The sequence below is a fragment of the Ixodes scapularis genome, unplaced genomic scaffold (genome assembly GCF_016920785.2).
Source record: "Ixodes scapularis isolate PalLabHiFi unplaced genomic scaffold, ASM1692078v2 PGA_scaffold4__175_contigs__length_147842914, whole genome shotgun sequence".
NCBI classification, from domain to species: domain Eukaryota; kingdom Metazoa; phylum Arthropoda; class Arachnida; order Ixodida; family Ixodidae; genus Ixodes; species Ixodes scapularis.
The window spans coordinates 44,226,571-44,514,928 of record NW_024609879.1 but is presented as its reverse complement, the minus strand read 5'-3'; the positions used below and the strand labels follow the sequence as shown (position 1 = coordinate 44,514,928).

General features: G+C 44.8%; 1 protein-coding gene and 1 non-coding gene across 2 annotated transcripts; both read left to right on the top strand.

The window, feature by feature from the left end:
• The first annotated feature begins 9,073 nt into the window (after positions 1-9,073).
• Positions 9,074-9,146, top strand: Trnar-ccu. The gene has a single exon. It is a non-coding gene; the product is annotated as a tRNA-Arg (tRNA).
• Positions 9,147-56,445: 47,299 nt separating this feature from the next.
• LOC8029198 (putative acyl-CoA synthetase YngI) lies at positions 56,446-285,619 on the top strand. The gene is made up of 16 exons (XM_040214651.3): positions 56,446-56,528; positions 143,283-143,448; positions 175,351-175,479; positions 175,573-175,626; positions 211,588-211,706; positions 211,857-211,904; positions 213,928-214,045; positions 216,231-216,326; positions 224,134-224,282; positions 224,676-224,767; positions 232,255-232,331; positions 232,433-232,540; positions 261,478-261,623; positions 263,487-263,628; positions 284,887-285,000; positions 285,500-285,619. Exons 1-16 carry the CDS (start codon positions 56,446-56,448, stop codon positions 285,617-285,619), a joined length of 1,761 nt encoding a protein of 586 aa, XP_040070585.3.
• Positions 285,620-288,358: the final 2,739 nt, after the last annotated feature.

The window sequence follows — 288,358 nt, the reverse complement described above, 5'->3', positions numbered from 1 at the left end:
GGCATCACATGAAAATTATTGCCATGGGGCAGGTACCACACTTTCCAGGTCCAGACATGGGATCATATAATGCATTTCTATGAATATCCACATAATATACATTTTACTACTATACCACACTGCCAAATGTGTGTTTACGTAGATATATCTACAGAATAGGCCACTGACCAATCCTTATTGGTCTGGTTCGGAATCTGTCATTCCGGCAAATATGTATGCTACAAATATAGAATGCAGGCGATCGCTAGCTCGGAAACATTGTAACATATCATTCGACGTCGGAAAGTAAACAGCCCTTTGGCGGGATTGGTTGTCGAGAGACCGAGAATATGGTTTGCAAAAAACGTTTTATTTATAAAAGCGCCAAAACTTTAAACAAGTACTTCCCCCATTCAAGAAAAATATGATAAGAAACAAAACTGTAATATAGCACCAACAAACATTAAAATGGACTAAAAATGTAATAGCACAAAGACACCTATTAAAGTAAGACAAACGGAAGGCAACAATTAAGCTGTAAACTATACAAAAGTTTCAAAGTCGTTGATTCCTACTCACAGAGTCACAGTCCTGATTCAACTCTCCGGTCGAGCACATCAGTTTTAACAAGGGCTTGCTTGCTAGCCTCGTCGTTGAAGTCCTTCCTTGCACCGTGTGGTTATCAAAGCCCCCGGTCGCTCCTCGCTGGCCTTGTTTTTCCGTTCGGTCGCCAAATCTTCCCGTGTGATTGACACGTCACACATGCACACAGACACCGTTGTTCGCCGCGGAAGCAATACAAGATGAAAACGTCATTACTGCTCCTTGAACACGACGAGGTCACCACTGTTTCCCGGGCTAGGAAATGACGAGGGCATCATATCTTTGACTAAAACCTCATAAAAAAAATAATGAACACATAAGAAACAAAAACAAAAGGACTAAATCATGAGAAAAAATGAAATAATGAACACAGAAGTAAAAAGAATAAAAACACGAAGGACTTACACAGACAGCCACATTTGTTCAGTTAACAATGACGTTTAATTCTGATAAAAAATATTCCTGCTGCGCTAAAGATCACCAATATGGTGTGTAAACTAGGCCACCTTGAGCAAAGCAGGAATATTTGTGATCATAATCAAATGTCATTGCGAACTCAAAGTGTGGCTGCCTGCGTAAGTCCTTCGTATTACTATTCTTCTGAATTCCGTGTTCATTATGGTGGCTGTTTGGGACCAGGGGGAACTTGGTGGTGCTTTTTTTCATTTTGACCTTACTTCGGACAGCTTCGTGCCCATAGAAAAACCCAGTAGCTTCTCTACATAATCCCACTCCTCAAAAAAAACATTGTGTGTATGTTTATAGTCAGAAGTTACCTTGCCTCAGTGGGTGTCTGCTGTCTCAGCTGTAGAGTAATTTAGCCAGCGCGGTACAACCGCTAGCCTGGGGTCTTTAACGCGCACCACGTAGTGGTGATACACAACCGCACGCCGCTACGATGCTCATCCAGATCGAAACGGGCAGGGGCGGGGATCCACTCCTTCTCCTTGCTTCCCTTGAGGCACTGACAAATAAAAATAAATGTTGGGTCAATTATGTTAACACAAGATACTTCAAACACGTACCATGAGTGATGGCAAGATATTTGCTGCCTTCAATCTAGATAAGCTTGTAAATGTCCATGCTAAATAACAAGTAACTTAAAAGCTGAAATATATTTCGATGGAACTACAAAAACCAAAGACTATCTCTGCAAATATAGTGCTATCTAGTATACCATAATTGAGTAGAATCGGATTACTGCGTCCCCCTTACAAAGACTGGAGCAAAACAAGTATAGACTCTGCCGTGACACTACAACAGAAACAATGGTATTGTGATCTCGTGGAGATCAGAGTTCGGAAAAATTGTGACAGGCTTTGGCACGACAAATATGCTAATGTCATTATTCATTTTTGCATATTCTACGGTGACAGTGCAAGGAAACAATCACACACCAGATACTCAGAAAGGCAAGCACACGCGCTGAAGTTATACTTTCAGCGCGTGTACTTGTCTTGCCGAGTATCTGAAGTGTTTTTGTTTCTGTGCGCTGTCACCGTAGAATACGGTTCACCAACTCGCCCAAGTATCCATTCTATCATTTCTGCAACATTAAAATGATTCTGAAAGTGCCAGCACCTACAGGGTGTATTCACGCAAGTCTTGCAAGTGTTGACTTGTAGGTACAGCACCCTGGTTGTGTCCATGTGCGATATATGACCAAATACCAGAGACCAATACTGCAAAGTTCTCCGAAAACCAACCGGCGTGGTGGCGAGCGGCAAGAGTGGCACTGTTCACCACTCTCGCCGTTCGTTCGTGTTGCTACTAACAAGTGCACCAATGGGAAGGCTTCAGCCATTTTTGGGAACACTAAATAAACAAATACAAAATACAAATACAACACAGACAGCAATACTGCATGCTAGTACTGACGCACTTCTGTTGGGGTTCTGTGGATATTTATACAGCGTGTAGTTGGTCAGCCATTTCAAAGTTGCGATGAGTTTCTCGCTGTAGATGAGCAATTTAGCCAGTGCAGTATGACTGCTAGCCTGGGGTCTTCAACCTGCACCACGCAGTAGTGATACATGACCGCACGCCGGTACGATGCTCGTCCGGATCCAAATGGGCAGGGGTGGGGATTGAACCCAGGTTCCTTGAGTTCTGCAGCGCAAGCTTTCGCTCCACGTGAGTCGCATTAGAACTGCTAAAGGCCAGCCCATAAATACTGTCTGTGTTAAAAACAATCCTAGCAACAATAAGTTGCTATTATATTGCTCAATATATAGAGCACCTTACCATGAACAGTCTTGGCAGTCTTCTATGGAGCCAGGACTTCAGCAGAGAAGACTGACATTCTGTGTCGTCTCAGGTCACTCACATCCGGATGGCGAAAGTGAATGCCAACTTCTGCTTGGCAAGGGCTGCAGTGAGTATAAAGATGAAAACACAGATTAGAATATATGATAAAAAATATCATAGACCAACTTGAAAAAAAAATGCACAAAAAGACAAGGACAAAAGGACAGGAACACGTAGGACGCAGACTGGTGCAGAATGGCAACTCGATTTATTGAACACAAAAAGAAAATAACTAAAAGAGAATGAGATAAACCAGAAAGGCTGTGCTCGGAGAATGTGAGCTTCAGGAACTGGGGCGTGAGGCAAAGATGTCAGGTAGATTGTTTTACAGACACTCTAGAATTAACAACAGCCTTCGCATGCAGTAAGGTGGTGAGTTCATTCCGATTGAACATCTTGAAATATAGCACACAAAAACAAGGAATAAAGGAGAGGAATACATACCAGTGCAAACACCCAACACACATAAATTGCAAAAGAAAAAAAAAATAAAGAATGCGGAAGGAGCTTTAGCAAAAGTTCGAACAGGTCCAAGTGGAATGTGCTAATTCACCCATAAGCATAAGACTGTAAAAACTATTTCCTCGGCAGCTCAGGTAACAGACGGATGTGCGGACACATTGTTCGCCCATACTACGAATAATAAAGGCCCAAAAGAATCATCTTGTATGCTTTTTAATGGTACCTGCTAATTATTCACGTTTTTCCTAAGGATGACATACATGAGCAGTGTAAACAGTGCATAGCAAGGTAACAATCCATCATAGATTTTAGAGACAGATTGAGCTGTTTTTATATATTAGCCATCCATCTGTTACCTTAACTGACATAAAAATTATGTTTTCTTGTTAGTTTTTGTGTTTTTTTTTTATTTGCTTTTGCTAACAGGTGAACGCCCGTTCACACTCTTGCGACCGAGTACGACTGAGAGAGACGAGATCTCTTAAAACTTCTTAAATGTTTTTAGAATGGCGGAACACTCTGGCATTGAGGCGCCATCTATGCGGTGACCCTGGAACTGCATTTCACAAGAGCGAAGGTTTTGCGGGATTTCCGAGGTCAAATGTGCGTAATACCCATAGAAAGGCTCGTCTCCTTGGCTTTTTGGAAACTATTTTTCAAGGTGTTCAATTAGTACCAGCTCACCACCTTACTACAATCATGCAACAACTAAAAACAATAACAACTTACACCATTCGCTCAAGGCAGTACCACACGAAAAACAGGGATGGGGTGAGGTATGTCTAACACTACATACTTACACTGAACAAAATATAGATACCAAAAACTGGCGAAACACTACCTTAATTGAGGACATGCATGTACATTTCCCTAGAAGCTTGTAATTAATACTTGAAAGCCTCTAAAAAACACCAGTAGGAAGAGAATAAATGATTCACCATTTAAAGCAGCCTGAGTGTTTCTGGAGGTGTGAAATTCGTTACACGTGCTTTGGATTATACAAAACACGTGTACAGCAATTGATCTTTAGAGCTCGACATTTCGCGAGGAATAAATGCCACCGTCAAAAATTATTTCGCGGGCACAAATTCTCGCGATCGGAAGTGGTATGCTATGCATTAATCACCATGGGGTGAATTCATCGCGGCACCAATTTTTGGCAATTTTTTTCTCGGTACGAACTCCGAAAACGAAGGCGTCTGCAGACGACTGGGGCGGCGAAAGCTACGGACTTGCTCGATCAATCAATCGCTGTTTTTGTCGGGTCCAGCCTTCAGCACGCAAGTACGGAGAGTGGCGTCGGCAATGGAGGGGCACCGCGCTCTTCCAGGCATTCTAGCTTACCAGTAAACAATACGGCGGAGGGAGGAAATCAACCCCACCCCCACCCCCAATCCGTCTCCCAAAGAGTTCCGCCGCAACTGATCGACCTTAAGCGAGTAGACAGCCTCTGCATCGGGGAAAAAAGAAAAACAGCCTCGCATAACACCATTCGCGCGCAATTAGTAATATTGGTAAAAGCAAGCGATCTACAGACAATAACAAGCCTTTTGAACGCAGGAAATAATCGAGCCCAAACGAACAAAACACGAACTTACTTCGATCCCGTGCCATGATCTTGGCCGTTGAGCAGTTTTGACGTAGTTCCACGTCCCACAGTCGCTTCCGTCTTTGTCGGACAGATTTGAAATAAGGCAAACTGCACACATCACCAATAATCGGGTAATTGGACCGTTAGCCGGCCGTGAACACAGACATTCAAACGCACACGGCCGGCAAAACGTGCGAAACGTAGGCCGTTGCTTCGATGAGATTGTATTCGTATCTTCAACACGTTTGAAATAAAATGATCAGCAAACCGCATTATAAAACTTATCAAAATACACAGCAATAATAAATTATTGCACATGTCAATTTTGCCAGAATATTATAAATAAGTCCTGAACATGTTGCAAAATAATAAATACGAAACTAAGCCTACAATGGTAAAAAAACTAATTCAGCAGACATGCAACCTCCTAGAAAAAAAGCAGAGGTCATCCGGACGGCGGTAGCGTAGTGTGCTAACGCTCTGGTTTCCTGAGTTTGTGGTCGTTGGTTCGAATCGCAGTAAAACGCTACTTGTTATTTTAGACTTTTTCATTTAATGTTTTTTTCACCTTTTTGTATTTGTTCTTATTATTTTAAATATTTTTTCTCACCTGTTTGTATTCGTTTTTATTTTTAAAATTTTTTTTCTCACCTTTTTGTATTATTTTGTATTATTTTGTTTTATTTTGATTTATTTTGTTTTACTTCGTTTTATTTTGTTTTATTTTGTTTTATTTTTTCTCATCTCTTTGTATTTGTTTTTATTTTAAATATTTTTCTCTCACCTTTCTTAATTCGTTTTTATTATTTTAAATTTTTCTCACCTTTGTGTATTAGTTTTTATTATTTTAAATATTTTCTATGTTTATGCTGTCGTCGGCACCCTTCTTCAGGATGACAATCACGCAGAAGGTGAAAATAAAAAGTGCGAGCCCACATTTGAATTGATGCAATTCAGAAAACCTGGCCCTCTTGTTTTGCCGGGATGATTCGCTCCCTCCGTGCTAATAGGTGGGTCAGTGTAGTAGGCAAAAAGCGCAAGTCCTTTCAACGAAGAAATAAAATTAATAATAACGGGTACATTTAGAGCAAAAGGGGAAAATGTAAGTGGTAAAACTGCCACAGTGATGAAGCCAAAGTTTGTCATGAAAGCGGTCCATCTTCACCCACTATTGAAACAAAAATACCGCCATTTTAAGGCAGTAATTTAGTTGAGCTCACAGCTCAGAAGCACATCTCTTAATTTTCTGACTTCCGGAAAGTAGTATTTAATTTTGTTCTGGTAGATCAGCGCTATCCCCCGTGTGCCGCCAGGTCTTACTTATACAGGTTGCGCTCCGCAGTTTTACTAATTGTTAGGCCTAAAAACTTTTTTATTCCTGAGATTCAAGTACAGCGCGGATAATTAAACTAGCCTTCAGAAATGCTATCGTTCGGCATTGTGACATTTATTTTTCGTAGTGTCAAGGGGTCACATTCACAAACCCAGCAGTGTGTACATCCACAACGCATTGGTGTTTCTCGCTTTTTTTACTAAAGAAAAAAAGTTTTTATATTCGCGTTCCTCTGGTATGGTATGTCGTATAACATACGCTATTAAAGAGACATATATCGTTTGGCTATGTGAACATTTAAAATATTTCTCTTAGATGATCGTAACTACCACATAAAACAGTCGATTCCTGCTTTAAATAGCATATTTTCACACTAGATTAAAATCACCAATAAAATGATCCCTCAGGAGATTTATGTACCTCTCGTAGCGTCATAAGCAATAAACACATCGCTTACTTTTCTAGTTTCTGGAAAGTAATGTTTATTATTGTTTTGTAGCTCAAAGCGCGTGCTCAATCATGCCACGTCTTTTTTCTTTTTTCATTCGAGGCTCCGCTATACCGTTTTTATTTTTATCAGAGCCAAACACGTGTGTATAACGCCAGACCTTAAGTATAGCACATCAAATTAAACTAACTTCCTGAAAAAAGTGTCGTTCGGCGTTGTAAAATTTTATTTTCGTGGCGTAGGGAGCCAGATTCTCAAATCCTGGACTGCAAAGTTTCCTCACGGCATTGTTTTTTCTTTCGCGTTTTCGCGATAAAACACGTCAGCCTTGCCATGGTGGGATCAAATACGCCAGCGTCGGCAGTCATTTACGAAGGATTGATCAACGCAAACATTTCCACTCGCTACATATGAATCGCCGCAGTTCGTCGGAATCTCAATGACGTAACTGCATAGTGAAAAAGGCAAAAAAAAAAATAGAACGATGCCAGGCAGTAAACGTAAGTTCCCGGGGCTCGCCAGCCTGCGAACAGCAAAGCGCCGATGCTGGCCAGTCACTGAACTTCCATGTAAATACTGCCCATCAAAGACAGCAAAATAGCGATGCCGGCCAGTTACTGAACTTCCATGTAAACACTGGCCATCAAAGACAGCAAAATACCGGTTCCGGCCAGTTACTGAACTTCCGTAAATACCGGCCATCAAAGACAGCAAAATACCGATGCCGGCCAGTTACTGGAACCTCCATGGAAAGACTAGCGAGCAAAGGCAGCAAAGACCCGATGCCGGCCAGTCACTGTAACTTCTACGGCTGGACTGGCCAATGAGCAAGACGAAACCCCGACGCCGGCCGGGGCCGGTAGCTCCCCGGTGCCCATGGCCAGGCGCTGCCATCCTGTTACCATGGGCGGGCCGGCGTTGTCCCAATGTCCCGATACCGGCCGACGCGGAGTGCTACCTGCATCTACATGTCGACTGGCACCATATAGTGCCATATATAGCAGTATCAGGCATCCTATACTGTTATATATAGCAAATATGGCAGCCACTGGCACCATATATGGCTTTATCTGGCATTATATGTCGTCATATATGGTGTCACCTTACCATATCTGCCCCGATTTCAGCCCTTATATGGCAATATATGACCGTATTTGTCTACTTATATGCCCATATACGGCCCTATATTAAACATATCTGGGCCATATATGACATTTCTGTAAGGGATTCCTCTAGAATATAAAACACTGACAGCTTGATTCAATCGCAGTAAGTGAGCAACGACTTTGAACCTACCCGCATAAACATGCATTAAAACACGATTGATTGATTGCTTGAATGATTGATTGGTATGTGAAATGCGATAGAATTTATGAGCCACTATACTGATACATTGTGTGCATCCGTCCAACAAGGCACGATAGCGCTAGTGGCGAGTGGAGGGTCGCATCGACTGTCGTCTGAAGAGCGTATTAAGCACCAAGAAGCGGCCATTTTGAAGACAAATATTCTCCGGCGAGTCACTCACTCAATACACGGGAGTACACTTAGAGGTTTTCTCACGGAGCGGGTTTCTCCTTCAGGGAACCTAGAAACAGGTCCAGATCTACCAGCCAAAATAACCCATAAGCATACTTTTCCGCCAAACATTAACAAGCGGTGGTCACATGACATCTTCAGTCAGGCGGTGGTGTTATGACGTCATCAACGTGACGTGGGCAAGTGGCGAAAACAACGTCAGCATGTCACTTGGCGTCAGGACATTCAACCTTACGGTTTCCTGTTGCGGCATCGAAAAGGTCCCCTGACATCACGACGTGGCACTGTGAAGGTTCGGCGGCAAGTGTTACCATGACGTGATGTTACACGGCGTACATGATGTGACATGACAGCCCGACACGGCACGGTGACGCCACATGACGACGTGACGTCAAGGTGCCCCGTGACCAACGCCTTGGGACCCCGTGGTCGCTGTGCGTGACCAGCCTGTTTTGATCATTTTGCATTGAGAACAGTTTTAGAAAAGACGCAGTTTCATAGCACATTAGCCTGCGCATTCAGATTGTGTATCTTATTTAGTCTGCAATTCCTATGGAACTAATATTTTCCTATCTTTGTTATTGCCGATGTAGATATCTTGAGCACATGAGGGTAGATATCCAGACAAATTTTCCGCTAATTTCGCAATCCAACGTAATGTTTTATTAATATTTGTATATATTGTTTATTATTCAGAAATAACTGTGAATAATAAACTCTTATTAGGTGCATAACCACCCGAGCTGGAATAAGAATCGTGAACAAAAGGCCTTATTTGTGTCCGGTATCAGCATTTCTTTCAAGCGATATCGCCCTCGTGGCCTAACGGATAAGGCATCGGTCTCCTAAACCGGGGATTGCGGGTTCGAATCCCGCCGAGGGTAAGATTTTGCCAACCATGTACTGCGAATATTGTGGACATAAAAAGAAAGCATACGTGCTTTCTTTTTTTTTTTTGTGCTGGAGGCTACGCATATCTTGTTTGGTGCCTTAAAGGGAAGATGGGACACTTCTGCACTTGAGAAAAAACACTTAAATTACGTTCATTTGCCCTTTAGAGTAACATATATCATAATTATGTTTCATTGCGACGCGCCGGGGAGCTGTAAAAGTAATTTCAAAATAGGGCCGAAGCCCCGCCTCCCCTCTTGGGCAACCAAACGATCCGTTGATGACGTCACGTACAGCGAATTTCTTTCGCGTTTTCTCGCATTTAGCAATATTTGCGCAGCAAATGGTTTGGGTGTTCGGGTTCACGCGGTAAAAATACACTAAAATTCACTTCTAACTCATTTTTTTCAAGAACCTCCGTAGCTTTCCTTTAACCGCAATGCTGGCTGCGAGAGTAAGTGTTTTCAAGATGTTTCTCTTCGAGTTTCTGCACACAGTATTAACTAGAATTTTGGTTTGTTTGGAAAACAATGTTAAAAAATTATGACGAGCGGTTTAAAGGATAACCTTCGATGGAATGTTTTCCTTTAAATTGCCGGTGAACCTTGATTTGAAGTTTCATCGCGGTATGGCACTATGTTGAGCAGACTGTTTTGCTCAACAAATCATAAAATCTGGGTGTCTAGACTCTTCAAATAGAAGGCTGAAGTCCAAAGTTGGCGGAGCGCACTGATCAGACTTCGGAGAGAAAACCCGGAGTCAACGTCGGGAGACTCAAATCGGCGCGATCCGCACACTTCGGCCCAAGCTTTGTGTTTGACCAGCCTAGTGCTCCGGATTAATCTTGAACTACTCGGTTTTTAAACCTATTTCTTTCGGTGAGAGATGAGACATGTGCTTCAAAATGAAAGTCCTTTGAATCTACAATTTTATTGGTTTTGGTAGCACTGTAGATACCCTTACAAAAATGGCATATCTGGACTTATATAAAAAACAGATATGGTTATATAAAAAAATTAGGCATGTCTAGCCATATAAAACATATCAGATTATATAAGGCAATCTGGCTAGATAAAGCCTGTTTGTTTATATAAGGCGTGTCTGGCTAGATATGCCAACTTTTTTATAAATCCATATCTGGGTCTGAGAAATAGGGGTATATCTGCCTCCCAGATAAGGACACCTATGTCCCCATCAAATAAGGCAACCTTTATTGATATTGTTATTTTCTACAAATATCTACCAAAAGTGACTTCCTATCTGTGTAAGAAAATACGAGTTGGATAGTGAGCATGTACCAACGTTTAATAATTTTTACATAAACTGCTTTACGCCACTTCTGATTTTGCTCGATTTGGTTCTTAGAGAAAGCAGGATCATTCGCGTAACGATTTGCGACAAAACCTGTGTCCATGAAACGTGTATCCACGAAAGGGTGGCCGTGGAATGTATTATCACGAAACGCAGGGAGAATAAAAAATTCAGTATTCTACCTTCAGTTGTGACATATGATTTCAGAAGGCCAATGGCAGGTGACCACGGGTAGAATTTCGGGGAACTTATTCTCCCGGCTGCCAGGAGATAGACACAGCCTAATCCTGGAGGTAAAGTGGAAGAGTACCTGTGGAAAAACGAGTGATTCTCGCAAGTCCGGTATCGTGAACTTACGTTCACGATACCGGACTTGAAAGATGTAATCTAGAATATATGTCGACACGATTATGGCAGAACAACCACTCAAACGCAAAAACGAGAAGGAAAGTGTCCGTGAAGATTCAACTCGATGTAGCACAAGCTGCCATTTGTAAAACCGAACACTAAAGGCATCACAAAAAATTATTGGGCTTTTTTGAAGAATTTGCTTCTTGCCGATAAATGGGTAGGAATTTTCGAACGAAATACCCTTTAATACCTAAGCAGAATCCACAGCCGCTACGCAGGGCGTACCACACGCCAAACTAGTTCCGCAAGCAGGCATTCCGAGATCGGCAACCGCTAATGCGTCATCCACCACACCACGCGACCACGCTTTCGCCATTTCTTGCGCACAGATAGCAGAGTCAAGCAATAAAAAGTCTACGGCTGATTGGTTTGACAAGTGCGTACGCTCTACCACGCTTTCAGCTTAGGGAGAGAGAAAAAAAGGAGGGAAGGAAAGGCCCAAACGGGAGTGCACACACAAAAAGCTCATCCTCTGGGGCAGGGTTGGGCTGAAATACTCAAAAATGTATTTGCAAATACAAATACTGGGATACTTTAAAATAGTACCTAAAATACTGATACTGAAATATATCTGTAAAAGTGTATCGCGATACGTATCGGAAATATACTTTAAATAGAGGCAAAAAGTATTTGGAAATACAAATACAGGAATACATTTTAGGGAGGGCAGAAATACAAATACAGAAATACTGATACTGCAATACATTTTTCAAATTTTTTTCAGACCAAATTAGATGAAGCTTGTTGTTGGAAGTGAAAGTTTTTGATCCTGAAATTACTTTCACGTAGGCTTGGCACTTTGCCTTGAAGGTAGTGTTTTCGAACGACGGGGAGTCTTTAATGGGCTCAGAAAAACTTTCCATCAAGGACTGACCGTGGTCCCTTCCCTGACATCCTGTCTGTCTGACGAGGGATGCGAAAAGACTTCGACCCCTAAATAAATTCTCTGTCATCCTAAATCCCATCAAAACGTCCCCACGCCCCTGTCAAATAAGGACGCCCCTGTTAACATTTATCACATGACGTCACGGTGGAATGAACTGCTATTCTTTATCTGTATGTGTGACATTGAACATGAAACTTTAACACGCTGCTGTATGAAAGGACAATACACACTATCGTTGTAGGTTACCTCGTTGAAGATCGTGCAGGATTTTCGAGAATGGTGGACCACCTGAAACATCCTGAAACACATGTCTTATATGCTGTTACGGTTGAAAAAAACGATACGGTGGCATCCCTGTTGTGGAGGTGCTTCCTGCTGACCCTCCGCCACCGACACATAGATTGCAGTCATCAAGTTTTGCCTTGCATACTCCAAATAGAGACCTCGTGGATTGGGACCTGTTATTGCCGGCAGAGGTGCGAGCACTTTGAGAAATAGCGCGCTCGAGACGAGTCGTAGGTGTACGAAGTCTTGGTCGGCACAGCGAGGCCACGTCTGACCTCCTTCCTGGGCTTCGGATCACCAGAGTAGCGGGTCACTTTCACGTCGACTGATCACGTACCCTTGAGCCGTGCAATATTATGGGCGCAGCCGCAGACGCATTCAAATATCTGTTGAACTTCACTGCGCGACTTATCCTACTATTTCACGTCAACCACTGAAAGGCTCGTGCTGCAACAGACTGTGACTCAGCTTTGCCGGATGGGTGTACTGTGTACGTTAAGGCAAGAGAGACGTTTGGCAGCGGGCTTTGGATGCTCGCAAACAATGACTCAAGAAACCCCTACCTAAGGACCTGCGGCACAAGATGCTCTGACTCCACTCCTGGCACGCCACCTAGTTCGAGTCTTCGACTGCGCAACAGTTCTCAGAAGAAAAAAGAGGACCCCTAGAAAAATAGTTAAGAGAATCGGAAGGAACCTTGGTCAGCATGGTAATAATGCCCCAGCATCTCCTTGATCCTGGCGCCCTGGCGGGGGGGGGGGGGGGGGGGGGGGGGAGTATTTTTCAAAAAATGTAACGAAATACATTTCACCCTGATTGTATCGCGATACAAAGAAACATTCAAAATGTATTTCGATACAGAAATACCGATACCGGTGGAAAAAATGTATCGCGATACAGAAATACAGATACGAAATGTATTCCTGAAATACTATCGCGACACATTTGTATCGCGATACTGCCCAACCCTGCTCTGGGGCATCACAACAATGACCACAAGGAAAAGGTTTGTCACTTCTATCTAAGGTTAATAGTGCAGTGAATGCTATGTGTGGCCTTGGGCTTCATGCAGGTGCCGTGTTCTCCCTTATCGCCAGCTTCTAGACTGTAGTCACGTGACCCTAACCGAAGACACGATTGGCCTAAATCACGCATAGCGTTTACCCCATTGTCAAATTCGAGGAAAAAGGACAGCTCTATGAGGTCCAGCTTTCGAACTTCCAAAGAAGCTGTCCCTCCCCAAAGTGACCCAAAACGATGCAAGTTTGAAGATACACTGTTTTACGCCGTATGACCCACATTATAATTTTAAATGAAAAAAATAAGCGCGAATATTGTTTGTGCACGATGTCCACAAATAAAGATATATATATATATATATATATATATATATATATATATATATATATATATATATATATATATATATATATATTACCAATAAATTTGAAATTAGGTGTACACTGTTAGGTACGCGTTTTTAAACTTTAGTTGTTTTACGAAAGAACTACACATAAAAGACACGACGGACAGCATATCTTCCTCCTTTCAACACACGATGAATCGCTGACGCTCGTAAACGAAAGGTAGCGATGCTGCCCAAACAATTCTTGAAAGGTGCTGTGTGGGGTGCTCCGGGCGATACGGTTTCAAAGCCGTTCGAAGGGAAAAGGATTTGCAACGACGAAGTAGCGTCTTGCATCTTCAGTAAGCTAACGGTTCATGTCTAATCATGTCGTATTACACCTGAGACTGCGGTGGAAGAAATCGGAAGAACTTTCAGTAGAAGGAACAGACACAGAGAACGTCTCAAACTCAGCTAACTGGTTTATTTCTCAAACAGCCTTTAAGTACCCACGGAACTTTTTCCCAACCACACTCTACAGATAAACTCCTTTGTTGCAGACATTTCGAACCGGATGGAACACGCGCAAAAGATACAAAACAACCCACACATGAGACGAGGACTTAACAATGGGACACTGCGGAACATCGCAGTGACCTTGAGAGAGATATGTCCCGAATTATCCTAACAGTCGCGTCAAAACGCACACACAAACAAAAAAAAAAACAAAAAAACACTCAGGTGGCCTTTAAACCGTGGCGACGCACCCAGACATAAAGAGACCACAAAGAGAACACCTTTTTTCCCCTTTTTTTCTTTTCCTTGGGAAAACACACCTAAGTGATCTCGAAACCGCGATCACAAACGCATAAAAAAAAAAAAAAAGGTTCATGTCTCCCCGCTAAATATAGCGGGGAAACATGAACAAAATTAGTTGCTCTGCTCTGTTGGGCGGGAAAATCGACGTCATATGACATAAACACCAATTAAATTTCCTCTAAATTTAGCGGGGCGGTTACACCGATTCCGACGGCGACGCCGACACCGCTTAACGTGGAAACGGGCGCCTAAGAGCTGCGATCTAAAATCGATCATTTGATTGACTCGCTTTCCGATCTTATTTACTTGATCATATTGTCACACGTCAAACCAATTCGGGACGTCTTAAATAAGTTTGAGATATCCAACCTTCCAGACGGTACCCATATCGGTTTAACGAATAATTTGCTTGGGAGCCAGTTGCTACCGTGAGAGCGATTCATTTTAAGAAGCATTGGTCAGCCTATACCTCGGCTATGCTTCAGCTAGAGCAAGTGAGCCAGCCTTGTCTTTCGTGGCTTGATTGCGTCTGTTCTTTTGATTATGCGTTATATATTCAGCTGGATAGTTCAGAAAGAGCTGATCGTGGCCAGTCATCTTTGACTTCACGACTACTTGGTTGAGGTTGCGGAAGAACTGAAACTGGTTAGGATAGATAACGGGGAAAGTTGGTAAGAGTTCATGCTAAAAAAGACAGCACGACTGGGAGAAGGACAAAAAGAGGAAGAGAACACAAGGCAAGCGCTAATTAACACCTAGTTTGTTATTAAAACATAAGAAAGAAATAAAAGAAAAGAGAACATGAAGTCAAATATTCGCTCGCTTGCTGGGTGCCTCGTAATATATGTCCCCTTCTTTTTTCATCTCAGGCAGTCACGCGAACCTGAATGTAGAAACTTATTATCTTCTTTCCTTCCTCGGGCGCTCTTATCCCAAAATCCGGAAAGTTTATCTCGCTAGGGGTCAGAGTCAACGAAGTTTGGCTCACACACGAGCTGTTGTTCTTCGTGTTGTTCTAGGTTTCAATCATATCTCGATATGTTTTGTCGTGGTATTGATATATTACACTGGTGTTATTGAAGCGTGGTTCGCACCCGCAATTTAGGCAGTGCCGAGCTGTAGCAAGGAGTGGTGATGCTCTCTAAGTCGGATGTTTGAAGGAGAACTTCGACGATTTTTGAGCTACCTGATCCAGAGGCATAATCTGAATTAGGATGGCTTCCAGATGACGAGATGGTATTCTCTTCCCCCTGATTCACTCTAGTTAATTAAATAGTGATACTTTTCCTCTGACGAAACCGAAACACCGTTCTCCCTAGTTTTTCCTCAGTTTTCCTTGCCATCCTAATGTGACGTCATGGCCGGGTATCGAGGCGTGCGGCCGGCAATCGGGTATGCTCGCGCCCTCCTCTCTCAGGTTTAACATCGATAAAACAAGAGCATTCGTGCCATCTGAAGTGGATATTAATCTCTATTTTGCGCAAAGTATAATCTTGGCCTACGTGCTCAACTATACGTGGCTTGCACATTACGTCATTTTTGATGCCCTCCAGAGAAAAGGGGAAGAAGGAGCTTCCCTCTTATCAGGATCCTCCTTTGTGCCTTCCGGATAAGCACAGACGTTGCTGTTCTCCTCCCAGAAGATTATAGAAGATTAATCTGTCACTCAAAATTCTTACGAAAGCAGCTTCCCTCTCATCCTTTTACGTGGTGTTAAAACGTATGCTATATGATGTCAGTGCAAGGAGCCTATAAAAAAAGTAAAAAAAAAACAAAGAAAACGTAAGCAATTGGGATTTAGGCAAAAAGGTTTTGAACTCGGTACACTCAAGCCGCGTCTTGCAAGTTTTGTAAAATCGCCAGCAATCCGTTCTTTTTCTGTCAGAAGCTGGCAGTTACGCTGGCGAAGAAAGGCCAAAGAGTCACGCAATACATTTTTTGGCCAATTGTCTAAGCACCACGGAGAATGCTCGGAATGTTGGTACAGGTGCCCCACACACTCGTCTTACCGCAAGGAACGTGAAATGTCTTTGATTTTCTTTAGAAAAGCTACTGCTGCAGACGCCAGCACGTGTAACTACTTTTGTAGCATGCATAGGCTCCTCGGTGCTTAAGTAAAGTAGCAAAATGTCTCTAGATCATTCCTGAAACGCGCTTCTGGCCGGTGCCATTTTCGGCATTTGTGCGCGAGGCGCATATTTTGATCGCGTTCTAAAGCGACAAAACATGCGTGTCCTGTGCTTCGACCTAACTCATGTCGACTGTGTATCTCGTAAACATTGAGCGCCTGACACCTGACATTCGTGCAAGCACGTGCAGCTTGCTCGTGAACAAAGCTTTGCTAAGCCTGCACTTGCATGGGCTTGTCCGCACGTGCAGAGACAGGGCGGTGGCCCGTCGCCTTGCTTGCAATCGTCTTCAGAATGAAAGGAATTGAATTCGTGTAGGCCAAATGACAGGTGACTGTTCATAAAGATTGTGTTCAAATGAAAATTAAAAGAAGCAACCACCAAGCTAAATATCAAGGTGCAATGAAAGGAGTACAAAATAAGCTTACACTATTCATATTCAAACAAAGAACAGTTTCTTGAAAATACAACAGTGCATAAAGTTCAAAAATGCATCTTAACATTTAAGTTAAAAATAAGTTAACAAAATTCCCCCTTCCCAGAAAAATACTGATATATATATATTTTTACTGTTAGATTAGAATGCAACACGCTCATTAAAGACTCATCCATGAGTGCACGTGGGGAAGAGTATAATTTTATGCAATATTTTTTTTTAAATTATGTTTTGGTTTTGCACAGCCTCCACCAGTTGTAAGTTAGCACGCGTCTCCTCAACGACATTAATAGTGTCATAGTTTTAGAAAACCTCTCAGCCCTATATAACATTCCTCCGATATAGAATCAAATAAAGGCGTTTTTAGTACCTCTTCTGTGAAAGAAAATTGCGTACCAATCATTTCATACCCCGCAGGGGGCACCTGTGAAAGCAGGTGTTTGGAGAGTGGCGTCTCCACGGACCCCGAGCCATGCGGGTTCGCCCGCCCACGTCTGACTGTGCGTGGCTTTCCCGTGTCTGGGGAAAAGGGCATCCTGGTGGTTGAGCTGAGCCCGGGGCAGGGTTGGACCCTTCGGGGCCCCCCGGGCGAGGCAATACACCACTTCGGCCCCCGCTTCTCATAGACGGGAGTCCTGGTAAGGCCCGGCCAGGATGATTCAGTCTAGTCGCCTTTTCTTCTACTATCCCCTCCGATCTTTCGCTTTTACCTTTCCTGTTTCTTTCACTTCCTTCTCATTTCTTTTGCTCCTTTTTCACCCCTCTTTGGCGGCAAGGGCTAACCTTGGGTGGCAATAGACCTCTGTCTTGACCCACACTTGGGTATAGTTTCCCGGCAGCACTGTTAGCGTAACGTCTCCAGCCAAGCCCTTCTTGTTATGGTGCGTTACCTAACCCCTTGTTGGGCTCGGTGGTGGGCGGTGCACCGCTGATTCCGAACACTCTTTGCCCTTTTATGGCGCCCCACCCCTCCAAACCCCGTTCAGGGCACGCCCTTAAAAGGCGCTGCCCCGAACAAAAAACCATCGACAAAGAATATGAAGCAGAAACGTTTAATAAGTTTTTCATCGTTCATTCGCTGGATGAACAAAGACCTGTTTCCAAGCTGTCACCTTTTATTGTAGCAAAGGTGCTAGAAAACCTTGTAGGGTTTTCCTACAAGGCTAAAAAACAGCACACTGGAGACCTTCTCGTGGAAGTGAATACAAAAAAACAAAGTGACGCACTTCTTAAACTAACTACCATCGTTGATGTGAAGGTGTCGGTGAGTCCTCATCGCACACTAAATACTGTCCGTGGAGTCCTCTCTGAGGACGACTTCTTGCACTCTAGTGAGGAAGAACTCCTTGAGGGACTCCAGGGTGCCGGTGTCGTCGCCGTGAAACGCATCATGTTTAGGAAAGATGGCGAACAAATTCCTTCGAGACATGTTATCCTGACGTTTGAAAGACATACCCTCCCCGAGACAGTCAAGGCAGGATACTTGAACTGCCGCATTCGCCCGTACGTCCCCAACCCCCAGCGGTGCTTCCGTTGCCAGCGTTTTGGTCATGGAACACGCAGCTGTCGAGGGAAGGAGACGTGTGCGAAGTGCGGTAGTCAAGGTCACGTTTCCGATACTTGCGAGGCGGCTGCGGCCCTCTGCGCTAACTGCGGTGGACCACATCCTGCTTATTATCGTGCATGTCCCTCTTGGAAGCTAGAAAAGGAAATTCTTACCATCAAAGTTAAAGAAAACATATCATACCCAGAAGCCAAGAAGCGGTTCTCCTTTTTGTCAAAGGGGAGTTTTGCCGAGGTGGTGCGCAGGGGCCCTGCACCACGCTCGGAGTCAAGGGCCACCCAGGTCTCTCTCGAGATCTTGGCGGCCGACTGCAGGGCCCCAGCTCCCCGACAGGAGCAGCGGCTGCTTCCTCCAGCCCCTGGTGGTAGCAAGCGTGCTGCTCCTCCTTCCAGGGACAGGCCGGCAGCAGCCGCGCCTGCCCCCTCTCCTAGGTCGCCCCCTGGGGAGACGGAGCGAGCTTCTCGCTCTTGCTCGCTAGAGAGGGCCCCCTTACCGAAGGAGCAGCATGGTGCCCATGCAGCTCCTGTGAAAGGAGGGGACCAGACGAGCTCAGACGACCCGTCGCCCAGTTCGTCTGCAACCCCCCCAGCCGGTCGTGGTCGGGGTTTGCCCCCCCGCACACCTAGCCGGACAAGTGCTGTTCTAAAAACAACGGATACCTCTCAGGAGGTGGAGATGTCAACAGATGCTGACAATCTGTCCGCTCCTGGGTCCGACCAGGACAATATGGAGTGGGAAACGCCCTCCAGTAAACATAAAAGGAATAAGAAGCCTGTTGTCCCACCCAAATGATGATCCCAATGTCTTCCACCTAGTTTGTGTTGACTTTACAGTCTTACTTATTTTACTAAGTTTATTTTTCACTTTTATATTTACATACCTTTTATAGATGACTAAGTTACATTTTATGCAATGGAACTGTCGCGGTATTTTAAGAAATATTGATGATGTCAACTATTTTATGGATCAGCTTCGACCCATCGCTCTTGCCTTGCAAGAAACCCATCTTAACACTAATTCTTTTAGTATTTTAAGACGTCATCAGGTTTTTAGAAAAGATCGCCCCTCTTCCACCCCTTCTGGTGGTGTTGCAGTGGTCGTACAGAGGGGAGTTGCTTGTTCTCAAGTCCCCCTCTGCACGCCCCTGGAAGCTGTTGCAGTACGTCTCCTTCTAGACCGCCTTGTTACAATTGTTTCCTTATACTTGCCGCCTAATGCTCCAGGGACTTATAGGACAGCTTCCACAATGGTTTTTAATTTTGGGGGATTTTAACGCTCATCATCCTATGTGGGGTAGTACCCGTCAAGACTCCCGTGGTGGTGTGATTGAACGTCTTTTATTGTCTTCGGGGTTATGCCTTCTTAATGGGAGAGAGCCAACGTTTTTTAGTGCGGCACACAACTCATTTACATCCATCGATCTTTCTATTGCTTCACCTTCATTGCTTCCTTGCTTTTCCTGGAAGGTTCTTCATAACCCTTTTGGAAGTGATCACTATCCAGTTGTTTTAGAGAGTACCGTTCCATTGCCTAATCTTTTAAAGAGGGTCCCTAGGTGGAAATTAGACAAGGCAGACTGGGCGCTTTTTAATCTTCACTCCACTTTAGATCCTTCGCTTCTTTCGTCTATGTCCCCTGAGAACGCTACACTTTATGTTACTGAGCAGATACTAAAGGCTGCTCAGCATTCCATTCCACAAACATCTGGTAATATACCGAAGAAATGTAAACCTTGGTGGAATAAGGAGTGTGCGACAACCCGGGCGGACCAAAATAGGGCGTGGGGCCGGTTTCGCAGATACCCCACTCCAAGCAACCTTGTTGATTTCAAGCGACGAAAAGCCAAGGCTCGTTGGACTAGGAAGCAGGCAAAGCGGAAGTCATGGATGAAGTATCTTTCTTCTTTAACCAGCTTTGTCCCAGCCAAAGAGGCCTGGGACAGATACAGGAAAGTAAATGGGGATTACAGGTGCTTTGCAATTCCAACGTTTAATGCCCCTTCTTCATCACTAAAAGATATTGGCAACATACTTGGGGAGCATTTTTATAATTCATCTAGTTCGGCCAACTACAGTGTTACTTTCGGACAGTTAAAAGCTCGTGCGGAACGACAAAAACTTGTCATGTCAGGAGGAAATCCAGCATCCTATAACCAGCCATTTACGCGATGCGAGCTTGAGATTGCTCTTAATGTGACAAAGCTTTCTGCCCCTGGTCCCGATGGAATTCATTATGAAATGCTGCGCCGCCTTTCTCCAGAATCCCTTGAAAACCTTCTCCTGTTTTTTAATCTTTTGTGGGAAAAGGCATGTTTCCCTCGGGCTTGGAAACACGCACATATCATCCCCCTCCTAAAGCCTAACAAAGACCCCTCACAACCATCAAGCTATCGCCCCATTGCACTAACAAGCTGCCTTGGGAAAACATATGAAAGGCTTATAAACAGGCGACTGGTCTACATCTTAGAAAGCCAGAGGGTATTTGATAACAATCAATGTGGTTTTCGCCAAGGTCGATCTACCCTTGACCACTTAGTTCGCCTGGAGACTGTGATACGTGAGGCATTTGTAAACAGGCAGCACTGTGTTGCGGTTTTTTTCGACTTAGAAAGGGCATACGACACAGCATGGAGGTATGGGATTCTCCGAAACCTGTATGCCTGTAATATCCGGGGCCGTATGCTGCGAAGCATAAAGGAATATCTGACAGACAGGACTTTCCAAGTTCGTCTCGGCTCAGCCCTATCTGATTCCTTTGTTCAAGAAAACGGAGTTCCTCAAGGGGGTGTTTTAAGTGTTACTTTGTTTTTGCTAACAATGAATTCACTCGCACAACTGCTGCCACCCTCTATTTCATATTCTCTTTATGCTGATGATATACAGATTTCATCATCGTCTTGTAACCTTTCTAGTTGTGAGCGCCAGTTGCAGTTAGCCATAAAGAAACTGTCCAAGTGGGCCGACGAAAATGGGTTCAAGTTCTCTGCTTCAAAAACGGTCTGTGTTCCCTTTTCTTTGCGACGTGGGCTCTCTTTGGATCCATCCCTGGAATTGAATGGAACTCCTATACCTGTTAGGAAAGAGCACAAATTTCTTGGTGTGATATTTGATAGAAAGCTTAATTTTATTTCCCACCTTAAAGCGCTGAAGCAAAAATGCCTTCAGTCGACAAACCTTCTGAAAGTATTATCTCACAAGTCTTGGGGGTCTGATAGAAAATGTATCCTGCAGCTATACAATGCCCTTGTACGATCCCGCCTTGACTATGGTGCAGTAGTGTATGGGTCGGCTCGGCCCTCTGCCCTTAAGATGTTGGACTCAGTTCACCATCTCGGCTTGCGACTGGCAACAGGAGCTTTCCGGACGTCCCCCGTCCTCAGTTTGTATGCAGAATCCAATGAGCTGTCCCTGAACAAACGACGTACATATCTTAGTCTAACATATGCTTACAAGATTCTGGCCGACCCTCAGCATCCAACTTACTCTTCCTTCACAAGGTCAAGGTTCTATCGCCTTTTTGAAAATAAATCAAGCATTGTAAGACCGTTAAGCTTCCGCATTGAACATCTTCGCTCGTCGCTGAACCTTTCTCTGGACCAGGTCGTCCTCGTTCGGAAAGTCAACGGTATTCCACCTTGGAAAACACAGCGAGTTGAATCCGACTGGTCTCTCGCAAAGTTCAACAAACACGGCATTTCCCATGCTGTAATTAAGCAAGAGTTTGGAGAACTGCGAAATAAGTATGATGGTTATCTTCATGTTTATACTGATGGTGCCAAGACCTCCTCTTTTGTCGGTTGTGCTGTGTATTCTGAAAGCTTCTCCAAGGTTCAACGACTTGATTGTATCGCCAGCATTTTTACTGCGGAGCTCTATGCGGTATCAATGGCGATTGAATATATTATCAATAGTAAAATACTGAGGGCAGTCCTGTTTGTTGACTCTCAAAGTGTGATTCTTGCAGTTTGCTCTCTTAAAGATACTAAAAATATGCTTGTACAACAAATTCGATATAAACTTAACTCTGCTTTGCATGGGGGTCAAAATATAAAATTTTGTTGGGTGCCCAGTCACATTGGCATTCATGGCAATGAAGAAGCCGACAAACTTGCAGGGTCTGCTGGGAACCTTCCACAATCACTCTCCTGTCTACCCTATCAAGATATTAAGCCCTTGGTGAAGTCCTCAATTCTTCATTCTTGGCAATTGGAATGGGACATGGAGTGCGATAACAAGCTTCATGTTACCAAACCTACATTAGGAGTTTGGGAAAGCTCTTCATGCAAGAGCAGACTTCATGAAACGTTGTTGTGCCGCCTGAGAATTGGACACTCATTTATAACTCATAGGTATCTGCTTTCGGGAGAAGATCCACCTGTGTGTGATCAGTGTGGTGACAGGCTCACTGTTTTGCATATCTTGTGGCTGTGTCCCGGCCTTCAGCCCAAGCGCCGCATTCATTTCCCTGAATTTTTCCAATATCAGATCCCATTTCATCCTGCTCTCCTTGTGGGAGAGAATCCTCTAGTCTCTTTTGAACGGGTAATGGAATTTCTTAGCAGTATTGGCCTTTTACACCGACTCTAGCTTTTTCGTCCATCTTTTGTAAAACCTTTCCTTTAGTACAATGATCCTTACAACTAGTTTGGCGCAGATGGCCTCGTAGCTTTTGCGCCATTAACCCCCAAAATCTCTCTCACACTCCTCTGTCATCCACGACAGCTTGCATGTTGAAGGTCGGCCAATGCTTTCTGTTGACAAAGTCTCTGTACACCTTCCTCGGAGCTAGGATCGGGATATGGGTGCCGTCAATGGCCCCCCAGATCTGAGGGACGTGGCACACCTTGCTTCAAAATTGGCAGCCGTCTGTCGTGCCTCCTTGGCATTTGCAGTCTAATGAAGTTCATCATTATCTTAGTTGTCGACATCTGCCAGAGCAGGTACACATACTTCTTTATAGTGCTCTTGTGTACACTGAACTGGTTGGCTGCAAATCTGTATTTGCAGCAGCTGGCAAGCTTGTACAGAGCTTCAATGCCTACCGTAGGAGCTGCCCAGTGCTCGTCACACTTTTCCTTCCAGCCATTGTACCTGCGTGAATATGTCCAAGTTCCTATGCACTTTGATTTATGCCTTGTGAGTTCTCTGTCTCCCGATTATTGCGTAATGTTATAATTTGCTAAATATTGATTTTAAAAATAAAGCGTATGTGTTCATTCACCTTAAATTATTTATGTAAATTTTAGAGTGCAGCTCTTAGGCGACTGATCTGGCATGAGCGGCATTGCCGTCGGCGTCACCGCGCGGTGCATTATGGGACTTTTCCTATGATGACTTCGCACGTGACGACACACAGTGACGTTGTAGATGACATCACTGTGCGTTGCATTTTAGCGGAAAACTTTCCCCGCTGAATTTGGCGGGAAATTTTTCCCGCTATACTAAGCGGAAAACTTTCGCCGCTAAGTTTAGCGCGAAGGGTTCCCCGCTGGATTTAGTGGGGAAATTATCCACTGAACTTGGTGAGGAAAGTTTTCCGCTAAATTTAGTGGAAAACTTTCCTTCCTAAGTTCAGCGGAAAGAACTCTCCTGTAAATTTAGCTTAACATTTTCCCCGCTAAACTTAGCGGTAAAATTTTCCCCTGAATGGGAGGCGAGCAAGAGAAGAGGAGGGGCATAGCCTCCTCTCCATACCTTCCCCTTCTCCTCCTTAAGAGCTGCACTCTCATTCGGCATTACAGGGGATTGTAAACGCCTCATTCTTACTCTAATTTTTAATTTTGTATTTATATTCCTGCCTAATATTATACATTTATATTTTCCTCATTTAAATTTGCCATTTTATTTTCCGGCCCTCGAGGTGCACGGTGGAGGCGGAATTGGAGTTACCATTGCGCGCTGCCATTATTTAATTGGGTGCCATTAAACCATGATCGCCATATAGTCAAAACACGGTCCCCAGCCTGTCCGTTCCCCAGCCTTTAACAGCACACTAAACAATTTGGGCGTTCTCTCTTGTTGACTTCTGCCAACCGGAGTTGCGATGCTAGAGTCCTCAGAGTTTCTTGGGCAGGTACTGGATCAGTTTGAGGTACCACATTTTCCGGTGTATAAGACTCATCGTTGAATAAGACGCACCCCCCACTTTTCGCAAATTTCTAAGTAAAAATTTGTATATAAGATGCGCCTGTGTATAAAACGCGTCTTTGAGGACACTTACGAAGTGCCAAATTTGCGGGCAAAAAAAGTGACTTGAGAACTTTAAATGCTTTCTTTTTTTTCGCTCTCTTGACTTTCTTTTTGTTCTTTTGTTATGGAACTCTAGCTGTGGGAGGTTGACTTGCATTTATGACACATCATTTGCATTGAGCTGTCGTCATAGTTAAAAAAAATACTAATCACATCAACAGGAGTTCCTTCAGAGTTTGCCAAAAGGGAAAAAATATACCTATAAGATGCACCGCCAAAAAGTTTGGAAAAAAAGTGTCTTATACATTGGAGAATACGGTAATCGTCTCTAGAAAGCGAGGCAAATACTCTACCCCTCCTTTTGTCTTGCCACAGTACAAACTTCACTCTGGCTATTTAGAAGTTCGACACACTTGGCAAAATCTCGAACCTCTGCATGTGGTTTACATACTTTTTTCTTTCGGTAATGAAGTCTTCCATGTCAATGACGAGTCAGCTAACCGGATGGAAACCTGTCTGCAATTGGTCTGGAGCTGCTGATACTAGTTGACTATCTGGAAAGGTCTGTAAGCTAAAACCTGTACGAAAGGACGCTGCAGACGGCTTATAAATTTCTCAACTTACTGGAAAAATGTGGAACCTTAAGGTGTTGCCAGAGCCCTGTTCTTGACATCTACGAAACAAAACAAATGTGGATTCTTTGCCTGCATCCAGTCCTTTCTGTGGAATGACTGGAATGCCTTTGGCAACAATCTTTTCAGTCTCAACCCCATAGTTTATTTTCAAATAAGGGGTTCAAACAATTGTTTCCAAGGAATGGTTCATGGAAGTGGTGATGAGTGCCAACAGCCAGAGTCGTTTGTGGTTTTGTAGATTTTCCCGGGTTGGGAATGGTGAACTGAAGGCTGAACTGAAGATGGGCTGCATTGGCTGATGTAGTGACATCTGTCCCATTATGCTGTTCTTTCTGCCTTCATTGTTTGTGATTTTTCGGTTGCATTCTTTCTGAACAGGTGTCTAATATATGCAACAAAATTAGTCCTCTGTAGGGATGCCTAGCCTGTGGTGTTAACGTGGATCTGCTATTGCTGCTTAGGACCCCGCTGCAATGCGCCTATCATCTCATTTACTTTGACATTATTGGGGCTCTAATTTAGTCATTCCAACTGGCGGTCAAAGTAAAGCAGGCAACTGCTTCTTTTTATGGTAGCTATGCATAGAATTTTCAACATTTTGCATCATTAATTTGTACCTTCTTGGGCGTCAGCGACGAAGTGGGCCATCTCACGCTGAATGCAAACAAATAGCGAGTCGCTCATAATTTGTGACTACGGTAAAATCCCGAGAGGTGCCCCACCCCCAGATGGGAGAATCCCATAGTTCCTTTTAGCAGGGTAATAGACTTTCTTACTAGCATTGGCATTTTATACCAAATATAGCTTTACCAAATGCTAGGTTGCACTTTGGTAAAACTCTCATCATAGCATGCTGATTGTTATTATCGTTTGGCGCAGATGGCCTCGTAGCTCTTGCGCCATTAAACCCCCAAAATCATCAATCATTTCATAAATCGTGCAATGGCCCTAGTGTGCATTAATGAAGCTCAACACATGCTTTCTAGACCTCTGTTATACGAGACACAAATAGCAGTGTACTGAAAGTCATGTCTAAACTCATAATTAAACTCGGTTTAGTTGTTTCACCTCCTGCCCTTAACAGTTCGGCCGCGTGATTGGAACTCGAAGACAAGTCCGAACTAGATTCAATGCTCAAAACAGATATAGTGTTTATGAAAAAACAAGGAGGTTAGAGAACACATATTGAGCAGGAAAAGTGGCTGCTCCAAATGTCGCCGGCAGTAATAGAAAGCGCACCATTTTTTGTCGATACTATTAGCGCTCCTCTTTAGACGGGTGTTGTAGTGGCCACCGCCGGCTTTAGTCTGCAGTTTCCGCTTTTAAAGCTGTTGCAACCGTCCATTGATTTTAGGCCTAGCTGAAAAGTTCTGGTCAACTTGCAGCACGTGGCTATAAAGTATTCCGAGTATAAATGAAAATGTTTTGTGAGACACTTGTTTTATCGGCAAACACCTCTCGCAAAAACACCTTGATTTGGCGGGCATCCACTGCTGCCGGGGAGAGCATTTTCTTCTCCCACGAAAGGAAAGCGAAAAAAATGTTAACCTGGCAGTGTTTTCCAGCACCTTACCGCGGAGCACAAATTGATACCCATTGCAAGGAGTCTTTCAAACTTGAAGCTGTAAAAAAATAACCTTGATCGCTGGCGCCCGGACAGCCGCTTTGCGGCTGTCCGAGTCGCTCGTCCGCCTGCTCGCCGGTGACGCATACGAGTAGAAAAAAATAGAGATTTTTCACTGTTGCCAGTAGACAGTCGCCTCTTGGGAATCTCGCTGCCGGCGTAACTTAAAAATTCAAGAACGTCAGCGTTTTTCTTTTAATATTTATGAAGCGTTTTGACTATTAGTTGATAAAGGGTTATTGGTGCGATGTGCCGATTTCTAGCCGAATCGACGAGTATAAAAAATCGTCGATATTCCCCTTTAAGCACTGGCCAGTGTGTGCGATATAAGAACGCCCACAAGAAAAGGGATTGCGGTAGACCACGCCCTTTATGCACGACACGTTTTCTTTTTATGCTTTACCTTGCATGTCTTATGTTCTGATCTTGTGTTTTCTTCCCTGCGTACGCTTACAGCGAAACATAAACTGCTTCGTTTGTTTTGGGCTGAAAAAACAACAATCACCTCATATCTGGAGGCTACTTTTTGAAGTCCGCGTGAAATGAGTTGAAGTTAAGGAATAACCGAAACTTCCTTTTTTTTCTTCTCTGACTCTTCCAACATGAAATTGGAACAAATCTTAACAATTTTTATTAATCTATCTCATGCTGATGAGATAATCGAGTATGGATACCTTGAATCCCTAATCCTCTGTAGCTGAGAAGTGAAGCTAACGTCCATCTTTTTAACTCATGATATTGTTAAAGCGGACTTCAGAGAGGAGGCTACTATGCCTTGTTTTTTGGAGTTTCAAATGTGCTGACTGGTTTTAGGATTGTACAACCAGCAAATGTGTTTATTTTTAAAATTCAACAGATCTAAACAGTAAATATAGCTTTCTTTTGGAGTTTAGTAAATGAACCGAAGGCCTTGACAAAGCTCATGGACTACTCTTATTACGTAATCAAGTTTTTTTTCTTTTTTCAAGATCGTATGGTCAAGGTTTTTGGTTCATTTATGAAACCTCAAAAGAAAATCGATTTCACTTTTTAGATATCCCGTTGAATTTAAAAAAAAAGAACACATTTTCTGGCGGTACCATCCTAGAACATCAAAGAGTTTGCTAAACTACCAGTCAGCACATTCCAAAATCGTAAAAAGAGGCATAGAAGTTTCCCGTTTGAAGTTCTCTTTAAAGGGAAGATGGGGCACTTCTACATTTGAGAAAAAACATTTGAATTACGTTCACTTGAACGTTAGAATAACGGATGTTACAATTATGTTTCAATGCGACGTGCCGGAGAGCCATAAGAGCAAGTTCATAATAGGGCTGGCGCCCCGCTTCTGTAGCCTTGGACAGCCACAAGATCCGTCATTGACGGCACGTAGAGCGACTATCTTTCGCGTTTTCTCGCGTTTAACAATACTTGCGCAGCAAATGGTTCGGGTATTCGAGTTCACGGGGTAAAAATATACTAAAATTAACATCGAACTCATTTGTTTTTCAAGAAGCTCCGTAGCTTCCCTTTAACAATATCATGGGTTCACAAAATGAACATTAGCTTCACTTCTCAGGTTCAAAAGATTAGGGATTTAAACCACCCTGACTCGATTATCTCATCAGCATGTGATAGTTTAATGAAAACCGTTAATATTAATTCCGATTTTATGTTGGAAGAACTTAGAAAAGAAAAAAAGAACAACGAAAGTTTCTGTTATTCCTTATCTTCAACGCATTTCACATGGACTTGAAAAAGTCGCGTCCAGAGATGTGGGGAATGTTGTTTTTTCAGCACAAAACAAACTAAGCAGATTATATTCCGCTGTAAGCGTACGCAGGGAGGGAAACGAAAGATCAGAACAAACAGATTCAATCATTCATTCATTCATTTGTTTATTTTCTGTGCTCATGAACAGCTTGACGCCTTGGAAATGATGCGCAATAAAATGTTCACAGGTTAGTTACGAAAATCTTAAAAGCTACAAAATTTGGGTTAAAAAAATCAATATCTTCTTCCCTGAGGGTATTGTAGAAGTGTTGAATACGGGCCATGGGAGTGGTTTGGATGATGTGATTAACATAAAAAGTTAACGAAACCCGCGAAACTCGACTCGGAACGTGAATATTAATAGCCGATGTGAGATCTGGGCAATCAAGATGCAAGGTAAAACATAACAAAAGTTGATGTCGTGCGTAAAAGCGCGTTGTCTACCGCAATTCATTTTCTCGTGGGTGCTGTTATAGCGGACAGACTGGACGGCTATAATAAACATCCGACTTAGAGAACACTGCTGCTTCTTGAAAGGCACCGCTTATTAACATTTATCGGTGCTCTGCCGAGATTGCGGGTCCGAACCACGCTCCAATAACACCAGTGTAATATATCAACACCACGACCAAACATGTCCAGAGATGAGTGAAGCCTACAACATCACGAAGAACAACATCTCGTGTGTTAGCCAACCTTTGTTGACTTTGACCCGCAGCGAGATGAACTCTCTGGATTTGGGATAAGTGCACTTGAGGAAAGTAAAAGGAAAAGAAGTTTGTACTTTGGAGGTTTACGGGATCGCCTGAGATGAAAAAAGGAGAAGGGGACATATTTTGCGAGGCGCCCAGCAAGCGCGCGAACATTGGACTCACTCTTTCTTTTCTTTTCTTTCTTCCTTATAATTCTAATAACAAACCAGTTGTTAGTCAGCGCGTGTCTTGTGTTCTCTCCCGCATGGAAATCTTTTATCTGTGACATATATGGCCATATCAAACATTATATGAATATATACGGCCTATATACAGCCTTATTGTTGTATATACAGCCTTATCTGGCGTATATACAGCCTTATTAGGCGAATATAAAGCCTTATCTGGAATATATACAGCCTTATCTGAGGTATATACTGGTATCTCCTATACAGCCTTCTATACAGCCTGATAGGGGGGCCGATTTTCAATATATACAAAATTTAAAAAAAAAATGTTATAAAAAAGTAATTTGTTAGCAAACTCTAATGGCTTATTGTTTGCGAGCTGAATATTAGGACAAATAATCGTAAAATTCAGTTTTGGCAAGCATACGTTTGGGATTAATTTACTTTTCACGAATCTTTCATTGTAGCTCAATTGTTTAGAAGTGTTAAGATTAGAACCTTTGCTATATCCCCCAAGCGACCCGGCCCGTATTCGAGGAATCACGGGAACTGTCAAATCACCTGGATGAGCTGCAGACATCTCTTACATTATTATTATTATTGTACAAATTCAAAGACGCTGATAATCCGATATGAAGTTAGAAACGCTAAAAACTCTCGAAACAACCCCGCTGACTGCAAAATCGTGGTTTTGGTTGCTGTGGTTTCTCGGCTTTTTAAGCAATTTCTGCTTTAAAATGCACAGTAGTAATGAACGCTGGCATTTAAGAGAAGCTTTAAAAGTGATATCACAGGTCCTTCGGCTCTATATGACGCTTGCTCAGGGTTACTTCGAATTACGCTCAAATCTGTGTAACCATGGAATTGGTCGAAATTGCCGACCACTAGGAAGCTGAAGGAACATTGTTGCATAATTCCTCGAGTGCTGGCCGGGGCTTTTGGGGGTTTTAGCAAATGGTCTATTGTAGACAATAAAAAATATATAAAGTGCTGATTTCAGGTTTGTGTGCTTCTTTTGATATGCCTGGCCAGATATAGAATTTCCATACTTAGCCAGATCTGGGATTTCCATACCTGTCCAGGGATATCAGACTATATCTGACAGATAGACTATACCAGGTTATATGTGGCCAATTTTCGACATGTGTCGTATCTGAAATCTTCAGATCTGTCCAGATATATTTTTTGTAAGGCTTCGTCTTTTTGTCCTTCTCCCAGTCGCGATGTTTTTTCAACACGTGGAAGGTCTTCTAGTTTATTGTGAGCCAAGCTCTTCAGAACATCGCGATGCTACAGAAACGAGTGAACTTATGTAGAGCCTTAGACGTCGTGAACTTACGCGGAAAAAAATTGGAGTCGTCGCAGAAGTTGGATTAGAAACAATGTTCTAGACAGAGCGGTATCCGAATGTGTCACAACCCGAACAAGTCGAGAGAGATTCCTCCGGGTGTGACGCTGAGAAGGGTGGACCACTGACCGAGCAATAGGTCCACGCTCTGGTAGAGAGTCTGACCAATGAAGAGAGTCAGAGACGTAGGACACGAACATAAAGAAACTTTACTTTAGTAAAAAGCAAAAAGATAATTAAGACACATAAACTCTTCACAAATCGCTTCTGTAATGTTGGGTAGAACGACTGTGAAAAGAGGGTTTAGAAATTTTGGTTTACGGAGGCTTATACAGTTAATAATGAAGATGTTACGATTAACCCAATCAAAGGATACCAATTCGAGGAGTAACAGCGAATGAGGAAAGTCTCATCTGACGAGTCGTTGGCTGACGTCTCCCTGCGCGGTTGGTCCAGGTGGAGGAGTTCCGGCGGTCGGCTGGCTCAGAATGGGCGGGGCCCCCTGGTCTCGCACCCACTTCTTCAGCTGACACGCTCATACGGGTGGCAAAGTTTGCCACCCGTTTGGATCAAACGGGTGGCAAACTTGTCGATCCGTTGGATCAAACGTGATTATGGGATACGGGTACCCGTTTGATACGGCACCCATTTGATACGTGTGCCTATTTGATACGGTACCCATTCGATACGGGTGCCCGTTTGATACGGGCGCTCATTTGATACGGGTGACCGTTCGACCTGGCACGTGACCATTCATTTGAACGCGCCATTCGGATAGGCAACTTATTCGCTAGCCCTAAATGGGTATCGTCTAAAAGGTTGGTTACCTTAAACTTATTTAAGATGTCCCGAAACTCAGAAACCTATTTATAATAGACAGGAAACACGTAGGAGAAATGTGCTTGCGCAGGTGCTTGAAAGTGGGCAGGAAAGCAGACACAAAATATTGTTTTCGATTCTCCTTGAAGTTTATTACAACCTATTCCGTAAACAAGTACAAAGGTGCAAGAGCTCTGTGAAATGTAAAGATCGAGTCACTCTAAGCTTTTATACAACTGAGAAGATTCGATAACAAATAAGAAACCAGGTAATTCTAGACTATAATGGTAAACTTCCGGCAAAATTGTTCTCAGGGCTGCCGCGAGAATTGACGCTGCATAATTCTATAGATAATCTAGAAGAGTACACGTAGAAGAACGGTCAATCGTTGCCAACAAGTAGGTTTAGTGCACTTACCATAATAATAGCGGACTTGAAAGATATAATCCGAGGTAAATGCCAACGCGGTCAAAGCAGGACAACCACACAAACGCCAAAACGAGAAGGAAGGATCCTTGAAGTTTCAACACGACGCGGCGAAAAAGCTGTCATTTGCCGAACCCAACCAAACCGCAGGAATTCCTGACTTGTTTGAAGTATCACTTGTTGCTGATATACGCGTAGGATTCTTCAAACACTGATAGCTTTGGTGCACATACAATATGTTGTCGAGACATCCAAATAAGACTGCAGGGTAAGGCGAAAGATCGAGGCAGGTAGGACGTACGAAGTTCGAACTTCAACGGAAAACAAGCAGACAAAGAAAAAAGCGGCAGACCGGGTGGCGCACTACCGGACCTCGCAAGCGACGCTTCTCAGCGTTTAGCTCGCCCGCGCTTGCGCCCTCCTCTCCCTTGGGTGGTCACGTGACAGGTGACCAGAGAGTAGTGAGGGAGCGTGGTGAAGGAGGTCAAGGCGCAGCGCAGGACACCGGCTTTAGACACCGGGACACCCCCGCGCCCTCTCGTCAGGCATTCCAGCACAACGTGTTTGCATGCTCGAACGCGTTGTGTTGGGCGAGCTTGTAGTTTGACTGCTGCAATGGCGAGCGTGCTCTCGCAATGCTCGATGTTCTTGCAGCCACGTGTTCGGGCGCTACATTCGCTGCGTCTTGAATTGAGGTGAAACGGAGTCTAGAAGTATATTCTTTCACGCGGTTGTGTCGTCTGCGAGAGAGATTCGAGCTGAATAAGTAAATTGAGCCAACAAAAATGCCGAAGTTTTAAAGTTCTGACAAAAATATCGGATCGCCAACGTCGCGCGTTTACGTAAAAAAAAAAATTTTTGCAGTTGCGGCTAAAGCGAACATCAGCGCAATTAAAATATAAATATAATTACTTGCATTATGCAGACGATTTGAAAACGATGAACCGGCGCTCCCGGCCTTCCGGGAACATAGGCTGCCACGGCTGAAACCGGCGTACCCATGCCGCCGATCTGTACGTTCAGTATCAAACGGGCTCCCGCGAGGCGTTTGATTAAACCGGTTCACTTTGACGGTCACCAGTCACCCGCTTGTGCAACATTGTCACCGGTTTGAGCAAATGTGCGAGAAGTTTTCCCAAACGAGTGGCCCATTTGTCCAAACGAGTGACCCATTTGCCCAAACGAGTGACCTGTTTGCCAAATGAGTGACCTGCTTGCCCAAATAGGTGACCGTTATGGCTCATACGGGGGACCCCTTTGACCCATACGAGCGACCTCTTTGACAAACTGGTAACCGGTATGGCTCAACTGTTACCGGTATGAACCCGTTTACTTTCATATAGGCGCAAAATGCTTTTTTTTCTTCAGTAGGGTACACAGCCTGTGGCTTCCTCCACGCCTAACATTACACTGCACTGAGTGCATTTTGCAGCGTGGCATAAAGCTTCGTCAGGTTTGAATGCCTCCAGGAAATATGGCTCGTCGGAGTCGTCAGCGGTTGCATCTGACTGCCCGTACGCAGCCCTGTACAGAAAATTTCGACGGCACGCGCTCCGCTTCCGTCCGCGGGTTTTCGCCCTGTGGCCAGGAAGGCCTCCCCGAGTCCTCGTGACTCTACGGCTTTTTCTGAGCCCGCGCGCGCAGGGCCCCCACTTCGTACGTGGTACAGCTAACGGGGTCTCTCCCACACCCGTAGTGAGATCAGCTCCTGCTGCTGCGCGTTTCTCTTGTCGCGTTTCGGTGACCTCGTCCGCGCCCTCTCGATAGAAGTCCGGAAACTTGGGGCCCATTACCTTGACCTTTTGCGCGGTTTCCGAGAGGTCCTCATTCTCTGACTCTGATGCCTCACCGATTGGTTGGCTCGCACTCCGTGCAGCGGATTTGCGCACCTAACCACTCGCACTACGATGAGCATTCTGCGCCTTTCCACGAGGTGGGTCTTGTGCTCCACCCGTGTCCTAAGGCGGCCCAACTACCTCACCCGTGGCCCGTGGGTGGGTCTTCCGCGTCTCTCGCGGGATCACGTTTATCTAAGCTCTCTTCCATCTGTGGGGACTCATCCTCGGCTGCAAGGGGCGAGATCATTTCTTCATCACTCGCACTCCGAGGCATTCTGTTTCTTTCTGCGAGGCGCACCTGTACTCTACCGCGTCCTGGGGCGGTCCAACTATCTCACCCGCGGGTGGGTCCCCGCGCTTCTGGTTTCCAAAAGGCGTATCCATGATTCAAGACGATGGCATTCAGCCTCGCAACGTGCCGTTGCCTCGAACCGTTCCGCTCTTTCTTCCGGCCTTATCGTCGATAACCGTGCTTCAACCGCAAGCCCAATTTCCAGCGCTCTCCTCTTCCATTCTTGGGCTTCCAATTTCTATTCGCGGTCTTCCGGCTCGCTCTCCTTCGCGTTTTTGTAATCGTTCTTGGTGTACGCGAGTTGCTTTTTAAGCCATTCTATAAACGACAACCTGTCCCGCCCTAGCAGCTTTCCAGACGAGATTAAGTCTGCCACCTCCATGTGTAGGCCACAGCACATTACACCTGGGCCCGTTTGCTCGAAGCTGGTTAACTAATCGCGGTTAACCGGATTTCCCTACGAGGGGGAATTTTGGGTCACGTGACCGGCAGAGTAAGGACGGCGGGGAAACATGGCGGTGCCCCGGTGAGTGAGCGCCGCTCGCTTTGGAACTAATACGTCGTAGTAGCTGCAGTCGCGGGCGCGTTAGTTAGCAATGAATGGTGCAGGAGGTTTTCGCTTTGCCTTACCTCACTTAAAACGCAAAGCATGAGCAATGACTTCGCCGCGTTTTTTAGATAGAGTTTCGACTCTGGCAATTCCTAACCCTAAATGAACGCGATAGTTGTCGGCATGGCAACGTCTTTGGAAAGTGGATTGCCTTGACTCAATCGGCCGGGTATTGATAGCACACAAAAGCAGACAGTGTTCCAATCAACGAGGTAGAGGGGCTTAGAGCGATAAACCGGGGTTCCGGTCTGCACTCGAAAGTGACCCCCATAAGGCGGCTGCCATTGTACGCAAATTTGACCACACGTCACATGACCAAACCAAATACGTGACGTCACAGGAAAGATGGCAGCGCCCATGCAGCGGCTGGCCCCAGCTGGGCCGGAGCTTGTCGGATACTTTGTTGGTTGTCGTTCGTCTCGGCGAGTTGATTTCAGACGCGAAAGCCGTCATATGAGGCCGGTCGAAAGCGAGTTCAGCGTGGTGTTTGACGTAGGTATAACGTGAAAATACGGAGGAACGGTGTGCATTTCGCTGGTGACCGACCGGGATATTGCCACGGAAGAGACAATCTGACCTACGTTGCTCGGACCTCGGATTGATTCGGATACCGCTAGGATAAAATTTAAGGCGACGTTTTTGTGCTCTCGTTGACCATCGGAATCTTCGAGGTTTGCAGTGAAGCGTGTGCAATATATTTGGATACACAGTTTAGCGACGGAAATTGCGTGAGTAGTGCTTGGCGGTGTGCAATCGTGGTGCTGCTTCGATCAAATGACCGAGGGCTTACTTCGGTTGTGCGGCGCACCGGAAGGCTGCCTTGAAGCTGGTAGTTCCCATGCCGTGCTGAATGATGCTGTGCTGCTTACAAATTGTTCCGGCGTAGAAGTGCACTTTCACGGAGCACAGGTGTGCGGCGCACCGAAGAGTTGCCTTCAAGCTGGTAGTTCCTGTGCCATGGTTTAGGTGATGCTGTGCTGCTTCCGAAATTGTTCCGGCGTAGACGTGCACTTTCACGGAGCACAGGTGTTGCAGTTGGTATTGATCCCGCTGGTCTGTCGCACGTTTCGTCAACACAAACGTTTCATCCACACTCGTTACGCGAATTGCAAGCTGTCCGGACATTTCATCAAGCGTGTTACGTACCCAGCTCATGCCGCTTTGTGGCAACAGTCTGCAGTGGCACATTACCAGAAAAGTGGTCCAACATCCATTTCAGTTCAGTTCGTCCATGGCAGTCGCCAAACCCCGAAGGAGAGGATTTATTTGGACAGAATGCCACTAAAGCAATGCAGCTTCTTCAGTGGTCAGGATAAATTCTCTTCTGCGAGTTTTGTTATACTGTCACGGATCCTTGTTCCAGTCCTATCTTCTATCAATATTCACTATTCTGGGACACTGCAGGTCATGCTCAGCTGTAATCGTATGTTCTGGTGGAGGTGCTGGGCACCCATAGCCCCTCACTCTGTGTGAACCCGGCGGCTCTTCAGCCGAGTTACTCGATAATGGGACACGGCTGGCGCACTATCCTGCGTCTTACACCCCCGTCGAGCCGTAAGCAAAGTCCTGACCCGAGCCTGGCAGAACAACCGCAAGACGACCGAATACCACAAAAAGTAACCTCGGAAATACACCACGAAGCACCTGAAATCCGAGCCAGTTGCTGCTACCAGGAAAAACCACCGGAATTCGGTCTCCTGTCAGAAAATCCGAAGATGACTAAGCCAACAATGACAAACCTGTAGCAGCAAACCGTGTCCCCTCCCACCATTGTTTGCATGCCCGTCGCAAATCACACTCCGACGCTTTTTCACGCAAGGTGTATGAAGACGTCAAGGACTGGATTGAACAATATGACAGTGTCGCCCGCCACATTGGGTGGACAGACAACCAGCTCCTGCAGAACCTATACTTCTCGTGGAAGAAACTGCCGGCGCTGGTCTGAGAACCATGGATCCTCCTTAACGTGATGGGAAGTTTGCAAGATCGAGCTGAAGCGCGCATTTGTCAGCCAACATCAAGGAGAGAGAGCCGCATTCTTGATTCTGTCCAGGACACTGCCCCAACGAGAGCGCCATTGCACTCGTGGAGGATGTTTTGCGCTTGATCGAGCTCCCACGCCCACGCCCACGCCGACCTTGATGCTACAGAAGACAAGAACCTAAGAATCCCATGCCCCTCAGGTGAGGGACAACACCTTCGGCAGCCTTGCCCACAACCCCCAACAACAGTCGAAGTGTTCATATCACCGAGGCTTCCAACATGGAATGTGCACTGCATGCCCGAGCCTGCCACTATGAACAACTTCCCGGCGTCTCGACACTCGAGTTGTCCAGCTACTACTTCGACGCCAGCCTCCCAGGCGTCCACGACACTGTCTGGGAGGAGATCAGGAAGCTACTTCCTGCCATCAGTTGCGCGGCTTTTATTTTGATTGCCGAGATTGTTTCGGAACAAGTTTGACAGGTATTTCAACCGAGACTTCTGCGAGCGAAGCTGCATCTGACAAACCAAGGGCAATTAACGCCCCAATGGCACGACGACCGCCAACGGCTGCCCCTTAGTATTCAATGCCAATTCAATGAGACACTCTAACGTCGAAGCATTCCCGACATCGTGTGTAGGTCTGTGCTCAACAAAGTACACCGAGGAAAGCGTAGGTGATGCGAATGTGCGACCGAAAACCACTTTGCTACCACAGCATGAAGCCGACCACGTCTACCAAAGCAGCTTGTACCAATGAATTGGTCTGCGAGGGTTCGTGCCAAACGACCCTCGATTACGTCTCGAGGAGCGACCACGGGAGATTAAGGATTACCTTCGGCGACCTTTGTCCCTGATGCCGAAGGTGCTGAATCGAAGATTCTGAATCCCTGATTACCCCGAAGCTCCTCATGTCCATCACCTCAACAAGAGGCAAGCACGACAAAGCAGGTGAGCGGCGATGCAGTGACAGTGGATTTGGTGTCAGTTGTCGTCCAAGGACAATACCTAAAAATTTGCTGACACCAATTTTCTGTGTCCACTCCACGAAGCACACAATTTCCAACTTTGAGGGAGAATGCCCCTGAGTGACTTGAAGGAATAGAATGGTTGGTTGCTCTCAAAAGTGAACTGCAAGCATCACCAGACTTGAATAGCAAACAAAAATTGTTGCCAGCTATAAAGTCAACGGTACAGCAAAAGGCACAGCCACGTAAGCAATACATGCCCGAGCTTGCTGCATTGATGCCGAAAACTACCAGGTAAATTTTCGGATTAGAAGACAGCCCTGCAGCTTCAGTGCATCAGATGTCAGTAACCACACATGACGTATGATTACAAGACAGCATCAGTCGGTCAAAGTTGCCACTCAACCAAACTGAACACCGACGTGCCAGGAGCGTCATCCGACAACAAGGTCCACAGGTACTACGACTGAACGCCTGACGCGAGACTGTCACAGAAAGAACTCGTTATGGAACTATTTACTAAGAATCAATAATTATGTAATCAAGTGGAAATAAACATATTTGATACACTAACCAGATAAACATATTTCCGCTTGCCTTCACGCCTTGAGAGTCTATACACCAAAAATTCTGTTCACTGCACGCTCTGGACCTTACGAGGACACTCCCATCTCTGACCCTTCAATATTAATTAAGGGGTCATACCAGACTGGCAGACTTCTTGCAAGGGGCTGCACTCGTTCAATCTTTCCTGAACATGTGGTGCATCCGAAAACCAACTCCAGTGATGTGAAAATGTTATTAATTTATTCCTTCCAGGGGCCTTCGTAGGCATTGCAGAGAGGATACTTAAAACTACACACATGATAATAGCATTAAAGCACACTGCTGTAACTTGTTAATTGGAAAATCAAACACACTTCTGAGCATATAGTTTAATATGTGTTGATGCATTGTTATAGAGCATGACACTTCCTATATGTATGACAAAAAAGACCCTTTGCAGAACCTTATCAAGCAACACAACTGTCACCATTTTTTTTCGGCGTAAAGCACACGAATGGGCCCCAGTTCACGTCGAACGCTAATGCAGCATTCGAGTCCAATAGGTGCTGAGCCGAATTCACAGGGATGGCGGACATAACATTCTTGTCGAACAAATGCCCAAAGTCTGAAAGCTTGGGGTAATTACAGTAGTAGCTACTGTAATTTGTTTCATCAGAATTTGGCAGACGGCAAAGGCTACGGTCTCGGTGAGTCAATACACACATTGGAGAGAGGCACATGACAACATATCACCAGAGTGCTCGTCTGCGCAGATTTGTCACACACCTTCGCTCCGTCTCTCTGATTGGCTCGAGGGGGCTGTGGCGGTTGGCCTTTTCCAAGTTACGGTGATGCGAAGTATAGACAGCCCACACTTTTAAAAAGAGTCTATTGAAGAGACCGAAAGGAATGGTAGTCAACATTTTTCAACAAGACTGCTCTCCAGGCAAGGGATGAACACAAATATGAATCATCTTATCCAGGTAATTAGAACAATTAAATAATTGACCGACTAATACAATGCACTCTTGATGGAAAAGAGTATAGCTGCAATAAATCCTACAAAACAGAAAAAAAATGCGCAGTTAATCTATGCATGCACCAAAACAGTTGTTCTTATAGCAAGTCGAATAGCTTTGAAGCAGTTGCCTGCAACGATTTATTCTTCCCCATACTCAATAAAACGCCATCCTCGTAGCTGAAAATAAGAGTGCACTTCGCACTCACACAGACACACACACAAAAAAAGGAAGAAAAGCGATCGAATGTAGAATCGTGGATTAGCACAAAAGAATCGCAGGAACTTCCTCGCTAAAAGTTGCTATGGTTGTTCGGTGACGGAGGGCTGAAACAACTTCCCTTAGGCCCTAACGCGACGTATACATTTCGCGTAGATTCTCAGATATTTCAACGTTCAAACAAAGCTAAGAGAATGCGAAAATTTCATGTTAAAAGCACTCAAAGTTGTATCAGTCCTCGGACACATCCCGGAATCCGAGCACCGGTACGGCGATGCAGAGCTGATGCTGTCTCACAGGCGTTAATATCCAAATGATCCAGAGCGATCTTCCGCAAAAACGGTATAAAGTCTCATTCCTTCATATTTTCACATTATACCTGCGTCAGCGAGCACGAAGAAGCCCGAAGTCGTCGGAAAGCAGCTGCACATCACGGCTACCGCGCACCGAACAAACTCGCATCCGCCAGCTCTGGGCGCTGCCATCTTACCTGTGACGTCACCGCTCTTGGGAGGTCACGTGACGAGTGGTCACATTTCCGTAAAATATGGCGGCAACCGGGGGGGTGCCACTTCCGAACTTCCGGTTTATCACTCTAAGCCCCTCTACCTCGTTGGTTCCAATAGACCTTTTGCTAAATTTCAAAAGCACCGAGGTGCGTGCTACGAGTGTAGTTACACGCGCTGCACCTGCTGGCGTCTGCAGTAATAACTGTTCTGAAACAAAAAGCCTAAAACAAATTTTGCCGTGCACGCGCGTTCTTCAAAGATTTATTATGATTATTTACTTCAAATCTTTTATAAGTGGAAGGCCAGCGCGCGAAAATCGTAGAATTACACTTCCAGCGTTCTTCTCGATGTTCGGGTAATTTAATAATAGGTCAATTTTCAGTGGAGCCGAGTTACAGGTTTTTCAATTTATGACGGTGTTATATACAGTTCTTACATGCTGGAGAACCATGCTGCCAACGTACCGCCCGCCTTTCACTGCTCACTTCTTTCTCATCGTTTCTAGGACTCAACTTCGTCGTCCTCTTTCGAACTCGGAAGGAAATTTCAACGAGGCTTTTCTTCACTTCATACAGCCAAATATTTAGAAGATTTCCAAAGAAGGGTTAATTTAGTTTTACCTTGCCAATTATTTGTACCACGAGCAATACAAATTGTTTCTTAAGCTCAAATGTATGCCGCGCTGCGTCGCGAAAACAAGGCAGCGCGCATTTTTTGGGTCCCCCCATTTCGGGAACCTTTCCGCGGAAGCCACGTATATCCGATACAGCCAGTAGGTCACACCAGCTATCACCCCATAATAAAACACGGAGCTATCGCTCATCCAGCTGTCGTCAAACATGGCTAGGTACTTGTAGGTACCTAATAGGGAAGGGCGGTTAACTTTTAACCGAGGTTAAAGTTAATCGGCTTCGAGCAAACGGGCCCAGAGGAGTTTTCCCACAGTCCGAAATCTCGTTCTTCTAGCTAAACATTCTCGCTATCATCGATCTGTCTTTTCTCCCTCCATAATAGCCTCTCCAGCTTTGTCAGTGAGTCCTGTCGCGGACGCCAATTTTTGTCACAACCAAAAAAAAAAATCGAGATATATTTCTTCGGGTGTGACGTTGTTGAAATGGGTGGACCACTGACCGAGTGATAGGTCCACGCTCTGGTAGAGAGTCTGACCAATGAAGTGAGACAGAGACGTACGACGGGAACGCAAAGAAACTTTACTTCAGTAGAAGGCAGAGAGCTAATTAAGACACATGCATTCCTCACAAATCGCTTCTGTAATGTTGGGTAGAACGCTTATGAAAAGAGGGTTTAGACATTTAGGTTTACGGAGGATTATACAGTTACCAATGAAGATGTTACGATTAACCCAATAAAAAGATGCTGATTAAAGGAGTAACAGCGAGTGCGGAAAGTCTCATCTGACGAGTCGATGGTTGACGTCTCCCTGCGTGGTCCGTACAAAGTGAAGGAGTTCCGGCAGTTGGCTGACCGCTGATGTCGACAGTATGGTGCCTTCATGTGCGCTCCGCATAGAGTGATGCCAACTGGTTGTTTTCCTTTCGCACACCCTCTTCCACCGCCATTTTGTTCCTCTCATTGTTTCCCCGTGCGGCGGAAAGTGGCCTTTGTGTTCATTGGTCCTCCCATCCAAGGGGAAAAATGCTAATCCTCCCTCCGTGGGTTCCACAACCCTGCTCAGAACTTGTGAGATAAGGTGCTTGTTGCCGGGAGGGTCATAAGCCTCACGGATTATCGCCGAGAACCAAAATGGCTGCTGGTTTGTCGGCGAGTGGTATTACAAAGGGTGGCATCAGCCTAGCAAAGCACACATGAAGGCTCCCCAGTCGACAGAGTCTCCCTCCTCGGCCTCCGTATACTATCCTTGCCGTTTTATGTGACAGCGTGTGCGTGCGGGCACACTCGTTTTTCAAATGACAACCGGCATGTGGATAATCTTGCATATATAAACGAGCTTTTCGTTAAGGGATTATGAGAAACGCGTATCATTTGAACAATTGCTTTCAGTTTGGTTTTGCTTACACTTTATTGAAGAAAAAACCGGAAAGCAGCTGTTCCTTCCAACATTCCTTTCAACTAGTTGCTGCACCAGGGGCTCCCATAATGAATTTTTCACTGTAATAGCTTGTATTGCCCTTGTACCAGTTCATATTGCTGCAAGCTGTACCACTTGTGTTACAATCTTGAAACATATGAACAGTATCAGTAAAAAAATTAAGTAGAAAGTGAACCCTTTTTTACCAACGTTTTTCTTGTTTTATATTGGATTAGTACAAAGATTAGGTCAATGCAGAATCGTTCTTTTTATTATCTAATGGGAGCACGTGCAGTGCTTGCAACCTGTTCACATTAACGAACATCGAACGGAAATATTGAGGCTGAACATTTGACGGGTTTTTTCTATTTGGTTTAATTTTGGCGCATCCGCTCCCGCTACACCCCTGCAGTGTCTGACTCTGTACAGGAGACACTCAATGCTTCTCCTTCCCATTAATGCTAGTAAACTTGTGTAAAGTGAGAAACAATGCCACTGAACATTGTTGCACTGTCCCTAGAACTATCTTTTTTTTTTACAGTTGCAGTTTGGGGTGATTTTAGGGGTGGCACCACGAACGATCCGTTCTTCCACGGACGACTGAAGTGGTGGTCGCAACCAGCTTTTTAGGCATAGTAGGTACTCTAAAAGTCAAATAAATATTGAATACCCTTAAAGCAACTTCGCTTGTCATTACTGTGTAAACGTTTTTCGGGTTGAGCTCTCAACCTTTACCTTTCAAAATTCTTGACAGTCTTCTAGGGAAAACCCAAATTGCCTGGCAGTCTGGTAAATTATATATAAAGTCTATAACTACCGCTACTTTTGACATTTGACTGGCTGAAATTCAGTGGCCAGTTGATGGCCAAACGTGATTGGCCGGAGATTGTCAAAAGTGAATGGCGACTGGCTGGCCGAGAGTGACTGGGCAATGGATGGCCAAATGTTAATGGCCAGTGGCTGGTCAAAAGTTAATGGGCAGTGACGGGCCAAAATTGAATGACCAGTGACCGTTCTAACGTAAATGGCCAGCGGCTGGCTAAAGTAAAGAGCCACTCACCAGACAAGGGCCAAAACATTGCTATTGCCAAGCAATATGTCCAAGCTTGGGCCATTGAAAATCTGGTTGGCCATAGTGCCCTTGCCAGGCGATGGCCCATTTATAACCTGTTGCTTGGGTTGTTTTTTGCCGTTTTCGAGGCTATCATTTGAACAAGGGCCTCCGCCCGAAACGTCATTTATTCCTTCCAGTCCAAGTTATTTCTAGTGCAGCTCAACCGTATATGTGCGATTTCGTCTTTAAGAGTCTGCGTTCGAGTGGTTGATATGCATATCACTCTAATTCCACGGTTTGCATGACTCTTCATGGTTTTCAGTGGCACTTAACCACAGCTATGAAGTTCATATGTATTAACATATGAACGTATGTTATATGTAGGGCTCCTTGTTTTCGGAGTTTATTTTTCTTGAAATTCGGAGGGTGTTTTTCGGAGTTTATTTTTTTAGCAAAAATTCGGTGTTTATCGGAGTTTGTTTTTCGTAAATACACAATTCTCCAAAATTCGGAGATTAATTTCGCAGTGTTTTCTATTAAAAATATGCCAGATATGCCAGATAAAAAATAAAACGCGCTTGTATCAATTAAGATATCTTCAGTTGAATTTGGCGTTGATGCCAATGGAAATACTAATTTCCCGAAGGAAAAATCCATCAATGTAACCCTGTTTGGCAGTCAATGTTTTCTAGTGGACCGCTGACTGTGCCTGACTGTACGTCAAGCAAGTCTGATTGGCCAACAAGTTACTCTGACCGACAGTCAAACTCCAGTCAGACTCCGCTTGTTGGCTTTCTGATGCTTTCCTGGTGGCAGTCGGCCACCGCGAAATGCCATCAAGAAGTCTTGGTGTCGATTCTGATTGTACATCGATTGTCTCTGACTGTACGTCAAAGAGCTTTGACGTGCAGACAGACGTACGGTCAAAGGACGTAAAGTTCGTTCGGATACCACTATTTCGTCAAATCTATGAATACGAAAAATAATCTACGCACAAGAAAACGATTTCGGGACGTGAGCCCATAAAACCGCTGATGTTAGAGATATGACACACAGCCGACCGACAACCTGGGTCAGAAGCCCGCCGAAACGCTACTGTAGAAACGCCGAACACGTCACTTCGCTTCGCCCATAGAGGCTTCGCTGAGCTTTCATGAACGATCGCTCTCGACTCGTTTTGTTTGCCCGCTTGCTCCAACCTGTCGTTGCTGCCCGGGCTCTACAAAGTCTTATGTTTTAGTAGAATTTCTACTCGACAAGACCCCGCCTGTTGTGAGTTCCGACAATGTGAGGGACTTTAGCGGTGTAGTTGAAGACGACAACGTGTATCAGGTCTACTGGGCCGGAGACACGCGAACAAAAGGACCGTTCTACGACGCGAAAGTACTCTACATGGCAGGTGAGTAGAACTGAAGTACGGCAAGTGATGTACGAGTGCTTTGCATTACATGGTTAGGGCTTAACTGCATTCGCAGCCGAAGCATCTAGTATAAAACAAATGGTCAAAGCACGTTTCCAAAGCGGTGGCATAGCTTAGGGGTTAAGGTGTCCGATTTGTACGCAAGTGGTCGCGGGTTCGATTCACAATAGTTCGCTTTTTTTTTCTTTTTTTTTTCTCGAACATTTTGTTTTATCGAGGCATTTGGCGATATTTATGAGGGCATATAGCTTTGCTCTTATATAAATGCTGCCCTTGTTGATGAAATTCCCTTGGCAGTGGCAGTCAGACGTCATCTGATGGACCATCAGATGACGCCTGATGGTACATTACGTTCCACCAAGGCTGCTGACTGGCAGTCAGTGTCCCAAATTACGTATCTTGATGGAATTTTCAATAGGGTTGTCCCACGACAAAAGTCACACACAAGTGTGGGTTCGATAAACCTCGATACCTTAAAATCAATAAACTGCCAGAGGTCGCCGCAAGGAAGCCCGTAGTCATCCCATAAATCTATCTCGCGGCCGCGCGAGGTGGAATGGTTAAGGATGTAGTAGAGAAGTTTCAACAGCACCTCTTCCCTATTTTATAGAATCTCTATGGTCCATGCGCTTTCACTGGTACCCCCAGAAACGTACCCTCTCCTCTCTCAATATTTCAAATCCCATGGCCCAAACTGGAAACCGAAAGAGTGGCTTTTGTCGTGACACGAATAATATGGTGACCTCTTTCCCTGAACCAACCTTGACGAGACAAGCTGTAAGACCCCCTTTTGATAATGGTATGTGGCCTGAAAGATAATTATGGTGTCATTTTCCCAGGACCAATAATCCTCCGCTGCTCAAAGTGAAAAAAAAAAAATTCTTGTTGCTGTGAGGGGGGGCATGGACACATAACAATTCGGAGTTTATCGGATAAATCCGAATTGACAAAAACTTTACCGGCGGGTGTTCTTCGGAGTTTTTCGGATTTATCCGAAAACACGGAGCCCTCAATATATGTTATATGGAATTCTTTAACAAACCAAGTAGTAACCCTTCCGTCACTTGACGGTTTTGTCGATGCAATCAATTCTCCCCTGATTTGTTTTTTAATGCAATCTTTTCTACTGTTACAATTGTATGTAATATGTAAACCCACACCTGCTATTGCGCGCGCTTGCGTCACGCAATATCCTTTAAATAAATTAAACGAAAACGCCTACAATTGCGGTTCTCCTTTATGGAATATATAAGCAAAAAAAGAATAACAGTTTTCAAATCATTTTTTTTACTTACGATTGGTTGAATGTTTCTAAGATTATATCTATAGTGGCTGCTTCAGCAAAGTCAGAAATCCTCAAATCTGGCGGGAGAAAAAAAAGAAACTCTCCGGGAAAAAATTCCCAGCCAGGGCGGATATCAGGTGTGACAAGTAGTATATTATTTATATAATTAGGTAACTAGAGTAGAGAGAACTAGAGTTGTTAGCTAACTAACGACATTATTGCTTATCATTGCTTATCACCATAATAGAAACATATGGTTCCAATTAAAAACCTGCTAGCAATGCTGTCTCCCGTACTTTGCCGTACTTTGTTCCATCCTACGAGGAAAGCGAGCCGGTAGCTTCGCGCCTCAGCCACATGGGAACAGGACTGCTGGTGGAACGAGGAGCTCAGATAGAAAACCAAAACCTAGAAACACGTCCAAGTTGAGCGTTTTTTTAGAACGCCGTAAGATTATCTACATTTCTTATATTTTTCTAGAATGAGTTGAGTTCCTGACTTTTGATGATGCTCGAAAAGTTTCTAATTAGAACAATATGTTTTTCACTAATTAACGAGTGAATTAGTAAATTTTTTTAATTATTGAAATCACTAGTATGTTTTTGCGGTCATCTAGTGGCCGCCATGGCTGGCACTTTGTTTGCTGAAAGAGTTCGGTCTCTTCTCAGCTAAACACGCGTTTATTAATGTTGACTTTTGAATGAATATATCTTACTCTAATTGGCCAATTTACTTTTTTAACTTTACTACTTCGTAAATGCAATTTAAAACAAGTATTTAGCACAGCGCATTAGTCCATTGTGATCTTTACGATATCTCATTGTTGGTAGTTTGAGTTGGTTTATGTTTATCAATACGAATAGTCTTGGCTATAAAATAATAAACTGGTTTCCTAGGTCAGATTACTTGAGTCTCAACTAGAGGACACTTTGTTTTCTTTAGGCTTGTTCACACAGCTGCGTCGACTGCGTTGAGCTTCCTTGCGTCGTGAAGCGCAGCGCCTCCCCATTGGCTCGTCGTAAGAGTCGCCATGGCAACAGCTCGACGCAATCAGTCTTAACGCAGCCAAACGCAGTCAAACGCGTAGGTGTGAACGAGCCTCCATCCTTCTTTCGCATTTTGACTGCTCCATAGTGAATACCCTCCAAAAATGAAATTTCAATACCGGGTTGCAGACAACATTCCACACCGTATCTCATTCCACCACAAGGAAGGCTTTTTTAAGTCACATTCCCGTCACTTCTCTACCTCGGCAAATGACGCTTAAGTGAAAAGGCAGCGAAATGGATCACAGAGAAACTTGTTTTATTCAGATATCTATTAGTAAAGACGTACATTATTGCTGATCATTGTGGCTAACGAAATCGTTTGCCACAATGTTGAAAAGCATCAACATGTCTATGACAGAATCAGCGCCACTCTTGAAATTTCATTGTAGACGTTCTTCAGTTTTGGCCACAACAAATGCTGTAGGCATTTATAAAAAAATGCAAAGAACTTGATATTATATTTGTTGAATTTATATAGAAATCAGCAATGTTTACTGAAGTGGAAGTTGCTAATTTTTATGTACGATAATAGTCATTTGTTTTTACTTGCATTATGCATCGTATAATAAAATATTACATTACTCTTTTGTGTCTAGAGAATAAATATTTTTTTCTTTGAAGGATTTACAATTCTTTTAAGAAAAAGTTAATGTAAATGTAAAAAAAGACCACGATATGAAAACGAGGAGATATTTTAGTTTGTCGGAAGTTCGGATACATTGCGATGAAAACCAACGGTGGTGCGTTTTTATACGACGGAGTGTTCGCCTTTTTCTGGCATTTTCTTTTATTTTCACGCGAGTGTTACAACAAACGTTCATCATCAATATCTATGAAATTTAGCACATATTTCGCAGCTATATCCATCATTATTTGTTAGAAGTTTAAGGAGCGAATGCTCAGAGGTGTTCGTGGAACTTCTTCCTGAATTTGCTCTTCTAAAGCCCAATTTAAAAAAGAAAATAGATCTCTAAAATAAAATAAAAAATGACCACGAAACGCAAAACAAATACATTTCATCTAAATACCTTACAAAACTTTAAAAAAAAATCCCCTAAATGTAAATTCTTTCCATTTGCACTGCCCACGCTTGCATGAAGAATAATGTCGCTTTTCAAGGGACCCCACAATGCTGTGTTTCTAATTTACACATAACTTTACATCAAGATAAAGACCCTTCCCTTTGTTTACGCGTTCATATGTAATAAATATTCTTTGGTAGAAACCGAGTGATACACTTTTTTTTCTGATTAAATCCAGGCGCAGCTGACTCTACGAGCTACGTGGACCAATCAGGTAGACTCAAACCCGCAAGTCACTATAGGCCTTTTCTTGTAAATATTGATGAAGCGATGTAACTGGGTGATTCAAGGAGTGGCAAGGCTCTTTAAATCGACCGCAAAATTCGGTTTCTTAATTTATCGCGCTACGACTTTGTCCAGCGTTGCCCACAGATGAATATTTTTTTTTGAAGAATTGCAAAAAGCGCACTTATTTGAGGAAAAATTAAAGAAAGAAAAAGGCTTAGCTCCTATGGAAACGCAGCGAAGCCACCGGTCTTCAAACAATACGGTGCCGTTTCGCGCGGGAGACAAGAGATGGCGCAACGAATGCTGCCAACGAACGAGCATACGGCGACGAGAGCCGGCGTCTTTAGCAGGCGATCCTTTTGACTCATAAGCGGAGCGAGCTTTTTTTCATATCAGTTGCCAATTTATTATTTTAACATCCTTTGTAATAAAACTCATCGAATGGACACATAATTGATTAAAAAATGGTTTGTCGGGTTATTTTAACTGTTCGTTTTTTTTCGTGGTACTTATAAGTCTGTCGTCTGCTTTGCAGTTTCTTGTTGTTACCGCCCCTGTTTTTGTTTCTGCGACTGTCACCACCTGCGGAACGCGCGCCGCTTTTGAGTCGAAAAGATCGTCTGCTAAAGACGCCGGCTCTCGGCGCTGTATGCTCGTTGGTTGGCGGCAGTTGGCGTCTCAACCGCTAGCGCAATCTCTTGTCTCCCGTGCGAAACGGCACAGTATTGTTTCAAGACCGGTGGCTTCGCCGCGTTTCCACAGGAGCTAACTCTTTGTTTTTCTTCACTTTTTTCTCATGTAAATTCACTCTTTGCAAATTTTACGAAAAAAAAAAAATAACACATCTGTGGGCAACGCTGCACAAAGTCGTAGCGCGATAGGGTAAGAAATCGAATTTGAGGCCGATTTAAAGAGCCTGGCCGCTCCTTGAATCACCCAGTAGAACACGCGATAAACATGACGAACACCATGGTGGGGCGCTGTTTATGCTGTCTGATTAGTCCCATCAGTTCGTAGCGTCGGCCGCGTCTGAACTTGAACTGATGCGGACGCGCCAAAATAAAATATGATATAACAATACTTCTAGGACTTAATTAAGGTCCTATAATTCTGCTAAAGGTTTTATTTTTTTCGAAAATTGCGCGACTGTTTTGTAGATAAATTGATCGGTATGCGGGGCCTTGGAATCTGCCCCTGCGAAGATGCTGTCGTAGTTGGTTGAGTCGGTGACGTCATCCGCACAACGCGCGGCGTTCCCTTGCGCACACTCGCAGACTTGGCTCTCTCGGCGCCTCACGCTTTGGCTTCTACGTTTAGCTTACGCGTTTCGAGAACGCTGTTTCGAGACTGATACGTCTACGGCATTACTAGCTTTGTCGAAGTCTATGACAATGATCGTAGCAGCAATGATAGCGATGCTATCAAAAACACGTGGGAAGCTGGTCCTTTTGGCCTGACCGGCTCCCGACCAGCTCAAGCGATGACGACGAGAACGTCAGGAGGGAAGCTCGCCGTCGCCAGCACGATCGCGCAGGTGCATCCAGCTGCAGGGTGAAAGATCAATGGCCAAGAAGACGGGAGCGAGAGCATACGTTGGACTAGCCGAGTAACCTCAGAGTGCGACTGTACCGTGCCGAAGCGAGCATGAAGGAGCAGAGGGGTGAGAGAGCCTTCAACTAAATATATTAGTCACTTGGGTTATGCGCACTTTGGTCAGATTAACATGAGCAGTGTTACCTGGTCGCCACACGAAAATGATAAACATTCGTTATTTGATTATTTCATTTCCTACAGCTCTAAAAATCGCGAAACTTGGTGTATATACTGAGAAACCAGTAAATGCTCCTTTTCAGGAATAATGTATTTGTTTAATGTTCATGTTCTGACAAGATTAAGGTGAAACGGAGTATAGGGATGCGATCAAAACACCGGCTGACAGCAGCATTTTTTTATGGCCAACGTGGGGCTCAGCCTTCAGCTGAACACATATACGTCACAAAAAAGTGTAGGGGAAGTCGGGCCTCGGTTCCACGTGTTAGACGCAGCGGAGCCCACATTTGCTCGTAAATAAAAAATCCGACATCCGGCCGTCGCCCACTACATCTGCCAGGACGCAGCTGGTTGATTACGTGGTGGGTTTGGGGGCCGAAGGTGTTCACGTACTACGGTCTGACTGCATGGCGTGGAGCTAGCGCTGGCTCACGAGATGTGAAAAAATAAATTTCACAAGTACTCACGTGTAAAGGGGTGCTCCAGAATTTTCTTCATAGTCCCTGATTTTTCTGTTCATTTGTTAAAGCCAACAACAAACATCGTTGAAATAGTACCCACAAATATACGGTCAAAATAAACTTTTTTTTCATGTTTTTGAATTTACAATTCTTATTTACACCATGTCGCACCTCGTGAGACGTTTCTAACGAACTGACAGTTAGGCGGCCCCTGCAAGCAGCGCAACCGTCGCGACTGTTGGCGAGGGCGGAGAATATTTCCGTAGAAGAAACGTCTTAACAGAGAAGCAAAAAAGAAAAAAAAAAGAAGGTGAGAATAAAACCGAAAAATATAAATGCAAACAGACTAATTTTCATTTCGGTTTGCTCGTCCGCATCCGTTCAAGATTCGGCTCTCCATTTGATCCAAAGCACTTTGCGGTTTTCTTCTTTGGCTGTTTTGTTTATTCAGTCTTTTTGCACAAGTCAGAGGGTTAATGTGTACTCTGGCTGCTATAAATTGTTTGTCGCGAGAACCTTCACCCCACATGCCGAAATATTGAAGGCCCTTTTGACGGAACATACACAAGCACAATTGGAGTCATTCTCGTTAGGTAAAGATGTGCGCCAAATTCTATACACAATGCCCACTCCGCGCGGAGTGAGATGCACAAACAAGCATTAGAAAAGCACAATTTGTAGCGTGCGAAGTGTGCATTGCGTATAAAGTGCCGTTACCTTGCGGTAACGGCGCAACAGTACAATGGGCAATCTGGTAGATGTGTCAACGATCTACTCAGGAACACTTATTTGCTGCCAGAGCTTCTCCTGCAGGCCATTTGGGAATTCAATGTGAGTAGTGTGGAAACGCCTCTAAGTGTAAAGAAGCCGTTATAAAAAATTAAAAAAAAGAGGGGAGATTACCGAAACCTTTCACATATCTCGATGTAACGGGGTTACGTGTATCAGTGCGCTCTAGACTTGTATGTACTCCAACTACTCTACTCAAGTTACTGTAGCTTAACTACTTTTCTGAGTTGTTTAGTAACTTTCAATTACTATTTTATTTCGGTAATTAGTAGTTCACTTTAACTACTTTGTCTGAGTAACGTCTACTCAAATTACAAATTACTTTCGAATTCTATTTGTTGTTTCGCCTATCAACAAACATTCCTGCACAAAAGAGATACGATGTTGAAAGATCAGCTGATATTTGCAAAGAGGGTAAAGTATTTTCCCGAGACCTCCCCCCCCCCCCCCCCCCCCCCCCTGCAGCAACACTGCTACAAAGCGCGGGGAGCGAACAGGCACGACGCAAGAGAGGCCGAGTAACTGTGGGTTTAGCGCCGAGGACTGGCGTCTCTTGGTGTCCCGAAGCTCAAGGAGACTTGACTCATTCGAAGAAAGGGCTGGTTTTCGCTTCTCTCCAACGTCGAAACTCTCGCCCACTTCAGGAGGTAGACATACTGCATCCTCACTCAAAGGAGGCAACAAAGTGCAGCACCTGCTCTGAAGCCACGGTGTAGGAAGGCTCTTTAGGTGTGGAGACTCCTCTCCTCGCTCCATCCGAACGGCGAACACATCACGTCCCCTCCTTTCCTATGTTTTCTCCGCCTGTCCCTAGGGGGCGCCAAAACGCTTTGGCCGTCCGGTCCCCGGCCCTCCGCCGGAACGTGGGCTAAGTCACCCATTGCTTACGCTGCCCCTAATTGTTTCCAAATTAAAAAAAAAAAAATTCAATGGTGAACTGAGCATAAAAGAAATGTAAAAACAAAAGATCCAAAGCCAAACATTTGATTGAATGCGCCGACTGCTCTCCAGCCTGGGGAAACGTAAACATTTTAGAAAGGGAAAATAACGACATGAACATATTAGTAAAAGAGACGATCAGGATAAAGACGTCTGCCGAATGGATCCGTCACATGCTCGGTCGTTGTTCTCCAAATCGAAGGAGCCTCGTAGGGGATTGTCTTGCATGCGGTAGACGCAGACACAACAAACTGCCCATCTGTTCAGGGTAGGATTCTGTCTGGCGTTCTCGTGGAATGCAGACGCCTCCGTGGAAGGCAGACGCTTCTCCGGTTTCAGTCGAACGTGCAAAAGGGTTCGGATCGCATGAAAATGTGACAGGACTGCAAAGGAAAAAAACGAGATGCAAAGGAAAAAAACTCCAAAAGCAGCTATCGAGTGTGCCATACATTAAACAATGTTTTAACCGCGGTTTTTTTACAGCGTTCTTTTTACAGCAATTTTTTTTAAAAGTTTGTGATGATATTAATATTATCCTTGTATCAGAAGTGTCATTAATAAAACCTGTTTGCTTTACTGGACGAGTGTGGTCACTATAAACATTTGCTGCAATCTGCTACATGCAAATGTAAGTGTACTAAGAAAGTGAACCTTTCAAAGAGTGCTGCTTTTATTAACCTCTGCTTGCAAAATGTGTAACTTCGTGCCGATTCGGCCCGCAGTTCAATTTAGCAGGACTCAAAGGCTGCCTTAAAATGTAAAAGAATAATCGCCTTAGCTGCCCCACATGTTGAAAAAACTTTTTTTGTTTTTTTAATAGTCCAGTCGAATCAACGGTAATTTGCGAACCCGATTTATATATATATATATATATATATATATATATATATATATATATATATATATATCGGGTTATATATAAATATATATATATATATAAATATATTTATATATATTTAGAAAAGTCATGTGAACGGTGCTTAAAGCAATTCAGTTCCTTATTATCCGTTAACAAGGTTTGTGTTAATCATTCTTTCTTTTTGTGCATTCTTTTTTTCTTTCGGTCGCACTCAAGTTATCGTTTACCTGCGCTACAATCAGAGTTTATTCATTTTCCAAACGCTTCCGGACGTTACTATTGCGCTACTGAGGAAACAAACGACGGAATGTAAGCTAGTCCAGAAATTATCTACAGGAGAGGGATATTTCTTTTTTACTCGTAAACCGCCGCGTAGGCTCGTATTACGGAGTTACTCTTGTTTGTCCGTCTGCCATTTTTTGGGTTATGAAAACTTCAGTGTGCTGAGAGAGATAATAGTTGAATGGCCCCACCTACATACCACATCGTACGCGAACCCGTAGGCACCGGCAAGCAAGCTGCACGCTGAGCAGGCAGCTAGCACAGGCGGCCCGGTGCGCTGCCGGATGGCCTGAAACTTACGGTGCCATCTGGGGCGCCTCCGTGAAGCCAAGCGCGCGGGGTGTCATTATCTGGTCGCGGCGGAGAGCGGACTCTCCACACCTAAAGAGCCTTCCTACACCGTGTCTGAAGATCATCTAAAGCTCCTGTAGTTTGTACTGTACTCGAAGCATCGAGTGCTAAACGGAGATGCAAAGGGGACCTTTTTGCCCGTTGCCTTTTCTTCCAAAACATAGAATATGCAGATCTTCAACGATTTGAAGATCGTTCGAGAAACCTTAATAATTTCTCCAACGTTTTTATGTAAAAAAAAGAAACAATGAACAAGCAATGTTGGGAAGTTCTCCAAGTACATGGTACTTCAAGTACTACTGTTTAGAAAACTTGTACTTTACTTGAAGTACATTCTCTGAGCATGTACTTGTACTTTCAGAGGAAAGTAAAACTCCCGACTTCAATATACATTCCCCGAATTTGAAAACAACAACAAAAAATGGCGTATTGTCGTATGAAAACACGGTCTTTCAAGACGTGATCTGGTCATTTTTCTGAGTGAAGTAATGGCGGCTATAAGACCGACACAAATAAGTAGCTTATAAGTTCATTGTGTGAAATAGGTCGTCAGCAAGTGTAAAACAACTACTCAGTGGCGACTAGACTTTATACAATATTTGCTGCCATTTTCGTATTAAATTAATGCACCTCCGATTACCTCTGGAGCAATGCGTACCAGTTATAAACGCTCCATAGGAAATGAAAGGGCATCATGAAAGATTCTGTTAACAGTACTGGTACTTTACCTTGAAATATATTGTATTTGTAATATGTTACTTGTAGTACATTGCATCCCGTGTAGTTATTACTTTACTTGAAGTACATAACCTCTAATCTAAGGAGTACTTTAGTTCAAGTACTCCTTAGATGTAGTTTACTCAAGACCGTAAACAAGCATACGGTGTCTGAAAATCAAGCTCAGGCAGTGGTAAACCTCAAAGTAGAATTGAAATATTTGCTGTACATCATTGACCAAACAACCAAGAAAGTGCAAACCAATTAGGCGCGCAGAAGCAGAACCAGCTATTAAGTCATTTCTTTGAAAAAAAACAATGTGATCCATATTTGGCTAGCACATTTTCGCTAACAGATCAAAACCTATCTACTTTCTTTGTACCATAATAAAAAAAACATATAAAAGGGATTTCAAATTATCTTCAAAAGTAATTCGCTACTTTTTGATGGTAATTAGTAATTTTCTGAATTATTTTTCATTTGAGTATTTTCTACTTTCATTTTATTTGTTTATTTATTTATTTATTTACAATACTGAAAGCCTTTTCGGGCTGTTTCAGAAGTGTACAGCAATAAAACAACAGAAATACAGAACCAAAGATCAAGAACAATCACCGCAATACAATAATTTGAGTACAATTTCGGTTGAACCACACCACCGAAAGTCACCACCACCAAGGAATACTAGTATGGCTCTGCATATAAATCAAATAATACAGCTTCAAACTTATCGGCACTGCCAATCCCAACTGTACTCAAATTACCTTTGAGGTCAAAACTAAGTAACTTAATTCTTTTTTTATTGAGTAACTTGTACATGCCTGGTGCGCTCTCTGTTGCCCTTTGCCCAATGGGAGCGTAGTGTGTGTTGACATCGGTATGATGGATCATCCAAAAGTCCCGCGGCTTTTGTGTTTTTTTTTCACTAGCAAAAGGTTAGTTGCTAGTCAGGGCCAGGTCTGTTTGCCAAACAACTATTCGTTTTGGTGTGCAATCATGTTTGTGATCATAGGAGAATTAATAATCGACTACTTCAGTCGTGGTTTAGAGCTGGGTGGTTTTTCATACTTCTCTGAATTAATGACTGCGCTAAGAATTTTTATAGTAATTAAACATCAAATATATTACAAACGCATTACATTATAAGCTAAAATGAGGTGGTAAAATATTCCACTTTTGCTTCACCCGTTTACTCATATGAATCCTGTGACATACCCACCAACGCCATAATCTAGAAGTTTCAATGCACTTAAAAAAGATTAGTGCATTTGTGTTTCGTTAAACCGTGACAGTGTATGCTTTGCGTAAAATACCTGTATTTCCATTTTTCTATAAAATCATCACACATTCGCTGACGTGCTTCCATGTTTCTTTTTTTTTTTCAGAGTAGCCTGATTAGAATTCAATTCGAATTTGTTTTAATCGGACTTTTGAGGAATATATTTATAATTAACCTCTCCAGCGAGGCTTTCTTTTATACCAGCATACGGCTCTGACGTCGGGCCTCTCTGGTGGTGATGCTATTTGCAGGACATATGCACAAACACTTCACTTCACGCGAATCTGGTTAATGCGCATGGGTGGTGCCGGCACCTCGTGTGGATTTGCTTGTAAAAGCGCGTTGGTAGATACACATTGTCTACGTCACCGCGTACACAACGCAGATCCCTCGCACAGTGAAATAACCCAGGCTGTGTAGCGCGGCTTCGTTAGCACAAATGAAAAATAAATAAAAAAATAAAATAAACGTCAGGCAACAAATTAATTTGATTAGGCCTTCAGTACATGAATTATTAGAAGTTTTCGTGCAGAGCAAATCAACTTTCATCAAAGTACCAACCACTCAAAATAATCTGAAAAAAATAAAAAATAATGACTGCCTCGTATCTGCCAAACAGTTTTCTCTGTGCCTTTGTGCAGAAGTGCTCTTCTGCTAGCGCGACCTTTCTAATAATGCCCGCCGCAAAAACAAAATCGAATTTTTCCCCACCTGGATTTCGCTGGAAAACATATTGAAGGCAAACGTGTGGAGCTTGAGCCCCATATTTGCCGTACAGTTCATCCTGTGATCAACTGTTGGCTCTGACGCGCTCGTGATTGTGAAGCTTGGGGTCAAAATGCTCTCGATTTGCGCTCGAACCGTGGTGAATCCTCTCCGCCGCATGGGAAAAATAGTGAGCGAAATAAATCCCTTCAAACGGTAAGTCAGACACCTCTGCAGATTCATGCCTCTAAATTTAGTGCTAACGACATAAACAACTTGTAGACGGGTAGTGAGCGGGGCTAGTTAATATCAAGACATGCGGAGCATATCTTCATACGTGTTTATCCTCGTCCTTTGTGTGCCCTGGTATGTTTGATATTATATAAAAATATATACTTCGAATATGAGTTTCGATTGTTTTGTCGGCAGACACGAAAAGCTGAACTCTCGTAATTTGGCAAAATGCGCAATCCACAGTCTACACTGGGCGTTTTAGAAAACGCGCAATGTAGACTGAAAACACCGGTGAATACTAAGATTATAACATTTTTTTTATCAAAATGAATGCCCTCACGGTGTCATTTTGATATTAGAAATGTGAGCGAAGTTCTTGATTAACTGCACGTAAATTGAAGAGCTTTAGTTCGCCGCGTAAATGGGTTGTACTTCCAGATGGTCTCTGGGGCATCAGTGCGGTTCCATCGATGTAAAAACCGTGCTTAGTCCACGTTAAGTATATAGAAATCATGTTTATTCATTAAGGTGTTTTCATTTGTTAGGAAAGTTTATCTTTCCAGAGTTGCGTCAGCACTTTTTTTTTTAGCTTTCTATGTTTGTGTCGGCGGGGCCAGAGCGGCCGCAATGCGGGAGCGGTTCCCCCGCGGTTGTTAAGAAGCGTCTCGGGTTTCGGGAGTCTGCTCGGACCGAAACCGGGAGAGCCCGCGCTTGGAGATGCTTGTGGCTTTTAACCGAATGTGCCTGTATATAGAGCGTTTTGCGGCTTAGTGTAAAATTGTCGCTTTTTCCCGATGTAATAATTTAGCGGTTCGCGCCAGCCAGACGAGGAAAATTGCAGAGATCGACTCTACAAGGAATTTGAATTGGGCGGTTGAAGCGCCAGGCTGACAGCTCGCTGACCATTGGAGAACAGCGTACCACGTGTGAGTGGTGGAATTTGAAAAGATTGGTCGGTTCTTAAAGGACACATGCAAAGGAAAAAAACATTTTTTTTAGACAGCTTAGATGGAAAAAGGATGTCATAAAACGATTTTACAACGAAGAAACAAAATTTTTAGAGCTATATTTACGGCGCTATACGAATTTGTAGTTGGCGCTTGCGGGAGCCGCCGCTGGTCACGTGGTAGGCCCACGCGCCGCCGCGCTGCGTCGCCGCCCCGCGGTGAGCGTTGTGCGAACGCCGCTTCAACGCGTTTCTCCACGCCGCCGTCGCCGCCGCCGCACAAGTTCGTCTGCTTCGGGGCGCCGCCGCCGTCGTCTGACCGGCGCACAGGTCTATCACGTCTGCTTGCGCTTTTTCAGGAGTTTCCTTTGGGCTCTAAAAGTTACTTATTCGTCTTGGTTTTTTGTTATACTTCAAACAAAGATGAATAAGTTACTTTTAGAGGCCATAGGAAGCTTCCAAAAGCGCGCAAGCACCAGGTGATAAATAAAGACCAGTCACGTGATAAATACGGACCACTTTTCCGCGGTGCCCGCGGGCGCGAACTACAAATTCGTTTTGCGCCGTAAATATAGCTCTAAAAATTTTTTTTCTTCGTTGTAAAATTGTTTTATGGCGTCCTTTTTCCATCTAAGCCGTTTAAAAAAATTTTTTTTTTCCTTTGCATGTGTCCTTTAAGGGAAAGGAGGCTCCTACGGGTCAACGAAAGGGGTGCGGAGAGGAATTTGGAAAATTGGGACTTTGGATTTGATGGAGAGAAATTGGGGACGGGGGTCGAGACTTTAGACGAGGCAAGATGGTCTCCCAAGTTGGAACTTGTAACTAGTGTAAATAAATGCACATAGTTCTCTACAAGCAGTAAGTCAACCCGTCACTCAGCGACGTTCGTGCCACCACGCTCCACACCATCGGAGCGGAACCATGCCTCCCACACCACCGGGAGGACCAACAACTTTAACTGTCTACTAGTTCTTTCACTTCCTATTAAGTTACTATGGAAGCACGTTACACGACGTCGGTAGTTTCCGCCATTGTGCAGTGGTTCCGACCGTCTAGTAGTCGGCACGTGACTTTGGAAAACGGTCTATTGCTAGCACTGATAAATGTCGTCCCATAGAAATTTGTGGGCCAACGACCCAGGTAACAATTTATGTTGTGGAGACAGTCGGCGCAACAAAGTTTCGCAACAAAAAACAGTTTTACTGCAATCGCGCAACAATGTTGTAGCAACAGTCATAACACTGCAGAAGTGTCCGCTGCTAAAGCACTGCGGCAACTGTGTCGGTCAACCGTTGATTGTTTCATGCTCGCAACAGTAACCGAAGCATTGCTTTTACCCAGCAAAATGTGTACTGTCCTGATGTTGCTAAACTGTTCGCGTGGCGGGTTCAAAAACAGTTTGCGTTTACACTGCCAGAATGCAGTCGCCAAACATTGCTTTCCAAAAGTGTTACAACCGTACGACACAACAGTTTCGCGCTAGGTTGGAATAGATTGTCGAGGAATTGTTGCGAAAACACTGGGCACCATTGTTGGTTGACTGTTGCTCAAACCTATTTGGCAGACGTTGCGTGCCACAACGGGACTGTAGCTGAACATCATTTTTTGCCAACTGTTGCCGCATGCATCTTCTCAACATTTGCACTGCATGATCAGGCAGCGCTCCTCGCGACAGTGCTTCCCCATGATCGGGGCAACAATGTCTTGCTTTTGTTGCTAGAGTCTGTCATGCCACAGCTGCGTGGCATAGTTTTGCGGGTGTTCCTCACTTGTCTCGCAACATTAGGAAACAGTCGAGCAGCCTTTTGGTAACTATTGCGGGCACCTTAGAGCGGAATAGTAGTACAGCCAAAGTTAATAGAACTCAGTATACTGCCATGGAACATTCCCCAGAGAAGTTCACCGATCTGTACGTTGAAACCTAACTATCGGCGATCCCAACGCTGCCATTTCTCCCACCGCAACCACTTAGGAAACAGCACAACTGTTTGAACTGGCTCAGAGTATCGCATTCGATAGCAGCTACGAGTACTCTTCCTTTTTGGCTTTCATCGGCATTATCGTAGCCGACACAGACTGGGTAACAGGGATCTGAAGGTTATCAACCCTCGTCTCCCCTGCAGACGTACCGTGAATGTATACACCAACTCATGTTTACAAACAAACCGGAGCGCCCCTAGTGGACGGCACCGGTGCCGCGCATGCGCGATGGGGGTGTGGGCAAGAAACTCGCCGTCGCCCATAAACAAACCATTGAAATCCGATGTTGTCGGCGTCGGTGTGAGTCGCCCTGCCCTTTTTCGCGTTCGCATTGTTGATTCTACGTCTTCCTGGCAAGGTCTGACTACTTCAGTGGCGTCAGCGAAATTACCGAGGCTCGTTACATCGCAAAACTTCGCGTGAATAATGTGACATGCGGCGATTCATTCCGCGTGGACGCCGCAGAATGTACGCTAAAGCCTGAGTCGCATGATGAGATTTCGCTCACAATTTTCAGTCCGGACGTCGGTCGGACTGCAAAAGCGTGAACCGTAGCTGAGATGGTCCACGTCGATGCTGAAAATCTCAAGCAGAATCGGACCAAGTGAATCAGGCATAACAAGTCGGTGATGGCCACTGGTAACAATTATCAATGCATCCTTGTATCTACTGTTTACATCGAGCCTGCTTACCAACCTTCAAATTTGAGTTTTTTGAGGCCTGCACTTACTTCTTATCGCAAGTACCGGGCCCCCGTTTGGTCTACGGGCCGGTGTCGTCTAAAAGAGCAGACGACAAGCAGAAACGTTTGAAAGAGCAGACGGCAGTTTAAACAGTCAAGCGGCCGTTTGAACTTGAAGACGCACTGAACGTAGTCCGCAGGTGGTCCGTACAACCTCGCGGTTTTCCGCCGTTCATGTTAGAACAAAACAAATACATTTGATGACCAGAAGTATCCGTGAATTCAATCCAAAGTGCTTCCCGCCCAAGCAATCGTGGTCGACGGCGTCTGGTTTTCCCTTTTCACGGCACATATCCACCTTCTCGGACGAACCGAGCACATGAAAACTGGCCTTCAAACCTTTCTCGACTCTTTTAGTACAAGCCCCAGTCGCGGCGTTTTGACGAGAAGGCATGTTTTTGTCAGGTTCCTTTCAAAACAACGCAGGAATACACGTCTCGCATGGGGACTTCTGCCCACAGCCCCAGACCGGAAGTGCGACCGACGCGCCACCACCGCGCCGTGACGTAACAGAGATGAGTTCGTGTATACAGAAGTCAGCACGCACCCTACTCTGGACGCGCTACCTCAAATCTCCGGTGAGTCGAGGTTGTATAAAAACAATAGTAATTATGCCGCAAGAGCTTGTAAACAAATGTTTTAAAAGCCATCCCGTGCCTGCCATTTTGTACCAATCTCCAATAAAGCTTCCTACAAAAAGAGTTTATTTCCGTTTGTTTTTATGCAAAGAAATAGCTTTCTTAAAACATGCCCGCCAAAGATGTTACTCTTTCTGTGAATGCTAGTAAAGGGCGCCACCGCCGCGTTTTTTTTTTTTTTTTGAGTTCTCCGGCCCCGAGCACCGCGGGGGGAAGGACGTAACCACCCATGTCCGCCCTCCGCCATCTGTTTACCGCCCTCCCCCGAGGAGCCAACACGGAGAATGGATTAGGAGACGCCTCCGTTAATCCGGCTTAACCCGCCGAAAAGGGGGCCTGCTGCTTGACTAAAAATTATTTCCCTGCTCAAAAAATTAGAAAAAAAAAATTAAAAAAGCGCCGCGGGCAGCGACCGAATGCGCTTTGCCGGATGCGCAACGTTCCGTCCGCCTTGAACAAGCTTTCATGCATTGGACTAGCATTTTTCGAAGCGCGGCAGGTTTAGTGTAGGTCCTATCATGTGGTCCTGCAAGACCTCCCGGTCCGCCAAAAGCTAGCCAATAATTGAAGGACATAACGACGGCAGCGTATTCAAACAGTGTAAAATAAAATGTATATAATATTTATAAGAACACCATTGTCTTCACTGCTTGACTTTCAAATTTTTAGTACTACAAATAATCGTAATCAAAATATTTTTATGATTGAAGCCCCTCGTCGTGCATCGAACCCAAGATTACGCTTACGTGAAACGTGATTCGGCGCGGGTGCAAATCGAGTCACCGTACACTTTTTTTTTTTTTTTCAACGTGGATTCTGATATTTAATCTAGCTGAGGTACCACTGGCTGAATACAATCACACACTTGGAAGGTATATACCGTTCTGGCGCCACTCATTTTCCAAGATGGCGGTTATAGTGAGGGTCGAGATGCGTGCCGCTGTTGAGCCTGTCTAGTGTGTTGGCTTCACTGACCGACACAAATTATTTCTGGCAATACGAGGAAGCTAGGGTGTTATGGGCGCAGGTCACCTTTTTACCCTGAGAAACAAGAACGGTGTTTAGTGCAATATTTACGCAAGGATGCGCATTTTAATTCTGGAGCTAAACGGAAACTAACCTCTATTTTGGATTTAATTTCTCGATATAGGTCTTAATTTCGGATTCTTTCATAACTCCAGATGTGTCTCACATCGTAATTACTTGGTTAGAGACGTTGTTCGCGAAAACTTTATTTTGTGACATACATGTTCGATCCACGCTGATATTTGTAGTTGTTGGAAGCATCAGTGCATATATTTGCGCGTTCTCGCTGCCTTTTCTCGCTCAGATAATTGTCATGGTAAACTATGAACTGCGGGCCATTTAATTGTTTTTTTGGGTATCTAGATGATTAATTGGTTTAACATTATTCTCAGCACAAGAATAAGAGAATAATTCCAATTTTTACAATATGTCCACAAAACGTATAAAGTAACAAACGCTGTCCTCACTGCAACAACCCAAAGATCGAATCCATGTCAGATAGCTGAAATGTGTGTGTGCGTTTTTATAGCAACGCGTTACGCATATGACTTTATATTCCATCCAGTGTTTGACTGTTTGTCTATCTTGATAACGATGTCAGAGTTTTTTCATATGCTAAAAGAAATATACCTTTCTGCAAAGACTATTATGGTTAAATGGCGTTTTTTTGTGATCTTGGCATATATTGCCGTGATTTGTGTTAATAATATTACTAAGCTTAAGATATTTTAATACGTAATTTTTCAAGCTTTAATGTAATTGTTGCTTATGATCTAATTTCAAACGCGCGAACACATATGACAATCAAAAGTGTGCTAATAATCGTCACTGGTGCCAATTGTAGCATTTTTAATTAGTAAGTAATAAAATAAAGATAGTCTGAAATCAATGAAAAAATTCTAGCTAATGTAAAAAATCTATGTAAAATTACATTAATTGTGGGTAAAGTATATTTTGCCATCAAAGTCGCGACTTTTGACAATGGGCAAAAGTCCAAAATCGGCGCCAATATTCATCTAGACAAAATGCCCCCCAAAAAATAAATGCAGTTTTTTTAATTACAAATTTTTTCATAACGTTTAGGTACTTTCATTTTTACGCTCCGTCGTCTCGACAATCTCAGCCTTTCCAGTTCGAACGAACGCCTACCTGCTTGCACCTCTGTTCACTGCACCACCACGTCTTTCGTTGGCGTTGGAAGCCGGTCAAACAGTAGTAAGATTTCGTACTGCGTATACGAGCGAACGCAAGCGCTGTGTGCTTACGTTAGCTTTGCGTGTTCCTCACTGCACGTGCGCGGAGTCCAAAACTGCGGTCTTGGATGGCGCATGGTGATGAGGCGCACACACAACGTGGGGCACGCAACTCTAACGCAACCACACACCGCTTGCGTTTGCTTCTACGCGCAATACTAAAACTCTCCAGTAAGGTACAATCCCACACCGGCTTCAGCACTACGTTGGAACAGTGAAGAATATTGTTTGCATTCAGAAATGACAATTCGAAAGCCATGATCGCGAGCAGTTCCACCATGCCCGCTGAGCAGGAGAATCGGAGGACCCTCACTAGAGCGCTTACCGTTTCCGCCGCGGAAGGACGAGCGTCGAGCTGGAGCCTCGAATACTCCATCTGAAAACTCATATACCTGGTTGGATGAATGCAATGCTATCGCATTAGTTGAAGCTCGATTTGTTGATTCGAACTTCAACAAATCACACGCACCCATTCTCCCTATTCCTGTTTACCCAGTCATAGTCGTTCCCTCACGATGCAATACGAGTACAAGTAATGGCAGTTTATACAACCTTGACGTTGCACAGCCGTGATCGCACGGTTTTTAGAGGCGCTATAGAACGAGCACAAGCGTTGAATTTCGGTACACTGATTTAGGATTAGGAACACAGAAATCAAGATATAATCCCGGTAATAAAACAAAGCGAAATAGATCTCTGCAGCCAATACCCAACCGTTCGGGAGGTGAATAGGCAAAAGCGTATATAACTTCCGTGCCTTTACCCTCTACACACCCGCCAGAGAGAGTCATACAAACTCCTTTGCGCTATTATCAACACGATTGCGTTTGCAAGCCGGTAGTTTGACTCGGCTGGAATTCGTCCCTTCTGGCTTTCATAGCTCTCTATGAAACCAGAAAGGTAGATTCTTTGCTACATAGGGTGGGCTTGCCCGGGGCCTCCAGTTATTTACGGCCAAAATCCCACTGGAGGCGCTTCAGCAATGTTCACTCTGGTCGACACACGTGCTCTCTAAAAATGCCCGTCGTCTACCTTCCCAAAATTTACTTGAAGAGCCAATCATATAGACCGACGGATAACGAGGCCGAAATTATGCTTATACCTAAAAAAAAAAATTATAACACAAATTTGGCTCGTCATTCTCAAACTGGTTGCCGGACGAAATTCTCTATGCGAATTGCAAGCCAGGGTTGGTTATAGTAACATAAGATAAGTACGGCAGAATTCTCTGCCATAAATAAAATGATTTGGCCTACGCCAAAGTAGCGCGAAATAGGTGCAAAGAGTTTTGCGAAAGGGAGCGTAAACCGAAAAAAAAAGGGAAAAAAAAGGCAGAAGAAAAGGAGAAGTAATAAAAAATCTCTGGGTGACGTGCCAAAAAAATGTCTGTTCATGTGATTTTTCTTGTCACGTGACCGAACAAAAAAAAAATAAACGAAATAAAAAAAAGAACACGATAAAAAAACCATCCCCTGCCCGGTTTTGAAGCTAGGCCCTCTTGATCGTGAAACTAGCGCGCTATCCGTTGCGCCAACATAACTTTTTTTTTCTTCCTTTATTGTAAGTTGCGCCAACATAACTCTGCCTGTAATGCTCACGCATTCTCACATCATAGGCGAAAGCTTAGGGGCCTTCGTAGTTTTTCATGCAAGTGTTATTTTTATTTGTGGCAAGAGTTCACGTTCCAAAATGCTTTTAGAGTTTTGGAGCAAAACGAGTTTTCTTCATCCGAGTCACCTTCTAGAGCCAGTAGTCCACACTGGGTCGTCCAGCTAATCAAGCAGCTATTTTCAAATTCTCTGACGTGCCCGTCCTCGCATCCGAGGTCGCCGTTTGACAAGCTTATCTTTATTCCACCTGGTAGCCGGAACCCCCACGGCCAGCTTTGTTCCGTCCCCACTCTTTCTCGAGAGGATGGCTCGCCCCGAGACTAATCCCATTCTCTAGACGCTCTTTCCATCCAACGCTGGCCCTTTCCCTCCCCGTGCCCCAGCTTCGGGAGAGAAGGTTTTTCCCTGCAAAACGTCCCGTTTGTACAGCGGCCTTTAAAGGGAAGATGGGGCACTTCTACATTTGAGAAAAAACGCTTGAATTGCGTTCATTTGGCCTTTAGATTAACAGATATCAAAATTGTATTTCAATGCGACGTGCCGGAGCAATGCGACACACGAGCAATTTCAAAATGGGACTGAAGCCTCGCCTCCCTAGCCTTGGGCAGCCAAAAGAGCCGTCGATGACGTCACGGACAGCGACTGTCTTTCGCGTTTTTCTCGCGTTTCACAATACTTACGCAGCAAATGGTTTGGGTATTCGGGTTCACTGGGTAAAAATACACTAGAATTCACTTCTAAATCATTTTTTCCAAGAAGCTCCGTAGCTTCCCTTTAAGGCCGCGGGCGTGCAAATTTTGTAAACTCCGCGCGTGCGCGCGCGTATGTGTGTGTGAGTATGTATGCACGCGCCCGGGTTCCACTGTCTCCCCCTTTCCACTGTTTTTTGTCTGTGTCAAGACGACTGCTAAAAGCAAACAGTTAGTTTCATTCGCCTAGAGCATTCCGTTTTTTTTTTTTCCAGCTTACTTTGAGATAGCTGGGACACCCTGTAAATGCATTCAAATGCGATTGCTTCCACCGACGTAGATTTATTTGACGACGCTGCAAGCGGGAACCACTCTTCCGGTCTTGACTGTATAGTGACGCCAGGGCTTGCGAGTTTTGAAATATAAAATGAAGGGTGGAGAGGGCGACTTTTTGATTTTTCTATTTAGGACAAGGGGGAAACAGTTTGCGAAAAAATGAACAAGGAGTTTACAACCTCGGCTGGTCCAGACAGCGCCTTAGCCGCTGAAGCGTTGCACAGGACAGACAGAGCTTGTGGGTTCAATTACCGCTCCTGGGCATTCCCCCATCTCCCGACCCAGTTACCTTGCCCGCAAGGGCTCTTCTGAGTCTTCTCACCCCCGCTCGGGGGACGGCGACTTGCTCTGCGCTATGCCATGCTCTGCGGTTAGCGAGTTCGTGACACAGAGCACAAAGACCGATGCCGCCTTCCGAAAAGTTGTCTAAGCTAGATGAGACATCCGGGGAGCCCCTAATTGGAAAGCACCAAGGCTGGCGGGGTCTAAAAGCTATTACCTCTCAAAGGGGATCTTTTCCGCCGTCCTTACACAGGGGAAGAGAGGAGATCTCCATGATAGTGTATGCAGGCCGCAGGCCCAGGCTTTTACTTTTTCTCCCCATGGTCTTGGAGTTACCGCGTCGTCCGCGGTTTCCTGACACTTTGCTTTACATCGCAATTTTTTTCTGGAATTTCACGGACGAAGGCTGTGCCGCAATCCGGTGGGTAACCCGCACTTTGGCGCAGTCCGGCACGACGAGGCTCGCAGAGGCGTGGGAGCACCTGAGGTCGGTTGCTTGCGATGGATTCTGTCTCGACGTGGCCGCGGTGCGCCAGAGGCGGTGGTTGTTAGCTTCAGACGCTGTCGCGTCACGGACGGTCGACGCACTGGGGTATTCCGGCAGAGGAAGACCGCATGCAGAGTAGCATCACAGGAGCAGGTGACGTTCCGTGTCCAGACGGGTCTTCCCCTTTACCGCGGTGCCCGAGGTTACGCCCGGAGCCGATAGGAAGAGCGGGTTGCGCTCTCGAACCTCCCACGTCGACTGCCGCGCCGTTTCCCAGTTTCAACTGAACGGCGCTCTTTGCTAATAAAGTAAACAAAACACACCCGCTCCCCTACAATCACGAAACACTCACACACACACACACACACACACAAAATGACCGTCACTGCGGCGAAGACACTCGTTGCCCCCAGCTCCAAACAAAGTCAACACCAAAAACGCTCAACTGGGGCGTCTGGCAAACTCATTTCCGGATTCTAAGAAGTGGTAGCGCCCAAGCATCGAGCAAAAGCGTCCCCCGAATGGGAGTCGCAGAGGCCATAAACAAGTCAAGTTAGGGTCCCAGTCGGGACCGGCGAGGTGCTAACTAGTGCCAACCAGGGAGTGTCACACCAGCCGCGGCGAGTCGCGACCATATGGCCCCACAGGCAGCCGACGCGGCGCCCTTTACAATACGCGTGGCCCGGCGGGACCAGGCTGGTTTTTGTGACAGAAAAACACGCCGGAAAAAGAAGATTTAATCGCCACACATCGACGATACAATACGCGAAATCCCACATGTGAAATAAGAAAACAATGCGAAAGATCCTCGCGTTTTTCAGTATGTCAAAATGGTGAAAAAGGAGGCAGGAGAACCGACTGATAAGGGCTGGAAGCGGTCTCCGGCTCTCGAGTGCCCCCCCCCCCCCCCTCGGAATATCGGGGGGGTGGGGTTCTGACCCCCCAAACTCCCCCCCCCCCCCTACGCCACTGAGATCGACGGTCACGTTGGCCACAAAATCGTTGAAACTTTTTATGACTAGGCTTCACAACTATTGCAAGGCGCCCCCTCCTATTATTTAGACTCCTTGACGTTAGCCATAAATCGCTACCTGTTGCAGTCGTGGAACGGATTTGTCGCGGCTAGTTCTCGCAGCAGCAAGATGTAACCCACCCCTCAGAACCACGATAGCGAAGCACACAGACCGGACTGGCGCGGCGTGGCGGCCATCTTCAACTGCGTCCCTCGCTGGCTTTCCCAGCCCTTATCCCGCCAAGACTCGTCTCACGAGACCCACGCTAGCACGCCGCGCTACGCTCCTCGCTATTTTGGTCCGATAGCGCGCCTCTGCTAGCCTCCGCAGCTCCGCAGTGTTTCCGCTAGCAGCGCGCATCCGCAGTAGCGTCGTCGCTCTAGCGCGTAGCGTAGCGGGAGAGCCAAAACTATTTACTAAAACGCAATATCTTCGTCGCTGAAGATTTTCTTTTCCCGTCGGGACGGCAAAAACGGTCTTCTTTCGCAATGCTTTTTGTGCAATCCTTAGCACTGCATAATGGCATCACGTTGTCATCGAGGTCCTGGTAAAAAAGAAAAAAAAAGAAGAAAACGGCCGGACCGTAAGCAAAGGAGCCACCGCTACGCCTCGCCCAGTGATGGCGTTGGTGTCTAGCAGACCAGCGAATCGCGCGGGGTCATAAGAAGGCAACGGTTACGTGTCGCGCCCGATCCAATTGAAGCGAGTGGAAAGAAAAATTTTGTGAGGGAAAGGGCACGGACTAGGAGAAAGTTCTCTTCCCCATTTCAGACAATGGTTTGCGTTACCTTTCAGTCTCGGTGGACTCTAGCTTCCCAGGTTTCAAGAGTGAGTTTCCCAACCCCAGAAGGCAACGCGCTGCCTTTCCTCGCCTCCATCTTTTCTTCGGCTACATCATGACACAAGAGAGCAAGGAATCTCCATCCGTCCGTTGTTTCCGACAGCGTGTCCCATAATGCCTCTCCGCGCATGTCTGCTCCCGCAGGCGGTCGTTGATACACCTGCCAGTCCGGCCTATGCTTTCTCCACCGCAGGGGAACGGGATGGAGTAGACCCTCTCGTTTACACGAAACGAACTGATGCCCGGGCATCTTAGAGCAGGTCTTACTTAGGGGAGTGCATGCTATTAGCCATTTTGTTAACTGAGTTTGAATTTGCAGCGGAACGCCACCCCTACTTCGAATCTAGACGCGAGCGCTTTTACCCGATGCGCTGTGTAGTGTATATAAGCAATGAAGGCCACTTTTCCCTTCCCTTGCCTGGGTGCCGGTGTTGGAGTAGGAGGGGCGAAACTTATCCTCTTGAGCGAGTTGTCCAGCAAGTCGTCGGGAAAGCCAGCCTTCCTCAAACTCCGCGTCTGGAGCCGGACAATATTCTCCGCGTAACGGGGGCAAAATCTAGAACGCGCTGACGTCATAAGGGACTTTACAAGCCCTGGTTTAATTAACGGTCTTGGAGTGAGCGCTAGCGAAATGCAGAACTGGCTTCTTCCGTCCCTTGCCTAAACTCCCAGCAGACTCCCCCGGGATGGTTCGCCAAACGCAGGTCTAAGTACCGGTCTAAGAATTGGAGAGTTCCGTTGGAGGTGTCCTCCTTTTTGAAGACGAGGTCTACGGGACCCGACGAGAAGGCCTGCAGGATAGTCTCAGGGTCTGTCTGCTCTTCATGCACGATTAGGTAGTCATCTACATAATGGTACGGCCAGCAGCCCGGCGCGGAATCATTCAGTCGCTCCCTGATTCCCCGATTTACGTACGTGAGAAATAAATTGAGCATAGTTGAAAACTAGAGACTGGGGGTAACGAACAAAAGACAAAACACTGAACAAAACAGACGAAGTTTCAAACGAAAAAAAAAAATGGCTTGCTTTGTACTGTTTATGAAGCCTTCAGCTGAGACGGGTTAGCCCTGCGGTGCCTGCAAAGTTTTTCCTCCGCTTTAGAGTGGCGCTAGCTTCTTGTTACCCTTTCAGAGATGCTCTCCCACCGCCAATTTTTTCCACTTCTTATTTCGCTAAACGTAAACAACGTTGAATGCCTGTAGTCTCAAAACACCGGCAACACTGTGAGAACACTTCCGTTTCCCTTCACGAGAGGAGTCGGAGACTCAGCAGGATGGCGGTCGTGGTGGCTGTCGCTCTCTTTATTCGGGTGTTTCATATTTGGAAGTTGCGAGCAGAAAATGTACGTTGCTTTTAACGAAACGCGAATTTCCGCGACAAAATAAAACGCATCAGACCGGCATCAGACGCCGGGCCTCGCCGTTGGAACTAGAGCGGTGGGCGCTCCCTAGCGCTGACGACAATTAGCGGCGTAGTCCGAGCACAGGACCGGCGAGTGTAACAAAATGGTCGACGAAAACAGCGCAGGTTGCCATGGTGACGAGGTAGGCAACACCCGTTTGTCGGCCACAGGTATCACAAACGTTGTCGCCACCCTAAACAGCGGAGCGGCGGAAACATGTAGGCACCCTAGTTAGCCACTCGGCCACTTCCTCAGCTAAAAACTTCATTTCACAGGACAAACTTATACGTCACTCGCTGCCCTTTGTCCCCCTCTTTTCTTGGGTTTACAACAGTTGATCGAATGCCAATTCATCGAAGCACGTTTTAGAGAACGGGCTCGTTTTATCGAAACACGGTTTAGAGAAAGAAGAGACTCAGTTTAGAGAAACGCCGTTTATCAAAAAGGGAACAATATTTAAAAAAGGCTTTCCTACTTCTCGCGTGTATCACTGGTGCGCGTGCTAACCCAAGCCCCCTGCAGCGCTTCCGCCGGAAAGCGGCGGAAGTCTACGGCGGGGCATTACAAAAATGTTAACTCAAATGATTTACCCGCACACGCCGCTTCGTGGCGGCCGAATTCGCTATAAGGAAGCTCATTGCCATTTTCTTTAAACTGGGTTCTCTATAAAGGGATTCGATAAACTGGGGTCGGTAAAACGGCGTTCGCTAAAGCGAGCTTCTCTAAACCGCATGCCTCCGCTTTTCTTCTTCATTTTCCCAAAAGCCCTACCCCCTTCCCTCTTCCTTTCTTCAGGCCCCCGTACATTCTAGCCAACGATAAGCTCAGACGGCGTCAGCTCAAAGTTGCCGAACGGTCTCCTGTCAACACACATACACCGCGACACCGCGAGGACCCCCCGGTTCTCCCAAATCAATCACAAAGCCGCCGACAGATCCCGTGTCATGATGGAAGCATGGCGGAAAGCAGATTGCTGGAAATAGGAGACTATATTTCCTTGCCCCGGTGCGAATAAATATTGCGTATTTTTGCCTTATTTCCGTGCCAAAATAGAAACAGCGTTTAGAAACCGAACACTGTGCGTTTAGAGGAGCGCCGAAAGGACTTAAAAAACCCGGACTCAACTTGACCTGGTTCTTGATTTTCAGGGGTTTACTACGGCTGATAGAATGCCATTTCGTCGAAGCACGTTTTAGAGAAAGGGGACGGTTTATCGAAGCACAGTTTAGAGAAAGCAGAGCCTCAGTTTAGAGAAGTGCCGTTAACGAAAAGGGGACGCTAATGAAAAAAGGGTTTTCTACTTCGAGCGTGTATCACTGGTGCGCGTGTTAACCCAAGCCCCCCGCTGCGCTCCCGCCGCTTCGCGGCCGACAGTCCGCGGCGGCTCATTATAAAAATGTTAACTCACCAGACTTATCCGCACACGCCGATCGCGGCGACCGAATTCGCTAAAATGAGGCTCATCGCCATTTTCTCTAAACTTGGTTTCTCTATAAGGGCGTTCGATGAACTGGGGTCGGTAAAACGGCGTTCGCTAAAACGAGCTTCTCTAAACCGCATGACTCCTGTTTTTTAGGAGCCTTTCAAAAGTGGATAAAAAATTATGAACTGGCTGACCCGACTTACCCCATTAGAGGAGTTCATTTTCACTACGATAGGCTCTCTCGAAGTGTCTTGCATAATTCAGCTTGTATTGGTCCTTTTTGATTTTTGGTTCCATTCAAAAAGTGAGCACTAAGCCACTGGACCAATCTACAACATTCATAATTTGCGGAAGCAGCCAAATGAAATTGCGACAAAAGGAAAGATTTTTCCGCGTTATTTGAGACCTATAGAAAAGCGGACCGGATGGGAGGGGCCGAAATCTTTTTTCAAGAAACACACAATCTTCCCTACAGTTCTAAAAATTTGATATGAAGGTATACTTGGACGCCGGCATTATACGCCTCGCAAGTGGGCTCATTTTGGTCTTCTGCGCATGAGAAAGGAAGTAGCGGTGACGTCAGAACACCGAGCCCTGATTGGCTGATCGCGACCCCTATATCAGCGTCGTCTGCTCCTTTGCAACGTCGTCCGCTCGCAACGTCGTCTGCGTCTGTCTTACCTTTCCTGCGACTTTCGGAAGTGCAGGTCTTTACAAGCGAGCTCGACTTGGCCTTTCAGAGGGGGCAGACGAAATAAATCGAGCGGTACGTTGTTTTTGTCTAGCAACTAGCAGACACGCATCAAGGAGGAAAGTCAAAGGACTCACTGGCGATGTGTCCCGAGGCGCCGAGGTTTGTTTGCTAAGAACCGAGAGGTGAGCGTGTTAGTGACCGTAAGTTCCCTCCCAAATACTTTTTCCCTCCTTTCGTGTGCGGCGAGACCCCTCATTCTTTAACGGCGTCGGCGGGGTGGCGCAGTTAACGTCGTCTGCTTTACGTCTGCTAGTCAAAGCGGTGGCTGCTTTACCTATCCTGCGTCTGCCGGAGATTCACCGCTTTTTCACCGGCTGGAGTCACCGTTGCCTCGGGAAACAAGGAGATAACAAGAGGAAGAAATAGACCTCTTAATCTAAAATTGAGATCAGCGATGAAAGTATAATACGGGAAGGGTTCACAAGGGTCGCGCGGGCATATTCCATTCAGCACGCCAGCCGGTCGTGGGCAGACGGTCGCCGAGTCGCGGGGTGCCTGCTAGGCCTAACTGCCGCGCTCGCTTGGTCGCGTTCGGTAGAGTCGACGCCGTTGGAGCTTTTCCCGGGTGTTTGTGGATCCAGCGTACTTGTTCGTCGTGGTCTGTTTCAAGTACTTTTTACTTTTTTTTTTTTTTTTTTGCTGCTTGAAGCCGGGACGCGTGAGAAGCGCACGTAGAAAACAAAACGCCCGTGGGTCGTCGCGACCGCGATCGCGTAAGAAGTGCGTAAGACAGCTTCGGAGCTGTCGGAGGATTTCGTCGTAACCTGCGCAAAACTTACGAAAATTTCGTTTCGTGAATACGAATTTGTTCTTAAGTTTTGTCTTACGCACATTGTTGGCGTAAGATCGTTTCGTGAATCTGGCCTCTGCGCTTCCAAAAGTCGCAGGAAAGGTAAGACAGACGCAGACGACGTTGCGAGCAGACGACGTTGCAAAGGAGCAGACGACGCTCAGATAGGGGGTCGCGATCAGCCAATCAGGGCTCGGCGTTCTGACGTCACCGCTACCCCCTGCGCAAGAAGCAGACGAACTTGCCCTCCGCATTCGTTTAGGAATCAAGCGGAACTTTTTATCGGATAATTATACGTCTACGTACACTTCCATTTGATGATTATCGTGTTTTATAGACTCCGTACACAGGGTGGTTTTCAGCGGTGGGCTTTTAATCTGACTGCAAGCCAGAACGCGAGCCAGAACGCACTACCTCCGCAAGCCGTCGCGCTCTTCCGCTTCTTCTCCGTATCAATAAACGTTCAAATACCTGGGCGAAGCCGTCAATCGTGCTGGTGTCGGGAACCAGTAACCGCTCATTCACACTGGAAGCGGATCCGCGTTCGCAAAGCGGTTGCGAACGCGCTTGCATAAAGATGAAGTACAATTGCACGCGCGAATGATGTCATCGAGTGCGCGTGCAATTTACTGGATCTTTTTAGAACCGCGTTCGCAACCGCCTTGCGAACGCGGATCCGCTTCCAGTTTAAATGAGCGGCAAGTCTGACCCTTGAAATGCAGGCGTGACACAAAACCCAGAGGCGTCTCGTTCGCCCACTTACGTTCTTCCCAGGCGGTGGGGACTGTTGTTTAAAGGGGAATATCTTCTTAACAGCAAAGCAATGTCGTTATTATTTTACGGTATCTGCTATAAGATTACGTTACCCATTACCCATTACTCGTTACTTCTGATTAAAAATGGCAGCACGATGGTTCGAAACCAAACTAATTTTTATTCTGCGCACTACAAAAAATGGCAAAGAAACCCCAACAAAGCTATGTATAAACGACTTCATTTCAAACTCCCTCAGAAGACACTTTCAACGTTCCCACAACCGGGACCAAAAGACGCGTGATTATCGCTTTGTCGAATTCTTGAGCGTCCTTGGTGCAGTTTTTGTATCGAAACTACTAAGGCCACCGTCGCCATGCCTTGAAGGAGAAGCCGTCTCGCTGGAAAGAGACATCCGCTCAGAAGGCAACGGTCTGCCGCCGCTCGAACGATTCTGCCGAATCGTTCCTAGTGACTCCAGCTGGTCAAGACTTTCTCTTCAAAATAAATATATTCTCTTTCTGTCAAAAACAGAAAGCATGAACGCTAAATCTGGAAGCATTGACGTTCCCACGCTTTGAACCATAATAATTGGCAAACTTATCGCAGGATTGAAAGGTGTCCGTCACCAGAAAGACGTCACCATCTTTTAGAATCCCTGCCGCCGTGGTTATAAAGCTGCGGTCGCTCACTGAGTAACGACTCCCGTTCAGAAGGTAGCCTCCCGCTAAATCCTCTGGTCATCCTTTCTCCCATAGCGCCTTAAAACTAGACAAAAGACTGCGTAACCACCACGGACGGCACCTTCTTTGTATCGGGGTTAGCCCCCAACTCCCTGGCATTCAAAGACCGAATTATGCTGGACGCTGCGCCCGCGTAATCCTTCTCGCAGTTCCTGGTTGCGTGTCATGGCTACTATACCATTGCTCTAAAGAGACACATTCGCAGCAGTAATGGTACTGATGGCTTTCGTCTGCTTCGCCCTTACTTTGCCGCTACCGGCGTGAAAAAAAAAAAAAGTTTTTGGACACGAAAGACAAACTTAGGATAAAGGGCAGACTTGGAAGTAATCCTTTATAAGTAACGGGATTACTTGTAATTAATTGCTTTTCTTGTAATTTAGTGATTAATTCGTCACTTTTTTGAAAATGTAATTTGTAATGTAATCTCGTTAATTTTTCAGTAACGAATTACTGAAATTACTCGTTACAATTCTTCCGTCCCGTCAGAGGGAGAAACAGAGTGGAACAAGGGCGATGCAACCGCATTCGCGCTTTTGGCATGGTAACGAGACTCTCGTGAGGTGCTGGTGAGGGAAAGGAATTCACGGAAAGCACGACAGCCCAGCCAGAGACCGTTTCTCGACTCGTTCGTACGGTCAGCCAGGCTGGGAGGTTTGGACTAGAGTGCCTTCATGTGCACATGAAGGCTCCCTAGTTTCGACACTCTACAGAAAGGCAACAGGCTTCGACTTCTTGGAAAACGAACGGACTGCTCGGAGCTTACGAAAGAGCAGAAAACGGATGGACCATAAAACCGTGGCGTGGGGTTCGTGTCGAGTGGGGCCATGGACAAGGTGACCGTAGCGCATACGTCCGCTCCCTTCCCTCCTTCCCCCGCCTCTACCCTCCTTCTTCCCTCCCCACTCCTCCGCGCCTTGTTCCCCCAAAACAATTTTTTTTTAAACGAAACCGTGCTTTGCTTTTGGGTTTTTCCGCCTATACCACGCTCACCCCGCGAACAGAGAGGCTATTGAGACCTCGACCCTGCACATCCTTGACAGCGCTGTGCAAGCTGAATACTAACTGGGCCAACCAGCTATGTGGTTTTTTCACTTGACTTTGCACTAGCGGATGCGTAGGACAAAAACACGAGACGTGATAGCGGCAGTTTATTGGAACAAAGAAAAATCTAGCGCCAACCCAGCTGTCAGTTTAAACAGTAACTTTCGACAGCAGGCAATATGCTAGTCGGGGAGCACAACAAAACGGCTTGGGGTCTCGACAGCGGGTCGAGCCTGCGGGAATTTAGACCGACATTTTAGGGAAAGGAAACATAGCCCGAGTTTTTTTAGAATAAACGGTAACTCATTTGGGCACTGGAGTTGTGAAGCCGCCTGTAGTGTAAACGCGTGAAAGACATGGAAGCGTGCTGTTCACTGAAAGTTTGGCTCTCTTAAATGATTTCTAGGCGGGAAAGTCAGTTCAGCTGAGAGATTGTGCATTAATATTTCGTGTGACGTCTTGTTCTGATAAGTTTGGTGATCAAGAAAGATCAAGTGGGTCATTCGGCCGGATAACAACCTTCATCAAGGAGGAGTCTTTGAGATGTACCGAGAGCCAAGTACCGCATCTTGGTCTCATAGCCAGTCCGTTTTAGTAGGTAAACCAGCCCATGTTTAGGCAGCATGCAGCAAACATAGAAAAACCACATCTTGAAGCTCGCCGATTTTAAACTCGGATTAATTCGAATGGTGTGCGTGCCTCCACCGCCCAAGTGCATTCGTCGCATCTTGAGCACCTGTTCAAGCTTTTTAAAACTTTATAGATGCGTTCTCTTAAAATTATTAACCTAAGATATTGGGTAGAAAGTAATGAATATGTTTATTTTTGTTTTAAATTTGATGGGGCCCAAAATTTTCACCTTCAAACACGCAGTATACAGTGTGTATTTTTCGTGTTCCTTCGGAGTAACGCAAAAGTAATCGAGTAAAGTAACGAAGTAATTAATCGAATACTTTTCACGCGGAGTAATTTTTAACTGTTATCCATTACTTTTTAGCAGTCTTGGGTAAGTTACTTTTAAGAAGTAATTCGTTACAGTTACAGTTACTTTCAGAAAAAAAAGTAGCGAAGTTACCGTTACAATTACCGCAGCAAAAAAGTAACTCGTTACAGTTACAGTTACTTTTAAAAAGTAACGACGTTACTTTTCTATAACACAAACCAATTAGGAAAAACTAGACCACACTTTTCACCAAGTTTATTTCCATAAAATTAAAAACAAAAGTGTGCTTTTTACTTTATGTTCTAACTTAGCAGCAGGTGCTTCTCAAAAGTAGTGTCGGAAAGTTTCGCTTGTTTGATAACGAACACGTCCCTGCCCTTGCTGAAGAGGAACTCGTCTAACGCGCTGGATGGGATTGCTGTGTTGTTTCGCCGGAACAGGTTTTTGATTGCCGGGTAGGCGTTGATGCAATATAGTGCCGTTTTCTGCGGTCTAGTTGTTAGTAACCACATCCACCACAGAAAAATACACTCTGTACGCCGGCCATTTTAGTTCGTCTTTGTTCTTATCAACATTCATATCCTTGGTAGCACTAGCACATTTCTGGCTCGTTGATGGTTGCGCTGGGTTCATAGAGTCCCTGGACATATTTCAGTTCGTACCCGGCAAGCTAAAAACAAACCCCGCGCAAACACCAGTAAAGTTTTCCTCGACCGTTAACACTACACCGGTGACGCAAATCAAAATACGAAGCATGCGCAGTGCCCTCCGCGCGTATTGCTTCACGTTTGATTCACCCGATTAAAAAGCGTCTGCGTAGAGAAAAGAACAACCGCAGAAGAGATAGTTTTTTTAAGATACTAAGATGCAAGTGTTTAGTCACAAAGTACAAGCGCGTGCTAAAAATAACTACTTTTTTTTCACCAAACCTACAAATGGCTATATTCGGGTTGTGACTGGCGAGAAAGAACGTATTCAGAAGTTAATTTGTGCAAAAGATAACTTGACACTCGAAATGTCAGAATAATTTGGAAAGCGCAAAGAGTGGCTAAATTGTACTCGTTCAGTGATATATTATACATAAAAAACTGGAAAGTAACGGCAAAAGGAACGTCGTTACTTTCATCGTTACCTTAGAAAAAGTAATAGAAGTACAGTTGCAAGTTACATTTTTAAAAAGTAACTCGTTACAGTTGCAAGTTACCAAAAAAGTAACGAAGTTAAAGTAACGCGTTACGACCTAAGACTGCTTTTTAGGCCAAGTAATTGTAACTGTAATTAATTACTTTTTTGAAGTAACGGGCACAAGTCTGGCTAAAGGGCTTATAAACGCTCGCCACCTTTTTCAATCACATATACGCGTAAAGATACTACGAGTACGCATGTAATAAGAACCAAAGTATGGCCCGCGCTTTACTTCGTTTATAATCTCCAATAATCTTCTTTGGTCACTATTATGAGTTATCTTAAGACTTAAGCGATCGGTGTCCTATTTTCGTTGCTTGTGTAGCCTAAACCGGACTGTGACTAAAACCGGTGTGGCTATAAGGTATGTTGTTTGTGAGCAGTCCGTGTACTGTACACTTGCCTTTGTCATGCAATTTCTGCCTCTAACCAACAAGGCCGCTTTGGAACGCTTGTTATAAAAGCCCTTTTTACTGACATTTCGCACTCACTTTTCGTGCAAGATGGCAACGACCACCGAAACTTTGTTATTATGGCCCGGGCTAAAGGCTAAACTCCGTGGAGCGAATTATGCGACAAATAACTGACGAACGCCGCCCGACGGCACGCTCGCTTGGCGCTTGACGTAGCACCAGCTGTGCTGATGCCACGCGCAGAGCAAAAGCCGCCAGGCTAAATTCGTCGATTTTTCACTGTGTATTCGTTTCATGGAGTTCAGCCTTAAGTGCTATGTTTAAACTGACCGAAACGAAGTCAGACAATTTGCTGTTCAAATGTCTGCTCTGTATGCCGAAACTCAAACTGCTGAGCACATCCAGGACGTCGAACTCTAATTTGAAAAAGCACATTAAGAGTTATTCTTCAATGTCACTTACCTTTTTCCGTTAAAATGTCGTCGTTAAGCCTTCTTAGCCAAAAGAACGCACCTTTCTTTCGAGATAGTTCTGTTAGTCGCAGTTTTTCAGCTACATCTCACGATGCTCATTAATGTAACCTAGCGAAAAGGCCTTCGAAAACGGCTTAGTTTAGTTACTTGTATAATTCAGGAAAAGAAAATAAATGAATCATAGAAGTTATATATAAACACGCCTATGTGAGATATGTTTAAGGTTGCGGTTTATTTAGACAGTTTTTTTCTATACTAATTCGTGGTGCAGTTTATTTAGTTACTCTTTCGTTGTTCCACACGACTGATAACTAGAAATTAACAGCGGTGCTTCGCACCAGTCCTAATTGTTTTCTTTTCCGCCAGTTCCTATATTCGCAGAAGCTGACAGGGTTCGCGGTAATTTCAGAGAAAGACCGAAGCTACAACCCACTTTCCCAACACACCCTTGAGGAAGCAGAGGAAGATCGACCGTATGCATCAAACTCCCGTTTCTCAAGAAGTGTTCGACAATCTTATAGGCACGTTTGTGGTTGAGACTCCACAGTCATATACTAACATCTGTCATATACTAACAGTGAAACACAAAGTAACGACAAACTAACGTAAAAGTAACGTCCTTTAGTCATGACAAGTAACGACACAGGTATTTCGTTACATTTACAAAACTGAAACGGAGCTATGTAACGCGTTAGCTTTTTTCCAACCTAACGAGTAACGCTATTTCGTTGATTGTTCTCTACGTCCGTACATTTCATCGAATGCCGTTTCATCGAATGCCGTTTCATCAAAGCCGTTTCATCGAACACCGTTTCATCGAACGCCGTTTCCTCGAACGCCGTTTCATAAAAGCCGTTTCATCGAACGCCTTTTCATCGAACAACGTTACAGTCTGCGATATTTTGGAATTTACTTTATTTTTATATACAACTTCATCTAATTCTCTCTGATTTTTTTCTTCTTCTTTTGTTTCTGTTTTTATATCACTGGGTGCAGTGACGAGATAAGTTCCATTGTGAACATATTCTGCTTCGAGAAGAAAGCCTCCATGAAACAATGACCCCTCTACATGTTACATGAAACAATTAAAAATGAGACAAAAACAGAAAGCACAGACATTTAAAAGTGTTTTAAGTGTCTGTCCTTTATTTGCAGAATTGTGGTTTCAGTCATGTATATGAGTAAAGCTTTTCAGTAAGTCGCATACCCAATTGTTTTTATTTCCTTTTATGGCGATTGTTTTTATTTTTAGCAATTTGACACCACCTTCAAAACAATTTTACAAGTGACTACCTTAGTCTTAACAAATGCAAAGGGAAACGTCTATAAAGCACTGTTATGCCCCAAAACTCGGTACAGAGCCATAAGAGAGAAATTGGATGAAACGGCCCTTAGCGATCCGTTGAAACGGCGTTCGATGAAATGGCGTTGGATGAAATGTCCGTTCATTCCAGGAAACGGCTTTCAATAAAATGACGTTGGACGAAACGTCCGCTACCCATTTTCGGTAACGGGCACAACACTGCCGGGAGACATTTCCGGTGTACAAAGGATCTGAGATACGGAGTCGAATACATGATAATCATCGAATGGTAGTGGACGTACCCGTAGAATGATCCGGTGCAAAGTTTCGCTTTATTTCCTAAACGAATTATGCAGGCGTCCAAGTATACCTTCATACCAAATTGTTAGACAAAACTGTAGAGAAGATTGTCTGTTTCCTGTAAAAGATTTTGGCCCCCTTGTATCTGGTCCGCTTTTCTATAGGCCTCAAATAACGCGGGCGAATCTTTCCTCTTGTAGCATTTCCACTTCTTCGCTTCCGCAAATTATAAATGTGGCAGATTGGTCCTGTGGCTTAGAGCTCACTTTTTCATAGGAACCGAAAATAAAAACGGACCAGTACAAGCTCAACTATGCAGGACGTTTGAAGAGAGCCTGTCGTAATGAAAATGAACTGCTCTAATGTGGTAGGTCAGGTAAGTCGGTTCATAATCTTTCATCCACTTTTGAAAAGCTCCGGAAAAACAAGAAACCAGGACAGGCTAAGTGCCGCAAGGCGCCTCGTATTATTGAGTTTGTCCCGGTTTTTTATGTCCTTTCGGTGCTCCTCAAATCTCACAATGTTCGGTTTCTGAACGCTGTTTTTATTTTCGCACAGAAATAAGACAAAAATACGTAATAATTTTTCACACCAGTGCCATTCAATAGAGACTTCTATTTCCAGCAAGCTGCTTTCCGCCACGCTTCCATGTGATCCTCCAGGCCGAGAATGTTTGCGTACAGTGATTAAACTATTTACATGCAAATTGACATGCACCATAAATCTGGCACTCTCTCTTAGAAGCAGCATGTTAGTGCGCATGAATTCCCCCACCGTCTTGCCTTCTAATCGCGTGGAAGGAAAATGAAAATATCCCGGGCATGATTTGTGCAAAAGGCTAGATTCAACAGTCGCCAATTATTTCTACAAACCCCCTGACAGATTCACTACCACATACCGAGTCCCTTCTCCAAAAACCGGGGTTTTGGTAGAAATTTGTTGCTGGGCCGCTGTTCTTTGTAGTGGCACGGGGAAAAAAATGAAGAGAGAGAGAGAGAAAGAGAGAGAGAGCGGCGGAGTGGGGGGGGGGGGGGGAAGGGGGAGGCAACAATTTTTGCAAGCTAATATGTGTTTTGTTTTTGTTTCTTTGCGACAATTGCGACATTTTTTTTTCGGGTAGGTATGCCTTTGTTTAAAGTGCTACAATATATGGTGTAAACAATTTTACGCACTTACCGCACATGTTTCATCGTCAATGACAGTTTGTAAAGTATTACGCACTGCCTCGGGTGCTTTGACCTTACGCACTGGAGCGTCACAGGAGCGAGTATTTCCGCAAAATAAATACGAGGACCTGTTTCTCCCTTTGAAATTTGAATTGACCACTTCTGTGGCATCACGACGAACACACTTTCACCATGAAAGCATAACAAATAATGATGGATGAAGAAATTGATTGGGTCCTAACAGTACAGCCACATTATTTAGGTTGCAAATATTTGGGCGACGTTCATGCGATGCTTTTACTTCCAAGTTCGAATGTGTTGAGAATGAGTAGCCGAAAACCCTGTGCGCAGGCTGCTTCCTGAAGTGGCCTGATATCTCCCCAATTCGGGAAAGGGGGGAGGGGGAAGAGTGTGGTGGTTGTGGGAAGATGATAATATTTATTCTCACTCAGGAGAGCCACCGGTCATTCAAAAGTCGATTCGCTCATAACGGGAAAGCTTGTGGGGCCACATCTATAGCAACTATCAGTAAAATGTGGTATACACCTATGTTACTAAGAAATTATGATCGTGCAAACGATGAGGCCTTGTGAATACAGGTGAAGCAAAGACTTATTTCACGACTCCACCGTCTTTGTTAGAAGCCAAAATTGCGGCTTGCTTCTTCCAACCTCCTGACGCCAGTCTTGTCGAATATTTGATAAATTCGGTAAAGCGTTGATCGCGGAAGCCCGCGCCAATATTTAAAGGTCTTTATCAAGTTATAAAACAAACATCGAGCAGAGGTAAGGACAAATAAATTCGCAAAGTAATTCAAAATGGGATGAACAACCTATGAGGGAGATCTATGTTACGAACAGTAATGTCAAGATCAGGGAAAGCCACTTGATTTATATGCCTCGGAAAGAAATGTATTATCGACGACCTGAACCCTTTATTGCGCAAGCCAATCCTTGTGGAGACACGGAAATGGTTCCAGCAGCCGCGCGATGCCAGAGGGCGGCTGCTGCAACGACCCCAGCACACCGCGGCCCCTCGATCTCCACCGACCGAGCGGCCTCGGGCCTGCGTTGGGCCGCGCTGGCGTTCTCAAGGGCTGTTTATACTCCAACGTCGACGAATGCAACGCGCGCCGCCGCAGACCGACGTCCGTCGGCCACTACGTTGCGCCGAGAAGTGCCCGAACGATGGTGTTTACAGTCCAGCGCAGACCAACGTTGGTCCAGCGCGCCCCGACGTACTGCCCCACTTTACGGATGCGCGTCGCCGTGGCAACCGCCTCGTCTCTACGGGTTATCTATGGGTGGTAGCTTGCGCCCTCTAGCCTTTAGAGGCAATCAGTCAGTGTGGTTCGTCTTCATGTTGTCATGTCACGCTTCAAAACAGCCATTCGGGTAGCGCTTAGCAGTTCAAAAACAAGCAAATGATTGTGATAACGAGTGCAAACCAGCATTTATTTTCTCCTAAATGCGACACAAATGTCAAAAAAAAAAAAAAAAGGAAAGCCCGATAATTGTCGAATTTGGCTGTTTGCAGGTTCGCCGGAATCGTGCCAAGCGACCCCGGCGATTTCGCCGGAATGCTTCAATGAAATTTATGCACTCGATATTAAACAGAAACCTCATTCTGACAGGTAGCCGGTATGTTATTATCATAGTAGACTTTCAAGCTGACTTAAGAAACGGACACCGAAGAGAGCGGACGGTGCCTATATTACGCAATGTACGCGTTCAAAATGGTAATGCACTTTACAAAGCCTATACAAACAATACAGGATTCAGTCCAGTTGTCATCGCGTATCACTACCATCGTTTACAAGCTGAGACCATTTACAGGCTGGGACAGCCCAATTGAACATTTCTGGCCGGCTAAATAGCTCAGAGGTTTCCGTGACCACCGCTCCCGTACATTCGACGACGCTTTTTCGATAGGGAACGACTGCCGGTGAGTGCGATTGGCACATGATTATTAATAGCCCACACACTAGGTCACCCTTAATTCTAAATAACCCTACCTCTGGCGCGTCATCAAGTTTCCAGCTTTTGCCGGCACCCCGACACCACCGGCTCGTTAGGTCGATAGGCCTATCGAGAATCAAGGGTAGCGCATCCTCGGAGCGGTCCACGTCCACGTCCACGCACACAACCGCCCAGTCGAGCGCACGAACGTTAAATAAGCACACCAACACGGGAACACGATAACAGCACACGACACACGGAAAGAACGACAGGTTCAAATCCCAGAAACCAGCATCTCCAACACTTTGACCGGTCCCGACGACCCCGCCAACCGGATTCCCGAATGAGGCATTCGCGCGAGGGCTTCTGGGATAGCCTGCGTCGGCGGCGCCGACCTCCAACGTCAAACGTAGAGCATGCCCAAGTCCGTCGCGAGCTGCGACGTCGCGAGTCGAGCTGCTCAGCGTGACGCCGCGTTCAACTTGACGCTGGAGTATAGACACCGCGTTCGCAGCCAGCGCCAACGAGCGTGAACGAGCGCTCGCGCTCGTTGGCGTTACGACGGAGTATAAACAGCCCTTTAGTCTCGCGAATTGAGCGTGCCCGCGACAATGAGGGGAAGACACCTGGAAGTCTCAAGGTCGTTGTCGCGCTCGCAGCTAGCCGCTCATTCTGCGCTTTTTGAGGATTATCCGTACAAGAAAAGCCGACACAAAAGAAGCCCCTGACGTCACGTGACTCTTGGGATAGGGTGAGAAGAGGAAGGGCGCGAGGGGCATTTTCCGAAAGGGCAACTCCGCTTGATTTTTGGTTTTGAAAAAACAATGCAGTCCTCTTCAGTAACACCTAGGAAGACCACAGTCAAATATTACAACGCAGATTTGTCTAAATGTTTCCGATCCGGCAAACTTGCAACTCGGCAAGTTGCCGAAATCGGCTGAAGCGCAGACCGGATGCGCGTTTTTGCTCGGGATTCAGGCACGTCGGCGTCAAACTGATATCATTTCCTGCGCGCGGGCGCACGTTTTCGCAGGAGCGTTGGTTTCTAGCCAAGGTTTCTAGCCGACCCAGAATAACACGCGCGCGCCGAAGCGTCGAAGCGGCTCTCGCCCAATGAGGGTCGGTCAAACTATCACGTTATCCTGCGCGGTACGCTGTTTCGTATTCAGCAGATTTCAAAGTTTTCAAAAGCATTTTTATTTTCCATGGAAAAATTTAAAAAAGTGTTTCTTTTGGCACACAAGCCCGTTTTATTTACTTACTTTTTCATTTAATTTTTATTTTGTAGTATTTGCGTCAACATTTACATCCCGTGTTGAGAATTCTGATATCTGGCAACGCTGATAACGCGCGGCCGGTGGTGCTTGGCTTTGTCTGCATGCGGGTGCCGCCGAGCTTTGTGAATTTCGCTCCCTCTCGTCCCGCCTTCCACCTTCGTTGGCAGACCAGAATCGGAGCCGGCTAGCGGTGTTCATCATTATCAATCAGTTATTAAAAACGGAAGGTGGCTATGTCTCTGCTGTGAGGCCTCAAAATTATTTTCTCCGAAAGATAGCTCCTTTTGAAACAACCTTCAAAACATGGTGGCTCTTCCAACTGGCGACTAAAAATTTACGCAGAAACTCGTTCTCAACATATTTATTACGGATGTCATATCTGGTTTGATATGAATCAACGTCGTGCAAGGTTGAGTCCGTGTGACCATTATCAAATTTATGACCAAATTGTCCATCTAGCGTATCTTATAGATTATCAAGCGGAGAGAGACGCCGCTTCATACTATGGCAGACGGAACCCACGTTTTCAAGTGGAATAAACGCTATCATCATCATCACTTCAGCTTAGCCTCGAACAGTAGATTGCGGCAATGCTGCAGTGCCCTTTCTCTCAAATGTTTTCAAACCCGGGTGCCGCACGCACTGCAAACCGGTTGCGACATAGCAATTAGCTGGCAAGTATGCCGTCGGAGATGGACGACAGCATATTCGACACGGTGAAAGTTTGTTGGACATGTGAAATCATTGATTGAAAATTGAATACAACGGCCAATCTCCTGTTGTCATCTGCGGCCGTGAGTTGATAGAGATCGGGATATTTTTGGCTGTGGCGTTCTCCCCCATGTCGCAATGGTAAACGTGCACGAATTAGCAGAAAAGATCCATAACCCGTGCGGTGGTAATATATCCAAACTGTGCAAGTGCAAGTAGTTATAACGCGCCATCCAGTAGTTAAATTTGAAACCACAAATGTGTACAGCCCGGCGACTCGCCTGCTTTGGCAATTAGGTCTCTGCAGGCGCGACGGGGGATGCGCCAGCTTTGGTAGCGAATGGACTAGCGAGCGTTGTACCTTCAGCCCTTTTCCGAATTTTACTACACGGCAACGTTGCAAGTATACTGAGATGGGAAACTCACCGCTGAAACCTGGGCCCCTAGCGTCCACCGAGACCGAGCTAAATACGACAATTTCGCCACTTTTAATCTTCTTTTTTCTTCTTCTTTTTTTACTGTGGTCACCTTCAGCTTGCAGAAAGCATGTTTTAGCGTAAGAACAAACAGAAAAAGTTTTTTTCTTGTAAATTCTTTTGGAGTTTAGTACCAAATGACGTGCGCGCGTGATCTTTTCTAATATCTTTAGCTTCAAGGTTTTGCAGCACATTAATATTTTTTATAGAACCATGCCTCAGCGATGATTTCAGGTAGCGCTTTCGACCTGGGTGGCATCGCATCCTAGCAGAGTGTTTCTATAGTAACGTTGGTACACGGTTTCCTAGGCAACATGGAGCTCGAAGCAGTGCAGGCCCATTCACACCGGCGGTTGAGTCGCGTTTGCGGACGCGTTTGCTTAAAGATTCAGTGCAATTGCTCGCGATTCGATGAAGAAAACGGGCGGATCCGCTAAGCATTTGCGTTTCGAACGCCAGTGTGAAGGAGCGGATTTAAGCTGTGTCTTTGTCGTGTCGATCAAAATTGCATCAGAAACAAATTGGAAACAGTTCACTACACAACGTTGCGATGTTTGGGTCTGTACTACAGTAATACCACGTTGCATAAGAAACATGTCGTGCGCTGCAGTTGCGCAACATTTAAATTACGCTGCCTAGCAAACGTTGTACCTTCAACCTTTTTTCGACTTTTAGCACACGGGTTCCTAGGCAGCATGGAATTCGAAACAGAAGCCTAACGCTGTGGCTTTGTCGTTCCAATCAATGTTGCGTCAGAAACAGTTTTGTAACAGCTCACTACACAACGTTGCGATTTTCACGTCTGTACTACACTGATACCGCGTTGCTTAAGCAACATGTGGCGCGCTGGAGTTGCGCAACATTTAAATTATGCCGCCCAGCAAACGTTGTACCTTCAACCTTTTTCCGACTTTTAGCACACGGTTTCCCAGGCAGCAAGGAATTCGAAACAGTATCCTAACGCTGTGCCTTTGTCGTGCCGATCAATGTTGCGTCAGAAACAGATTGGAAACAGTTCACTACACAGCGTTGCGATGTTTGCGTCTGTACTACAGTAATACAACGTTGCATAAGAAACATGTCGTACGCTGCAGTTGCGGAACATTTAGATTATGCCGCCTAGCAAACGTTGTACCTTCAACTTTTTTCCGACTTTTAGTACACGGTTTCCAAAGCAGCATGGAATTCGAAACAGTAGCCTAACGCTGTGACTTTGTCGTGCCGATCAATGTGGCGTCAGAAACAGATTGGAAACAGTTCACTACACAACGTTGTGATTTTCACGTCTGTACTACACTGATACCATGTTGCTTAAGCAACATGTCGCGCGCTGCAGTTGCGCAACATTTAAATTATGTCGTCTAGCAAACGTTGTACCTTCAACCTTTTCCCGACTTTTAGCACACGGTTTCCTAGGTAGCATGGAATTCGAAACAGTAGCCTAACGCTGTGCCTTTGTCGTGCCGATCAATGTTGCATCAGAAACAGATCGGAAACAGTTAACTACACAACGTTGCGATTTTTACGTCTGTACTACACTGATACCACGTTGCCTAAGCAACATGTCGCGCGCTGCAGGTGCGCAACATTTAAGCTATGCCGCCTAGCAAATGTTGTACCTTCAACCTTTTTTCGACTTTTAGCACACGGTTTCCTGGGCAGCATGGAATTCGAAACAGTAGCCTAACGCTGCGCCTTTATCGTGCCAATCAATGTTGCGTCAGAAACAAATTGGAAACAGTTCACTACACAACGTTGCGATGTTTGCGTCTGTACTACAGTAATACCACGTTGCATAAGAAACATATCATGCGCTGCAGTTGCGCAACATTTAAATTATGCCGCCTAGAAAACGCTGTACCTTCAACCTTTTTTTACTTTTAGTACACGGTTTCCTAGGAAGCATGAAATTCGGAACAGTAGCCTAACGCTGTCCGTTGTTGTGCCGATCAATGTTGCGTCAGAAACATATTGGAAACAGTTCACTACACAACGTTGCGATTTTCGCGTCTGTACTACACTGATACCACGTTGCTTAAGCAACATGTCGCGCGCTGCAGTTGCTCAACATTAAAATTATGCCGCCTAGCAAACGTTGTACCTTCAGCCTTTTCCGACTTTTAATACACAGTTCCCCAGGCAGCATGGTGTTCGAAACAGTAGCGTAACGCTGCGTGTTTGTCGTGCAAATCACTGTTGTGTGAGAAACATATTGGGGACTGTTGCGCAATATCTCCCAACACTCCCACAACATTCGGAACATTCTCGCAACATATCTACAACATATCAATGTTACTTGGGGAGCGCACAGTCACTTCGTAGATGAACATTCCCGCGCAAATAAACGAAAAACATGGCGGTGTGCCGCGGACTTTGCCGATTACAACTACGGGACACACGAATGAACCGGGGGTCCGAGAAACTCCTGCGAGTCAAGTGATGTCACAACACGTGGAGAGCAAGAAGTAGACTAGGCCGACTAAGCGGGGATAATGAGCACTTAGAGTGGTACGCGAGGATTGAAATATTACACTGGCCCACAGAAAACAGAGAGAAAAAGGGCTCGTGCCGCCACAAGTTGCGAGGTAACCTTTCTCAAATTCGAACATAAAAAAGGCCATCGGCGCCAACGAAGCTTCTTCTTTGCCGCGTTTTAATGCGTCTTTTTCGCATCGAATCATCTTTTCGTATTCAATGCAGTCATGTAGACGTCATAAAGCACTTGGAAAGCGCATCCAATTTCAGTAGCCAGACGGAGAAGGATGGAGACAGACAGCGAATGCGCATTCATTCAGCGTACGTAAACGGAGGTCGTGTCACATTTTGAACGAGGAGATTGTAAGGAAGTGCTAGCTGCGGGAGCGAATGAACAGCTGAGAACATGGCGGTGGCCAATCTCGTCGGCGACGGTCAAAGCAGTCCCGTGTGGTCGCCCGAATTTTTCTCGCGAGAAGAATCCTGAGGTCTTATTGCCCTCATAATTGAGCAAAACATAGCTGGGCTGCTCGGTGAGGGCGGCCCCCTCCAATGCCTCGCGAATTCCAACTTACGCGTCTCGGGAAGTCCCTAGAGGCTTTGGCGAATGCACGAACGACGCCGAAATCTCGGAGCACTGCATGGTACTGCAGACCGAGCAGCTCTATACCTTGGTGGCGTTCCTAACTGAGCCCGAGCCTCTCAGATTCGGGGTTCGTTCGGGGTTAGAAAGATTCGCGGTGGCGATGCGCGGTGACGACTTCTCAGCGGTTGGAAACGATCTCACTCACCAGAACGTGCGCACGCATGCCGCCTTTAAAGTAACTGTACATGCTACGCTTGTGTAGCAGCGTATCACAATGATTCCATTCCAGAGCCAAGCACTGCGGGAGGCCACGGTCGGTTTTGCAAAGGGCACAAAGGCGCAGACGCGAGGCGACGTGCTGTGGCGTGCTGCGGCGTGCTGCGTAAGGAAAATAGTGCGGCATGCAGTGACGACCCGCGCATGCGCCGTCACCGTCGTCCCGTCGTTTCCTGTTTCCCTCCCGATTGCAAAAAACGCGCCCGCGGGTCAAGCGTCGTCGTGGTGTGTGTGGTGTCCACGGCTCCATGGTCGTGGTGGTGTCGTGTCGTGGTGAAATAAAATCGTCAAATCGCTGTTGCCAGATCATAGCATCGTGAGCCCACTGTCTGCCCAACTTTTTGGAGGACCTTCGCCCTCGAGCGATTTTTGCGTTCTTGGCAGCTGGCGATCTCTTCCCCTACGCAAAAGCCAGACGAAGCGGCGTTTCACACCGTTTCTCGCCGTCGGAATCTTGTGCAAGCTCTTGCCGCTCTCCGTGCGATTTGTGGACTCTGTAACACTACAGCCTGTCATTTTCACGGGGCTCTTGCATGCAAAATTCATTGCGGTAAACAACGCAGTGGCTGGCGAAAACGATGTCTAATCGCTTTCGAATGAGAGCTCGCCGACTCGCCAAGATGGCCGGTTGTGCCGGTCGCGTATCGCTATCACTCCGCGAGAGCCCCAGACGCGAGCAACGCAATTGTCGTCCGCGTCGTTTGCTTCCCATACCTTGGAAACGGATCTTCTAAAACGTCGCTCGCGTTTAAAAAACAAAAAAAGCGACTGTACTTTACCGAGTTGCTACAGATAGTGCTCAATGATTTAGAAAGCTCTCGGTTCTTTCTATTTTAGTCAAGGATCTATATTTTGCGAACGCAAAGTGGAAAATATGATCCCCCTGAAACCCGATGCTCTGCAAGGCCGCTTCGTACCACGAAGCTCGGCATCAGTTCTTTCACGTGACCACTCCTCCACCAATACGAAGATGGCGTCGAAAGGAAAAGGAACGCGATACTCTGGGTCTGCAAGCAGTGCCCATAGATTTACTCTAGCCGCCTCTATCCCAGAGTGGCCCGGCGGCCCGGCTTGGAGCAAAGGGCTTGGGTATTGATGTTGTTTGCGACTCGTTAACGTATTGCACAGCGTCGTGGACAGCGGGCACGATCTTGACACTCGTCGATACCGTCAAAAGGGCCTTCGCACGCGAAGCACCGGAAAATGTCGTAACGCGGTGCGGTTGGCGCCGTATGCGCAGTTTTAACTTTTGGATATTACACGGCGTGGTGCCACGTTCGCGTAGGACTTTATGCGCATCCACGTAAATGCTGACGCGTCGGTTTTATTTGGAGGACGATTGGAGTCGATGCGGTTCTTGTCTCAATGTGGCTCTCGTCTCGACCGGCGAAATAAGTTGGCGAACGTCCAAGCGGGGACTCTGGACGCTAGGACGGGGACACGGCCGATGAAGTTTCATATTCGGCCGATGAATTTTCGTATTTCACGAATATTACTTCGATAAGGCGAGTCCCTTGATGTCTTCCGCCTCCCTCACCAAATCGGACGACGATAACAACTGTCTCAATGCTAAAATGTGTCCGTAAAGCACCCAGTGACAGAATAAAACGTGTAATAATTCGCTGAAATAGCAATATCAATTTCTGTGAGTAGAAATTGCCCCTGAGATCTTACCTTGTTACCGACTATGAGTGATTTCCTTACTTTTATAACGGGTTTATAGTAATTCGCTCCGTCTTAATTTAGGAACAAAATAACGCTAATTCTAAACTCCAATAAAACAAATATTCCGTCTGCATAAAATAAAGGTTAGGTACAGCAATCTCGATCGCAACCACATTGTCACGGCCATTGCAAAAAAAAAAAAAAAAGCCTGATATCCTTAAGTTGCCGAAATGCTTTCCTCACACTGCCCCTGTCGTCTCTTGAATTGCTTTCTTTTTTTTCTTTTTTCTCTTGTTGGTTTGAATGTGTGGACTTGGCCGACCACAATCCGTGGGCAATCAGTCCTCTACGCGAAACTGAAAAAATAAGAGAGAATTCTTGTTCGAATTTTACGCTAGGTTAAATCTATTCAATTGGATTATTTAATTAAATTACAGGAAAAGTATAAACATGATTTTTTTTTTATGATTACATTTACTTAGCCGATTTCGACACGACTTTCATCCCGTTATCACTTGCAACATTGACAAATCGGAGCTTAAGGAAATCTTGAACTTTAGGATCACCAAGCTTTCGTTAGAATTATTTAGTGAGTATTTAGTACGGCTAATTTATTAATCTTAATTTATGCATAACAATCTATTTATCTTCTTAATTCTTGAGAAACGCGGTAAAGCTAAATATGCCAAAAGGAGTGAAAGATCCACCTACCTAAGTTTGTCTTAGTGCTGCTAAAACATATTCTCCAAGAAAAGAAAGTGCGAACATAGCCCAAATAAACAAGAAAGGCGACTCGTTTTCTGCTTGGATTTGTTCTGCGGGGGCCAGAGACGGATGGTGCGAGTTCCTACATAGGCCTATGGTGGGGAAGTTCGATTTTGGCGTTTGGGTTTGTTTTCCACGCGTCCCCGCGCCGCTATTCGGCAAATTTAACCGCGTAAAAAAGATAATGATCCAGTGCGGTGCAGAAAAGTCTCAGGTATGACCACTCCGCAGCTTCGCTAGCCGCTAGCCGCTAAGCTAAAAACTTGCGAACTCTGCTCATGTTCTTGGCTTTTGCATGAGGCCGAATATCAGTCATTTCTTAGAAGTTCGTCGCCCTATGGATAAAAAAACTGTCGGTAATAAAGTCCCAAGAACAGTCCTGCTATATCGCCTGGTGCAGTTAGAATACAAACACAAAAATGGGAATAACAGTGTCCACATAAAGAAGGCGTGCAGACAAACTGCTTTGCTTTTTTCTTCCGCTGCCATTCGATCATACAAGGTATCCCAGCTAATATATCACATTAACTCATTTTTAAGGGAAGATGATAAAGCTTGATTCTAAGTGTTTCTAATTTTTGCCATTCTTGAAAGGAATACATTAGGCAATAAGAGTTTTTTTTTCAATGCTTGAGTGTTGTAACGTATACTGCGGCCTGAATGTCACTATATGTTGACATATGATGTCTGCAGGCGGAAATAGTGTGCCTACTGTAATAAAAACATTGTAATATTGAATTGGCATCGGCAGAACCCAAAGTGATGCAGTGCTTATGAACATGTTCATATAACTGAATTTGTTGAGAAAAAGTATAAATCAAAGTTGCTGTGCGTGCACTGTTGCCTGGCGCAATTTTCGAAATTCCTCGAAGAAATATTTCCTCGAAATTCATAATCAAGTTCGATGTGCTTGCCGCAACAGAAAAAAAGAGCTCAAACCAACTGCCGTATTTCCCAGAGCACGGCTCGTGCACGTGCGGCGAAGAGTGACTTTCCCACAAAACTTTGGATTCTAAGATAGATGAGCGTGCAACTCTGCTCCCTGCGGGGAGCTGGTACTGAGTAACTCCCATATATTAGTGCAGCGCCATTTGCGTCAAGCTGCCTTAAATTCTTTACCTTGCTGCATCCTGCTATCCTTCACAAAAATGTAAAACTCCTGCGACACCATTTCGCCAAATCTTTATTTCACTGCCATAATTCTAATGAAACAAGCCGCGCTACCCGTACTAATCGTAACGATAGGCTTGTTGAAGTTTTCAGAACTTTAGATTAACACCTGTAATAACAGATTATACAATGTTGCAGGTTAAGAATATCCAGACGAGATACTCCGGCGAAGCCCTCCGTCGATTTCACTTTGCAGAGTGAACGCCTGAGAGGGGGGAGATCAGGTTATTCGAGTACAGGATGGACTCGCCTCTTCTCCGGCTTTCTCTCTGCTAAGTGGTAGGGGCGGGAAATTTTCTGGAGGAGCTTGCCCTTTTTCACTTAACTTGCAACGTGGAATATTCTATTTTATCCTGTATCAAATAATGACAGTACTCGGAAGTTTCGCAATATTCCTCATGCCCGTTGTTTGTTCTGGCGGATTAATTAGCTCTCTTATGTGCGCTTCTCGCCACGCAATGTTTTACTGCAGTGAGATCACAACCGTGGAGCAGGCATCGCAATTTTGCGTGTATTACTCTGCCACAGCCCACTCTCGTGCGAAGGGGATCTTACTCCTCCAGTGCGGGACGTTACACAGAATTTCTGAATAAAACTTCGGCTAGTATATAGGATAGACTGCGTTATCCTGGCGATAGCTTCTTCAAATTTGATATTTAGCAAGGACACTTTGGTGTTGCATTACGTTTTGTAGGCACTGTTCTGTAGGCTTGTTTTGTCATGTCAACTATTTTGTTTCGTATGATATTCAAATACGCGGGAGTGACTTAAAACTATACTAGCTGGAGAAGTGGATCGAAGTTCATGAACAATGTTAAGGAGTTCGGCGACGTTGTTTTTTAATAAAACATATTAATCGTTGACATGCAGATACTCGTCTTGAAGCTCTACGTATAAAACCTAGGCGATGTTCAGAATCAAATGACACAAACTTTGCTGTTCATATATTAATCAAAACTTAAAACTGTATCACAGCGTATAGAACGTAAAGAATCGCAAAATTAGGTATTTAAAATTATTGTATCGTAACGTTGTTTCAGTAGCATTCCGTACCTAAAATAACCTTTATGAATAAGCATCTTGTTACCGTGTGAAGTACCTGTGAGGTTGGCGCAATGCGCGGCGGCGGTCGAAAGGGCGCTCCATTCGAAGAGCTTCGTGTGTCCTGAAGCCGCCGCTCGAAGGCGGCTCTCCGTTTGTATACACGGCGGCTTTGGCTCACAGGGGTGGATGGTGAGCTGTTTTCTTCGGCGGTGTCGGGTCTCGATCATCGCGCGCCCGCGGCAGTGCACCTGGAAAGACCCTGTACGTGATCCGAACGGACAGCATCTGCGATCGACTCGTCGGGGTCCCTTTCTTCTTTCCCTTACCCGACGATGTTCGCCTTTCCGGTCCTCACCGCACCGCGTTTCTCCGTCCTGGCGGCTCTCTTTGCTTCTCAAGGGGAGCCAGGCCGTGATTCCTGATACTGCTCTCGGCTTCCGACTCGTGTCGGCTTTCGTCATCTTCTCTTTGGAGAACCGCCTTGGCAGGTGGCTACGTCGACGCCGCCACACGTGGAAAGGGTGCCCGTTGGGGCCCTTTTCCTGCGACCCTTCCGGTGTTCGGAGACCAGCGATCACCCAAGGGTCCTCGTTTGGGCCCCAGAGGAAGGGTACGTGACCTCTCGTATGTATGTTATGAGGGCGTTGCCAACTGCACCCAATAGGAGGGGTATTGGACTGTGATTGGGTGGAACAAGTTGCGGCCACGGGTTTTTAAACCCGAGGAGGACTGGGGAAGGAGAGTTTTTGTACGGGCTCCAGGGAGTGACCAGATATACGCTCCCGGAGCGGGTCTTGCCGGAAGACTCCTGCGGCGTCCGGCAAGGATGACGGTTCTGTAAAATCCTGCTCTTGTAATTTCTATATTCGCTCTTAATTAGTAAACGTATTTGTTCTTGTTGACGTCAAGTCTCCGTGATGCGTCAATCGACATCCTGGACAAGAGGCGAGACTTCAAAATTGACATCAAGCAGCTAGCATCAGCATCAAACATCATCATCAGAGAAGAAAAGAACCTCACTGGCGCAGTCGACAGGATGCGTATGCAAGGCTGCTGATCGAGGAGTGCTGGTGACATCGAGACGTCTGCTGGAAGCCGGGATCTCGGAACACTGGGCGCGAAGAAGTCACGGACAGCGTCCGACGGACAGGCACCGTCTCTTCATACAGACTTGGGTGGAGGAGCACCGGAACCGCATCGGCGTTCACTTGTAGGTGCCCTTTCGTTTGCTGGGACTTGCACGCTCTATGACAGATCGGTATAATCTACGTAGTGGCAAGGGCAAACCAGGCGGTATGAACGGGGAGGACGGAGGTCGTGCGTCGGCGGTCAACGCTGAGGGTGATAGTAGCAGTAGTAGCTCAGAGATGTCGGTGGCAGACAAGATGTCACTAATGCAATTGCAATTACAAATCGCAGAGGCAGAACTGGAGAAGCAAAGGCTGCTGTTAGAAACTCAACGCCTTCAAAATTCGAGCGCGGTGTCCGTGGTGGATAGGAGAGGCGGACTTGGGGGTGCTGAGGAAGATAGGAGGCTGAAATACGCCAGCCTATTGAAGGGTGTCCTCTCCCCCATGCCTACTCATGAGCCGCTTGTGCCCGGATGGTTTGAGGATGTTGAGGCGACCCTAGACTCGTATGGTGTGCCCAACGAGTGGTGGGCGGGGATGGTCTTGCCGCGGTTGAGTGAGACGGCTCGGGGCATGCTTGCCAAGCTCTCGGCAGAAGAGCGCAAGGACTATCGGACGCTCAAATCCAAAGTATTGGGGGGTCTGCGGCTGTCAGCGGCTGAATACAGACGTCTCTTTCTGAGCTCTAGGAAGGGTAGCAAGGAGACGTGGGAGCAGTTTTCGGTCAGGCTCGAGAAATACTTGCAATACTACCTGAACAGCTCCAAGATACAGACCATGGAGGAGTTGCAACAGCTAATGGTTAGCGACCGCATGAAGGAGTGTCTTGCACCAGACGCTAGAGCCCACGTCATACTCAAGGAAAAGGGAGGCTTCCTGACTCCGAGCGCGATTGCTCGGCTCTCAGAGGACTTTGATGAAAGTCTCAGATCGAAGGGGGGTTGGGCTACAGACAGGGGCGCTACGACAAAAAAGCCGAATACAGAAGCACGCGACAAGGAAGGACGGTCAGCCGCACCGTTCGGGCGCCGCTGCTTCGGCTGTAACAAGCCGGGTCATATCGCAAAAGATTGCCCTACCCGTAACACCAACCCGAGCAACCGGATGGGAAAACGTAACGAGGAAAAGGATCGCACGTTGGCAGCTATGGTCAGTGCGATAGAATTTGTGGTTGAGCCCCGAAGGGCGACATCAAAGGAGGGCAGTGGCGGACACACGGTGTCGCTAAAAAGTGGCGATGTGGATATTACTGCAATCGTGGACTCCGGGGCCGACATTAGTGTGATTCGACAGTCTATCCTCCTTGACTATGAGGCCGCGGGCTCCAGGATTGTGCTAATGAGTGCGTTCGGCGATCGGGTGACCGCGGAGCTTGCGTATGTGCCACTTAGTGCCGTCACGGGGGGCCGTTATGTCTCGTTGCAACCGGGAAGTCAAGGGGTGTTATGCGCCCTTACGGAGAGGTTGGTTGAGGGAGTTGACGCTTTGATCACGCCTTCTGATTACGAGCAGCTTCTCAGCGAGCGAGTGTGCACTGACTCCGCGCCTCGGCCCATGGGGTCAATGGCAAGTGAAATAGTTGAGAAGGACGGGGAGATCGGTGAGGGGTCGTTGGAAGCAGAAGTGCTGACTGTAATGGCGGAGGAACGAGAAACTGTTACTGGGGCGAATCCGATTGCCAGGCATGAGTTTAGGCGATGTCAGGAAAGCGACACGACACTGGATGAGGCCTGGAAACAAGCTCGTGTGGGAACGCATGGAATGGTTGTAATGGACGAGCTTCTATACCATTGTGAACCAATGGCCGGTCGATCATGCAACCAGTTGGTGATCCCTAAGGGTCGACGTGAGGAGGTGCTCCGAATGGCACACGATTCTGCATGGGCTGGGCATCTCGGTGAGCGTAAAACACTTCAGCGCATCAAGCAGTCGTTCTATTGGCCAGGCGTGGCCGCCGATGTCAAGGCATACTGCCAAAGCTGTCACACGTGCCAAGTGAGGTCTCCCGCGCGACAGTCAGACCGAGTGCCTATCGCGCCGCTCACGAGACCGACGCGCCTTTCCAAATGGTAAATATGGATATTATTGGCCCGCTAGATCCGCCTTCAGGTAGGGGTCACCGCTATGCGCTCTGTGTCGTGGACTACTGCACGAGATGGCCCGAAGTCATCTGCCTTCGATCACTGACCGCGAAGGCAACATGTGACGCTCTCTTAGAAATCTTCTCGAGAATAGGAGTCCCTGAGACGGTTTGCTCGGATCAGGGAACTAACTTTACGGCAAAACTCACTCAGGAGCTTATGGTAAGGCTAGGAGCGACGCCGCGGTTCTCTACACCGGACCACCCGCAGAGCAACGGACTCGTGGAGAGGTGGAACGGAACATTCAAGGCGATGTTAAGCCACGTAGTCCAGGAGCATGGGCGCGACTGGGATAGGTACATACCGTACCTCTTATGGGCGTATCGCGAGGTTCCCAACGCTACAACCGGTGAGACACCGTTCGAGATGATGTACGGTAGGGTGCCGATCGGGCCACTGGCTATACTTCAGAAAACATGGACGGGTGAGTGGACGGTGCCAGACTCGCTGAATGTCTCAGCAGGAACGTATCTGTCTCAGTTGCGAAAGCGCCTCGAGAGTGCATCCGAACGTGCAAAGGAGACAGGTGCGCTGAGCCAGGAGGCCTATGCTAACCGGTACAACCTACGGGCTAGGTATAAGCAGTTCAGTGATGGGGACCAGGTCTTGTGGTCGGAAAGAGAAAAAGAGGGTAAGTTGAGGCCAAAGTGGACCGGACCGGTCACGATAGTTCGGCGGTTGCGTCCGTATTCCTATGAAGTGGAGCTCGAGGATCGAAGTCGTAGGACTGTCCACGCAAACAACCTAAGGGCATATCACTCTCGGGTGTCAGTAGTTGGCGTGATCTTCGAGGAGGATCGAGCGTTCGGTGACGTTCCTCCCCTTCCGAGTGCTAAGGGAAATGAGGAAAGCGGTGAGCTTCCGACGGTCGCTCATTTGACGAAACCCCAGCAGTATCAGCTGAAGGCATTGGTAGAGAAAAACCGCATCGTATTCTCTGAAAGGCCGGGAATGTGCAACGTTGGAAAGCATAAAATCACACTGCAAGAGGGGTCCGAACCTCAGCGTGCGTACCCGTACCGGGTTCCTATGGCGTTCAGACGAGAAGTGGAACGCCAGGTGAACGAGCTTGAAGAATGGGGCTTAGTGTATCCAGTGGAAAGTAGTCCCGCGCATCCAGTGGTATGTGTTGCGAAGAAGGATGGAAGTATGCGACTGTGCGTAGACTGTCGAAAGTTGAACGCTATCACCAAGCCAGATGCCTTCCCCTTGAGCAGGGCCAGTGATCTACTGCTTGAAGTTGCGGGAGCAAACTTTATATCGATACTCGACATGCTTAGAGGATATTGGCAGATTCCGATGGACGAGCAGGCACAGTACTAAACAGCGTTTGTGACACCGCAAGGTCAGTACGCGTGGAAGGTAATGCCGTATGGGCTCCGAAACTCAGCCTCTACGTTTCAGAGGATCATCAATCAGATCTTGGCACCACATGCTGAGTATGCGTGCGCCTACATCGATGATGTGGCGATCTTTTCGAGGACGTGGGAAGAACACGTAATTCATTTGGAGCGCGTCTTGGCAGCAGTGGCGTCCGCTGGATTGACCGCTAACGTGCAGAAATGTAAATTCGCTCGTAGTGAAGTACATTTCTTGGGGCAGGTTGTAGGGTCGGGGAAACATGGCCCGGACCCAAAGCGGGTAGAGGCAATTCAGGACATCGCTAGGCCGCAGACGAAGAGAGAGCTGCGGAGCTTTCTGGGGCTGGCAAACTACTACCGCGACTACGTCTCCGACTACTCTCGTCTTGTTCTGCCGCTGACTGATCTCACCAATAAGCGCGTACCGCAAAAGCTGCCATGGACAAAGGAAGCCCAAGAGGCATTCGAAGAAGTGAAAGCACGGTTAGCTCAGGCGCCTGCACTCTTTGCGCCTGACCCCCAAAAGGAGTACATCTTGGCTACGTACGCTTCACAGTTCGCGATCGGGGCGTGCTTGGCTCAGGAAGATGACAACGGAAAAGAGCGTCCGATTGCTTTCCTTAGCAAGAAACTAACCCCTGCTGAAACTCGTTGGGCTACCATTGAGCGCGAGGCGTTCGCGATCATCTGGGCCCTACAGCGGCTCGAGACGTGGCTATTCGCGGCATCGATCAAGGTCGTCACTGACCACAATCCTCTTAGGTTTTTGACACTCAGCACCCCACATAGCGCCCGTCTCACCCGTTGGGCTCTCGCGCTGCAAAAATTTAATGTCACGGTTGTACATAAGAAGGGCAAACTAAATGCCAATGCGGACGCGCTCTCCAGACTGGTGACGGCCGAGGTATGACCACCTAGAGGGTAAAAACGTGTAACCCTGCAACTTGCGAGACAAAATAATATTCTGTGCTGTCATGGAGTGTGCGGGTTGCAGCGGCCGGAGGGCCCTACCAGTGGCTAATGTGTGATGGAGTGTGCATGTGCGAACCCTTTGACAATTCTGCAAGAGAGGATACTCCGGTCGCCTGTATTTGTTATGCCCCTCGGAGGCAGGAGAGTTCGCTGTGCTATGTTTCGCGGTCGTGCCGTGTTTATTATTGTCCCAGTGTATAGGGTGGTCCTACTACTCCATTCCATCGGCTTTGCTATTTGTAGTGACTATTGCGTATACATACATGTTGCTTAAATCTGTTATTTTGTATGCGCAATAGTTAAAAGACGTGCTTGCAAAAGAGTAATTTTCTCTTAGATGGGGAAGGCGACACGTGGTTTTTTTTTTTTTAAGAGGTGCTGTTGCCCTTGGGAGGCAGACCTTAACGTGGTTGCTCTATGTGTACGTCGTACGTTGTTGTGTTCTTGTTTTCCTTTTTTTTTTTCCTGCGACCTCTAATTTTTTTGTACTGCTAACCAGCCCTAGAAGTTCCGGCGCAGTCTTGGAGGGGACGTGTGAGGTTGGCGCAATGCGCGGCGGCGGTCGAAAGGGCGCTCCATTCGAAGAGCTTCGTGTGTCCTGAAGCCGCCGCTCGAAGGCGGCTCTCCGTTTGTATACACGGCGGCTTTGGCTCACAGGGGTGGATGGTGAGCTGTTTTCTTCGGCGGTGTCGGGTCTCGATCATCGCGCGCACGCGGCAGTGCACCTGGAAAGACCCTGTACGTGATCCGAACGGACAGCATCTGCGATCGACTCGTCGGGGTCCCTTTCTTCTTTCCCTTACCCGACGATGTTCGCCTTTCCGGTCCTCACCGCACCGCGTTTCTCCGTCCTGGCGGCTCTCTTTGCTTCTCAAGGGGAGCCAGGCCGTGATTCCTGATACTGCTCTCGGCTTCCGACTCGTGTCGGCTTTCGTCATCTTCTCTTTGGAGAACCGCCTTGGCAGGTGGCTACGTCGACGCCGCCACACGTGGAAAGGGTGCCCGTTGGGGCCCTTTTCCTGCGACCCTTCCGGTGTTCGGAGACCAGCGATCACCCAAGTGTCCTCGTTCGGGCCCCAGAGGAAGGGTACGTGACCTCTCGTATGTATGTTATGAGGGCGTTGCCAACTGCACCCAATAGGAGGGGTATTGGACTGTGATTGGGTGGAACAAGTTGCGGCCACGGGTTTTTAAACCCGAGGAGGACTGGGGAAGGAGAGTTTTTGTACGGGCTCCAGGGAGTGACCAGATATACGCTCCCGGAGCGGGTCTTGCCGGAAGACTCCTGCGGCGTCCGGCAAGGATGACGGTTCTGTAAAATCCTGCTCTTGTAATTTCTATATTCGCTCTTAATTAGTAAACGTATTTGTTCTTGTTGACGTCAAGTCTCCGTGATGCGTCATTCGACATCCTCGACAAGAGGCGAGACTTCAAAATTGACATCAAGCAGCTAGCATCAGCATCAAACATCATCATCAGAGAAGAAAAGAACCTCACTGTACCTCTGCACGAAACTAAATAGCTAGTTTTGTGCAGTCATGGGTAAGTTACTTTTAAAAAGTAATTCGTTACAGTTACAGTTACTTTCACAAAAAAGTAACGAAGTTACCGTTACAGTTACCGCAACAAAAAAGTAACTCGTTACAGTTACAGTTACTTTCAAAAAGTAACGACGTTACTTTTCAGTTACTTTTCTATAACACAAAAATTAAGGAAAAACTAATGTTTGAAAAAAAAATATAGACACGAATCAGTCGGGCTTTCACCATAGCGGTAAATTCAAACTTAATAATTTAGCTGGAAAATTAGTCAATATTATGAAAAGAATAAAGACAAAAATTGAACTGGATGTGTTTTCTCACATATGAACACGAAGACTTGTTGTCGGAGTACTCCTTGTTGCAAAGTTTGTATACTGCGGTCAAATAGCTAGCAACCCACTTCACCACAGAAAAATACTCTGTACGCCGGCCATGCTTGTTCTTTGTTCTGTTCTCATCAACATCCCTATCCTTGTAGCACTAGCACATTGCTGACTCGTTGACGGTTGCGCTTTGTTCGTGAAATCCTTTGATACATTTCAGTTCGTACCCGCCAAACCAGAAACAAGCCCTGCGCAAACAACAGTAAATTTTGCCTCCCCCGTTGAAACCACGCCGGAGTAGTGGCGCAAATCAAAATACGAAACATGCGCAGTGCGGAGTAGTGGCGCTAATCAAAATACGAAACATACGAAGTTCCCTCCGCGTGTATTGTTGTTTCACGGTTGATTCACCCGATTAAAATGCGTGCGCAGAAAAGAAAAAACCGCAACAGAGGTAGTGCTTCAATATACTAAGATGCAAGTGTTCAGTCACAAAGTACAATCAAGTGCGTAAAGATAACTACACTCTTCTTTTTTTTTTTCTTCATCAAATCTACACGTGGCTATATTCGGATAGTGACTCGCGAGAAAGAACGTATTCTCAAGTTTGTGCAAGGCCAACTGACACTCAAAATAACGGAGCAGACACTTTGGAAAGTGCAAGGAATAGCTAGATTATACTCGTTTAATGATATATTATTCACAAAGAACTGAAAAGTAACGACAAAAGTAACTTCGTTACTTTCATCGTTACCTCAGAAAAAAGTAATAGAACTACAGTTACAAGTTACATTCTTAAAAAGTAACTCGTTACAGTTACAAGTTACCGAAAAAGTAACGAAGTTACAGTAACGCGTTACTAGTAACGCGTTACTACCCAAGACTGCTCGTGTTGCACTATCGATGGTAACGAAAGGTTGCACATAAGAAGGCAGGGAAGACATTCCCTTTAGTTGGACAGGAAAACCTACGATTATTAACATGATATTTGCAATCGTGTGAACAGGTGCGAGCTTATGCTCCATAAGTTATCTTTGCTACTCCGAAATTAGCTTCTGGCTGCAACAAAAGGCTGTTCCAAAAGGTCTTAAACATATCAAATCGCTGGAAGCTTCAAACAAAGAGACAAAGGGTCGCCGTGTGGTGGGAGAAGAACATCTCAGAGCTCAGGATGCCGCTTCTGGACGTTTTTTTTTCTTATTTTTTTGTGCGTTGCTCGATTGCATAAGGCAATCGAGGAACGCACGGGCAATCGAGGATCAAGGTGTACACCTTTGCAAGTGGGATCCTGCCTTAACCTCGAACCGCGCGCCCAGGTGAGGCGGACCTATTCTCCGGCCAGAACGTTCGCTGCTTACCGTGCAATGCTGCCAAGCTTCGCTTGTGAAAGATAAGGATATATTTTGAGGAATACAAGAAAAAGACAAAAACAGTACGGACCTTAATTTTCTTTGGAAACGTTTTCAGCTCGTGCTACGTGGCTATTTTCACCCCAGTTAAACCCAAAAGTAAAATATAAAGGAAAGTAATAGAAAGAGGAGGAACGTGTGGAGCTGCATGGCCATTGCATCAATGATGGCTGTGCTCGAGGCATCGCTGGCTTCCATGACGTGCAGTAATAGAGGCTGCGATCCTCATCAAGTCAGTTTCAACCCTTTAATATGCATCATCCTGCAATATTTGATACCACGAGTTTGTGCGGATACCTCCCCCTGCGTTCCGAAACTGTAACTGCATCGCTAAAGCTAGCCATTCGCGATGCAGCAGACGCTGCAATCTTGTTCGCGCCCATCTCAATGATGAGCCCCTAGCCCCTTCCAACATGGCGGACACATTAGGCGGTCACAGAATCGCTCACAATGGCAGCGCACAGGAGTCTTGCGGACGTATATAACTGACAGGCATGTAGAGTCATTCGCTGCGATGCCGGTATTTTATGTGCCACGAGCGTTCCGTTCACCTCGTTAGTTTTACACCGCAAAGGTAGTAACTCGAGGGAAGCTGTAAGTAGAAAGTGCCGTCACTACTCAGCAATCGCGGGACCTGCAAGCTATGAAGATAATCTATTTACTGAGTGTTTTGAGCGCGCTATTCACAGCGCATCCTGGAGGGGGAGGGGGTTATGATATAGTTCATTGGAGTGCTTACGATCACTCTATCAATATAAAAAAAATATTGTAAAAGAACATTTACTCACAGGGGAATAAAACCGGATGTGTTTTAAGCAAAATGCTTGGAATAATAACTAGCAATTCTCCTTTCACGTCATGTTTTGTGATGTATTTGTTTTGTTTTGTATAGATTTTTAGTTTGGAGTGAAATTGTATCATTCCTCATTTGTTTGTTTTTGCTACCGTTGCTGCCAAAAGGGTGGCATGGCCCCGTCAGGCATTTATGCCTTTTGCCATGTCCCCCTAGACATCTCTGTACCGTTATGTCCTAAATAAAAGGTAACAACAACAACAACAACCTGGCAGGGGTCTTGGCATCCTCAGATCCAGCTCCTACCTAACATCTGGAAGAAGCGTCGATCTTGATGGTGGGGAAGGCGCATTCCGGAAACATGGCGGAAGCTTTAGCATTTCGAAAAACGAAAATGGGGTGTGTGTATGTGTATACAGCATGTAGCTTAGTCTGCCTCAACGGGCAAGTTGTCTCCCAGCTGTAGATGAAAAATTAAGCCAATGCAGTACAACCGTTAGCGTGTGGTCTTTAACGTGCATCACGCAGTAGTGATAGACTACCGCACGCCGGCACGACGCTCATAATGATCAAAACGGGCAGGGATGAGGATTAAACCCAGGATGCCTGGGCTCTGCAGCTCTTTTTATCATATCCGTTCACCCTTAAGCTCAGACGGCAGCCAATGACACAACCAGAGCTCGAAATCGGTGCTTTGAAGTGTTCTTCCGCAGAACGAGCGCCCGCGCTAAAAATGCCTGTCTCAAAGCCATGAGAACGGACTTGCTGAGGTTTTAGGCGTCGTCTGCAGTTTTATCTCATGGTTTATCTCATGGTCACATTCAGGACTAAGTAACTCCACGAGTGAGCCATACTGCCGCGAACTTACGCTACTTCTTAGGAACGCATGACGTGGCGGAATTCTAACGGAGATTCACAGGCCGGCCCCAGGCACAATCTTGAAATCCGTTCATTCGTTTTAACAATACTTTACTTGACTTCTCTGCCGGCAGTCCAGAGACACTAACTTATACGACAGTGTTACTGTCATTCGGACACAAAATTGACCGCATCTAAACAAAGAAAGACGTACAAGATTTCGTTTCCGTACCCCTTTAAGAAATTCAGAGCCACTCCTTTGCAGAATATAAGGCTAATATTTTGTATGCGTATCACGGTTTGTACGTCAGTGACAGAAGGACAAAGGTTGCGGTGTTTTTCACCGTACAGTTCTTTCTTCATTGATTTTGTTTTGATGGTGACAATACAGTCTTTACGAGGCGCTTGCCAGCGTAAATCTCTGCATGAAATTCACCACACCAAGGAGTTTGAAAAAAAAAAGCGCGCCGTAACGTGGCATGTGTTTCTTGGCGCGTGTCTTAGGCAAGCATTTCATGGATACACATGCAGCGGTCACATGTGTAGCGGGCAGAAGCTTATTCGCGGCGAATAATTGGGGCATCGCCGCCTGGTGTAATTATTTCGCAACCCAGAGTAAATATACTTCAACGACTGCTTGGCCGGGAAGCACTTTGGGTTGAATTCACGAATACTTGTGGTCATCAGATTTATTTCGTTTTGTTCCAACATGAACGCCAGAAAACCGGAAAGTTCTCCGGACCACCTGCGGACTACGTTCAGTGCGTCTTCAAGTGCAAACGGCCGCGTGATCGTTCGAACTGTCGTCTGCTCTTTCAAGCATTTCTGTTTGTCGTCTGCTCTCTTAAACGACGTCGGCCCGTAGACCAAATGTTGGCCCAGTACTTGCGATAAGAAGTAAGTGCAGGCCTCAAAAGACTAAATTTTGAAGTTTGGTAAGCAGGCTCGTTGTAAACAGTAGATACAAGGAGATGTTGATTATTGTTACCAGTGACCATCACCGACTTGTTATCCCTAATTCACTTGGTCCAATTCTGCTAGCGACTTTCAGTATCGACGTCGACCATCTCAGCTACGGTTCACGCTTTTGCAGCCCGAGCGGCGTCGCGAGTAAAAATTGCGAGCGAAATCTGCGAATCAGGCTTTAGCGTGCAATCTACGGCGTCCACTCGGAATGGATAGCGACATGTCACATTATTCACGGGAAGTTTTGTGGTGTAACGAGCCTCGGTGATTTTGCTGACACCGCTCATGTAGTCAGACATCGCCAAGAAGACGTAGAATCAACAATTCATACGCAAAAAAGGGCAGGGGGACTAACACCGACGCCGACAACATCGCATTTGGATGGTTTGTTTATGGGCGACGGCGAGCTTCTTGCCCACACACCCCTCGCGCATGCGGGGCGCCGGTGGAGTCCGCTAGGGGCGCTCCGGTTTGTTTGTAAGCAGGAGTTGGTGCATACTTGACCCTCTCGCGGCGGAAATGACCGTGGACGATTTGGCACGCTGGCCACCTGGTACGGCGCTTTAGACCTTCAGGTTTCCCACACATTCTGAGTTGCTTTCATCTTATTTAGACACAACATAACTATTTGTTTATGCCGATAATAAACTTGTTTGTGCATTGGATGTCGCTTATTCTTTTTATTGTTCGTCCTTTGCGCACCGGCGTTTGTGCGCATGAATCGATTGAATTTTTTTATTTCGTTTTCTTTTTCAAAATTTGTTTGCAATTACCAGTCCAATTGAAGTGCTTAGCCAAATAAATAAAAAAAGGCAGCCATTAGAATGGAAAGATACCATTCCCTCTGATGATGATAGTCATTAATTTTTGCTAGACTGAATTTCGTAAAGGACTCTATTGGCGCTCTTGTGCTGACGTAAAGTTGCCTCGATTATTGGGGGAGAGAGTGGAGGGGGCGCCTGTAGTCACGCGGCGCGGCTTTGTTTGCTAACACAGGCGGAAGGCCACACATGCACACAGTGGCGTCACGAGGGTCAGCGGCACCTAAACCCCCCCCCCCCCCCTCGCCGCGACACCCCCCCTGAGCGCTGCCCCCGGGGCGGTCCCACACTACCCAGGTTTGATGCGATCGCAGCGCCACCGCGCCTCCGTGACGTCAAGACCGCTTGTCGGTCTTTTGGGTAAACATGCCTGAGGGATGCACGTGCTAGCCATTAGTCGGCTTTCTGTTTCTCTTACTCTTTACGCTTAACCTAATCTGGAGCCGTCAAAATACTAGACCGCGAATCACTAAGGCGCCCTTACCTAAGCTTCGGGCCCCCTTTTTTTTGTCCCTTAACAGAGGTGGCGTCCATGAAAACGCTCCAATCAGAGTGTCGGTCTGATGACTATACCCACAAGCATTTCCGAATTCACATCCGGGGGCAGTTAGTTCCGAAACCTTAGAGTGCACCTGCTTTGTCTTGGTGGTCAACAGTCAGATATATCGCCTAATGATTTTCCCTACTAATATAACGGGCCTGATTAACTGGTGTGACGAATCGTTTTCCATGATTAATAGCGTTGCATTTCTAACATCCTTGTGTTAACCGACACTTGACTTTCGGAAAAAACAAAGGACGCAGAGCTGTTCTTTTGAACAAAACAAATCAATGTACTTCCACAAACGGAGGTCTGCTAATGGGCGTTGGGTTATTAATCTCAATATCGGTGTATCCGACGGCCGCTCGCCACTCGTGAATGTTTACTATTCAACATCGAGAACTGTTCCTTGGATGTTGCTACTGAACACGTCCACGAGTTGTCTTCGATGAAAAAAATGTGTTGTGTGTATGTTTATACGGCCTGGAACTTGGTAACTTGCGGCCTGAATATCCATCGAGACGGAAGATCCAACGAGTCAAAAGCTCCAATTGGTTACGTGATAGGCGAGACGGAATATCCATCTACTCGAAATGTCCAATTCAGACGGAATGTCCAAAACGTCTGAATCTCCAACGAGACGGAAGGTCCAACCAGGCCTGAATGTCTACTGTGACTGATTTTCCAACGAGACGGAATATCCAACCCGGTCTCAGTGTCCACCGAGGCTGGATATCTAATGTATCATGTTTATTTAATTTCTGTAATTTAATGAGCATAATGCTCCCAAATCAACAATGATAAGCTAGGACCTTTTTTTTCATTGCACGTTTTTGTATCTTATGTGAAAGGCTTGCTGGAATGCTCCAAATTATATTTAACAATGTAGAGATCACCTAAGATGCGTGATCTCCAAAAACAAAATGGCAAAAAAGTTTTTTCTATATTAAGAAGGATTGGAATACGCTGCAAAGCGAAATTGTTTCTGCCACAAATGCGGAATTTTTTTTTTTGTATTTTTTCGGTTTCTGCGATAATGCCTGATGCAGGCGCCGCAGGCTTAAAATAAATAAATAATAAAGTATAAAGTTAACAACAACAATCAAATAGCGTGTATTGTATAAAGTATGTTGTAAAGTCAACACCGAAGCTTAGCAGTCAAATGCACACCAGAAATTATTTTAATAAGAAAAAATAAAAGCCCGCCGCATCCAGAAACTAAAGGGATACGAGAAACAAAGAGTCTTCAACGCAGCGGAGCATCGTGAACTTCCGAAACAGGGTTCCGCACGCAATATTTTCCCACCTATATGGCGAAATACGGCCGTATTAGCTCCCATATCTGGCGAAATAAGCCATATTTGACTGCTTATATTATCATATCTGGCCCTATATAAAATATATCAGGGCCATATCTGACATTTTCGTACGGGTAGAAAAGAAAAGCGACTGAACGCTACGAAACCAAAATGTAGGCGTACAACAAAGAGGTCTTCGAAACTTTATCTTCTACACATACATCTTCCATGTCCCCCCCTTTCCGGTTTTGGACCAAAGTTCAGTTTTATTCTAGTGACCTTAAATCACTTGCGGGGTTAGAAAGGTTCAACATTTCTAAAACTCAAGACGGAAGCTACAAAGAGGGGGCAAACACAAGACCGTCGCGTCTTGTGTTTGTTTCGTCTTTGTAGCCTCCGCCTTGGGTTTCAGAATTGTTTAACTTTAACCAGCTCGCCTGCCCTAATAAGTTATCTTAGGAAGGTTCACCTTTGCTCTTGGTTAAATATAACAATGGCACTACACCACCTGAGTGGTTTCAAACCCTAGACTGCAAACAAACTAAACCATCACTTACAAACAATGCTCGTTCCGGGTCGACATTCCACATGGCAATATAAAGGACTGCACTTTCGCCACCTCCCTGTGAGGACCCTAAGCTTCGTCTCCTCCAAATCGCTGAAACGCAAATACGGTGAGTGTTGTTTTTATCGGTCGATTATTTATGTGTTCGTACCGCGACACTGAAGTACTGTAATTGCATTGAAATTGTTGTAGTTATTACGCCTATGTATTTCGGCTATGAACATATCACTGTTAGCCATTTATGCAGAAAAGTAAAGTCTTGGAATTTGAAAATTTCAAGACACATAAGAGGCTCAAGTGTCTCAAGTGCAATTCGAAGTTTCAAGTGCAACTCGTCTGATTGCATGTGTCGCGTTTTGATTGCAGGTTGCAGCGTACTTGCTGAGCCTGCAATCAAATGAATACTGCTACAAATGAATCCTGAGCACCTTGGTGTCCCAACGTTCGTGCCTTCTCACAAGCACTCAAGCAAGCCAGTCATGCAGTTCAAAAGCCGTCGCTGGCCTAACGCGCTTCTTGAATTTTTGTTCAAGAGTGCCAATGCTAAAGATCATAGAATCGAGTACTATCGATGCATCATCTCAGCAAGTACACGGTGACCGGGGAAAAATGCCCGGTAGCGCACCTTACGCTTAACAGCGGAGTTATGGTGTCCGATCCTGATAATCCCATGACTCCGCACGGCTGCAACCCAGACAAGGACTCCGATGCAACGGCAGAGCTTGCAAAGTGGTTCATGTACGAAGTCTGTACGGATGTACGCAGCAGCCGCAAGGGACCCCGTGAGGCATTCGACGAAGCGGTGACGTCCGTCCAGGAAAGGTTTCGTGAGTACGGAGATGAAGTCCAGGATGACATACAAGCCAGCATGAACAGTGCAAATAGATTCACGTCCAAGAGGGAAGTCCTCTGTCGCAATCGCCATCACAACAGACTAAAGGGCATGCATTGAACGCTATTCTTCCGGAGCTTCGTGTCACCATCTAGAAGTCAAAATGGAAAGGAGACGGCTCCTTCTTTTTTATGCTGAAAAAGACCTGGAAGTGCTTCTCAATATCGAATTCATTCTGTGGAACGGCAATTTTAAGTATAACTCCAGTGAATTTCACAGTCTAGGGCAATTCTACACTCTAGATGCCATTGTTTAAGGGGAAGCGCATCCCATCGTTTACGCTCTGATGTAGTCATGCAACATTCAGGCCTACGTGGTTGTTTTCGGCACCTCAAGACTTCACTTAAGACTAAGTTTGAGGGGGTCGGTGACCTCTCAACCTCCACCACGTGGCACTTCGATTACCAGTCCGCAGCTATCCAGGCTGCGATGAACGTCTTCAAGACCACCGCCGGATTTCCGAGGGTAAACAAATGTCTGAAGTGTTGTTTTAGTGGAAATCAACGACTTAAGTATGGCGTTTTTATCTATGAACAATAACTGAAGCCAAATGTAGTAAAGTACTATATCCAGGATTCCGTTACGCGCCTGTTGCAACTGTGACCCCACATATATGAGCTCCAATAGAACTTTTCGCACGTTTCACTCCCAGGTACGTGGCTGCGCATTCCACTTTGCGAAAGGCTTTAATACCAAGCGCAACGAACTGGAGCTCAGGGCTCTTTGACGTGACGACCGTGAAGTGAACAAATGTTTCGTCAGAATTCGTCACCTGACCTTTGTCCGGACCACTGCCGCCCGCTGTTTTCAAGTGACCTTCTTGTAAGCAGTGAGAGAGTGCAGGCGAGCTGGTAATCAATCGTCATCTTGTAAACCCTGAGATGGGGAACGATAAAAAAACGGACGAACACAACAAAATCTCAAGCCAGCATGAACAGTGCAAATAGATTCACGTCCGTTTTTTTTTTTTTTTATCGTTCCCCATCTTAGGGTTTACAAGATGATGACCTTCTTGCAGCGAAACCAAGTCAACCCCAGCAGAATGTCGCTCGCCTGGATCAGTTCGTCCGGTACTTCAGGAGGTTCTGGCTATCCCATAGTATTCTCAAAGAGATTTAGGGACCGTTTAGAAATCGGGGTCCGAGGACGACGAACGTAGGTGAGGTGTGTCACAACGGCCTGTATAGTCGCCTTCAAGTCGCCATCCCGACCTGACTGAATTTATTCAGTTCGTTCTGGTTGCGCAGCACACCACACAGAATCGAATTCAAGTACTTCTGCTGGCCCCGCTTGCTGTCGCAAGACCTACGTCTAGCTCCGTCTCGGCAAGAAACGAGAGGCACCACGCAGAAAGGGATGCGTTTAGTCATTCACCAGAGGCAGTACTGCCACCTACAAGGACGTCTGCAACTACGTGGACAGAATCGCGAGCATTGGCGTGCTCCCAGCGACTACTTAACAGTTTTTTAGTGGTCATTTATTGACGCATGATGTGAATATATGTGTCATGTTTTCCGCTGATCAAGTTGTCCTCTTTTGAAGACGTCGAGAAAGGTGCCGAAAGCGGAAACCTTCGCCGTAAAGTTTTCGTCTAAACAGTTCCTTTGGTGTGTACCAATCGGCGATTGTTGTATGTGATTACATTTTATTCTTGAAGCCTAATTACTGCCATAGCGTTTTTTGTTTTTGCCACAAAATCGATTAATAAACGAAAACCTTACTTAAAACATGCTTGTAAAATAAATATTGGGGTTCTTTGGATTCAAAGCTCCGCGAAGTCCTACGCCTTTTTCTCTTCATATTTTCCAGCAGTTCTAGATGTTTCGCAAAAATTAGCAAAAGTAACCGAAAGATTAAAAAAGAGGACTTAAAAAATTGTTTCGTCCCTCTCATACGTCACGACAGTAGTAGACTTTTCAATGACCGGGGCGGTCCCGTTTAATTGAAAGCGCAACAGCGGCTATACATTACATCACGTCAAGAACACCCCTCGGATCTTTTGGTTCTCAGTCCCCCGAATAGAATCTTCTTTCCGGCCCTGTTGCGGGACATTAAAGGTTCTCACCTCCTCTACCTCTGGGGCGGCCAATCAATCATTTTGAAATCTACCAGAGTCACGGGATGTCCACCGTCCAATTGTCGACTGGAGGCCGCCCAACACACTCATTAGTATGGGTTATATTTGCAACAGACACGGGATGACATGCCCGTAACTTCGGCAGTACAAACGGCCAGAACCTACTCAGCGACACGCCAAACCCATTCACGAAAACGAACAATGGCAACGAACATTCAAAAACGAACAATGACCAGGGGTTTCTTCGAACAGGACGGCCCACATAAGAATAAACAAGTTAGATACAAGAACAATTATTTATAAGCCGTAAGGCAATTCAAAATTCTGTCGATCTTAGCAACCAAGTTTAACCAACCTGAATCCGCCTGAGCAACCAGATTCTTTTTAATAAATTTGAAAAGTCACCAGCTCGAAATACGTTAACAATGCGAAACGCATGCCTCAAATCAGGTATCTACTTGGTTACTTGGCGGGCGAGACGAATATCCATCGAAAAATATTGCCCAACTGAGACGGAATGTCCAACGAGTCTAAATATCCAACGAGACGGAAGATCCAACCAGGCCGGAATGTCCACCGTGACTGAACATTCATCGAGATGGAATATCCAATTGAGACTGAATGTGCAACGAGACAAAAGGTCCAACCAGGCCTGAATGCCCAACGTGTCTGAATATCCAACGAGCCTGATTATCCACTAGTGGATCTTTCGTCTCGTTGGATCTTTTGACTCGTTGGATATTCAGGCTCTGAATACTTGGTGTGCCTCAACGGGAGACGAGTCTCCCGGCTGTAGGCGAGAAATTTAGCCAGTGCAGTACAACAGCTAGCTGGAGTCTTTAACGTGCATCAAGCAGTAGTGATACATGACCGCGCGCCGGTTGATGCTCATCTATACCGAAAAAGGCGGGGGTGGGGATTTTCCCGGGATCCTGGGTTCTGAAGCGACAGATTTTGCTCCACGCGCTTCGAAATAATGTGTGTTAGCCCACTCGTCCAGCGATCCTCCCTTGCCTTCGATGATGAACTGCATTATGTGTCTAATACGATTCTAACGCGTTTTTCTTCGCCATAGCGGCTTACGGGTGTTTTCGGCTACAGCATGACTGTTTAGGGCTCCGCGCCATTTTGATTTCGTTGTTTTATTGCTTGCGTGTGTGAAGGATTAGGGCTAGGTTTATTTAAGTGGACCCAGTTATTTGTTTCAACAACAAAAAATAACGGCTTGCCTATCAAAATTTCAGATTTCGGTACCCTTAGCAGAGCGCGTTGGATGGGGTACAGTTCACACGGAAAGAATAAAAACACAGAAAATATACACGGACAGACACACACAGATCTTTCAACGAGCAACCACATTTAAATGATGCCAATTGCACTATAATAAACCGCTTTGGTCACAGAGAAAATTAAGTGAAGACGGAAATACAAGAAGATACTAGAAAAACGTAGATGACTATCTTGGTGTTCATCCTGCCTCCATCTCCTCACGAGCCATTTGTGAAGCATTTGATTTTTGCTCGTCCGGTCTTTGGTTTAAGAGTGAAGAACCAACAGAAGACGGACTTCAGTGTCTAGATTTAAGGCTTCATCTTCATCCCCAAACCATATGCTGGAGCTTTGAGCAACGATCCAAAAAAACGGTCCTCCCTTTCTGCAGCAACCACTCTAAATCAGTAAAGCTGGGAATTATTCGAACCCTGTTTTCCTCTTCTCGTTCAAAATCATGTCCCATACCTCTCATCAGCAAGCGTCCAACGTCAGCATGACCGCCTTCTCCAAGCCGGGTATCCAGCAGACCTCCTCCGTACTACCCTTCGGAATCTCATTACAGGCCCCAACCGTCGATAATCTAACAAGAAAGGACACAGTCACACACGCCTGGTCTGTATTCCATTACTGCATAATACTGCCCATTGCCTGAAGAGTCTTGCTGCGCGTTTCGACACGAAGGTGGTATTCACATGTCGGGTGAACCTAAAACAAATGTGCCAAAGGGTAAATAACAAAAGCCGTTCACCAGAATGCACCATAAAACACTTCAACAAATACGTCAAATGCCTATAGAAGCCAATTTATTCCATTCCGCTCAGTTGTGGCAGCCATTAGATTGGCCAGATGGGACGATGCCTGAACGTTCACCTTAGAGAACACTTTCTCGAAGTCAACAAGGCGTCATCCGACTCCTGCCATCCGATTGTTGTCCATGCCTGCACCTGCCAAGATTGCTTTCCTAGCTATGAAAACACTACCGTGCTAGGCTTACAGAAGGGCAAGTATGGCCGAGAGATAATCGAAGCATTTAAGATCAAAACTGCCACAGACAATGTTTCCGAGCCCCCGATGTTGTTATCGACATGACAGATGGATTTCCTAGCGCCGGAATTGTGATAGAAAACATCTCCTCCAGTTTCTTCTTCTTTTTCTTCCTTTTCAGGAAGTTAATTTCAGCTATCTTTACTTTTGTCTTTTTCTAGTATCTTCTTGTATTTTCGTCTTCACTTAATTTTCTCTGTGACCAAAGCGGTTCATCATAGTGTAATGGGCATCAATTAAATGTAGTTGCTCGTTGAAAGAACTGTTTGTGTCTGTCCCTCGTATATTTTTTGTGTTTTTATTCTTTCCGTGTGAACTGTTTTCAGATCTCATTCTAAGTTCTGTGCGTAGTCTAATAAGTAAAACTCATTTACCTTGTTCCCTCCTAATCGCTTCTTGCTACACTTATCACTGACTATACCCTTGAGTTTTTTTTCGAAATTTAAGGAAGAAACTCATTCGCTGCTACAATTGACAGTTTTATGCTATTATCGATTGCCATGGACTAATACAGGAAACTGAACCCAGAATGAATGGTGTGTTTGGGAGGTACAAAAGCAGTGATATTTTTCGTGAGGAATGGTCATCTCAGTTGCCAAAAAAAGAAGCGAAACGAACATCAATTGAACATGCAATAAAAAATAGAAGAGACAATTCACACAGAACAATAATGAGGTAAAAAATCTCCAACATATAGTTTATGTAAGCACTTGCTAAAACTAAAATCACAAAATAATAATAAAATAATGAAATAAAATAATAAAAGTAAAAGTACCCAACTATGAAAAAAGTGATGAAAATAATCCCTGGAGAAGGGGAACAAGAGGGATTTCTTACCACCTTTCTAGCATCCCAGTAACTGCTTGTTCATAGCATAAATATCAAGGGATTCTTCTGACATCTGACCTTTCATGGACCACTCACATAACATTTGTGATCGCCAATGCTAACCGCACTCTCGAATTTCTTCCCTGTAACCTCCGACAAGCTACATGCCCAGTAAAATAACTAGCTTATACTACCTTGGTCAGAACTAAACTAGAATTCGCTTCTTCCACATGGTACCGTGGCAGTCATACCTAACTAACAACCTGGAATCCGTTCAAAGCAGAGCCCTCCGTTTTATTTACTGTGACCATTCCCCTTACGCAAGCATATCAGGATTTCGCGAATCAGCTAACCTTGACACTCTTTCTCACCGCCGCAGGGTGTCTTGTCTTTCTCTTCTTCATCGGATATTTTATTACAACAGTCATCTAAGACGGAGTTTGCTATCCCCTCTTACCGCATTTTCCCTCGTCTCGACCATTCTTGTAAAGTCCGTCCAATTTCATCGTCAACCGTCACTCACCAAATGTCTACTTTACCATTGGCCATTGACGAATGGAACTCACTGCCTGACGTAATTGTTTCCTTATCAGACACTAAGAAATTTTCTGCAGCCATTAGCTTATTTTTTTCTAACCTATAACTAGAATGCAGCGTGCTTTTGCTGATAAATAGTTGTGTTATTTGTTTGTTCTTGAAGTGTGCACTTCCTTGTATAATGCCCCCTGGGCCCTCAAGGAATAATACACGATGATGATGATGAAAAGACAAACACAAATCCGCCTGGTCCCGGGTTTGCCCGGGACCAGGCGGATTTTTCGGTCCATTTCCAGTGGAGCGCTCTACCAACTGAGCTAGCCAGGGGTAAGACGTCAGTAGAACAGACAGGTGTTATCAGCTGCTACCAGTCTAACACCAACAAAGTTGAAAGGCTTGCATTTTAATGTTATAATTATAATGCAATTAAATGCAAGGTTCAAGCCTTTGCATTTATTGGCCATTTGCACGTTTACCTGGCCAGGCCGGTTTCAAACGTGTAATAAACCTTGCTATCTGTGACTCTTATTGGCAAATTCCGCGCATTGTGGGTTATAGATTTTATTGACTTCAACTGGCGAATATTGACTGTAAGCATTTATGTTTTGCGTTTTTCGGTCGCGCACCAGTCAGCTAGCTGTGTTTGCAGATTTGTGTTTGTCCTTTGTCCTACTTGTTCCCCTTCTACAGGGATTATTTTTGTTATTATTGTCCAGCTCGTTTGCCATTTTGCATTTCATTGCGTTATAGTTATGAAAATATTGTGGAAATCGCCTCCCAGAACACGCCGGTGTCACTAATATTACTATGGTGTTGGAAAGGTCGTTCCGATCCCGGATGCCTCGCGGGACAGTGGAGTTAATAAACACATTAGCTTTACCGGTTAGAATATACAGAAAGAATAAAACACGTGAAGGAGGAACACAGAAACACACAGATCTTTCAATGAGCAACGAACATTTATGAAATGCCAAAGACACTACTACGACCGTGAACATCAAAGAATTGGAGAAAGTGAACGAAAAATTAAACGAAAAAAAAAAAAAAAAAAACGAAAATGCTCAAATTTAAAATAAAACTATATTGTTCAAAAATTTTAAAATACCAAATTAAAACGACAGGACATTTATGAAAATTGACCCCTGAATAAAGGGGAAAAAGGAAGAGGAAAAAAGGAAATTAACCCCTGAATAAAGGGGAAAAGAAAGAAGAAAAGAAAGGGAAAAAGAAATAATGCTGACATTCGGAGCGACGACAACAACGAACATTTGACACGAAGAAAAGAATAAAGGGAAAAGGAAGAAGAAATGAAAGGGTGAACAACGAGTGTCGACCACCCGATTGCGCCATTCAGCACTCCAAGAAATATGTTAAATGTAAAGAGAAGCCAATCTATTGCCGCGCGCAGGGCTGAGAAAGCAACGATCGGTCACGGACCTCCAGAAAGTTCCCGTTTATTCATGTAGCGCACGTAACTTCTATTATTTATATCCATGTACCTTCTGCTTTTGTTTTCTAGAAAGTGCGTGTTCATTCTCGCCCCGATCACGCGACGCTCGAGCCGCTTTCGCCGAATCTTCGAGATAGCGACGCACTCTAGATAAGAGGCCGCCCGCGACCTTGTCGAGTCAGTCTCGCCTCAGCGTTTGATCGTGCTGCTTCGCCGCCTTCGACGCCCGCGACGCTCTGTTGTTATCTTTCTTTTGTACCCTTTTATTTTTGGCACAAGTTCGCCACGTTAAACGTTTATTTATTCCTGTTTATTTCTTGTTTATTAGTCACCACCCATGACACTATTCAATTCACTGTGCTGCGGAGGCCAATGCATCTTCTAAACAGTAAGATGCCTAAATGTGCGCCTTAGGCAGCACAATTTAGAGGTCATCAAGGCATCATCAGACTCATTTCACCCCATAGTCGTGCATGATCGTACCTGCCACGATTGCACCCCAAACTGAAAACACCACAGCGCTTGAAACACACAGCGATAAGTGTGGGCGAGAAATAATTGAGGCGTTTAAGATCAAATACGCCGCGAACAAGCCTTCTCTGGTGTTATCGTCAAAAGAGCTGGAGTTCGTCGCGCCAGAGTTATGGAAAAGCCAGTTTTTGATCAATTATTAACTTTAGCCTTCCTTCCCTACTGAAAAAAACTATATGAACCCATACGGCAAACCATATGGAATAGTATGGATCTATATGGTTCCATATGGCCAACCGTATGGCATGGTATGGATTCATACGGTTCCATATGGCTGAACCATACCGAGCCATACCATACACATATGGTTCCGTAAAGTTGGATATGGCTGAACCATACGAAGCCATACCATACACATATGGTTCCTTATAGTTGGATATGGCTGAACCATACGGAGCCATACCATACACATATGGTTCCGTATAGTTGGATATGACTGAACCATACCGAGCCATACCATACACATGTGGTTCCGTATGGTTGTATAGTCTAGCCCATACAAAACTATATTCATTCATATGGTCGCACCAGTACCATATACTCAACCGTTTACGTTCATATGACTGCAAACAATTCCACCTTATTGTCACGCGCGTCGCCGACCAAGCGCTCGAGGTTTGATGCCTGGGAGCGGGCGCGCCTTCTTGTTACTTCTATAAATTTTGAGTTCTGGTAAATTCGAGAACCCTGTTGCTTATTTGTTGTTTGAATGTTCTATGGGCCGAACCTCCTACGCTGATTTTTTTCAGGAGCCCACTTGTGTACATAAGGAGCTCCGTGTTGCGAGCCGGGGTCAGTCTCGCCCCAGCATTTGATTGGAAGTGGATATTCTGCTGGTAGCTGGCACACCAGGGAAAAGAAATGCCGGCCGTTGTCCCATATCGGTCTCGTATAAAACAAATTGTGAAAACAGCAATTCGAAGTTGTAAAGTGGCGCAGTGGTAAGGTGTCTGTTTCATAATCAGTAGAACACTGGCGAAACTGGTTCAATCCTGTTACAGGTTCGGTGAAAAAAAAAAAAAAAGATATCCTATGCAAACAAATTTATAATTTTGATAGGACCGCTAACCGGACGATAGGTCTACGCCCTGGTGACGGACTCACAGTGAGGGAAGAAGGAACAACACAGACTCCTTTCTTTCCAACCACAGGATGGTTTACTGAAAATCCGGTAGACATAAAACAAAACAAACAAAACTCCCGACAGCGAGGCACAACGGACCGCCCCACAGAGAAAGCGCTCAGGCGCGACTTATCATGGAAACACGGCGCTCGTTCAAAGAACATTTTCTGCAAACTCAAAGGAAGAAAAAAAAAAAAATTAAAAGGGGGATAAACTATACAAAGTAATATGGGGGTGAGTGGCGCGAACCTGAGTCCGGTGAGTGATATGGGGGTGACGCGGCCTCTTGCGATGTCGACCGAACTCGGGAGGTCGATGTGCGCTTGGGTGGTGTCGGCGTGGCTCCTCGGCGCAGGCACTCACCCACGAACGCACACACACTTGGGCGCCCAAAGCAGCGCTTGGACCAGGGAGCCCAAACACCTCCCGCGCTCAGCCTTCCGTCGCTACCGCAGTCCCGCCCAAACTTCGCGTTGCGTTCACCCCCCGGCCAAGTCTTCGGCTCTTCGCGCACACTCCCTTGGCTCGGCTCGGAATCAAGCCGAGGTCCTCACTTTCCCAAATTCTAGCGGCAGCCACCACTCTCCCTCATCCCCCCCCCCCCCCCCAAAAAAAAAATTGTTTTTTCTGCAGTTGTAACAACAAAATACATTAAAAAAAAGAAAAGAAAAAACGTTCCAGGCAAGTTCCGCAGTGAGCCTACCCCAGCTAACCATAAAGCGCACCCCCACTCCGACATCTGGAAGCTATTCCCAACATTCCGGGAAGCGAGTCGCCCATCGCTACCAACTCTCCGTTTCACCTTCAGACCGAGCGCAGTGGACGCCACGAGCCATCCCAGCCGATCCAGCGCCGAGAAAAAGTCGCGTGACCTGCCGGTGGGGCGGGGCGACACAGGGAGCTCAAGGCCGCATGACACTCCCTCAACGCCACATTGGCTGGGATGGCTCCTAGCGTTCCCTGTGCTCGGACGGAAGGTGAAACGGAGCAACCTCGCGAGAAATGTCTTCGGGACGAGGGAGGGGCCAGATGGCCATAAAACAGAAAGCGGGCGAGGCGAACGAGGCCCGAACCACCCTGCCGCTCAACGCGCGGGGCAAAGGAGCGTCCGGCGATCGGATGCGCTTCCTCGCGAGAACTCCAAAAAATAAATAAATAATAATAATAATAATAATAATAATAATAATAATAATAATAATAATAATAGTCGAATTCTGTGACAAATCCCTATAACGCAGGGGTCTCCAAACTTTTTGGCCAAGGGGCCGGATTGGGGACCTCTCGCAGTCTCGAGGGCCGGAAAACAAATACATGTTATAAATCATTAACAACAACAAACAATCATTAAAAACAAACAAAACAAAAAACAATTAAAAACAACAAAAACAAAAAAAACAACAAACAACAACAAAAACAATCGCACAGATAAAAAAACTAACGAGAACGGTAAAACTGTGATGACAATATGCAATAGTTATCACACATGACTCATATCACAATATACACGAGAACGCAAAGGAATTTTAACGTAGTTACAGATATGAAGCAGGAGACTAAGCACGGTGAACCTGATGATGACAACATACGACTATATGCCACAAAACACTAAGCAGTATTTGAGCCGGAATGCATCAGATTTTCGACACATTTACTCGGACATGAGGTGCAGGACTAATGTGAGCGGTGTAGCTGATCCTTCGGCTTTATTATTTCGCTGAACTGTGGCTTCAAGCTTGATGAGCCAATAATTAGGAGGGACTTCAAGTGTTCAACAGACACGTTAGCTCTGTATTTGCATTTTACGTACTTCATCCTTGAAAATGTCTGCTCACAAAGGTATGTAGTGCAAAAAAGCAGTTTATTTCAGGTTTGGAAATTGCTCAGAGCCCAAGGATTTGTAAAACTGTATAAAATTTCCTACCTTGTAGTTTTCCTTCAGAATGTAGTTTGACTGTAAGTCAAACTACCATTCTGAATAAACTACAAACTGTAAGTCAAACTACAAACTAACACTCCTATCGAACTCAGAAAGCCGTTCGAAAAATTGCCTCTGAAGGTATCTGAGGATTTCCATTGCGAAGAATGAGGGGAATTCCACATCAGTCTCTGTACGGAGCTTTGCATAATAGGGGAAGTGATCCCAGGTCTGGTTTCACACTTGTCTTTCGAAGAGCTGTAATTTCACCCTGAATCCTTTAATATCCATGGATACGTCATGAATAAGACGTGTCTCACCTTGCAATCTCACATTCAGCTTATTCACGTGCTCCGTCAGGTCTACACAGAACGACAATTTCCAAAGCCACTTACTGTTCGAAAGCAGCGGTTCGGGCCGCTTCTTGTCTGCGAGAAATTTCCTTATTTCTTCTCTAAGGTTGAAAAAACGCGAAAGCAGTTTACCGCAACTCAGCCATCGCACGCCAAACGTCTACAAACTCCGATTCACCATCTTTTAGGAATTCACGAAACTGGCTATGATTAAGCCCATGCGACCTTATGTAATTCACGGCTGAAACCACAGCTTTTAAAACACACGACATGTCCACATATCTCCCACAGAGTGCCTGCTAAAGAATCGTACAGCCCCCCCTACCCCCCCCCCCCCCCCCCCCCAACGCACCGCTTGCGCGGCTGGAGCCGCGTTCGAGATTCTTCTATCCTCCGTCCTCCCCTAAGCTGACAGTGCACTGAGAGCTGCATACCCGCTAAACCAGTCAACTCCCGGTCTTTTGCCACGTGATCACACCCTCTCTGCATATTATTCACGAGTGGAGAGCGAGATCTGGCGATAAGAGACATGCAGTTGATTGGTCCGGCGAACACGCAGCTTCCACCGCACTGTCAGTTTTCGTGTGAACCGAGCATTCAAAATGCCTTTTTCGCTTCGGCGTCGAGCGAGAAATACGATGAGGTGTTCTCTCTTTCCGGTATGTTCGGTGCTCGTCGCGCCGTCGCGTCTTTACGCGCACTTCTGCCCGCACTGGTAGCAGCGGGCCTATACTGGTAGCGGGCCGTGGGCCGGAGCTCAATATAAGCACCATGGCCAGCCGCGGGCCGGTCAGAAAGCCTCCGCGGGCCGGATTTGGCCAGCGGGCCAGGGTTTGGAGTCCCCTGCAACGCTTAATTTTCTTTCTTTCTTTCTTTCTTTTTTCTTTTTGCTGAGGCATTTGGCGATATTTACAACATTTGTTTTCTACAATTAACAAAGAAAAAAAAACGAATATTGTCTACGAAACTTTGCTGAACTAAACGGTAAGTGGAGGACAGTGGGGTAAGTGGAGGACGGGAGGCACTCACTTGATCGAATGACGTTTTAGCGAACGCCCACTAATGAGCAGCCGCAGACTGTCGCTGCGAAGCGGCGCGAACGCAAGCGGGGGGTTAACACGATCTCCAGTGATACACGCGCCGTCTGAAATTGCTGGCAATATTTCCCCGGGCTGTTGTGCCAGCTGCCGCAAAATAGCCCCACCCGCGTTTCATCCTGCGGTTCTTCCGTCATCGCCGCCTGCGACGCTAGTCTTTTTCTATTTTGTTTTGGGCACAAGTTTGCCCCATTAATCGTTTAGTTTGCTTCTATTTTCATCGCCTCATCAATCGTCATTCGTGAAATTCTGGTGGAGGTACGGGCTAACGCAGCCCATGAAGCGTACCCCTCCGAGGCTTCACAGCCAAAGCCCAGTCCCCCACTCAAGAGTACCATCCGCACAAACTACCAAGACCCAAGGAAGCCGCTGCACCCAAGGCCTAACCCCGGAATTCTGACTTTTGCCACTCAAGAACACGCAACCAACGAGGCCGACGATGGACAACCAGTTGTTGCAGACCCCGGTTGCCCCGCCGTCGTATACGTGCCTATCGCACCCCGGACTCCAACGCCTTTCTTCGGTGAGGTCCAAGAGGACATCAAGGATTGGCTGCAACACTATGAAAGCGTAGCCCGCCACAACGAATGGACGACTGAGCAGTGCCTCCACAACCTCTAACTCTCGCTTGAAGGCACTGCGAGGCACTGGTTTGATAACCACGAAGCCTCTTTCACTACATGGAAGTGCTGCCCGCCGAATTGAAGCAAACGTTCATCAACCACCACCATCGACAGTGAACGGAGGACTTTCTCCAAATAGAAGGGTGCAGGGCCTCAACGATACCATGACCAGCTTTCTTGAAGATGTCATGGGCCTCAGTACCCGAGCCGATCCAGAGGCAGCTGAGGGAAAGAAACTTTGCGTCCTTAAGGATGGCGTGAAGGGTGAAATTTTCAAAGTCCTCGTTCGCAATCCCGACAGCCGTCGACGGTCTTGTGACTGCAGCCAGCAACATCGAGCGCGCGCTGTCGTCTTGTGCAAGCCATTACCATCGACTTGCTGGCGTGACTGCTCCTCCAATCGTAACATCTTTCCGACTGGACCTAACCAGTGCCGGTGCCGACAGACTTCGGGAAATTGTCTGCGACATCGTCCGGGAAGACCGCTGCTGATCGCCCGTCCTCTCTCTCACTCACCGAAGTCGTGCGAAAGGAGGTTCACCAAGCCTTCCAGCCTTAGGCTCCTGTCAGCGTATCAGCACAGGAGGAGATCACTGATCAATTAGTTACGCCGCAGTGGTCCGCCGAACACCACCACCTCCGTGTCCGTACAAGGCAGCCCCCCGACATGAAGCTCCCTCGCCACGCAGTATCCCCGACACCAGGAAGATTGGGCGCACGTCCGCCGAGAACAAGCTTTGTCAAGAAAGACTGACCTGTGGCGAACAGCCGACCGACGCCCGCTCTGCTACATCTGCAAGGAAGCCAACCACATCTATCGTGGATGCTCCTACTGCCGACTTGGGCTGCGTGGGTTCGACCTGGACGACCACGCCCGAGGTACGGCGAACACCCTCACAACATCGAAGAGTACCTCCGATGTTAGCCATCCTCACCTCTCTCTGTTGTGAATCCACCGCCTCTCTGTTGTGAATCCCGCTCACCATCACCAAGACGTTCAGCGTGTTCAGTGCCACGACCCCGACGACAGAGCCTGTATCCCAGGGACTCCGGGGCAGGGGGGGTCCAGATTCCCCCCAAGATTTCTCAAGACGGGGCTGAGGCCCCCCCTCCGACTTCGAAGAAACGCAAAGCTGTTTATTCATCTATTGTAATTACTCCAGTCAGCGAGGCGGCAGAAGAGGCCGGATCAACGCCAAATAACCTTCTTCCGCTTTGCCCAACAAGGTGGACTGTCAGAATGAAGTCAATGAAAAGGTTCGCTGAAAACCTAGTTCAGGAGACACTGAACGAGCTGCTACAAACAGAATATTCGATTGCAGACAACAGCAGGGCCATTTTGAACGGTTATGGGAGGCTTCTGAAAATGTTTGAAACACTGCTAGGAATAAACATTTCTATAGCTATGTTCGGTCCATGCGAAGAGCCTGCGAGGGTACTGCAACGTTCAACGTTTTGCGCCGCAGGTATGAGAGGCATAGTCCCATCTGCGGTCTGATGTCGCGTTTGAAGAGTTGTGGGACTGCGCGAGCTCAACTGCAATGCGGCTAGTTTGAAGGACCTGCGCAGCGCAAAGCCAACAAAACCGCCAAAAAGGCTCAAAATGAGCAACAAACCTTCTTTACCAGTTGTACTCGATTGCAAGGCAGCGTTACGGAAGGAGTTCTTGGAGGCTATAGACTGCATTCCGAGTGAAACTCAACGGCGGTTTGAATAGCCTGGTATGAAGCAGGCTAGTAAAACTAGAGAGCATTTTAACGCTGATGGGGGAAGACAGTTCACTACAGATGACCTGAAAAAAGGCCCTAGGAGCTGCATGCATGTGATTTTGACCTGGCCCGACTCTGCGCAGTTTTTACTTTTGCCGACTCTTTTAAGCAACCTTGATTCCCTCACAATTGACTTCATATTGAGGACACTACAGGCAAAATCCGACGAAATTCGTGACCTCCTGGACCAAGTCGTAAAATATATGAAACTTCTTCATTCTGAGCCTGCATCTGTCGCTTCGGGGGAGCGCTCGTTTAGTGCCTTATGCCGCATTAAAATGCTTCTATGCAGCCGCATGATTCAAGGGAGGCTAACATGCCTTCTCATTTTGCGCATTCAAAAAGGAAGAGTGTCGAGCTCAACCTGGACGACATCATCAAAAAATTTGTCTCCAGGACCGCCGAGCGATGGGCGACCTTTAGTCTTCCTCGAGGCGATCAACGCACGTGGCTTTGGGGCCTACATGTGGATCTGTTTCCTTCAGCACGCTTTTGTGCACATTTTCAAAATATGCATTAAGATGTCATTGTATATATGTAATTATCTTGGTTTACTTGTTCATTTCATAGTGTGGATGTCTTTTTGAATGAGCATTTCAAGAATAATAAACGTGATTCTCTGCAAACTCAGTTTTGCAATGCTGTGTATCCCCGTAGGAATTTTTAAATTGTCTGAAGCACTGTGCGTAAGTGTTTTTGCCATATTAGTGAGTTTTGGTGGATCGTACCTAAAAACTTTGAGGGTCAGAATGTGCATGCGCAAAAAAGCAGTACAGTTGAACCTCAATTTAACGAAACTCGATTTAACGAGCAAATTCGGATTCCCCGCGCAGCCTATCCCGAAGAATGTCTTTCTCGACTTTACGAAGTTCCCGATTTAACGAAATAATTAGGGGGTCCCGGCGACTTCGCTAAATCGAGGTTCAACTGTATTGCATTCTACGCGTGTGCATTTCTGACCCACAACTGTGTTGAGTACGAGCCATTAAACCTCCCTACTGTTGTTATAAAGCAGGAAGGAAAAGTGATTGCACATGCTAAGTAAGGAACTTCATGCAAATAATATTTGATATTTTAATAAACGGTAAGTAAAAATAAAATTACAGAAATTTGGCTGCAGCCCTTGTCTCCTATAATAAAATATGCAAAAACAAAATGCTTGACTTCAGCCCCCCCACTCAAAATCTACTTCCGGAGCCAGGAAAACTAGCTGCGGCAACGCCTGGAGGTTGTGTTGCCGAAGACGATTGAAGTCAAGAGCCTCCAAGAACGCAGGAGCACATCCACTCTTCCGAAGCCACGTATCGCAATGACGCTCCTGCAACAGTGCGCAACAACCTAAACGTTACTGAGGGCCACGACGCATCAGCACTTGTGGACACCGGAGCAGACTACACAGTTTTGAGTGGGAGACTCTCTCACCGCCTTCAAAAAGTGACGATGCTGTGGGATGGGTCACAGATACGAACCGCTCGAGGACACATCACGCCTGTCAAAAGATGCACTGCTTGCGTCAAAATTCACGGCGAGACGTGTCTTGTAAAATTCGTCGTTCTACAAGACTGTGCCAGAGACGTCATTCTCGGCATGGACTTTGTGTGAATACGGCGCCGTCATCGACCTTGGAGAGAACAGATTGACGTTGCAGACACCTGTTCCGCCTTCAGAAAAACCCCAAACAGCGTCAGCCACCGTCCGAGTATCTGCCGACCACGAAAACCTGCCGCCACAATCATGTTGTTGTACCCGTCGTAGCAGATTCAGCTACCTGCGGAGAAGTTGTTCTGGAAGGCAACATTCAATTGCTCCTGGGAAAACGAATAGGCATCACAGGAGAAATAACTGAACTTCAGGATGGGCGCACTGCGGTCCTCATGACGAACTTCCGACAAGAAACACAACACCCCTTGAAAGATATCACTGTGGGCCATGTCGAGGAACTCCGGAACTAAGCCGAAATCACCGCAAGAACTGAAGAGTCCTCGTCACCTCAGCAAGACAGTATGTCTCCCGCACAGCTCGACATTGACCCGAGCTTCCAGACCCGAAACGACGGCGCTTGATTAACCTCCTCGCCGAATACCGGGATTGCTTTGCGACGTCGTCGAAGGTGAGCAAAACCACCACCGTTGAGAAGCACTGCATCATTACCGAGGATGACGTGCTCCCTGTGCATCGGTCACAATACCAAGTCTCCATAAACGAAAAGGGGGTCATTCAGGAGCAAGTACATGAAAATGCGGAACAACGATATAATCCAGCCTTCAAGCAATCCGTGGGCCTCATCAGTAGTACTGGTTAAGACGGAACGCTTTGGTTTTGCGGGGACTATCGGCAGCTGAACTCAGTGACGAAGAGATATCTATCTACTTCCTTGCATCGACCAAATGCTAGACCGGCTGTGTCACTCTCGGTATTTTTCATCGATGGACTTGAAGAGCAGCTACTAGCAGATCGAAGTTGACAAACAGGACCAAGAGAAGATAGCCTTCGTCACGCCGGATGAACTGTAGGAGTTCAAGGTAATGCCCTTCGGACTATGCACGGCGCCAGCAACTTTCCAGCATGTCATGGACACCGTACTGGCGAGACTGAAGTGGCAGACCTGTCTTGTCGACCTCGACGACGTCATAGCGTTTTCAAGTTACTTCGACGTGCACTTGCGACGACTCCGAGCTGTTCTCCAAGCCATGCAGTCCGCCGGACTCGCACTCAAGCCGTCAGACTGTTCTTTCGCCTCTGACGAGTTGATGTTCCTAGGCCACATGGTTAGTAACATTGGCGTCTGCCCAGGCCCCAAGAAAACTCGTGCAGCCGCGGGATTTCCAGCGCAGACAGACAAAAAGGCCATGCAAAGATTCTTTGGACTTTGTGCCTACTTTCGACGTTTGGTATTTCGCAAGGATTTCTGCACCGCTCACAAACCTTACGAAAGATGCCGAGATGTTTGAATGGGCCGAGGAGCAACAGCAGGCATTCGCAGGCTGAAGCGAATACTCTAGACTTCTCCTGTTCTTAGACCCTTTGAATAGAACGCAGAAACCAAGATTCACACAGAAGCTAGTAGTGCAGGACTCGGGGCGGTACTGGGTTAAGTGCAAGGAGGCACTTAACCCAGTACCCTTTGGTACTGGGTTGCCCTTTGGTGAACACTTTCAACTGATCTTACAAGATAAACCTCATTGGAGTTTTGTATGAAGCTGCAGTACTCCAGGTGTTGCAGGACCAAGGCTGTGAAAGGCACCTAAGTGTGTTATGGCCTGTTCTACTAGGCATGCGAAGTACAAAATTCAGCGTTCCACACGTTTTGGACAAAATTGTTGACATGCTGTGAGAAGAAATGTAGCTGAATGTTTATTGCAGATCTTCTCAATGTTGTTCTGCAAACCCTCGTGGTTTCTGGGGTCACCTGATAAGCGGCACCAACATCCGGTTGTCCGTAACAGCAGTGGAGTCGATTGCAGAGAGGCATTATTATGATTAATAAATATGTTGAGAACAATTGGACTGGGCACACTGTCTCACGGAACTGTCCAGCACTTGGGCCACTGGAAATGGTTCCATGGTATGTACTGCACTCTGAGCGACTCAACTTCAAGAGTTCTAGTATGCACACATTTAATTCGCGTTAATGAGCACCAGTGGCTCGCTGGGCAAGCCGTAGGACTCAGCTTTCACGAAAGGCGGGGCAGAACTCGCAGCATAACAGCACCTTGCCATGCTTGTGGGAGGTTCATACTCCAGGTTACGGCGTCGCCAAAAGGGTAATCGGAAAGGTACCAGGACCAGCACAGCTCTACACTTCTTAGAACGACCCTTTCTGTAAGCAGTGTTCTCCACTGTATCAATCGACAAGGTGACCGCCATAAACCGAATCGTGCATCCACGTTTTACGTACCGCTAGAACCGTCGTGGGATGAGTCTCGAGAGTGAGTAAAGGTGCATCAGCTTATTCGGGACCAAGTGCCCATTTTGAGAATTACACTGAGAGTTGAAGCAACACAGAAGGCTCGCGTCTCGCAGCGTCACCTGTAGAATGACCGTTCGGAGCGTCGGGACACTGTGAAGGTAACACCATTCACATCGAAGAGCTCACCACTGAAGGGGGGTTACCGAGTTTTTAAGAGCCACTAATCGTAGTAATCGCATTCCAAAGACGCCGGGTTGTCGTAGATTGTCTTTCACCAGCTAGGTCATGTAGGGCTGAGGCCAAGGCTGGGGGATCCGACGCCGGAAACGTGCAGGAACCAAGCAGACGACGTGAGGCTCGCGGAGTCCGAGCCACGATCCGAGAAGCCCTAGTTGCAGCCTTGCCTCCGAGAAGACTGGATATTCTTTCCGGCGGGCACACAATACTTAGACAGCACGCCTGCGGCTGATGCGGATCGCAAGAGGTGGATAACAGGACGATCAGTGAACAGCCAATAGGTCCAGCACGGCACAGAGCACAAACAGAGACGATTGTCGCCGCCATGTTAAAATAAAACGAGGCTGAGCCAGGCCAAGCTTTAGTTTAGTACACGCATACTTTATTACAAATAAATATATAAATGTTGAAACAGTTTTTATTTATGTTTAAAATTTGTAATGTAAGTCGATTAAAACAGGAACATTTACGTTGCGTCAAATGAGTTTCGTCGTAACACCTGTCGTCAAACCAGCGAACGTCGCCGCATCGCCATCGCCATCGTCACCAAAATCAAAAACAAACCAAGCTGCAAACTCTCGGGCCACCGTATTTCGGGCGGTTTCAGGCCTTTAGGCTTACGGAAAAACATCGAAGAACGTTCTTGAAGAAACAAAGTGTCCCAGGTGCCGGCGTGCCCATAGAGCCAGCTGTGGGTTTCAGTCTACTTGGTGAGTACTTTTCCAGCCCTTTCTTTTCGGAGCGTGTATGGCGTGTTCTTGTGTGTGCAGGCAGCGTGAAAGCGGACGTGTGCGGTTCCTTGTCGCACACATTCTTTGCGCATTGGATGACCCTCAAGCTTTTTCCAAGGAAGTACCGGAACCGACCTGTCACTGAGCGAGCAGTCAAATGGCGGGAACGGACCCAGAGGCAAGTTCCCACGGGGGCGTGGGGCGCCGAGCGAGGCGCTTGGTGAGTGATCGGGGAGCTTTATCTCTTAGATCGGTGTTCAAGGCTTGAGTCCTGCAAATCGGGTGGCGGCTTGGTACCACCTAGCTAGGCGGTGTGTTTTGCGGAACCCATGACTGCTGAAGGTACCAGTTTGCGTCCTAGCGCTCGTATTTGCACCCCGTTTGTTTCCACTGTGGGAGGTCGGATCCAAGTTCGATTTTCGTCCTGGGAAACTACTCGAAATATTGCGTGACCTGCGCCTTTGGAAGTACCGTCTGTATTGGTGACGTTGCTTGCGAAGAGTATAAGGAGTTAATTTTCGACTGTGGCACGGACTTTTTATGCAAAGTGCTTGCTATATATGTAGCGCTCATTTACTAACCCTCTGGCAATACTTTATTGTGAAGGTCGGGAGAAAAAAAACGCGCATTGAGTAGTGCCAAAGAAAACAGAAAAAAAAGGTGTTCCAAACAACTTGAGGAGACCATGAGCTGATTTTCAAGCTACTGCCTCCTCAGCTTTCCTCCTCAGTTCATAAGCAAAGTAAGAAATCACGTGGTCTTATTTCACTGGAACCCAAAGTTTTCGCAGCAGTCTGAGAGTCAGCGAGAACAAAGCCTTTGATAAAATTCACGCTTTACATTTTTGCAACCACTAACAGCCAAAAAGTATAAATTACGTGTAAGCGATTGAGCGAGCGAAGAGACAAGCAATGGCAACCATTTTGCTATCACTCAGTCAGTCTCGCGACAAGGTAATCGCTTGAAAGCGACGGGAGCAAGCAGTCAAGTAATTGGGCGACATTTTCTAGAAATCCAAAAACCGAGCTACAGTGACAAGTCTCAGTTGCTCGTCTCGTTGCTTGCTAAACCGCTTACATGCGTTTCAGCCTTTATTGTGCGAATGCGAGAGAGACGTGCCACGAGTGAGTGCTGTGTTGCTAATCATTTCATTTAATTTATTTTCACCTTAAGGGCATGGTCAGGATTCGTGCAGTGTGCAACTCGTGCACTGGCACTTACGTGCCATTGTTATACAAATAAAGACAAACAAGAAAAGGAAGCTCATTAATCATACACAGTGGCAATAAAATACTTTTAACAAGAAAAATGAATCCGTAAGCTTGCTAGAAATACTTCTGGGATTACGATGGTGGATGGTAGGCTGTTCCAGTCGCAGATGGCTTGAGAAAGGAAAGACTGATTGAATGCGTTTGTGGAACTGGAAATACAAGATGATGTTCATTCCGTAGGTGATAACAAAGAGTTCTTGAGGTCGGGGCAATGATAGTCGACTTTATGAAGGAGGCAGAGGCGAGATAGCTTTATGCCGAGCTGCAAAGAATTCACTTCTAAGTACCTCTCCTTTCAGGGCTATATTGCCATTTGCTTACAAGTGCTGCATGGGCCTCGTGCACTGGCACTTCCACGCCAGTTCCAAAACTAACACAAACACATCAGGGGGTTTTAGGCGGGTTAGCCATCCTACAAAATGGTGCTGCTCAGTTAATTTATATCAAGTTCAAAATGAACAGCACTCTTCATTGATGGCTGATTCATACGACGAACTGATCCACACAAAGGAGCACACTGACAAACGAGAGGCAGGACGTACCAAACATGTTCGCGGCCCCACACTGCTGAGAAACTCTAACATTGTGCGATCACACTGTGACACAGTTGTCACAAATCGAAATCAACATTTTCTACTTTAAAAAAAGAACTCTGCGCCACTGTTACGTGCAGAGGGAGACTTAACACAATGATAGGCTTAGTGCGAAGCACCATTAGCTTTACTAAACAAAGTCATGATAAAAACACAAGCGTAGTCCTACTCGAGGAGACTTTGGCGTAGAAGCGACGAAGTCCTGGGCTCGCCACGGGGCATTTGGAGACGCCTTCACTCACTCCGTGCTTGCGCCTTCAATACACCACAGCCACAAGAAAGTAGGGGTGCCGCGAACTTTTGGCAAACCGGATTTTTAGGTCGAGCATTTGGGGTTCGACTGTGTCAAACCGTTTCGACAAACCTTCGAAACTTTTAACCAGATTTGACTTGTTCGACTTTGTGGACAGCGTGGCAAGACCATGATACAAGCATGTCTAGGTCTACAAAAATTGTGTTTCACTCAAAAGGTTATTTTAATTTTATAAACAGTTGCAAATAAAAGAAACTAACTCTAACTACTGAACAAGTTAATAACTTACTTTTTTGTACTGTATTAACTGGAATAACCAATAGGTGCTGCCCTTAATTCATCCCTTAGCCATCACCATCCAATCCGAAGCCAACTGGCCAGCATTTCGCGCGTGCGAACAGCAGTCGAACATTTTTCTAACTTTTCGCAAGAAGTTGGAAAAAGTCGAACCTGGTCAAACTCGAACGTCGGCTGGTTTGTGACACCCCTACAAGAAAGGTCTTGCTGGCTGAACGGTTCATTGGAGATGCAAAGCGCTTCCGTCGTTCTAGACACGATTTGACAGGAGCTTTTTGACGCAGATGAATACCAGAATCTGCACCGTGTCAGCCCGGCAAAGTTCCTCATACCAACTTTTTTGATACGAGAAATGGAATGAAAGAATGTTTTGTGGCAATAGTTGGGGTCATTTTGCTTTAAAAGTCTTACTTCCAATTTTCAGAAAGGCACAAGCATTGGAGACCAGCTGCCTCCACAATCATGCCCCCCTGCTTTCCTGGTAGTTGCTGTCGGTGAGTAACCTGAGCCTTTGGCTTTTCTACCTTTCTAATAGAAATGAATGGTTCTTCTACACGTGCTAAAGTGAGAAGTATGCTACTGCTATGTTTTTCAGTTTTGTAACCCTTTATTTCCTCAGACCAAAAATTTTTCTTCAGCTTGGTTCAGATGCCCAATACATTCATGGAATATTGTGTCCAGAAATTTCAATTGTGCATTGTGTGTATGTGTGGGGGGGGGGGGGGGGGGGAGTTTACTTCGCTGGTCCATTTGGTAGACAGGACGTTGTGAGAAAGAGAAGTGTAGATAAAATACAAGTGCAAGTTTTATTATGAAAACCTTTTAATACGGGACTGATGAAAAAATTAGAATATGAAACAATATGATGTCCTGTCTTCCTTTTTCTTGTTACTTTCTGTAACCTAGTCTTGTGACTTAGAATCATATACTACTACATAAGATTCAATGACATGGAAGGTACTGCAGCTCCTTAAACCCTTAAAAAACACATGCAAAGGAAAAAAAACATTGTTTTTTTTTTAAAACAGCCTTGATGGAAAAAGATTGCTTTAGAACAAATTTACAACGAAAAAATACAATTTTTAGAGCTATATTTATGGCGCAAAACGAATTTGTAGTTGGCGCCCGTGAGAGCCGTCGCTGGTCACGTGTTAGACCTGTGCACCGCCGCGCTGTGTCGCCGAAGCCGCGGAGACCCGCTGCCGCCGCATGCTGAGCACTGTGCGCTGCCGCTCCAATGCATTTCTCCACGGCGGCGCCGCCGTCGTCGTGCAAGTTTGTGTGCTCTGGGGTGCCGCCGCCGTCATCTTACCGGTGCACAGGTTTATCACGTCTGCTTGCGCTTTTTCAGGAGCTTCCTTTGGGCTCTAAAAGTAACTTATTAATCTTTGTTTTTTGTTCCACTTCAAACGAAGATGAATAAGTAACTTTTCGAGACCATACGAAGCATCCGAAAGAGTGCAAGTATTGTAGAATACTGTGCATCCGCCCACACCACACTAAGCGCCCATTCCCAAATTTGTAGGATCTGAGAAAATACACAAAGTACATTTATATGTAAAATTGATGAGCGAAGAAGGGCCCATCCCCGATTTTTTCACGATTATCTCTAAAGTTTGAGTGGGCGCTTGCTCGGTATTTTACGGTACCATGTGACAAATAGCGGCCAATCACGTGATAAATAAGGGCCACTTCTCCGCGGTTCCCGCGGGCGCCAACTACAAATTCGTTTAGCGCCGTAAATATAGCTCTAAAAATTTTTCTTTTTCGTTGTAAATTTGTTTTATGACTTCCTTTTCCTAATCCGGCTGTTTAAAAAAAAGTTTGCTTTCTTTGCATGTGTCCTTTAACTGTTTTAAGCAAGCCTAGCTCTTCCACCTAGAGCCGTTCCCTAGGCATTTAGGAGGAATGTAGCACGTCCACGCATTCTACCTTGCCCCTTGGCTGTTTTGGACGTCCCAGGCCCGCTCCGAGCTTATTTTGCGGTGCTGCTGAGAGATGGCAGCACGCATATTTTTATTGTACACGTTTTTAAGGATGGCGACCGATTGTGGAGTCACGTGCTGCTTGGGCCGCACAAGCTTTAGAAAAGGGAAAAAAAAATTTAGGATGAAAAACTGTAAAACAAAAACCGGTTAAGTGGTTAAGGTGAATATTGTGCGACATCATTATGCAGTTTCCTTGTTTCTTCGAGAATATCTAATTGGATACGAAACACATTTTCATGACGTGCAGGCAACGTCAAGAAAAATGTTAAGTGATTGCAGACTCCGCAGTCCATCTATGGCTGATTTACACGACGTGCTAATCCGCGGATGGGTTTATCAAGTGACAAGACGTCCATGGAACGTTAGTCCCCCAAGCGCATCCACACTAAGGAGACGAGCAGGCGACAGCGAGGACATACTATACCTATTCGCAGCCTTGCAATTTTGCAAAACGCCTACATCGCAGTGTGGCACTGTTTTCCAAGAGCAGAACTGATGTTTTTTACTAGGATCACGGTGCTATCATGAAAAGGAATCGTTGTGTGCCGCTGTTACATACCAAGTGGGCTAAAACATAGCGGCAGGCTTAGAGCGAAGTGTCACTTACTTTACTAACGACATGACACAAGTATGATCCTGCTTCAGGAGGCTTCAGCATCATAGCGATGAAGTCCTGGGGTCGCGGAGAGGCATTTGGAAATACCTTTACACACTGCTCGCTTGTGCACCACTCTTCAGCACAAGCCGTAAGAAAGGTCTTGCTGGATGGAAAACTGGGTGGATCTGCAGGAAAGATTGCAGCATGCTAGGCGAGTTTTGACAAGCTTTTTGACACCAACCCGGAGGAGTACCAGGACCTGTGGCGTGTCAGCTGGGCAAAGTTCTTGCGGCTTCTTTCACGCGTGGAGATTTAAGAGTGGCGCGACAAAGCAATGATCCACTCTCTTTGTTTAACTGATTTGAAAACAAAAATATTCGTGAGCTGTTGCTACTCTACCATAAAAACGCTTTTCGAGTAACTCACTTGCCAAAAATCTGCGATTAAGAAGGCACTCTGCCCTTTCAGTATGAGTGTCCGCGGACGAGGGACAAATCTCAGGAATAGCCTACATGATGGTAACTTGACAAATGGTGCACGGATGAAAATTGCAATTCGATGTATCATGTGAATTTGCCATTATTTGGCAATTATCCTAATATGATCAGTTGATCCTAATTAAGAGAGAACAATTGTTCTCTGAAACAATGTAATGAAAGGAGGTTTTTATAAATAATGCGTGCTCATAATGGAAAAGGCTTGGTGGATCAGAGACTTTCCATAGATCAGATATTACTAATCGCAGGCGTATGCTTAATTGAGAGAAGAGTAAAAGTACAGGCAAGGGTGGTGAATTGCATACATAACTAAACCTGAGACACCGGAAGAAGGACGCGAAAAAGAGAACATCAAACACAACACGTCTCAACCAGAGCTGCATTTTTTTTTACTTCTTAGTCGGTGGGTTGACTTTGGCCAGTGTGGGAACGTTGAGGGCAGTTCTTTTTTCCCCCTTGCTGACAATCTGGGGGTGTGACTTAGTGTGAGGGTTCTTGGCATTGACTGCGGTTTACCCCTATAAAATGGTGTGGTTTTAGAATTAACCTGCAGCTGTGTTCGAGACATTATGTGTGTCGTCCTCTTTTTTGTGTCCTCCTTTTTCCTTCTTCCGGTGTCTCAGATTTAGTTATATATGCTTAATCCATGCTCAAAGTGAAGACATGAGCTTGTGCTGGCATTGCCAACCTTGTGTGCATGGTCTATGAAAAGTGCTTAATGACTGTGGTTAAGAGAGAGGAGTTTCTGCTTTCAAGAACAGCATGGGGTGAATGGAAAAGTGTTCTCACAAACAATGAATTCTCCGGGTTACCCACTCAGTCTAACGGAAGGATGTAGGATAAGCAGTTTGAATTCTTTAGGATTTGCCAAGGGATAAAAAAAAAATGCACAGAAAAGTAGGGGGAGGAGAATGGCACAAACATTTTTGGGCTTGTGTTCTTACATTTGAATTTTTTGTGCAGGAAGCATTAAGGCCCGTTCACACTCTTGCAACCGAGTACGACCATGAGAGACGAGACCGGTTTTCAAGCCACTTCCAATCTCTTAGGACCAGCTGCGTTCTGGCGCATCCCGTCCTAAGAACTCGCAAAAGGCTTAAAAACCGGTCTGGTCTCTCTCGGTCTTACTCGGTCACAAGAGTGTGAACGGCACTTTACTGAAACAGCACTTCAGTCACGGGGGCAATAAGTCATTGCTAGTCAATACCTGATTCCACTGATGCATATCAGGCAAACACCTCTTAAAGGGCCCCTGGAAAAAAAAAAAGTTTTTTGAACAGTCTGATAAGGACACTCGTGCCAAAAAATAAATTTTATGCGAAAATAATTAATTTTTTAGAGCAATATTGACGGCAAGAGATTTATTTTAAATTCTGCGCGCAAAGTCCATGACGTCCCGGAATGGTCATTCGCTCTCGCCACCTCAACACGAAGGCGAAGCTGATCTCCCTCTCCTCTACTCGCTCAAAGTGCCCAGAGGAAACAGGTGGAAAGGAGGTAACTACCGACTAAATTGCGTCTCGCGCCGTCAATATTGCTCTGACCAATTTTTTTTTCACTTAAAATTAATTATTTGACACGTGTGTCCCAACAAGTCTGTTTAAAAAAAAACATTTGTTTTTCTTTTCAGGGGCCCTTTACTGAAACAACTTTGCTCTCATTGTTCTAATTTAACACTATCGTGGGAAATGACTTTCAGGAATCATGAACTGCAAAATTCGCTCGTGAAAAGAATTGGTAATTTTTAACAAGATGCTTTGTCTCTTCCAGTTGTACCAAAAAGTGCATAAGGGGTGGCCGTTACTTAACCATCATTTCAATCCTGGGGACATGGAGTCATTGCTAACCAGGGCCGGTCACTGCTAGCCAAAACAAGACTTCATAGGTGCATATCAGGTTAGTACTTTTTTCTGGTATTTATTTTTTTATTTTAACGAGACAACCTTGATATGCAGAACAGTAATTCTTTCAGAATATACATAGTTTCTAATTTCCAGAGAATTGAGCTCATCTTTCTGAAGTTCCAAATCAAAAGCACAGGCTGTAACCTATTTTTGCCAAACATCATGCAGTTTTGTTGGTTTGCTTTTCATAATGAACGATTCAACTCCGCTGGTGCAAGGGTATCGATAGATTTCTGGAACCATTAAACACAGATGGAGCACCTTATCTGGCGTGTGGCTTGTTAAAGGGATACTGAACCGAAATTTGAATTTCGCGAAATAAGGCTCTAGAGGCGTTGAACAGGACTCTACGAACTCCAAAACATTACTCGTACATCGATGTCTCAAACAGATCGCTGCACTTTTGGAAAAGAAGGGCACGATCAAGCGAGGTCTTTGACATCACTGTCCTCCGGGAGAATTTGAGAATGAGGGGAAGCGGCCTCGCTTCTCTCCTCCTCGCTTCGGTTCACCAGCTTGACACGGGACGTAGCGAGGAGGAGACGGAATGAGAATCGTGATGTGCCTTGTCTCGTCGGCCTCCTCGGCCGGGCACTTCTTTTCTAAAAATATGGCGATCCGTTAGAGATATCGCTGTATGAGTGATGTTCTTGGGTTTTGCAACGTCCCGCCTATCTGTCCAGCCTTGTTTTGCGAGTTCGAAATTTCAGTTCAGTATCCCTTTAACCTCGAGGTGTATGTCCTATGCCTTCTTCCAGGTGCTAGCTGGGCATGTTGAGTTTGCGATCCTTTACCCTTACTCCGAGTGCAGCAACTATACTCTGTGTTTCACGATAACTTGACGAGCTGTGGAGGCTGCGGCCTTCCCGACCCAATAAGAGCGTCGAAGCAAGGCACGTGACAGCAACCCCATGGTTGAGGTCGCTGTCGAATCGCTTGGTTGAGATTGCTGTCGAATCGTTTTTACGAATCGGCTACAATTGCTGAAAAAGTAGGTCCCGTAAACAATTCCGGTAAAGTGTAAACACATTGGAATCTATATGGAGATCCCACCGCATCGCGAAAATTAGAACCCGCGAATTATTTCAAAACTTCAGCTTCGACCTTAATTGCGAAATATGGAGCCCGCGAAAAATAAGTCTGCAGTAAGCACAAATAAAGTTATTTCCTTATGAATTCCAGGATTTGAGTGTTTCTGGCTTACATTTGTCTAGTCTAAAATAAAATTTTGTGCTTAATGGACTGCAGCCCGGGATGACTTACTTAACTAAACGTTCCTGTCCATGCATAGAATAATTTATTAATTATACTATACTAAGATTATGTGGCTACACTTCCATTAAAGGTGTAGGGAAACGAAATTTCAGCGCTCATTTTCTAGCTTTAATGTGTTGCATGTTGCACCCTAACCTCAAAATCACCAGTCTTCCGTTGAAAAGCACAAGAAAACTAATTTTAAAGCTAAATAAACTACTTTCAATGTGCACCTGGTGGATGCATTCTGTTATGATCGGCCACCCAGAGAGCAGGTTCGGCTTCCTGGCAGCGCCATCGACCTCCCATCGACTGACCAGTGTCTCGGGCTCGGCATTCTGGCGCCGCCGAACATGCTGACCGACGCGGCGTGGGTGGGGTGCAGCTTCTGAGCGACGCCGAGCGGGCCACCGGCACAGCGGGAGCTGACCCCCCTGACACCCCGCTGAGAAACAGAGGCCCGCTTCCTCGGCCTTCGGACCGGGTGCTAACGAACGATGGAGACAAGTGGAGACGTTTGGGTCTCGGCGTATGATCGGGACAGCTGCCTGTTCCTGCGTTCTTCTGGGAAACGGGACGAGAGGGATGCTTGGACCGGGGTGTGACCACGTGGGAGGTCTGCGTCCCGGGAGACTGCAGAGACGTCCCGTGGTGACGAAAGTTGTATGCTATGTAAGTTGACGAAAGTTGTATGTTATGTATTTTCCGTCATGCGGTGATGTATTGCCTTGATAAATGTTTGTGATTGTTTTCAAAATGTGAAAGTTGCAGAAGGTAGATGATTTTAAATATTAGGTCAGTCATAAAATTTAAGTCAATAGACCCTTTTCCAACGTCAGTGCGAACGCCTGTCCGCCATTGCTTGCTCTCATACTCTGAGCATATACTGAAAGCGAGCCCTGCGTCAGCGTTCAGCGAGAACTCAGATCCAGTCACGCACTTCGTGAGCAAGCAGTACTGACAGCCATTGTTGCTTGATAGACTTTTGAAAAGGGTTTACTGACTAGATAGATATTATACAAACTATTTTACGAGAACATGTAATGTGACTGTCGGTTTTGTTTACATTACTTTCAGATGCCCGTCGGAGGTGCGTCAGCCCGTGACCAACTGGGAAAGCAGATGCAGCTCGCCTCAAAGAATTGCCTCATTAGCATGCACGAGCTACTTCAAAGTCTGAGACTGGAGGACAAATAAACGAGCCTGCGGGTGGAATGCATGTTCACAATTTCTCGAAGTTCGAGCATTTCTCTGTGCATGCACTTTCTGCTATCTTGCATAGGCTTTAAAAGGAAAGTGTTTTCCTGCTGAACTTCATGTTTCACTGATGAGTGAACCATGTGGTTAATACGATCGATATACACCAATACGCGGCTCTGACCTCACGTTGCTATGGTGGCGCTGCTACTGTTAGGGCGCATGTGCAGACGCTTTACGTCACGTGAATGTCGTTCTTGTGCACACGCAGTGCTTGCACCTCGTGTAGAAACTGAATTTGTTCACACCTCGTGAAAGCTTGTTGGTAAATAGTGCGTTGGCCTATAGATCATATCAACGATTTAAACTGCATGAACAATATCATCCATAACAACCATAGGCCATACAAACCATATGGACCATACAAACCGTACCAACCCGTATCAACCATATGACCCGTACCAACCGTATGAACCATATGACCCGTACGAACCATATGACCCGTACCAACCGTATGAACCATATGACCCATACGAACCATATGACCCGTACCAACCGTATGACCCGTACCAACCGTATGACCCGTACCAACCGTATGACCCGTATCCCATAACGCTATATGAAGACCCGTATGGAAAATTCATATGGTTTTTTTCAGTAGGGTTTACTTTCGTTTTCAGGTACTAATTTCCTTTCTTTTCTTCTTCCTTTTCCCCTTTATTCAGGGGTTAATTTCCTTTTTGCTTCTTCCCTTTTCCCCTTTATTCAGGGGTCAATTTCCATAAATGTCCTATCGTTTTAATTTGGTATTTTAATTTTTTTTGGCAATTTAGTTTTATTTTAAATTTGAGCATTTTCGTTTTGTTTATTTTCGTTTAATTTTTCGTTCACTTTCTTCAATTCTTTGAAGTTCTCGGTCGTAATGTCATGGGCATTTCATAAATGTTCGTTGCTCGTTGAAAGATCTGTGAGGGTCTGTGTTCGTCCTTCATGTGTTTTATTCTTTCTGTGTATTCTGCCGTTTTCAACGCGCTCTGCTATGTGTACTTTACCGGTTAGGTGCTTGAAACTTTTGCTCTTAAAGATTTGATGGGATGATCTGTTAGGAGGTTCAAGAAGAGGTATATTAGTATTGTGATAGTAGAGCTCATGTATGGTTCCAAAGCACTATTACTCATATTCGTAACAATGTAGAGGCAGATAGCTATCTATAAAGCACGCTGTCTTTCAGTGGCCATCGGGACAATTATGGAACTTTTATGCTCTTTGGGATTTATGAATGTGATAGGCTTTAAATTAGTAATATGAGCGCTTTACGTCTATTATTGTCAAAATCAGCTTAAAATGCCCGGCTCTTAACAACTTTGCTATTTTGTAGCATTTATGTTTCGGGGGTGTGATTGACTTCGAGAGGCTATTATTGGAAATGTGGACGTTTTCTGGCCAGGCCGGTTTCAAATGAATAAACCGGGCTACCCGTCACTCTTATTGGCCAATTCTGGGCATTGTGGGTTATATATTTTATCGACTTCAACTGGCTAATATTGACTATAAGGATTTATTTTTTTTTTGTGTTGGTTGACTTGGAATGGCTACAAATGTCTAACTGATCGACATTGACAATTTGCGCAATATCGAGCAATTCAAGTTGGATTGGCCTGGTGTGGCTATTATATGACGTAGTCACCTATTTTTCACCTGATGGGCTAAAAATAGCGACAAATGGCGAGCTATTAGGAATTAGTGGCAACGTTAGTTTAATTCTATGCTAGCGGGGGACGATCGCTTCGAGCGGCTATTGCTGTCTATTAGCACTTATGAGAAAACTTTGCTTAAATCGCTCGATATTCTCTTTTAGTGACTATTACTATAATACCGAGGTGTTCATGTCGTTCATGACAGGAATGGTAAGCATAAGACAGGTTTTATCGGAGCCCCAGAATCCCAGATATTTGTCTGTCTGTCCCTCCGTACATTTTTAGCTACATTTAGCAGAAAAAGTGGTGTGAATGAACCTGACGTCACATCTCTATATGAATTCGGTTTCCTCGCAATATTAGGGGAGAAAGACGACACGTGGCCTATATATGACTGAAACTACAGCTTTTTTTTTCCCTGCTGTTAAACATATCCTATTGGAAAGACCAGTTCAAACTGGTACCAGTTTCAGACTTGGTTATTGCTCCAGTTTGACCAGTTTCATAATGGTTGAACTGGTCAAGGTGGTTGGAACTGGTCACACTGGTTGACTGGCCATGGCGGTTGAACTTGTCACACTGGTTGACTGGTCATGATGGTTGAACTGGTCATGGTGATTGAACTGGCCACACTGGTTCGACAAAAATGATTTTCATTTGCTTACGCCACCACTCCGCTTCGGAAATCTTTATTATACACGAATGTAGACACAATACGCCTACTACAAGCATCGGCTGAATATAGATTGAGCGCATACACATACACAGAACATACAAACATCAATACAACGGCACACTAACACGATGAATACTTCCGAGCTTGGCGTTTCCGTCTTTTATACTGGTCGTTTTGAACGTACGGAATTTTTCGGTGACCGCCTAAGCAATAAAACATATTCCCGGCATGTTGAATTTTTTCAGCAATTTCATACCTCTGAGACTATATTGAACGGCTCAGGGCATGAATCTCTTAGTAAAAAGTAAACGCTCTATCATGCCGTAAATATTTGAAAGTCAATAAATCAAAGGGAGAAATACAATAAATAAGGGGTCAAACTGGTAACCAGTTTGACCAGGTAGGCAAATCTGGTGACCAGTATGGTCAATCTGGTTACCAGTTGGACCAGTTCGGCCAGTCTGGTGACCAGTTCGGCCAATCTGGTGACCAGTTAGGCCAATATGGTGACCAGTCAGGTCAATCTGGTGACAAGTTAGAAGGCAATCTGGTGACCAGTTAGATCAATATGGTTACCAGTTATACCAGTCTGGCTACCAGTTGCACCAGTTTGATTTCCTTTTAGACCAGTCTGACCAGTCCAAATACCAGTTTGACCAGTCCGAATACCAGACTGACCAGTTAGATTTTCAAACTGGTCTTTCCAATAGGGATGTCTTAGTTCCTGGAAGAGAATATGTTTTTTCTAATGTTTCTGCGATAGTACGACAAAAAAATGAAAGCCATTTAGAACTGCCTGCAACGGCGGATTACAGCGCAGACCTTGAGGAGGAGGAGGAAAAGGGTACTGAGGGGACGGTATATCCTTCCTTCCTCCTCCTCACCTCCTCATCCTGTCTGCTAGTCCTCCCTCCAAGCGTCGTCGTCGTCGTCTCACGAGGGTCACGTGACCTCATGGGGGTCACGTGACGTATCCGGAGTAACGTGACCTCACGGGGGTCACGTGATCCCAATGAGATCACGTGACGTCACTGATGACGTCATCACTGACGATGCCAATGCCGATGACATTATTAGTCACTATGACGATGACGATGCGGATGCCCATTACGTAATCAGTGACGTCACTGATGACGTCCTCAAAGACGATGACGATGTCGATGGCGATGACGTCATCAGTGACTTCACTGATTACGTCATCAGTGACATCACTGATGATGTCATCAGGGACGATGCCGATGCCGATGACGTCACTGATGACGTCATCAGTGACGTCACGCATCACATAATGCACCGCGCGGTTACGCCGACGGCGACGCCGACGCCGACGCCGCTCAAGTCGGAAACGGGAGCCTAAGAGCTGCGATCTAAAAAAATGAAAGCTGTTTACAACTCTCAGTAACACCGAATTAGAGCGCAGCTCTTGAGGAGGAGAAGGGGGAGGGTACCGAGGGGAAGGTATATTCTTCTTGCCACCTCCTCACCTCCTCATCCTCTCCGCTACTCCTTCCTCCGAGCGGTGTCGCCGTCACCTAAAGAGGGTCACGGGACCTCACGTGGGTCATGCGAGGACACCGGGGTCACGTGACTTCGCGGGGGTCACATGACCCGTATGATGTCACGTGACGATGACGTCATCAGTGGCGCCACCAGTGACGTCACTGTTAACGTCATCATCACTAGCGACGTCACCAGTAACGTCATCAGTGACGATGGCAATGCCGATGATGACGTCATCAGTGACGTCACTGATGACGTCGTCAGTGGCGTTGACGATGACGATGCGGATGCCGATGACGTCACTGATGATATCATCAGTGACGATGCCGATGATGTCATCATCACTAGTGGCGTCATCAGTAATGACATCAGTGACGATGGTGATGACAATGCGAATGCCGATGACATCAGTAACGTCACTGATGACGTCATTAGTGACGATGCCGATGACGTCAGCAGTAACGTCACTGATGACGTTATTAGTGACGATGTTGATGACGTCATCAGTGACGTCACTGACGACGTCATCAGTGACGATTCCGATGACGATGCTAATGACGTACCTGATGACGTGGTCAGTGACGTCATTCGCCCCATAATTCACCGCGTAGTTACGCCGACGGCGACACAGACGCCGACGCCGACACCGACGCCGCTCAAGCCGGAAACGGGCGCCTAAAAGCGGCGCTCTAAAACACGCGAGCAGGTGTATATTAATAAAAATTCGTATGGGCATATTGCGGGTCCACATGTAAAATTTATTATTCATTTCTTTTGGACAGAAATGTAATGCAGTTCTGCAGCAGCAACCAATCAGCAATAGCATAATGTGAGCCTGCGGTACAAAAAAAACAAAAACAAAAAAAAAACATTGGTTGGAGTTATTTGGTACGAACGCTGATTAGGTATTTCAAATTCTTGCGTGCACTTTTGTGATGAAAAACTATTTTCTCTCCGTCTCGGGACAGGGACTTTTCCAAACTCAGCTACTTCCACAATCCCGGAAAAGAGCCACTTCTGACGTGGACTGCGGGAGATGTGATCGACAGAGCGGCAAATCTTTTCGGGGACACCACAGGCGTCGTGTACCCACATCAGAACATCAGCAAGACTTACGCAGAATACAAAAAAGATGTAAGTGTATACTGGGAATATCTCTTTATCTTGAGACGCATTCAGGGCGCTTCAATACTTAGCACGTGAGGCTTGACGGGGAGATGGAGAATCCCTAATAATATTGTTTACAACGACAACCATCATGCAACCATAGCCGAGTCATTGGTAGCCTTCATTGATGACAAGCTTTGAAAAATTCGCACAGAGCCTTTATTGGTGTCCACTGTGACGTCACACGACATCGTGACGTCATATACACTATTGGGTCAAGTGAAGCTGTGAAGTCAGCGAACACTTAGACATGGCACCGCGACGGCACTTTATCTAACGCTACGTGACACCGTGCCATGAGGTTAGACCATATCTAGACACCGTGATATTGCGTTACGTATCACCATAACGTAACCTTACATCGGGACGCCATGGGGCACTTACTGCACCTGAGCTGACATTTTGTCACGAGGCCACGTGCAGTAAAGTCGCGTTACCAAGTGGGCCTTCGCACTGTGACGTTAGAGTGCACCTTTAGGTGACGTGACACTTTGACATAGTGCTATCACCATGACGTCATGTCCCACCTTGACGTCACATAGGACCCCCACATGCTATCCATTCAGTGCGCCATCGGCATATACCAAAGAGAGAGTCTTTTTTATATAACACCGGCCCACTCAGAATTACGGAAAATTGCCTTCCTTAAGAGGGTAGAAACATAAAATATCTTGAGTTTTTTCTTCTGAAATATTTATTAGAATTATCACAAGATGACACTGGTGAAGTCTAAGATACACGTGTTCTATGGGATCCGCCTAGGATGTCGAACATAGGTTCAATAATCTTAAAAATATTGCACTGCTGTTTCAAGGAAATAACTATATTGAGTTTAACTGAAATAAAAATGTAGTTTGATTCTCATGTACGCGCAAGGTGAAGTGCTTAAAAGGAAACTGACAAGATGTTTGTGGTGACCAAAGGTTTGTTTGTGCATGATATCTGAGGGCGTCACTACCCAGAAAACAATTTGCGCCTCGAAATTCGTTTTCTTTCCTCCTGAAAACCGTCGATTCAAAGCTGGCCGGTTTATGCCGCGCTCTTACACTTCTCCGTGGTCACGTGCCGTTTTCTATGATTTAAACAAAATCGCCATACGCATTCAGAGTCGTTGGTCATCGAAGGTACACACACCATATTATAAATAGAAAATAAACATGATACACATTTTTTGTGGCCTCTAAAATACCTAAAATTCGGTGATTCCAAGAAAAAAAACAAAAAAAAAAAAACCAAAAACAAACCTTATTGCACATTTGCGTGATTTCTGCCAATTCTTTCATTCTCTCTATTTTTTCTTCCTCCCCAGTCCAGTTTCTATTTCGGTTTCGATCAGTGCGTTTCTTTTTTTGCTTTTTTAACAATATATGTGACTCTGTGGCAAAATATTCATTGGGTCGTCTTCTTACACGAGAATTAATCGCGAGACAAAAAATAGCAACACATTTTGGGGGTGTGAGTGCCTTTTAAAAAAGAAATTACTCCCCAAGGTTTGTATTTTTGTTGCCTAAAACGGTGCAAGTTGTAGTTATATCCACGCAAAAAAAAAAAAAAAACAAGAACACGAAAACCAATTTCACAAGGTGCGCGCACTCCTTTTAACATTTTGTGCCCTTCTCCCCCTCTTCTCACCTCCTCGCTTCTATCGATTCGTGTCGTTATCAATAATAAATTCAGAAGCTTTCTAAGCGACATTTTTATAATACTTCAATACATTATTCGTAAAACATGTTTTTTTTTAAATTTTTTTAACGCAATAGCAAACATATACTGCCATCTTTTTGAAACACCGAAAGTCGGAGTCGAGAAGTAATATGGTATCGTGGCTTTTTATGCTTTTTTGAAAATTATGGCGGCGCTAGGTACAGTCTCCGGCAATATGAAAGACCCACTGGGAGCGCGTGGCCGAGGTGGTGGCAGGCGGGGGCGCTGCGAGCGCTCCGGGCAATTCCATTCTGCTTCGAGGGGAGGGCGCTCACTCGGGGCTCAGCACAAAGTGATAAGCGCGTTTCGCTTTAGCTGAGCTCAAGTGAGCGACCTTTCCTCGAAGCAGAATGGAATTGCCCGGAGCGCTCGCAGCGCCCCCGCCATTGTCGCAGCGCCCCCGCATATTCATTGGGTCTTTCATATTGCCGGAGAGTGTACATGTAGCACTGAGGATGACCGAAAGTCGGTGAATCAGGCGAAGTTCTTTTTTCGGTGCCCGACGAAATGTCAAACTTCGAAAAGGAAATCGTCAAACGGTCAAAACAACTGGGTTTTGCGTCCGTGCACCATTGTTCCGGTCGTGACTCTGTCGGGGCAGCCTTTCAGGCAGAAACGGCACAACCTAGCCCCTCATGCCGGTCACAAATGTCCACTCCACGTTCTCTTCAACTTTGCGCCATTTCAAAGACTTTGAGATCGCTGAAAGGGCACGAAAAGAAATTCTAACTTGAAGGTGAAGTATCGTCTGCTCACAGCAATACGCGGCAAGTAGGGAGAGCGCGGTTGATGGCGGGCGAACACAACACTTCCGGTCGGGACGCTTCGAAAACGGGAGAAAAACTAGAGTTGCAAGGCGACTCAAACTTTGACGTCACTGCCCTGACGCGGACCGCGCGCGTACTTCAAATTCTGCTTTTAAAATAGTTTTTTCACTTCACAAATACTGAGTTTCCAAGATTCAAAATTTGAGGGTAATGTCCAGGCACCGTTTTTAATTGTTTTGGATAATAAAAAAAATATTTTGACCCGCCCGTGTCCCTTTAAGATTACACACTATGCATCATAGACTGGCAGGTATTGAAGCAAGTCCGTTCATTCTGGAACCCCGAAGGTGGAATCAAAGTTTGAGTGTTTTATGTCAGAAGTTTGTGATCATGCTTATCGTCTTTTTTTTCTCTAAGATAACAGGCGTAGATCTTTCTTGCATAGCAACTATTCTCTGTTAGCGATTATATTTTGGTTTCTCTTTTAAGGGGTAGTCTTGTCTTCTAAGTTAAAAATATAGTTTATGCATTTCTTACGCATTTAAAAAAAAAAGGATCTTTTACGCGATGTATAGCTATACCCTTTCCATTGCAATGCAGAAATAATACGTGCGATTAAAGGAAAAGAGATAGACATAAGCAGGATCCACTCAATTGAACCCCGCACGTCATGAATTTTCGAACGCTTCAAAACAGTCATTGCGCAGAAGATTTAGAGTTAGTTTTCTTCTATAGGAAAGTACTATAAACATTTCTGATGATCTGTCGTATTTTGGAACATTAATGGTCTGATGCTTTGTCGCTCTAAAGGTTTGATGGTGTAATGAATAAATTCTACAGTGTGATGGTCTGATGGTCCATGGTATTTTGGGATATCCGATGACCTAAAGGTTTGATGGTCTGTTGGTCTAATGGCTGCTATGCATTTCTTATCACACATATGTACAGGCAGAAGATAAATGTTGCATTACAGACAAATATAAACTTTATTGTGTGCCTATTAACATTTCACAACGTAATATACAAAGCTTAAGGATACCTTCTATACTCCTTATATAAATATGAAAGCAAAGCTTGAATTTTGGCAATGTAATGATATCAGTTCTAGATATAAATGATTGAACGTTGAATTACAAAACTGCAAAAACGAAACCGAAGCGGGAATGCGCACAATGCACTCGCTACTTTCGAAACTCACAAAGGTGGCGGTGTCCGCTTAGCGGTTGTCGACACCCTGTTTCCACGTACAGGGTGTCACAAAAGAAAATTTATATGGTCTCTTTTACCGCAAAAATAAACTAGGCATCGCCGAACGCTCATTCTCCGGCCAAAGGTAGCGCTAGAGGTCACAACCAGAAGCCAAAGTTTCAGCCCGATTCGATAACTTAATCAAAAGTTATAAGTGATGTTCTGAAATTTTCAATTGGAAAATGGAGCCCATTTTCGCCCTTTTTCGGTATCTGGTGCCATAGAGCCCCATGTGTTCGAAAACTTCGTAGGCCGCCGTTTTCCCATTGAAATATTCAGATAATCACTTATAACTTTTGATGAAGTTACCGGATCGGGCTGAAACTTTGGCATCTGGTTGTGACCTCTAGGGCTACCTTTAGGCGGAGAATGAGCGTTCGGCGATGCCTAGTTTATTTTCGCGGTAAAAAGGATTGCGTAAATTTTCTTCTGTGACACACTGTACATGCTGTGCATGCCGGCGTCGTGCGACAGCGTGCTCTACACTAAGCCTCGTGGGTCCGAGAATGCGGTAAATCTCGGATTACCGCATTCGTGGCTTTGTAAAGGTTTTCTCCGAAAAAATTTAGTTCAGAGTGCACGTCCGTCTATTGAATAAATTTTTATAAATCAAGGTGAGTTTTTCGGCACATTCTCTGCCACTTAGATCATAAACATGACCTACTTGACATGGAAAGCGGATCAACAAATTGTTTTACCGACCGACTAAAACACAATTTAAATCAAAATTATAGTTGCTAAAAACCTACAGAGTCTGCAAGAAGGTACCTTTATAACCTTTCGAGTACCATTGGAACAATTCTTAAGGCGGATTATTGCAGATTGGAGACTCCGTTCTCGAGCTACGCTGCTGGCATCTTTTCACACTGAATGTAATTAATGCATTCGCGACGACGTGAGATCCTTGACACCTCCTCTCGGACACTGTTGAAACTTCCTGAAAATAGTCAGGTTCTTCCCACCACCCAAAGATGTCGTGAGAAGCACAATCAGCCTTTTGATGTTTTCGAGATCTGTCGATGATGGTATCACAAGGGCAACATAAAGCTTTTTTTCAATAGTCCGTCAGTCACCACAAGAAATGTTTCGACAGTTTCTGAGCTAGAAACAAATTCCTTCAAGGGTCTATCAGCCACAATAAAAAGACAATATTGGTTGTTCATCAGCCACAACCAAGTAAGCCTGCCGAAGCATCAAAGAAGTTTGATGGGCCTTTAAGAAGGTAGGTTGGCCCATAAAGAAGGTATGTTTAACCATCAAGAACGCATGGTGCTCAGTCAAAAAGGTGTTACGGTCCGTCAGGAAGGTGTGATGGGCCATAAAGAAAGGTCTAATGGGCCATCCAGAAATTTTGACGGACACTCAAAAATTTTACCATTTTCTTTTGGATCGGGGATCGCCAAGCCATTGGCGATCCCCGATCCTTTTTCTTTCAATTGTAACACACGATAAGATAGTATCATTGCTTCAGGATTAACTATGTATCAGACAACATTTTTTTTGAAGAGCTCTAAATCATCGCAGTCTGCCGATTCAATGGAAGCTTTGCAGGCATTTGTGCTCTCTCCCCAGTGTTTTCTGATTTCGAAATTGATATAGTGCTTCACATTCCAGTTAGCTCACGTTTCTTTGTCAATGATAAAATTATGTTCACGAAAATAAGATCATCATCAGGTCAAGCCTAGATTAATGTCAGCATAAATAAACTTTGCTAAGTGGCGCGAGGAGTGGCAAATGTCTTTCAAAAGCAATAAATGTGTATATATGCAGATAATGCGACAATATACAACTTATTTTTCAACTTCAGCTTGCACAGTCATCACCTTTCACGGTTGCTCAAACAAATACTTCGTAGACATCGTCACACACGTTCTACGATGACATTAACATATCAATCCATTTTACGTGTCGTGTTGAACAAAAGTTGGTAACTATGAAGAAACGTATGTTGAACATTAAGTTTAATGGGCATCTTATAAAACTTTTGTCAGGCCAGTTCTCGAAAATGCAGGCATGGTATCTGACCCTTCTACGGCGTTCGCTAATAATTTAATGGAAATTGTTCAAATGAATGCTTGCCTTTTATTTACAACATGTATCGTCGTACCGTATTTCTGTTAGAACTCTATGTGAGCTCTTGCCTCGTGCCTTTGGTAAATCGGCACGATATCAGTAAGTTGAATATTAGTTCAATTAATCTTAGGATATTTTTAACTAAGACAAAGCTAGGTATATTTGCCTCTGCCGCTTTTCACCTTACCCATCTCAGAAACACAAGAATAGAGCCACGTCTGAGTATGCGTGAAAGATAGATTCGTTCAAATTTTTTTTTTATTCTAGGGACAATTCATATTGGAATTCACTACAGGACATTGTTAAGACAAATGGCTACGAATGATTTCACAAACAGCACTGCGATGCTTGAGCAATGTCGTGCCACTACCGGCCAAAAATCTGTCCAAATATCAGCAGAATGTCCAGTTTTGCGCCACTGCCTGAAATCCGACAGGTATTGTGAGGCCATCGTTCATCGGCATTGTATCGGCAGGATATCGTGCGAGTACTCTACGGATAGGACTGTCGCCAGGGTATTGGCGTGTCATCGTGTGAGCATACTGCACGTGTCGGTCGCACGTCGCAAACATGTGTCTGCTCTGTTTTGTTACCGCCGTCTCTTCCATTCTGCGGGTCAGACTATCTCGCGAAGAGTTATTAAAATCGCAGTTCCTTTCACACTAAACTGAATAGTATAAATATAAAGTAGGGCAGCTATCGCGAAAAAAAAGGATGATGCATATGAAACCACGAGCTCTTGTAAATTGAATTGATATGCGTATAATTATTTCCTGTATGAAGCAGGAAATCTGCATCACAATGTTCTCCGATCATTCAGATTACTGCCGAGAAGAAAATAGGCCCATCGTTGTTTATGAAGACGCTGATTTTAACGATCAACTGTTTATTTAAGGTAAACTAACAAATTACTCTTTCGCAACATATCTGGACAATTCGTCAGTAAACAGTTGTGAAGAAATGCGCCTTCCTATATCTGGTAATTTCCCCTGCCGTCCTTCTCGACCGCGGCTGGTGCCCCGACGACAGCCAAACTTGTCAAACAATTAAAGATCCATACAAAGGGCGGCGGAGCCGAACTCCTCCAAAGCTTAAAAGGTTCCAAGTTTGGGAGCTAACGGGTTGAATATTCCACAGCCGAAGGGGGAAGGACGTGCAAATTGGCCTCAAGATTCAGGGTGCTGTTCACGTCATGGTATCCTGGCACGAACCATTTTGCGGGCCTCTGGCAGCTGCTTATATTGGGTTTTGCAGCGTTCTAGAGTAATTCGTGGAACTAAACAAATAGAATTTATTGCACTCCAATCAGAGGGCGCGACGACAACGCCAAGTACACGTCTGCATTCCAAACAACCGCGTGCACTTCTTTGGCCTTGGCGATTGAACAACTCACTTAAATTAAACACGCATACACAACCCGACACTGAAGAGAAATTACTTCTCGGCGTCTCTTGCCGACAAACTCTGTGAAGAGCACGAGAGGTTTTCCCCTCAAAACACTTCCTAGGATTCCGAAGACACAACTCGGGCGCTTCGCTCAATCAAACAATCAAACAAAGATGGGGACCCTCGATTCGGAGTGCGGCACCAAAGCGGGCCTCCCAAAAAGCGCGTGCCGAGGGAAACAGGTATCCAAGCGGCCTGGAGGTGTTAGCCGACGGATTGCAGGGGCTGTAAAACAATCTAAAAACGTAAAAACGAAGCTTAGCAGGCAAACCTTGGGATACAGCGGCCGTACACTCTGGGGAACCAGCGGAGGGGCGCCAAAACAAAGTAGAACTAAATCTACAAATCCGCAAGCCATAACTTGGCGACAATACTGCGGCACAACGTGGCTTCTAAACGCGCATGGCAAAAAAAATAGCCAGACAAAAAATTTAATTTGAAGAATACCATTGTTAGTGTTGGTTTATTAGGCGACACATTTATCACGGCAATTTATTTGCCATAATCAGTTTTAAGAACTGTATCGCAGGCTGCCTGCGATTTGATAAAGCGTTTTATTTCAATAGCAGGCACAAGGGGATTGTGTTCGATCGCCCTCAGAAGTTTATTACACCACTATAATTATACACAGACTATCATTGAGAGTTTAGGGGTTAAAAGCACTAAAAACGACGGACGAGTAGGAGAGACACACACCACAGAGCGCTACTCGCAACTGGTTTATTATTGGAAAAACCACACGTACCCCGAAAGGAACAAGACACACATCCGATTCAGTTCCAACCGTCGCTTATCACATTTCTTACTCTTGCACCATGCATGATCGCAAAAACGATAACTCCGATTCAAACAGGGTTATCGATGCGGCACTTGCACACGTACCCTCGTCACACTCGGAAATAAAACAAAAACGCTTGCGTTATCTTCCTTGTCCTTCTACTTTTGTTTCGTGCCAAGATGACGGTGTTGTCTAAATAGGGTAAACACTCACACCTACTGCAATGCACTGCGAGATAGCCAGAGGGGGCTGACCTCAATGACAGGACATGTCCCCTCAGTCTTTCGTTTACGCATCGCCCCGACTGCCCCAGGTATACCTTCCCACAAGACAGAGGAATTCTCTACACCACCCCCACTCTGCATCCTACGTATTTTGTTGCTTGCTTTTTCTGACAAATATCCAACCGTGGTGTCAACCCGTTCCACCCTCTCCCATAGCTTGCTTAATTTCTGTGCAGCTGAAAGGAGAATCGAAATGCCATGCTTTTCCCCCACCTTTTTGATGTTATGGCTAACGTTATCTCGCAGTGCATTGCAGTAGGTGTGAGTGTTTACCCTATTTAGACAACACCGTCATCTTGGCACGAAACAAAAGTAGAAGGACAAGGAAGATAACGCAAGCGTTTTTTTTTTATTTCCGAGTGTGACTAGGGTACGTGTGCAAGTGCCGCATCCATAACCCTGTTTGAATCGGAGTTATCGTTTTTGCGATCATGCATGGTGCAAGAGTAAGAAATGTGATAAGCGACGGTTGGAACTGAATCGGATGTGTGTCTTGTTCGTTTCGGGGTACGTGTGGTTTTTCCAATAATAAACCAGTTGCGAGTAGCGCTCTGTGGTGTGTGTCTCTCCTACTCGTCCGTCGTTTTTAGCGCTTTTAACCGCTAATCATGTTCAACCAACTAGCCCAAATCCAAACCCTTCTCCAATATCATTTATAGATTTATAAAAGGGATACTTCTCTGTGAAGCGAAAAACAGACTATAAATTATAATTACGCCGTGATCACGCGGAGCAATACTGATAAATCAAACACAAAAAAACGTTGGCTAGTAAGAGGGAAGCAGGACGAGTAAATATATACGACCTTTTTATCGTCTATCACAAGCATGCTTGCAGAATTCTTACAAGGAAAATAATAAAATAAATTTGATGCAGTCCGTGATAGATGCCTGATCCGACGCGGGCAGCACACAACAGCGCAATCACGAAGAATAGAATGAAGGTTGGTCAGATTCAACGGAAATCTCGCTGTCGCCTGTTAGGATTTCTATGTTCAAATGTGCCCACCAAACACTGCACAATAAATTCTTCGACTCCGACGAAGAAATCGGTAATTACACAAAAGCGTTGCTTGGTCCTTGTTATATTGTGGCTTGGTGCCGTAAACGTTCACTCGAGGAAAGGGGAATTGTTTAGCGCGAAATATTTTATATCGAGCCCCTATTTTGAAGAGCCACATTTTAAAATCGTAACGTCAGCTTGCTATTGAAGTTTAAATAGGGTGACATGATCGTAAATAGTTTGCGACGAAAAATCGGGGCAGCGAGGGGAGCGCACAAAGTTAGGTAAACACTGACGAACGCATTTCGGAAAACGGAACTACGTCACCCTCCACTCTGTGTCCTAACTTGTCAAACGGCAAAAACGATGGCCCCAGTGAGACTGTTAGCGCGTGAGAGCAAGTAACGTGACAGATATTTGTTTCATAGAGTATGTCCTGCGGAGAGTTGTAACGTGTTTCGCTCTATCCCTCTAAATTTCCGTACAAGGCCGTCGCGATTTTTCACAGTCACACGAACACATATATAAAAGTAAGAAAGCCTAATATATTTTTGTTTCCGGGCTAAGACTACACAAAAAGGCGCTTTTTTCCGTCTCACTTTTTTACAACTTCTCACAGTTTCGAGTCTTTTTAGAAAACCGGAATACCTCGGCAGCTTATCCGATTCACAAACAACACTGAGACAGTGTTGGGTAAAGTACCACTAAAAGGTACTTCAAATAAAGTACAAAGTAAATTAGACGTGATGTACTTCAAGTAAAGTACTAAGTACACTGTGCAATGTACGTGAAGTAAATTACTATAAATGCAATGTACTTTCAAAGTAAAGTACAAGTATTTTAATACAATCGTTCATGGTGCCTTTAAATTCCCCTATACAGTAATTTTTTTAATTGGTATGCATTGCCTAGGGGTAATCAGGACTGCATGACCTATTTTCAAAAACAGCGGCGAATATTTGATAAAGTGGCCACAAAGTAGTTGTTTTCAAGAACTGAGGCAGATTCCTGAAAATAAGTCTATAGTGATTTTCTCGCACTGGATTGCTGCACACAAGAGGGTTAAATGTACTAGGAGAGAGCATTACGTCAGCCTCGTAGCTTCCGCAAGCAATTCTCTCGTAGAGGAGTGTCCTTTCCTTAGTGAAAAAAACAACAAACAGTGTGAGTGCAAGCGAGCTGGTAATAATTAATCATAATGTGACACCTGACATTGGGGTGTGAAAAAACTTAGGAACTCTGAAGTCGAAGGAAAAGACAAAAAGGAATGTCTCAAAACCATGTGACGTTCTCCCATTTTCTCTTTTTCTTCGCCTCGAAAGTTGCATTTTTCCGCACCACAGTCTCAGGTTCTACATTATGATTAATGTTGCTCGCTTAATATTTTAAACCGCCTCCCTTGTGCTGATCGACCGAGAGTAGTGAGAGTTCAAAACGCTACGGGGAAGCCGCCGCCCGAACAAACGGAGCGATGTGTTCTGCTCACGTTTCGGGTGTGAGTAGAATATCCCTCCCAGTATTTCTTTGGAGTTGACAAAGCATAATTTCGTGATACAAAAATAACAAAACCGAACTTGGGGAATGTACTTTGAAGTCGGGCATTGTACTTTTCTCGGAAAGTACCCGAAAAAGCACTCAAAGTAAAGTACAAGTACATGCTCAGAGAATGTACTTCAAGAACGGTACAAGTTTCCTAAACCTACTAGAAGTAGTACTTGAAGTACAATGCACTTGAAGTACTTCCAAACACTGCACTTAAGTCACAAAACGAAAAGTGGCGGCGGGTGTGGTATGGCACGATTACGTATGCGCGACCTAACCAAATTTCAGAGATATCTTCAGGATCGAAATTTTATCGGCACGGTCTGCCGCAAATATTGGAGCTGGGACTCAATGACCGTTCTCAGTAGTATTTACAAATGTTCTCTTTGTGTCTTTTGAGGTTTATGGTGCACAGTGGTGGACAAACTAAATGCGAACAATAGAGCGCGTGCCTCCCAAAGCATGCAGAGCCTCCTGAGGGAGCTTGCTGGTACTTCTGCGGTGTGATTATTATCGTTGTTTCCCTCCGCTACATTATCTTCCCTATTGGTTACACATTGCAAGATACCCGCCATTTCGATGGTAGGTGCACCCTTAATTGCTCCTCGTTATAGTGAGGGGTAGGTCAGTGATAGGATGCGAACGAAACGACGCAGAAGTTAGCATTGGCATTTATAGCCGAAAGTGATCTTACTGACCGTCTTTTCTTGCAACATAATTAGGCATTGGTAGACCACAAGGCACAGTGCGAGTGGGTTATTAAATAACGACACCCCTTGTAAACGGAACAGGAACGGTTTCAGTTGGATGACTAAGTGGCATGAATAAACAAAATATGCAGCTCGTTTGGCATGCAGTGAAAAAAATCCTATGAATGAGCGACATCATTCTCCAAGGCGTCTACCCGGAAGCACAGCATAAAAACAGCGCCGTTGGCTGTGAATAATAGTTTAAAAAAAAGTGTCGCGATTATTAAAAAAACATCAGAAGCAACAACCGCAGTTTCTATCTTTCAATATTGCTATCATCCACCGCTATGTGGCACCCGAGGTGAAAGTCGGTCCCCAAGCAGCACATTATGACCGGCTCAAGCTTGAGCCAGACTGGGCAGCCGGGGAAGTTTTATTGGGCCTAGATTGTTTTGCCATATGGCGCTAGGCAGCCCCAGCCTGGCTAGCTGGCCCGGCGGTTCAGTGGGGGTTCCCTGTACAGCCAAGCTTGGCTTTACGGTGTAAAACCAGCCTCGGCCAGGCTGGTAGTTCAGTGGTCAGCCAAGCTTGGCAAAACTAGGGTGCCTACATGTTTCCGCCGCTCCGCTGTTTAGGGTGACGACAACATTAGTAATACCTGTTGCCGACAAACCAGTGTTGCCTACCCCGTCACCAGGGCAACCTCCGCTGTTTTCGTCGACCATTTTGTCACACTCGCCGGTAGTGCGCTCGGACTACGCCGCTAATCCTCGTTAGGGCTAGGGAGCGCTCACTGCTCTCGTTCCGACGGCAAGGTTTCGGCGTTCAATGCCGGTCTGTTGCGTTCCATTTTGTCGCGGGAACTCGCGTTTCGATAAAAGCAACGCACACTTCCTGCTCGCAACTACTTCAATATATAAAACACCCGAACAGAGCGACATCCACGACGATCGCCATCCCGCTGAGCCTCCCACTCCTCTTATGAACGGAAACGGAAGTGGTCTCACAGTGTTGCCGGTGTGTCGAGACTACACAAACTCAACGTTGTTTACGTTTAGCGAAATAAGAAGTGGAAAAAAATGACGGTGGGAGAGGATCTGGGAAAGGGTAACAAGAAGTTGGCGCCACCCTAAAGCGGAGCGGAAACATGTAGGCACCCTAGGCAAAACGGTCTAAATGCATCCTGGGTCACGCTCGCAGTTCAGTGCTCAGTCAAGCTTGGCAGAACGGTGTAAATGCAGTGTGGGTCAGGGTGAGAATTCTCTGGCCACTCAATCTTGGCTATACGGGCAATTCGCAGGCTTCTCCCAAGGAAGCCTCTGTTGTCATTCAAAAGATGTTTTTGTGGCATCTCCAATCTTTGGTGCTGTGTGCTGAAAAAATTGGTTGCTACTTTATTCCGGATTTAGTGCCTCACGATTAACAAAGCTGCTCAGTAATTTTCTCAGAATACTTAAACAATAGAATGAAAGTTGAGAACATGGGCGAGCTGCTGTATTTATCGTGTGGAGCGCATGCAAATGAAGCTGCAAAATCAAATCAAGTTTGATACAGTGGTTTCTTATTTCATGTTCAGTATATGGTGCTGGCTTATGCCAGAGGCCCACTACAGCGACAAACAGAAACAAACGACAGCAACAAGGCTCAAACCTGAGTCTTTCATGATATGATAGGCTTTGTAGAATAAAGGAGGCTATGCTTAAACGCAAGCATCATGCACGCTTTGGTTCTTCGGCAGGCTTACAATCACTCATGCTTATTTCACGAGCACCGAACAAATAAACGCCTGCAAAAAGTACCATCACGGGCATGCTGCATGGGTTGGAGGCTTGTCCGTGTCTTTCGTTTCTGTTTGTCGGTCTAGTGGGACTCGGGCATAATCATTGAGTCCCACTAGAGTGACAAAAGCTGATTGCTGGTCGAGTATCTGCTGCCTGGTAACTGGGCTTCACAGTTGGCAGGTGGCTCTGCCGATCCGAGTACTAATGACAGCAGTTGTCGATGGTTCACCCCATGGCCACTTCATGGCTGTGACGTAGAGATGGATAGCTGCACCTGGAGAAGGAACAGGATAAACAGTGATGCAAGTTTAGTAAATATGTTTTACATAAACTATAAATCATGCTCCTAATTAAATTATAACACAGCAGAAAGGCCACCCAAAATGTCTTGGTGGTAGGTTCAGTCTCCTTCAATATAAAAGACCTACTGAAAGCGTGTGGCCGAGACGGCGGTGGTCGTGGGCGCTATGTGCACTCCACGAGATCCAGCTCTGCCTCGAGAAAGGGCGCCCACTCGGGGCTCAACTGGTCCTGAACTTGCTAACAGTTTTTGGTTTAGGTTTAGCCTAAGAGTGTGCTTTATCGGCATCGCGCCCAGAGATATGATCATGGAGGCTCGAAGTAAGCATGCTGATCATTGTTTTTCTTATCACTTGTTTCTGGTGTAAAATTTGAAAACAGGCACAAATATTAATGTTACACTTGAGTCTCATATTCGAAACATAAAATGTCTTGAAGAGCGGATTCATTAATTAGAAGGATGACATGAACCATGCACTTTAAAAGTGAAATAATTGTCTTGACTCGGGCCAGTTTTTCTCAGACAGCCATTTCAGAGTTAGTGGCGGTGACATGATCCGAATAAACTGCTTTCCACGATGAACACGAAAACTGATAAGCGTGCATTGCGCTTTAGCTGAGCACTGAGTGAGTTCCCCCTTGGGTAGATTGGGATCTCCCAGAGCACACACAGCGCCCCCACCAGTTACTGCCTCAGCTAGGCACTCCCAGTGGGCCTTTCATACTGCAGGAGAATACATAACACAGGAACTACAGAGCTCAGCAGTGACAAGTATAATTTCCCTCCATTCGTAGAATACTTCTGTCAGTAAATATAAAATAATAGCCAGTTAGAGCACCTCAATGTAAACACCACATATAACATGCAGTACAGCAGAAGACTGCTCAGATCGTTTAAAAGCGGACTTTGAATTGCCGCAAGGAAAATGTTTTTGTTTCCCTTGATAGTAAAATCAAGCCATGAGAACAACTTCACTATAAAGACAATGTTTTCTATCAGCTTTTTTTTTAAATGCATGGAAGTACTTTTTGATATTTATGATACCTACCTGTAAGGTTGCAATATAAAGTGCTGTCAACTTCCACTGACAGCCCTGAAGCTATAAAGCCACAAAAACCAAATTCCCTAGGAATCAAAACGATAAAAAAAAATCAGATAAAAAAAACATACAGTCTGACTTGATTATATCGAATCAATAAATACAATGAATACGAGCCATATTTTTGTGAAAATGTATTATAAACTTTCAATGTAAAATGGGATCAGACTTATAATGCAGGAGTCCTACTAGAGCGACCAACAGAAACAACTTGACCCCGACATGACTTAAATACATTCAGCATGCACATGAAGATACCTTTGGCAGGCTTGCCATTTTTCGGGGCTCATAAAGTAAGCACAAGTGAGTGCAAGCCTGCCAAAAGATATCTTTGCATGCATGCTGCATGGTCTTGGGGCTTAAGATGGCAAGTTGGGGTAGTTGGTTATTCACTACTGAATAATATGCCAAACAAACAGACAAAACGAAGGACCTGGACAGAACATGGCATATTTTTCAGCTGAATGGTTTAGTTAAAAAAATATGTATACAAATAAAAACTGATACCTGTTGGCAGAACACTGTAAGGTCAAAATGCACTCCCTTAGAAACCAGCTCCACTGGTTCTACAGAGAGTGAAATTCTGTCAGACAATGGCACTAAGGGTGCACTCAGAGAAGAGTTGTTACCCTGATATTTTATGCCAATGGTCAGCTAGCAGTTCACTGTGACCATTGTGAGTGCAAGTCCAACTTAGAAAAAGACAAGTGTCATGGGCTGCTACAAGACAAAAACAAAGCATAGGGGAAGCTGCAGGCACTGCAGCTTCCCCTATGCTTTAATTTCGCTGCACGAGTGACGTTGCAACAGCTAAATCGCAAGTAAAATCACATAATGCGAATCAGGTTTACAGTGTTCTGATAGCAAGTGTTACTTCGTATCAGCAGATCTTCCTTCATTTCGTCCATGTTTTTTGGCCTATTATCCAGTCTTGGGGCATATCGGTGTCAGGTGTTTCTGTTTGTCACTCTAGTAGGACTCGAGCGGGGTGGGTAAACTGTCATGTCTCAATAACGTGGATACTCTGCTATATAGAAACCCATCTCGGGAAGCAACCGGGTAAATACCTGCATTTTGTTTTCTTGTCATCACAGCTCACATTATCGACGCTTTGTAGGAACGCAGGTGTCCATTTTCACGAAACATCAGTATCAATTTCCCTAGTGTTGAAATTAATGACTGCATGCTCTGAAGCCACGTAGCAGGCTTCTCCACCGAACACCAATGCGTAGTGGTGGCATGACAGATGTTTGTGGCTGCAGAACACACCAGAGGCTAACGATATCCATTGTCGACAATCATAGATATTTGACATTAGAATCAACCATCAAATAGGCCTGCGTGTTGCTGGCACAGAATTCAACGATTTTTGTTCTTTGTTGGTTTCCGTTTTGAGTAAGATGCGCGAGCGCAGAAAACACAAGCTCGGAAGAGAAGAAAAATAAAAAAAAGAAAGAAGGTGAAGCTGCGCGAAGCTAGGCATCGGTGTTATGGCTGGTGGAATAACGAGCAAGGTGGGCCCCGAGCAAGCTTCGACGATGTGCGTGTACTTGTGAGTGAGCGCTGTTCGGCACTATTAAGTACCCCAGCCACCACGACTTCTCGGCTCCGACTGGTGGCGCAAGGGACCGGATCACCACCAAAATTTGGGACCATGATTGGACTTTCCTCCTCCGAACTGTAAGGCATCTTAAATTTGGCTTCTGTTCCCTTTGTTACGCTTTCGAAGCTTTTGTGTTTTTCTTGCAGCGGTTACGAAGATCGGAAGGCTTGCAAGATATGTTCTTTTCCTTTATTACTTTTTTTACGACTGTGTGTGCGTCCTGTGCACCTTCCCTTTACTTTTGAATTTCATTGCTAATAAATAGTGTTCCGCAACGCCAGGCACGACTCACTCTCAATTCCTAAAGCCTCTAAGAAAGTCGATCGCATAGTTGTGGCCCTAGCACCTGGACAGCGGTACAATTCAAATTGCAAGTTTGTTTGTTTATGACATCTTATCCAACCAACCTGTGACAAACTGGCATCCACGACAGGAATCGAACCCGTCACAAGTTTGTCACAGGTTCGGTTGGAAAAGATCCCATAAACAAACAAACTTGTAATTCAAATAGACCCTTTGCAAAAATCCCGAAAGTCAGCGCGCGCGCCGCGCGAAGAATAATGGGAATCCTCGGTACGCCCCTCCTCCCGCTACCACGTGACCATGTGGCATACGCGAGCAGGCACAGGTTACCACGGCAACGACCTTTGGAGTGGCAGAGTCAGGCGAGCGACGAACAACGGCTGCCCCTTCCTCGTCCCTCTCCTTTGAACCGGCTCTGCCGTCTGCTGCACCAACGCTTTGTCGAACCTGGTCGAAACCTGCCACGGTTGCGATGCAAATTAAATGAATTCGGCGAAACTTCAATACATGAAGGTAAGTTTCGAGAAATAACGTATTTAAATAAGTTCACCTGTCGCGGTGCCTTCACGCTGCCACAGATACGGTACGCCGCCAACGACTTACGACTCGGCGGATGGGCGGGATGGGGGATGGCTGAAACGGCTGCTGGCAGTAGCTGCCGGGACGCTCGCGCAATCGCGGAGGCGCAACGGGAAAGCGCGTGAACTGTACCGAGGGTTCCCAAATTCCCTGCCGTCGTGGCGCTGTACGTTTTGCAAAGGGTCTATTGGACCGTTGTCTAGGTCCTAGGGCCACACCCAGGCGATGGACTTCCTGAGGCGGTAGGAATTGAGAGTGAGTCATGCCTGGCTTTACGGAACACTATTTAATAGTAATGAAATTCAAAAGTAAAGAGAAGGTGCACAGGACGCGCACACGGTCGGAAAAAAAAGAAATAAATAAAGGAAAAAAACATATCTTGCAAGCGTTCCACTCTTCGTAACCGTGGCAAGAAAGACACAAAAGCTTCGAAAGCATAAAAAAAGGAACAGAAGCCAAATCAAAGATGCCATACAGTTCGGAGGAGAGTCCAATCATGATCCCAAGATGTCGGTGGTGGCTTGGGTGCTTACAGTGCTAAACAGCACTCACTCACAAGCACATTGTCGAAGATTTGCTCGTGGCCCATTAACAATCTTGACCAAGCCTTGCTCGAGGTTCGACCACCCAAACCCCCGAAGCCTTGCTCGCCGTTCCACCACCCATAGCGCCGATGCCTTGCTTCGCGTTCCACCACAACCACACAGCGCGCGGGCTCCACCTTTTTTCTTTTTGTTCCCTTCCTCCGAGCTTGTGCTTTCGGCGCTCGCGCATTTTAATCAAAACGGAAACCAGCAAAAAAAACAGAACAAAAACCATTGAATTCTGTGAGGGTTGTCATGGCTGTGAATGTCTAGAGGGCAAAGTTGACATTTGCAATAAAGCTTGAAATAATAAGGCATGTGGAGAAGGAGACAAGAAGTCTTTTGTTACTGGAGCCCACAAGATTTTTCAAAGCACTTTGGGCAAACTACTCAAGAAACGATGTGACATAAAAGGGTGACAGAACACGTTCCGATGCACGGCATATTAAGACATCGAGAAACCACTGCTGAGGTGGTGTAGAAATGTCGGGGCGAGCAACATTCCTATATTGAGACCAATCTCCTAAAGGAATATGAAAAACTCCTTTTACTCTTGAAGTAAAGAATCTTCTAAAAGAATGTGAAAGATTCGTTTTAACTTGATGTGAAGAACTTCACTGCAAGTGGAGAGCTAGATTACGTTAAGGGCCACCATGGCATAGAAAAAAAAAACATCTAAGGTATGGATAGATGGATGCGAACGGCTGTGCCTTTTGTAACGGGCAGTTGTGCCCGTTACAAAGCAGTGTATGTGATGGGACTATTGTGGTGGCTGTGCCAACGTCGAAAGAGAAAGTCAATGGCTCAACGATCAAGTGAAGCCAAGTACGAAGCCAGAAATAGTTAAATGCCTTGCCTAAGAAATTTGCCTGCATTGGCAAAAGCATGCCTGGCAAGCGATTCATAGTTTTCATGGCAGCTAACAGAACAAGGCCCAGATTACACAGCTTTTGAAAACCAACACGAATGGCACCACAAAAATGTACCTTCAGTGATGGGAAAGTTTAGAATGCCAAATAGTATGAAGAACCCTTGCAGTAAAACCATCATATACGTATGAAACATGAAATCATGGGTGACTCGGGATCTTTTTGGCTGGGTCTTTGGTGGCTCATGAACTGGGAAGCCGAGTTTGTGGATAAGCCTCTCAGCGTGTGCCTAGTCGGTGACATGTGCGGGTTAACACTATCCAGTTCAATCCTAGCAGCCAAACACGACATCCAAGCTACAGCCATTAGACCAAAGCATAATTCAAAGGTAGTGTAGATTGTGTGTACCATTTATAAATTTCCAGGCACGTCTGTGATTTAGCCCATCCACAGCCTTTCGGAGACGGTCACAAGGGCCAGCAGCTTGCTTGGGCAACCAACTGTCAGCCACTCTGCCCCTCTGTATACAATGCCACCTTCATGAGCTCCCACTGAAGAACAAAAGAAACAATATCGGAAATTATAACTGCAATAAGAACATTTCAGCGGCAGATGCTACGGTATGGTGCCTGGAATGTGCCTCCAACTGGTGTGTTTAGCGTGTTATACCACCCATGTACCAAAAGTGGTCTCTAAGCGACAAAATTAAATGACACCAAAGGAGCCGGCATGTCATGCTGTCGGATGTTGCACTCCTTTCGGTTGGTCGTACAACTTCTGGCAAAAAATATATGAGCTAACACAACAGTCATTGTCGTCGCAACATTCAAAATCCTGGCTGACAAAGCTTCTACTGAATGTCAAGCTGAGGGATACTCCCAGCAGAAACTACCTCAACTGCCATGATGTTCACAACCCAGAAAATATCCCCTAGAAAGTTCATTGAGGAGCAACTAGGGTAACTATAGAGACTAGCTCTCGCACTACGACGCCATTCCACAAATATGCCATAAGCAGCAGCAGTTCATCAAGAGTGTTGAAGTTTGCCTTGTCCATACATTTCGATATGAGGTTGTATCTCTGGATTCTACCAAGACTGTAGTTTCAAGCAGAGATTTATGTTGGCAGGCCGGCCAAGTTGCTGAGTAGAAAGGGGCATGTGTAACACCACACGTGTCTTTTGCTGACATTCAGGGAAAGGAAGGCTGAATTTTTTTGATCGATGCTGCTTAGGGTGGAAATCTTCAGATTTTTTCCAATCTCCGAATTCCTCAACATTACCAATTTTTCAGCTCATAGACACCCTGCACAAGGTTGAGTTGGGTACTAACGGTAATTAACAACTGCATGAATTACCTGTACAGATATGCGGTAACTATACTAAAGTCCAATTTATTCTAGTAACACACAACACCATAAAACTACCGTAAAACACCGAGCATGCACTCGTGTCAGAGTAAGCGCTCGACCCATACTTTTGAAACATATCAACTTATCAGAGGACATATTAAAGCCTATTTTCCTATTTAAGAAAAATATATATATATATATATGAAAGAGACATTAAGCGCGCTGTCGCCACGGGCGTTTATCTCCCCGACTGGCAGAGAGCATGGGGATAGAACAAGTAGAACGGCAAAGCAGGAGAGGAGAGGGACAACGTTCCGTGGCAATGGAGCTAAAGCTAGAGAGCCAAAGGACACCATTTCACTGAATAGCTGAATATAGTTCAACCATAATAATTTGCTGGGTGGAACTTAACCAATTAAAAAATAAGTAAAATTGTTCTGTTTAGCTTTAAGTTTAGAATGGCAGCATAACATTGGTCAGGATGTGCCAAACCTATAGCATTTCCTTTTTAGCTATTTTGTGTTTTCTTGTATTAAAGGGGCACTGACACCCCAAAGGTCGTATGTTTTTTTATTGTCTAAAACGATGCAAGTTACAATCATAGACACGCAAAAAAAAAAAAAAAACCGCATCGCGAAAAAAAAGTTTTCCGCGCGCGCGCCTTTTTATTTTTGGCGTTTGATTCCCCCACCTCTCGCCTCCTCGCTTCTTTTGATTCGTGACGTCAACAATCATAAAATTTAGAAGCTTTGTAGGCGACATCTCTACAGTCTTGGGTAGTAACGCGTTACTAGTAACGCGTTACTGTAATTTCGTTACTTTTTTGGTAACTTATAACTGTAACGAGTTACTTTTTGAAAATGTAACTTGTAACTGTAGTTCTATTACTTTTTCTGAGGTAACGATGAAAGTAACGACGTTACTCTTGTCGTTACTTTCCAGTTTTTTATGAATAATATATCACTGAACGAGTACAATTTAGACATTCTTTTTGCTTTCCAAATTGTCTGTTCCGACATTTCGAGTGTCAAGTTTTTTTACACAAACTTGTGAGTACGCTCTTTCTCGCCAGTCACGACCCGAGTATAGCCAGGCGTAGATTTGGTTAAAAAACAATGTACTTATCTTTAGCACGCGCTTATACTTTGTGAGTGAACACTTACATCTTGGTATCTTGAAGAACTATCTCTTGTGCGGTTTTTCTTTTTTCTGCGCAAACGCTTTTTAATCGGGTGAATCAAACATGAACCTCCAATACACGCGGAGGGCAGTGCGAATGTTTCGTATTTTGATTAGCGCCACGACTCCGCACTGCGCATGTTTCGTATTTTGATTTGCGCCACTACTCCGGTGTAGTGTCAACAGTCGAGGCAAAATTTACTGCTGTTGGCGCGGGGTTTGTTTCTGGCTTGCCGGGTACGAACTGAAATATGTCCAGGGACTCTATGAACCCAGCGCAACCGTCAACGAGCCAGCAATGTGCTAGTGCTACCGAGGATATGAATGATGATAAGAACAAAGAACTACCATGGCCAGCGTACAGAGAATATTTTGCAGCGGTGGAGGTGGTTACTAACAACGTGACCGCAGAAAAAGGCACTTTGCTGCCTCAACGCCTACTCGGCAATCAAAAACCTGTTCCGGCGAAACAACACAGCAACCCCATCCAGCGCGTTAGACGAGCCCCTGTTGAGCAAGGGCAGGGACGTGTTCGTTATCAAACAAGGGAAACTTTCAGACACTAATTTCGAGAAGCAACTGCTGCAAAGTTACAATATGAAGTAAAAAGCACACTTTTTAATTGCATGCAAATAAACTTGGTGAAAAGTGTTTTGTAGTTTTTCCTAAATTTTTGTATTATAAGAAAGTAACTGAAAAGTAACGTCGTTACCTTTCAAAAGTAACTGTAACTGTAACGAGTTACTTTTTTGTTGCGGTAACTGTAACGGTAACTTCGCTACTTTTTTCATAAAGTAACTGTAACTGTAACGAATTACTTTTTAAAAGTAACTTACCCAAGACTGCATCTCTATAACATTTAATAACGGCAATCCTAAAAAAAAATTTTGATCCAACTGCGAACGCCCTACGGCCCTTCTTTTTGAAATACCAAAAATCGGGAGTTCGTTGTCGTGCCGTCTCCTGGATTTGTACCCTCCCACGGAAAACAGGCGACACCGCTCAAAAACGGTCAACCGGCGCCCGCTTTTTTCCTCCTCGCTTTGGGTCGCCATGGAAACAGCAGGGAGTCGTGAAGGAAAGTGGACTCTCAGGTCTCCGCAATATTTGACGTCAACGCACCGGCGTGGATAGCGCGGGAACTTCCAATTCGGCATTTGGAAATTGTTTTTTTACTTCACAAATACTGAATTACCAAATATCGAATTTTGAGGGTAATTTCCCGGCATCGTTTTCAATCGTTTCGGATAATAAAAAAAAAAAATTGATTTTGATGTGTCAGTGCCCCTTTAAGTTCACACTAGGTTTTCTGGCTCCCTGAAAAATTAAGATGACATCTTTATCATGTGAATCTTTGGGCATCATCAGTGTGGTGTATTGTTGGTACACTCTGCGAGCTCGCCCATTTTTTTGACGTGCGGGATTTTTACGAAGTTTGGCAACCAAGAAATGTTAAAACAAACCAAGCAAGCAAGTGGAGTGCAACGTGTACGACAAGTGGGACAGTGGGAACCGAAACTCCGAGTTGTTTCCATGTACCGGTTGGTTAGCGAGCTCACTGGTGTTAGTGAGCAGGTGTGGGGATCAAGCTCAGGACCCCTGGGTTCTGCAGCGCAATCTTTCGCTAGACATGTTCTGAGCTGTGGTGTGCCAGCGACCCCCTAAGGCCAGCCATAACTGAATGCGATTCCAAATGGAATGCGACTTGGCGTCGTGGAGTGTGCGTGCTTGTATTTCAGCATATCCCACCCCCGCAATAATTTTTCAACACCAGAAGAGTTTACGTATTAATGACCTGAAAACGCAGCAGCACTGATGAAATTTGTTCATGTGGCGATTTAGGTCAGTTGGTGTATGATCATAGACAAGCGCCGAAAAAATAGACGGGGACAAGTAGTTGACGTAAACACTGGCACACTCGCAACTATCATTTATCGAAAAAAAATCTCTTACATTGCCGTCAAAAAATGTCAGTCACGACTACAACCGGTGTAGACCTCTATCGAGAAGTTCATATTCCTTTGCTAATAAGGTTACGGATTTGTCACTTGTACAACTCGTGCCTTCGGCTATAATCTCAAACGCCTCGTGTAGCTTTCTAGATACTTTATCTGGGTATCTGGCCGAAAATATGGTGTCACTAAATGACAGGAAACAAGGGCAGCAGCTGACGTGCGTGGCTGCTGCAGCCACGGCCCTCGGAAAAGACAAATGCAAAACTAAACACTGCAAAAAATTCACAGAATGCACGACCAGAGTTGTGTACGAAATTCCAATGTCATGTAGTTCTGTGTACACAGGTCAGAGAGGCCTATGTATTAATTATTGCGCCCGCGAACATGAGGTGGCAACACGAGCAACCTCCATCAGGACATCTCACCACACACTGCAGACGCTGCTTTTGCTCCCAGTCATTCGATGACATCATTAAAGCCAAAGGCTCGAGGTGTACAAGTGACACATCCATAACCTTACCGGCAAAAGAATACGAGTTTCTTGATAGAGGGTTACACCAGTTGTAGTCATGACTGACGTTTTCACGGCTAAATAAGAAATACTCTTTTGAATAAATGTTAGTTGCAAGTGCGCCAGTGTTCAAACAAACTTTTCGTTCCTGTCTATTTTTCCGGTGCTTATCTACGATCATAAAATTCGCAGCTTTTCCTGAATCTACGCTATCTTCGTTAGATGCAAGACAAATAAAATTCTAGGAGATTGACCATGGTGAAATTTACCTTGCAAGTCTGTCAGTGCTTCAGTCAAAGTGTTGGCTCACGTTAAAAAACGGGTGAAACTTTGAGAAATACATGTGAATATGCCTGCATCCTTGGCGATCGCGGTTCAGCTCCCTCAACCGCAATCCTCATACAAAAAGATGCATTGTAGCAACTGCGTGGTTGACACGCCAAAACCCAAACTAAAACCTAGACAAAAAAAAAAAAAATCTAGACTATTTGGTGCGCTGATACAAAACCATTAGCACTGCCTGCCTCCCTCCTCCCTAGCTTTCTCTTCATTGCCAAAGAAAGTTGTGCCCAAAAAAAAGTGGGTTGCTTTTTTGTTCTAACACAGAAGAATACATTTAAGGCTTTGGTGACAAAAACAAGCAAATGCGTAAGCAACCATTTTTTAGGATGCTTCTTTGTAATCAAACAAATAAGAAAAAAGGAACAGACGCTTTGTTTTTACGTGTTTGCGCAGTCAACTAGCTTTCCAAATGGCAGTGATTTGTAATTTCGTGGCCGGACCACGGGACCACCCGTGTGCACCTTTGCTTTATTACCTACCCTATTCCCCAGCTCTCAAGATCATCCCCAATTTAGAGTGCGCGCTTGCTCGGTATATTACAGTTTGGACTGGTAATTTTTGTTCAGAAAAAACAAAATGTCAGATAAATACCAGCAGGGCCTTGCGGAAGCGGTGCATGGGCCTTGTTTTGCCTTTTACAAAGCATCCCGTCTCGAATGGCAGCAGAGAAACGGGTGGGGCTGATTCGAATGCAGGCCTTTGCTGAGTTCATAGCTGCTATCCAGACTGGCAACACATCGGCAGCTTCTTGCCACCTGCAGTTTTTTCTTCATCATACAGACTTCCTGCAATAACATGAATAAAAATCAGACTGACATTCTCGAACAAAAAAGAAGCCAGAACTGGCTTCACAGATCAACAAAAGAACAAGTGCCAACATTACCCTCCTCTTGTTGCTGACAGTGCAAACACCATGATGATAGAACCATTAAACTCAACCAAATAAGGAAAATGAGCTTCGTCATGACGTAATTGTATTAGGAAATATGTACATGTAGAGCTTAGATACCTACTGGTACCTTAAGAAATCGCCGAAAGGTAAAAACAAATTAAACACCACTTAGAAATAGTAGAGCTCGCTAGATAGGCACACGCACAGCAATCAACGAGCCTCTTGACGTGTTCTGCAGTGCAGGGATACAGATAAAATATTAACAACGGGGTGTGATCGAAATCCTTTGTGGTCAGTGCATTGTGCAAGTTTATCCTGAAGCTACTGTTTGTGCATGCATCTAAAGCGCCGTTCACATATATGCGACCAAGTACGACCGAGAGAGACCAGATTAGTTCTTAAGCCCCTCACGACGTCTTAGGACCGGATGCTCTGCAGCGGAGCTGGTCCCAAGAGATCGCAAGACGCTTAAAAACCGGTCTGGTCTCTCTCGGTCTTACTCTGCCGCAAGAGTGTGAACGGGCCTTCGGAGGCGTTAAAGCTGCAGGTTCACACTGTTGCAAATGACTACGACCGAGTTGAACAGAACAGGGTTTTGAGCCGCTTACGACTGCCATTTCTGCTACACTGCGTGGTCATAAGCCGTCACAGGAGGCTCAAAGACTGGTTTTGTCGGACTCAGTACTAGTTGGTTGCAGCAGTGTGGACCAGCTTTTAGACTAACATTGTATCCAGCATTGGGTCTGTCCACAAATGTTTTAAGAGACTCCCTTTAGCTTTACCAGAACCTCAGGTACTTAAAACCTGTAGTAAGTAGGGAGCCATCACATTCAAAGCTGGAGCTCTTTGAATTGTATATGTCTCCACAGTACATGCGAGAGCACCTGCCAGATGTGTGTGTTTCCATTGCAACCTTTGTGCCACTAAACATTCTATACCAGATCAAAGCATTTTAATCAAATGATTCAACCCCTTTCCTGAGCCATGTAGACTACTTGTGCACCCACCAGTTCTACAAGTCACGAATGTGGCCGGGGAAAATTAAAACGTCGCTAAGGCAAGCAACAATAATCGTTTTTAGCGACAGTAGCACTCTGGGTGGCTTGCAAGGCTAGACAAATATGCAGGGGCCCGTGCGCACGAGCGTCTGCTAGACAATCAACCAGAGCAAGATTATTAAAATAACAAACAGGCAACAAGAGAGAAAACAAGAACGATGAGATTAACAGGTTTCGGTCAACACTTTTAAGAAACTCTAGGCCCGCCAGTGGCGGATCCAAGGGGCGGGGGGGGGGGGGGAGCGGCCGCCCCCTCAAAGTCGACCACCCTCCCCCCCCCCCCCCCCTTTCGGAGGGCAATTTGACAGAGGTGGACCCCCCTTGCACAAGAAAGAATGGGACAATAGTATCCTTAAAAAATTTTCGCCCCCCCCCCCCCCTCCCCGAAACTGAGTCCTGAATCCGCCCCTGAGGCCCGCGGACCTCAAACCCAACGCCAGGCATAGCAGGCCAGCGCGAGGCACACGCCGTACACGAGCACAACGACGACGCCCAGCTAGGAGCGTGTCCTATCAATCCGCCAAACGCCAGCGCCAAACCGCCACCCGAGCCGCACCATCCCGCTGTACGCGGCGCGAAAACCCAGTGCGCGCAAGCCGGGAGTTTCAAAATACTGGGCACAACTCAATGCTGTCGTTAGCGTGAGAAAGGACGAGACGACACGCCGAAGTAAAAATCACCCAATTCTTCACGAGTGTCGCCCTCCTGAGCAAACTCATGGCGTTTGTTCTAAGATCCGTATCCGAGCGTTTGACAACACAGAACAAACAGTTCACTGATAGCAACGCGAACTTTAGAAACGATCTAATCAGCGTCTCTGCAGCGCTCCCATGTCGGAGTGCATTCACGGGATTCTCAAGATAGCGGCGGCGCCGCCGCCGTCGTCGCCGCCGGCAAGGGGTCCCAATCATCTCCTCGAAAGTCGTTTCGTGGAATTACGTTTCGTGGACAACTTTTCGTGGACACACGTTTCATGGACACACGTTTCGTCGACACGGTGACGTTTCGTCGACAGCACCACCGTAAAACGATTCGTCGCCAAACTTCTTTTTTTGCTGTTCCGAATGGAATGCCGGAAACTTGAGGTACAAGCGCTTGTAACAGATGACAAAGACGATGCCTAGCGAAGTTGCTCTCCAAGGGGAGCAACAGCGCTACCGTCTCGCTCTCATCCGTGTGACATGGAATAAGCAAGAGCGCGCAGGACTTCGCGCGCGGCCTATTCGGATATTTGCAAGTTGCGATGCCTGTTTATGGAACCGGAGGTAACTGGAAGAAGGAAAGTGTTGGAGAAAAAAATGCGTAGGCGCAAAAGAAAACTTCGATCCAATGGTGGGTTGGGAAAAGGGCGTGGGCACTGATTTTTCTTTTTCCTAGTGGTTATTTTTAAACAAAAATGCAGCTTGCAGCCTTTTATTGCAACATTACAACCTTAATATTTCAATTCAAATTAAGCATGTTCATTATCCTCAATTATTCAAAAGGAAAAGTGAGGCAGCGTTTTACTGGCTGCTGCGACTTATACGCGAAAAAACTGTTTAGTCGCACTCGTTTCATCGTCATTTATTCTTAAGGGCCGTTTAAAAAGCACATTACATAATAAAGGGGCTGTAAACAATATCAAATAGAAATAAATAACCAAAAGCACGAAAACCAATAACACTCGCACTGCCACGAGCACGCTGCCCGAGAGTAAACTTAAAAAAGAAGCTGCATTGCAATGCAAAAAAAGCAAAAAAAAAAAAAAAAAACACGAGAATCGGTAACATATAAATAAAACATTACACCAAGTTTAGTCTTATTCCACAAAGCAAACCATAGTTGATATCAAATGTGCAATTTAATGCATTGTATAGCTTCTCTCGAGCAGACACCACATGGAAGGCCTCGGAGGTGGTAGTGCCACTAGACGAGGTCTGTCGGCAGCAGAAGACTGGTCCTCACACGCGACATTCAATTGTTCTTTTATCGATGCCAGCAGACAGATCCCTGAAGCAAGTTCGTGACCCAGCTCTTTGCATAAAGGAGCGGCTTCCAAATCTAATGATATTTGGTCACATCTACGTTTAGGTGCATGCAAAATTTCAGTACAAACATAAAATATGCAGAACTATAGTATTATTTTATATACAGAGGCTAAATATGCTAAAGTCTAAAAATAGTATGCGGTCTGGTAAGTAGAGTACGTTGAATACCCGGTGTTTGGAGGAGAAAACAACCGTGTTTTATCACCGTAAAAGTAAACTGCGCGTAGCCAAATGCTCAATCTCCTTCAAAGCTTATTGCTTGCGGCTAAGACCAGATGCCAACTAGCTTAAAAAGCGGTTTTATGCCATTTTCAATGGTAGAAAGGCTGTGCGCACCGCAAACAGGCCTCGTTTTTTTCTTTCCAATTTTTTTAAAGGCTTTAGTCTTTTAAAGTGTGGACTGTCTATTCTATGTTCAGGTGGCTCTTGAGGATTCTACCAAAGGACGATGACGTACAGTACCTCGATCACATATGCCGTCGAAAGCGTTTTTGCCTCATAAACATACACACAAATAGAAGGGAGCGTGCATTTTGTGCTTCGCGTGGGATTTCTTGAGCATGACTTTCAGTTCTGAGATGAAGCCCGTTAATTATAGTCGGTGACATGTAGTGGAAGCTCCTTCCATCTCTTTCCACTTTTGCAGAGCGAACACTCGCAAGGAGGCGACCCCCTCCCCAGCGTTTACTTTTAACCTGTCACCGAGTGTTTTTTTTTTCGTGGACTTTCCAAATTGCTATAGCTCGCAGTGCATACAGCAGTGTAATCCAGGTGCTAACTTGCTGTGCGTGTCTAAAGAGAAGACATGTTTCCCTCCGGAGCCATAGGGAGGATCGGCGGCCGAGTGGGCTAGAGCACACCAGCTCGGAGCACAGGGAGCGAAATCTCGCGCTACAGAACCCAGGGATCCTGGGTTCAATCCGCACCCTGCCCGTTTCGCTCTGGATGAACGATCCTACCGGCGAGCGGTTTCTCATCTACTGCTGGGAGACTCGTCGGCCGTTGAGGCAGATCAAATTCTAGGCTGTATAAACATACACACAGCCCAATTTTTTTTCCGGAGCCATAGCTACAGACTATTTTCGGCGCACGCGATCAGCGCATTCAGAAAACTAAGAACAAGAGCACGCCCACGAGGCTTCGTGTTGCCTCTCTTTTACACGTGCTCACCCTAGCTTCGACAAAATTGGAGCCCTGCGGAAGTTATGCTAACGTTGACAACGTAAAATAAATTAGTTCTGAACACGTTGACGCTTTCACCGCCGAAACGTGCCCCACATGTCCTACACTTCGTTTCACGATCAGCGCGAGCGAAAGCAATGCGAGGTCGACGTTGACACTTCACGAGCTCTCCTTCGCGTGCATTTATGGTGAAAGAGAGAATAAGGAGCAATAGAACAAAGGAAATATTGCCACATATTTTCTGTTATGTAATAGATGGTCAAAGTCATATTTGGGGGTTTTACGTGCCAAACCTACGACGGGCATCTGGCACGCCCCAGCGGAGGACTGAGGATTAATTTCGACCACCTGGGGATCTTTTGACGTGCAACCGAAAGCTCGGTTAGACGGCGCCTTCTCCGCAATAAGCCTCCGTCATATTGCGGGCACCTCGGTCGGGATTCGAATCCGCCACCTGGGGATCCGTAGGCCGGCGCTCTCGCCTCGGAGCCACCGAGGCGGCTATGTAATAGATGGCAGGGTAGATCTATGTTTTGACCACCCATGCTAAGCCTATTTCGTATTTACCAATTCTGATAAGCATGACCCCACCTGGAACCTATCCAAACGCGGATTAAAATCTGACTTGCTTAATTTTGAGATAAAAATAAAAATGAAAATAAATCTATACATTTGCGGTATCCCTTATTTTGTTTAGATTCCTTACGTTGTACGCATCAGTGGCATTAATGCGATAAATGATCAGTGAATGCGATGTTCCGTGGAATGAACTTTTTTATGTACCTCATCACTTGCGCCACCAGCACATAGAACGTTTTTGCATTACGCGACGCGTGGCCAAGGCTTTCGTAACTCTGTGGTGCGGTCCTTGCGGACCGCATTCCACGTGTGGCGTCGGTGTGAGGTGAGTTAGATGGATCCCACTTGAAATAAATACTAAAAATCAGTTTCTCATACTGCGACACTAAGTCTTGACGTAGGTGCAGCTACAGCAGTCTTGCCTAAATACCAGCCAACATCTAAGCCTTTCTCGTGTCGAAGTTTCGCGTGTCGCGTTTCTTTTGAAAAACTAAAGGCTTAGCACATGTCGGTTTTAGAAAGCATTTTTTGCTTGAAGCTTCTGAGGCAAGTTCGCTTTCGCGAATAAAACGCACCGCCAGGCTGTAATTCCGTAGCATGTGGAACTGATTTTTGTTATTTATTTAAAGTTGAGACGATCGATTTGACTCAAGCACCCGGTCATTCTTTTCAGTCTGGAAAGAACGCGGGGTCTGAGCGAGCGGAAAATCGAACACGCGTGTTCAACACTGCTGCAAAGTATGCAGATTTAATTGAGCAGCATTCTTTTTTTTTTTTTTTCAAATTATTTTACTTGAAGCGCCATCTGATTTGCGATTAGTTAATTTGTTCTGGAATAAACACCGGCCTCTGGAATCTGATGAAATGTGTTCTAATGACTTTTCTAATTTACACATGCAGTGCAACAATTTCCTGTTTTTGTGAAATCAGACATGGTGCTGTTTTACGGACCCTGCTGCGGTTGCAATATACTGTCGGCACGGCCGTGTCAATAAATCCCGACGATCGCGTCACGCCGACAAGCGCAATATTCTTAAAAAGAAAAAGGAGGCAACGGGTCCTGGTCAAAGGTCTAAGCGCAGGTACTCGAGGACGAAGCTATGTCACGGGCTATGTGATCGTAGCCTAAAAGTAAAATTTAAGCGCAACGTAAAAACACATTTTAAGTTGATGTAGGTAAAAGTGGCCATATCGAGTACTTCAGGGTCCGATAAAAAGCAAGCTCCAGCCAAAAAATAATGAACGACGATAATTGCTCGTCGTTCCTTGACGCGCTGAATCTTGCCAAAATAAACGACACCCGAAACCACTCCGCAGCAGTTCCGTGGAATCCTGGGGTTAGTGAATACAGTGAAGCGCCACAAAATCCCTAAATGTTGGTAGCTGCCTGCCTACCCTGGTGGGCTCGGACCAGGACAGTACAAGGAACGCCAAGGAAATCACTTCCCTGGCAGTTACATAGAATCCCGGGGCCAATGAACACGCTGAAGCGCCACCAAGCCTTCGATGTTGGTGGCCGCCTGTCTACCCTGGTCAGCTCGGACCAACAAAATACAAGAAGCGCCAAGGAAATCACTTCCCTGGCAGTTCCGTAGAATCCTGGGGCCAAGGAACACACTGAAGCGCCAGTGTAGGCGACCGCCTGTCTACACTGGTCTGTTCAGACCAAGAAAAGACAAGGAACGCCAAGGAAATTCCTTCCCTGGGAGTTCCGTGTCATACCGGTACCCGGGAAATACGGTGAGACGCCAGGCTGGCAGTTCACCGAATTCCCTGGGCGGTCCCGGTCCATTCAACTACGGCCAAGGCCCAATCCTGGCCCCAGCTTGCCCGAGCGAATGTGCTGCCTGGGTCGTCACTCTGTTTTTCGTATTTCTGAAGAACATGACTCTACAACTACGTGTGCCTCAATTTCTTCAGAGTGACCAGTAATTTCTAAAATTATATATTGAGGGAATGTCCAAGCTGTTTTACGAATGTATTTTGCTCTAAATGTTTACACTGGTATCTTTATGGTATTTGCATATACTGCCCATTCTTCTAACTCTGCAAATACTCCACTACAATAAAAAAAATAATGCTGACATCCGGAGCGACAACATAAAATTGCTTTGAGACAGTGTCCCTTTTATTTTCTTATAGGTAGATCAACTAGCTGCAAGCCTGGTGTCCCTCAAACTTCCGGTGGGCTCCAGGGTTGCCATACTTTCTGCAAGACTTTACGAAAGTGCACAGCTGCTTTATGCGGCTTCCAAGGCGGGACTTGTTATGGTAAATACGAATCAGTTATTTGGCTGCACATGCTTTGTGCACAGACTTCGTGCGCAGCTTTAGATCCCGGCTCACATCTGTTCTGTTCTACAGGTTGGCATCCACACATTCTGCACGCTTTCTGAACTTGAATTTTGCTTAAATAAGGTAGGTCATCTGCAGCTCGAAGACGATTTTGTATACTTATTATATTATTTACAATAATTCAAATTACATTTAGGTTTTTTGTAAAGTGGTACAAAATGAACACATTACTGAAGGTCGAAGGATCGACTGCAGATACTTGATAAATGTTATGTGTTAGTAGGTGTCGGCTGGTGCGCTTTTATGTTGACAAAAATTGTTATTTGCTTGTGTAATGTACAATGTTTTGCGACAAAATATGCAATCCGTTAATGGGTCGGGGGAAGAAAGAGAATTTGAAAGAAACTATTGTGGGATGGGAGCTATCGAAAACATTCACCGTGATTATATCTTGGTAATAACTTACTATTCCTCGTTTCACCTTAAATCCAGACGTAGCCGGCGCTACAAGCTGATATGAGCAATTAGAGTGTCAAAAGCGCTCAATCATACTGTTCGCCATGTTTCTGTGCGTGTTCTATCATCGTAGAACCAATCCTGAACAGGAAAGGTCTAGTGAATTGCTCTCTTCACGCTGCTTGATTATACCCATTACCTTGTAGTGTCAACTGCATGTGAACTTAAACTGACCCGAAGTATTGTTAGTATTACGTAATCTTACTGGGGAATACTGAAGTGGCTTCCGAATTCATATAAAACTTGAGCCTTTCTAGTTTTGTTATTTTCTCTACCGATAAAAGTTCCAACTTTCACCATAGTTGAGAGGGGTAGACACGCCTTCACTATTTGTTATATAGACGTCTTGATGCCATTCTTCTTTATATATCGACCCTATTATTACCTGAGATAGCGTAGGGAAAAGCATACGAGGTTGGCACATTTGAGGATATCACGGGCTTATAGTATTCTGGTTTATTTTCACTCAACTCAAATTCGAAGACACTTTTTAGCTAAAGGAGTTAAATCAGTGCTTTATTGAATATATATGGATGTGCTGGCCCCATCGAAAATTGTTACTTGTATGTAGGCCACTCTTAAACACTTTAACTACGTTAAGGGAGAATATTTATTAAGTAAGAAAATGATTACTTGTTTTTGTTTGTTACTCATAGTTATAAATATTTCAATATACATTTTATGCCATCTGCCAATCGTGTCAGTAATTGCCGATTCCATGTCGTGCTATATTGAGGGTGATTTTAGCCTGTCGAATGATAATTTGTGAATAAAATGTGAAATACTTAGCAACGAGATGAAGTTTTACATGAATATTTAACTACCTCATTCACGTATGTCAAACCCAAGTAGATGCCACTAGTGGTCACTGTGGGACGCCAGGTAGAACTTTTTATTCCGATGATGAATGATCAAAATAAAAAAATTATTACGAATTTTTTTTTTGTCAGCGTTTTAACACACATACGATATGGGGGCCATAAACAAGAAAAGCTGCAAGTTTGCAGTTGTACGGGTTCCTGCGCCCCCAAACACAGCGCAGAGCGGTACTGATATGAAAACACGAAAGAAAAACACAATGACAGTATTTTCTTAACAACGTCATATAAAATAAGTTGCATTTCACGCGCTGAAGGAACTAAATATAACAAATATAAAATCAACATTTTCGCCAACGACGTGACGGATATGATGATACAACATATAAAAGTTTGGCGAGTCCTAAAATAATTCCAATAATTTATCTAAAGGCACGATACGTGGCAGTTAATCTATTAGAATACATATTAGATGTTTAGTATTCTATGCTTTATAAATAAGGGAAAAGAACTGTAATCACGTGAGACAATGTAAAATATGCAATAGTGTTTTGTCAGGATTAACCTCAACCTGTCAAAGATCCTTTTTGTTGTTGTCCCCGAAGCCAGGTGGCAGTAACAGATAATTAAATAAAAAAGAAAATTATATAACATTTTTTATTAGTTACAGGAAAACGTTGCCTATACGTGTTTTTTATTCCTACTACCTCACAAAGATAATGTAATTAAATGCCAAGATGCAAACGAGCTGGACAAGAATGACGAAAATAATCCATGGAGAAGGGGAATCAGGGGGACAAACTACAAACAAAATCTACGAACACAGCTAGGTGGCTGGTGCGCAACGGAAAAAAAATCTGCCTGGTCCTGGTACAGAACCAGGTCCCTGGTTCGGTTCCAGGACCAGGCGGAGTTTTTCGGTCGTACACCAGTCACCTAGCTGTGTTTGGATATATGTGTGTTTCCTTTGTCTCCCTTGTTCTGCTTCACCAGGGATTATTCTTGTCATACTCTAAAAGGCTTTTTGTTATGTATGCAAGAATCATGGATATTCCATGACCTTTGTTCGGAGAACACAACACCGAAGGGCCTGACGCTGTCTACACGTTGTACTATATTTGTCCCCCAAAACTGCAGATCACTGGACAATGCGACCCCTGATCCTGGACGATTAAATATAACGGCTTTCGTTTTGGAGGTGTCTATAACCAGAGGCTTAACGACAGCCCACTAGTTTAACTTGCTGAAAAATATTTTTCTTTGGAGTTAGTATAACTTCACTAGAATCAGAAAAAAAAATTCTGGTATCTTCTCAGTAAAAATTCAATTTGGCGAAGGTTTTGATGTCTGTAATATCGTTGACGTAAATAATAAACAAAATAGGGCCTAATATGTTCCCCTGAGGGACCCTAGAGTAAATGCGCTGCATGGTGGATGACGAGCTTCCCATCTGAACATACTTGTGGTGTTGTTGTAGATGGGACAAAAGAAGTGATATGGAATACCACGTATCCTATAGAATATTAACTTGTTCAGACGATTCCGGTGTTGTTTTCTTTTCGATCGGGGCGCTTTGCTGCAATCAATGAATGTCCCCAAGTCTAAAAGTATATTCTCAATATGTTCTGCTATGATCTCTTTCTGTGCTACCAGAGCTGTCTCTGTAAATCTGTGTTTCCTGAAACCCAGGTTCCGTGCCATTAAGTAGGAGTATTTTTCCCGAACATTTAAGAGTCTTGAACATGTGATTTGTTTAGTGAGCCGTGAAACAGTAATTAAAGCATAGAAATCGTACGATAGTTTCTCAAATCAATCCTATCCCCGTCTTTGTAAAGAACTGAAACCTTAGCCAATTGCATTATTTCGGGAAATACATGGGACGATAATATAAGGGTGCACAAATGACTTATGCATGGCAGTATAAAATCCCAGACAGATTTAACATGTCTGAATGGGAGATCGTCACAGCCATAACTACAGCTCTTTTTATGTTCATGAATTTGGAGAACACTTGGACTACATCAGTAGGGTTCAAAAACAGTTTCATTACAGGTGCTAAAATTATCTATGGAAGTGCTGTTATAAGTACTGCTACCCACCATTAGAATATAGTATTTGAATTCAATTTTAAGTTCAGTAGCAGATACTTCCCAATTATTAATGGTTCTCTTTTCAATTCCGTACTGGAGTGGGTTCCGCAGTAGGAAGTTCAAACGCTTCCACATAATTTTGAGATGCCTGGAACAAGATACATCAAACTTGCCAGCAAAATTACGTTTTTCTTTTTTTTATCGTGGTAACTGTGCAATTACGAAATATGTAATTATTTGTAAGTCACTCAACTTTTGTATTAGTTTAAAAAAAAATTACAAAGAAATATTTTTTTTTTTTAATCTGTTAAGAAAGTTGTCTACCAATTCAATGGTTTCGAGACGTTTTGTTGACATTACTTGTTTTGTATGTGAAGAAACTCAATTTTGGTTTTTCTTGTACAGCCATCGCAAATGACGCAATCCCAATAAACATCGTCATCTTCTGGTTTTGGTTTTGTCAAAACATGGCGTACGGCTCGTTTCTCGCGACGGAGTTCTAATATTTTGGTGCCGAGAACTCGGGATGATAACGATATAGTCACAACGGAATGACGACGGGGCATCCACCCGCAACGAAGCGAGCCAAGTGACGCCGCGAGAGAGCGAGCTTTAACGACGCTACCGACGTTATCAACCAACGAGGCCTAGTGACGTCGCAACGAAACGCGCCAAGAAAACGCGCCAAGGGACGCCGCAAGAGAACGAGCTCCATCGATGCTACCGACGTTATCACTCTACGAGCCAAGGGACGCCGCAAGAGAGCAAGCTCCAGCGCTGCTACTGATATTATTACTCAACGAGGCCTAGTGACGCCGCTAGGAAACAAGCCAAGGGATGCCGCAAGAGAGCGAGCTCCAACGACGCTACCGAAGTTATCGCTCAACGAGGCCTAGTGACGCCGCAACGCCAGCAACGCCGCGAGACCCAGAGGCGCCATGGAACGACTAAAGCAGAAGCGGACGGCTCTGAGGTCTTAAGTAACGAGGCTGATCTCCGACATCGACGCAGCTATCGCAAGCTACTCCGACGAGCGAAGCCTCAACGTATTATCGGTGAGGCTCAGTGAGTTGCGAATACAGCTGAGCAACGTGAGCGCATCCGTCGAACCACTGGTACCTGACGGAGACGTTGAGCAAAACTACGCCCGCACGACTGAATATGACGATATGATCGTCGCGTACATCGCCACCATCGCACAGGTGGTGGAGGAACACCGACGAGCGAGGCCTCACGCCGGTGCAACGCGGATTCACAACGACGGCGACGGACACGTTGCAACCTCCAAGGTGAAGCTTCCGAAACTGGATCTTCAACGGTTTGGCGGTGCAGCTACCGATTGGCAACACTTCTGGGAACAGTACAAGCAAGCCATACATGACAACGACAGCCTTTCTAACGCTGAGAAGTTCTTGTACCTGCGGTCGGCGCTTACGGGAAAGGCAGCATCGGCGATAGCCGGCATTCAAGCAACGGGAGAAAACTACGATACCGTCGTTAAGCTTCTCAGGGAGCGCTTCGGTCGGACTGACGTTCTCATTCAAGATCACCTCTTCCAACTACTTGATTTGCCAGCAGTACGACACTCGAGCGAGGTGAGCGGATTGCGACGTCTCTATGACCACTGGCAACGTAATATGGCCGCTCTCAACGCACTCGGGGTGAAGAGCGACACTTACGGAGCTATGCTCTGCTCTGCGCTAGTGAGAATGCTGCCAAGAAAGTTAGTCATTGATTACCACAAGTGTCGACGCCCTACGGACAAGGAAAACGACGGTATCAAAATAGAGAGCCTACAACGCTTCCTTAAGCTCGAAGTCGAGAGCCGTGAAGAGGCTCAACAAGTTCGCCAGCGAGAAGCCAAGGGTATGAGCCATACCAAGATAACAGAAGGCGGAAAGGCTTCTCTCAAGGGATCAGCCTCTGCTCTTTCCTCAACTAGTCGCTCCAAGCAGACTGAACCGTGCGCATTCTGTGCCACGAAGACCCATGCTACACCAGATCGTCAGACATCAATTTCTCTGGAGGAGAAGAAACACAGATTTCGAGAAGCAGCACGATGTTTCCGGTGTTCGATCAAGGGACACACCTCCCCGAAGAATGTCGCAATAAAGGAATCACGTGTGAAACATGCGGGCGAAGGCACATAACTCAAATGTGTGACCCATCCTGGAAAAAAGTAAGAACACCGCAGCAGAGTTACACTCCTCGACTGACAGGAAGAGCGATAAAACACCTTCAAACAGCTCAGGTCTGGGCAGAAGGGAAACAGCAAAGAACTCTCACGCGCATCCTTTTTGATGGAGGAAGCCAACGAACCTTTGTGATGGAAGAACTTTCACGTAAACTGCAGCTCGAGGTTGTTGGTGAAGATGACATTACTATCTACCCTTTTGGAGGAGCAGGAAACATCATCAAGGAAAAGCGCAGAAGGGTACGAGTCTGGCTAAGGAGCCAGTACAGCCCAAAGAAGCACTGCCTAGAAGCTTTGGAGATACCAGAGAGATGCTCCGATCATCTTTTTCTACCTGAGAGTGTAGTGCAAGGAGTACAAGTACAGATAGTTGAGCTGGCAGACGTCACCTTGCCACCAGCCTGTTAACAAGACATGGCATTGACATTCTTATCGGTGCTGACTACTATTGGACTCTTGTCTCTGGTGAGGTCCAAAACGTGCAGGGCGCTCTAGTCGCTATCAAAACAGACCTTGGATGGACACTTCAAGGACCGATTCCCCACAGCGGTTTGACTGCCTCCTGTTCTACTGCGGCAGTTCTGAAAGCCGATTTGGGTGGAAACACATGCTCATTGTCTACCGAGCTCCGGTCATTTTGGGAGCTGGAAAGCATGGGCATCACCGATCCTAACCTCCCACAAAAGGAAGAGGAGAATGAAGTTGTCAGAGCGTTTACATCATCCATCAAGCTAACTACCGGACGGTACGAGGTGGCCTTACCTTGAAAGCCAATGAACTTTCAGCTGGCAGACAATGAAGGAGTTGCAAGGAAGCGTCTGGTGAGCCTCACAAAGAAGTTGCTTGAGGATGATGTGATGCTGACTGAGTATGATAAGAAAATTTGCCAATATCTCCAGCAAGGATTTGCAGAAATGATTTCCCCGAGTGCAGACAAGGCAGAGGACCGAGTGTACTACATGCCTCACCGTGCTGTGTTACGACCTGACAGCCTGTCGACCAGGGTCAGAGTCGTGTTTGATGCGCCATCGAGAGAACCAGGGTGTGTGGTTCTGAATGACGCACTAGAGCCAGGACCAAACCTGAATACAGACCTCCTGAAAGTGTAACTGAACTTTCGGATTCATCATATCGGCCTCAGTGCAGACATTGAGAAGGCATTTCTACAGATATTACTGAGACTGGAAGATCGTGACGCTCTACGATTTTTCTGGTACGAAAGAATGCCAACGAAGCAAGTGCGGAACCCTCCTGCAGAGGTTTGGAGGATGACGAGGGTTCCTTTCGGAGCGACCACTAGCCCGTTCCTTCTCGCAGCCACGCTACGTCACCACTTGTGGATAACAGAGGACTATCCGGAAACAACGAAATCACTAGCCGAAAGACTCTACGTACATGATTTTATCACCGGAGCGAGCACCGAGGAAGAGGCTGAACTGTTCTATCGACAAACGTTGCATGTCATGAAGCTAGCCGGAATGACAATGCGGAAGTGGAACACAAATTCTACGGAGCTGCAGCAGCTATTTAACGAGGAAGGAATCGGGTGTGGTTCTAGATCAAGTAGAGTGTACCACCCCTAGCGTCTCTCGAGTGTTAGGACTTGTCTGGGACAAAGACAGCGATTGTTTGGCGTTCTCCATGGGGCCTGTTTTGGAATTCCTAGACCGGAACTGCAACACGAAACGATTCAGTCTCCAGGCATCATCTCGCATTTATGACCCATTAGGACTCCTTTCCCCAGTCACCGTGACAGCCAAGCTGATGTTCCAAACCCTCTGGGAACTGGGTGTCGACTGGCACGCGCCACTACCTGAAGAGGTTCAAACAAGATGGACGCAGTGGCACAGAGCACAGCACCACTTAACGAAAGTAACACTACCCCGACGGTGCCTTGAACTTCCTGAGGATGACCGAAACGAAGTCCAAATATTCACAGATGCCAGTCCCAAGGCTTATGGGGCTGTGGCGTACCTGCGCACGCAGACTGCACCAACGAGGGTGAGTTTGGTTTTGTCCAAGACCCGGGTGGCGCAGCTAAAGAAACTTTCTCTCCCAAGACTTGAATTGATGGGAATGGTGATAGGGGCACGGCTAAAGGACTCCCTTACTAGGTCATTGAACCTACAAGTCGCCAGCTGGTGCCTCTGGACAGACGCAACAATCGCACCTCATTGGGTGCGAGGTTCTGCTCAACAGTGGAAGCCCTTTGTGGCCAATCGACTATTGGAGATCCAACAGCTAACTGATCCAGAGCTTTGGAACCATTGCCCTGGAGTAGAAAATCCGGCTGATCTGCTCACAAGAGGCGTGGCGCCCGAAGCGCTCAAGTCGAGTGCGGCATGGTGGAACTGACCGCAATGGCCTACGGAGCCACCTGCCGCCTGGCCAACGCATGAAGCTGGTGTTGATATGACCGCGGCAGATGAAGAGGAGAAACGAGTTCGAGTCCATAGTGTGACACTGAAAGAACAGGTTTTGCCTAGGCAGCGCCTCAGTTCTCTCTCGAAGCTTGTTTGAGTTGTTGCCTGGATACGACGATTTATACATAACTCTAGACATCCCAGCCAAAAACACGAGGGTTGTTTGACGACCGAAGAAGTAGCACCAGCTCAAACGTGTCGGATCCTGCAAGTTCAAAAGGAGGCGTTTCAGAGAGAGCTCCAATGCGTTCGACGCTCAGCACGCATGGAAAGCAACTCTCCGTTACGGGACTTAAACGCATACCTGGACAAGGACTAGGTGCTGAGGGTTGGAGGACGCCTTAGTAACGCTGACATGTGCGACAATCCAAAGCATCCGATCATTCTTCCATCAAGTCATCATTTTACCGAGCTTTTGACCAATGCCACGCATCGGCGACTTCTTCACGGCGGTCCCCTTGAGACTCTGACAGAACTGCGGGAACAGTTCTGGGTCGTTCGAGGAAGACAGATGGTAAAAAAGGTGCTGAAAAAATGTGTGATCTGTGACCGTGTCAACAGCCGAGCGGCCACCGAGCCAGTTGCTCCACTCCCTCGAGACAGAGCAACTCAAGCGGTCCCCTTTGAGGTGACTGGTGTGGACTTCGCGGGACCGCTCAACAGAAGGGTTAAAGGCAACAACAAGAAGTCTTACATCGTCATTTTCCCCTGTGCCGTTACCCGTGCCATTCACCTTGAACTAGCGACCGACATGTCCACCCCCCATTTTCTGATGGCCTTCAGACGATTTGTGTCAAGAAGAGGAGTGTGCCGAGTCATCTTTTCTGACAATGCAAAAACGTTTCAGCGTGCTTCAAGGGACCTGTAGAAACTGTGGACAACGTTGCTTGGAGAGGATATACAAGCCTACTTCGCTGATCGGCAGATACAGTTGAAGTTTATAATCGAGAGAGTTGTCTGGTGGGGTGGGTTCTGGGAGAGTATGGTCCGGACGGTAAAGTCCTCGCTCAAGAAAGTTTTGAGTAACAGCTACTGCAACTTCGAAGAACTGACGACCATCTTAACTGAAATCGAGGCTGTAATTAACTCAAGACCTCTGACATATGTCTACACCGAAGCCACCGAAAAGGAACCACTCACCCCTTCCCATTTTCTGGTGGGAAAGCGTTTAACTGCACTTCCGACCAGCTCCAGCGCGGAGCCTGTGCCTCCCCTTGAAGTACAATACAACAGGCGGTGGCGTTACTGTCAAAAGATGGCAGACCATTTTTGGCGTAGATGGAAGAGGGTATACTTGACCAGTCTGCGATCTGCTCATTTCACGGTGCCGACTTCCTCCAGTGCCCTGAAGAAAGGAACTCTAGTGTTGGTCCACCTACATCTCCAACCTCGACAACTTTGGAAGACGGGAGAAGTCCTAGAAGCAATGACTGGACGAGACGGGCACATACGAGCTGCTACGGTGCGTCTTCCTAATGGTACCATTATTAGGAGACCCGTCCAACTTTTATACACCATGGAATCTATTTACTACTGACTTGACGTCATTGTGGGGGAGTGTAAAGAAACTCATTTTTCATTTTTCTTGTGCAGCCATCGCAAATGACGCAATCCCACTTAACATCGTCATCTTCTGTTTTTTGAAAAAACAGTTAGGGCGCAAGCGAGCTGGAGTATGTTTACCATTTTTTACCACCTGAGACTAAGTGGAAGAAACACGACGACGTCGCGTTTCTTCCGCTGGGCAATAGGCACTTTCTAGCTCGTTTAAGAAAAATTCATAGCAGTCGTTAACATCGGTAGACCGTGGCCCGTGGCTCCAATCAATAACGATAGTATTTTGTTTGTCTGTTCTCAGTGTTTCAGAACGTAGGCCATGTGATAATAAAGGCGGGTTTACGTTTTTTTTAAGTGAGATATTTTTCTTAACAAACATGAATATGGAAAGGTGCTTAATAAGACAACTAAGAGCACCCGCAGTGATATTGCACTTGTGATGATTGGTTAAAAGAATAAACCAATGTAGACGTTTAGAATATAACTCATGCCGGGTGTATAATCACTGCGAAAACTGTTAGACGTCATCAAAACCATTAATTATTCTTTGGGTCGAGAGTCTTCTAACATGTTTATATTAAAACCACTACCAAGAAACCATTAACATCTTTACTGAGAAATTAAAAAAAAAAAATCTAAGAAGCTCGTTAAGGTCGCAACGTTCCCAGTAGGTGGGAAATACAAAACTGCGTAGATATCACGATATATTTTTATGCAAAGTGCCTGATTGTCCGGCGTCCTAGTAGAATAATTGCTAAGCAACTTAGAGTTGAAACACTAATAGCAGTGACACACCGCCCTCATGGCCGTAACCGCGATTCAAGACAAAATAACTCTTACCCGGTAGGAAAAAGGAAGCATCGTCATCTCTTTACCACGATGAACAATGATATTTATTGACTCAAAGAGCAACAGGAGGTCTTCGCCTTTTATCTTGCGGATTGCACATTTGAGTGAATTAAGGTCAATTATTTACTAGTCTTCGTTACTAAATATGTGTTTAAGACTTCTACTGTCCCCATTTTCATAACGGTAAAACTAATCGAAAAGTGACGTTTTTATTAAAATAGGTTTCAGCCCCCCCTCCCCCCCCCCTGCCAGATCTTATGAAGATTACAAACACCGAAAATCGTAGCGAGGGGAGTATTTTCCGCCTTTCGCGCTAGTACAGATAGTGATTGTGCAAGTTATTTATTTATACTATTACTAATTGTACCTCATAACAAAATTTTTTGTAGTTTAAAGAAATATATCATATGGGATACCCTGCTGAAAGCTTTAAGGGTATAAAATTAACATCCACCTGGAACTTAATATAAATTGCACAGGAAAGATTAATAAGTCTTTTAGTTATTTGGGTAAGAGTCAATAATTGACTTCAAAAGTCAAGCTAGAGTCAAGTTAGTGCATTAATATGGACTTTGAAAGTTGATATGTGCTCTGAGATATTATGTTCAGGCATTTTGCAGCAAGTTGACGTAAGGGAAATAGGAATGTTAGTGCATTATCTTCTGTTATCTTATCTATATCTAGCAATGCCCCGAACATATGTAATCTTTGGTTATTTATCCTTTACAACAAAAAATCTTTGAGGGAATGTTAAAAAATCGATTACAAGGTATATTGCTACACATTTTAGATAAATTCTTAAGATTTCACACTGCATATTATCTAAACGTGAACGTTTTCGACAGAGGCCTGTCTGGTTAGAGAGAAATTGACATACTCTTCGCGGACTCTAACCAAAGTTGGGCAAGTCACCTTTTTATCCAGAATAAATACAAGCGAGAAAATACCTCGCTTCGCAACCGCAGCATCGTCCAAGGTCAAAGCAGAGCTAGGGGCGAATGAAGGCGTGGAACTATTGTCCGCTATAAATAGAAAAAGAAGAAAAAATGTTTATGTAAAGTGATTGTTGGCAGGACATAGCTTTAGGTTTAGCATGGTTCCAGATTTTGCAAGGTGATGATTTAGTAAACGAGTGAAGCCTTAAATTAGAAATGTATTTGCAACAAGGACCACCATACCTTTCGTACGTCAGCCGCTGACGAATAGATACTCCATTTAAGGTCATTAGCATACAATAATTTAGGCCGATATTTGAGCCGCTAGAAGACAGCGACCTTCACCGAGACGATGATGATGGTAAATGACGAGAACGCGTAATTAAAAAAAAATTGGTGTATGTGGACCAAGAAGGCATGGCTCGCAAAAAGAGAAATACCCAGGCAGCACACCAGCGTCGGCCCAACGTTGGCACAACATTGAATTGCGTTGGATTCCAATATTGAACCCAATATTTGGGTGTAACCCGCTTCAACTTCGGACCAATGAAATTTCCACTGTTGGGCCAATGACGATCCGGAATCACTCGCTCTATTATATCAATACTGACATTACACTTTATCATAGTAAATGTAAATATATCTAAACTCTATTGTACCCTAATTCTCAGGGTTGCATTCTAGTTATAATCCAATATTTCCAATATTACTGTCCAATGATAGACCACGATTCTCGAGATTGGTTCGATTGATAAGCCAGGATTTCCGATATTGGTATCGAATATTATGTGGCGATCTGCAGTATTGTCATCCAATATTATTCCATGTTTCCGATATTGGCATCTAATGGTAGACCATTTTTTGTGAAATAAATTTACCCAATTATATTCCGGGTTTTTTATCTTGCGATTCAATTAAAAACCAGTTTCTCCAATGTAGTTATGCAGTTACATGACAGTTTTCCTCAATATTAGCAACCAAATATACAACATTTTTTTTAAATCTTGGCATTAAATAGTGGCCCAGATTTCTTAAGCTTATATTTTTATTATTAGCCCAGCATTTATAAGTACGTTAAGCAGGATAAACTTGAACTGCGTCAATAATGGCCACCCTTTTGAGCAGGGTTTAGACAATTGATTGGCAACAATATTTTCTATTAATAACTAATATGAATACCGACAAACGAACATTTATCGTATCATATGCTATTGCTTTTTATACAGTTTATGTCCAATTAAACAGAAGTTAAGCCATCTATGGTTGCCTCACCCTGCGCATGCAAAGCACAGAGCTGGGTGATTTCAGACAAGATCGACCAAAGGATGGCTAGTCGACATTTTCAAATCAACTGATGTTTTTATATGTTATTTTCTAGTGTCTGGTATGAACGAATCCAAACTTAGTTTTGACTAGAAAAAATACTTGGGGACAGGAAAAATCGTAAGGCATGAGGTGGTGGACAGTTGCATTAACGCGCACTGATGGAGGGGGCCCGTTTGAGAGTGAGTAACTAAAGCGATAACATTAGGAGAACTCTAATACGTTTTAGGCGCAAAATATGGGTATAGCTTGCTTGTAATATAAAGTAATAATATTTATTTAAAATTTATTCATTTTTCTAAAAATTGACAAACATGCCTGCTCGAACGACAAATGGCAAACTTTGGAGGTCTGTATCTCATGAAATAATTTAATCATTATGATATAATTTGCAGATACTATTCTACTAATATATAGCTAATATCTAAAAAATAACTAAGGTATCTGTGTGATACAATAGTTAGGATATATTTAGTCAAACATGGAAAAAAATCAAACAAAGAAAAATTCCGATGCGAATAAAAAAAAAACACCACCCTCGATTTTTTTTAAATTTAGGTAACCTGTTATACTCTATTTTGGCATTCATTTCCATTAAAAACATGTTGCATCATTTTATTGAGAAAGAAGATACAACTCCCCAAAGTAGGGTCCTTTTTCAAAGCCTACACTTAGTGTTTTACACAAGAACTGACTCTGAGTTCCAGTTTCATGAAACCAACACGCATCTTTTATATATTTTTATTCAGATGAGGCCAATGATAACTAAAGAAATCGTTCACACACTTAAATTAAGGAGAAACTACTGTGTACAAAGAGGTATCATATTACGGACTAGTGATCCGAGAAAAGATCATGCAGCCATCGGCCACTAGGAACTTTGTTTACTTTATTCTCCTGCGACACTATATGCTATTCCCTCTTCCGCTCTACCTTCATCTCTCTCTCTCTCTCATATATATCCCTGATATATATCCAGAACAAAAACATGTTCAAGCATTCCCTTTCTGCGTGGTAGTGTTCTGTGGCTAGCAAAAATCATTTCCTCGCTAAGCTCACGATTATGGCAAAATAGTTGCCGGAAACCGCAGACGACACTCGTCGCTAGTTCTGGCAAAACGGCCGATACAATCTTTTTTTCGCATTTCCCCGCTCGCTGTCAAGGACAAGGGGGTTCGCTTCAACCAGCAAAACATGGCCGCCGACGCCTGTTTACTGAGCAGTCATGCCTGTCGCCATCTCACTCGCTGGCGTCACGGGCGATAATATCAGGCACAAAGGGGCACACCAACCGGCAGCATTATCCCCAAATACTCGAGCCTCGCGTAAATACATAGAGTGTGAACGCTGTCGCCATGTTATCGTAGTAAGAGCGCCCCCCCCCCCCCTCCCCCAACGGGGGACTGCAGTACGCGACGGCGTACTAACACAACGGCGACGATATCGACATCGCGGGCTCCGAATTTTCTCATAGTTCTACTCCACGGGCATTTCTCGAAACGCTTGATATTGTGTACGCCCGCCTGGAAGGATTTCAGGCGCGTAGTTAAGATAAGGCGGTTCTCCGCGGCAAAAGAAAGCAATTTCACAAAAGCTCAAAAGCGGCGGCGACGCGTGTGCGGTGAACGCTTGTAGTTTTGGTGTAGAAAGGGGGTGTGTGTTCTCGTTGTTGACACCAGCCGGCGATAAGGCACTTCAGGCGGTAGCGCAGTACAGCAAGGGCTAATCCGAGTGACCATCAACGTAACCCCACCGCCAACCCCTCGCGAACCGGTCGCCGACATGGCTCAGGCTGTGTCATGAACCACGTGGTAGAAGCTCGGGTGCTTTCATATCAGCGCGTGGAGGGACGACAGTGCGATTCCGGAAAGTCTTTTTCGAAGGCCGCTGACCACAATTTTTTGTCTGGAGACTTTCCCTCTTTCTTCCTTTGACGTGGATCAAGCTTTGCCGACAGCCTCAGTTGTGACCTCTCTTTTCAAATGTACGTTTGCAGTGAGTGAGCTCCTCAGCCTCGGACTTGTCACTTGTGCACCCAGTAGTTCTTTCACTTGGCAATTATATGCCATCAGTTGGGGTTTAATTTCTATTATTTATGTATACATTATGAAGACGTCCTGGAGCTCCGAACGAGTGTTTTGTGCAGATTACTTTTGCAAACACAAAAAGACTATACCAAAGCAGCGGAATTTTCGAAGTGTTGGCGAGTTGGACCTAAACTCGTTGAAGCAAATTCTTCCGCCTGACTGTTCCACCAAAGTGAGTGCGACGGACTACCTGTGGTACCATTGCTTCATGCACATCACTAAGGAGATCTCGATGCGAAGCTCAGAGCAGTGCCCTGACATATTTGTGCCAGCTGAAGAAGCAATTGAAGATCTAAATCGCAGCATACTACCTACAGATGTGTCGCCGCTGAGACAACCAAGCGTCGTAAGAAGTCGGGACAGGCCTGCCTATGTCAAGAGAAAGCAGACAGAACTGGAGCAGGTTGCTGTCAAGAATATACGCTCAAGGCTACGTATTGCGTACGACAGGGACGCACCATCGGGGTCGTCCGAACCAACATGCTCCACATGCACTGAGTGGGTGGACAACTTTCGGCAGGCCTTTGAAACCGGCACTTCTCTCCGGGAACTTTGTCAACTGCTTACACTCCTGCCGTCAACACTGACGAAGAATGAGGTTCAAAAGATGATTCCACAGGCCTCAATGTACCTCATCAGTAAATCCCGAAAACTCAAGGAAAAGCATGGCGTGTGGTATGAGCCGGATCCTTACACGAGGTGCAAGGTGAGCCCTGAGAACCTGTCTGCTGCCCTAGAGTACTTCACGAAAGACGAGCTACAATGTTCGCGCCAAAGTCCCAACCAGAAGGACGTCATCTCTGTCATGCTCAACGGAGAGAAAACGTTCGTGCCAAAGCGCTTCATGACACGCTCAATACGAGAGGCCTTCCGTATATACAAAGACAAGCATCCCGATTCCGGCGTTGGGCTAACGAAATTTTATTCGTTGCGCCCTAGATGGGTCCAATGTATTCCACACCAGGAAGTGTGCGTTTGTGTGCGCTGCGCCAATTATTATCCTTGTATTGCCGCTCTAGAGAACGTTACAGGCTCAACATTCAACACTGGTGAAATGAACTCGGCATTTCTGTGCGACCCAGCAACGGAACTGTGCCTTCAAGGAGACTGTGATCACTGCCCAAAAGGCCAGTTTCTTACACTCCAGGAACTTGATATCCCGGAGGATGAAGAGATTGTGCTTGCAACATGGGAGTCCGGCGACCTTGTGAAAAAAACTTTGGAACCTGAGACTTTCCTAAAAGTCATCCAAGTGACGGTTGGAAGTTGGGTACTTCACAACCATATCCGACAAACGCAAGGAAAAGCGATCTACGATGAAAAACAGTGCATGCAACGCGGGAGCATTGTCTTTCATTTTGACTTTGCTGAAAACTGGACCATCGTGCTTCCTGACGGAGTGCAAGCATATCACTGGAAAAAAAGAAACAAGTTTCGATATTTACATGTGTAGTGACGACAAGAAAATCTACAAACAGCTTTGCCATCATCAGTGAGGACCTGTGTCACGACGCCGCTCACGCTTGCTTGGCTCTAGAAAAAGTGAAGGAGTGGGTTGAAGACAACGTTGCGGTATACTCGTACGTGACGTACGTAAGTGACGGCGCCGCCAGTCATTTCAAGAATCGCTACCGGCTTCACCAATTTGCAAAGGACGATTGCCCACTAGCCCAGTGGTTATTTTCTGCATCTGGACATGGGAAAAATGCATGTGACTGAGTTGGCGGACTCGTGAAGCACCAGGCCACGCTGAACAACCTGAGAGAACGTTCAGTAAGCGCAATTCAGACGGCCAGGAGAATGGTGAGCGTTCTATCAAAGAAACTGAAAGGCGTGCATCTTTTATATCTGGACGAAAATGAGGTTGTTCGGTATCGTGAACAAAAAAAAAAAAGAAGAGTGGCTGACGGTGCGCGCCTTCCCTGGCATTCAGTGTTGGCACGCGTGGCGGCTCAGCAAGTCATCAACAGAAGGGACCTGTGACGTATATGTAGCACGGACAGTCGGATCTGCTTGGAAGCAACTTTATTAAATGGGTACAGCGAGGAAAACCTTAGCGTAAAGTGCCGAATTTGATTTCCCAAGGACTGCTCATTTTGAATGCAGGGACATCTTATTTATCACATTTTTCTTCACGGGGTATTTAACCTACTGTTTTTGTTGGTGGTTACTAATAATTTTTATCTGATCACTATAAAAAAAAACCCAAAATGTTATCCTCGAGCAGGATAAAATATATCGGCTTGCTACGATTCATTCATACACCGAGAGCATCGAAGCTGCTCCAGTTAGGCACTATGGCATCCGTCACCTGAAATTGTTTGTAATCGTAAATACACAGCAACCTAAATATCTTACTATTATATCTTTTCTTTTTGTGTGTGGAAGTAAATTTATTTATTTTACTCTAGATGTAAAATATACCGGAAGGTACAACTTCACACTGCATCATCTTTTCTCAAATCATTAGTCTCAAATATGATACCACTTTGTACGCTTATGTAAAATGCTGTATATAGTTTCTCCTCCCTTTTACTGTGTGACCGATCGCTCTTTTTATCAATGACCTCATCTGAATAAATGTATATAAAAGATTTGTGCAAGTTTCATGAAACTGGAACTCAGAGTCTTTTCTTGAATAGGACACTGCTAAGTGTAGGCTTTGAAAAAGGACCCTACTTTGGGGAGTTGTTTCTTCTTTCACAGTGCAATGATGCAACATGTTTTTAATAGAAATGAATGCCGAAATAGAGTATAACAGGGTACCCAAATTTAAAAAAAAAATCGAAGGTGGTGTTTTTTTTATTCGCATTGGAATTTTTCTGTGTTTGATTTTTTTCCCATGTTTGCCTAAATATATTGTAACTATTGTGTCACTCAGATACCTTATTTATTTTTTCAATAATAGCCATATATTAGTAAAATAATGTCTGCAAGTTATGTAATAATGATTAAATTATTTCATGAGATACAGATTTGTGTTTGTCCGTCCCTTTTTGTCCCAGTCTCGGGGTTTTTGTCGAAAGATTTCCAAAGTTTGCCATTTGTCGTTCGAACAGGCATGTTTGGCAATTTTTAGAAAACTAAATAATTTTTTAATAAATATTATTACTTTATATTACAAGCAAGTTGTGCCCATAGTTTTTTTGTAAAAAGTTTTAAAATTCTCCTAATTTTATTGTTTTAATTATTCACTTTCAAACTTGCCCCCTCCATCAGTGCGCGTTATTGCAACTGTCCACCTCTCCCTGCCTTACGATTTTTCTTGTCTCCAAATTTTTTTTCTGGTCAAAACTAAGTGTGGATTCGTTTATACCAGACACCAGACAATGTCATATAAAAACATCAGTTGATTTAACAATGTCGACCAGCCACCCTTTGGTCGATCTTATCTGATTTAAAAATGTCGACCAGCCACCCTTTGGTCGATCTTATCTGAAATCACCCAGCTGTCATATTGAAGTTTAGGGTATCTACGTGGCAAATCAACGAAGGGGGTCCGGCGCGCCCCGGCAAAGGACTAGCGATGAAGTTCGACGACCTGGGGATTTTTGGTTTCGACAGGCAACCGAAAGCTCGGCTAGAGGCAACCCTTCCAGGGAAGAAATTCCAAGTGCTTAATTTTCCTGCGTCACTAACGAGAGCCACCGACCGTAGGCCACTGATTGGGGACGAGGGCTGCGTCAGTGTTCAGTTGGAACTCGCTTCCAGTCCGCGAGAACGCGGCTTTTACCGAACGCTGACGCCGTTGTTGTTGTCCAACCTCTGGGCCTACGGTGGCCTTCGAAAGTGACGTAGGGAAATTCAACACTTAGGCTTTTTTTTTTCTAGGAAATCTTGGTAGCGGCCGCCATCTCCATAATAAGCCTCCGTGAGGTTGAGAACAGTCGTGAGTTCGCGGCCTCAAAAATTTACACGTGTAATGCATAAGTTTCTGTACAAACAAAAGGATTTACAACAAGAGAGGATCACACGCGTGTGCCATTCTCTGCACTGTAGATATTTGTAAGAGGAAGTATAAGCACTGTGAAACCAGTGTGCACTTGTTTTGCATGCCTAAAACCCTACTCATTTCTTTTCGAAATATGATGGATACTATCTTCTCTATAGATATGTTTTAGGAACGCTTCTAACCGCTTTCTGATCGCTCCTTCATTGCATGCATTTTTAAAGGCCGAGCAATTGCGATCGTTTATGTCGCCATTCCGAACGACTGGTTTCACCTGACGAGCGCGCACTCGCTAGCTCAAAACAAATAATTTTCATATTAACACATAACAAAGTCAAGAAATCACAGCTGTAGAAAGCTCGAAAGTTTATTTATGTTATCACAATACTGAGTTAGAACAAAGTTCGATGGAATATTTTAGGCAAACACTTAAACGTGACAAGAAGTGTATTAGAAAAATAAATTCACAAACCCTAGACACGTCCCAACGTCAGCATTCACAGAAGTATCGCAGACAAGTCTTTGGAAGAACCCGTCTCTCCTGGTAATCCACTGCTCCGCACAATATTGTTGCACTGGAGGGCATAGTCAGCAAGAGAAATGAGCCATACACACTTAACACACTTAAGACTCTACGGACGCTGGCGCTCTACGTAAAATGTCTTTCCCATCCTGAAGAAACCGCTTCTATTCAGAAACTCCCCCGCTCAGACGCGAGGGGGGGGGGGGGGGGTCTTTCCCTTTGAAATGTCCTCCGTTTCACCGTACAATAGACCCCAACGGACACTACGACACACCATAGCCAATCCAAAGCTGAGATGGTGTCACGTGCCCTTTCGATTGTGCGGAGCGACGCGCGAAGCGTCAAGTCGCGTGTCATTCCCGGAGCTGGTGGCTCGTATCGCGCGTTGCTTTACATCTTAGGGTGAAAGAGAAGCTAAGAGTGTCGCCTTTTCCCATTCCGCGATATACTTTTATAACTTGTTTAATGCTCCTAAAATATGAAGTGGTTCCGAATGATATCTGCAGGGGACTAACAACACGAGCACTCGTCACTCTCGTGCTTTGGTCCTCATTCTGCTCTCGTCGTCGTCTCATACTCTAGTCCACTACAGGTGCCCCCCTCCTGGGAAAGCAGGGTGCGGAGAGGCGTAGTTCACGTGACGTGACGACGGAGGAGCTTGTGTGTAGTGGTGGAAAAAGAAAAAGCAGACGGTTGGCTAGCAGAAATATGACGAGTTGGGCGAGTCTTGGTGGCCGTTGCCAAGTGGGCCGGTTTAAGCCGGTCAACAGCCACGCTGCCTGTTCGACCACCTAAATCTAAGATAAAATGCTTGTCTCGTCGTTTCATGACTTGAAAGGGTCCGTCATATGCCCGCTGTAACGGCTTTTGAACCGCATCTGGTCGGACGAAAGCGTGCGTGGATGTTTCAAGATCTTGTAGCACGTAAATCGGCGGCCTTGTTTGGTACCTTGGTTTCACTGCCCGAACTTGTCTCATGACCATATTGAGAAAAACAGCAAGGTTATCAAGCTGGGCAAGCTGGTTTAGCTGGTTTTTAAGCTGGTTTGAGCTGGTTTGAGCGGGTCTAGGTAATAATCAAGCTGGTTCAAGCTGGTTCAAGCTGGTTCAAGCTGGTTCAAGCTGGTTCAAGCTGGCACTGCAGCTGGGCACGCTGGTTCGAGCTGGTACTGAAGCTGGTTCAAGCTTGGCAAGCTGGTTCAAGCTGGTTCGAACTGGCACTGCAGATGGGCAAGCTGGTACTTGAGCTGGTTCAAGCTTGTCTTGCTGGGACCGCGCACGCCAAGGTTGGCGGGAGGTTGTCGAACTGGCATTGCCGGGAGCGCGCGCGCTACGGTCGGCTGGGGTGGGGACGATGCCACGTCCTGTTCTTTGTCCTCTCGTTTTTAGTAGACGATCTGGAGCTTAAGGCAAGCTGCGAGCTTCCTTTGTGTGCGAGAAAAGAGAGAGAGTGAGTGGTTGGAACGGAGAATTTGAGACACGTTTGGCTATCTTGGGCACATTTTCGAAAAGACGGCTCTGTGCGCGTCGTTTGGCGGCTACTTGAACGGCGGTGCAAGCGAAGCGGGATTTAAGGAAACAGCGAGCGGCAGTTCGTTCAGCGCGTTGTTTTGTCTTCAGCGTCGTTTTGTGTCTTCGAACATCTGTGTGCTCGTGAATGACGGTGGTGCCGAGGAGTATCGCCAATGCCATCAGAGCCACACGGATTTCCTCGCCTCTGCCGACTACGCAAGAGGACGCTTCGCCCACATTACGGGCGGGACCCAGGTTCGCTTCTCTCATCCGTGTAGTATTTTTTATTGTTATTGCTTGTTTTTGGCGTGTGTCTAATATTTTTCGTGTTGAGAGATAAGCAATGTAGTTTTAATAGCAGTGTTTGCTTTGTACCGAGAACTACTATCTGTGCGCCGGTTAGTACTGTGTCAGCGCAGTGGACGTGTAGCATCTGAGCTCATCTGAGCAGATCGCGAATACGAAAATAATAAATTAGATGACGAGCTGGCTTTCGCTGCAGTGTTTGGCTTTTTTTATCCTGTGTATTTATTTAAACTGGTTAAAATGGTGGGGAAGCACACCAGCCTAACCAGCATGGGCAGTTCACCCAGCATGACCCAGCATTTGCCCAGCATTCACCCAGCACGACCCAGCATCCAACCAGCATGGCAAGCCGGGCATGCTGGAACAATAACCCAGCATGAAGCTGGGATGCTCGGACCAGCTTGTGCTGGGACCAGCTTGGCAAGCTGGGCTTGCTGTGGCAATAACCCAGCATGAAGCTGGGATGCTGGGACCAGCTTGTGCTGGTTTTTTCGATAGGGGAGAGCTTTTAGTTCGCTAACAAAGATTCCGGGATCGAGCTCCACTTTAAAATCGGTCGGGGTAAAACATTTCCGGGAAGGCGTAGAGTGGTGCCATAAACGAGCTCTGCTGGGCTGCAGTTGAGACCAGTTTGACTGCCGATCGAAGTCCTTGGAGAGCTACAGGCAGGTGTCTGGCCCAATGTGTTGGATCATCTCGTGCCTTGAGCGATGACTTGAGTGATCGATGGAATCTTTCAACCATGCCGTTGGCGATGGGAGGATATGATGTTGTGTGTATCTGTTGGGCACCGAGATGCTCTGCGAGGGAACGAAATGAAGAAGTTCAAACTGTCGTCCCCGATCCGTTGTTATACTGAATGGTGCACCAAACCTTGTCACCCATCCGCTCACGAATACCTGTGCGATGGTAGCAGCTGAACTGTTGGGAAACGCGAAAGTGTCTGGCCAACGAGTAAATCGGTCAATACAGGTAAGTATCTAGGTGTTGCCCTCTGACGGAGGTAATGGGCCCACGATGTCAAGATGAACGTGATGAAAACAGTTGGTCGGTTACGGGAAGGATCCTTCGATCGGCAGTCAAATCTGATCTCAACTGCAGCCCAGCAGAGCTCGTTTATGGCACTACTCGACGCCCTCCCGGGGATTTTTTTTTCCCAACCGATTTTATCACGACCGGGTCACCACTTATAACTTGTTTAATGCTCCTAAAATTCGATGTGGTTCCGAATGATATCTGCAGCGGACTAACCATAAGAGCTCTCGTCAGTCTCGTGCTCTGGTCCTTATTTACCTCTCGTCGTCGTCTTTCACTTCAGCCCACTATATTTCCTTTCTCTCTGACGTTTTTTGGGAGAACTTCGCAAAGCTTTCTAAGCACAACACTGGGCCACGCCCAAGGGTAGGGGATTAGCGTCGCCTTGGAGCGCCCTCCCGGAAACAAGCAGCGCGGAAATCACTTTCGTGATCAAGCGGTCTAAAAAGCGTGGCTTCTTTTTCCCACCCTCTCGAGTAACATATTTATGCAAAATAAAACACTAAAAATAAACCGTCTCACGAGCGCGCCACATTTTAAGTGCAAATCCAGTTGTGACAATCGAAATCATTCGGCAACATTAAAATGGGGTAATCTTTGGCACGCTCATCTAGCTTCGCTAGCAGAGTCGTGTAAAATAACATTTATGCAAAAGAAATCACCACACAAGAACGCCACATTTTAAGCGCAAACCAAGCTGTGAACTTGGAAATTAGAAATTATTCGGAGACATTGAAATGCAGGAATCTTTGACGCGCTCAACTAGTTTGGCTAGCAGAATTATCGGTGGGAAGAAGTTTAATATTTAGTCACAAATAACTTACTATAGACTTTAAATGGATCCCGCCTTAAGGATTTGTGACTATTCACAGATAGAACTTGCCAGGGTTGTTCTGTGTTCCTCAAATGGGCAGTGCACATGCTACCCAAGCGGTTATGATGCAATATTTATAGTTCATAGAAGCTTGCCATTGCATGTGCTTGCACCAGCGGAAGAGATAGAAATATACCCACTCTCGGTTTTGAAAAAAAAAAAAAAAAAAACTCTTCAACTCAGCGATACCCAAACTTCTCGCCAGGCATAATCTTATTTAATAACGACTATTTAATGAGCACTAGCTCCCGCAGGCGCGGAGTACAGTAGCTTTTACGGCGTTCGTTTTAGTGCGTATTTCTCTGTTTCGGGTCAAACTCTCCATTAGTAGGCTTTCAAAAGTTTGAAACCGCCTTGCGATTTCGCAGTCTTTCTCGAAGAAAGGCTCCAGATATGTGACGCGACCCCATTAAATAGCTCGGATTTCTTATCCCGAAGAAGCCATTGCCGTTTTGTTTCAATTGAATGACTGAAATAAAGGTATTAGTGTGGCGAAGAGCCCTTTTTTGTGTGACACGCTTGTGGCGAAAAACAAATTAGCACCTGTCAATGCGCTTTCAAAGTAAAATGCAAAATCGCGGGTATGTGGCCTTTGTGCTAAAAATAGCGCGCAGTGTGCACACGACACAAACTGTAAACTTGGACCAAGAAACAGAGTAGGCGACAGTGTCTACATAGTTTGTGGTCGGTTTGCCCTCGTTTGGCGACACTGGCTAACGTTTTATGTGAAATATGTGTACGTTCTATGTTGTCAAGAGCGCGTAGCCTATGAATGAGACACACTAACATTAACGTCTTCTTGCAGACGTGCCGAGCTCAAGCACTATGACGCTACGCTATAGCGTGACTTCACCTTCTTGTGGACATGTTTCAGTGGCTATGAGTCAAAGCTTTGGGCAGCACGTGCGCTTGATAATCCTTAGCACAGTCTTCCATTCTAAAATGCCAGCGAAGGTTATAAAGTTGAAAATGTGCTCCACCTCGAGCGACAGCTTGCTGCCTTTGATGACATTTTGTCGCAGACGCACCAAAAGCCCGGTGGAAGGCGCACAGTCTCAACATATGAGAAATCGCTAATCCTACCATGGTCGAGAAAGAGCGCAGTCGCAGCTAAAATACAGAACGAAGCATGAACTAGGTCGTGCCCATCGGCATGTGAAAATGACAAGTATTACGCTTCTGTAGGGAATTTTGAAAGATATATTGCAAGTCACGAGACAAAACCGAGTGAGCGCTGTGGTGAAGAGCGGGGTTTCGTATCCACTCGCGGCGCAGCTACCTATGCTTTTAGGCCACAAGTCTCCGACAAAATATGATGGCGCACAGAACACTTTTCCTAGTTTTGTCAGAAGTTAAAGCAAAGAGGTTAACGTTTGAGCTATAGATCAGAACATGTTTCGTGAAAACGTAAATGCAGCACACTGATATGTTCTGATATTGACACGGCACTAAACTGAGATTATTCAAAAAATCCTGAAGATGTAAATACTGAAAGGCAGCTGGGACACCGAGATCCCGGTTGTCTTGTGAAGCTGTGTTATTTTGCATCCTTAGAAATATATTTCAATAAGGCATCAAAGTTGCCCAACAAAATTTGAGTTAAATAAAAACATAGGGACGGACAGAATAGCACAGAAGAGGTGCTGTTCTGTCCGTCCCTATGTTTATTCTTTCAGTTTTTATTTAACTTCACCAACGTGCTCACGTCGAACTAAGTAAAAAATTCGAGTGCAGTTCAACATATTAAGGCGATTTGAACATGGTCATTCAATACATACGGTGAATTAACAATCTTGTACAACTATAAGCACCCTTTGATGGCTTATTAAATATAGTATCTAGTTTGTAAAATTGAATGTAGGTGACTACACCATAGCGACCGTGATTAGAAACCAATATAAACTTTATTGAAAATGGAATGCAATTTGTTAAAAGAAGTGCCAATGACTCTTCAGTATTGCCCAACATTACAAACCTATTATAACTTGGTATAAAATTTATCCGGTGGGGCACCAATAACTGCCCATTATTGGACAAAATTGAAAGCATATTAGTACTCCAAAGGAACAGGTATCCAATTTATCCGATGGGGTACCAATGACTGGCCAATATTTGACAATATTGGAAGCCCAATGGCACTTCAGTGACAGTAGTATCCATTTTGTCCAGTAAGGTGCCAATGACTATCCAATATTTGTAGACATTGGACGCTTTTCAGCTTCCATTCGAAGTGGTTTTCAATTTATCCAGGTTGGGGCAAGGACTGCCCTAAATTGGAGAACAGTGGAAGTCCATTGGCATTTCACTTGAAAGAGTATCCAATTTATTCAATGTGATGCCAATGATTAACCAATAGTGGACAACATTGAAAGCCACTCGTGGAAATGGAGCGTGCTGGCCAAGTTACGGTGCTAGAGGAGAGCTACATAAATGACAAGGACAGGACGAGACATTTGTATAATCCTGTGTCGTCCTGAGAAATGCGTCATCCTGTCATCGTCATTTATGTACTTCTTTTCTAACATTGGAAGACAATTCAGACTTTATTTGAAATGATATGCATTTTTAGCCAACGGGGTGCCAATGACTGCCCAATATTTGACATTGTATGCGCATTGGCACTTCATTTTAGATGGCGTCCAATTTATTCAATGGGGTGTTAATGCCAGCACAATATTGAAAACCATATTAAACCTATTGCTACTTCATTGGAAGTGGTATATAATTTATCTAATGGTGAGCCAATGACTACCCATTATTGGACAACATCGGGTGCCCATTGACACTTAATTGGACATGGTGTCCGTTTCATCCAATGGCGTGAAAATGACTGCACGATATTCAAAACATGTGAAGCCTATTGGCACTTCATTGAAAGTTGTGTCCAGTTTATCCATTAGTCTGGCAATGACTGCCCAATATCAAACAGCATTTGAATATAATTGGAACTTAATTGGAAGTGGTATCCAGCTTATCCGTTGGGATGCAATGACCGTCCAGTATTGGGCAACATTGGAAGCTTATTGGCTTCATATTGGATGTGGTTTTCAATTTATCCAATGGGATTCCAGTAGATTCCCAATATTGGTGATTGAGAGCATAAAGGGGGCCAATCATTGCCCTATTTTTCAAAAACATTTCCAATAGACCCTTTCCGAAATTCAGTCTGGCTACTTTGATCACTATTATCATCTGTGAACAGCATCTGGGCCATACCAATGCCGGCCTTCTAGTGACTGATAAAGGAAGACGTTGAAGATGCTCCTAAGCGGATCTTGCGAGGCCTGTACTTTGGGAGGTCAGTACGACGCCACGTATGAATAGAACACAAGAGCTACGTAAGCGTTTACTTCTAATAACTCAGATTCAGTCAATGTGTGGGCGGCACAGAATCGGCTTTAAAGCACTTTGGCGTATAGAAATTTCTTGAGGCATCTGAGTGGGTTGGAGCTTTGTTCTGAATGCAGGTTCTTGGTCACCATCGAACTGAAAGTGATCGAGAAAGAACTCACTCGGAACAATTCCTCGCGTGCCGTTGACTTGCGAAAGTGACGGTGCCGACACAAGTTCATTTCCGCCATTGAAATGGCAAAACCTAAACTGCTTTACAAACCACCAGATGGCACGGAATTTCGGAAAGGGTCTATATTGGTTACAAAGTGGAAACAATTTATATATTTATTTTCAATACTGCTAATCCCATTCGGAATCGCTGTAGGGTGGTACATCATACAGAAAGATTTTTTTTAATACATATTTAAGAGAATTGTATGCAAGCCTATGTCGACAGGTGCGCTTGCAAGTTGATGAGAAACTGCTCTACACTTGATAGGGTGGATGCTTGGGCGAGTTGGTGAACCATACTTGACGGTGACAGCGCAGGGAAAACCAATCTCACAACACACCCAGAAAGACAAGCACAAGCTCTGAACTTACAACTCTTGTGTATTCGACTACTTCATTTTTCTGTTCAACGTCTGGCTTGAAGAGAAAAGCCAACCCAGACGTTGAAGAGAAAAATGAAGTAGCCGAATACACAACAGTTGCAAGTTCAGCGCGTGTGCTTGCCTTTCTGAGTGTCTGGTGTGAGATTGGTTTTCCCTGCGCTGTCACCATCAAGTACGCTCTACACTAGTAGAATGTACAATGTTTCGCGGCAAGTGATTCGATTCGTGGATAGCTCGGGGGAAGAAGGAATATTTGAATCAATTATTGTGGGTTGGAAGTTCTTCGTAAAGCTTACCATGGTTATATCTTGTTAGCCGTTTCTAGTAAGAGTTAGATAATTTTCTGTTGGGATGTTGAAGCTGCTGTTAGCTAATTCATATAATATAATATTAATAATAGTCTTTATTTATCAAAATCAACAGTACAAAATGTCAGGTCTGCCGAAGCCGGTTAGGGCTTGTGTGGCGCGACCTGGCAGTGGAAGCACATTCTTCACAACAAAAATACAACACAAATTAGCGACTGGTACTCAAATAAACAGTCTCTTGACATTCTTTTTAAGGTGATAATTCGATCTGGAAGTAAATATAGAGTCAGGTAATGCGTTGAATATTTTCGGAACATTAAATGCCCTAATGCTTTCCCCATAGCGGCTATATACACGTGGGACTTCAAAGCGAGTATTACACCTTGTAAGACACTTTTCAACATCCCCTTCAAGATACCATCGATTCTATAGTGCCATTGCAGGGAACAATTAAAAAAGAGAATAATGCCGTTTCGGAGCACACTATAGGCCAGAGAATGCATTATCAACTTTCTCACTGCAAACGGAAGAAACATTTTTAAATTGTAAAGCTGGCATGAAACACTTCGGAGACGGTTCGCAACAAAAGCCATATGCGTATTCCATGATAAATCGAAATAAAAAAAATACCAAGGTACTTCACAGAATTAACATACTGGACAGGAGTGCAGCAACAAGGAACACAGTTAGAGCCATGCAAAAATAAGTTCGGGAAGACAGTGAGCTTTTTTTAAGGGCTGCGAAAACAGACGAGCTTAGTTTTTAAAGAATTCACAGTTATTCTGTTTCCTTTGAACCAATCCATAACTGCGACAGCATCCGTTTGTAGCATACGCATGGCGGGTTCAATATCGGTGTGACTAGTAAATAAAGAGTGTCATCCGCATATTGTAGCATGTTACTAGTGACAACAGCAGGAAGATCGTTTACATAGATATTAAATAATAAAGGAGATAGTATGGAACCCTGCGGCACTCCAGGGAGGAGAAGAACTTTGCTACTTCGAACATTACCTAAGGACACCAACTGTGAACGTGACCGTAAGTAATTTTGCAGCAGAGCGAAGAAAGGACCTCTGAATCCTACACGGTACAATTATTTAAGTAAAATTGCATGATTAACAGAATCAAATGCTTTTTTAACATCGAGGAAAAGAGCGCATACACAAGAGTTTTTATCAAAAGACGAATGAAGGAAGTCGGAGAATACGTCTAGTAAGCATGACGTGCCACGCCCCCTGACGAAGCCATGCTGTGAAGATGAGATGATACAATGCTTATCAAGAAAACCATTCATGGAAACCAATAGAAAGTTGAGCATTGCAATTTTCGCCTTTTTTTCGAGTGACAACAGTTCCAATTGCATAGATAGCTCAGAGGGGGAATTATGCTAACTATATTTGTTACCTATAAGCCTTGCACCCATTCTTTGTATTCTTTCTAACTTATTAACCCGAGAGGCCGTGTATGGGAACCATACGACGTTGGCGTGCTCAAGCATAGGGCGGATTAGCGTTTTGTAGGCTAATAATTTCTTCTCAGTTAATCCATTTTTAAGGTTCTTTTTAGAAAATTAATTTTGTTTAGCGCTTTTTGAGTTACATAGTCTATGTGTAAGTCCCAACGGAAGTCATGGCTTATATGGAAGCCGAGGCTACTCGTACTCTGTGACTTTCTCCAGGGGTTTATTGTTTATGTTCTAGGAAAATGATTTTGGTTGCCTTTTGTTTAGTTATGGTCATAGAGTTTTATCTAAATTTAACAATATCTACCAGTCATGACAGCATTGAGCAATAGGTTGAAGTGCATTGTTAAGGTCGATTTGATCCTGTTCGTTGTTGATTTATGAGTTGAGTATACATTCGTCAGCAAACAGACGGATTTTTACATTAACGCTTTGAACTATGTCATTTATGTAAATAAGAAACATGAAAGATGACAGTACAGATCCCCGTGGAACACCAGATGAAACTTTTCCCTTTGACGATAAATAAGCGTCAAATGTCACAAACTGATAACGGTCAGAAAGGTAGTTTCTTACCCAATGAAGTATTTTGCCTGCTCACAGAATATTTTCTAGCTTGAATAGTAGTTTTGTGTGGGATACTTTGTCAAATGCTTTCGATAGATTTATGAATATACCGTCAACCTCACCCTTGTTGTTAATTATAGCAGAAAAGGTATGAATGCTTTCGGTCAGCTGAGTAACAGTCGATAACTGACGCCTGAAGCCGTGCTGGAATAGCGGCGAAGGTTGAAATGTGTTTTAGTATAATATGCTCGAGTATTTTGGAGCAAGTTGGAGTTCCAGTCCTTAGAAATTTCTCCTCTGTTGAGGGAGTGTCTAAAGATGAGTACGAGACACTTTGCTATCCATTCCGCGTACCTTTTTAAAACTTCATAGGGTAGATTGTCAGGGCCAGCACTCTTTTTACTATCGAGGTTAAGCAAGAGCTGCAAGACGCCTTGTTCGGTAACTACTACATCGCCCATTGCGGCCAGAGCTGAACAAGAGACAAAAGAAGGTATATTTCCATTATCCGTAGTAAGTACAGAAAGAAAATACTCGTTAAACGTCTTTGCTAGATTGTTTTTATTATTTGAGAGTGATTCAAGGTGTGCTTTACTTTTAGGGTTAACATGACTCCAAAATTTGCGAGGTGACGATCTAATAAACGACTGAAGTGTCGCATTGAAGAATTAATGCTTAGCTGATCCAACTTTAGGCCAAGTTCAGTATTCAGCTGTGCCAACTTATCTTTATTAAGAGGTGTTTTGGTTTTCTTTGCACATTTGCGCAGCCTATTTATTTTACGTTTAACGTGAATAATTTCTCGCGTTATTCAAAGGTTTTTCCTGACAATTCTTTTCGTCTTAGTTGGACTAAAGTTGAAAATGCAGAACTGAATTTTTACTTTAAATTAGTTCCAAAGGGTATCAGTAGGGGTAAGACCGTTTGATAAGAGCGATTAGAAGTTATCAAAATGCATATCAAAATAATCGAGTACGCCAACGTCGTCTGCTTTGCTATAGTTCAGTTCTGTAGAAACCTGCGGCGTAGCAGAAACTACAGAGTTAGTTTTAAAAGAGCACAAAACCATTTCGTGGTCAGATATACCATCTAAGATGTCGATACTGTACTTGTGACTCAGAAAATGATCACTAACAAAAACCAAATCAGGCACTGTTTGTGTCGAGCCTTGAATGCGAGTGTTTTCGGTAACAATTTGAGTTAGGTTATAATGAAAACATAGTTCTGAAAGAATGTCAACACCACGAGATAATTTTTGGGATTTAGGAAAGGACCAATCAACTAGAGGTAAATTAAAGTCATCTGCTATTATAATCTTGCGGCTCGTGTTAAGATTCTTACGCATATAATTATACATATTATGAAAGAACTCTGGGACTGTGTTTGGGGCCAGGCGGCCACAGCAGTGAAGCAGCGACTGTTCTCATAGCTGATTTTACACCATAAGCATTCAATTCCCTGGGAATCGGGCTGCAATGTGCATGAGCCGATGTTGGCCCTCTTTTTAAAAGATATTCAAAATATTCGCCCAATAGCCTGTGCTACCTGCCCTTAGCGAAAAGTAATGCGTTTGAAATATACCAGATTCTAATTTGAATCTATTTGAAGTACAGTTCATAATGGTAAGTACACAAAAAATATACTCCTGAAAGTCTTCTTAAAATACATTTATTTAAACTACATTTGCAGATCCGTTCATGCGTTATGAAATATGTAAATACTAAATTAGTAGGCACAAAATACCTTTAGAATGATTTTTAAAATATGAGTTTATTTCATGCAAAATATACTCCAACCCTAATAAAATTGCAGCGTTCAGAAATATGTGCAGATTGCTCCTAAAATACCTAGAAATCGTAAATACTGTTGTGCTGCACTGTAAGTATCTCTTGACTGCAATACTTTGTTAATGCAGTGATTGCGCAGGCTAGCTGGTGGATGTTAGTCATTTTGTTCTTAGCCCCAGACTGAGGCAGGAAGCAAGGAAGGTTTCAAAGAAGACAAATGAACAGTCGAGGACACGTCTCTAACACAGCTGAAGACAAGTTTATTTGGTCACCCTCTTATATACACTCCAGGAACTTCACCACAGAACCTTCTCGACCTTCTCGACCTCCAAAGCCAAAAGATTACAAAGGTCTCATCTCTTTCCACCATAACTGCTAAACGACCTTGACGTTTTTTACAAAGCAACACACTCTAGCTCCCCCCTCCTGGAAGATAATTGACTGTACCTTCGCGTACATAGCACCCCCCCCCCCCCTCTACTATCCGGCCCACAAACACAAAGCATCCCGGCAACAAAAGATGCCAATCCTGTGTCGTTGTTATTCTACTCTTTTGTCTTTTTTCTTTTGGCGCTTATTTCCCATGGTGTACCAACTGGCCCACCTAAGCATTTCATGCCAATCCACCTGATCCCCACCCTAAGACATCAGACACAAAGGAGGAAACCACTTAAACCTTTTCACATTCAACAACCACTTTACAAAACTCTCAAATCCGCAAGAATATTTTTGCACTGCTGCTAAGCTGTAACGACACCTGACTAATGCAGTTTCCCCTTGATTTCATTCTTATTGTTTATTTTACAACCCTTTTGATGTCGTCTAACTCCCTGTGTATTATCTCTGTTTCGAACCAGCGTGGTATACAATTATTACATTTTTGAACATGTTTTGCTATTTCCGAATTAGCGACGTGGTTTTTGACATTTGTTTTGTGGTCAGTCAATCTGCCATTTATACAACTTGACGTCTGCACCACATATTTAAAGTTACATTCCAGGGGGATTTCATGTACCGCTCCATTAGTACACTGAATAGACTTTTCTCGATGAGATTTTGTGCATTCCCTTACACTTTTTTGGAAGGGTTGAGCTTACTCAACTTGTAATCCGAACTAAAAACCAGATCCACATCGAACTTTGTGGCACAAGCCTTTAAGTTGTGAGAAAGTTTCTGATAAAACGTAATGAAAATAGTTCTATTTTTTGGCCTTTGCTTTGGTTCCCCTGTGCATTTGTCTGAGAATTTTACGGATAACTGCTTCCCTACGAATTTATCCTCATAACCAGCACTGTTTAGCCTTCTCCACTGTCTTTCTACTGATTCAGCCAAGAAATGTGTACATGACCTCTCCATTGCATTTGTGATTAAAGACTTCTCACTACCCGCTTTCACTGTTTACGGTCGGTTTACGATCGAACGACCCATGAATGGTAAACTGCAGTTTTTAGAACTTATGATTCACAATGAAAAAGGGCTATGTTGGGAATATGGAAAAGGAAACGTAAAACCGCTGCTGTCAAAAAAGGGTTGCCATTCAAAAACAGTGAAAGCGGGTATTGTGAAGTCTTTAATCACAATTATTGACAATTATGGTGGAAACAGATGAGACCTTTGTTATCTTTTGGCTTTGGAAGTCGAGAAGGTTCTGTGGTGAAGTTCGTGGAGTGTATATAAAAAGTGACAAAATAAACTTGTTCTTAGCTGTGTTAGAGACGTGTCCTCGACTGTTCATTTTTATTGTACTTTGAAACTTTCCTCTTTTTCTGCCTCAGTCTCGGGCTAAGAACAAAATGGTTCATACTTTGGTAGTTTGATTCAAAAGCTTGCCTTTCACAAGTTCACTTCAAGCAGATGTGTAGTGCACTGAAGTGCCTAAATACATTTGATTAGCTTGTCAATTGAGTTGTGCAGCATCGCACTGATAAATCAGCCCAGTTTATGTTATTGTTTCTTTTTTTCTATCAAGAACACACGTAATGAGTTTCTTGCACGCCAATCACTAACGGGGTTCGGGAACTACAACCACAACACTTGCTGATGCTGGAAAGCTCAGCAAGTGCTGTAAGCAGATATGCTTGGCGTGGTTGCGCTATCACAATGTTAGTTCACTGAATGTGTATACTCACCATAGTATGTGATGTGAGTAGTGACTTTAATATAGTGACCTCAATGGCCATATTAAATAGGCAACTAGTAAAGAAAAGGAAAATAACTGTTTTAAAGTGAATAAACTGCCTTGACTCGCTTCTTTCTAAGTAGTGCTATGCAGAGAAGCCGTAGCGTTTCTCTAAGAGCCGTTTTTGTGAATATTGTTTAGCGACTGCGCCGAATTATTATTAGTTGTACCAATGTTTTTGTGTGAGAGATATCGTCCACGAACTTCGAAACACTGTTTTTCCTTCGACAGACTCTCGTGGAGAAGATCAAATACTTGGAACCTTAATAAGTGCAGAGGTAGTTACCAGCCGAATGATTACCTTCAATATGTAGGCTATATAAAATTCTAGATCAGTCCATGGGACTCTTATTCAGGTGTTCAGTGTGTAATGGTGTTTGTGTTTGTGTTCGTTTCTAATGTGTAGTTGTGGGATGGGGGGGATTTAGAAGTGCCTTTAAATACCACAGGGACACCATTTACTAACAAAATCGAAAAAAAAATGTGTAGCCGGCAGTTGATACACAAACGGCATCTTGCGGGGGAAGGAATTATATATTTGGTATATCTAAGATATTTTCTGATTAATATTTATATATATTTTGAATATCTTACGCGCGCATTTCGAATGTGAACAAAATATTGCAGAATGAATGAAAAATGAATATTCATATTCAATATATTTTAACTTCGTTTCAAGTATTGCTTTTTGCCTAGGGTGGGTATACATATATTTACATGGTCCTTTCGTGTGCAGCCATCGTGTGGTGGCTCTTTGTTTCGGTGTCCAGGTGGTAGCGACGGAGGTCTGATCTTGCCGGGGCGTCGTATCCACAGACTTTTACGCCTGTCTTGAATATTACCTCAGCAGGCCGCTCCTCCTGTATCGTTCCAAACTCAGCCCATCCAGTTCTCTTCTTTTCGTGAAATCTGTATCTTCGTTTATTATGAGTCGACCAGCTTCTTTCAACTGCGCGGACGCTCTTTAAAATCCAGATTGCGACAAACCCCACAACGAGCTCATCATGGTGCTGGGATTTGGTATGGGTTTAGGATCAGTTAGTAAATCCGAACTCGTGCGGCTGACCGTGCTGGCTCTGCCTGATATGATAGAGGAGACAGCCCAAGAGCGTGCGATTCGCTTCGTCTTACATGTAGGGTGTCGTCACCCTTGGTCGTATATAAGTGGTGACGTTAAACCGCGCAGGAGGTGTCTCACGCTGTGGCCGGTGAGGCCAGCTATATGTTGTAATGACTTATAGCGAGGGCAAGAGGTTTATCTAAAGCACTGGACATTGCGATTTTTTTCTAATACCGTTATGTATTGATCGTGTTTCGAGCACTTATATTTGGTGTTTCTAAATAAAATTATCGCACCGCAAAAGAAAAACAAATTGCTTTATGTTGGATCTCCTGCCATCAACAGCTTTCTAGCCCAAAAGAAAAATTTGGTATAAGCTCTTGCACATACGTGATATACCAAGCTAGGTTTAACATACATGACTGAACTCTTTTCATAAAAGTGCCCACCTAAATTTAACAGTTACATTAACATCGCACTGGGCAAGCTGAAACAAATTTGTTGTGCATGGAAGAGGTCACGGCAACGGGAGCTATTTGGGAAGGTTTGAAACGACAATGGCCATGACGGAAAATGACACGTCAACTCTATGTCACGTAAAGAGCTTAATTGTAGAACTGGCTCGAGATAAACAGCCTTCGCTTTTGAAAGCTCATATTCTAAAGACCGCTCTAAAGCAAAAGCAGGGAACACAATTACTGCGGAACCTCGAAGATGCCACAGAGGCTGAGCCAAGCGGGCTGCTAGTGCAAATCAAATCAGAAAAGCGATTATGTTAAGAACAGCTCAGGTCCCTTGTACTTCCAAATTGGACACGATCACCACCTCAGTGCTCACGCTAGCTGCTTCAAAACATTCTGGCGTACGTCCAGTCGTTTCCACTCTATTGAAATTCGGCTCGACATTTCTCTGCTTGTGGGGAGCTACCAGGTATGTCAGCGGATGAATACACATCGTGAGAACCACACGTTTTTAAAGGTAGCCAGTGGTCAACAGGGCCAACTGAAGAGCTCAGTGTAAAAATGATTGATCCTCTGCCTCAATGGCTGCTGTCGCACAGACCGGATTGTCTGCGTGACAGCAGGAACCCACCTCTAGGCGCATTTTGAAAGGGAATTATGATGCGAAGGGCCATCCAAGGCCGCCACACTTTTCCCTACGACCCTATAGGCCAAGCTGTCGAGCGCTGCAGCGGTACTGTCGACGAGTGCCTCCGGGAATACTGCGACAGCCATCAATGTCAGGATTGGTACACTGCCGAAGTTGCATTTGCTATGATGATATTGCAGGGGGCTAAAGTTTTTCTTTCCCTCTGTATACAGCTTCGCTGTATACAGAGGGAATGAAAAAAACGCAGATCGCTATGGAGGTTTCCATGGGCGTAAAAAGGAAACACGCACAAACTGCCGGAATTTCGAGTTATTGCTGATGTCGCTGAGCGACATAAGCAATAACCTCCTCTCTCCCTTGATATCCTTTCGGCGTTTTTCGTTAAATTGAACATATTTTTATTTGCCGTCCTGCGATATGCCGTGGAGTCGCTTCATTGACCGTTCTTGCCGTCTGCGCGCCACTGCGTTTTCCGGACGAGACCCTACTCTTTCCACCCGCAAAGGGTCCCGAAAAACAGTTAAAAAAAATGTGTCCGTCTAACCTCAAGCGAAAATCGTGTTCGGTTTGGAGAGTTATTTAGCGCAACTACCTTTCTAGACGCCAATTACACTTCGAGCTTTCGCCGCTGTGTGCCGTTTTTATGTAAAAACAGGACCAACTGCTTTCAGACTGAGTGTGCGGCTCTGATCCTTGGGGAAAAATTTCTTGATAACAAGTACTACAAGATGTTACTTCAAATTGCACCGGAACTGGAGAAATCATCGCCGAGAGAATTGAACAGCCAAAGGTAAAAATTCTGATATTTAATTAAATAAAGCCTTGAACTTCACAGCTGGCTGTACCATTTAAAAAAAAAAAAAAAAACGTTAGACTCGCTGAGAACGAGAAGACATGAGGCTGTCTTCGAAGTGCCGTAACTTTTGCTGCATCCTTCCAGGCTGCCGTTCCTTAAACACGTCATCACCATCGGCGACGAGAGGATGCCGTAAGTACAATAAAATGGAGGATGTGATGGTGAGCGTTGATTGCTTTCTAAGGTGACTTACTCTGTAATGATTCTGCTGCAGAATTTCAGTAGGAAAGGTACCTTTACTTATTTTCATCGCTCTTTAGCTGAAATCTCCGCTTCTGTGTAGTTCATTACCAATAAAAATACTAACGCTTCCATCTAAATAAATTATTTCTAATCTGTTTGCCTTATTTTTTATGTCTTAAATGTCCTAACATTAAATTGTCAACCTAACATGAACGGCGACCTGTATATGCAATTAAGGCGCGCATGACTGAGTGCTTGGGGACAAATAAAAATATGCCTGTGAGCAATGACCATCAGCTTAACAAGTAAGTCTTGAATAATAAATGAAGATGAATTTAAAAGTCGAAATAAATGTTTCATGAAGCAAACTTTGTTTATAAAATTCAAGAGAAACGTACCATAATGTTGCGTCGGCAACGGAAGGACGACTGCCTTGAAGTAGCGTGCTATGGCTGCCATCATACACGGGCTACATTGAGAATAATTATGAATGATAAAACATTACTGTTTTATGGAGCGAAGCCGGCGGTGTCAGTAGCATCGAAAAACGGTACATAAATTCCCATTTTTCCAATGACGGAGCGAAACGGCATGTAAAGTGCCCCTGGCAACGACGCGTCACAGCACATGCTTCTTCACAAAAGCAGTCGGGGCCGCTCAAGGGAAAGCGAACGCGCCTCAGAAATAAAATACAAGAGAAAGCACAGCAGCGCAGAAGCTTGGTCACTGAAGCCATGGAGCCGGCGGGTGCGCCTCACCTTCGCAGTGGGGGAGCGTAATGTCACCACCGGAGCGCCATGTGAAAAAGTACGACGTAGCGCGATGTTTGTAGGAATGCTTTCGCATTCCTACACGTAAGAAGTCTTATGTCTTCGGCCGTAATGATTACTCTGAACACGCAATGATTGATAATAGTTGTCTCTAACTTATCTGAAAAGCAACGTTTGTTAAAATGAAGTACTGGGCCGGTGGGGTTTGAACTCCGCCCGGCCGAGTACTTTATACTCCAACAAATTGGTATTCTAACGCAGAACGCGTTTAATTGTTGTGATCCCAAGAAGAGTGTGAGGAAGCGACACAGAAACCGGAAACAAATATTCAACACGTACTTCAGTGGGTGATCTATACAAAAAAAAAAAAAAAAGTAACTAAGAAAAAAAAATAAAAAAAAAACTCTAAACGCGACGCGACAGGAATCACCCCCTTGACGCCATGATGATGGGCCTAACACAAACACTGCGTCAGAAAGGAGAGTTGCGAAGAGCAAAAACCCGTCCGCTCATTGTTTGTACGCGAGCGCCAAACACCGACGTTTCGCGCGTGCATTCCAAGAGTGATTAGCTACAACGCCAGGGAGCTTTGCGTCTACCCTCTAATCAATCCAACCAGAGTTTGGTGCCTCGACATCCCCACGCGACCTGACCTTTTTCTCTGTCTCTCCTTTTTCTCTTCCTCAGTTTCTGTCTTTATAACGATAGAAAAAAAATATTTGCTAAACATGAAACAAGTTTAAAAAGTTTTGCGGAAACGCATTTTGTGCGTACCAATTCTATCCGTGTGTTCAAGTTAATCGTTCTTTTCTACACGGGATGGCGTCACTGCAGGCCCGCTAAAAGAAGTACATCACACCCAAAACGAAGTCTACGCGGGCAAGATCTAGATCTCCATTCTCCAGGGATACTTCTTTTACAGAAAGGCTCACTATTCAAACATCGTTCCTTTGTAAAATTTAGTAATATTTTTGTTTTTGTTTTTTCTGAAGGTTTATTTTATGTAAGCAAAGAGAATCTGGTTCACGGTTATCTAAATTTGGAGTGGACTAAATGGCAACCGTTACAATTCATCTGAAATGATGCAATATTTAGTAGACCAGTGACCGCCGTCTACACGAATGGGGATGACTGTGCGGCGCGTAGAGACAGTCACTGCCAGCATGTAAATGCCATTTAATCGACACATTCATCCCCCACAGTGGCAGTATCACCTTCAATGACCTGATGAATTCAGCAACGGCTGAAGACCACGCCACCATGAAGTTTGTGTCTGCCAAAGTGCAGTTCGACCAAGATGCTTTTATCCAGTTTTCCTCAGTAAGTCTCTAGAAACTAATTATTTTAAGCTTGAAAAATGTTAGCATCCCACAATAAACAACATTCGAAAATTACATCAATGTCATGGGTTTCCACGAAGGAGAACAGAAAGTCGAGACTACGCAGTGATGGTCATGGTAGTCCACAGCCTGCTACGAAGAGCCATTTGATCACAGAGGTTGCCGACATGTTGACCAACATGTTTACAAATTTTATAAATTGGGCCTCAGAAAATTCCAGGACACCTATTTATTATCCTACAGTCCACCGAACGACACTATTAATTGGGGGGGGGGGGGGCTGTTTAATTCTACGGTCACACCTAATCCGAGACCTCGCATTTCATTTTTCAATAATTCTTTAGGGCCGTAAAAACCCAGAAGCAGAGCGCTTTAATTTTGCTTAACATAAAAAAAAAAGTTTGCAAAAAAAGAAAACAATTAACTCGAAAGAAGGCCGACACATACAACGTGTTATCGTTTTGCTCTCCTCGCAATTTGAAGAACATTTTTAACTATTTTCTTGATTTATGAGCGGTTCTGTATACACTGCACATCTCATTGCCTTAATGCGTCTTCCGGCGTACCAACGTTCCATATATTTGCAAAATAATTTATGAAAAGGAATTATTTGCCATAGGCTTGGTGGTTCGTTTCATCGAATAAGAGACTGAGCATTCAAATTTCATCCCGATGCCGTAAGAAAATTGAAAAAAGCTTTTCTTATTGCTTCCTACCTCTGCGAGTCGAAGCAGAGAAGAACCGCAGTTCTGAAGCCAGTGAATTAGTTAGTAAATTTGTTGTAGTTACGTTTATGCAACCGGAATGTTAGTCAGGTTTAACGTGCGGCATTTCTTACAGCTGTACGTGATGAATTTAGCCAGTACTATACACCCGCCAGCCTGGGATTTTTAGCGTGCTCCGGTGAATGACCTAGTGGTGTCCATTGCTACCACCCATATGGTCAGATCAAGTTATATGGCCTTTGTGTTGTGTAAAATTCTTAGCAAACACAACCCCTGTGCGCCCTCTACAAATATACCGAAATATGTCATTATTTCCCAATTCACAAAATACCAAAATATTACAGAAAGCTTCCAAAGAAAATCAGTTGAAATTGTTTACAACAAATACGCACAACCCTTTCCAGCCGACAGCATAAGTACTAAACATATTGATTTATTGATAACTGCGCAAAAGTTGCTCCACTGAAATTTCTGGTTCTCCTTTTAAACGACATGTTCAAGTGGATAAAATCAAGTTTTTTATGCTATAAGAAGCAATAGCCATTACACCTAAGCGTGGCAGCACACTCGATGAGTATTTTTAATATTCAAAGTTTAAATATTAATGTAATCATTAAGCTACAAGAGAGTGGAACAACCCAGATAGACACGTTATTAGCTATGCAAGTGTTTATTCCTTATTTTTGCAGTGGAAAACGTGCAACTTTGTAAATGTATGAATTTATATCCTTGTAATGATATTTACCTCATACTGTATGTTTATTTATTGGTACTAGTACCAGCAAAAATCCAAATAAAAATTGACAGTTATTTAAATATAGGAATAAATAAAATGCATGCTTTGCACCCGAGGTGAAGGAAGAACACAGTCTTAGGTTTGAATAATGATAAACTCAATTTGATTTGACATTGAGAGTACAAGTACCAAATAATAATTTTGGCTTGGCTACGAGACGCCATGACTCCGCACCGCCTAAGCTGTGACTTATAGAAGCGGCCCCGAGGTCAACGTGTCCTACCGCTCTTGGTCACCAGGCTGTTTAAACGTGGCAAGCTGGGCCAGGAGTTATGGAACCTAATTGCTATAAAACACGGGAGCTGCAATGGCTTTCAAAATGTAGGCAGGTACTTGAGGCCTTACTGGCCGGAAAATATGGCTACACATAACCTTGTTATGACTATTACGCAATCTCATTAGGTAAAGGTATATTGGCAGTATATTTTCATGTATGTAGAAAATAAATACAGCTGCATTATTTATTACTTTTGCGTGCGGTGCTATTAACAAACCTAGGTTCTCAAAAGCGCACCTTGTGATTTTGTGCGCGAAAAGCTGATGGAGTATAAATACCTATTTAAAAAAAAAAAACAAAAAAAACAGCAGCCTGTTTTTACGCGTTGCCATTATTGTAAACTATGGGCATTTCTTCATTCACTTAGGGTACGACGGGGCAACCGAAACCGGCGCGACTGACTCACTTCAACGTTGTCAACAACGCCAACACTGTGGGACGTTTTATTGGATACCATCAAAAGGTGTCGTACTTTTTTCCCATCCGGTAGTTCATCTCATTTGAGCAAAATATCATATTTTTACATAAAACTTCAAAAAAGCAGTTTAGGAAGTTGGTGATTTTGGGTTGATTCATATACACGGTGATTCTAAAAAAAAAAGATGGAAATAACGTAGAAGAATAAAATTGAAATAAAAATTATTCCCTTTCGCTAACATTGCCAAACAAGGCCGGTGTCGAAGCACAAAGTGGCGGTTCGAAATATATTTACCTAAGAATAACAAACTGAAGTTTCCAATAGTGGCGTTATTTGGAACGTTTTAATAAAAAAAAAAGTTGCTGCCAGTCATCCAGATACGTTATGCTGTTTTTGGACGCTACAAAACTAGATAGTTGGCGCTATTCAATGAACAAGTTAGGCTGTATGCATTCGGTGTTATCTTTATCTGGCAGGACACGGCATTCAACCGATTATTTTATTTAACAGTGTCGGTGATTAGGATATAAAATGTGTATACACCATTAAAAGCTTGATTTAGTTGGTCACGAATATAGCAGGAATTATCGCCAGCCACAAATTTAATGCCGCCTTTTAAAGTGCTCAAGGTGTAATTTATTTTTGATTCTTGGCTTTCCTGTATGTTTATTTTTTTATTTTATTAACCATAAAAGTGTAATTCCTGAACGACGTGCTTTCAGTAACATTTGTCGCGACCGACTTTTCACATTATTTTCATGTTTCTATAGTTCGATATATTTTAGAGCCATCGATAGAAAGTAAGATGGTATCAACGCAGGAATGACTGCTATGGGCACCAAAAATGTTACAAGATAAAGCTCGTCCGTTCGATGCTGAAGAAGCCATGTCAATCGGTCAAACTGTTTAACTACCACTCTTCAAACTTTTCGACCAATCTGCATTGCCGAACGAAACATGTATAAACGATGTTATATTGGCACCTTCTCATCTGCTGAAGTATTCAAGAGTGCAGAACATCGGTTTCTGTACTCTGGCAATGTGTACACGAGAATCCTGGAATGTTAACAATAGAATAGCAGAGGGAAGCAGGAACGTACAGAATGCGAGGCGGAGGGAAACCTTAAATATAAGAACTCATACATTTTTGAATAAGGGGACCAGTGTTGCCGCAAGTAAGCAATTCCGGCCTCATTTTTTTTTTACATTTTAGAATTGTCATGCCGATTGAGAATATAGCATACGGTATGCCAGACAAAAATTACATAAGCTGTTTCATGAGTTTGTATTTCACAAAATTCTTATTTTAGAAAAAGTCAGGTGGAAGGGGCGTCGGCCTTTGTGGCACACATCAGCCCTCCTGGTGGAACTAAATATTACTATTGTAATAAAAAATAAGATAACCAAAAAAAAAAAAATTTTACTTGTCGCGCACGGTCAGCCTTCAATCTTCTTACCTAGCGATGTCGTCATGTTGACATACAAGGATCTCATTGTCAAGGAGGAGGAAACTTCATTGGTCTTCTCGTAAATCAGGTATTGGGGGTGGTGGAGGTCCACAGGGCCGCCGCGACCGCCTGTGCCCAGGAGGTGGTCAGGGCTCGGCCTGACTCCTCCGGGTCACGCAACATCTGCTCCCAGAGGTGAGGGGAGGGAAGATGGGGGTATGGGTCTGCGGGGCATTCGCAAAGAGAATGGTAGTGAGTGTTGAGTGCCTCGCAGGCAGTACAGGCGGTGGTGGTAAAGAGGTGCGCGTGAGTGTGTATTAGTTGTGCTCGGTGGGGGAAAGTGCGTGTTTATAGGAGGCGCAGCATGTGTGCTGCCTCCTTTGAGAGGTGTCGGTGCGGGGGTGGGCATTGGCGGCAGAGGAGGCGGTAGCGCAGGGTAATATCCTTGTATTGCAGGAGAGAGGTATGCTTGCCTGTAGGGGCATCGCCCGTAGGTGCAGTTGAAATGGTGGCACGGTCGATAAGTTCGCGAGCACGATCGTGTACCATCTCATTAGCGCCTACGCCTGTGTGGGCTGGTTTCCACAGCAGGGTCACGGTGACGGATAGAGGGTTGTTGGTGAGAATTTGGAAGGGCGAAGGGCATGGTGGACATATTCCCGCTAATAAAGTTGCGGATGGCCTGCTGAGAGTCAGATAGGAAGAATTGGGGGGCGGGCTCTGGGCGAGCGCAAGGGCAATGGCGGCTTCCTCCGCCGTGGTTGTGTTCGTATGAGGACGGTGGCCGCCGTGACGTTTGGTGGTGGGTGTTTGCCCAGAACAGTTACACAGGGTGCAGGTTTGTGAGAGTAGTCTGATGCATCAGTGTATAGTGTGCATGGTGATGGATATAGTTTGGGGGGGGGGGGGGCGTGTTGGCTCTTGCTGGTCGCCTGGCTGCATGGAAATTTGGGTGCATGTGGCGAGGGATGGGGTGGACTCGGATGCGGTTAAGAATGTGCGGTGGAATGGGGAGTGGGGGGATTGGGATGGTGAGGGGGAGTCGTTTATAGAGTTAAGAATGTTGTACAATGTGGGCGAGGATGCGAGGAGGGTGAGTTGGAACATGTAGTGGGCGTCTAGGTGTTCGCGTATTGTGTTGTGAATGCCGAGGTCGAGCAGGCGGTGTGTTGGGGCGTGAGAGGGGAGTAGGAGTGCATGTCTATATGTCTTCCTGAGGAGCGCATCAAGGGAGTCGAGTTGGGTTGGTTTAAGGTTAAGGTATAGTAGCTGGTATAGGATACAATTGAGCAGAAAACTGTGGACGGGTCGGAGGCGGCCCTGTTCCTTGATGACGTGGTGTTTAGTTGCGATCCTTCTAATGAGGTGCGTGGTTCGGGTAAAAATATTTTTTTACGTGTTGGAGGGTGGGTGCGGGTGATCCGCGGTGCGTGAGGGTGAGGCCTAGAAGTCGAATTTGTTGCGTATGTGGTATTGGATCAGAGTGTATAAAAAGTTGGATGAGGGTTTTGGGGGGAGGGGGTTGTGGCGACGGGGCGTAAAGGTGAGGACAGCGGATTTATGTGAGAGCATGGAGGTCCAAAAGTTCGATGTGCTGTAGGACTTGATTGATGCCGTGTTGGAGTGTTGCTTCAATGTGTTGGTCGGAGCCAGAGTGGACCCAAAGGGCAATCTCAGCTGCGTACAGTGTGCTGCGTAGCGTGGGGATGCTGAAGAGACTGCGGGCAATGGGATTAGGGTGAGGCTCAAGAGCATGGGCGAGATGATCGCTCCTTGTGGCGTTCCGCGGTCTGGCATATGGAAAGGATCAAACTGGACATGGCCCGAACGGGTGGTAGCGGTACGTTGTGCAAGAAAGTTATAGATATAGTGGTAGAACTGTAGACCTAGGTTTTGGGATGAGATTGCCTCATGGATGCTGTGGTGTGAGATATTGTCAAAGGCTTTTTGGAGTTTCAGTGTGAGTATAGAGGTGCAATCTCGTTGAGGGAGGTCTTGGTGGAAATCGTGGTGATACTGTACAATGTCGTCTTGCGTGGATAAGTTGGGTCGAAAGCCGATCATGTTGGAGGGTAGATTTTTGTGTGTTCAAGGTGCGCATTGACGCGAATCTGCAGGACGTGTTTAAAAAGTTTGCTGAGACAGGACGTAATGGAGATAGGGCGAAATTTGTGTATGGAGGCGGGTTTTTCAGGTTTGGGGATGAGGGTGATGTTGCAGTGTTTCCAGGTGGAGGGAAGGGTGTTGTTAAGCCAATGTTATTTGAAGAGTTGTAAAAGGTGTTGTAGGACCTCCTTATTGAGGTGACGAAAGACGGTGTTGTGATGCTGTCATGTCCTGGTGTGGTGTTGCGTTTGAGGGCTTGCACCGCCGCGTGTAGTTCTGCAAGGGTAATGGGCTCGTCGAGCTGTGGATTGGGGTTGCCAGTGTATTGTGGAGAACCAACAGGGTATGATGAGGGAAGTGGGATGTATATGGAGCGGAGGGTGTTGCATAGGGCGGTGGGTGAGAGTGGAGTGTCCGCTATAATTTGTGTGATTTGGTGGCGAGATGGGGTCTTAGTAGTGCTCGGGTCCAGTAGGGCACGGAGGATGTGCCAAACGTTCTTAGTGGAGAGCTGGCCTCGCATTTCGTCACAAGTGTTGTTCCAGATGTTCCTGGCTAATTTGAGCGCGTGCGTCTCGATCTTAGTGAGAAAGGTTTGTAGTTTGAGGTGAAGGTTGCGTCGGTATCTATGTTTCCGCCAGCGCCGCTCTAGGCTGGTTTAGGCCTCCCAGATGTTATGGAGATGGGTTTCTACATATTCCGCTGGAGGAGCAGGGTCGATAGTCTTGGGTGCAATCTGTTTAGCTGAGCAATGGTAGGTCGTCCATTGTTCTAGGTCGGAGTCACAGGTGGTGGTGGGTGGTAGTGGCCATTCGGTGCGGAAAAGATCCCAATCTGCTTGTGTTGGTGGTGGAAGTGGGGGGTTGTGGAGATGCCTTTGAGGGTAACACACATGCTGATGATGTGGTGATCTCTGCCTAGTGTGTGTAAAGTTGTGGAGGTGCGATGGGTGAGTTGTCCGGTGCTAAAGCCGGAGCTCATGGCCGGAGCTCATGATCATCGACCGATACTGTGCCAGATGATGACAAGTCCTACACGGGTACAGTTCCTTTTCCTGGTGGCACGCGAAGGTCGTCCTCCCTGACATGCCAATGCATGTCAGGGAGGAAGGGTCGCCATGGAGGGTGAGGTACAGGGAGTGGGTAAGTTCAGAGAGTAGGCGGTCTTCGCGAGTGAAATAAGAGCAGCCCAACTCTATGTTAGGGGCGTTGAAGTTCCCTGCAGTTAGGAGGATGTCGCGTTTAGTGAGAGAAAGTGCCTGCTGAAAGATGTATTTGCAGGGTGTGTGTTTTATTTACCAGGGCTATAGATATTAAGAACGTGCAGGCGTGTGACACGGGATTTGGGAAGGTGGAGTGTGGTGAGTTTGTGTGGTATCGGTGAGGCGAAAGTTTGGTACTGGGGGACAATATTGCGATGTACAAGAGTGGCTATCTGGGGGAAACCCAATGGGGAGTGATATACATAATCTTTGAGTATGGGTGAGTGGTATGTTTTCTGTATTGCTATGAGCATGAAGGAGTTGGGTATGGCTGCAATGTGTGCTTGGGTGTTACCTCTTTTAGTTCGAAAACCGGGGCAGTTCCATTGCCAGATGTATCGTGGAACTGCCGCGGTTGATTTGGGCAGAGGTCTGTTGGCGGTGGTTATTGAAAGCCGTTTCTATTTCGGCGCTAGCGTTGGCTATTTCTGCGTCGCCTGAGATTTCTGCGTTGCCTGAGGGTGAGGGTCAATAGTGGGGGGCAGTGCTCGTTTCTTATTTGGGGGGGAGGTGGCTAGTTGATGGCTAGCTGGAGGGTTGTGGGTGGTTTGGAGTTGTTGTTTAAGTAGACGGTTTTCCACTTGTATGCATTCATTATCTGCGCGAAGGAGGGTGATAGTGTGAAATAATTGCTGCATTTCCTGGCGCATTTCGCACTGCCATGCGGAGGGCGGGGGGGGGGGGTGAGTTGGGGGAGTTGGGAGCAGAGCTGTGCGTACCTGGAATGAGCGGCTTGGCTGTAGGTGAGTCCGGGTGTTGTGAAGATCGTGGCGATCTGGGCAGGTCCGGTCCCGGGGTTGGGGGGGGGGGGGGGTGGTTGTATGTTGGATAGGATTTTCGGTAGAGTGCGGCGAGGCTGGAAGCATTTTGGGCATCCCGATGCACCTGTCAGGTGGTCTCGTCCACAGAGGATGCCGCGAGGCTGGCAGGGGTGATTTGTAGTGGGGCCCAGTGTGCCACAAAGAGTACAGTGGGGTTTTGGGAGGGTTCGGGGCAGACGTCTCGCCTGTGGCCAGCGGACCAACAGGCCATGGATGCTTCGGTTTTCCGCTTGTATGTTTAGCAGCGAAGAATGACAGCATGGTACCGCACCCAGAAGGGTACATCCGGTCACAAAAAGAAGACTCGCACGATGCCCCTGTTTTTGATGCAACGGGCGATGGGGACGGTTATGGTGGGGCTATGACGCGTAAGGCTTTCCATGATTAGTGGTTCAGAGTCTTCGGATGGGATTTGGAATATTGCTCTTAGCGTATTGATGCTGGATGGAGGCATGTGGTTTTGGACGGAGTAGTGGGTAGCGTTCCAGGTGACTGCCTTGAGGTCCAGGTATTGTTGGTTTCTGTGTTCATCGGGGGTACGTACTACGATGAAGTTTGAACGGGTGTTTATGCGTACTTGGCCTTGAGGGAAGTCTGTCATGTTGGTTTCGTGGAAGATGCAGTCGGCTAGCTGGGCTGCATTTGTTTTTCTGAGGTTCAGACCGCTCTGAGGACTAATGACAACCTTGAAGTCACCAGGGGGGAGCGGGTCTTTTGAAGGGGTGGTAGGTTTCTTGCGATGTTGTCGGCGTTTTTGTTTGGGCTTGGTGGGGTCAGCAGCGGGTGTGGTGGTGGCTGAAGTGGCGGTGGTTTCTGCGATGCGGGAGGGGATTGTCTTCCATCCAGGTTCACGCAGAGTGTCGGGTTCAATTTCGTCCCCTTCAACCATGTATTCGACACCCGTTGCCGTGATTGGAATGGATGTGTTAGCCGGAGAAGTTTGGAGCTGCTGCGACAGAGGGTTGGTGGCAGGCGGTGGCGGAAAGTTTCAAGTTCGCGCTTCGGCTGCCGGTCGGGAGGCGCTGATGTCGGTGCGTTGAGTGGAGCGAACCGCAGTTGCGCAGGTGGTTGTGCCTGTGTCGCTAGGGGTGCTAACGCCGAGGCGGCAGCCACCTCGCCATGCTAAGGCGACGTTAGGCCTAGTGATTTTCGGTGATAATTCGGTGATAATTCACGTACTCGGTATCGGTGTGCGAAAATGTTGGCACCGATGCGGTCCTAGTGACGTTAGGAACATATTGGTATAAATTCAGTTGGTTTGGTTGCGGTGCTACAAGGCTATAACCCGGTGGAAGCGGAGCCAATGCGGAGCACGTCCAGCCAGGGCGCAAATCGCTTCTTCTTTTTCTTCCACTGTTTATGCGTATAATGGTCCACAAACTGCGTTTTCAACGTTTGACGTTTGGGTGTTATTTATTCTATATTATGGAGTGAATGAACTGAGTAGTCTAGAATTGAAGCAACTCGACATTACTTGACACTTAAGACAGAATAGCAGGCGAGATGTGTTTCTCACCGCCAAGAGAAACTTTGCTGCAGTGCTAAAAAAAAAAAGCGCGGCCAAAAATCGTGCTTTCCAGCGGCTTCTTGGGCGCTAGAGCCGAGCTCTTGGTGTTAGTTATTTACAAGGTCGCTGACTTGGGAAGCTCTGCGTCAAAGCTATAAGGAAAGCTCTGTTGGAAGTGACGCCGCATCGAATAATAGTTTTGAACAATAACGCACGTGTTCTCGACGACAGGCTACTGTTTTCATTTTCAACACTTCTCAATCCATTTAAACATAAAACAAAAAAAAACAAAAAAACATTGTCTTATTCTTTTAGATTATGTCACACGTTTAAAGTTTGAAAAGATGCCTTTCAATACATGCATAAATGATGAAAAAATGATATCAGGAATGTACGAGTTCTCACTTTCACTTGTGGATCTTCCTTGATGCAACTCTCAATGAGAAAACAAGTTTGTTGCTTTTACATTAAAATTTTAAACCGTTAAATAGACTAGTATTATTACACACCTTCAAGCATTGGAGAACCTATGCACGTTCGGTATGCTTTTTACAATATAAGCCCGCAAACGTAGTTTGATACAAGGTTGACTTTACAGAATTGGCCTGTTTGCTTCATCTGCGAGGTTTGGGCAAAGGGGAAGCTGTGCAAAACTGAAATGTTTACCTTACATTGTTGTACGAAAACAAATGATCGTTGTTATTTGCAGCGTGACATCATGTGCCTAAACTCAGAGCTGATCTACGGATTCGGCAGAACATTGGGCGTGTTGGCTGCCACGATGTTCGGTTCGACCGTGGTTACGCCGGGAGCTAGATTCTCACCAAAAGCTGTCCTGGATTCCATCACCGAGCACAGGTTACACAAGCCTTCAATATATTTTCGATTATTATTATTTTGGTATTGCAAATGAATAACCCTAGGGCGTCAGTGATATTATATCCAAGCTACGGACCCATGCTCTTAACATTCAACTTATTGTTAACTATGGGAATCTAGCGTACATATTTCTTCTTCTTTACTTTGAGGCAGAGTGAAATTAGACGCCGATGAGAGCGAGACAACTAGTCAAGGACGCCATTTCTCGTCAAGAGGAGGACCGTGTTCTTCAGTATCAGTTCTGCCGGTCTAGAGTGCAAAATATGTCTTAGTTTGTGAAGAACATACTAATACTCGCTTATAAACCGAAAACTTGCTCTAGAATGTTCGTGCATCGCTTGCCTATCTCCAAAAACACGCTTGTTATTCCAGATGCACGATCCTCACCGGTTCGACATTCATCTTCTATGAGATCCTGCGTGAGCTTGAAGAAGGAGCATACGACGTTTCTTCTATCAGAAAGGGTATGAAAGTTTGATTTAACAAATATCTAGCGTCTCACTTTCCGACACCGCCTATACTTAGGCTCACGTTATCACAGAATGCCGTGAACACCACAAGTTCATTATAGGTGCTTTTTATATCACATCGGTTTGATTCACATTCGTGCTGCTCGTGGAGTGGGAGAAAAATTGAAATGCACACTCTATCTCTTAAACCTTTGTAGCCTTCCTTGCAAGAGTAAAAACACGAACGAATCTGTAAATATCGTTCCTGAAAGGGCTACTCCACACGTTTTTTTCTTCTCGTGTTTTCCGATTTTGTTTTCAATTTGTCTAAACGCACAAACAAACATCGCTAAATTGTATCCCAAATATTATATCAAAATATTGCTTCTTCGCGAAGGTATTAAATGCACAGTTTTTGTCCTCATCGTGTTTTTTTTTTTTTTTTTCAAACTGAAAGTCTCTACTGGCAACAAAGGAAAAGTGACGTATCTGGAAGGGACAAGTTCTCTCTTTGGAACGCAGAATTTGTTCCTAACTGATTTGAAACAGTTTCATGTTGTCAAGAGAATACTTTGGAAGCTCACTTTATTACAAGCGCTCCAGCACGGAACAAATGATTGGCATATTTTATATTTTAGATTGCTTGCTCAACTGGCAAGCCGGCTTGCCACTGACCTCACGTCACTGAAAAGTGCGGGTATATTTGAATGTGGGCTTTTGCGTCATTTTCATTTGCCGATTTTAAAATAACTATTATGAATTTCGTGATACTAAATAGCATACCGGAAAGAACAAAGGCCGGGAGTAGGAAAATATAGTTAGTTGAGGTAGCTCTAAACACCTGTGGAGTACCCCTTTAAATAGTGAAAAAATTGAAACACGCGAAAAATATTTCACGCGCTTTTAGAGAACACAGCCTATTTAATGCAAGCAAACTGCAAATATGGTTTCGTGTAATAGCATGTTTATGGTGTTCGTATCCCATATACCCTCGTGTTTATACTTTAAAAGGGCTGTCTAACCATTTGCTGAAATGTAGATGCTTGTTCATTTGCACATGTACTCCTGCCTGAACTCAACCTCATATGCAATTTTTCACTCGAATATAATTGTAGGAATAAAAACGGTTTCAAGCTTTTGTTGTGTTTCGCTGTGTACTTAGTACTCTCAGAAATACGGGTGTAGACAGGTACACCCTTTGTCATATATGTAACACTCCAAAACTACATTTCGACGTTCAGTCCACTGACGTTGAGCTGCCGATGCCCACTTTTTAGAGCGGCTTGATGGCATTTGGATATAACGTATACAATAGCAATTCTGCGTATCAAAGACAACAACAACAAAAAACACTGTGGTTTTTCAGCAGGGCCGGAAAAACCTTGAATGTCTTACAGTAGCATTTAATGCGCACATTAGCTATTTTAATAAGTTGTATCGCCCGACCATCAAGTCGCTCGTAAAATTTCACGTCGACGGTTCGACGTCGGTGGACCAAACGTCGAATTGTTGTTTCGGGGTGTTACATATGGGACAAGAGGTGTACCCGTCTACACCCCCTATTTCTGAGAATGAATGTGTAGATCATGAGCACCACATTCTGCTGTTTAAATTGAGATGATTTGCATTCTCACAATCGGCTCTCATTCCAAGCAACACCAGCTCGCCTTGCTTTTTTATGCTGACTGAAACCTTGTTCCTTTCTGATTCGATCTCTCAATATCATGACGAACGCGCTGATTATCAGTGTACCACTGGTTCTGTTGAGCAACATCCCCTTGGATCCGCTATTTTTTTTTTTTGCGACGCGATGTGAAGACGGCCTGAGCAGTTCCAGCGAGCGTCTGAATTCTATTTTAGAGCGGAGCAAGCTAGTGCATGCACGTATCCACCGGGGCAAGTGCAAATCACGCTACCCGTTGTCTAATACCGCAGGCGCGGAACAGCCCATGAGCCGTGCATGCGCATGAAAAGGGGAGGGGGATACGCGATTGCAGGTGGAGGAGAAACGTAGGAGGGGAGAAGGAAATATTTACGAGTTACGGAAGAACATGCTCCAAGGTGGCTACCGATATCAAGTCTATCGCATTTTAAGATAGAAGACACAACGTAGTATCAAAGTGTGGCCTAAACAAACCATGCTTAAGCTAATCGCTGTGTCAAGTGAATGCAGGACGGTATGTGATTGCGCGGCGTCTGGTAGGATGAGGCCATCCGTCGAAAGTGTGACATGCCGCGTCGGGCATTTAGTCGTGTGCGTGCCTTGGTCTTTAAGCGCAAAACACCTCATGAACAAAATGTCCCACTGGCCGGAGCACTTGTTATTAAGGCTTGCTTTTTTACTGTATTATACAAAAACGGGGAAGCCGATCCCTATGAGCCGAGTTGCTCCTTCGTTAAAATAGTGGCGTCGCTGCGGCATTAACCACCCGCATGGGTTACGTGTAGCTGCACAGACAGACATACCTCTGCCTCAGCGACGTACAAGCACAAATAAAAGATTATAGCGGAACTGAAAATAAATCTTTAATGGGGCAAGCTTGCCCCTAATACGTATACAAATGGCCACTTTTCATTTAGTAAAGAAATCAAAAGAGAACTGACCCCTGTTCCTGGCCGGCGGCGATTTTTTTTTAGTTTTCCGTAGTCTGGAATTCTGTAGAACAAAACCACTTTTACTGCGTTGCGGTTCATTCAGAACCTAATAGGGTCACGGAGCTATGTGCTGTCGGTCGTGATAGCGGAGGGGGGGGGGGGGGGGGGGACGGTTATGGCGTAGGCTCGAATAGGGTACATTCTCGCTACAGAAGAAACATGAAGTTCCACCAGAAGGTTTTGCAGGCTCAGGACTGCACGCGCTCCGATGGTTTTTTGTTTTGACCATGACTGTGCAGTGGTAGTGATGGGGGACTGTTCAGTGATACTCTTTCTGGGGACAAGTCTAATAAATGTTTAAAGCACAAATCTCGCCTAGGTGAAAAAGGGCATCCCCTGCATAGTATATAAGAAAGTAGCATTGAGTGGTTTACAAGGGAAACTCCACCTGTTTTATTTAGAACAAGTAAATGCCTACCAATATACCGTAAAACGAGAGTCAACCAAAGTCCTTGATTTTGCTTACTCAAGTGCTTGATGCCCAGTGTTCCATCACAAGATTTATGTAATATAATATAGTTTCAAATACACGGGCATCGACGACGGTTTTCGCCACAAGGTTTTCTTCGTAGAGCTCCGTAGAATTCTGAGTCCGTCCTCAATACTTCACTAAAACTGCGGTTCATACCTAAACGATTTCGTTGTGGCTGCGGGCTCTCTGGAGTAGTCGCGAGCTTGTTCGTCTTTTCAGAGCGCAGTTCTAAGGTACCCATTTCCGTGTTTCGCGGCGTCGGTGTCGGCGTCGTAATCTGACGTCACGGGACCTCAACACAAATTAAACTATCCACTTAATTTAGCGAGAAAATTCAGTATCTCCTCTAGATTTAGTGTACAACTTCAATTTCTCTCCTAGATTTAGCGGGAAAATTGACGTCACGTTACCTCAACACCATTTCAATTTCCCGCTACGTGATCTCAACGCAAATTCAATTCCCCGAAAAATTTTGGCGGGGAAATTCAGTTTCTCCTCTGGATTTAGGGGACAGATTAATTTTTTTCCGCTAGGTTTAGCAGGAATATTGACGTTTCCTGACCTCAACACCAATTCGCCTATAAATTTATCGGGGAATTGAATTGGTGTTCAGATCACGTGATATCTGAATTTGTTTATAGGTGACTTGACATCAAGTCACGTTGTCATTTTCCGCGCTAAATTTAGCGGGGAAACTGAATTGGAGGAGGGTAAAGGAGGGGATGGAGAAGGAGGTCAAGGAGAGGAGGAGATGAGGAGAGAAGGAGGAGATGGAACAGGAGGAAGGGAGGGCACGAAAGGGAGGAGAGGCATACCCTCCCCTCCCATACCCTCCCGTCCTCCTTCTTAAGAGCTGCGCTCTAATTTCACGTTACAGTTAATTGTAGGACTGGTAAAGGCCAGTGGGTTGAACATGAATGCATAAAATTGAGAGGATGAAACATGGAGCAAAGGCATAGGAGAACCACGTTCTTTCGTTTAGCAACGACGTTTAAATTGGGCAGAAACATTGCACCCTGAACGAGACCCAGACTAAGATAGGGTGATATGGGGGAAGGCGAACTGGGAGATGGAAAGGATCATAAGGGGGAAGGAAAACTGGCAGATGGAAAGGGAAAACCGTGAGGCACGGGCACAACTACCGTGAAGTGTGTTTTTACGGGGAGTGGCGATATTTTTCAGGTTCAGGCCTGATGAGTTCTAATTCCCGTCTTGATAAGTTTGCTAAAGCCGATGAAACTTTTTTTTTTTTTTTCGTTTTGGATGAGAAAGGATTTGATGATTTCACGTCCGTGCCAATGGCGGTGTCCCGCTTCCCGCGAAGTCAGGCGCGCATCCAGTGCATTCGTTCGCGTGAACCGCGATCGGATGAATCGGGTTGTCAGTTCTTGAAGTGGCTTCGTTTTCGTGCTCGTGTAAGCGGTCGTTGATAGACCGGCCGGTTTGTCCTATGTACGCAGTTCCGCATTTGAGGGGGATGGAGTAAACTTTTTCTGTGGAGCAGGCCCGGAAAAGCGTGGCGCGCTTTTTTACGCAAGCCCGCTTGGCTTCTTGTCGGTTGATCCTGTTGCACATGCTTGCCAATTTGAATCTATTGGAAAGACAACTTTCGTGTCATACTGTGAAGCAATGGATCGGATACGATGGGAAGCATTATGAATGTATGATATGCTGGCTATCCTTCGACTGAAAGGCGTTTTTGTAGTTGCTTTCGGGTTGATAAGCTAATGGAAAACGGACACGAGCCGTTACGCCGGATATCCGGAACTCAGGAGTCATCGAGTTTGGCTCTTTCTGCTATCTGTTGCCGATTATTGACAGGCTTTCATTTCAGCTGATGGGATTAGCGTCTTGATAACGCCTATCTTAACAGACTTTGAATGAGCACTCTCAAAAGGAAGCGCAGCCTTTTCTGAACGCTGACTGAACGCCCAGCAAACACCTTCTTTGTTTTTTTTCAATCGCATGTCAAGAAATTGCAGCCCTTCCGAAAATGGATCTTCCTTTTTGAATCTTAGTTTGCCTCCTGCGCTTTCGAACGAGGCCACGATCACCTCGGCTTTATTGGCTAGAGGGTGAATAATCAAGTGGTCATCAACGTAGCGGGCTACAGTGCATTCGCGCTAGTGTTCTTGAGCTTTACCTGTATGGTTCTATCGACATAAGACAGGTAGATTTCCCTTAATATGGGTGCAAGGCAAGACCCTATACACGTCCCGAATTTCTGTATACAGATTTGTCCTTTGTGCACAATCATTATTGATTTAAGGTAAAGTTGCAGAAGGTCGAGGAAGCCGGAAAGCGACACTCCGGATGAGTTTTGGAAGCTGCAGATGCCGTGTTCGGTGATGCCTTCTTCTACGAATTCGAGAAGAATTGGAATGTCTAGGTTTTAGTACATATCTTCTATATCTAGCGAAAAGAAGTCTAAATTAGGCGCATCAGTATGAACCGGTTCTAGGGCGTTAATAAGCTCCTGAGAATTTTTGATTCGAAAAGGTTGTGGAGGATGTACGCCGAAAAGGTGTTTCTGGAGAAACATGGCGAGGTACTTCTGCCAGCATCCAATCTCAAATACTATTGTGCGGAGGGGGACGTCCGGCCTATGCGTTCTAACGGCGAAGAATACTTGCAGATACTGGTCGGCTGGAGCTGTTACCAATTGTTTTATTTTCGGTAGGTTTAGCTGAACGCATAGTTTTTTCACTTTGCTGCAGAGAGATCCTTAAGGCCTCTTCTTAATGGCTGTGAAGTTATTTTCGACTGCGGCTTTGTCTTTCATTTTATACATTTCGTCATCAATTACTACGAAACCTCCTGTTTTATCTTCCTGGAGGCGCTTGAGGTTTTTTTCTCAGATTTCAGCTACTGCCGACCGAATGTTGACACTTGCCTTGGTCCGGGGGCTGGATTGTAGCCTACTGAACGGGTCGCTGCCCCCGAAAATTCCTGTCGTTCATGTTCCGGTATAACTGCTGCAACCTGGTGGATGGCTGCCAGGTGGTCGACTTTTGTGACCGGAAGATCTGGTGCGAACTTAGCTCCTTTTGAATGAAGAGCCTCTGTGTTGTAGGACAGTTTTGCATCTGTTATTTAGGTCGGTGGCGCGATCCTAATGCAAGGGGCTTGCGTACGGCTTTGGAGATTGAATGAGGAGAAAATCTTTTGTCCAAGACGACTCTAAATCTGTTAAGATATTTATCATGAAGACATTAATCACATAAGCTAAAACGAAATCCCGTCAACATTCGGCAACAGATAGCATAACGAGCCAAACTCGACAACACCTGAGTTCGGGATATCCGGCGGAACGCCTCGTGTCCGCTTTCCACCAGCTTATCAACCCAAAAGCATGTAAAAAAACGCCTTTCAGTCGAAGGATAGCCAGCATACCATACATTCATTATGCTCCCCATCGTATCCGATCCATTGCTTCACGCTATGGCACGAAAGTTGTTTTTTCCGGTAGACTCAAATAGGCAAGCATGTGCGACGTGATCAGCCGACAAGAAGCCAAGCCGGGTTGCGAGAAAAAGCACGCCACGCTTTTCCGAGCCTGCTGCACAGGAAAAGTTTACTCCATCCCCCTCAAATGCGGATCTGAGTACATAGGACAAACCGGCCGATGTATCAACGACCGCTTACGAGAGCACGAAAACGAAGCCACTTCAAGAACTGAGAACCCCATTCATCCGATCGCGGATCACGCGATCGGATGAATGGGGTCGTCGCATCGATGCAGTCAGGCCCGCATCCAATGCGATCACGCATTGGACGCGGGCCTTACCTCGCAGGAACCAAGACAAAAGGGGGACACCGCAATCACCACGGACGTGAAATTATCAAATCCTTTCTCATCCAGAACGCAGAAAGCAACGTTTCATAGGCCTCAGTAATTTTGTCAAGACGGAATTTAGAATTCATCAGGCCTAAACTTGAAAAATATCGCAACTCCCCGTAAAAACACACTTCACGGTAGTTGTGCCCGTGCCTAGTGGTTCTCTCTTTCCATCTCCCAGTTTTCCTTCGTCCCTTATTACACTTTCCATCTCCCAGTTTCCTTTCCTTCCCCCTTATAACCCTTTCCATCTCCCAGTTCGCCTTCTCCTTTTCACCCTATCTTAGTCGGGGTCTCGTTCAGGGTGCATTGTTTCAGCCCAAAATAAAGGTCGTTGCTAAATGAAAGATCGTGGTTGTCCTGTGCTTGTCCTCCGTGTTTATTTTTTTTCAATTTTATGTATAGATAATTGTAAATGTCTTTATTTTTTTGTTTGTTTTAACTTAGTCGTTAGACCAGTCTGTCTGTTTCTTGCCTCACATTACCTCTCTTCACTTTTTCTGAATGCCCCTTGGTGTTTGTCATTTCTTTTTGCAGCAATCATGTCCGGGTCGTTATGTAATCCTGCGATTGTAGAAAAAATGAGAACACGAATAAACGCCCAAGCTGTATACGTACGTAAAAAAACCTTTTAAAATCGAGTCTCTCTACTAGAACATACTTTTCTGTTTTATAGGATTGCTATGTTACGCCTTACAATGATGCGACCTTTCAGATCATGTACGGTGCCACCGAGACCAGTCCAATCTTCAGCTCCACGAACCCTGATGAGCCCACGGATCTCTGGATTCGTACAATCGGGACACCGCTGGACCACGTTGAGGTCGGTACTCACCGGTTTCTGCCCACGTTCGACTAGGAATAACCAGGAATATGAAGTGCGATCTTCACTCACTCGAATCTTCTGCTTGAGCTATCAACATTCACAGAAATGGTCTCTCTCTAGCCTGCTCTATACGAGAGTCACATTAAGGACAAAATGTTCGACGTTTCGTACAACGCGTCAAAGGGATGTACCAGTTTGGCGGTGCTTAGGAAAATGTAGGTGTCACGCTGATTGTATATCTCATGTGTCTCGCGCTTAAGCATTTATGCAAGTGTGAATGAACTCTAAATATAGCAAAATGTTTCTTGTAACTCTGACATCGTAAACACAAATCTTTGAGGAAAATACACATTAAAAAATTCCACAACACGCAGGAATACTAGACAAAAACTGTGAAGGGTACAAGAATATATCATGTTTTTTCAAAGAAGTTCTTAGCTGGAGTCCTCGGCACCAGGCCCCGAAAAAACTTTTGCTTCACCAAGCTAATTACGAGAAAAAGAGGCGAAATTTAGTCGCGAGATTTCTGTCAGACACTTTTTAAGGAGAGTTATGCGAACGGTAATTGCACCGGCCTCTAGTTAAAAGCATGTTTGTGTTCATGTTCCTTATTGCATCTATCATCATGTTGCTGGTGTTTTACAACGGACGTAGTAAACGTGCTTTCTGGCTCCGTTTTGCGTGTCCAGAAAGTTTAGCGAACCTTCCACTACCCGAATCGCCCAAGTTGCTTTCTGCTTGGTTGATTTTAAAATCTTCTCTCTAATCAAACTCTGCAATTTGCGAATCCCCCTTGAACAACAAGTTATTTCTATTCTTCAAGATGTGTCTCTTGACGACTCTCGTAGTGTATTCGTTTGATATTTTACATATTAGATAGTGTTTTATAGTCATGTAAAAGCACTTATTTAAACAAACAAAACTCTTCCTTTCATTTATCAACCCCAGAACAAGGTGCTTAAAAAAAGATGTATTATAAATAGAATGCAATCCTGAGGTGACGGTGACAGCGCAGGAAAAATCAATCTCACACCAGACACTCAGGAAGACAAGCACACGTGCTGAACTTACAACTCTTGTGTATTCGACTACTTCATTTTTCTCTTCAACGTCTGGGTTGACTTTTCAGAACGTGATAAGTAGAAGAAGTAGCACGAAATACAAAGGAAAATTCTAAAGAGAAGGCAGAAGAACAGGAAAAGAGAAGAAAAATTAAGAAACGGAAAAAATATCTAAACGAAACACTTTTACAAATCGTCCCACTCCCTCATCGCTATCATTTAGATAGAAATTGGAGCTCTTTGGTCGACAGCGCTATAGAAGGACTACTGACACACTTGTCCTTCAGCTGTGCTATCCTTTCCGCTTCCATTATTCCTCTAGTCAATGCGTTTCTACTCCTACCTATTACAGAACAATTTTCAAAATGTGCTACACATCTTGCCAAGGCAACTGCGCCTGAGCAACTCTCATTTGTGAGGCAAGTGTCGAGATAGGCTCCTGGGACCCGTGGAAAAAAGTTGCATATCGCAGCTTTTTTCCACGGGTCCCACCATCACAATCGATGGAAATAAATTTAGTATTATTATAAGCAGAGATGGCTCGATGCACTTCTTAGGGAGTAGATTTGTTATATCGGCACACCCCTCAAAAAACTATGCTACCAGTGAAGAAGATTGAATCATATTTCGTGCGTCAATCTCTATCTTTGGTACCAGCAGACAAAGAGGATGGATTTGTGATTATGCCACGGGACGTTTTTGGAACCAAGGCCGTGTTAGCCATTGACTCGGTTTTTCAGCGTAACATTAGTATCTCATTAACCAAGGTTAAAAGTGAAGCAAAAAAGGTATGTAGTGAGCTTGAGCTAAAACAAGTGTGCTCCTCTATTGAACGCAGTAGGCACCTTAGCTTAGAGCTGTTTTTCAGCGCAAAAACTCATAAAGTAGATTGGCCGTTAAGGGTGATTGTATCTGAGGAAGAGTGGTGGCAGAAGTCTGTTGCCATATTTTTGCAGGAGAAATTAAATCTCTTGCCGGTTCAGGATCCTTTTATGCTAAAAGACTCTAGCGAAGTGATAAAGTTTCTAACAAACTCTAATGACTGGCATCTAAAGGCCTTCTCAGTAGACATAAAGGACCTCTACTACTCTCTGCCGCACGATGAGCTGTTGAAGTGCGTGGAGGACTGCATTGACTCTTTTGGTGATATTGCTTTTCAGACCGCGTCAGGAATTTCCCAAGGTGGTTTCCTTGAATTGCTCGCCGTATATTTAAAATCTACGTTTGCGTGTTGGGAGGGTAAGACCTTTCTCCAAAAGGCAGGGGTATGCATTGGTTCATGCATAGCACCAGTTTTGAGTAACCTTTACCTCGCGCATCGGGACCGGATCCTTTCTCGTAGCTTAGATGCTTCTACTGTTGTGAAGGTGGTTCGCTTTGTTGATGATTTTTGATTGTGCTAGATTGTGCAGCAAATAACTTTAAAATATTGGTCTCTAACGTTCTTTCCTGCTTTAAATCCTGTATAGATCCACTAGAAATCACTCATGAGCTCCCCACAGAAGGTTCCTTGCGGTTCTTGGACCTCAGATTAATTTTTTCGGAGCATCATGTATGTTGGTCATCCGAAGCGAAAGGGAAGAAACCTCTTCTTAATTTTCAGTCAGCACACTCCAAGCTTGTTAAGCGAGGCATTGTTAAATTATGTCTCACCCATGCGCTTAATAAGTCTTGTATTCATTCACTTAAGGTTAACTTTGATGCTCAAATTGCCAGGTTAAAGTCAACAGGATATCCTAGTGCATTACTTACAGCCGCGGCAGAGAATTCATTAAACAGAATAAGATGGGGTGAACGACCAAAACTTAATACAGAAAAGAAAAGGACGGCCGTTGTTCCATATATACATAAAGTTTCGCACGGTCTAAAGAAGATAGGTAACCGCATTAACATTATTGTTGCTTTTTCAGCACCAAATAAGCTTCTAAGCCTGTGCAGGAAGGCAAACGGATCGGCACACCGGGAAGTTGGTATTTCGAAAAAGCACCAAAAGAGCTTTGTGAATTGCACAGAAGGAGTCGTATATTCTGTCCCACTCTCATGTGGTAGAGAATATATAGGCCAGACTGAAAGGTGTCTGAATGATCGTTTAAGAGGGCATTTTTATAACACCCACTGAGTCGTAGATGGACACTTGGGAATCTATTGTCGCGATTGTAGCTATCTTGTACATTTTGAAAATTGTTCTGTAATAGGTAGGAGTAGAAACGCATTGACTAGAGAAATAATGGAAGCGGAAAGGATAGCACAGCTGAAGGACAAGTGTGTAAGTAGTCCTTCTATAGCGCTGTCAACCAAAGAGCTCCAATTTCTATCTAAATGATAGCGATGAGGGAGAGGGACGATGTGTAAAAGTGTTTCGTTTAGATATTTTTCCGTCTCTTCATTTTTCTTCTCTTTTACTGTTCTTCTGCCTTCTCTTTAAAATTTTCCTTTGTATTTCGTGCTACTTCTTCTACTTATCGCGTTCTGAAAAGTCAACCCAGACGTTAAAGAGTAAAATGAAGTAGTTGAATACACAAGAACTGTAAGTTCAGCGCGTGTGCTTGTCTTCCTGAGTGTCTGGTGTGAGATTGATTTTTCCTGCGCTCTAACCGTCAAGTATGGTTCACCAACTCGCCCAAGCTTCCATCCTATCAAGCTATATTGTATTACAAAAGGAGCCATACAAATAGGTCATAAATATAACAAACATAGCTATGAGAAGTTATTTAAATACTCACTTGAATAAGTAACTAGGCAGTTCTTTTCTCCTCCCCTGGCCACTTAGCAGTATATTGGAGCAGGTGCGGCTGCGTGCCCATATTTAATGATTAGACGATCTTGGCGCGTAATAAAAGTAAGGGGCATTTTTCATTTTATCAAAAGGGAAAGGGGAATGTGTAAGCGCACCGTCGGTGCACTTGGGGGATGATGAAGTCCTTTTTATGAAGGAGAATGGCGGGCACGTGTGAGGGTGATGACGTAGTTGAAATCTTGTCGGTTGGGTTGTATTTTTGTGTCTTGATTGGTTCTTTCCTCTCTGCTTCCTGTGTTTATTTACTGGTTCACTTGAAAATTAAACTTTAGTTGGTAGTCAGCGCTTGGTCCGTGCACTTCTTTCACTCGTCCTTTGTTAAAATGTTGCACTGTTTTCACGGTTGAAAACTTGCATAGGTAGTTTCATTGCTTCTAATTTTGGGTGACACACTTCCTTATCAGAGACAAACGTGCGTGCGTGCTTGCATCTGTGGGTGCGAGTGTTTTATTCTTGGATCACTATGTTACAGTGCATGAAACACTTCTAGGACATGCGTGTTTTGCCTCCTATTCGGCGAGAAATCGTTCCCAAACCCGTCTTTGGTGCATTAGACAGTAAGGAGGGGAGCGGCCGCCAGAGGGCAAGACAGAGAATACGTACGGAACGAGTGACGACGAGGCAGCCAAGCTCTCGCCGTCATTTATTAAGTTCAAGGGAACACAAAAAGCGTTGTTACATCTGACAAGTAAACAAACACACTTGGTGCGTTAAAGGAACACGGAAGTAAGTCCTAAATGGGTAGCAATATCATCGCAGGAACCGGTCCACCATAGTGTCGGATATTGCAATCCTGGTGGTTGTTTGCACGTAAGGGTCGAAGTCGTCGCGGCGTCCAATATATATATATATATGTCCTAGAGGCCTGCAGGACGGTACACTTTATTCAATAAAGCGCAGTCACGGTCGTTGCGGAAGGTGAAGTAAAAAGAAAAGTGAAACACACGTCATCCAGCAAGCAACAAGAGGATGAATTCCTTGCACTTGTGCAGACGGTCGCGAAACTTCAGAGTAGCCTTGCTCTTCTGCAACAAGAGGTAAACCTACTAACACAGAAAAACATAGAAAGCGAAAAATCCGCTTCCGCTCTAGAAGAACGCGTTATCAACCTAACAACTGAACTCGACTTACTAAAGCAGAAGGAAATCGGTAACGTCACACCTACCGAACCTCAGCTTACTACAGCTCTAAACGAACTTTCGCAGCTGAAAACTCGTTGTGACGACGCGGAGGGCAGATCCCGTCGTAACAACCTTCTATTTTTTGGCGTCACTGACACCGATAGGGAAACGTGGGCCCAGTCCGAGGGCTTGGTAACCGGCCTGTGTTCCAGTAACCTAGGCGTGAATATCGAATCAAGCAAAATTGAAAGAGCGCACCGCTTGGGAGCGTTCAATCCACAGAAATGTCGCCCTATAATTGTGAAGTTGTCATCATTTAAGGATAAAGAGGGCATTCTTTCGTCGGCATTTAAGCTCAAAGGAACGCGTGTAGCCATCAGTGAAGATTTTCCCATTTCTGTCCGACTTGCGCGCCGTCACCTTCTTGATTTTGCCAAGCCTAAAGGCACGACTTACAAGCTGCGTCACGATAAGCTGTTTTTAGATAATAAGTGCTATGTATATGACGCCGCTCTTGGTGCCGTGAAGGAAAAAAGTGCATAGAAATGCCAGCGTTCATTTCGTTTTTCGTCACCCAATCAACCTGCAAAACGCCGTGATATCTGTAACAAACCTTCTTATCATTCTATTTTATTTACTAATATTAGAAGCTTGATACCAAAAAGAGATGATGTGATTTCCTTGGTTGAGGCATGCAACGCAGATTTCCTTGTGCTTACCGAGACGTGGCTAAGCCCCGATATATCCGATATTGAACTTTTTCCTTTGTGTCCAAACTTTCGTGTGTATAGGTGTGATAGATCCACTAGGAGGGGGGGTGGTGTGCTTTTAGCTATAAATAATCACATTCCGTCCCGGGTTATACCAATTCTTACTGACTTAGAAGTTGTATTTGTGTACGTCGCTACGACGCCCCCCGTAATAGTGGCTGTGTGCTATAGACCGCCAGATAGTGATAAAGAATTTGTTAACAAGCTATATAAGTGTATTTCTGAAATCACCACTAAATACCCTAACGCCTTTGTTACTCTCTTTGGTGATTTCAATTACCCGAACGTTGACTGGTCTGCCCTCTCTTCTAGCTGCGCATTGTCTCAAGAATTTATAGACTTTTGTTTAGATTTCAACTTTACAAATGTTATCACTCAGCCTACTAGGATTACTAATCACTGTAGCAATATACTCGACTTGTGCTTAAGCCAAGACCCCTCACTCTTCAGTAACATCACATACTTACCCGGCATTAGTGACCATCACGTCATCGATTTAACTCTCTCTCTCTCTGCTCCTCGTAGATCACATTACTGCAAATTCATTCGCAATTACGCGAAAGCTGATTACGCATCAATCAACTCGAACCTCGAAGATTTTTATCATACTTTCTCAGTTAACTTCTGGGAAAGAACGGTTAATGAAAACTGGACTCTATTCAAAGATAAAATGATCTACCTAATCGAACGCTTTATTCCACTGACCCGTATTATATCTGACAACACTAACCCTTGGTTCAATAAAACAATTCATAGTCAATCCAATAGGAAAAAAAGACTCTATAAGCGGACTAGGGCTGTCAACACTACGGCTTCTTAGAACGCCTACTACGAATGCGCTAGGGCTTATAAATCAGCAATAAATCACGCCAAAACCAAATTCTATAGTATCGACCTCCCCAACATAGTAACCACGAAACCAAAGAAGTTTTGGAAAATAATCAATCCGGCACTTTCACTTCCTTTGCAATTTGTAGATGACGACGGACTTCCGCTTTCTGATAAACACGGCGCTCTTGCTATTAACGATTTCTTCTGCTCCATCTTTACTAACGAGGACTTACTAAATATTCCCGACTCGTGCCAATCCATTCACCCTCTCATGGATCCTATCATAATTGACCGTACTGGAGTACTTAAGGCTATAGATCAACTAAAGGTGTCCTCCAGCTCCGGAGATGACCAAATTAACTCTAAGGTATTAATAAACACTAAATACATTTCTTCCACTTTCCTCTGCAACATATTCTCTCAATCTCTTAAACTCTCTGAAGTACCATCAGACTGGAAAGTTGCTAACGTCATACCCGTTCATAAAACAGGCGATCGCCAACTAATCAGCAACTATCGTCCCATCTCGCTCACCAGCGTTTCATGCAAACTCTTGGAGCACATTCTCTATTCTAACATAATAAATTTCCTAGACTCTCATAACCTCCTTTTTAAGCACCAGCACGGATTTCGCAAGTCCTACTCATGCGAAACTCAGCTAACAGCATTTCTAACTGACGTTTACTCAAATTTCGATTCCAATGTTCAAACTGACGCCATCTTTATTGACTTCTCCAAAGCATTTGACAGGGTCCCTCATCAACGACTTTTAATGAAACTAAGAAATATTAATCTTCACCCCTCAGTAGTCAATTGGATTTCTGAATTCCTTACTAATCGCACACAGTACACTTCTATTAACAATATAAAATCTACCACAAGCGCAGTAACGTCTGGCGTCCCTCAGGGAAGCGTTCTTGGCCCCCTTCTTTTTTTAATCTACATTAATGATCTCCATCATTGCATCACTTCTGAAGTACGTTTGTTCGCCGATGACTGTGTCATATATAGACCCATTCATTCACGCCACGATCAGCTAACCTTGCAAAACGATCTCCAACTTATAATTCAGTGGTGTCATAAATGGCAAATGGCTTTAAACTATAATAAATGTAAATCGCTATCTTTTTCCCGCAGTTCACATGTTCTATCCTCCTCTTACCACTTTTCTGGCATCCCAGTAACTGCTTGTTCATCGTATAAATATCTAGGAATTCATCTGACATCTGACCTGTCATGGACCACTCATATAACAACTGTCATCGCCGATGCTAACCGCACTCTCGGATTTCTTCGCCGTAACCTCAGACAAGCTACATCCCCCGTAAAACAACTAGCTTATACTACCTTGGTCAGAACTAAACTAGAATTCGCTTCTTCCATATGGTCACCGTGGCAGGCATACCTAACTAACAACCTGGAATCCGTTCAAAGCAGGGCCCTCCGTTTTATTTATTCCGACTATTCCCCATACGCAAGCATATCAGGACTTGGCCAATCAGCTAACCTTGACACTCTTTCTCACCGCCGCAGGGTGTCTCGTCTTTCTCTTCTTCATCGGATCTTTTATTACAACAGTCATCTCAGACAAAGTTTGTTATCACCTCCTTACCGCATTTTCCCTCGTCTCGACCATTCTTGTAAACTCCGTCCGATTTCATCGTCAACCGTCACTCACCAAATGTCTACTCTACCATTGGCCATTGACGACTGGAACTCACTGCCTAACGTAATTGTTACCTTATCTGATACTAAGAAATTTTCTGCAGCCATTAGCTTATTTTTTCTAACCCATCACTAGATTACAGCGTGTTTTTGTAGATAAATTGTTTTGTTACTTGTTTGTTTTTTAAGTGTTCACTCCCTTGTGTAATGCCCCCTGGGCCTTCAAGGAATAATAAATGATGAAATGATGATGATCCAAATCGAACAAATCAAGTCAGATAAGGCACAAGTGTGTGTCAGACATATAGTTTTCTAGCGATATGATGCATACATAATATAAAAGGAACACTTATCCAAAGCGTAGTAAAAGAGAACCCCAAGTAAATTTAAAATGTCGTGCTCCAAAAACGAATTAAATTTTATGTATTTTGTAAGCGTGTCATTAGACACATGGCGTGCATATCTGTATGAATACATAAAGTGTGCCGAAATTTATGTGTTTCCCAGATGAGATTTTGAAGCCCAGCGACAACAATAGCTCTTCACAGTCAAAAATGGAGCTTTAGCTATAAAAACGGCGGCGACCAATGCGTCTATCGTAAACATTACGAATAAACTTCCACTGGATCTTATGATTAGCAATGGGTAAAAATCACAGAGTTCCGAATTACGGTTGCTAACTCTAATGACTGCTGGACAAGTGAACAATAAAGAGAGTGAATGCACTGAGGTCTGATAGATCTTCCTGTTATCCTTTATTCAGCACCAAGGCAGAGTTGTGCCTGTCTTGCCATGTTAAATACATGCGGGTGAAAATCCAGCCTGGAGTCCACTTGAACACCGGGGTACCGTACACGAAACACGCGTTTTATTTGACTACCAAAGTAGAATATTGTTGTACATGATGCAGTCGTGTTTCCTGCTCATTGACATTACCGTAGTTTTCTTAAGGTTTAGTTGCAGTCTGTGTTGCACCGTTGCTCAACAGAACATACGTCATTTTGTAACAAAAAGCAGTCCAGCACATTCTCAAACTTTCTGAACAATTTCAGGTCATCGGCGAACAATAATCATTGAAGTGTGCACCGGCGAGAGCATGTCATTAATGAACACTAAAAACAGCTACGGCCCATGGTTGGAGCACTGGGGCACACCCGGTAAAGATACGAACGGCTGAGACATAGAATATGAAACACCTTACTCTATTCTGGTGATTTATCAAGTAACATGCAAACCATGAACAGTAAGTCGTGCATAAGCCACACGTATTCAATTTGGACAAAGCTATGTCATGTGAAACCTTGTCAAAAATCTTTACATTTTAAAAATAAGTATTCTACTTGACCGCGGCTGTGCAATGAAGGCACGCTAAACCAGTGGAACACACTCGCATTAGTTTTGATAGGCCTGCCCGCCAGGAAGCACTGGTGCGATAATGATATTTTCTGTCTAAAATATAAATCTATGCATTCATAAAGGACAATTGCAAAAACGTTTAAAAATCTGCACAAAAGTTACACTGACGAAAGTAGTTTATATCACAGGGATTTCCAGACTCCAACAATGAGACAACCAGACACATTTTACACCTAGAAGGAAACATAGCGCGCTCTAATAACAAATTGTGCATATGAGCTAGCGCTGAAACCAGGATTTCAGCGCTTCCCTTGGTAATGAACTCTGAGGTACCGTCGCGGCCGGTAGAAAGCTTTGATTTCAGCTTGCGCACAGCAAGTTGTATTTCGGATTTTGATACATATTCACAAAGTAAACAGTCGAAATTCCTTCCAAAGGTTCAATCTATCGGGCGTGCTGTCTGACTGCGGAAAAGAACTCAAATGACGAGCGAACGCCTCCCATAGATTTTCCGGTGCGCAACAAATTTTACCATCGGTTTTCAAAACAACTGCGCTCATACTATCTCAACTCTTTGTTCGTACATGATGCCAAAAACGATACGGTTGGTTTTTAAAGAAAACTTCCGTACTATCCTGGTAAAGTCCCTCGTCACGGGCAAGAACCTTTTGACTATTGTTCTACAGAGGGAGAATCTGTAATGCCAATACTTGCAATTCCGCTTCTAATATATTGTATGGTAATAAAGTTTCTTGGGCATATAATATTTCAAATCTGTTGAAAACCAACTGGAGAATTTTGACTTCTTTGGACAGCCTTGAGGTTGAAATTGTTTCATGACATCTTGTACAATCGGCATCAGCATATAATGATGGAAAAGTCAACGTTCGTGACGCTAAAGAGACGAGACCAGTCATGGCCATACAGACGTAATCGCCGTAGGCATATCTAAACCTCGGTAACCTTTGCACGTTCTGCGCTCGGGATGACAAGAAAAGGACAAGGAAAACGGCGGATGAGACTTGTCAACTGGCACAAGCGTGTCGTATGCGTGACTCACATCAAAGACAGGAACATTAATTAGAAACAAATATATAGCGTTCCCGGCAAATATTTGATTGTGTTACGCTGATACAGTTAATTAAAAAAAATGATGAACTTAAATACTTCATTTTTTGCTTTCTCACGTACCACGGCAGTGCAGTCACATTGGAATCAGCCTGCTGAGCTTACGAAGATTAAATTGGCCATAAATGTGTACTTTGTTATTTGAAAAATCAATTTTGTTTTCGAGGTTTGCAAAATATTCTGTTAAAATGAAAGACGTTTACAATGCTCCATAGTACGAAATTGAAGAGAAGCTCTCAAAGAGAAAGAGGGGAGAGTACGGAGAGAAAGGTAAGCCCCTCCTCCTCCTCCGTACCCTCCCCTCCTATCCCTCTCCTGTCCGCATCCTCCTCTCCTCGTCTCCTGCTTTTCCCTCTCTTCCTTACTACTCCCCTCATCCTCCTCCTTTCCCCCTCCTCCGTACCCTCCCCTCCTCCTCCCTCGTCCTTACCCTCCCCTCTTCTAACAGTTTTCCTGCTAAATTTAGCTGGAAGATTGATACCACGTGACCTCAGCACCAATTCAATTTCTCTGGTAAATTTAGATGGACAAATGTCATCCATAAGCAAATTCAGTTTCTCCATTAGATTTAGCGGTAAAATTGTCGTCACGTGACCTCAACAATGATTCAATTTCCCTCTAAATTTAGCGGGGAAACTGGATGCGCAGTATTGAATTATGGGGCGTCACCGACCTAGACACCAATTCAGTTTCTTTGCTAAATTTAGCTGGGAATTGAATTGGTGTATAAGCCTATGATGTCCCATGACCCAACGCGTGCGGGTTATGCCGATGACGGCGCCGACGCCATTATACGCGGTAAAAGGCACCTAAGAGCTGCGCTCTAAAATGTGGGTTTCGGAGTTACGATAAAGTAATAACAACCGATGCGAGAATTCGAGCCGTCTGTCGCTGGCACCTCAACCCAGAGGCCCCATTCTTCGTAGGTCTCTCCTTCTGACTACCCGAAATATGGATTTGCAGTCTATGACGACACTGCCCCCCCCCCCCCCTCCTCCAATTTAACCGTCTCTGTGTAATTTCAGTCCCTTCTAAACATGGAAAGACGACCAGAGAACTGCGACTGGTTTGTGCAGGAGGACTTTAACCAAGTTTCGGTCAAATAAATAACATCATATTCCCAGACGTAGGCACTAGCGGAAAACGACTTTTTGTTCTGAGGCTCCTTGTATTTTGGTAATATAAGCTAGTTTTGCGCGACGCCATTGGGGTCCTTTAGGGTGACATCAGACTTCGACGAACCGCAAAGGCGGCAAGCTGCCGTAAAAGGGACGGACGATGAAGCCAGCAGGCCGCACCTCGGGTTTGTTCAACATTTCAAGCAGTCCTTCCACCAAGCAAACGTGGAAGGAACTGTACCAGGTATTTTTTTTTTCAATCTCGTAGATGTCACCGTTATGTCTCCGATGAACCCCACCAAGAGCTCTTGTACCGCGGACGCCATTGTGCCGGGAGCCACACGAGACACAAAAAGGCCTTTGGTTGCCGGCGCTTTTGGAGCCACTTGGAGCGTGCACTAGATAGCAGTGCCAATCGTAGCTGGAGGCCTTGTGGGATTGCTCACCGCTTGCGATGTGGGGTGGTGGACCTTGCGCAGAGGACGAGCAGTAGAAGGCTACGACCCTGCGCCCTCACCCGAAAAGCCCCGTCTAGTCGCAGCGACACATGCGAAGCTTTGCGCTGGCCGTGCCGATTAACCGTTAAAGTGGAGCGGCTGAAAATCCGTTTGCACGCATCACGTTCGCGCTAATCCCGTATTTACACGCAAAGAGTCACATCCTTAACCGGTAACTGTCACAATTCAAAAATAAGAACGTGCACCTGAACTTCAATCTTCTGCATCAGCTTGATGACGTTCGGGGACACGGAGCCGCCAGCAGTACTCGCAGGCTCTCGCCAAGACAGAGCTTTTTCAAAGGGCGTATCCACGGGGCCGTTAGCAAAGGCAAGGTCCGTTGCACAGGGGATAGGCCGCTTCACGCACTTGACATATTTGTAGCTACTGAGCCCAGACTGCATCGGGAAGTTGTATTGCTGGGCTCGAACGCCCAATCATTTGGAATGGAACCGGTGTTCACGCAACACGCACGGTAGAAATTGGTGTATACCACGTATGGGCTCGAAGCAGCGCGCACAAGCATCCGCCTTCGCGGCAATCTCATGACGATATGAATGAGCATCAATGTCCATTCGTTGTTTGGCTCCAGGGTGAACGCTACCGCAGACCAGGCGTCTGCCCAATCTGCCTCCGCTGTTGTGGTGCTGTCAAGCTTGCGGCAGAAACATCCTGGTACATGAGCAATATAATTATGCGATAATTGCCTATCACAAATAAACATGCGCTAATTACAACAATCAGGGATTTGCTCACAGCACAATCCCTGACCCTTAAGGTTTAGGTAAGGTTTGTTAAGGTTTAAAGTTGAGGAAAATACGAGGTGCTGGTAAAAATCAGCTTTTAGTGATAAGTTCAATTTCTGATCCTTTTCGTTACGTTCCGCTCATTAAATACAGCATCAAAAAGGATGATCAGAAACTTTATGATGATCCATCAGACTGATGGTCTTCTGTAATTTGGGATTTTGATGTTCTTATGGTTTGGTGGCCTCATGGTATATGGTCTGATGGTTTGATTGTGTGATAGTCTGATGGTAGATCGTATTTTGGGAGATCTGTCGGTCTAATGAATTGGTTGTCTAGTGCTCTAATGGTTGTATAAATTTCTAACCACGTTTGTGTTCTGTACGGACAGAATACAAAGATTGCATTACAGACTTATATAAACGTTACTTCGTGCCTGTCAATGTGGAAGAAATAGAAATACCCGAAGCGTTTGCATAATTATGGACGAAGAGCGTGCTGGTGCGGGTGGAAGTGAAGAAAGAATAAAGAGTTCAAACGAAGACCACATGTCAAATGTGTAAATAGCGCGAAGGACGATGAAAGGTATGGTTTCGTCGTCTTCGTCTTATATGTTTCTTCTTTCTCTAATCCTGGCGTTAGGATACATTCTGGAATACCCATAGGAACCCGATAGCGAAGTTTGTATGTTAAAAATGGCATGCCAATGTGCCTATTTAGAAACAAATGCACGGTCAATTGTTAAACCGCCTAAAAAAAAACGGAATGGAAAATGCACTTAATTCACTAGGAATGTTCCAGGCTCTACGACGTGCAACTTTATCGTTGTCCCGTGTGTGGCAGTCAACATTCTTTCATCATTTTCTATGCTGGGCAAAACGGTATTGTGCGACAGCGTGCAGTACGCTCAGCTTTATCCGACGGCGAATGACATAGGACTCGTCCTACGTAATCGCAATTTCGTAAATTCGTCTTCTGCTAACATTGAGCTCACACTACCTTTTGAGAAAAAAACGCCACAATAAAAGGGAAGAAAGTAGGAGAGACAGCTCAAGCGCTACTTTCAACTGATTATTGAAACAGCAGAAACTATTATACAGGCGATCGGGCTTGTCAAGCAGGAGTGCATATTTTTTATCTGTTAAACAGACATTCGGGGCACTTATGCATATGTCAATCCTTTACATTCTGATGTTGAATGACTCGTACAATTCTCTCAAGATTTCCTTTCTTAACTTTCCAATATTTTCCCCCATTTTAGGGCTACGACGGCATCTATTACAATACATAGTCAAATTAAATTCATTTTGATAGATGCCATTGTGCGTCTTAGATGGAAGAAAAATCAAAATTTCTGGCGAAGTTAAGTAACAACATCTTGAGAGAATGGTATGAGAGATTGAGCATCAGAATAAAAGGGGATGACATACACATAAGTGCCCCCACTTTTTATTTGACAGATAAAGAATTTTAATTCCTGCTAGAGAAGCCTGACTGGGTTTAGAAATAGTTTGTGTTGTTTCAATAACCAGTCAGTTGAAAGTAGTGCTTGTGCTGTATCTTAATTTATGTCAGTGTCTTGTAGCGCCTTTGTCAGAAGGAACAATGTAGCAACTAGCTCATCTCTCACTATTGATTCTTCACACTACACGTCAGTCTAGAAACTATTTCCACCAAGCAAGGTGTGAGTTTGACTCATTCTTTGCCACTTAGATTGTAAACATTATTTACTTGTCATACAAACCCGATGTGAACTTTGTTTTAACAACGAACGAGACCACAATTTAAAACAAAATATGAATGGAAAAACATATCTGGGTTTATAAGGGGTCTTTGTGGCCTATGTAGTATATAGGGCAATCATGAGGCGAATTACTACGAATTGAACACCCAGGCTATTGTGCCATCCAACCGTCAGCTTTCCAACCCGGATGTAATTCACGATTGAGCTAAGATGTCATAATCTTAGTGTCCCCTCTGGGCCACTGCAGGAATGTCCCGAAGATGGTCAGGTTCTTGATGCCACCAAATGCTGTCATGAGAAAAACCATACGTCTTTTTGGCGTTGCGATTGTCTATAGAGATATCCTGATTGTCTTGTCAAAACCTGGCAAGATCAAATAATTTCGATGGTCCATCAGCTAACACCAGACACGGGTTTACAGTCTGTGAGTTACAACCAGATGCCTTTAGTGGTCCACCAGTCATCATCAGAAAATGTTTGATGACCTATGAGTCATCGTCAGTAAACCTGTCACACCATCAAAACAGTTTTATGAACCATCAAGAACGTCGGTTGGTTCATCATGAAGGTCATTTTGGCCATCAAGAAGGTACGTTGAGCCTTCAAGGAGATTGATGGGTCGTCAAGAAGGAATGATGAGCCATCAAGGAAGTTTGATAAACCACGAAACACCTTTAATAGGCTTGTTTTTATCAGGAAGCCCGGCGAAAGAGCATTTACTACAAAAGCTTTATACATATTAGATATTAGCACGGGAAGACCAATAAAAATTATGATATGGGTATAGAGGACCTATATCCAAGCTAGTTTTCACGCATGCATAACGGACCTGCACTCGTACAGCACCTCTATGCATGTAGTTTCCAAATCACCTGTATGCATACATATTCGGTGTGCATATAGTATTTTTTCTTTATGCACAAACGAACCTGTACGTAAACAGGTTCACCTGCTCAATATATGGCTTTAAGCTATCTAGGTGAAATCGATTATATATATGATCTGCATCGAACAAAAAAAAATAAAAGCCAATCAACAATGAATTGTGCCACAAAGCTGTAAAGACAAAAAGTATTACTAATCGGGCTTTCATAGTTTCTTAAATCTACATCTGGAGTTCGTGATTTTGATCTAAACGTAAACTCTCCAGAGTCACATTTTTTTTCCTTCATCTTTGCTATGTTGAAAGAACCAAAACAATTGTTTCATACTCTGGCTACTCCTCAGCATGGTTTCTCGGCTGGAACGACGCAGATTTCACACTTTTCAAGTTCCTAAGCCTAACACTTTTTGCTAAATTGTATTGAAAATTTTGAAGAGTTTTTACACTTTTACATTTCAATCTGATGTCCTCGTTAGATCTCTTGAACCTTTTAAAAATGACGGCCATTGCGGAGCAAAACATAAACACTTGCATACATTTTTGGTCGCACGTGTTTTTATTTCTTTTAAAACCCACATCCAGTCAGAAGAGCCAAACGACCGATAACTAACATTTTATATAAAGTCCTATGAGAAAACGTTTTGCGAAAATATCAGATGTGTTTGTGGACCTTATAATTTTTTACACGCTTATCTACTTTAACGTTTTTTGAAAAGAAACTATATCAGTAGGGTCGTTAGTTGAGACTTCTGTAATTGGCTGTGCCCTACACCCTTGGTGGTAGAATTCGTTCATTCATAGCAGAAATTTAATAAAAAAAAATGAAAATAACTTGATCTACAATTGGAACTGATTGGTCCTTATATGCTTTCCGGAATAATATACACTTAATCTCGTGTTTTCCCAAGACCTAATAAGATTGAATTTCAGAATAGAAATATCTGAGCGCCTAAATTTTATAATTTCTACGATTTCTGAAAACCGTAGGAAACAAACTGAAATGAAGTGGGTTCAGCGAAAGGCCCAGACGACATAACAATGTGACTCATAAAACCTGGAGAAAACGAGCACAGTAAAGTTGCGACGTGTTAGTAACCAAACAATCATTGAAGGAAATGTACTCCACGATTGGAAAGTAAGCAAAATGGGAACTACATATATATGGCGTCCGCGAGAAAACCGAACCCTGTTTTTCGCTTTGTAATTGTAGACTGGATATCAAGGAGAGCTCGAACTCCGTCAGAGCGTAGCCCCGGACGTTTAGCAAGATGCCAAAGATTCAGCACTAATAGTTATCTCGATCAAAAATTATTAGTGGTTTTCTGAAATTTTCAACGGGAAAATGGAGCACATTTTCACCCGCTTTCGATTTTTTTTTTGCCATAGAGCTTCATGTAATCGAGAGCTTCGTCGGTTAAAATATTGTTTCCATATAAATTTTAAAATTTGCTTGTAACGTTTGAATCAAATAAAGGTTGGTACTGAAACTTTGGCATCTCGCACTAACTACTGGGGCTACGTTCTGACGGAGTTTGAGCTCTCCGCTATGTCTGGTTTATTTCTGCGGTGACAGCCATAATAGGGCTAATAAAAATGACTGTTATTTCATTAAGTTTAGAAACCCATGGTACACCAGCAAACTCATCAATATTGTCACGGGTGGTGATTCGTGACCAATAAACGAGAAATAAACAGAAATAAATAAACGTTTAATGTGGCGAACTTGTGCCAAAAATAAAGAAGGAAACAGAAGAAAGCAGAGCGTCGCGGGCGTCGAAGTCGGCGTGTCAGCAGAATCGAGCGCTGGGGCGAGACTGACTCGACAAGGTCGCGGGCGGCCTCTTATCTAGAGTGCGTCGCTATCTCGAAGATTCGGCGAAAACGGTTCGAGCGTCGCGTGATCGGGGCGAGAATGAACACGCACTTTCTAGAAAACAAAAGCAGGATAAATGATAGAAGTTACGGGCGGTACATGAATAAACGGGAGCTTTCTGGAGGACCGCGACCGAGCGTTGCTTTCTCAGCCTTGCGCGCGGCATTACTCCCCCCTTTAAAAGTGCATCGCCCCGATGCAGTGTAAAACAAATCAAAATAAAAAAGAACGATAAACTAAAGAGTCTTTTGGAGCACAAAAGGTCCACAGTCCTATCGAGCGTAGTACGGCTTCAGGCGCACGACGTGGACGACCTCAGGTCGTGGTGGGCGGCGTGACGATGTTCGTGTTCCGTCGGGCATCACCTCGTAGTTCAGATCCCCGAGTCGACGAAGCACTTTGTAGGGTCCAAAGTAACGTTTCAGGAGCTTCTCGCTGAGACCGCGGCGGCGAATCGGTGTCCACACCCACACCCTGTCTCCGGGCTGGAAGTGGACGTCCCGACGACGAAGGTTGTAGCGGCCAGTGTCGACACGTTGTTGAGCCTGAATCCGAAGTCTGGCGAGCTGACGGACTTCTTCTGCCCTTTGGGCAACCACCTGGGCGTCGTCACTTGCGTCGACAGCCACTTCGTGGGGTAACATAGCGTCCAGCATTGTCGTTACCTTGCGCCCATGCACCAGCTGAAAGGGTGTCATTCCGGTGGTCTCTTGTACGGCCGTGTTGTAGGCAAATGTGACGTACGGCAGCACCTCGTCCCATGTCTTGTGCTCCACGTCGACGTACATGGAGATCATGTCGGCGATGGTCTTGTTGAGTCTCTCCGTTAGCCCGTTGGTCTGCGGGTGGTACGCCGTGGTGCGGCGATGGCTGGTGTGGCTGAGACGAAGGACTTCTTGCGTCAGCTGGGCCATGAATGATGATCCACGGTCTGAGATCAGGACTTCGGGAGCGCCGTGCCGGAGGACGATGGATTCAATGAAAAACTTGGCAACTTCCACAGCAGTTCCGGAAGGAAGGGCTTTCGTTTCGGCATACCGCGTGAGATAATCTGTGGCGACGATGATCCAGCGATTTCCCGACGTCGACGGCGGAAAAGGGCCAAGTAGATCCATTCCGATCTGCTGGAAGGGTGCTGTTGGCGGAGGAATTGACTGCAAGAGTCCGGCCGGCCTCGTCGGAGGTTTCTTTCGTCGCTGGCATTCATGACATGATCGCGTGTACAGGTGGACAGTTTTGGGGAGCTTGGGCCAGTAATACTTTTCACGAATACGTGCCAGGGTCCGGCTGTAACCAAGGTGTCCGGACGTCGGGTCGTCGTGGCAGGCTTGAAAGATCTCCTCCCGAAGGTCGGTCGGGATTACCAGCAGCCATGGCGAGTTGTTGTTCCCGAAGTTCTCTTTGTAGAGTACACCTTGTCTAATGGCGAAGGTCGGCAGCGCTCGTGAAAAAACACGTGGCACGGTACTCCCGCGCCCTTCCAGGTGCTCTATTAGTGCGCGCAGCTCAGGATCGTCTCGTTGACGCCGGGCCATGTCGTCGATGTTCACTGCGCCCAGAAAACACTCGTCGTCATCGTCGTCGCTGCTGCTGGAAGGTGTTGCGACGGGAGCTCTGGACAGGCAGTCGGCGTCGCTGTGCTTGCGGCCTGACTTGTAGACGACGGTCATGTTGAACTCTTGTAGTCGGAGACTCCACCGCGCGAGGCGTCCTGACGGGTCCTTGAGGTTCGCAAGCCAGCAGAGCGAGTGGTGGTCCGTGACTACCCGGAACGGGCTCCCGTATAAGTACGGACGAAACTTCGTGATTGCCCAGACGACCGCAAGGCATTCTTTTTCAGTCGTGGAGTAATTTCTCTCCGCCTTGGTCAATGTCCGACTTGCGTAGGCGATGACTCGCTCGGTGCCTTCTTGTACTTGAACCAAAACCGCGCCAAGCCCTGCGTTACTTGCGTCCGTGTGAATCTCGGTTTCCGCATCCTGGTCGAAATGTCCAAGAACAGGAGGAGTCTGCAGTCGTCGCTTCAGCTCGTCAAATGCCTGCTGCTGTTCATCGGCCCATTCGAACTTCTCGGCGTCCTTCGTGAGGTGTGTGAGCGGTGCGGAAATTCTTGCGAAATCTCGAACGAAGCGCCGATAGTAGGCACATAGCCCAAGGAACCTTCGGACGGCCTTCTTGTCTCTTGGCGCTGGAAACGCTGCGACGGCACGAGTCTTCTCGGGGTCTGGGCGGACACCTTCGTTACTAACCACGTGGCCGAGGAACTTCAGTTCGTCATAAGCGAACCGACACTTTGACGGCTTCAGGGTGAGTCCGGCGGTCCGTATGGCTTGGAGAACTGCTCGGAGTCGTCGCAAGTGCTCGTCGAAGTCGCTGGAAAACACGACGACGTCGTCGAGGTAGACGAGACAACTCTGCCACTTCAGTCCTGCCAGTACGGTGTCCATGACACGTTGGAAAGTTGCTGGCGCCGTGCACAGTCCGAAGGGCATCACTTTGAACTCGTACAGTCCATCCGGCGTGACGAAGGCTGTCTTTTCTCGGTCCCTTTCGTCGACTTCGATCTGCCAGTAGCCGCTCTTCAGGTCCATCGATGAGAAATATCGAGAGTGGCGCAGCCGGTCTAGAGTGTCGTCGATGCGGGGGAGTGGGTAGACGTCTTTCTTCGTCACCGTGTTCAGCTGCCTGTAGTCTACACAGAACCTAAGCGTCCCGTCTTTCTTCTTAACCAGTACGACTGGAGAGGCCCAAGGACTGCTTGAAGGTTGAATTATGTCGTCGTTCAGCATTTCTTGAACTTGCTCCTGGATCGCCTGCCTTTCCTTAACGGAGACTCTGTATGGCGATCGATGCACAGGGCGCGCGTCGTCCTCGGTAACGATGCGGTGCTTCGCAACGGTGGTTTGGCGCACCTTCGACGACGTGGCAAAGGAGTCGCGGTATTCGGCGAGAAGGTTAATCAACTGTCGTCGTTTCGGGCCCGGGAGTTTAGGGTCAATGTCGAGCTGCGCTGGCGACGCACTGTCTTGCTGAGGTGGCGAGAATTCGTCAGTAATGGCGGCGACAGCGGCGGAGTTTTGGAGTTCCTCGACCTGGCCCACGGCTGCACCTTTTGTGAGGTGTTGCGCTTCGTTTCGGAAGTTCGTGACGAGGACCACAGTGCGGCCATCCTGAAGTTCAGCAACTCCTCTTGCGACGCCTATTCCTCTTCCCAGAAGCAACTGGAGGCTTCCTTCGAGCAGAACTTCGCCGCAGAAATCTTCGGTGATCCCGACGGGTACGAAAACACTCGACCGCGGCGGTAAGTTAACGTGGCTGGCGAGGACTCGGACCGCAGATGACGTCGCTTTGGGTTCCTCCGGTGGTGAAACAGGCTTTCGCAGCGTCAACCGGTTTGCTCCGAGGTCGATGACGGCGCCATACTCGCAGAGGAAGTCCATTCCGAGGATAACGTCCCTCGAACAGTCTTGCAGAACGACGAACTTTACAGGGCACGTCTCACCGTGGATCTCGACGCGAGCGGTGCATCGCCCGATTGGTGTGATGAGGTGCCCACCGGCGGTTCGTATTTGAGGTCCATCCCACGGCGTCGTGACTTTTCGAAGGCGGCGGGAGAGCCTCCCACTCAAAACTGAGTAGTCTGCTCCGGTGTCCACGAGTGCCGATGCGTCGTGGCCGTCGATGATGACGTTTAGGTTGTTGGACACCGTTTCAGGAGCGTCGTTTCGGTCTTCGGTAGCGTTCGAGTGGAGGCCCTCCGACGTTCGTGGAGGATCTTGGCGTCGGTCGTCTTCGGCAACTCCACCTCCAGGGGTTGCCGCGCCTAGTTTCCCCGGCGTGGAGCGAGGGGCGACAGGCTTTCACGTCGGGGTCGGTGCATCGGCGAAGCTGGACGTCGTGGTGAAGGCGATCGGAACTCTCGGCGGGACGCAGGCTCGGGGGACTGGGGTCGTCGCAAGTACTCGTCGATCTCCCGAGGGCGTTCACCATACCTGGGACGCGGGTCGCTTGGGTGGAATCCGCGCAGCCCGAGTCGTCGGTATGGGCATCGGCGGTACACATGGTCAGCTTCCCCGCAGTGGTAACACAGCGGGCGCCGGTCGGCCGTCCTCCAGACGTCTGTCTTCCTCGGCGCAGATCGGTCTGGGTGAACGTGCGCTTGATCTTCCTGTCGTCGGGGGTAATGCGGCGTTGGGGCGTCTCTTCGGGGTGGCGACGTGGCTTGACGGGGGGCTTGCGGCGGTCGTCGGGCCATTGCGGCGTAGCTCAACATTGGTTCCTCCGGTGCCACCGTGGTGACGGGAACCTCTGGTTGGAGCGCCCGACGCACTTCTTCGCGCACAGCCTCGGCAATGGAGAGTGTCGCTGGACGACTTGCGGCTGGCAGCAACTGGCGGAGTTCCTCCCGTACGACCTCCCGGATAATTTCGCGGATGTCCGTACCAGGAGCGTTCTCGCCGCCAAGCAGCGCGGTTGCAGCGACACTTGGACTTGGATGTCGCTGGTAGTGGGAAGCGCGCGCTTGGAGGGCGCGCTCGATGTTTGTCGCCTCGGTGACGAAGGCTTCGACGGTGACCGGCGGGTTGCGCACGAGGCCTCCAAAGATGTCGTCTCTCACCCCGCGCATGAGGACCCGCAGCTTCTTGTCGTCTGTGGCTCGTGGGTCGGCACGGGCGCTCAGGCGGAGGACATCCTCTACGAAGCTTGTGACGCTTTCGTCGGGGCCCTGCGTTCGAATTCGGAGGAGATCTTCTGCCTTCTCCCGTCGGTGTAGGGTGGCGAACGTCCGCTGCAACTCGGCCACACAGATGTCCCACGACGTAAGCGAAGCCTCGTGATTCTCGAACCAATGCCTCGCAGTACCCTCCAGCGAAAAGTAGAGGTTCTGGAGGCACTGCTCCGCAGTCCATCCGTTGTGGCGCGCCACACGCTCGTAGTGCTTGATCCAGTCTTCGACATCCTCGTGGATCTCGCCGTGGAAGGGTGTCGGCATACGGGGAGCGGCGGGCAGGTAGACGATGGCAGGAGCGGCGGGCGTCGGCGACTGGTTGGCCATCGTCGGCTTTGTTGGCTGCTTGGTCCTGGGCGGCAGAAGTTCGTGTTCCGGGGGTAGACCTCGGATGCGGCGACTTGACCGGGTCTCGATCTGGTCTTCGTCGGGTCCTCGGGAGGCTGGGTCCGGACTTGTACTGCGGGACCTCGGAGGGGTACGCGGCAGGGGCATGCGTTACCCCGCACCTCCACCAGAATGTCACGGGTGGTGATTCGTGACCAATAAACGAGAAATAAACAGAAATAAATAAACGTTTAATGTGGCGAACTTGTGCCGAAAATAAAGAAGGAAACAGAAGAAAGCAGAGCGTCGCGGGCGTCGAAGTCGGCGTGTCAGCAGAATCGAGCGCTGGGGCGAGACTGACTCGACAAGGTCGCGGGCGGCCTCTTATCTAGAGTGCGTCGCTATCTCGAAGATTCGGCGAAAACGGTTCGAGCGTCGCGTGATCGGGGCGAGAATGAACACGCACTTTCTAGAAAACAAAAGCAGGATAAATGATAGAAGTTACGGGCGGTACATGAATAAACGGGAGCTTTCTGGAGGACCGCGACCGAGCGTTGCTTTCTCAGCCTTGCGCGCGGCAATATTATAATTGTCCCAAATATAAAACTACGATTGATACTAATGTTAAGTACCATTTTGTGGACAATGATGATTACGCGAAGATAGCCAATACATTTAACAATAGGAAATTAAGACACAGTATCATTCCAGTAGAAATATTAGAGTCAGTCAAATGGTCTCACAGCCAAAATTCGGCATTTATCCCGGCATGACTGAGGACGATTCAACAAGCATTTTAAATTCAATACATATAATAAAGTATCATTAAACAAAACCATACGCGTACGATACATACGATATAACAGGGATACGCTTGAAAAGGTATTGTTGAAAATAGTGCTTGTGTCTTTTACATTAGAGAAAATTCCAAATAGACATAAAGTCTAAATAAGTTTGCCCGTAAACAAAGATGGAAGCAAAACTAAATTTGCGATCTACAAGCCAATATATATTTTTGGGTTTTTATGGGAAATCAAACACTTTTTTTGCGATATTAAAAATTGGGCTAACTGATACGCGAAACCACCGAGCGGAAGAAATAGGGCTCAAACCAGAAGAAAGCGTAGATTGAACTGTACAAAACTAAGCCCGAAAACAAACCTCGGCTCACAAAGCTTTCACACTGTAAATATGTCAGGCAAGTGGCATGGTGTGCAGAGCAGAAATCAGAAGTGACCAAGGTCCCCTTCCACGAAAACAAACCACTTCGAAGCTCCAGGCTGCCTGAACTGCAGCGCAATGTATGCACTTCAAACATCGCGAAGAAGCTCTTGTTTCCGTTCGTGTTTATGGTGAATTGTGGAAGACAGTGCCTCTCGACCAGTCACCCAAGTATTTTTCTTTGTAGGGCGCCTCAGCTGCAAGGGTGATTTGGGCCAACTAGAGTGCATGTAAACGAGTAATAATAATAAAAAAAAACTCGGTTATGAAATATATTTAATTACTTACGTTTGGAAAGGGTAATCCTTAAGCATTCCACTTCCTCTTTTATTTTTTATTTCCTGTCAAATTAGTAAAAATACGAAAAAACAATAGCGAGTAAACACGCACTATTAACCGGCAAGAGCGCGGGGCTTCAGCATACTTTACGTCCAACTCAACATAAAAACCAAGGAAAAAAAACGAACTTCGACACTCAACAGGCGCCGGTGGTTGCCGAGGTACCGGCGAATAGGCGAGCGTTTCTTTTTTTCTCATTTCCACACGGGACCAAGCAGTCTGACGTGATTGTTTACATTCGAGATTAGAACAAATTTGACATTTGTTCTAAACCATTTGTTTAGAACAAATCTGACAAAAAGAGCTCTGCTACGAGTGAGCGCACCAAAACAGGCACTGTTTTGAAATAAAACTAAAACGAGTTTGAGGAAAAAAGAACATATCTGGAGACTTAACGCCGTTCCACCTTTGTGTCAGTTGGTGCATTGGCTTGGCGCGCTCCGGAGGAAGGTCGTTTCATGCGTGCTTTTAACGTCCTTTTACCTATTTTGTCTTGTGTTATATATGAGTCGTGAACTGGGTTGCAAATTATGCATATGTAACTCGATTATTTAGGCCTTATATGTCTCATCGTTCAGTCGACTGAGGGAAAACGCGACGGCGACACGAGAGGTAGGGAAAATTTCACGTGACCACTCAGTGGATGACTAAGCGAATTAGGAGGATAACGCAGCACATTGGAATGAATGACTCAGCACATTGAGAAGGATGTCTCAGCACATTAAGAAGGACGACTTAACACATTAAGAGGGATGACTCAGCCAGTAAATCATACGTCTTTCTTTAATCTATCCGCCCTTGGGCTTTCACCTACAAGTCAGCTTAGGGATAGCACAGAGACCCTATGCATTTTCAATCGTGAGTATACTCACTTTGAAAAAGCTTTCTGACGAGAAGCTTGCAGTGTTTGAGCAACTGTTTCAGCGCGTTTCTGGGACCCAAAGTTTACGATGCAACTCCAGTTTGCCTGATTTGTTTTGAAGCACCAAACTCATGGCTTACTAATAATAAAGATAATATATTTTTCTTTTAGTCTTTTTCTTCGTGTAGTAGTTCTGTGCTTAGTAACGTTTGACCTGCATATCCGCTTGAATGTAAATATCCATTAGATAATCTGCTTAACGTTGTAAGCGGGCATGTTGAAGTTTGCGTGGTGATAGCGAGTTTTCGCAGTGTTCTTTTGTCACACATGTTCTCTTGGTTTTTCCTCGCGACAAGCTTTAATGCACGAAAGGCGATATGATCATGTTTAATTTATGATTCCTTAGAAGCCCTTCTGCGCAGGCATTACGTAAGGGGAATGTGAGGTACCATGTTTGTTTAAGCCTTCATGCAAGCGGAAAATGGTTGCGGCTTTCTAGCCGTTGACAGAGTCACATGATCACTGCGGAATACTCCCAAACATGTCAGAAAAAGTGGCGATCCGGAAAAGTTAAATACCCATTTGACTATATTTGCAGTGTTCTTCCGTGTATCCCCGACAATGTAGAAAGTCTTCCGACGATAATATAAAATACCTTGTTTTTACTGTTTCATCCTATTCACTGAACGCAGTACAAGGATTGCTCGGCAAATAAGCCATCTATTTTTTTTGTTCTCAGTTAGGCGAAATAGATGTGACTTTTGGGGGTCGATGCAACGTCCAGTCAAGGGCGAAGCACGTAAAGGTTTCTAAAGAAAGAATCCAACATGAGTTATTGAATAGTAACATACGTTAAACTTAATTTGCGTCGAGTACCCATTACACCATAGCTATAGCAAGAGACAGAACTACTAACAACCATAAGAAAGGAGGGAGTTACTTACGAGGTAACTCCTTTAGTTATTATGGCTGCACAAATGTAATTAGTATTTCTTAGTTAACGAAATCCCGTTTGCATAAAAGAAAAGTTTTCATGGTCTTGGCTTTGAGTTCACCAAAGTGCTTTATATTGGCTAGAAAACAAAACTGACTCTCAAAATTATTGACTTACAACTCACCCTATTTGCTTCGGAAGATATCTCCAGTCTGGCAATAAGGGCGGCCACCAAACGAGGCAGTGGATGGGATGGCCACGTTGTACATGAAAACCACGGTGCGCAGTGTTGATTATTTTAAGGCGTACATCAACGATGGGCCTTTCCTAGTTTGAAGTATCATTCTGAGCTTGGGATTGGAGCAGAGTATTTGCTTGTTTGTTGTTGATTTTCATACCAAATGTGGGAGGAGTTCCTAAAATATCTCCAACCCTTCTAATCCTCAGACATCCTTGGTTCTTGTAAGAAAGGGCAACGCTTAGAGGTAAGAGGTATCCCCGTGCAGGCACCGGCTTATTTTCTTCTGTTTTGCTCCTTTTCCCGCCACCACCCAATTTGTTAACAGCGGATCTCTTAAGGGATAGATTGTTCAGTAGCGTGTCTGTCAGCAAACAAATGATGACACGAAACTCTGGACAGCTACCACCATCTACAGGCGACGACGACAACCAGACCACCGGCTTGCCAGTTGTCTGGTTACTGCTATCGCTCATAGATGGTAATAGCTGTCCAGCCTTTCCACTCTGGCTTGCTGACTTGCGGCAGGCCATTACTCCATTCTTATTACAGTACAACTTCGCTCGTCTTCCTTCTCCAGAGTGGGAAGGCTGAAAGTTTCATAAAATATGCGTCTTTAAAAAAAGCCAACGCATTATGTATTTGCTTGCGTTTTGCACACAGGTTTATAAAAACGTAAAACTCAACTAGGAAAACAAAAGAAAAAAACTATGACCAGCCTGAACGCGGAAGGTGCATTTTGGTGCCTTCTTTGAACGAGGATGTGCGTGGGTAATGTGCGAGAGTTTCTACAATTGAAGGGCGGGGAGGGGAGGAGCGTTTTTGTTCAAATAGCCAAAGTATAATTACTGTGAGATCTGAGCGACACAAAAAAGCCTAATCCGGCGGAAACTCCAAAGCTCAACAACCCTATAGTCGGTGACAGTTTAACAGTTCAGTGAAGCTCATCCTGCACCTTTAGCCTCTAACAGAGCGATCGCTGGAGAGGAGGTGGCCTTCTTTCTATCATTCGCCCTGCAAAAGTGGAAAGGGGTGGGAGGAGCTTCCTCTGACCCTTTAGCTGTCACAGATTATCATATATTTCCTTGAAACACTCGGCACCAGTGAAAAGGGAACCTTTTTCGAGCCCACTCAGGGGGTTTGAGGCTGGGCTCTCATCGGCGTCTTTAATAACCCTAACCGAGTGGACTGTTAATATGGATTGGGGCAGCCTGCGTGAGCGCAATTTCAGACTCAGATTGCTACTTAATTATCGTCTGTTCCGCTGTATTAGCGTTTTATGATGTATGGATTGCACCACATTTAAAACTTAGGTAAACGGTAAACTATTTTGAGGGTACATGAGTGGGAGGGCGAATGCGACTGGAAGGCTTTAGTCGGTGATAAGTTTTTGTCAATCCACGAAGCGCTTAGCTCTTTAAATAATTTAGAACAAAATATAGCCGAAAGGCGTGTATATTTAACGATCACAATTAACGCGATTACAAATCTACGCTAACGCACTTGAACATTAATATAGCCAATTTCAACATTCTACGAATATATTGTGTGTACTACATGATGCAACAGTATCGACCACACTCACATCTCTACAACGAGAACAAACTCAAGAGGACCTTGTTTCGTCCTATGTTTTGGGGAGAGCTTCCTTTTTTTTCACAAAACAAGCACCACGGTAAAGAAACGGGCACAATTCGTTCGTTTCTGACCCCAACCCGAACAGCTATATTTAGTGCTGACTGAGAATGTCTCTGCGCGGATTATCTCTGAGGGTGCGGACAGCGGTTGTCATTATAGGCAAAACCACGTCGAACGGCCGTTGCACATTCTTCCTTTTGTTTGCCTTTAATGAAAAGAAGAGACGCTTGAGGGGCGTGCACTTAACAGCCTTATTTCTCACAGTGGAAGATAACATGAAAAGGGTACAAATAATACACAATTAAAATTAAGTGGACACTTTTAAGAGAGTGGAAAACGTGGAATGCTAAAGTGCAAAACACAGACGTAAACTCACCCTGAGCAGGTTCCAACGTTCCAAGAGATTGGCCGAAACTTTCTAGTTGATAGGAGGAGCGAGAGTGGCACCAGCTGCATCATCACCAACAATATGGCGGCGGCCTAAGAGCGTTTTTTGGAAAGGTGTATGGGTGATGCTTTGGGGTTTCTTCCCTTTCTGCTCCTTTTCTCTAATCCCAAATGGGTAGGTGCGGCGCCGAAAAGATTCTTTCTGTGATGAGTCAGCACCACTTGAAAACCCCCGAAACACACCTTCACCTTCGTATGGGGTTGCAACTTACATTGAGGGCAACTCCGCCCGGTTGCAACAAGGCGAAGACAAAGAAGCGCGAAAATATATATTTCTTCTGAATGTTTTCTATTTAGTGGCCTCTCTTATTTAACGAAAAACCAACGGGAATGTAGTTATCTGATCTTATTTGGTTCGAAAACGTTTTTGACGGGCGAACTTAACTCTAGATTTAAAAAAAAAATTATCGGTGTAGTTTGAGTGGGAGTTACTCGAAAAAAGCGTTTAAAGTGAACTACTGCTTGCCAAAATAAACATAGTTGAAATTAACTAAATTATTCAAAACCACGTTAACTTCAGTAGGGAAGGTGACTGAAGGAAAACTCTGGCGCATAAAGTCCCTCATGATAAGGTGGCTATAAAATATATGACGGTTTCCATCTCTGCAGGTGAAGGTTGTTGACGCCGAAGGCAGGATCGTTCCCGTGAACACAACGGGAGAGCTGTGTACCCGAGGCCCCCACGTCTTTAGGGGCTATCTCAACGATGACGCCAAGACAAGTGAAGCTATCCGAGACAACTGGTATCACACGGGGTAGGAAAGGCAGCAACGTCGGTCGGATGGCGAGAGCTAGAATGAAAGCGTTGGCAACACAGAACAGAAAATACGGATAGTTCCCACGGCGCAGCTCCCAGACACCGACTGCTAAAGGAGATGTTGCGAATCGACAAAGCGAACCGACAAAGACTGAACGGAGAATGTATATTTATTCCTGAACAAGACTTAGCAGGACGCTGAAGGCTGTGTGAAACTGCGCAACGTTGTAGTTTATCCGCAATGTTTTCTTAATCAATATTTCCTTGAATTAAAAATAAATCAAGGCGCCATTAAAATAAAATAATGGTGCCCTCTTGGAAACTAACTGGTATCACACGATAAGTTAAAATGCATGTGACACTTTCATACCTAGGTGCAAATATTCAATTATAACAGTACAAGCATGTGCTCTTCTCGTTGGTCGGACAGAGAAGGCTAGCAATATTGATTTAAGATCTACCATACCGGAAAACCTATAGCGCAGCCAAGATTTCTGCATGTGTAAGTGTAGACGAGCATAGGGTTACAGTGGCTTTGCCCTGTAGAATATATTTTAGCATTTCGATATAGTATTGTGAATTTTTATGTCAAAAGTTAAGATATATTAAACGGTTTTGTTGCCATTATATATTGGGACGCACAAAGGTTCAAACGCAGGAACAATCCATTCTGTGCACCACAGCGCTCTCATTACAATAAGTTTTTTTTTTTATGAAGTATTTACAAAATATATTCCAAACATAACGTTTCCGTATAACTGTAATATATATTCAACATTTAGGGTTACATATAATTGGCTCGGTTCAAAAATAACTAGTTTTCAAAAAATGGCTTTGTTTTCCATGTGTTCCTGGTAACCTCCGTTGGTTTCTAATACAGTCATTAGTTTACGGAATGCCATTTTGGCATCGTCTTGTCATAGATATACTTTTAATAAAAATATAAATGATTGGCCCCTGAAATGCTCTTGTGCTTTCAGAACAATACACTTTTTCATAGATAATTGTTTCATAGTTCATCATTTCATTACTTCCTCCAGAAACTCGTGTTTAAAAGTTTTGTTGTAGCCCGATTCCTGGATGATCCTATCTTATACAAACTAGTGTCTATGGTACGTGCACGCCGCTGTTCGCTAGCTCGTTCTGTTTCTTTTGGTAATATTTTTTTTAGGTAGAGTTATATATATGCTGAAGAGATGGTGGTATATTTATGGTAAACAATTCGCTGCGGCAGCTAAAATTGGGTATCCCACATCGTAGCACCTCCTTTTATATGCTTTCCTTTCCCTGCACCCAGAGCGCCAGGACTGAATTGGCGCTTCCGCACGTATTGGTTCTTCTACCCGACTTTTTAGGAAACTTAGAGTCATTGATTCTGAAGCAAATGCAGAAATAAGAAATATAAGTTCTCAAGTGCGTGGATAAAAAACGTTTACCACGAAATAATATATCCCCTAAAAACAATTTTAGAGCAATATTTACGTTGCGAAACTAATTTGTGTGATTTCCAAATGCGTTTTTATTTCGCAGCTGATGACTAGAATGAGAAGCGCATTCTAAAACGCTTCTTATTCAAAATATGCCAGGAGGTGTAACTACTGTTCTAAAATATTGCATTTCAGGGGAAATATTCTTAGTTACCTATGGGCCTCAACCTTTTCCTTAAAAGTAAATGTTAGGATCTCGAGTGTTTGTTTCGACATCGCATTTTGTGCTTTTGATCGATGTTATTTTGTTAAATTCGGTTGAATAGACGAAATGTTATCTGTAATGCCCTCGAGACTCCATTAAAGTTGAAATAGATTGAAATGGAATTTCTGTGCTCAAATATTTGCTTTCCTCATTGAGCACCCGTTCGCAGGGACGAGGGAACAATGGACGAGGACGGTAGGCTTACTTTTGTGGGCCGCGTCAAAGAAATGATCAACTTCACGGGTCTAAAAGTGGCGCCACTGGAGATCGAGAATGTCCTGAACTCGCACCCTGACGTGGAGGAGGCGCAGGTATGTTTCCAAATGTACGGTAGACGGTGCGAGACGTCTATGCGTAGACCCATTACTTGCAGAGACTGTATTCTGACCGTGCCGCCTCGACTCATTTTCCTGCGTTCAAAGCAAGCCGATAGTATTTTCGGTTACACTAACTTGCTCTTTCTAGTTAAATTAATTCGAAAAATAACGTCACGTTTCCCGAGGTTTTATTTTCACCAGTGACAAGAAACCATGCTTCTGCACTTTCTCTATCTGGAAGGAACACATTTAATGCATACCCACCAGATTCTACTATGTTCGTCAAAAGGTCCCGGTTACCTGCTGCTCAATATGGCGACGACGTTCGGAATATTGGAAAGGTCAACACCGTGGCGGGCACATTGCAGTATCGAAAACGCAATATTATGAGGAACAAAAACAACAAGAACGAACTACGTTGATTTTAAGAATCAAGGGTAACAGAGTTTTCGATATATCAACATAACATTCTACGGAGACATGATAAATATATTTTTGTCATGCATGGCACATATAAACGGTGTTAGAAATTCACTGTGATATAATAGGTTTTTACTATTTTTTAAAACATGTAGAGCGTGCTATGTTTTTGGAGTGTTGACTATCTCTGTGTGAAGGTAGCAATTTGGGCCAGTTGGTTGACGATCACTTAAAGAAGCGCAAAATATACAAGGACGAGGAAGTAAACAGACAAGAGCGCTCTTGTCTGTTTACTTCCTCGTCCTTGTATCTTTTGCGCCTCTTTAAAAGTATCTGTGTGTGTTTCTATATGACAAAACAGATTTGGGTAATTTAGCATTAGAGTTGTTTATATTCGTCCAACATTTCCTTTAATATAATGCGAGTTTATAAGCGTGTACCGTAGGTTATAGGTGCTAAAATGTAATTCTGCACACTTTATTTGAATCAAACAAATTATTTAAGTAAGTGAACATGCCTAATGGGTGGTGCTTAGTGTTTCTCAAATGGTGGTGCTGTATGCTGGACGTAACCTAAGTTGTCTATAAACCTAACGCCCTTCTTTTGTAAAAGGAAGAATTCTTTTATCTTCCCATAATTTTTCCCCAAAGTGGGAAACATGTTTCTACAGGGATTATACGATATAGACAATGCAAATTAAGACGCTTTGGTAACAGATGAATTGCTTTGATCAGGAATTCAATTTAGGACGACATATATTATCCAAATGATATCTGCATGATTGCTTGAGCTTATTATTTCCGCAAACCAGGCTACTAGAAATTTGTGTGGCACAGTGCATTCTGTTCTTGAATTTAAGAACTATATATATAGTTTATGTGGCAGTTATTTGTCTCAAGAATATATATTTTGTTTTGTTTGTGTTCAACTCAATTTGATTAAAATACAGCCGTGATGATAATTTACTAAGCCAGTTGTACAGAACATGTTTAACTTACTTATATTGGGTTCCTCTAAAACAAAAGGTATGTAATCAGCATAAAAAAATATTGTCGGGAATAATTGGTGCATTAGCTAAGTCGTTGATATAAAAAAGGGCAATCGTCCTTGGATTTTACTTTGCAGAACACTAAAGTGTATTTAAGCAGTTTCTGACTTGCAAATATTGATAATAGTACATTCTTTTCTGGTTGATAATGATTTTTATTAGGTTGAAGTATATTCCTCATATCCCGTGCCCTTTTAGTTTCATATAAAAAAAAAAGATATTACGGCTAATGAAGTCAATGGCGTTCTGAAACTATATTAATATTCAGAGTGTAGGAAATCGGGACAATACACGTTGTTCATTCCTCATGGGAAACAGAGATGATTTTGTAAATTTCCCATGTTGCATTTCATACTCACAGGGCGTCATAGTGGCACTGTCCAAAATGCTTAGAGCTGCCTTGTCTAAAATATTTCTCAGTATTTTTACAAATAATGGTGGTACTAACATAGGTGTGCAGTTTTTGATATTGTTTAGTGTGTCCCCTTTCTGTATAACAAAAAACCTCGTTTATTCTTCAAGTTATGAGAGAATATATAAGTTTCAATAATTATCTTACATACGTAACGCCATACATATTTAGGGAAAATAAAACTGAGTATAATAGTACCTAAAACAACATATAGACCGGCGAGGCCTCTGCTCCAGTATCACGAGCGAAAGTGCGTGCGTGAGTCAACTTCGTGCTCTCGTTGGGGTCGCGCCGCGCGCCTGGGAGCCTCGTAGACTTTGGGTAGGCGACGCCATCTCGCCTACCCACGCGCAAAAGGAAAACATACCAGGTGTTCTACTGCAGTAACAAGGGCTACCGTTTGCCCATCATAACCACGTTCAGGCGGAACTGCTCCTTAATGGTGGAAGCATATTGTGGAGTTCTGGCGTATTTGTGGCCGTTGAATTGAGAGCGTCGAGTATATTGTAAAATGTTTGGTAGCTAGTGTTATTTAATATTAAGGGAATACTAGCAGCCACCACCATAAAATACTGTTGAAATTTTCAGCCAACGACTTGTGGGTATAGGTCTAACCGTTTCTTATGAGTTAAACCGGGATTGACTGAAACTTAGTATTTCCCAGCGTTCGCTGATATTTTATTGTTTTTGCATAGAAGTAAAATTGTTTTGTGATATCTAACCTATGATTTCCTTATATATGCCGCCAGCTTATTGCGTCGAATTTTACGCTCGTTAATGAGTACCACCTTTGCGCCTCCGAGGCAAAGAGCCGGCCTACAGAGCTCCCGGTGCTGGGTTCGAATCCCGGACGAGGTGCCTGCGGTCTGAGGGATGCTTATTACGGGGAAGGGTGCTGCTTTAACAAAGCTTTCGGGTGCAGGTCAGAAAATCCACAGGTGGTCTAAATTAAGCATCGGTCTTCCGTTAGAGCGTGCCAGATGCGCTTCGTTGAAATCGGCAAAGTTTATTTGATATTCTACTTAGTGTTGATATCCCTGTTTTTTATATTCTGTTCAATAGTTTTGGTAATTATTTTTCGTGTGTGTCTATAAAATACTCAAAGGTATCTTTAAGTTTCTCTGCCCTTTATTTTAAACCAGAGGAAGAGCTCAGTCATAATTTTCGCGTATCTTGAGCACATTAATCGTGCGTCGTTTTGTGAGGGTGTGTCTCGCTTATTCTCCGAGTTGTCATTTAAAACGAGTGCGTGAAAGGGTTATACATTTTTGGTATTGGTGAGCCAATAGTCTTTTGGTCATGCGCACTATATTTTATATTCCTCAATGGCTCATATAGAACAAAACACACTATAAAATTAAGCACCCATATCATCAGTGAGTAATCCAGTACTTGCACCATGAATTTCTCGATTGGTAATACAATGATCATTAAAAATGTCAGTATGTTTTGTCATTCTAGTAAGCATATTGCCGCAGGCGCAGCTGGCCAAGCAGTCAGCATGGCCGTGGCCGTCAGGTTATCGTGCTGGGCTCCCACGCAGAAAGCTGGCCTTCGATCCCTGGTCGATGATATATCTTTTTGTTGTTTCTGTGGATGACGCGTTCTGGTAAATTCGAGAACCCTGCTCCTTAATCGAGGTTAAACTGTTCTTCTCGGCGAACCTTGTGCGCCGATTGTTTCAGAAGCCTAGGCATGTACAGTGGTCATCAAATTTAATCGGAACGCGCGAACCACGGTTTTCCTGTTGGGAGTGCTATCCTGGCGGCAGTCGACAAAAACGGCTCCATGACGTGGCACGCGATGGAACAGTCAAGAAGACTTCGGCCAAGACGAGAGCGGCGCGAAGGGCCACTGCATGCTTATTCGCTTGGAATCGCTGAGGCACGCGCCTTGCGGCGGAGCAGGGAAGCAAACAATCTTCACTGTGCCAATCGTTCCGCAGGTTATCTATATCTCGCGAATTTTCGCTATTGAATTTTAAAACCTAATCACAAGGAGTATCGCCGTAGTTTGCTGAATTCTTACAGCACCAGCAGAACGAACATACTCGTCAACCCCTTTTTAATTAATATATCACATAATGGAGGTGCAGGCACTGTCGACCAAAGATGGCGAACTTTTCAGAGATCTGACCTTTGGTGAAATGTCATACCTGCTTATCTATTCTCTGTTCAATATATGCTCTTGAATGCGGCATTTTGTTTCGCCTATATTCATCAGTTACTCTCCGCATTGGGAAATCCGAAATATTTGATCTTATGCTCTTTTGCACGTGCGATGATCCCGCTACACAGGCCCATCGCGGGCACATAATTTGAGTTTATTAATGATATTCTTATTCTTATTATTATTATTAGTCTGAGTCTTCATTAACGCGCATGTTTACGCTTTTGTCACTCGTGCCTTGGCGCCTAGAAGGGGCGATACACTCCCGTAAAGAATAGAAAAGACGCCGGTTTCTTCGTGTTTTTTTGTTCGCTTGGTTGATTTAAAGCAACATTTGAAAACGAACCAAACTGGAATAGAGTGAATGATCTCCGACTGAAGGAGAGGCAGAGGAAGGGGGGTGGGGAAGTGAGGGCATTAATACTTTATGGACCCGCCTCGTTAGGTGATGACATCCCTCATTCTTCGAGGGAGAGATTGGAACAACAACGTCGGCAGCTGGTCATCTAATCGCAACATATGCCTCGCTCAGTGCAGCCCATCGGTCTGTTTTGAAGAGTCCTGCAAGTTCTTCTTGACGAGCGTTCGATTCGAGAGACTCCACACGTTCTCGATGACGTTCATGTTTGCGCCACCCGGGCGACATGGCAGCTGCCGGATTGCCGATTCGGAAAGGAAGTACTGGAGCTTCTTTGCACTGTGGACGGGACTACTGTCATGCTGGAGTCAAAATAGCCTATCAAGGAATGGTACGTCAAAGACCTATGGACGCAAGACCTCTCGCAGGATTTCGACACCTTTCGAGGCCGCAAATGACCCCTCAATCCTATGAAGAAGTCCCAGACCGGTGCTCGATGCGGAGCCCCAGACGAGAATAGAGGAGTGGCCACCGGCGGAAACCGTCCGAACGCATGGATCGTCATATCTAAAATCATAAACCCAAACAGTAAACAGATTTGCTGAAAGAAATGCAGCGTAACGTATGAAAGTGAAATTAATCTCACCTCCATCTGGCCGGCCTCCGCTCTTGTCGCTTCTGGTCCCAGCAGCTACTGAAACTTGATTCGTCGGTGAATAGTACCACCTCCGGGCAAAGCGGTGGTAGGAAGTTATCCGGGGCTTCTGGCATGTGACACTACATTGCAATCCAGCGTCTCTAATTCTATGTCACACAGTTGACGTGTAGATGCCGAAAGCCGCAAGGCGATTTTTGCCTCCCTGGCATTCATAAATGGATCATCAGCGACGTACTCGACGATATTCATATCGTCCTCTTCTGAAGTCGCACGTGGGCCGATCCACGTGGTGCATTTTCTCGGCGCCCTTCGTCACGATACGCTTAAATGGTGCGATTTATTGCAGAGAGTGAGAATTTGTCAAAATTCGAATTTTTCTTTGGGAATGGCCTACGCTTAAGAATGATACTATTGGTACCTGATTTTCGAATGGGACTCTTGGCGGCATGGCCAGTCAAAAGATTACGCGGTGCTTTTCCTCTAACTGTTTCGCTGTGAAGCTACGACAAGACAGCCGAATGAAATAAAAAATGACTAACGTTTTCGGCAGTCATTTATCCAACGCCGAGCGAGGGGACTGCTATAAGAGTAGATTGTCTGACCGACCAAATTGCTGCGGTGTCGGTGGTCTAGCGGCGACATCTGTCTTGAACAAGCGGCCTCCCCTGCTTGGGCTGTTCCATTATGTACAACGTCATGGAGCCGTTTTTTGTTGGCTGCCGCCTGGATAGCGCTCCCACGAGGAAAGCCACGGTTCGCTCGTTCGGAATAGGCTCGCTGACCATTTTACATAGAGGCCTCCGCGTGGCGAACCGGAATCAGTGTCGCCCCAGCGCTCGATCCTACTGTTCCTCCGACATCAACGCCCGCGACCCTAATCTTCCTTTGTTTTGCTTTGGGACACGTTCGCCCCATTAAACTCTTGGTTTCTTCAGTTAAGTCGCCGATTCATTATTTGTCATTCGCGATAATATAAATTTCGTTTTGGAGAAAAAAGCCTGTAATATTTAGACAATTATTACTTTAAATCAATGTGATATTATACTGATGCTGGAATCGCCAACTCTGATGATTTAAGAATTCAAAAAAGCATCATATATCAATAGGTCAGGAATACACAAAAACACTCAAGGATCCGCTTGGAAACTTGGAAACAGCAGCAAAACCAATTTACTAAATTTTACAACTAATGATACCTCGTTGTAATTAACGCCAGTGAGCCCTGAAATAATTGTATAGCTTATATATCTACAAAAACAAACACACTCCAACTCCTTACCAGTTGAGGTAACATTTTTTTGTTATAATTGCTTAACATAATAGTTCAACAATCCCCAGTAATTCATATCTCAGCAGATAGCAGGCTGTAAAACTCATGAGTTCTAAAACTTGGAAACATTTTAAATGATTTACTTTTATTCTTATACTTGAATTTAAATTAAATATTTTTATTTGCTTGAATTGACTTCGTTGTTCAAGTTTAATCAATGACTCGCATTTTTTTATCAGTGAAGCCAGTGAAAAAAACTTTCCGTAGTCTCTACTGAGCCAGAAAACTGTTGAAAGTAGCAAGCTTGGATTATCCAGAAAAGTAGACTTCCACAGCTTATCTCTCAGGGATGTCGGATAATTTACTCAAGGTGATTCAAGCAGAACACCTTGCCCACATCAGTGGGCAGAGTAGCAGAAACACGTGACCCACGACCACGAGGGTAGAAAATTTTCACTTCTGCTAGGCGAGAGCAAAGGCCGTAAGGAAGGCCGCTCCCCAGATTTAGCTTGTTCATGCCCGGGAAACACCATGTCAGCAAATTCAGCTGCGACGTCAGCAGTGATCACACAAAGCGACTTTCAAACATTTCGTTCTTACACAACAAATCTAGAAAATCTATTCACCTTTCCAATGTTTCGAGTGCGCAGCGCAGCGCGTCACAACCTCCACCAAGGGGCTCAAATTTGGACATTTCACAAAGACGTCGGCTAAGAATCCGGCGACATCGATTGGCTGGCGCTGCGCTTGACTTTTGCGCGTCCAATCATGAAGGTCGAATCTCTCCAACGCTTTCGCCAAGAGCCCAGGTTAGAGCCCCAGGACGCGCGTGTTTGAGGCTTCAACTATCTTGTATTTGAACATGTCAGCAAGTTTCCGTTACTACAGTTACGTCGGGATCGCATGCCGAAACGTCTCTCCATTTCCGCTTCTTCCGTGACGATACGTCGCGCGTTTAGATTTAAGTCTAAAATGCGGTGTTTATTTAAGATCTGACTGGGTGAAGGCTTCGCAGCATCATACTCATCGTCGAGTTTAGGCTTTCCAAAGAACGGTCGAAAAAGGCAACCGTCTGGCCACAAGTCCGGGCAATCTAGTTCCTTAAAGTCTTGCACGAAGCATTCGTAAGATATTTCGAAAGAACGTTCGTGCAGAAAAAACACTGACTCCCTAAGATATTTGACACGGTTTCAAAACGTTCCTCACAGGTTGTCTCAGGATGCAACGGGGAAAAAAAGCAGCTTTTCATCGACATTGCTTGGTCATAACATGTAGCTTACTCGCCTTGCCCGAGCCGACAATAACCTAGATGCGGCGGCGTGGCTGAACCCTTTGAAATCCGTGTTCGTCGATCTCTGGTAGATCTTCCGTTTTGGATTCAAATAACGTCGCCATACACAAGAGGTGTGTAATGAGAAATTTGTATTAAATTAACTTTGTTAGAGATGTGGCGTGCTGAGGTTTGGCCTCAGATACCACAATCTACACATTGCTCTCTTGCACAAGTCCAAGTGGACATTACACCTTAGAACGAAAGTTAAATTGACCCCAATGTAGTTAGAGGATAATACCTTCGGAAGAGCACAGTTATCTGAGTTGTACGGGATTCACCAAAACAAACTGCTGCCTATAGCATAAATAGTCACCTAGCCACCGAACAAGGTTAACATTGAAAAAATGGTTGGATAATTATAAAAGACGTTTGGGCATTTTGGCATGTGACACACGGTCGAAGGCCTTAAGAATTATAAAATCAGGATTTCCCTTTTCATTAATCACCCCTGCAAAAGTAATGTACTTTGAAGAATAATGTAAAGTGATGCAAAATAATGCAACGTGATGTAATTGCATGACAGCTTTCACGCGTCCTGTACCTCTGGCGCCATTTTGGTAGATTTTGCTAAAGCCTTTGGTACTGTCCACCATCAAATATTACTCTTCTATAAATATAGACAAACATGTTATCAGTTAGATATATGCTTTTACCAATAGCGAGCATTCTGTGTGTATAGAGAGAACATCCCTCCCATCTCATTCAATTTCATTAAAACTCAGTCTACCTCAAGGCAGTATAGTAGAACTCCTAATGTTACTAATCTACAGTATTGACCTACCCCGTCTAATTTCGCCATCCGTTAGACTGTTTGCCTATGATTCCATTATATACCTCCATATTTTTCACCTCGGTTATCCTCAAGCTCTTGAACGAGTCATCGACATTCTGGCCGAATGGTGTCTAACATGGCAAATTAACATTAATATCGAAAACACCAAAGACGTTTCTTTCAAGCTCTCAAAAAACTTATGTTCTCTCATATTCTATTAACTCTATAGCAATTTCACCGCTCCTCTTACGAATACCCAGGTATCACTTCTACAGTAAACCTAACCTGGAATGCGCCCATCGATAAAAATTATTGACATACCATTTCGAAATCTGCTTTATTCAAAGGTACTTTCATCAGGCATGACAGGTTGTGAAAATAACAGCATACAAAGCTATCGTCCGTTCGAAACTAGAATATGCAAGTGAAATATGGGCTCCTCATCAGTGTTGCCTAGTCAATAGACTGAAACACTTTAAAACAGAATCGCTTGGTCCATTCAGCGCAACTATTCCTTCAAAAGTAGTGTATCCCACCTTTAGGCTTTGTCCAAACTAGCTTCCCTCAATGTCTGTCGCCACCTTGCTCGTCTTTCTCCCTTTCACAAGTTCGATTATAAAATGCCGTCGTTCATGCACACCCAATGCAAGACTCTCTCCTACATTTCCCTACGCCATGATTACTCGTTAATGATTGAACCAATATTCGGTCGCACTACTAGATTCAAGTTCTAGCATATTGGACTCTCTATTACAAAGCGGAATTCTCTTACTGACCGAGTTGCTACCAAATGTGATCTTTCTGTATTGGTGGAGAAATGCTTCACTCTGTTTTTGTGATTTTTTTATTTATAGGCTTTGTTGTTGCTACGCACAAGCACGTAGCGTCCTATCGAACACGTCTGTGGCCAGTGTTGGGAAGTACTTTAAGCGCATTGTACTTGAAGTACTACTTAAATTAGGTTTAGGAACCTTGTACTTTACTTGACGTACATTCTCTGAGTGCGTACTTGTACTTAAAGTATTTTTTTTCTGCTACTTTCCGAGGAAAGCACAATACCCGACTTCAAAGTGCTATCCCCAAATTTGGTTTTGTTAAATTTGTATCACGAAGTGATGCCTTGTCAACTCCAAAGAAAAACTGGGAGGGATATTCTACTCTCACCAGAAACGTGAGCTGACGACGCATCGTCCCGTTTATACTGGGAGCGGCTTTCCCGTAGGTTTTATAACTCTTGCTACTTCTCGGTCGGTCAGCGCAAGCGAGGAGGTTTAAATTATTAGGAGAGAAAAATTAATCATAATGTAGCACCTAAGTCTGTAATGCGAAAAAATTTAATTTTCAAGTTGAAGTATAAGAGACAACAAAAGAGAACGTTGATTTGAGACATTCTCTTTTGCTAATTAAAACTTGTTGTTGACCTAGTTGGTTCATGATGCAGTATAGACGTTTTTGCGCGACAGAAGGGACAATCACAAGCGAGTAGACACGGACAAGCGCAAATTCTCTTTTGTCTTTTCCTTCTATTTGAAAGTTCCTTAATTTTTTTCGCACCCCAATCGCAGGTGTCACATCATGATTAATTATCACCAGCACGCTTGCACACTTATTTTTTATTTGATTTTTTTATTAAGGAGAGGGCATTTTTCTATGAGAGGATTGCTTGCGAAAGCTACGGTGCTGGCGTCATGCTCTCTCCTACTACATTTAACCCCGTTGAGTGCAACAATCCAGTGCAAGGGGCGCCAAATTCAGAAGAGGGTCTTCTGAGTTTGACTCCATTCCTGAAAAAAAACTAATCTGTGGCCGCTTGACTTTATCAAATATTCGCCGCTGTTTTTGAGGTCATGCTCCCTTGATTACCCCTGGGTTATGCATACCATTTAAAAAAGATCACTGTATAGGGGAATGAAAGGGCATCATGAGATTGTGTTAAAGAACTTGCACTTTACTTTGAAAGTACTTGTACATTGTATTTATAGTACTTTACTTCAAGTACGTTGCTCCCAGTGTACTTAATAATTTATTTGTAAGTAAAATATTAACTACACTGCCACGTAAATGAGACGTTATAACGTCTCATTTACTTTGTACTTTACTAGGAGTACCTTTTAGATGTACTTTATCCAACGCTGTCTGCGGCCTTATTTCCTGAAATCCGAATTTCGGTTCAGCATCCCTTTAAGCTGCTTGCATGCACGTAGCAACACGACTGTATGAAGCCGGCCTTTACACAGAGTTTAATGTGCTTAGGTTTATACCATGGACTCTCCATAAAAATTTTCGTCGCAATGTCAATATGGTGTCCACTTTTGTTGATGGCAATTTCTATGCAACGACATAAAAATCTAGCGGAGGTGTCATCATTGGACTGTTCGGTGTGCCTCGATATTCAAGTGGTTATATTCGGCTAGGCTAAAATATGCTTCTCCAGACTCAGGCTGTTTCTGCCCTTAGTGTTCTGTTATAACGCGTTTGAAGTTAAGTTACCAAAATGCGACGGTACCTAATAACTGTTTGCGGTACTGTCATTCTTGTCCTGATAGACTTCAAAGCAGAACGCTGACTGCAAGATATGCCTTTTCATGGTACCATGATAGGGATGTTCATTCTGAGAGTGCTTGTGGGACTTGGCAATGGCTGTAACGATCCTCGCTGTACTTCGATCCTGTGTTCCTATAGCTATGTCCTGCCTAAAACAGCGTGATCCCGGCAATCAAACTGCAGTCATCTGGTGAGGAGGCACAATATTTTTGATCAATCGAAAATATGCCTTTACTCATTGAAGACAAATACGGTCACTACTGGTGTCTGGGTGCCCTTAGGTCTGCTCTAGACGAAGCTTTGAAAACCTGTTCACGCATGCAGCCGAGAATACCCAGGACAGCCTTACAATGTTCAGTAGTGTTGCGATTATAGCGCGGAAAAGAAGGTACAGACGAGAAAGATGAACTTCTTACCATGTGGAAGATCATATGCCATAAAGCCATTTTGTGTGGGGGTTAGCACAAAAGTAATGCTTTTTCTCAAAATATTTTATTTGCCAAAATTACGGCAATTACATTGCCTATTCCTTAATATTTCGTTCAGGAATGGTTCATGTAACATGTACAATAGGTTACTTCGCTCACTGTCTTCTAAAATCAAATTTGTATTTCATTGCTAGTTTTCCACGTTGAATAAAAATGTAAAGAGCCAAAAATGAATTCTTTGCTTTGTGTCAAGACAATTTTTCACGTTGTTTCTCGGAAGCCACGTCTGCTCTTGAATCACAGGGGAATCGCACCAGAAGTGTCCAGTGTCCTCAGACATATTTTAATGTTAAAGTGCCTGCGCGGTTCAGCGTCGATTCATTTGGCAGTACGTGACACAGCGCCTTGAAACGCGAAATTTCGTCACGGCTGCGGATAACTCGGTGGACGTTTTACGTATTTCGAAGACGTAGTACACGAGAGAAAATCTATAAAAAAAGTTTTCCCCATTTTTTCATATTACCTCGAAACCGACGCCTCCGTTGCGCGAACGAGAACGTTGCGGTGAGACAAGAACGACTTCAAGTGCGCATTTACCTTCGTCGACGCTCCGAAATCGGGTCGACTATCCAATCCAGGTTTATCAGACTTTCAATATGCCACGACAATTAATTCAGTAAAAAAACACAGCCGACATGCGGCCGCGTAAAGGTCCGCACGCAGCGCATTTAAAAGCCAGCGCAGTCAAAACGCCGCGGTCGGCTAGCATACAGGCCTTCCGAGGCGCCTCCTGGTGACAGATTTCGGTGCCGCGCGCCGGCCGCCGCTCGACACACCCAACTCTCTAGCCACCATAAACGCGCGGAATAGGCCGCTCCTCCCCGGCCAGTCGGTGGGGGCAATTGTTCCGGCTCCGCGTTTCTTCGCCGTCTGGCGGAGCTGCTCTCCGCTCACCGGAAGGCGCACAATCCTAAACAACACGCGTGGTTGTGACTCAGAAAGCGCACCGGAAACACCGAAAACGTCACGAAATACGAAATTTCTGGGAAGCGCACGACCTACGCGCGAACAAAAACTCGTCGGCTTGGATCGCGCATAAGAACAGCGCTCTAAAAGCTTGCTTCAATAGCCTTTGGAACTTTATGACATCACACGTGACGTCACACCTGACGCCACTCAACCCGGGAAAATGCCTCCCGGAAACCGGGAGGCCATTTTTATGATGTGAGGAAAGCACGGAACGTGCGTTAGTGATCCATTGGCTTCTCCTAAAAAACAAAAGGAGACTCGCTAAAAAATGACGCCGCTTCATGATTGGTAGCGGACACGTGCATTGGCCGCCGCCGACGAGATCTGAACAGGAGACGTGTTTACACGTGCTCGAAGGCGTTAGATCTGATTATGTCGGTCATTTTTTTTTTCCTTTTCAATATGTTTTCTTTCAACCATGCTTGTCTGGAGAGGAGGGAAAAAACAGTTGTTAGTTGCGGCTTTCGTGTGTGAGTGTGTCCTTCATGCTAGATTGTAAACTATAGCAACGCACAGCAAAAAGTAATAAAAACCCAACTAGCCCGAACACAAGCTTTATTGCTCTTCAGGGCAAATCGAAGAGTTGAGCTGAATTTCCACGTTCCACATTTTTGGTCAGCTACGTAACATCGTACTGCAACAAAATAAAAAAGAACACAAAATAAACAAACATTTTAAGAGGAATGCCCTATTGCAATCAGGTCAAAAATAAATATAAAAATAAAATTAAACTTGCTAGCTGACTAATATCATCGAGCTCATTTTGTTCTACCGTCTTTAGCCCTACATCAATAAAAAGATGTTAATCAACTCTACTTTACATTTACAGTGATTCCTTCTTACGCATTGTTATCGGCGATCGGTACCCTTAGCGAAAAGTCGTTCAATATCAGTATACTGAAAGTATACTAATAGTGAACTTGGGGTATGTACTGAAATCGTACTAGTTTCACACTTTTATGAAACAAAATAGTATAGTTTTAGTACACCCCAAGTACATGTGTAGTACACCATAAGTGCACCTCGAGTGTACTTCTAGCATACTACAAGTGCGGGTTTAGTACACTGCATGTACGCTTTTAGTGTACTAAATGTATGCTACCAGTACATATATGCGGAGTGTCCCAGATAACTTGTACCAAACTTAAAAATAACACAAAAAAACGGAGCGTTCTACGGGAGTGAAACCAACTGTACGCTGTTAGAAAGCCTCTTTCGAAAGTGCACGAAATTGTTTTAGTGCGCCTATTTATATAAATAAGAATAACAAGCTAACGTTTGAAATCTTCGTTTAAAATCCGAGGTCTGAAATGGCAAGTTGTAGAGCGCATTAAGAAACACCCAAATGCATTGAACATTACTCCTGATTGCAAAATTTTGTACCTGGAAAGTATTCTCAACACTAACACTTCATAAAATGAATGAAATATTGAGCTCGCGCAAACAAAGTCGTTTATGCCGTTCAAACCTTTCAAAGCGCTCGCACAGACACCATTGCGATAGATTTGCTTTGCTCAGTGTGCTTCTCCGCATGTGCCAGTGCGCTGCAGAAATTAGTTCTGGATGAAATCCTAAGAATAGGGGGAACATAAACACTTTTTGATCAAATATAATCTAAAAATGTTCACGTCGAATGGCTTCCCAGGAGACTTCTTGGGTCCGGATGTACTGTTACACCGCAACAAAGCAGGCTCTCTTGAAATGACAAGAAAAATCCCAGCGCCCTGAACGCTGTTCCAACCAGCACTCGGGAGAGTTGAAAAGCCTGTCAAGCGCTGGCTATCGGGACAGGCCGCTTACTTACGGTGGCTTCATACCTGTCTGATCGATGCACCATCCAGCCACCCATAATAGAGATCAGTGGGCGGACGTCACTTTTACTCTTGTGATGCAGGTCCCTGCAGGTTCCCATAGGTTGCAACCTGCTAGCCCTACTGGGTAAGACCTGCAGCCCTGCGGGGAATGACAATTACACTTTTTTAGATGTAGACACCCACATTTTACGTGTACCTGAAAGAAGCTCTAACACAGAGCAAACAAAATGATTGGCCTTTTTTTAATGCCACCTTTTCTTTTGCTGAAAACACCCATACAAGTCATACGCTATTACACATTCAGTGATGCGGCTTAATTTATAAGCACTTTTTTTTATATAACTTCGAGTTTTTAGAGAAAAGATTCAATATAATGAGTCGGACATAAATGGTTGCTATGAACTATACTATATATTTACACATTATCTCATATCATAAAAGCACTAGAACAGGGTAGGGGTGTACTGCATCAATTATAAATTTCTAATCAATTACAAGTTGGCATTTATTTAATTTATTAGTATTGGCTATTATTCTTTGACAAAGAATAACTGGGCGAGTTGGTACGTTGGTAGTCTTTCAACTGCATGGAATATTCAGGCCCTTTTAACATTTTTTCATGCTTTTGCTTTTTCTAACTGCTCTGCCTTTTGTAGCGGCTTTCGCCGCCACTAAAAAAACGTGACATCCAAACTCACTTTATTCACAACACACAACCGCAAACTTGGAAAGCGTGCCGATTCGGCATACGCAAAGAGATCGTCCGTCTCTACGGTACAGGCATCAGCACGGGCAAGAAACCATGCTGCTCGCTCTTGTAACGTTTTTCTCGCTCCCGCTTTATGAAATAAATCGTTGGCGAGAGACTGTTGGGACCGCACGTCAGAACTAGCATGACCTGTAATTGCTTGAACTGCCGTCAGACTGTACTTGAACGCTCCGCAAAAGCGTCGTCGGGCGACCGTCGTAGGGACGGCGCCCAGGACAGGCCCTCGGTTGGCCCTCGGTTCCGCCGCACGCGAATCTTTCTCACTCCGCGGAGAGAGCCATAAATATTGAAAAAAAGCTCTTCTCAAATAACGAAATAAAACCGGGTAGAGCATAGTGAGAGTCAAGCATAGCTTAGCAAGCACACGGTACAAGACAAAGTTTGAAACAGCGGCGCATTTCGCAGAAACAAAAGAAACTTCCTCACCTTCGCTTGCACCAGTCGGCCATGACGGTCTGCCACTTGCGACGCTGCGTCTCACAGCTCTCAGTAATCGCTTGCTATTATTGAACACGGTATTCGTAAGTAAGCTATCTAAAATATCCGCTAAAACGGCTGAAACGTACAAAGGAAGCGATGCTCGAGCTCTCCGGAACTCCAACGGCGGCCGAACGGAGGCTGATTGCCATAGCGATGATCTTGCGCAGTTTTCAAAAATCTCTTATTTTTGTCCTTTTTTTTTTTGAAGACAAAACTAAGCAAATCAATATATTAATAATAATAATGTCCCTTTATTATATTCGCAAAAAATTAACAAAGCGTTTAGTCTATCTTAGGTTTTATCTAAACTTTCGGTTTTCTTTTTCAGTGCAAAACCGAAACTATCTCAAGCAAATTCTCCCTTGTCGCCAAGGCTTTTTTGGCAGCAGCATTAAACACTTGGTGCGATTGCCCTCGATCGCCTAGCTTCCGAATAGTGCTAACAGTTTTTACAGTAAACTTTTATTCTTCAATAAAGGTAACCAATACAGCTCAGGGAAAATGAAAGCTATCTTTGCAATAAAGGTAGACTTTTCAATTGCTAAATTTATAAAAATGACTAGCTAAAATAATTATTGACAAGTTAGATTACGCTACTTTCCGTGGCGTACAATGTAGCTAATTTTGTATATTTGTGCTTTTTTTTTTAGGCGTAAGTCCATGTTGCATTTGCGACGTAAGTATGCTCTGACAGTGCCGGTCGTTTCCCCGGGGAACCTTTGGACCACGTGGTTTGCAGTGAAATGAGAAATGATGCATCCCTTTGTCACATTATGTCAGGTATATCCGGTGATATTTTTTAATCAACTGGTTTCAGGAAAATTTGGGGCTCACTGTCATGTTGATGCACTCTTCACGTGTGTCGTGGGACTCGGCAGACATTACATGGGTGAATAACCGTGGCAACATTTTTTTAAGTAATTAAAATCCGTAAATTTACTTTTTATTATTGCTGTTTTAGAGGCAGTCGTTATTAGAGCCTACCACAATCAAAACTATTCACGAAACAGCAAGGGGCTTTCAGATATTTATTTATCAAATTTCGCACTTTTTTCCCTCAATTCAAGAACCACGCGCGGCAGGGGCGGGCAAAGTGGAGAGTCGCTTAGCGGTTTTGACATGACATATCGGTGATGGCATGTTTGTTTGTATTACCGAGAACTTCTCATACTGGAGTTCGATGCATTATTTAATTTTCTAGTGAAGTTACAACCCTCATAAAGTGCTGTCGCATTCAGCATGAACGAAGTTGCACTCTTTTGAAAGCGTGCCTTTGGTGGATGCTCCAGCATCATACTTCCAAGGGTTCGACTGAAGGGAATGCGTAAGAATGGCGTCCTGCGCTCTGTCCAGCGCGCTGTTTTTAATCAGGCGACGAAAGGCGGAGTTTTAGCTATGAATAACCCAAAACTCGTCACCTTTTCGCGAATTGTTTCAGTTGGGCTAGAGTTTACTCATAGCCCCTTTAAAATTGAAAATTCAACATGGTCAATTACACTGCCAATTAGAAAAGCTAATTAGACAACGTACTTTGACGTTCATTTACTCATGTAATGTCCGCCGAGCCCCACAAATAGTCTGTGAAAACGGCATCGGCCTATCTATCGCGTTTTTAGTGTCGATGTTAAAAATCGCACTATATATATATATATATATATATATATATATATATATATATATCAGTGTGTGGAACCGAAAAAAAAATACGGGTTCGGTTACGGTTCAGGTTCAGCTAAATTTATCTTGTTCCGGTTCATTTCCGCTTCGATTAATTCGATCCGCGAACCGGTTCGCGAACCGGTTCGGGGCGCTGAACCGGTTCGCGAACCGGTTCGGAAATTATAAATGACAAATTGCAACATCAAAATAAATTACAAATAAAACATCTGAAATCAGCACATACGAAACGGGATACATCGTAGTGTAAGGCTCAGGGATTTCTACCAGGAATGGTTTCTTTATGTGCACTCAAAGGTTACCTCAACGGCGTTTACGCATTCGGACTTCATCTAATTGGGTCCGACGCAGTAGCTGTAAAATCCGCGACCTCCTTGCAAACCCACTTACAAGTAGAACTCGCTAACTATCCCGCCACCTCGGCGTGTAAGCAATTGAAAGAACAGTGGGGAGAAAATACAGCTTTCTTTATTTGAACTAGCCTTCGGTAACTCAAAGTAGGCCCTTAACGAAGTTTTCAATAAACAAGATACGGAATATGAAAAACACTTCACCGAACGCAACGCCAGAAGGACGTAATAGGATAAATATTAAAATAGAAGAGTTCGCTGTCTCACAAATATGTTGCTTTTTAGTGCCTATACGAAACCGGATGCATTATTATAAACTCTACAGCCTTTCTTTTCTCATTCCGATGGAAGCAAGCTTCAAGAACTCGCGCGTTCTGGAAACGTGTCATGAAATGAGCACACCGCAGCATTTAGGATTTACGAGATTGTAAAAAAAATGAAATCCCGTGACGCAATTTTTTTTTTTTTGCACAGTCTTCCGATTTTCTTTCTTCCGTGCAAGCCGCGACCAGCGCAATACTGGTTCCTATGTCAAGATTCATGGATGCAGCGTTTATATTCCTAAGACTGAGTGGAGAAGAAAAATATGTAAGCGAGGTGTGTGTCAGTTGACGGCACTTAAAAAACAAATGGCATTGAGAGCACATTCATTGTCAACAGCGCGTGGCCGAACCGTTTTGACATGAGCCGGTAACCGTTATTTTTTTTTCTGGTTCAGTTCCGGTTCGGGTTCATCGCGATAACAACATAACGGTTCGGGTTCGGGTTCAGTTCCGGAAAAAAATACCGGTTCGGTTCCGGTTTTCGGTTCGGTTCGGTTCCGGTTCGACACCCTGATATATATATATATATATACATATATAGATACATACACGTTATTATAATTTGAGTACACCGACTGTCAAGCACTGAAAGCAGACCTTTAGTATACATAAGTGCACTTTCTGTATGCTGATCTTGAACTACTTTTTACCGCGGGCACTACGATTCTACTACATGTACTAGTTTTGTACGGACGAGTATACTTTAAGTCCACCGCCATTTTTACTGGAAATATACTTTGTGTGCACCTAAAGTATACAATCAGTACAAAGACCGCACTGAAAGTATGCTTTTAGTATACTTCAGTACACTTCGAGTGTACTGATTTTGAACGACTTTTCGCCAAGGATAGAATTGATCAATCAATTCGCATGCTTAGAAACACATCTCGTGTTAAAAATCGCTATTTCCTTGCTTTGGCGATTTAAATCAAGTTATAGATATTAAAAATCAAATCTAGTTTTATTAAAATGAAACTGATCTAAAGAAAATAAATATGATTTATTTGATATATTTAATGGTGATTTTATTCTACTCTGGGTTACACTTACATGAGCCTCTGTCATGATAACGCAATTAATGTAAGGTGCGGTCGAGCTGGACAATAATAGCGATAGTAATCTCTAGAGAAGGAGAACGAGCCATACAAAAGACACACAAATATCCGAGCACAAGCTAGGTGACTGGTGCGCGACTGAAAAATACCTCCTGGTCCTGGTATCAAACCATAAACCTGTTTTGTTTTTATTTGTGTTTGCCCTTTGTCCTCCTCGCACCCCTTCTCAAGGTAATAATATCATTATGGTCTTCTAATTTATGAAATGACTCCAGGGCTGCTTCAGTAATATTTTAGATAGATTATGAAGCCGTTTTTTGTGTTTCGAAATTTCTATACTCAGGGAAAGCTTTTGTTGGTATTTGCGAGAAGAGACGGAAAGCGAGTGCACAGTTTCATGCAGCAGTCAACCAGAAAGAGGGCAGGTGTGCCCGTACCTTTGACTCCATTACCAAGACAGTGACCCCAGAGTATAGTTTGAGCCTAAGATGTGACATAAAAGATGATATTCGTGATACTTGTACTTCACAATCATGTGTATTTCTTACATCCGTGCGCAAACTTCCGTATGACTTGTCGATAGCAACCAAACGAGTGCCAAGTTTCGCTAGGCCTACATCTAGCGATGTCTTCAAATGTTTAACCCTTTGATGTCCTCAGTCATCATGTTTCGCTTCTGAACAATCTGGACAAGCAATTTTTGCGTTGTTGTCCCGGGATTCAGTTCAACATGCTCAGACGAAACAAATATTGTTAGTGAGCATTCAGCAGATATAAACTCGCAATAAGCCCGTGAAATTTGCAGCACACAATACAGATGTAATGGCTTTTGAAACAGTCGTAATCAATTTTACTAACCTGTACAAAAAAGAGCAGATTAGCCATCATGAGGGCGACGTAGCTGGAAAGTGCAGTGGCGGTCTTCAGCCTCTGTTGCCCTCTGATATCCTTCGGCTCTGTCGGCAATGTGGTCGAAGTATGTCTGGCTACGTGTAATGATGCGGCGCTAAGTACCGCGTGAACTTGCTGCCAATATGCGGTTGCCTTCAGGAAGGGCAGGTTTACACGTGCACGTGTAAAGAGTCACTTCACAGTCGGTGGTGTGATATAAATAATTTCTTCACGATACGACTTGCGAAAGGGTAGTTAGCGGATAATACAATGTCCAGAAGCGGCACCTGCATCATAACGGAAACAGATGAGGCAACATTGGTGCAACGCAGCTTACAAACCAAGCAGCCTGGCATAGGAGATTACTGCACTTCTCGAATTTTACCCTTCCTTGAATGTGCACTTTTTATAACGAGCGACATCAAAAAAGGGATTGAGTTTAGTGCTCCTCCTTCAACCTACCCCACAGATTAACAGGCGTTTGATATTAATTCGATGGGCTATGGTCGCATCCATCGAAAAGCAGCGGTACTCCCAAAAATATATATTTTTATCAATTACATTGTGATACTCATGAATAATTTATTTTAAATATTGTGAACACCCGTATCATAAAGCATTGCTTCACGTTGGCTTCTTTGCACGGAGTGTAGCAAAATGAGTGAAAGAGACGTGTTGGTTCCTTAAATCTCTACTTTTGCAATATCTCTTTCTTCTTATGTGATCCTTTTTACGTCTTTCACACACCTTCCTATTAAAGATCACTCTCGTTTCAAATGCTTAAGTGGTCTGTCGTTCGTTCTCAATCTTGTAGTTATTCCGGGCACAAAGTACGTACTCTGAAACCGTTAGTTTTATGAAAATATTTTCTCAGATAATTTTTCCGCACAAACTTTTTTCTTCGTAACCGTCGAAACTTGATGTAATTAAGAAATAACTCTGCAGTGAATAGCATATTCTCGCCCGACTTCGAATCTCAAAACTAATATTTTCTGAGTAAGATCGTGCTTTATTGGCACCATTTCTTTTGTCAGACCATAAACCACTAGCTATTTGAGGCACAGTATAACATTGAATTTTCAAAACAATAAGGGAACAAGCCGGTGATACATTGATCAGGCATGGAAGGTATCCATTGAATGCAAGGCTTTTTATGGAGTTCGTCAGCGTTCGTCTCAACAAAGGTACATACAAGAAGTATTTGAACGATCACTAACTCCGTAAACGAATCGGCTCTCTGATGACCTGTCCTGGTGTAATTTTTAATCATTTCTGGTTGCATTTTCACCATCCTTGTAGAATTTAAATATTTATAGCTCAGAAAGCAGCGTATTGCAGATTGTTGCGAGACACAATCTTCGGCTTGAATTAGAGTTTCAACGAGTTTGATGTCTACATAAAGCGTCGTAAGCCCAATTATAATTATATATATTTTTTTCAAACTTTCGACAGGTGATTGGAGTACCGGACGAACAGATGGGTGAAACGATATGGGTTTGGATCAAAGTGAAACCAGATAAAAACTTATCCCCCGAAGACATCAAATCCTTTTGCAAGGGCAAGGAGGTATGTGGGTAGTTAATGCCTGTTGTGAAAGTCCTTCAGCCTTTAATACCAATTTGAACCCCTGAGAACTGGTTGCGTAACTCATCAAACAATTGTATACATACGTCCATATACTCGTCACACAGACAATCGAGTGTAGTCTTTAATTGCAAGAAAACCTAATTTAACTTACATTTGGAGGCTTTCATAACAGAGCGCGTAGTGCCACTCCTCCGACGTTCATGGGCACGCCCAACAATGGTGGCTGGGAAAATATACTTTCTACAGAACCAGCATATCATGACTTATTCTAGACCCCAGATTCTCGGGGTCTGGAACGCTCATGCTTTCTGCCATTATACAATGAAAGAGCGTTAAAATTGTATAATTGCTCAAGGACAACACAATTAAATATTCTATTCCCGTGCCACAAAGAAATACCAAGGCAGTGGAAAAAAGCTATATTGAGTTTTTTGCTTGTTTAGTGTGCATGCAATTCAAACGTGTTATATAATTACAGCTGCCCTGGTACAAGATACCGGAATATGTGCTCTTCGTGGACTCTTTCCCGAGGACTCAGACCGGCAAAGTTCAGAAGCATAAAATGCGCGAGGAGAGCAAACAACTCCTGAACTTGTGAAGAACAAGCCCCCCGGGAAAAACAAAATAAAGAAATGAATATATATATATATATATATATTGTAAAAACCTAATTCGAGTCGCATTTTTTTTTTCAGGTTACCCGTAAGGTCCCAGGTTTTTTAAAAGACTTCAATAAAGACATCCAGCACTTGTTTGACGTTGATTTAGATATAGTGCTTTCAGTACTTTACATAAAAATCTTCGGCCTGTCCACGGATGGGATGACATCTTTGGAATGCCTGCTTGATGTAAGGATTAAAATCTCTGGAAAAGCCACTGAATTTTCTGCGAAAAGCACTAAGCTCCAGTGTGGCTAAGAAACTTTACACACCGTCAGGGGCAACACAAAACATGCATAGTTCACAGCAGGCAATGCACGAGCAAACAAAACGTGTAAAAGTAATTCATACATGACCATAACTAGCCAAAATTAGTCGCAACCGGCGATATTCCAAGAGGGCTCATTGGGAATCCAAACAAATAACATGCAAGACGCAGGCCGACGCCTTTGCTCAGCGCCACAAGGAGCTGGTGAAAAAAGGTACAAGCATCTGGGTTAAGTACGACTGCCGCTGACGGTCGCATGGAGTAGCAGGTGACTATCGGCGGCGAGTGAAAACTCCAGCGTACTTATTTCGCCCGAGATCGTCGAAGTTGAGTCATACTTTGATCGGCACACTTAGTCTGCAGACGATAGTCAGTGGTAGGTCATGCCTAGACCTGCATATCTAGTCCGCATTCATGCTGTCTTGAGGTAAATTAAACGTAGTTAATCGTGCATTGCCTGTAGACGGCCGTCGGCAGGAAGTCGTATTTAGTTGCTCGTAAAATAATCGATTAATACTACAATTTCTCTCAATTAAAAATCATTCAGTTACATTACTTCATTACGTGGGAAGAAAAGTATTGGGATGTTACTTGAAATAGCAACCCTTACTTTTTCAACTAGTTCAAATTTTTAAACTACGTATTTTTTTCTTGGTTTGAACACGGGCCTTTCGTGTTGTTTATAATTTGACTAAATTTATTGGAAGCCCAAAATTACAATATACTCAACTTCTCAAATGCACCACTTTTGGTAAAAAAATCTTCCGGCTTGAGAATTCCTTAAATGTTTAGCTAGAAAGGAACTTACTGAAACTGATGGCATCGTTGGGAAGGAAAGGGCAAAATGGTAACGATTGGAAGTAATTTTAGTACATCCAAAAGAAATCAAATTTCTATTTTGATCACTTACTATTAAATATATTGAAATTTTTGCGAAATAACTCAAAACGTACTAATTGATTACAAGGGATTTGAGTACTTAATTCGAGTGAGTTTTCTGCATTTATGGCCGTATTAAGTTTAGCATGCTCATTCCGTAGGACACACTCGGCTCATGCAGCAAACTTCCGAATGACGAATTGTGTCTCTCCTACTTTGACTGACGATATCACGGTTCGGATAGTAACTAGGGTTTGTATTTTGTTGGTAAATACCGACTAACACCCCAAACTAACCCCCAAATTGGTTTAGTGTATATGTGAGAAAAGGAAAATGCTTTCCAACTGTCCTTGCGCTCGAAAAACCCAAGCTCCATTTTAAGAACTTTTTATTTGTAGCTTAATATAGTGACTTCCAGAATGCTCGTGACTTCAATTTTGGCTTTAATCGGCCATTTTGGCGCCGAAACAGATACAGAGGCGCCACCCCCATCTCCCCAGCGGACGCGCCGCGTCTTACTACCGAAGTTAAAATGCACCTAGGTCAGGACGGGCTACCTGAAAGCAGTGTGCTTTGATGGGCTAGTTGGTTCATGACTAAATGGAACAGCGCGGAACATAGGACAGAAAGAACAGGACAACACGAGCGCTGACTTACAACTGACTATTTAATGAGAAGCGAAGGAAGAAGAAGAAATAAGAGGCTTATTTTCAGTTTATTTCTTCTTCTTCCTTCGCTTCTTATTTCTTCTTCTTCCTTCGCTTCTCATTAAATAGTCAGTTGTAAGTCAGCGCTCGTGTTGTCCTGTTCTTTCTGTCCTATGTTCCGCGCTGTTCCATTTAGTACCCGAAAGCACCGCCGAGGCATGGTTGTATAAAAAAAAATATTAATTGTGCCGCACAACCTTGCAAACTAAAGATTTTAAAAACATCACGCGCCCCCCCCCCCCCCCCCCCCATTTTGTACTAAACTCTAATAAATTTCATACAAAAAGAGTTTTTTCGGTTCGTTTTTATGCAAAAACAGGCTTTCTAAAAGCCCAAGGTAACCACAGTAGAGACAAGTGATGAAGAGTGGCGCTGTTGTCGTATTTAGATCGGTTTCGGTGGACGCCAACGGCCCAGGTTTCAACGGCGAGTTTCCCAACTGATTATTTTAGTAACGTTCGGTACACCTTATTAAAATAGCTAATCTACGTGTTACTGACTAGACACACACCCAAACACACACACAAGAAAAACTAATTGTTTTTTACACTACTACAAAACCTAACTTTTTTTTTTGCCTTTGACACGTACTTTAGCTCGTTAAAATTTCGGCAATCTCTTTGAAGCCAGTGCGCTCTACTTGGAACGGAACATTTGCGGTGCATTATATGGGACACAACGGTGTAATACCCAATTCATACCCTAAAGGTGCCTTTGCCTTACGGCCCTTAGCTGAACGTACCTGTAATCAACGGCGTTCTGAATCACACCATAAAGACACGGAGCTGTTTGAGTTGATGTCGATTGCATTTCTGATAAACCGC

What these genes read in the sequence shown, in the direction of transcription:
- LOC8029198 (XM_040214651.3), top strand. Translation starts at nt 56,446, where the DNA reads ATGCTCTCGATTTGCGCTCGAACCGTGGTGAATCCTCTCCGCCGCATG. An exon ending in ACGCAGAATACAAAAAAGAT is followed by an intron (nt 143,449 to 175,350) that starts GTAAGTGTATAC and finishes ATTTTCTTATAG; the next exon opens with GTAGATCAACTAGCTGCAAG. An exon ending in TAAACGCCCAAGCTGTATAC is followed by an intron (nt 232,332 to 232,432) that starts GTACGTAAAAAA and finishes GCGACCTTTCAG; the next exon opens with ATCATGTACGGTGCCACCGA.